At 40.4% G+C, this 244086-nt stretch overlaps 4 protein-coding genes, 3 long non-coding RNA genes and 4 pseudogenes across 19 annotated transcripts; 5 read left to right on the top strand and 6 right to left on the bottom strand.

Annotated features, from left to right (window-relative positions):
* Positions 1–8829: 8829 nt before the first annotated feature.
* LOC148373204 (uncharacterized) lies at positions 8830–11940 on the bottom strand. The gene is made up of 2 exons (XR_015852679.1): positions 11573–11940; positions 8830–9144 (listed from the first exon to the last, which is right to left on the bottom strand). It is a non-coding gene; the product is annotated as an uncharacterized LOC148373204 (long non-coding RNA).
* Positions 11941–20867: 8927 nt separating this feature from the next.
* Positions 20868–24005, bottom strand: LOC148373203 (uncharacterized). Its single transcript, XR_015850139.1, has 2 exons — positions 23970–24005; positions 20868–21226 (listed from the first exon to the last, which is right to left on the bottom strand). It is a non-coding gene; the product is annotated as an uncharacterized LOC148373203 (long non-coding RNA).
* pdxdc1 (pyridoxal-dependent decarboxylase domain containing 1) lies at positions 22455–77247 on the top strand. Of its 6 annotated transcripts, XR_015850117.1 has the most exons (24): positions 22455–22651; positions 27087–27194; positions 30392–30460; positions 30601–30684; positions 34821–34970; positions 36216–36405; positions 39111–39179; positions 39271–39349; positions 39434–39518; positions 39701–39749; positions 39862–39963; positions 43442–43567; positions 43680–43730; positions 47156–47216; positions 49394–49464; positions 50686–50791; positions 51278–51452; positions 52534–52652; positions 52763–52884; positions 58569–58661; positions 58764–58860; positions 65137–65288; positions 66130–66228; positions 68019–68033. XR_015850117.1 is itself a non-coding variant. In XM_088332622.1 (23 exons), the coding sequence occupies exons 2-23, from the start codon at positions 27121–27123 to the stop codon at positions 68261–68263; spliced, it is 2313 nt and encodes a 770-aa protein (XP_088188748.1). In that variant the 5' UTR covers positions 22455–22651; positions 27087–27120; the 3' UTR covers positions 68264–77247. The 6 variants fall into 6 exon arrangements, 3 of the variants coding, with proteins under 3 accessions (XP_088188748.1, XP_088188663.1, XP_088188845.1); XR_015850107.1 differs by having other exon boundaries at positions 65137–66228; positions 68019–68076; XR_015850110.1 differs by having other exon boundaries at positions 65137–66228; positions 67989–68044.
* Positions 77248–80776: 3529 nt separating this feature from the next.
* Positions 80777–146131, top strand: gspt1l (G1 to S phase transition 1, like). Of its 4 annotated transcripts, none has more exons than XM_088332242.1 (13): positions 80777–81235; positions 99249–99494; positions 109909–109942; positions 110050–110127; positions 112487–112667; positions 121953–122107; positions 129720–129854; positions 129947–130040; positions 136558–136638; positions 136755–136928; positions 137013–137102; positions 141238–141406; positions 145495–146131. In XM_088332242.1, the coding sequence occupies exons 1-13, from the start codon at positions 81043–81045 to the stop codon at positions 145545–145547; spliced, it is 1683 nt and encodes a 560-aa protein (XP_088188368.1). In that variant the 5' UTR covers positions 80777–81042; the 3' UTR covers positions 145548–146131. The 4 variants fall into 4 exon arrangements, with proteins under 4 accessions (XP_088188368.1, XP_088188533.1, XP_088188453.1 ...); XM_088332159.1 differs by having other exon boundaries at positions 80778–81235; positions 129720–129860; XM_088332407.1 differs by lacking the exon at positions 99249–99494 and having other exon boundaries at positions 129720–129860.
* Positions 103268–103576, bottom strand: LOC148373201 (U2 spliceosomal RNA; annotated as a pseudogene).
* On the bottom strand, positions 103608–103746 carry LOC148373200 (U2 spliceosomal RNA; annotated as a pseudogene).
* Positions 103933–104085, bottom strand: LOC148373199 (U2 spliceosomal RNA; annotated as a pseudogene).
* On the top strand, positions 104575–104716 carry LOC148373198 (U2 spliceosomal RNA; annotated as a pseudogene).
* Positions 146132–166212: 20081 nt separating the features above from the next.
* LOC148373196 (transmembrane protein 238) lies at positions 166213–168498 on the top strand. Its single transcript, XM_088331903.1, has 2 exons — positions 166213–167004; positions 168356–168498. The coding sequence occupies exon 1, from the start codon at positions 166486–166488 to the stop codon at positions 166996–166998; it is 513 nt and encodes a 170-aa protein (XP_088188029.1). The 5' UTR covers positions 166213–166485; the 3' UTR covers positions 166999–167004; positions 168356–168498.
* A 7112-nt stretch (positions 168499–175610) lies between these two features.
* On the bottom strand, positions 175611–215792 carry LOC148373195 (uncharacterized). Of its 2 annotated transcripts, none has more exons than XR_015850057.1 (3): positions 215764–215792; positions 179613–179790; positions 175611–175948 (listed from the first exon to the last, which is right to left on the bottom strand). It is a non-coding gene; the product is annotated as an uncharacterized LOC148373195 (long non-coding RNA). The 2 variants fall into 2 exon arrangements; XR_015850052.1 differs by lacking the exon at positions 215764–215792 and adding an exon at positions 184343–184407.
* rrn3 (RRN3 homolog, RNA polymerase I transcription factor) lies at positions 207546–234982 on the top strand. Of its 4 annotated transcripts, none has more exons than XM_088331607.1 (17): positions 207547–207853; positions 209078–209134; positions 209217–209306; positions 209783–209912; positions 210035–210094; positions 215292–215355; positions 215459–215528; positions 215814–215912; positions 219338–219433; positions 221013–221139; positions 221244–221374; positions 223119–223234; positions 224998–225185; positions 226499–226607; positions 227764–227916; positions 234537–234621; positions 234689–234982. In XM_088331607.1, the coding sequence occupies exons 1-17, from the start codon at positions 207755–207757 to the stop codon at positions 234824–234826; spliced, it is 1812 nt and encodes a 603-aa protein (XP_088187733.1). In that variant the 5' UTR covers positions 207547–207754; the 3' UTR covers positions 234827–234982. The 4 variants fall into 4 exon arrangements, with proteins under 4 accessions (XP_088187819.1, XP_088187733.1, XP_088187641.1 ...); XM_088331515.1 differs by having other exon boundaries at positions 223119–223249; XM_088331772.1 differs by lacking the exon at positions 209783–209912 and having other exon boundaries at positions 207762–207853; positions 223119–223249.
* The last annotated feature ends 9104 nt before the right edge of the window (positions 234983–244086 follow it).

Below are 244086 nucleotides of genomic sequence, written 5' to 3'. Positions count from 1 at the left end.
AAACCTTATTTTCGTTTTAAAACATGAACATCTCAAATTCGCTACTTTAAACAGTGCATAAATCTACCAAAAGAGCTGCAAAAAACTCTTCACACTCCAAACCGTAGAGTTGGATAACTGCAGAAAATCACGGTTCAGCCAGCCACTCCAGCAGCTCCCGTGTTATTTTCGATTGTTCTCGATTGTTCTCAGCTCAGGGATGCTGCTGGAAATGTGAATTTCCCTTCGGGGATGAACAAAGTATCTATCTATCTATCTATCTATCTATCTATCTATCTATCTATCTATCTATCTATCTATCTATCTATCTATCTATCTATCTATCTATCTATCTATCTATCTATCTATCTATCTATCTATCTATCTATCTATCTATCTATCTATCTATCTATCTATCTATCTATCTATCTATCTATCTATCTATCTATCTATCTATCTATCTATCTATCTATCTATCTATCTATCTATCTATCTATCTATCTATCTATCTATCTATCTATCTATCTATCTATCTATCTATCTATCTATCTATCTATCTATCTATCTATCTATCTATCTATCTATCTATCTATCCCTGTTTTTACCTTAAACGAGTCATGCCTTTACATCTAATTGGCCAGTCGCTAAAGCAGCATAGTCACAATAACCTTCTGGAAATATGCGCTTGTTTACTGCACACAATTTCGGGTGTCCTGTTTTATTTACAATATGAAGCTTTCATGTGAGGTCAAAATGCACTAGTTTTTATCATGCATCATGAGTAATGTCTCCGTATTTGACGTGGAAATCCAGATTAAACAAATAACTATCACATTGTCCACTGTCTTCTCTGTCAACACATATTAAATAAACTAATTACTTTCTCAAAACGTTGTCCAAATTCTGAGACAATTCTATAGCATATGTGATGCTGGCCAATAGAAGGCTCTTACAGCCATAAGAATACAAAGTCAGGTTTGAGTAACTGTTCACTATTAAATAATTATCCAGAGCACATTTTATAATTTCCTGTCTCATATCAAGTTGCATTGACCTATTAGTGAGCAACTTGTGTCAAACGTGGTCATGCGTGCTAATGTTTCAGGGACTGTGGAGCACACCCAAGCCCTGATCAGATTCAGGGCCGAAAATGAAGAGCAGTTCACAAAGAAAATGTTGACCACAAAACAACTGTGGGAGTGAGTAGCCTAACCCGCATTTCTCCAATCACATTGTGATAATGCATTAACCCACTCAAATGTCATAGAACAGCTGTCGAAGCGATCAGCCTGGAGGGGAGAATCACAGGACATCAGGCAGCAAAAACATGGGAAAACTTGCACATGAACGCATGTCATGGTTGTTTAGTGAGATATTTTAAGTGTTGATTTTACCTCTGATAAGTGATGGGTCTGCCAAACAAATTGTCGTTTTCATTTTTTAACAAAGATTTACAGCACTCCAAACTTTTCATCAGGCAGATCCGCGGTTTGAGTTTTCGTCTGGACGCCGATCTCGAGTTTGAGTATTGTAGTGTCCCGGGACTCGCATGCTCAAAAATCTATGGGTCCCAACATAGATCTATGGGTCCCCAAAATTTAGTGTCACGGGGTGGAGTGGAAGGCGGGGTGACCGGACCAGAACGGAGGCAGGAAGGCAGAACTCAATTGCGTGACGATCCAGAACTTTTATTTATCAAAATAAAAGTTGTCCATAACTCAGGGACAAGACAGAACAAAACAGGTTTTAACAAAACATGCAAACACAGGCTTCTTACAACTCAACAAGCAGGACAAGGCATAACAGAACGGACAGGGTATATATATAATGAGCCAGCACCCGCAAAGCCCACAATCCAGCCTTAAATAGCAGACACGCGATTAGTTGAACTGCTTCAGCTGGTGCCCAGGGGGCGGGGCAGACCGGTCGCCAAGGCGACCATGACAGAGCCCCCCCTTTAAGGGACAGCTCCCGAGGTCCCAAAAAAGAAAAAATTACTACCTCGCGCCCCGGAATGGTTCGACGCTCACGATTGGGGCAACCCCGCTCCCTCCTCCGAACACGCAGGAACGGGGAGAGGCAGGCGCCATCTGCGTCGGGCGGATCGGAATCGGCGCTCGGCAGCGGGGGTCCAGCGGGCAAACTGGACAGGCGAGACAGACAGGCAGAACCGGCGAGAACAGGACAGGTAAACAATGGAGTCGGACAGGCAGAATCAGGGGAGTCGGACTCAGGACAGGCAGATTCAGTAGAGTCGGACTCAGGACAGGCAGATTCAGTAGAGTCGGACTCAGGACAGGCAGATTCAGTAGAGTCGGACTCAGGACAGGCAGATTCAGTAGAGTCGGACTCAGGACAGGCAGATTCAGTAGAGTCGGACTCAGGACAGGCAGATTCAGTAGAGTCGGACTCAGGACAGGCAGATTCAGTAGAGTCGGACTCAGGACAGGCTGATTCAGTAGAGTCGGACTCAGGACAGGCAGATTCAGTAGAGTCGGACTCAGGACAGGCAGATTCAGAAGAGTCGGACTCAGGACAGGCAGATTCAGAAGAGTCGGACTCAGGACAGGCAGATTCAGAAGAGTCGGACTCAGGACAGGCAGATTCAGAAGAGTCGGACTCAGGACAGGCAGATTCAGAAGAGTCGGACTCAGGACAGGCAGATTCAGAAGAGTCGGACTCAGGACAGGCGGAATCAGAACAGGCAAGACAGGACAGGCGGAATCAGAACAGGCGGACTCAGGACAGGCGGAATCAGAACAGGCAAGACAGGACAGGCGGAATCAGAACAGGCAAGACAGGACAGGCGGAATCAGTACAGGCAAGACAGGACAGGCGGAATCAGAACAGGCAAGACAGGACAGGCGGAATCAGTACAGGCAAGACTGCAGGCAGGCCGGAGAGTCGAACAGGCAGGCAGGCCGGAGAGTCGAACAGGCAGGCAGGCCGGAGAGTCGAACAGGCAGGCAGGCCGGAGAGTCGAACGGGACAGGCGAAAACAGGACAGGCGGAGTCGGACTGGCAGGCAGCGGAGTCGGAGTCGGACTGGCAGGCCGCAGAGTCGGAGTCGGACTGGCAGGCCGCAGAGTCGGAGTCGGACTGGCAGGCCGCGGAGTCGGAGTCGGACTGGCAGGCCGCGGAGTCGGAGTCGGACAGGCAGGCGGCGGAGTCGGAGTCGGACAGGCAGGCGGCGGAGTCGGAGTCGGACAGGCAGGCCGGGGAGTCGGAGTCGGACAGGCAGGCCGGGGAGTCGGAGTCGGACAGGCAGGCCGGGGAGTCGGAGTCGGACAGGCAGGCCGGGGGGTCGGAGTCGGACAGGCAGGCCGGGGGGTCGGAGTCGGACAGGCAGGCCGGGGGGTCTGAGTCGGACAGGCAGCCCGGGGTTCGGAGTCGGACAGGCAGGCCGGGGAGTCGGAGTCGGACAGGCAGGCCGGGGGGTCGGAGTCGGACAGGCAGGCCGGGGGGTCGGAGTCGGACAGGCAGGCCGGAGAGTCGAACAAGACAGGCAGGGGAGTCGAACAAGACAGGCAGGGGAGTCGAACAAGACAGGCAGGGGAGTCGAACAGGACAGGCGAAAACAGGACAGGCGGAGTCAAACTGGCAGGCGGCGGAGTCGGAGTCGGACTGGCAGGCGGCGGAGTCGGAGTCGGACTGGCAGGCGGTGGAGTCGGAGTCGGACTGGCACGCGGCGGAGTCGGAGTCGGACTGGCAGGACGGGGAGTGGGACTGGCAGGACGGGGAGTGGGACTGGCAGGACGGGGAGTCGGACTGGCAGGACGGGGAGTCGGAATGGCAGGCGTCAAATCCTCCCGGGACCCCATTCAAGGCACAGCATAGGCCACGACGGGCGGGGCCGTGGTTCGAACGAGGAGGGAAGGATACCTCAATGGGTGCGTGCCAAACGGCGTCCTCCAGCTCTCCCCAAACGCGCAGGGATCGTTCGCTGAGTTCAAATGTTGGCTGGCTCATTCTGTCACGGGGTGGAGTGGAAGGCGGGGTGACCGGACCAGAACGGAGGCAGGAGGCAGGAAGGCAGAACTCAATTGCGTGACGATCCAGAACTTTTATTTATCAAAATAAAAGTTGTCCATAACTCAGGGACAAGACAGAACAAAACAGGTTTTAACAAAACGTGCAAACACAGGCTTCTTCCAACTCAACAAGCAGGACAAGGCATAACAGAACGGACAGGGTATATATATAATGAGCCAGCACCCGCAAAGCCCACAATCCAGCCTTAAATAGCAGACACGCGATTAGTTGAACTGCTTCAGCTGGTGCCCAGGGGGCGGGGCAGACCGGTCGCCAAGGCGACCATGACATTTAGTGTGCTCCATGCCCTTACAAACTGTCGTATTTTCCCTTACAAAATACAAAAAAATCTTTTTTTTTTTTTCAAACATGTTTATTTATGTAGTTTAACATGTTATATTGTACATGTGTTTCCTTACATCATATATATTGTTAATGAACATTTTGTTATGAGACACTGAGTTGCTCGACATGAATAAGGTTTATAATAAAAAAAAAAGTTCAAAAATGAAGTCGCTTGGACGTTCACTGTAGAAGGAAAAAATACATGCAAATATAATTACCGGTAAGTAGAATAATACATTTTCTTATTCAAATTATTAATTCATTTTCTGCATTAGATTATTGTTGCTAATATGCTGATTAAAAGGGATCGCCACAAACCTGTCTTTTTTCATTTTCTCCTTTTATACTTCCTTTTTTTCTTAACTTCTTTATACAACATAATCATTCGTAATATAATGCATCAAAGCAAGTGAGCCGTTTGAGAGCCGGCTTTAATGAGTTGAGCCGAAAAAGCCGGTTCTCTAAAAAGAGACGGACTACACTACTCGAACTCGAGATCGGCGTCCAGACGAAAACTCAAACCGCGAGACCAAAACAACAATGGCGGATCTGCCTGACGAAAAGTTTGGAGTGCGGTAAATCTTTGTTAAAAAATGAAAACGACAATTTGTTTGGCAGAATTGGTTTAATTTTCCATTTTCAATCTGTTTCTCATTGGATACTTCCCAACAAAGCAGATAGAATTCGAACAAGATTTTTTTTTTCAATACTGCAATAAAGATCTGAGAATGTAAAGGTGGTTTCATGAAATTATCCAATATCAGCAACAAATATTAGCCTACAAAATACTTACATACTGACTCATCCTTAATAATTACCTGTAACTTTCCTTCTTAAGTATGCTTTTTATTTATTTAGCATGTTTTTCACTTATTTCATATGTCCTGTCCAGCTTACACGCTAACATAAAGCTTAAAAATGCATATGAATGCATGTCATGGTTGTTTAGTGAGATATTTGAAGTATGTTATCTTATTGCAACTTACTGCTATTTTTTACATGAGAAGCAATTGGTGGATCAGAGACTCATCGAATTGTTTTTAAGCATTTAAAGCACTTCCTCCTTTTTAAAAATTTAAATACTAAAACATAATGCCAGCCCATCTCCTTGCCATGATATACCTTTGCCATCCCTAGAAGGATCATACTTGAAGGTCAAAGCATCCATCAAAAACACAACTGAGTACTGTATTTACCTTATCAAACCTAATTGTTCAAGTGTATATGCAATCTGCACATTTATCATGTAAAAGTACAATGTTTTTCACTTATTTCATATGTCCTGTCCAGCTTACACGCTAACATAAAGCTTAAAAATGCATATGAATGCATGTCATGGTTGTTTAGTGAGATATTTGAAGTATGTTATCTTATTGCAACTTACTGCTATTTTTTACATGAGAAGCAATTGGTGGATCAGAGACTCATCGAATTGTTTTTAAGCATTTAAAGCACTTCCTCCTTTTTAAAAATTTAAATACTAAAACATAATGCCAGCCCATCTTCTTGCCATGATATACCTTTGCCATCCCTAGAAGGATCATACTTGAAGGTCAAAGCATCCATCAAAAACACAACTGAGTACTGTATTTACCTTATCAAACCTAATTGTTCAAGTGTATATGCAATCTGCACATTTATCATGTAAAAGTACAATGTTGATGTACATTACCATGGCAGGCGTTTGACATAATTCTCAAGATCTTCCTAACATGTGAGCAGTCTGATTTCTGCACTTTTGAGCTAGCCTGTAGGCTTTTTCTTTGCAACTTCAAATTTTGCAGGATAATTTCTGTGCATTAGCCCTTTTAAACGCATTTTCTTATCCATGCATATTGGTTTTAACTTATAAAAGTATGTAAACATTTCTGGACGCACTTACTGATTGAAGTGATGAGAACAATTTATACAATGAATGTAGTTTTTCAATAATGTCATAATATAAAGTAAACCTTAACCAAACATTGTTTTTTCACATTTTACATTTCTTACTGTTAATTAAAGCTACTTACTAATTAAATTATCTTAGGCAAACATAGCAGGGTGCTTGCAGGGTCTACAACACATCACAAACTTCAGAAGCAACAACCTGGCAACTGTTCGGGCTGATGCTTCTCTAGCTGCGGATCTTAATCAGTTCTTTGCTCGCTTTGAAGCTGGAAGGCCACAACCAGTCACATCACACCCACCAACAACAAGCAGTAACACACCGGCACTTCAGGAGCATGAAGTAAGGCGTGTGCTAAAAACTGTTAACCCCAGGAAGGCAGCTGGCCCGGATGGAGTACCAGGCAGGGTACTCAGGCACTGTGCCGATCCACTGGCTGGGGTCTTCACCACCATCTTCAACCAGTCCCTGTCACAGGCTACGGTCCCACCCTGCTTCAAAGCCTCCACCATCATTCCCATCCCCAAGAAGTCAGTAGTGGAAAGCCTTAACGACTACAGGCCTGTCGCACTTACGCCTGTGGTCATGAAGTGCTTTGAGAGGTTCGTGTCCCAGCACATCAAGGACTCCCTGCCACCCACACTGGACCCCCACCAGTTTGCCTACAGGCAAACCGCTTCACTGACGACGCCATGAACACAGCAATTCACACTGCGCTGAGACACCTGAACCACCGGGGGAGCAATGTCAGAATGCTCTTTCAGCCTTCAACACCATTATCCCGGAGATCCTAGTGGAGAAACTCTCTCACCTAGGACTCTCTTCCTCCATCTGCTACTGGATAATGGACTTCCTTTCAAACCGCCCACCGTCCGTGAAACTCTGCAACCACGCCTCTCCCACCCTAACACTGAGCACTGGCTCCCCCAAGGATGTGCACTGAGCCCCCTGCTTTTCACCCTCTACATCTTTGACTGCTCACCGACCCACCTCACTAACACAATTGTTAAGTACGCCGATGATACTACCTTGGTCGGCCTCATCTCTATAGGGGACGAGGCGGCGTACATGGATGAGGTGGAGTGTGGTGTTTGAAAAACCACCTCATACTGAACACCACAAAAACAAAATAACTCATACTGGACTTCAGGAGGAAAGGCAGGAACCCAGCACCACTTATTATAAATAGAGACTGTGAAGAGAGAGAGTCCATTCTTTCAAATTCCTGGGTGTGCACTCCGATGACCTCTCCTGGTCTGCAAACACCAGAGCGGTGGTAGGGAAGGCCCAGCAGCGACTCCATTTCCTGAGAGTGCTCTGGAAAAATCATCTGAAACAGCAGCTGCTGGTGTCCTTTTACAAAGCCACAGTGGAGAGCATTCTAACATACTGCATTACGGTGTGGCATAATGGGTGCACGGCAGCAGACAGGAAAATGCTCCAGAGGGTCATCAACACAGCCCAAAGAATCATTGGTTGCTCTCTACCTAGTCTGGAGGATATTGCCTGCTCTCGCTATCTCAGCAAAACAGAAAAGATCATCAAGGACTTTTCTCACCCTGGCCACCACCTCTTCGACCTGCTGCCTTCCGGCAGACGCTACAGGTCACAGAAAACAAAAATAAACAGACTCAGAGACCGTTTCTTCCCCAGAGCCATTACCATCCATAACACACACCGCACAAAAAACGGAAACTCTTGCAAACACAGTACCTCATACAGATATAAAATTGTATTCATGCCTATGCTCACTTTTCACAATGTTGCCTATTTTTGCACTACCGCATATTGCACTAATACGATCCCAAAACTTGTATGTAACATACTACATGCCCACATTTGTTGTGTAAATATTGTGTAAATTATAAACTTTATCTTATTGTTTCTTTATATTGTGTAAATCATAATCTTATCTTCTTTGTCCCTTTATCTTCTTTGTTTTCTTTTATCCTCACTGTTAAATGTGAAATTGGAGTGCCACGTCCAATTTCGTTGTCACAAATGTTCAACCCATTTTGTAACAATGACAATAAAGGTATATTCTATTCTATTCTATTCTATTCTATTCTATTTTACAATTATTTTCCATGCACACAATGATAAAACACTGATTCAGTCTGAAACAGTCAGTGTAGTTTAGAAATTCCATTGTATACCATGATACAGTAGTTTTGATGACTTCACTGACTTAATATGTATATGTACTTTAAATACCCCCAGAGGAATACTGTAATTGTAAGCTGCACTCTATAAATTGGTTGATATATTTGCAGCTAAATAAATTCAATAAAAAGTACATTTGCATAAATCATATTTGGGGTTGTATTGTTGTTCTTTATTCAAGGTATGTTATAGTTTTCTTTTATATTGGACCCTTTAATATTACTCCTGAATTATTTGGAATTACTCTCATGTGCTAGCAGAGAAAACGTCTGTTTTAATGTGTCCTCTTGTTGGAATTTCTTGTTAAATCAACACAAACTTCAATTAATCATCTGACTCCAATTTGTGACCTTTCCCAATCACCACTCATCCAAACAATTTGCGCGCTCTTTTCTGCATAGAAAGTTCTCCAGAAGCCGGCATTTTCACTCACGAGTGGATTTATTTCTAACACACAAATCAATACAGCTCTGCAAGCTTCTCATTCCAACAGCCGACTCTTCTCCTTCTTCCGAGGTACTCAGCAAAGAATCTCCTCTGCCACTTGGTTGCTTTCCATTGGTCTCTCGTCCCGGAAGAGTGGCGCGTCGTCTCCGCCCAGTTGCGGCGCAGCCCGGTCCCATTGGTCTGCTGTTCCCGGAAGAATGGCGCGTCAACCTCCACCGCCTCGGCCCCCAGAGAGCTGGTCACCTCCCACTGCTTGAGAGCTGCCCCACGTCAAAATCTACTCCAGAAAACTATTGCACAAAACACAGAGAGTCCAACAGACACACCCAAATTCAAACTTCCATATTCCTTTACTCTGTAGAAATAATAATTTATAGAATTTTTGTGTTTTACATGATATTATTTTCCTTATTTTCCTTCCTATCATTGTCCTTGCTGTGCATACATTTTTAAGGTCAATTGATTTACTTTAATTCCCTGCTCATATAATTTGATTTTCAAATAATACACTGGCCTACTGTTGAATGCAAACACCATTCGACACCTACTGTGCAGTCTAGGTTTTAAACATGATTTCTAGTACTTTCTGAGGCCGTGGATTCGAATATGACAACCATTTTTTGATTGGAGTAATCTGATCATCGCCAGAACGAATTGTAAAAAAAAACAGAATATTTCCGGACCTGCTTTGGCTATTTTGCAGTGTGCATGTCATCATAGCAAAAATTTTCAAACAAACTGCGTATCTAAACAGAAACCTTGTACTTAGCTGAAGATGTCAAAAATAAGGGAGAAATGGAATTCAAGTATTTTGGGCAAGTCAAGTTCAATTTGACCAGTTTCCATCTTTGAACTAATGCAGTTTCTTGAATAAACAGTATTAAACATACTTATGTGTAGCATTTGTAAAGCATCACCAGTTAAACAATTCATAGAATAGGAAACTTGTATTTCTTTTTTAGCTATGACCTACAAATACAAAAAATATGATTTGAACATTGTTAAGGTCGCACAGTGGGCGTCTGATTTTCTCAACCATGTGCGAGAATCCAGATAGCTTCAACATGTGTATCTCAGCTGTAAAGAAGACATGAATGAAATGAAATATATAGTGCTTTTCAAGTCAATGACTTCCCAAAGCGCTTTACACTGTGCTTCACATTTCCCAATAGCAGCCGTGATCTGTGCAGCCATGCAAGGCGCTAACCTGCTTATTGAGGGTTCAGTGTCTTACCCAAGGACACTTCGACATGTAACACTGACAAGCCGGGATTCGAACTGGGATCCCTTAATCCTAAAACGATCGCTCTACCTCCTGAGCTACTGCCGCCCCGGGAAATTTAAGGCCTGGATCTATCAGCGTGGTATCCAGCCTCGTCTTCTCTGGCCGCTCCTGATGTACGAATTCCCCATGACCACCGTTTTAAAAGGAAGATCAGGTCATTTTGTGCAGGTGGCTGGGCCTGCCAGGGAGCCTAAGCAACATTGTCCTGTTTGTGCATATCACTAAGCTGCAATGTCTCTATCGCAGCAATGTTCGCTGTAAGCTTCCAGGGGTCTGAGCAATCACAAAACGTCTGTGATTGTCGTTTAGAATAACGGTGAGCGACATCAATCCCAAGCGTGGCGACCAAATTTAGCAAACATGTTAAAAACCTGACCTAAAATCAAGTTACATGCTGAGTTTCCGGCAATACTAAATTATTTTTTCACATATTAATGAATTGGGTAATGTACTATTGAAAAGGTTGCATGGCCCACAAACGTGTTATTTTTTTCCAACAACTTTTTCATGATTTTGTGGATTTGTTTAATTGGTTGCACAAAACAGATCTAATCACACTTTTTTAGTGAAAGTACAATTCTGGCAAAAATATTGGCTTGATTTATTTGCAAATAATGTGTCTTTGTTTCCCTGTTTTTTTCTTGCTAATTTCGATCCCTTTTAGCTATTTTTCTTCCTCTTTTTCATTCTTAGCTTTTTAATTGACTTAATTCCTTTTTTCTTGCCCTTTAGTTCTTTTGTTCTCTTGATTCCTTTTTTTCTTTTATTTACTTCCTTTTCCATTTTCCCTAGCTTTTTACTTCTTTTTTCTGGCCTTTATTGTTTTTTTCCCTCTACTTTTTTCTTGCTATTTCTCCCTCATTACTGTTCTTTTTCTTTTTTCTCTTTTTTTACTTGTTTTTTTGCCAGGTTTGCTTTTTGTGTATGGATTGGACACTTGTCTGGTTTTAAGACCTGGTCGGTTTTGTTTGAGCCATACATCACTATTGGTACCACCACACCTTTATACAATCCTCACTTTGTATCCATTTGCAGACCTCTACAATCCGTTCAGGACACCCATTGCCTGGCACCCTTCACCCACCCTCTTCTTCACATACTCCTCCAAACATCACCTGCTGACACAGTACATACCGAGATACTTAAAACCATCTACCTCCTGCAACTTATACTGTCGTGATTGCCTATGTGAAGTCACCGGGGGCAATCGTTAAGCACGCTGGAGCGCATTTCCTGATTGGCTGACGTTCTCCTCTTAGGCTGTCTGCGTCCAGAGATGGACGTCCGGGTATACTCTTTGTGTCCCTGAGTGCTTTGCCGGACTACAAGGTACCCACGACTCCTCTTGCCTGATTCATGTCTGTCTCTCGTTTTTTGACCCATTTCCGTTCCACGTTTTGTGACCTACTCTCCCGCCCCGGCCATCGACTTACCTGCTAAGCTGCACCTTCCGTCTATCCGTCACGGAGCTGCCATTCCGCCCGAAGAGGCTGACGACCAACAAGCGCCGACGTCCCAAGCCAGCTCCAACAACTCTTTCAAATAAAAACTCTGAAACTAACGCTATTGGATCCGAGAGTCCGTTCTGGTTCCATGACATGGATCCACAGAGGTTTCTCTCCCTTCCGGAGAATGCAGAAATGCCGAGCAGCAATCCGCGTTACAGCGCCTACTCCAAACTGAAGGCGCGGTACAGCAAATAGCCCATGACGTATCCACCCTGGTTCGGCAAGTACAACACTGGGCAAGTTTTCCCGGCATGTTTTCACAGCAAACCACCTCATCAGGGCAAAGCAACACTTCCTCGGCATTGTTGAACCACGAGTGGGTGCGCCGGAAAAGTTCTGTGGAGATCCGCCCCTTCCTTGTAAATTGTCAGCTGATATTCGACCTGCAGCCCCGCATTTTCGGGACCGAAGCGACGAAATAAATAATTTGTCTGGAAGAGCCCGTCTCTGGGGAACGGCCGCATATGAACGAGGGGCGATGGCGTTCACCTCATTTAGTCTCCTGGCCCAAGAAATGATTAAGGTTTTTGACTCTGGTTCCTTGCCGCTCGTTCGTTCATGAACATTCGCCAGAAGGGACGTTCCATTGCCGATTACGCAATCGACTTCCGTACGCTAGCGGCCAAAAGTCACTGGAATGAGGAGGCGCTGGTCGACGCCTACCTCCACAGTCTGGACGGTTACCTCAAGGATGAATTAGTGTCCCACGCTCCTCCGGCAACACTTGACGAAGCTATTGACTTGACCGCCCGGATCGACCGTAGGGTTTAGGCGAGACGCAGGGAGAGGGGAGGTCCCAGCCGATTCGTCACCAGGCCAGTTCAAGAAACCGGTAATGTTCCGAAACCCTCAACCGCGTCCACCACACCCTATGAGATGATGGATGTGGATCGTATTTCCCTCTCGGTCGAGGAACGCCAGCGTAGGCGTTCCGAACAGCTATGTTTTTACTGCGGCGGCGAAGGTCATAGAGTGGCCAATTGTCCGCTAAAAGGCCAACGCTCGTCGGACATAGGGGACGTCCGATTGAGCTCGGCTTTAGTTTTGTGCCCCAAGACTAATAGACCGGTCCTCCAGGCCCATCTCCTTCTTCCCGGTTCATCTCAGTCCTTTCATGCCCTGATCGATTCTGGCGCTGAAGCTAATATCCTTGATCTGTCCCTCGCACGCAAATTGGGGATACCTGTTAAACCCCTTCCTAATCCAGTGTCAGCTTTAGATGGTCACCTGTTAGGCACCGTGTCTCAAATAACGGAACCCATAGAATTACAGTGGTCTGGAAATCACCGAGAGAAGATCCGATTCCATTTACTTCACTCCCCGAGCCAACCCCTCGTTCTGGGTCATCCATGGTTGGTCCAACACAACCCCCACTTTGACTGGCGTACTGGGTCAATACTGGAATGGGGCATGGACTGTCACCAAACCTGTCTGCGAGCCGCTCCTTACCCTGATCGTTCTACTTCCCCAAAGGCTCCACCCGATTTGTCCAAAGTCCCAGTTTGCTACCACCACCTACGGGAAGTGTTCAGTAAAGCTAAGGCCTCTTCCCTACCGCCTCATAGACCTTACGACTGCGCGATTAACCTTCTGCCAGGGTCCGCTCCTCCTCGGGGCCGCCTCTACTCCTTGTCAGTTCCCGAGAGGGAGGCTATGGAGGAGTACATTTCTGATGCCTTGGCGGCTGGTATTATCCGGCCCTCCTCTTCTCCTGCGGGGGCGGGGTTCTTCTTTGTCAGAAAGAAGGACGGGTCACTCTGACCCTGTAAAGACTATCGAGGGCTTAATGACATCACAGTTAAATATCGTTATCCTTTGCCACTGCTTGCCTCTGCTTTTGAACTTCTACAGGGGGCCACGATCTTCACTAAGCTTGACTTGCGAAACGCCTACCATTTAGTCCGAATCCGGGAGGGAGATGAGTGGAAAATGGCGTTCAACACACCCACCGGCCACTACGAGTACCTGGTAATGCCATTCGGGTTAAACAATGCCCCCGCCGTTTCCCAATCCTTTATTAATGACATTTTACGAGATGTGCTCAATCGCTTTGTATTTGTGTACCTGGATGATATTTTGATTTTTTTCCAAGTCCCTCGAGGAGCACCAAAAGCATGTCCAGCTCGTTCTCCGTTGTCTCCTGGAGAACTCTCTATCTGTTAAAGCGGAGAAGTACGAGTTCCATGCTGAGACTGTTTCGTTCCTGGGCTACATTGTGTCGGAGGAGAGCCTTCAGATGGACCCTGCCAAGGTATCAGCCGTTACCTCTTGGCCTGTCCCGGGGTCTCGCAAGAAACTTCAACATTTCCTAGGATTTGACAACTTTTACCGGAGGTTTATCAGAAACTACAGCTCGGTGGCAGCTGTATTCGTCCCTGAACCCTTACGGTCTGAGGTACTTCAATGGGGGCACGATTCTCGCCTGTCTTGCCACCCGGGGTCGGCTTGGACCCTCAGTTTTTTGTCCCAACGTTTCTGGTGGCCTTCCGTGGTCAAAGATGTTCGAGGATACCTATCAGCCTGTCAAGTTTGTGCCCAGAACAAGGCTTCTCACCAACGCCCGGCCGGCCTACTCCACCCTTTGCCGGTTCCCCGTCGGCCGTGGTCCCATATCGCCATGGACTTTGTGACAGGATTGCCAGTGTCTGAGGGGATGACAACCGTACTTACCATAGTGGTCCTGTTCAGCAAGATGGTCCATTTCGTGGCACTACCCAAACTCCCCTCCGCCAAAGAAACTGCGCTGGCAGTTCAGCAACATGTGTTCCGCCTCCATGGCATCCCTCAGGACATTGTCTCGGACCGGGGTCCCCAGCTCTCGTCCGGGTTTTGGAAGGAGTTCTGCTGTCTGCTGGAAGCCTCGGTTAGCCTCTCATCGGGGTTCCACCCTCAGTCCAACGGCCAGTCAGAGCGAGTTAACCAGGATCTGGAGACGGCGCGCCGCTGTATGGTCTCACGTGAACCATTGTCTTAGGCTCGGCAACTGGCATGGGTGGAGTATGCCCACAACTCCCTGGTTAGCTCCTCCACGGGAATGTCCCCCTTCAAGTGCGTGGCTGCCAACCTCCTATGTTCCCTAGCCAGGAAGGGGAAGCCTCCTGCCCGTCCGCTAGTGCTAATGCCCACCGCTGTCGACGAATCTGGGCTCGTGCCCGGGCCGCACTCCTCCGGGCAGGCAAGTCTCATTCAGTCGGGGCTAATCGACGGAGGAATCCAGCTCCGGACTACCATATGGGCCAGAGGGTGTGGCTTTCATCTGCTGATCTGCCACTGAGGGTTGAGTCGAAGAAACTGGCTCCTCTATTTCTAGGCCCGTTCCCCATGGAAAAAAATTATCAACCCCTCAGCAGTCCGTCTCCACCTTCCAAGGTCTATGAGGGTGCACCCCACGTTCCATGTCTCCTGGATCAAGCCCGTCAGCCAGAGCCCATTGGCACACGTACCACCTCCTCCCCCGGCTTTGCGCCTTCTGGACGGGGAACCTGTCTACACTGTGCGTCGCCTGCTCCGCTCCCGACGCAGGGGTCGGGGTTTCCAGTACTTGGTCGACTGGGAAGGATACGGCCCGGAGGAGAGGTCATGGGTCCCTACCCGGCAGATCCTGGACCGATCTCTCGTGGCGGAGTTCCATCGACTACATCCAGACCAACCAGCGCCGCACCGTTGTCGTCCTCGTGGGTCCGATACCGCGACCCTTCCACCTGCGGACCCACCCCCTGCCGCCCCTTCGAATGCTGACGATGGGGTGTCCGTTCCTTCAAAGGAATTCTGAGAGGTACTGTGCTATAACGTATTTTTTCTTGTTACCTATGGATTATTTTTTTTGTTCTAACCGGTGGATTGTTTATCCGTTCCTGGGGACCGCCGGTGTGGTATCTGTGGACTACTGGCCCCCCTTTTTGGGATTATTGGTGACTTTTTTTGGGGGATTACTTGTGACTTGCCTGTGTTTGCCTATGACTTTTTGTTCCCTTGGATTATCTGTGTTTCTCTGTGACGTGTTTTGGATTTTTTTTTTTTTGTGGGACTTCTGGAGCCGTTCCTTGAGGGGGGGGTTCTGTCGTGATTGCCTAAGTGAAGTCACCTGGGGCAATCGTTTGGCGCGCTGGAGCGCACTTCCTGATTGGCTGACGTTCTCCACTTAAGCGGTCTGCGTCCAGAGAGGGTATACTCTTTGTATCCCTGAGTGCTTCACCAGACTACAAGGTACCCACGACTCCTCTTGCCTGATTCATCCCTGTCTCTCGTTTTTTGACCTACTTCCGTTCCACGTTTTGCGACCTACTCTCCCGCCCCGGCCATCGACTTACCTGCTAAACTGCACCTTCCGTCTATCCGTCACGGAGCTGCCATTCCGCCCGAAGAGGCTGACGACCAACAAGCGCCGACGTCCCAAACCAGCTCCAACAACTCTTTCAAATAAAAACTCTGAAACTAACGCTATTGGTTCCGAGAGTCCGTTCTGGTTCATGACATATACCATTTAACATCATCTCTAATCCACCTACCTCACCACCTCTCAAACACCTCATTACGTAACTCTAATCTGCATTCCCCTTATGCTTACATCTCTTACATACTCCACTACCAAGGCACTCAGTCCTGCTGCAGAGTCAGGCACCAAAGCAGAGTGATCTGCAAACAACAGCTGACAGACATCATGCAGATATATTGTAAAATATTCCACATGGCGGGGATTTGAGAAATCTAGCTTCGAAGTTGACCAATTGGGGTCATAACCTGTAGAGTTGTGACGTAACCAAATGACAACAAAGACTCATAACAATGGCGGGTCCTGTTGAAAAACAGTTGGCAATTATAGTACAGCGATTGCATAGAGCTCATTTCTGCTTGGAAATATTGGGTGTGCGTTGCCCACCCTTGGTAACGCCCCTGCCCCTGATTTAAATGTAACAACAAGTACTTGACACTAAATCAATGAACGAGATGATCAGGTACGGCAGTCCTCGTCAAGATACGGAGTTTGATTCGAATCTGGAGGTGTCACCTTCGTAAGGTTGTTATAAAACCTGTAGTCAGACTCTTGTTGTGTGACAAGCTGCTCCCATTTCTGTAAAGAAAGATGTGATAAGTGTACTTTCCAGGTTCCGATTTTCGCACATTGTACCCGGGGAGACTTGTACCCAAAGTCGGCCAACTTAGGTATAGAGAAGGAATTTGAATGAATGGACTAGAAGGGAACTCTTTTTAATGGTAAGAAATTCAGGTATATGTAGACCAGTTAACAGAAAAACATACCTTCTGGATAATAAAAAGTGATTTGACGTTCCGTTCAACAATAAAGCAAGCATCTTCCCATTCTTCCCGAAATGCCCTGTGTTCATCTTCATATTTCCGTTTTGCTTTGCATTTTGCCATTTTGACCATGAGGGAAAAGTCTGCACGCTCATGAAATGTTTAATTACTTTCCCGGCATTAGACGTAACCTACGCAGATGATTGGCAGTCAGTTATGTGTCCGGAGCAGCATAAAAACAACAAATCTGCCAAATTAATTACAAAATATTATTTATTATTTGTTATTAACGTTGATGGATTCACGTGTGTTTTAAGAGGGGGGACAAACTAAACATGAAACGAAGCAAAGAGCCACAGAATAAAGAAAATATGATGAGGCCAAGAGCCGCATGCGGCTCTAGAGCAGCGTGTTCGCCACCCCTGCATTAGGCCATAACCAGTTGTTTACGTGTGGTAAACTCTATCTATCTATCAACCGTGGTCATATCCCTCAAGAGGGGTGACCGACAGGAAGACAGACACATACAATAACAATGAAATAAATCAAATTAAAAAAGGGAAAAAATACCAAAAAAACACACACAAAGATTTTTGGACCATGGCCAACCCAAATGCCCGAACACCTAAAAAATGTTAGGCACCTCGGCACATAAGTTTGTCATGATTTCGTCCCTCCAGATGAAACGGGACACAAGAAAGCGGCCATGTCACTTGGGTCAGGGTGACACAACACACTCTTTTATTCAACATCAGGGCCCGACAGCTTTCACTGGTTTACCCCTGCCGCATCACACAGGTGGCCTGCCCATCCCTTACAACGCGTTCAAACATCCCACTATCCTTTTACAACACCTCTCCTTTCATTCCTATCACCAATAAGAGCTCTAGCTTCCACTAGATTTAGACCTCTTTCCTGCAGTGCACTCATAACACCATCCATCCAAGTCAATCGCGGCCTTCCTCTTGGTAAACTCTGGGAGGGGCTAAATAGCAACACGTACTGTACTGTATTTTTTACTTTGAATCCTGGAACGCCTTTGTAACTAGAGGCAATATTTTACTGTTCAGGTACTTAGTAACCCAAACTTTGGTACGTAGAGACATTCAGAAGCAGAGGTACCCCTGTATCTATGGTTAAAACTGCACAATCCTTTCATTTCAACAAACTTGAGAAATATAATTATTTTCCTGATTCAGGTCTTTGCTTGTAATTGGGATTGGATGGTGGGTTCTGAACTAAGACCAGTTGAGAACAACTGTACCAAATAATCTACGTCATTTAAAAAAAATTCAACGTTCATCAGTCCGGCCCTCTGCTTGTAGCTTAGTTTTTCATTTGGCCCTTCCATCCGTTTGGGTGGAAGGGCCGAAACGGATGGAAGGGCCGAATGGAAAACTTGTTTGGGTATTTGGGCATTTGGGTTGGCCATGGTCAATTTTTGTGTGTTTTTTGTTACGTTTTCCTTTTTTTCTTTTCTTTGTTTTTGTGTATCTGTTTGTCTTGCTGTCGGTCACCCCTCTCGAGGGATATGACCAGGGTAGATATATTCATTGGAAGCCTAAATTACTTTTTAGTGTGGGTGGATGAATGGATGTGAGTCGGCATGTTTAGAACCGCAACTATGAAGGAAGGAAGGGGTCAGCAATATTCGCACATTGTCACATTAACAAAATCGTGAATATTATAGACCACTTTCTGTGTTTGTAAACAAGTGTGACGTAACAATGCTGTACTTGCATGGTTGAGGCAAAATTGAATTTATGTCAGTTTATAGCAGCACATTGACAGAAAAAGATAGTAAATCTTAGATAATAACATCTCAAAAAAGCACAAAGTTTATGCAACAGCAAGATTGCAAATATATTTGAGTGATAGAAGTCAACATAAAATAAAAAACCCATTCTTTTGATCAGCGCTACACATTGATTGTGCAAACCATCTTTTTATTTTAGTGCTTTTGCGCATGTTTTGTCTAATTAACAACTCTGGTCCATATCAGGTAAATAACAAGTAAAATAGCTTTGTATGACAACAAGTTAAATTGACGAACATAGTGGCTCAGATGACCAGTTCCTATGTACCAGTGGTCGGCAACCTATGACACGCGTGCCAGCAGTGGCACACGAGGGGTTAACCAGTGCCACGTGAGACCATGCACATTTTTACCTGAAATTTAGCCATTTTCAGTTGCGCGTCGTGTTTAGCGACCCTCCTTTTCTGTTTCGTGTGTGAGTGCGTGTCTGCGCCGTGCCGAGGAGAGGAGAGCTCCGTGTTTTAACGCAGCCAACGAAACACACACGCGCGATAAATGAATAAATAATGACGGCTCCTCGAGCGAAAACATCTCGTTTTTTCCAGCCAGCGTTGACAGACGAATGAGGCTTGGTGCAAAAAATAACCGTGCTGTGTTGTGCATTATGCCTCGAGAGCTTTGTACCTCGCACAGCAAGAGTTATACGTCATCACGAGACAAAACATGAACATGAATTCAAGGATGAGTCTGACAAGGCGCAGATATTAAAACGCGCTGTGTTCATGTACGGCCTAAAAACACAGACCCTGAAAACCTTTGTCACCGCTAAAAACACGATCACATTGTTCACTGCGTAGCAAAGCACAGAAAACCATTTACTGATGGCGAATATTTTTAAGAAGCGTGTGTGTGCGTGTATGTATGCGTGTGTGCGCGTGTGTGTGCACGCATGCCTTCTGCTTTGCTGTTGTTATTTCAAGTTTTAATATTTTCTGCAACCAGATATTATTGATGAATGGTATGGTAGCTGTCCATAGCACTTGTTTTTTGATTGTAGTTCATTGTTAATGAAGAATGGTTAATTCTGGTTAATTATTGTAGCAAAAAGTTAAGGTCGTGGATGGCTACAGGCCTTTCCACTTGTTATTCACATTCATTTTTAAGTTCATTGATGAGCAAGAATAGTGGAAGATAAATTGGTCAGTTATACTAGTGTTTTTCAACCAGTGGGCCGGGGGCACACTGGTGTACCGTAAGACCTTGTCTAGTGTGCTGCTGGAATTCGCCCAATTTTATCTTAGCAAAAAAATCAGGCCATTATTCAGTATTTTTTGCAATCTTCAGACGAGGAACTGTAATTGTCATCCATAGCAGTAGGTGGCAGTAGATTTCTTTATACTTTTTATGTACTAATTATCTGCTCATGAGGTAGCAAACGACATTTAAAAACTTGTGTCACAAAGTGGTTCAAGATTGCACTGTAAAAAATAAAAACATAAATAAAGCACATCATTCTTTTTTATTTTAAGTATTATTTTCTTTTTATATCCTAATTATCTTCTTATGAGGTAGTACAGTGAAATATTTGACATAACTTCATTTTCAAACATTTTCGATGGACGGTGTGCCTCAGAACTTTTTTTTTATAAATAAAAGTGTACCTTGCTTCAAAAAGAATTGAAAAACCCTGCATTATTGGATTAAAATGTATATCCATGTTGTATATTTGGACTGGTGTAAAATGACAGCTCTGTTGGATATTAAAAATTTTTGTGCGAGTCATTAATCTTGGTGTGGCACACTGATTTACAAGGACATTTGAAAGTGGCACTCCAAACCAAAAAGGTTCCTGACCCCTGCTATATACAGTATCTTGAGTCTTAATTTTTTGTCTTTTGTGTGAAATGAAATGAAATGATCTGCATTTATATAGCGCTTTTCAAGTCAATGACTTCCCAAAGCGCTTTACATTGTGCTTCACATTTCCCGGCCGTGATCTGTGCAGCCATGTAAGGCGCTAACCTGCTTATTGCGGGTAATTGGGGGTTCAATGTCTTACCCAAGGACACTTCGACATGTAACACGGATAAACCGGGATTCGAACTGGATCCCTTAATCCTAAAACGATCGCTCTACCTCCTGAGCTACTGCCGCCCCGTGTGATGCTTTTAGCATTCGTTTTTGGTGGCATGACAGAATACAGTGAAATTTAGTGGCAAAACAACACACACTTTATATTTCACAAGGCGGAGGCCTCAAACTATCATCCTTGGGGCTGCAAGTTTGGGACTCCTGTTTAAATGGCTTGCAGCCGCAGGCTCCAACGGCGCTAGTGAAAAGGAGAATCGAACGGGCGAGTCGAAGAGTTGGAATGGCAGGCAGACATATCGGAGTGGCGAGCAGACGAATCAGACGTGCGGACGCGTGAATCAGGCAGGCAGACAGGTCGACAAACAGGCATGGCAGGCGGACATCGGGACAGGCGGACGGGCAGACTTCGAGACAGGCGGAAGGACGAACCTCGAGATTGGTGGGAAGGAAGGCGAACAGACGGACTTCGAGACAGGCTGGACCAAAAAACAAAACGGGTCAAACACAGGCAAAACTACAACTAGGCATTTCCAGAATCGAACAGAACTTGCAGGAATCTCTCAGAATGTTACACCGAAGTGCAACAAAGTCCAACAAGCACAAGTATAACCATGCATAAACAAGTTTTCAACAACGATCTGGCAAAGCGCAGTTCAAAAGAGCACGTTTAAGTACCCACAGGAGTAATCAGAAAATTCGAGTCAGCCGGTGTCAAGGGGTGGTGCCAGCTGGGCGCCATGGCAACCGTCCAGAACCTGACAATTTCAAACAATTTTTTTACTTGTTTGACGTAGGGATGCCAAACCTTCAGATTGATTAAGCCAAGTTAGGGGCAATTTAGGTTGAGAGCTTTGGGGTGCTGAGCATCCAGATCAGGGGTGGGCAAACTACGGCCTGCCAAACAAAAATGTTCAAAATATACTGAAGATCTATCTATAGTAGCAAATATAGGAGTGGGAGGGTGGATGGTTGTCTCCCTTACAATGGAAATACTCACAAAAAATACAAGTACAGTAATACTACAGCAATACTACAAACATTCTACATGGGCGGCTGATTGGTTAGCGTGTCCGCGGCACAGTTCTGAGGTTATGGGATCAAATCCAGCTACTAGCCTTCCTATGTGGAGCTCGCATGTTCTCCCCATGCTTGTCAGATTAATTGGCCGGTCCGAGGTGTCCCTAGGTGTGATGGATGGAAAATTTCTATTATAAAAAATACTACAAAGATACTATACCAAAAAATACTGCGATACGGTGCAAGGAATGAAATAGACTTGATTATTATAAGGCGGTGCGTTGTTCATTTTGTTTTTTTAAGCTGTTGTTTTTCATCATATTTAATCCTACAATGTCCTTAATTCAGGAAAAGAGTTGAAAAAAAAATATTTTGGGGGGTGCTTGGGTTGATTTTTTGGGAGCAGGGGGGGTGTATGGCTAGAGCACCCCTCAAAACGGACTGGTTACGCCTAAACTGTAGTTGATGTTGAGGATGATAATAACAATAACAATAATAATAACACCAACAAACACGATAGTCATGTTAGTAGTTATGATAATTATTTCAAGCACAATTGTAAGCGTGGCCCTTTTATTGACTACAGGTATATAACTTGACAATATGTCTTGCAACGACGTGCTGACCAGTCCACACCTGATTGGCTTGTTACAAACGTGACGTTAAGGCTGCCAGCGTGGAAAGCCAGTCTCGCAGCAAACCAGGAAGTAAACGGGGCACAGAGTCCGGTCGAACGCGAATGAAGGCTTAGCAAACTTTTCAAAGTCAACATTAACAGACCTGAAATTCTTCAGGAAAGCTCTATGACGGGAATTGCTTGGATTTCTTTCTCGTAGTCTTGCCTCACATTGCAGACACAAGAGATTTCGTTGAAGTCGGTTAAGGTAAAACGCTCCTAAAAGGCATGTTGCTTGCTAACCGCCTGTCAATACGCCTGTCAAACGAGTCACTCTTGACCCAGTACAGACAGGTTTTTGTCAGTTATTGGTTTATATGACCCGTTTTATGATGTGTTCTGATCACAGTGAGAATAAAACAATGGAATGTTTAGGTATTGATCGGGCAAGAAAAGGGGCGATTTAAGGTTCATGGTTTAGGGGGTGCTGAGCACTCTGTTGTCTATTATCGTCATCATTATTTTCTTATACATTTCAATTTAAATGATTTAGAATCATTCAACACTGTTCAGGAGTGTCACCTCCAAAATTGTAACCATAATATTACACTTCAAAGTTTTTTTTCCTTATGCTGATTTGAGTTTTTCCTTCCCCTCGTGTAGGGTTTAGATCAGGGGATGGTGTAATAATAGTCTCATAGTTTTATCTGTAGTGCAGTGGTTAGCGCATTTGCCTAACACGTGAAAGTTCCCCGGACTCAGACTGGGTGGAAAAATGTGTTAGCTTGGAGAGGGATGGGCGCCACCAGGCTTTACTTGCCCCTACGACCCTAGTGGTTAGGGGATACTCCCACCCAGCCAATCAGTCTGTTACAGTATGTGGACTGTGCAGCCCTTTGAGACTTCTTGTGATTAAGGCTATCACAAGTAAATACGACTTGACTTCAAACTGATCCACTGGGTAGAGTTGACAACCATATACATAAAATTATTAGGAGGGGGTTCTGTGTATTTTTCTGTAGTTAATGTGGGTAAAACACACTTTTCGATGGTGCTTTTTATTTTTCAGAAAAAAAGTCTGCAAATGTCCATGCTGGTGCTGGGACGATGACCACTCGCATAGCTTACACATACTGTATGGACCAATTAAGCTAGGCTAACCATTGTTGCATTTGATTATATAACGTACATTGGAGTCTCCACTGAATACTAGCCGAGCAAAAAAGGGGGACGAGATCAGTTCCAGGAATCAAATGGACTGAACCAATTTAAGGCAGTTGCGTTGTTAACATTTCTGTTTTACTTAAAAAAAATGCTGTTTTTAATCCTTTTAAGCCTAAAGAAAACAGTTTTAAAATTCTATAGTTTTTGGAGGTACTTGGGTACCATGTGGTAAAATGTGGAAGACTTGATTGAGCGCATGGCACCTGTCAAAGAACACTTTGTATTGCTATTGAATGCTGACATTCCATAATAATCAAATAAACAATTTGAACATTTTGTTTAACATGAATAAACTTTGCTGCATATGAAAATGTAACTTTTAGTATTCATCCATTTAAAACAAATTAACCTCTTGCACTTACTTACTGGGACTTCCGGTGCTATGCCCAAACCGACAGAATGTTATTTCTTGTGTTCATTAACTAATCTTGATTGGCGTGATTAAAAATGTTGGCAACACCTGTCAAAATCTGACTCTAAATCTCGCCTCAAACCTCATTTAGATTTAATGCTCTCACATATGAAAACCTACCTTTTTATTGTTTGACATTTTATTTTTTTTCACTGATGATCAGATAGAATATTAAATTATTTAGTTCAAAATCAACAACTTTGATAAACAATTGACAAAATAGAAAAATAATCATCAATATGGTGGTGTTTTCAATTCAAGCATTTTTTTTGTTTGACTGTAATGTATGATTCAAGGGCCTATTGTGACACACAAAATACTGCAAAGGAAAACAGTTTACTTAACATTATTTAGGGATGTACGGGTACTTGAAATCCTTAAAAATGTGATTTAATGTTGTGTTTTTAAGGTCAGGAAAATGCTTGAATGTTGGATGAAGTGCGTGAAAATACTTAAAAATGTGAAATTCTTGGCAGTCTGAGTCTATACATTACGCAAGAAAATGAAGATTTTTTTAAATAAAAACAATCCATGCAAATTTTGCTTAATTGCCTGCTCAGGTGGCTTCTCAATATTAAATTGTCATGTGAAGCATCCCCGCCTCCTACTGGTCGCACCCAAAAGGATAGCTCTATTAAGTAAACCGGCTCATTTGACTGTGCTCACTAAGAAGAGCCAGTGTTGTGTCTATATTAGACTCCCCTGCAAAATATGACTCCCCTTCTCGTGAAGGCGCTTTATGCTTCTCAGCGCTGCGCAAAACGTTTTTTCTGTATAATGTGTTCAGTCAGAAATATTTATTGCCGTGATTCAAAGATTGTAGTCTATTCAAATAGTTTAAGACATGCAAACGTCACCAAAACTGGGGCCGATCCAATGTAGCTAAATGCTATAAATTTCCCGATCATGACTAGTTGTACTCAAGAAGGCTTCATTTGGTGTACCATAGTAGCCTTGTTGTAAACCAGGGGTCGGCAACCTATGACATGCGGCACGCGAGGGGTTAACCAGTGGCACGCGAGTGCACGGCACAATAATGATTATATTTTAAAAATGCGCATTTTTAGCCGAAATTTAGACATTTTGACTTGTGCGCCATATTATTTAGAGGTGTTACGGCAGAGCCCCTTCTCTGCTCCGTGTATCAGTGTGTGTCTGCGCTGCGCCAAGGAGAGATCCGTGTTTTAACCCAGCCAACAAAACGCACGGGCGCGATAAATGAACGAATCATGACGGCTCCTCGAGCGAAAGCATCTCGTTCTTTCCTACCAGCGTGGAAAGACGAATGGGGCTTTGTGCGAAAAATTACCCTGCTGTTTTGTGCATTAAGCCTCGAGAGCATTGTACCTCGCACAGCAAGTGTTAAACATCATTACGAGACGAAACATGAACATGAATTCAAGGAGGAGTCTGACATGGTGGAGACATTAAAACGCGCTGTGTCCAGGTACGGCAAACAAACACAGACCCTAAAAACCTTTGTCACTGCTAAAAACACCACCACTGACGCAAGCCATCATATTGCTCACTGCACAGGAAGCACAGAAAACTATTTACTGATAGTGAATATTTTAAAGAAGTATGCGTGTGTGGGCGCGTGTGCCTTCTTTGTTCTGCTGTTATTTTAAGCTTTGATATTTTCTGCAACAAGATATCATTGATGAATGGTATGGTAGCTGTCCATAGCACTTGTTTTTTGATTGTAGTTCATTGTTAATGAAGAATGGTTGATTCTGGTTAATTCTTGTGGCAAAAAGTTGATGTCATGGATGGCCACAGGCCTTTCCTTTTGTTATTCACATTCATTTAGTTGATTGATGAACAAGAATAGTGGAAGATAAATTGGTCAGTTATACCAGTAGTTTTCAATCAGTGGGCCGGGGCACACTGGTGTGCTGAGACCTTGTTTAGTGTGCTGCTGGAATTTGCCCAATTTTATCTTTCCAAAAAATCAGGCCATTATTCAGTATTTTTGCAATCTTCAGACGAGAAACTGTAATAGTCATCCATATCAGTAGGGGGCAGTCGATTTTTATATACTTTTTATGCACTAACTATCTGCTCTTGAGGTAGCACAGTACATTTAATAACTTAATTTGTTTATCAAAGCGGTTTAAGATTGCACTGTAAAAAATAAAAACATAGCACATCGTTCTTTTTTTTATTTTAAGTATTTTTTTTTATATACTAATTATCTGCTTATGGGGTAGTACAGTCAAATATTTGACTTCTTCATTTTCAAACATTTTCGACGGACTGTGTGCCTCGGAACGTTTTTATAAATAAAAGTGTACCTTGGTTCAAAAAGGTTGAAAAACACTGAGTTATACGATTAAAATGTATATCCATGTTGTATATTTGGACTGGTGTAAAATTACAGCTCTGTAGGATATAAAAAAAATGTGCGAGTCATTAATCTTTGTGTGGCACACTGATTTACGAGGAAATTTAAAAGTGGCACTCTACACCAAAAAGGTTGCTGACCCCTGTTGTAAACTATCCATCCATCCATCCATCCATTATCTGAACCGCTTATCCTCAGTAGGGTCGCGGTGGTGCTGGAGCCCATCTCAGCTCTCTTTGGGCATTGGGCAGGGGACACCCTGAACTGGTTGCCAGGCAGTCGCAGGGCACACAGAGACAGACAACTCACTCACTCATCCACACCGAGGGAGAATTTGGACTGGCCAATTAACCTGACATGCATGTCTTCGGAATGTGGGAGGAAATTCACTCAAGCATGGGGAGAACATGCAAATTCCACACAGGAAGGTTTGATCTCATGACCTTAGAACTGTGCCGCACGCGCGCTATCCACTGAGCCTCCATGCTGCTTGTTGTAAACTAATGCATGTTTATTGTACGTAGTTGTTCACTGATCGCTGTAACCAGAGGACTATTGTGAATAAGTCACCTGCTAAAAGCCTTGTTTAAATATTTATTTTTGGCTAATTAATTCTTTGCTATGGTATATTTTGATACACAATACAATGTTAAAATTGAAAGTGTGTACTCATAGCATAGGCGACAGTTAAATGTCTTTTATTCTTTTTTTATTCTTTCCCAGTGCATACGGAGTAAGCAGTTATACATATTTGGAGATGGTGGACAAAACACTGAGTGAAGTTGGAAATAATTTCACTGAAGCTATGAGGATCTTGGGAGAAGGACTAAGGTGAGACTTGGTTTGTGTATGGGTAAAAAAAGACCCCACTAAAGTCTTGATTTGCTTAACTTAAATATCTTTCATTCTGTTAAAATGTATTTTTCTCTAATGATGCTGTAACTGCCATCTTGTTTAAAACTCTAAAACCCATCATTGATTGTGATACTACCTGTTTTTATTGATTTTAATATTTGATTCAGTTTTGAAACTGAACAGTTTAGAAATGTAGGTATTGGCCTGAAACAATTACTCTCCTCCCAAACTTGCCCAATATACTCACAATCCTTATTTTAAAATTTGGGGTCAACTTTATCTAAAAATATATTAATAAAAGTAAAAATACATTTCTTCTACATACCCTATGTATATAAAGATTAAATTTTCTTAAAACAGTATGAAATTAATAAAAGTTTTCCATTAAATTGTTTCCATTTGTTCATCAAATGTGTATTTTCTTAAAAAAGTGCAGTAAAATGAACATCAAATAATAAAGACAATAATACAGTTAAGCTCTGGAACTAAATTTTTTGTAGACAGGAAAACATGTAGTTACCTTTTTCCCAAAGATAACAGCCATTTGCAAATAATACAATTGTTTTAAGTAAAATTTAAAAAAAGTATATTGACTAAATAACAAGAGCCCTGGAAATACACATTAACCACTGTCCTTTAGATGAATTAAAAGTGGGGTTTTGGGGTTTTTAAGGGTTATTGTTCTATCTTCGTTATTCATTATCCATTATCCGTTATCGGTCAGTTCATTATACGCTACAAAGCCTAGGAGCCGGGACACTTACTCTCAGCCAAAAGGCTTTGTTTGATTAAAGTAGTTTTTCTTTGACTATTGGGTGCTTGACATATAACAAAAAAATTATGTCATGTCAATTACTGACAGACTAAAGGCCCGGTCACACAGCCTTTTGAGTCTGTATCGCGGGTATAATGTTGCGATTTTTTTTTTTTTTTTTTTTTTTTGCCCGCGGTGGAAAATGTGCAAAATTGGCCGGCGACTGTTACGCGTCCTTCCGGCGACTGTTCCGCGTCCTTATCGCTGGTAACCGCGGCTGCATCGCTGTGCCGCCCGCGGTTACCCATGGTCTAAAGTTTTGAGCAGCGCAAAACGTTTTCGCGCAGCCAACTGCGTGTGAATTTCTTACCGCGTGTAAAGCACGGCTGTATCTCGTCTGTATCGCGATCTCAAAAGCGTCCAACAGCGTCTGCTTCACGAGCAGAAATTTCTGGCCGTGAATCAGACTCGATACTCCCGTGAAAGGCTGTGTGACCGGGCCTTCAGCTGAGCTGTAAATGAAGTACACTTGCAAAGAAATGCAAGAGTAATTGTCTGGAATACTACACAATATAGACAAAGTGTAGGTCAGGCCTTTTTTTTTTTATCCCCCGCCTAATTAAACTAGCAATGGCAGTAAACTTTTAAATCTATATGTACAGTGAAAAAAGTTACTCTGCTATTTCTACCACTTAGAAATCATGGAGCGGTCTGAAATTTTCATCGTAGGTGCATGTCTACTGTGAGAGCGATAAACTCAAAAGAAAAATCCATAAATCTTAATGCATGATTTTTTTAACAATTTATTTGTGTGATATAGCTGCAAACAAGTATTTGAACACCTGTGTATCATCTAAAATTCTGACCCTGAAAGACCTTTTAGTCCGCCCATTAGATGTCGACCTGCTCTCCATGTATGGGGCCGGTCACACAGACATTTGCGGCTGAATCACGGCCAGAAATTTCTGCCTTTGAGGCGGACGCTATTGGACGCATTGAGATCGCCATTCAGACGAGATACAGCAGTGCTTAACACGAGGTCGGAAATTCGCGCGCGGGTGGCAGTGCGAAAAAGTTTTGCGCTGCTTAATTTTTCAGAGCGCGGGTACACAGCCTTTCACGAACATATCGAGGCTGAACCACGGCCAGAAATTTCCTTTGAGCTGCTCAAAAGTTTGAGCACGTGTTAAAACGCGTGCCCCACACGTGGTCAACACGAGGTAATGACGCGGAAATGACGCGGAACGACGTGCTCTGGCCGCGGCCAGGGCGTGGTTACACATGGGTAGGACGGGAAATTTCAGCGGGTAATCGTGGGTGGAGCATGGTAATAGCATGTTCTGCGCCTGTATCGCGGTGTTATTACGTGAAATTAGCGTGTTACGCATGTGACGGTCAAACGCCTTTCTCCGCGTATAAACAGCGCGAATGCCAAGCACACGTCAGTTGTGCTCGAGACGTCAAGGGGGTGAACATGGATCCCCGTCAGCGTAGTGACCTCGTCTTAATCCATTTTTATTTCTTGACATTTCTTTTCAAGATAATAAAATAAAAATGATGCCATAGCTTGAAATCTTGATCTTCACGGGAATGTGTCTTGTGCGGTTATGATTTCTACAGCCCGGTGCCGAGATTTGCATCCCCTCGCTACTACAACCACTTTTACCTCGTTTTATCTCACTTTTAGGGAATGTAATGGCGAACATATAACCAAAACCACTTCGTCTTGCATTTGTTGGAAATGTAATACAACTTAAACCATTCCGTCTTTGTTTTTGTTGTGAACGTAATCGAACGGTAAATCCTCCCCCCCTCGCGTGAACGCGCATTCTGCTGCGCTTCCAACGAAAGCGATCGTATTCTATATAAAACGCTTATTAAAACTATAAAGCGAGCCAATTATAACAATTGGGAGATCCTAGTCTATATAACGCGTTTATTTAAACAATAAAGTGCGATCGTATTCTACAAAATGCGTTTGTTAACGCGGATGAAAAAGTCACCAACGTCAATGCACGCGTACAACAAAAGCGATTCCAGCAGAATGCGCGTTCACGCGAGGGGGTGGGGGGGTTTGTGTTGCGTAGGAGTCGGATTTGGGCACAACACCGGCTCGGGAGCTTTTATACCCGTGGTCCACACGAGAAAATGACGTAGAAATGACGCGATGAGGAAGCGGAACAGTCGCCGGCGTCTGTTTTGCGGGCATACCACCGATGAACAGCGGGTTGGCCAATTTTGCGCATTTTCCATCCCGGGCAACCACGGGCAAAAAAACCCCGCAAAATTTTAGCCGTGATTCAGCCGCAAACGGCTGTGTGACCGGCCCCTATCACCCTGAATCAGATGCACCTGTTTGAGGTCGTTAGCTACATAAAGACACCTGTAAATGTATATATTTTTTTGGACTTTTAATTAGAAGACTGGAGAAAAAATCAGAGGGCTCCATCTTCCGTGGAACCAGCATACCTGGCCCCCTGCAGGGAGCGTAAGACGCATACATACTCTTGGATACTTTTCTAGAAAATAATTCCTGATCATTACATGTCTGGAATTCAGAAGTTTATTTGGACATGACGTTAAAAGAAAGTCCGTTTAATGTAGAATTCACAACCTTTTCTTGTGCAGTGGTCAGGATGTTGCAACCGTATTGCACCTCGTTCACAGCCTCATCCATGAAAATGAGGAAGCAAATGACAAGCAGAACCAACAGTAAGTAAAAATAACACATTTACAACACTGTTAACAAATCCTGCTGTGCAGAGGATATGCTTTCCTGCAAGATGACCTTTCATTAAGACATATTTGTATCTAGTTTTCCCACACTACAAGGTTCACTGGATTATAAGGCACTCCTGCAAAAAATAGTATTTTGGGATATTTTTCTCATATACAGTAAGGAAAATAAGTATTTGAACACCCTGCTATTTGCCATTTCTCACTCTTTGAAATCATGGACGAGTCTGAAATTTTCATCGTAGGTGTATGTCCAGTGGGGGAGAGAAATACAAAAAGAAAAATCCAGAACTCTCAATGCATGTTTTTTTTTTTTTTTAACAATTTATTTGTGTGATGTAGCTGCAAATAAGTATCTGAGTAACACCTGAGTAAAAGAATGTTAATATTTGGTACAGTAGCCTTTGTTTTCTATTACAGAGGTCAAAGATTTCCTGTAGTCTTTGACCATGTTTGCACGGGCTTCACAATTTAGGAAAAATTCTTATTGTGATTTTTCAGACTAGTATTGCGATTTTGATGCGATTGTCGATTTAAAAAAAAAATATATATATATTATTTTTTTTTTAAAGTGAATTTCCTGTGCTTGTTTTTTTTTTTTTCTCAGTACTTAATCATATTGACTTGCTTAACCTTGAGAAAACAGTGATCTCCTCTGGGGAGCTTTGTTACGGTTGCTGTCTGTTCACAGTTCTTAGCTTTTTATTCCTCAATCGATGTAAGTGTACCTACCTACCTGTGAATTGCAATAGATAGCACTTCAAGCTCATTAAAATAGCGGTCCAGTTCACACAATTTTCAAAATAAATACATATCACGGAATAACGTTTCAATTATTTGGACATGTCATTATACAAAAGGGCCAGCACGGCGGCGCAATTGTTAGCGCCTGTGCGGCACAGTTCTGAGGTCATGGGAAACTCTTGCTTGGGTTCAAATCCAGCTACCAGCCTTTTGTATGTTCTCCCCGTGCTTGCGTGGGTTTCCTCCGGGCACTCCGGTTTCCTCCCACGTTCCAAAGACATGCATTTCAGGTAAATTGGCCGGTCCAAATTGTACCTAGGAGTGAATGAGTGTGTGCCCTGCGATTGGCTGGCAACCAGTTCAGGGTGTCCACTGCCCGATGTTAGCTGGGAAGGTCTCCAGTACCCCCGCGACCCTACTGAGGATAAGCGGAGCAGCTAATGAGATGAGATGAGATTATACAAAAGGACAAAGAAATTGGAGGGTTATTTATTCAGTGTAAAAAAACAAGTAAGGGGCTGGCAAGCTACACGTCGGGTCCCTGTGACTTCTGCAATGTCTTTGTGATGATTAAAATAGTCGCAATTGTAGCGTTTTTTTTCTCGAGTGGTAGCTCCAAGTTGTCCACTTTATTGGTAATGGATTTTGCGTTTGTGACTAGCCACGTTCGGAAGTGGTGGCTTAAGAGTTGTTAACCTAGCTGTTAGCTTAGCCATCCGACGCCGCCTCAGACGTGATTAAAATCCAGGCAGTACCCGCTTTTCCTTGCGCTTTTCTGACTTTCCTCAGAACTCGATTCAATTATCGAATTTATTTTCAATGTAGCAAGATAGTGAAGCGACAAACCGTGGCATTTGTTTAGGTGGCCATTTGTGTACGCGCTGTTAGGCTGACTGGCAGCTCACACCACTGGTTGGTGCCTTTAAAACCTGTTTCTGATTGGCCAGCGATGTTAAACCCGATATGTGACCATTCTTGTTGGCCAAACACCCAGTCAATCAAAACAAAGTGGAACCATGAATCCTTAAAAAACGCAGTCACATCGCTATATCGATTCAATTTCGGTTAATTGTGCAGCCCTAGTTTTCCCTCACTGCAGCAGGGATCTTGGTCTACTTCTCTACACAGATCTTCTCCAAATCAGTCAGGTCTCTGGGCTCTCACTTAGAAACACGGAGTTGGAGCTCCCTCCAAAGATTTTCGATAGGGTGCAGGTCTGGAGACTGGCCGGGCCATGCTAGAACCTTGATATGCTTCTTACGGAGCTACTCCTTGGTTTTCTTGGCTGTGTGCTTTGGATCGTTGTCGTGTTGGAAGACCCATCTTCAATGCTCTGACTGAGGGAAGGGGGTTGGTCCCAGTTATCCTCTCTTTAATGCAGTGCACTCGACCTGTCTGATGTGCAGAAAATGACCATGACCAACTCGTGTCGTGTAATTCCAGACTGATTTCTCACCTTTCTTAGAATCATTAAGACCCCATGAGGTGAGATCTTATATGGGGCTCCACTCCGATCGAGATTGACAGTCAGGTTTAGGTTCTTCCATTTTCTAATGATTGCTCAAACAGTGGACCTTTTTTACCAAGCTACTTGGCATTTGCTCCGGAGCCCTTTCCAGCCTTGCGTAGGTGTACAATTTTATTTCTGGTGTCTTTGGACAGCGCTTTGGTCTTCTCCATATTACAAGTTGAAGTCTTTCTGATTTTATGGGGTGGACAGGTTTCTTTATGCAGCTATTGACCTCAAACAGGTGCATCTGATTCAGGATGATGCATGGAGTGCAAGTGGACGTCTAATGTGTGGACTAACAGGTCTCTCAGGGTCAGAATTCTAGATGATACACAGGTTTTCAAATACTTATTTGCAGCTGTATCACACAAATTGTTAAAAAACATGCATTGTGATTTCTGGATTTTTGTTTTTAGTTTATCTCTGAGTGGACAGGCACCTGCGATTAAAAATTTCAGACCCCTCCATGATTTGTAAGTGGGAGAAATGGCAATATAGAGGGTGTTCAAATACTTATTTATTATGACAATAAGGCGATAAAAGTTGGTAAGTGCCGTATTTGCACTTTTGTTGATCTGTTGGAATATATCTCTGATCGCAATTGCCGAACTTTGGTACAACGGGAATAAAACCTGGATTGCAAAAGGGAAAACACCAGGATCCTATCCACAAGGGATACTGATGACGCATGAAATGGCATTCAATTTAATGTCATAATCACACTAATTTTAGTCTCACTCCCACATTGTTGATGTTACTATTGCGCCAGGCTGCAAGAATTTTGTCAGACATTAAACAGGTATGTGGAACAGCCAACTCACAAAGTCTTTAGGAAGTGCACAAGAGTGTGAAATGAAGGACAAAAAAGGCAATGTGCTAAGTAATTCGGTCCTTCTGAGTGGAATGAAGAGAACTGCATTGAGGGGAGGAATTAGGTCTTCCAGAAAAATATAAATAAACAAACACATGGCCGCACGTACAAAATGTTTGTCGCTTACAATACTTAATTTAAGCTGTGAAAAAGGGAACCACTCTCTGCTCTCCACAAATTTGGACGAAAAATAGTATGATAACGAGAAGACCTAATGCCTTTTTATGTGCTTTCTGTATTCCCAGTGTGGAAAGCATCTGGCGTTTTTCCCTGCAGCGATCTGGATAATTTCCTGTTGCATTCAATGTTATGCAAATGTGCACAACCATCCATTTTGCTAGCAGCCTGGTGGTTTGGATTTGATGCCCCTTACCATTGCTACAGGGTTTAATCCCCGTAGCGATTAAATCTATCCAATGATTAATGATTGCTCAAATATCGTAACGCATTTCCAACTTTGTCCACATATCAGGTGTCCCGAATTATAATGCCCATGTTCAAGTTTCTGGCCAATTTGGGTTTTGGGGAAAATATGGTAATTTGCTCAATTATAAATCATTATAGTTGATAATATGTTTTATCTTAGCGGCACAGCAGCTGAGTGGTTAATGCGTCCATGACACAGTTCTGAGGTCATGGGTTACCAGCCTTTCTGCGCGGAGTTTGCATGTTCTCCCCGTGCTTGCGTGGGTTTCCTCTGGACACTCCGCTTTCCTCCCAAATTCCAAAACATGCATGTCAGGTTAATTGGCTTGTCCAAATTGTCCCTAGGTGTGAATGAACAAGTGAGTTGTCTGGCCCTGTGCCCAGCAACTGGCTGGTAACCAGTTCAAGGTGTCCCCTGCACACTGCCCGAAGATAGCTGGGATTGGCTCCAGCACCCCTGGGACCCTACTGAGGATAAGTGGTGCAGACAATAAATAGATGGGTGGATGGATGATTTATCCTTTTTCAATGCATTTCAAAGTAATTTATCTGTGAGTTTAGTAGGTTGCAGAATGTGGGTGAGCAGGGTCACATGGCACTCCTGGGTCACAGCCTGGCCGCCTACATCTCCGTACTGGACAAAGAGCGACTGCGGAACCTGACAACTCGGATCATATCCGACACCAGACTATGGCTCTGCCGACTATTCAGGTAGTTTTCCCAAAACTTACTTCAGAGATCTTTCACGTGGGAGCTGAGCGTACTCAGTCAAGTCATTAATAATTGATTACATTAATCACCCGATTTTCACATGGGTTGCATTCCCGAAAAAAATCCTGCGATAGTCAAAACCCGTAGCGGAAACATTTATTTGAGATCAGTAACATTAAATAACAACTATAGATATACAAGTAAAAACACAGGACAAATAATTTAAGTTGAAAATGAATGAATGGTCTTTATTGTTATTATACAAAAAAATACAACAAAGCTGGAGGGCTTTTCTTTTCATTGTAAGAAAGCAATGTAGAGAGAAGCCGGCTAGCTGCACACTAGCATCAAGGGGATCCTTGGGTTGAGCTAAATTTATTTAAATAAATTTCAAAGCATTGACAACTAATTACCTCATTTATCCGTCGTTCACTATTTATGTGCCACTAAGCATGTTAGCATGATAAAGACAACATTTAAAATGTGTTTTGATAAAATCTGATTCAAAAGCATAATTGACCAATTGATCGATTATTCAACAAATCGTTAGTTGCAGCTCAAGTGAGATGATCAAAATAACCAATTATCATCAACCATCATTAGTGTAGCAGTTTCACACAAATTTTAGCTCCAGGTCACCTGTTTAATGGGTCATCGATCAGGTGTTGGTGAGATACAGGCCCGGCAGAGGTGGCTAATGAAAGTTGTTGCAGCGCCGCAGGTCCAGTCTACTGCTGCAGCAATGTTTTTGCTTAATGTCCCGGCACCGCCTCAATCTCTTCCCGGACCTGATAACAATTCACAGAGCACCTGGTGGTGATCAGCAATTCTTTGCGCCCTTCTGACTTTCCTCGTAGTCTGAATTAATTGATGAATTTCTTTTCAATGCAATGACTCACTAAGATACTAGCTGTCGTCGTGCTTTGCTGTTTGTTTTGGGTGAAGATATTGACTTGTGTGCCCACTTAGATGATCAACTGACAGCATACACCAGCCTATCACAGTCACGCCCACCTAACAAACTCCCCGTGATAGCATTTTCTGTGTGTTGTCTGCTGCAGAATACAATGCATGATTTAAAAAGACGCTAAGTAACTGCGATACAGCCAGGGATTACTGTTAAACATATGTATTAAAGTAGCGTCACAACATTGTCTTCTGTCATTTGTCTTAAAAACCTTCTTTGTATCTTTATTATAACTGTATATTTGTATTTTCAAATGCAACCATTTGTTCCTATGTTAGATATGAGGACGGTTCAGCTTACTTTCATGAAGATGACAGAGATGGCTTGGTCAAAATCTGTCGACTGGTCATCAATATTTGCTATGACGATTACGCCACAGAGGGCTATGCTGTCCTCAGCTCAAAGCACCCAGTCATCTACCAAAGTGCAGCATGCAGACCTGGACTGGGAGAGTATCTGTGCAACCAGGTAGATGAAAAAAAAAAAAGAAAAAATCCGGAAATTAAGGTGCACCCAAAAAACACAAAATTGGCATGACATTTGAACATGATCCTTAAAATCTGCTGCACCTTTTATGCGGACAAAAATGGACCACATCTGTGCAATTATAGATCAGTCAATAAATGTTATCGCTGAGTACATCTGTGAAGCAGTTGACAATGTTGCGAGTATGTTAGAGAGAATGTTGATTTTTTTTTCTCAGCTCAAACTAAGCATTGTAAGTGACGAACCTTTTAATTATGTGTGGCTATGCGTTTATATGTCCGAATGACCAAATTACCGTATTTTCCGCACTAAAAGGCGCACCGGGTTATAGGGCGCACCCCCCAAAAAAGTTTTTGGTCTTATATCTTCCATAGATAAGGCGCACCGGGTTATAAGGCGCTACAATGGGAACGTCGACAAAACAGTCAGATGATTCAGTCAAACTGATTACTCCCTTAACATTCCCAAAGCTTGCAAAGAAGCAAATACGTGTCGTAGACACGTGCGGATGCGGTGTCTGTACGATGTCCCTCAAATGCATCATTTCAAATATCATTCGGAAGGTTAAAGTCTTGGGATTCAAGAAATGCCAACCATTCCTTAGTTTCTATTTTCTTTTTTGCTCGCAACTTTACTGTGCATATGACAATAAACACTTGGAATTGAGTTTAATTCACTCAACTCATTTCAGCAATATCAAGATCGTTCTAAAACAAGATACCGGGAAAATATAAAGCCGCATAGCTCACCTAAGTTCTCACGTTCAATAATGATACGCAACAATTGTCTTCTTACAACCGTGAGTGTAGTAAATCCAGGAGAGTAAAATATTTACAAATACAGACTAATGAAACATGTTTCTTTATGGCGTACTTTAGCAAGCTTGCTATTCAGTCATCTTTTTCGGCCAATTGCAGGGTTTGTTTTGGCCCTCTAGCCTATTCGAGGGTCCGAATAACTTCAGCCAATAACGATCGATTTAACTGATGATTGACACATCTTTTTCGGCCAATTGCAGGGTTTGTTTCGGCCCTCTAGCCTATCCGAGGCTCCGAATAACTTTAGCCAATAGCGATCGATTCAAATGATGATTGACACATTGGTTAGCCAATGAAACGCCGGTATATAAATCCCAGCATACACCGCAGACTACTCCACGTTCGGGGGAAATTCGAGTCGGCGGCTGTTGCGTAAGTTGCGAGACCTTGCGAGTTAATATTGAGCCATATATATAAGGCGCATGGTCAGCTTTTGAAAAAAATTAAGACTTTTAAGTGCGCCTTATAGTGCGGAAAATACGGTACTTTCCACAATCCTGTTCTCTTCATTCGGCTCAGAACGACCAAATTACTTCCCACAATGCTTTTCTCCAAATTCAGTTCAGATTGTCTAAGAATCTCGGGCGCTTCACAAAGACTGTGAGGTGGCTGTACCACTGTCTGGTTTAATTCCTGATATTATTGTCAAGGTTAAAACGTGAGATTGCTTTAAAACTTAAACTCTTTCAGGTAAAGAAAGAAACACACTCTGAGTCAAGATTAAGTTGGGTAGCCCTTTCAACAGAGGCATATCCTACCTGAGCTGTCCCCTGATCTGCTTCCAAGATGGGCTTCAGAGAGGAATCACCCACATCCCGTTTATTCAAAACACATGCGTAAAACACCTCTGATTGGCTTAACTAACAGAAATTATAGCTCTACAAAAACAGAACACATAATTGCAGTTTAATAATTGGTTCTATTGTCTTCATACAAAAATTACAAAATAGAAAAATGAAATTGGAGGACTTCTCCTTCCAGGGTAAGAAAGCAATTAAGAGAGCGGCTGGCTAGCTGTGCGCTAGCATCAGGTGTCCTCAATTTGAGACACATCTCTGCGATGATTAAAATAAAACCGTCCGGAGTGTAGCAGTTTCCCACTTTATTGCTCTAGTTTGTTTCATGGCTTATGTTCCTGGCGTTGAAAAGATACATGGTCCGCAGTGGTGGCTTAGCAGACTTGTTAGCCTAGCCCCTAGCATTAGGCAGAACCTGCATCCTGGCTATTGCTTTCCTTTCCGCCGCCATCTCAGTCGATTCTTGGACCTGATAACAATCCACATAGCTGGCATTTTTTTGCACTCTTGTGTTGTTCCTTAGTGTCTAATTAATTTGATGGTTTTTTTTTCAATGTAACGAGCCGCTAAAAGCTAGAGGTTGCTATGCTTCCCACTTTGTTTACAGAGGCAGCACCCGCTTGCTGTTTGATTGACACTATATATCAGCTGTGCACATAAACAGGCACACCCACCCAAACAGCCCCTTCCATAATCAGTCCCTGCTTTCTGCTGAACACAATACTTTTATCAATAACAATAAAGACAAAATAATTTCAATTCAAAATTTGCGCATGAGAAAACCAGCGATAACTGAAGCGCCAAGTTGCGAGGGGTCTCTGTACTGCACTTTTACATTTATTTTGCAATGCTTACCCTCCAGTAGTTGATTCAATCCGTGAGCCCTCAGTGCCTAATAATCTGGTGCACCATTATAGTGCGCTAAATTCGGTACTTATCGTGTACTTTTTTTATTGGCTGGGAGTTGTATTTTGACATTATGAGCTTGTTTGCTTTCACTGTTGAAAAATGCAGAAATAGTGCAAGAGTTTGTACTCATGGCTCACTATAATGTCAGTCTCTGTGTCATTAGCTTGCCCTGCCTCTCTCCAGTTTATGCACAGTCCCATGCAACGCCCTCTTTGAAACACAACAGCAAATGGTAAGCGCACACATAAGCCTAATGAATTTGGTGAAAACATGTTCTTTTTTTATTTATTTATGCATTTGATATCATTTATTTGTTACACAAGGACGTTACACTACTGGATAAACTAATAAAAGAAGACATGGAAAATGGGAAGTTACCGTTGCTACTAATCGCCAACGCAGGTAGAAAAAGCTTTTTTGCATAGTATGTGTACCACATAAAGTGATTGGAAAATATTTGGTGGGGGGTCAAAACATGTATTTCAGGTACGTCTGTGGCAGGCCACACTGATAAGTTGGGGTCCCTTCGGGATCTGTGTGATCAGTACAGAATGTGGCTCCATGTGGAGGGGTAGGACATTTAATCTGTTATCATAACTTTCATTTTAATAATGATGAGGTAAGAGTGTTGATTAGTACACTTAAGGATCTTCATCATTGGACTAATAATAATGTTCATTTCACTACTGTATTGTTTTGATGTTATGAGATGATCATGTCCCATTCTTAAGTTTTTATCTGCTGTGTCATCAGAGTCAGCCTAGCAACACTGGTGCTTGATGATGCCACATCTGCCGTTTTGGTATGGGAAAACAAATGTTCTAAAATTTGCGATAAGTAGGAATCCCAATAATACATATCAGTCATTTTTACATATGCTTGGGATTGTTTTGTGCTTATCATTTCCCATCCAGGCAGCCACGAAAAGTGACAGTATGACGCTCACCCCAGGGCCATGGCTAGGGCTGCCCGCTGTTACTGGTGTCACTCTTTACAGAGATAAAGACCCAGCACTGGTAGACTATTTTCATAATTTTATCTATATACAGGGTTTGTACGGGTGCTTTTAATCCTTGAAAATAGGTAAATTTTAATGTTTGGGTTTTCAAGGATTGAAAAGTGCTTGAATTTTTCTGTGAAGTGCTAGTAAATGCTTGAAATTAGTACTAGGTTTCTCAACTAGTCTGCTTAAAAATGATGCTGACACTGCTCTCTGTTGACTTCGCTTTGCCATGCAATTTCTTCTTACCTCGTGAATCATCCTATGAAGTGTTATCGCCCCCTACAGTCACGCCCAAAAGGACGGGCGCATGCTACACCTAAAGTGGTATTAGTAAAAAGTATTGATCGGATGTTTGATACAATTTTTTTCCGCCTAATGCTGAGTATTCATCAACGTCGATTGTTAGGGGGGGTGATTTATTCTTTTTTATTTTTTATTTTAATAATTGTATTTAAATTTGTATTGATTATGAGAACTTGAGGTAAAGTCTTAATTGGGGATTTTTAATATCACACTTTTTCCCAGCCCTCTACGCTTCGCTATGTATGAGTAGTCATTCATGTAAAAACAAGTACCAATACCATAATTGTAAAAAGAAATAAATGTAAGGATTTTAAAGCACTTCTCTGAAATGTTTTGCTACAAACTTAACGAAAAATTATTATTCCTGTAATTTATATTTCTTGGTCTTTGAGACTTTTTGTGATTTATCGCTATACTGGACTGTCTCAGGAAATTAGAATATTGTGATAAAGTTCTTTATTTTCTGTAATGCAATTAAAAAAACAAAAATGTCATACATTCTGGATTCATTACACATCAACTGAACTATTTCAAGCCTTTTATTATTTGAATATTGCTGATTTTGGCTTACAGCTGAAAAAAACTCAAAAATCCTATCTCAAAATATTAGAATACTTCCTCAGACCAAGTAAAAAAAATAATTTTATAACAGCAAAACTAAATCAAACATTTGAAAATGTCCATTGATGCACTCAGTACTTGGTTGGGAATCCTTTTGCACGGATTACTGCATCAATCCGGCGTGGCATGGAGGCAATCAGCCTGTGGCTATATAAATAAACTTGACTTGAAACTTGACTTGTGGCATTGCTGAGGTGTTATTGATGCCCAGGAGGCTTCGATAGCGGCCTTCAGCTCATTTGCATTTGTAGGTCTGGTGTCTTTCATCTTCTTCTTAACTATACCCCACAAATTCTCGATGGGGTTCAGGTCAGGGGAATTAGCAGGCCAATCAAGGACAGTGATGCCATGGTCAGTGCACCAGTTACTGGTGGTTTTGGCACTGTGGGCAGGTGCCAGATCATGCTGGAAAACGAAATACTCATCTCCATAGAGCTTTTCAGCAGATGGAAGCATGTAGTGCTCTAAAATCTCTTGGTACACAGGTGCATTTACTCTGGACTTGATGAAACACAGTGGACCAACACCAGCAGCTGACATGGCTCCCCAAACCATTGCTGACTGTGGGAACTTCACACTGGATTTCAAGCAACTTGGATTTTGCTCCTCTCCAGCCTTTCTCCAGACTCTGGCGCCTTGACTTCCAAATGAAATGCGAAACTTGCTTTCGTCTGAAAAGAGGACTTTGGACCACTCTGCAACTGTCCAGTGCTTCTTCTCCATAGCCCAAGTCAGACGCTTCTTCCGTTGTCTTGAGTTCAGAAGTGGCTTGACCATGGGAATACGGCTATTGTAGCCCATTTCCCGGACACGTCTGTGAACTGTGGCTTTTGATACCTGGACTCCAGCTTCAGCCCACTGTCTTTGAAGCTCCCTCAAATTCTGGAAGCGGCTCTTCTTCACAATTTTGTTAAGGCTGCGGTCATCTCTCTTGGTTGTGCAGCGTTTCCGGCCACATTTTTCCCTTCCAACAGACTTTTTGTGGATATGCTTTGAAACTGCACTCTGTGAACAGCCTGCTCTTTGAGAAATTTCTTTTTGTGTCTTACCCTCCTGATGGAGGGTATCAATAATGGTCCTCTGGACAGCAGTCAGATCAGCAGTGATTGAGTGATTTTAAGGCTCAGGAAACCCTTGCAAGGTGTTTCGAGTTAATTAGATGATTCAGGTGATTAGTTGAATAGCCTACTTGTATACTTTTTCATGATATTCTAATATTTTGAGATGGGATTTTTGAGTTTTCTTAAGCTGTAAGCCAAATTCAGCAATATTAAAATAATAAAAGGCTTGAAATAGTTCAGTTGATGTGTAATGAATCCAGAATGTATGACATTTTTGTTTTTTTAATTGCATTACAGAAAATAAAGAACTTTATCACAATATTCTAATTTTCTGAGACAGTCCAGTACAAATAAACATGACTTGAATTGACTATTAGTGCAAGAATAAGGTATCAATTGTGGACATTAGGAGCCATGCAAAAATTAAGGTAGCGTTTTCTAGTGTTAAATTGTATTGGGAATATCGTCCTACAACCGAAAATGTAAGCTACATAGTGTGTCATTTTTTACCCCAACGCCTATATGGGGACAGGTTTGTCTCAAACATTTTTCCACGTGTATTGTTCTGATCCACACATATATGCATGAATGGATCAGTGAAATAAATTATTCACAACGAATTTCTTCTTTTAATGGTACTGGAGAAATTGGAAAGTTGGCTTTAAAAATCTTAAAAGAGTACAGTACTTGAATTTGGCCATGAAGAATGTGTGAAAACCCTGCATATACAGTGGCTTGCGAAACTATTTGGCCCCCTTGAACTTTGTGACCTTTTGCCAAATTTCAGACTTTAAACATAAAGATATAAAACTGTAATTTCTTGTGAAGCATCAAAAATAAGTGGGACAAAACCTTGAAGTGGAACACACTTTATTGGATATTTTGAACGTTTTTAAAATGAAAAAGTGGGCGTGCAAAATTATATAAGTTCATATATTATAGTTATATATTATACAAGTTCAAGCCACTGTAAATCGTTGTGGTTTACTTATTAACTAAAATGTGTGTGGGGGAGTGTGTTTTCATGGGGAATGGGTGTGTTTGAGCATGAGGTCGGCCATTGTTGTCCTTATTAACAGGGCTCTTTCCAAATCTGAAAAATTGGAGACATTTTAAATTTCATCATTGTGTTAGGCAAATAATGCATAAATATTTTACATTTAGGCTTTTGAAATAATATATAAATGTGTCTGTGTGCGGTACATAAACATCTGAGCATTTAGGTAATTTAGTATGTACAAGTTCATGTAAAATGTCACCCAAAAATTGAGTGATGGACCCTTTTTGTGACTTGACACTCCAGTAATGGGAGTTTCCACAATGCAGAGGCAATAAAAAAATTACGATGGTGAGTAGTTTTACACTGGGCACCGGTTTTCAATCACATCCCGAAAGAAAATACTCTACTGTATATCTAACAGAGATGAAGTAGCATTATATAAAAGGTACAACGATGGATGCATTTTTAAATGTCTCTCTCTCTTGACAGTTTTTATTTTGTCCCAGTCTCTTGCTGCAGGTTTGACCTCAAGCCAGCCTGTTCAGAAGCTACGGGCATTACCTCTTTGGTTGTCACTGCAACATCTTGGTAACAGTGGAATCATCCAAAAGATAAGGCATGCGACCATGCTGGTGAGCAGTACATAAATATTTCCGTGCACTTGTTCACTAAGTAAAATGCAAATTGTATATTTATCCTGTGACATTGATGAGCAATTGTATCATTTTTATGTCCCACCACCAGAGTCATCAATTGTTGCAGTATCTCAAATCTGAGAGCTCCATCAAAACATCGGTTGGTAATGCATTGATTTTCATAACATTGAATGATATAATATTTTGGGTAATTTAGTACCATAAAACAAGTCAAGTCACATTTTTTTGTATATCCCTTAATCACACGGTGTCTCAAAGGACTGCACAGGTTACAAGTATCCCATCCCCAAAATGCGGGCAAGGAAAAACTCTAAGCCTCAGCATCAGGAAAATAAGAAGCCTTGAGAAGGGCCCTCACAAGTGGTAATCCCCCTTCCAGGATGACTAGGGTGCAATAGATTTAGCATTGGGTAACAGTACACAGAACATGGTAAACATCAAGAAAAGAAAACTACAGGTAATATGTTGAAATTTGTCCAGAGAGTGCAAGACAGCAACGATGCCTCAAGCCTGTAAAATAGTCCAAAAAGTCCTTGACAGCAGCTTCCCATCTCCGCCGGCTGATCGATGCAGGCGTTGACATGCTTCAGGTCCAGATGCTGGTCTTCTGACTTATCTCAAACCGTCCTTCTCTATGAAAAGAAAAGTATGAAATGGGCATCAATCATAAGCTATTGAATAGAAGTGGGTCTTAAGTCTAGATTTTAAAAATTCCACTGAGATTGCAGATCTTCAGAAGCGGAGAATTTCACAGCACCGGGGTCCAGATTGAGAACGCTCTCAAGCCTGCAGACTTCTTCTTGGCTCTTGTAGTCACAAGTAGTCCTGCATTTTCCAAGCGGAGGCTCCTTGCGGGAACATAGGGGGAAACCACATTGGAGACATAAGAGGGCGCAAGTCCATGCAAACATTTGTATGATATTAAGAGAACCTTAAAGTCACATCTTAAACGGACTGGGTGCCAGTACAAGTTAGCTAATATAGGAGTAATCTGCTCAAATGTATTTGTCTCAGTCAAAGGTCTTGCTGTCTCATTTTGAACCAGCTGCAAACTTCAAATGTTAGACATTGGGAGACCAGGAAGCAATGCATTGCAGTAATCAAGCCGAGAAGTGATAAACGCATGAGTTACAATTTCCGCATCAGGTTGAGTCAGCAGCGGGCAAACCTTCGCGATATTTGCAATATTACGGAGGTTGAAGAAAGCTATTCTAAATATGATATTTTTCACAGGTAACAAACGACTGATTCGGATGAAATATAACACCTAAATTTTTGGCTGAGTCACTATTGGTGATATTACATTTGTCAAGGTTCAGGGCAGTGTTAGAGAACAAATCATGAGCTGGACCAACAATCAACATTTCGTTTTTTTTCTGGGTTAAGTTGCAAAATATTTAGTGATGTCCATCTTTGTATCTAAGTAAGGCAGGCATTTGCCAGAATTTTGACTTCAAGACTCGCATCTCTGCATGTTTTAGAGCTTCCCCTCTTCAAGCACTGATGAATTTCATCAACATGATTATTACTTAGTTCTATGCAAAAATTTTGAATCAGGTTTTTGTGGGATGGAAAACATTTAAATCTGTGTTTTCCAACCTTTTGGAACAAAGACGCACCTTTTTAATTGAAAAATCTTGGCACACCGTCCAACAAAAGTATTTTCAAATTAATTCGAGACACCTGATGTATATATATTTTTTTAAAGCCAAAAGGATTATGTTGTCTGAATTGACAGTATAACATTTTCCTTTTCATTTGTGGGGACGGTGGCTCAGGAGGTAGTATGGGTAAATCATTTTCGCATATTTTTGCTGTAATATTTGATTTTAACATTTCTTTTTCAAACTGTTTTATTATATGTTTTCTTTCTTTACTATAAAACTCTGTCAGTGGAACAACTTTCATTCATTCTGTTTACCTGACTGGTTTACCTGACTGCCCATTTTGCACATCTGGTTGGCTACTCCTCTTGCACTATTTGCGCTACTGTAAAATACTATACATAGCCATAATTATTTAGTATATTATTGGCACTCAATACTACAACTCAATACAACATTTTATTATATCTGTACATTCAAGGAAACTGTGCGGGTCAGATGTATCGACATTTCGTTCTGTATACACGTGTACTAGAATGACAATAAAGTAGATCTGAATCTGAATTTAATTGATAATTAAAACCAACTTGTGTGCAAGACTATATTAAGATTATAATTGATTATTTTATTTTTTGCACTGCAATCTTAAACGGCTTCAACAAACAAAATACGTTATTAAATATATTGTACTACCTCATGAGCAGATAATTACCAGGAGTATATAAAATTAGAAATAAAAACGTAATCTGCTGCCACCTACTAATGTGAATGAATGGTTTTCTTGGTTGATCACTGAAGGTAAGCAACAATTTGTACATAGATAATATTGGGGAAATTCTTGTGGCACAGTAGACAAGTCTCCTGGCACGTTATTGTGCCCCGGCACACTGGTTGAAAAACACTGCATGGAGGATTTGTCCTTTGGATTTTTTTTTTTTTCAGTTGACAACAAAATCAACACATTGCAGCATTGCTTTCTCTGGCAGGTGGTGCAAAGGCTTATCTACCCTATGGGAAAAGCTGGCCATATATACATGCATCCAATATGGTACTCGTTTGACGTTGTTCTAAGTCTCCATTAGGGTTTTGTTTGCATATGGAGTTTGGTGTTTGTGTGTCTAGACATTTTTGCTTATTGTTATCTCGATGTGTTCCAAAAACGTCACAAAGTTCCAACATCACTCCTCCCCCTCCATTGCTGTCCACTCCACTAAAATTCAGTGATATTTTCCTTGTGCAGGCTTTCATGCTTATTTAAAATCCTTGAGAGAGAACATCAGACTGTATGTACTGTTGAGGTGAATTTTGAAGGAAATTAATTCCTCTGGATTGTCTTGGCTCTAGCGTGTGGTCACAAAACTTTGAAAGAGTAATAATCTATATTTTATAAACTTGGATGACATTATTCATGCACATTATACTTTCAAATACAAAAGGTTTTTACCATCTGATTCAATGTGTAAAAATATTTTTTGTCCTCTGATAATATCATACAGACATATTCAATTATTAATTACTTTTAAAAATATGTAATCATTTATTTATTTATTTATTCATCAATTATTTATTATTTTAAATATATTACTTATTCAATGCCCTTATGAATCCCACAACCCAAAACATGATGCCAGTTTCAATCCTTTACTTCTATGTAAAAATAAGAGGGCCCTGAAAACAACAATGTTGCAGAAATCGTTTTGTAATACTGAAGATAAATTGCACTTAAGCACTCCTAATAGGCTTGTGCGTATCTTGGTTGCACAGTTCCAAAGTTGTCTGTAAAGGTTGACAATCGATGTGATTGAAATTGTCATTGCCTAGTGTTATTTCTTCAAAGAAGACGTTGCCACGTTCTTAGTTTTCTGCTCTTATGCAAAACATGTATCTACTGTGTTCATATACAAATCAAGCAGTGTCTGATTCCATCTCATCCTTTAATGTTGATATTTTTGTTTAACAGGCAGAGGATGAACTTAACTCTCCTGTTGTGCTGCTCAAGTTTTCTCCCGAAAATAGTGCTGGTATGGTATCTCGCAATTTAGTATCCAAAAACACAGTTGAGAATGCAGAACATTTCCAATCAAACCCTATAAAACAGCATATTTTCTGTTCAGGGTATGTAAAATACCAGGCATGTTTTTTTTTTTTTTTAAAGTGGCTATCACCTATTGGTCACAAAGAATGATAACTGAAAATTGGATCAAGCATTAATTTGCAATTAAAGGAGAAATATCGGTTTGAAAAGGAAGTACAAGTAGAATTTTTACAAATGCTGTTAAGCCTCTTTTGTTTAAACATTGTGAAGGTAAAATGCTGACAGTGTATTTTTGTACAGCCATTAAGGGACTTAAATTTAAACTTAAAAAGTACAATGAGCTTTTACTGTCATCACTGGAGTTATTTTTGAAAGGTGGCTTTCCAAAATGCAGAGAAATTAATAAATGAATCTTTGTTAGCATTGAAGTGAAATGTCTTATTCTTCTCCATTCTTTACACCTTTTTTTTTGAGACTGGTAAAACAAGTGCTAGAACTGAGCAGTTCTGTGGAGGTTTTTTATAACAGAATCTTCTGGGCACAAGTGAGGTACAAAACAATGGCAGTTGAATCAGAAATGCCAAGACCAAAATGGCAGAGAATCACTTTTATACTATAAGGACATGTTAGGACAAAAATAAACCAAGCGAGCTAATGGGAAATCCCCATTCTAGAACAATCCTTTCTAAACCAGTTCTGACAATTACTGATATTGTTCAAGGCCATCTTGTAACTGCAATAAAACTAATATTCCCTCTAAGCAGCACACTTGTGCAATTGCATGCTGCCCAGACCTCAGCGCACAAGAAAATCTATAAAGCGTATATAAATCAGGGCTCGAAATTACAAAATTGATTCCCTTGCAAATTTGACAAGAATTACACGCATGCGGGTAAAAACCATAGAGGTTTTCCCCGGTTTGTTTTTAAACGCAGTATTTTGAAGTCAAAAGCCACACGAGATTTCATAAGCGCACACGTTAGATGGCGCTGGAGTGCGCGGGGTGGGGCCATTGAAAAGGCAGGGTGGGGGCAATGGTGTTGCATTCAAATAATTTGCAAATCCATCAATATATATATGTAGTCAATATTTTTGCTAACACTACTTCCACTAAAAAGTGTGATTAAATAACGTTCTGTATAGTGAAACCGACTAAATAAATCCACAAAATGTTAGTACTATGTCACAAAAGATCATATAAAAAAATTGAAATCTCAAACAACAAAATGTTAAGATGTGTTGTCCGAAACTTTGTCCCTGAGTGCCAATACGTAAAAATATATATATGTTTTGGGGCGGTTTGTTTAAAATAAAAAGTTTGTTGTCGAGGGTTTCGCTCAGCAATAAGTATCAAGCCTCTGTGAAAGATTTCAGTATGATAACCTTACCATCAGATGGCAGGAGTGATCTTTATCAGATCTTTGTTCACACATCGAGAAAGCTTCCACTTCCTAGTCTTCCTTCCTGTATCCAGCGACGTAAATGTCTAGGCGGCCCTGTATGGTGATGATAGGTGTAGTGAAGCAGTGTGGTATGAATACTGACGTTTCAAGCTTTTTTGTTGGTTCTAAACAGATGATGAATTTCCTTCTCAACGCAAAAATGTTTTCTTATTGACCCTTTGTATGGACGCAACTTGTTGTAAACAGTGGACGAGGCCAGTAAACCGAAGACAACAACAGCAGAAACAGCTTTTCAACACTATTAGCAATGACTAGTAAAATGAAAATTGTGCAGCTTTTAGACGAGGTGGCTGAGCTAGTCTGAAGGCACAAAGGTTGCTATTTAGAGAAACCGAGGATAGCATTAGCAATGCTAGCTACAAGGCCATACAGTCTTTCTCCTGACATATTCACATATCCAAACAAATCGTCCTGTATGCCTGTTTTAGTCCACACGATCTGTGCTACACAGGAATTAATTACCATGGTTAAAACTGGTTTTTATATTCTTCAGTTGTGGTTATTGGTATTTGTTTAAACTCAACTGCAATGCTCTCAAATGCTTCTTGCCGTCAGTCGTAGCTCTAATTCTGCCAGAGAAGGCAACGGAACTTCAAATCCAAAGGGTCATTAAAATAAAGTATTTGTGACACTTCTCAAACTTTGTCAAGTATGAAGAATGATGTACAGTCAACCAATATACCTCACTCTCGTTTGTTAGCATCCAGCAGTGGTTCAGGTGAGGCTTCCTGTACTGGGGACAAGGAGATACTTGATGCATTCAATAGATGGGTATGTGATTTCATTATTTTTTTTAATTGATAAATAATAGTATGCCGATTTGGGTCCGTATTAAGAATCTAAATTCTGTTTACACACTGATCTTTTAAACATTTTATCCTGACCAAATAAACAAATTATATTTTGTCAATGTAATCGGTTTAACATTTCTAGTGATTTTAGGTTGTTTACATTTCATCACATTTTTTATTGGGGTGCCAATACAAAAGTACCCACGCATTTCAGCATCCACACATTCACAACAAATAGTTTTTATGAATTGCATAATGAGTATTTCATTTTATTATTATTTTTTTCCCCTCCTGTTGCTCTTCTATTTATATCAAATATTTGGAGTGGCGGGCCACATAGAGTTAAAAAAAATTGGCCAAGGGGCTGATCCTGGAGACCTATCAAATGTTCACATCCATGAATAAATATACATGCTGACATTCACCCATTATTTCTTTATACTTGTATATAAATAGATTAGTTTCATCAAATTGGTTTGAAATTCTTACAATTAAAGGACATATTATTCTAGGTGCCTGTTTTAAGCACTAAACTTGATATCTAGCTTTGTCCTATTAATGTAGATATATTTTTCAGTATATTTGTAGTATTTCTGCAGTAGTATTAGTTTAGTTTGATATCTGGTGTATTTCTGTAATAGGATTTTGTAATCTAGTACTACTGTAGTAGGATTTTTCTTTTTACTATTTCTGTCCTAATAATTTTGTAGTAGTATTTTTGTCTTTTGCTGTAGTGGTATTTTTGTAGAATTATTTTTGAAATATTTCCATAATAATCTTTCTGTAGTATTTCTTTATTATTTCAGTAATCTTGTAATTTTACTGTTTTAATATTTTTGTATTATAGTATTACTGTAGTAGTATGTTTGAATTTATCCTATGGTGTTATTTTTTTCAGAATGAAAGCAAAATAACTCCCTGATTTAAGCACTTAATTTGTAGTATTTCTGTAGTAGTATGTTTGTTGTAGAAACACAAAGGGACAATGGGGACAAAGTTGGCACAAAAAAAATAATAATTTAACAGTACCTTAGTTACTTACATATACTGTCAATGTATTTTGACCACTTCGTTTGGCAGGCTCCATGAAAAAGCCTGCCCATATGTGGACCACATTTGGACCGCGGGCCAAAGTTTGCTCACCACTTATTTTTATCATACTGGATGTGAATTTGTGATTTTGTTGTTGTTTGAATTTTAGCTTGGAAAGCAGCTTACCCAGAAAGTTCCGACCTGTGGAGTCGATATTGTAGAACTTGAAGATGAAGGCACTTGTGTTCGGTTTAGCCCACTCCTGACAGCTGCAGGTAAAATTTTAAAAAAATCCCACGAAAGAAGAATAAAACATTTTTCAAAAATTCAAATACTGAATTATTTCATCTTGGGTATTAAAACTGTTTACAGTGGGACCTCGCTACTTCGTGCTTCGACGTTCGCGGATTCAGAGCTTCGCGGGCCTAAAGAATAATAATTACAAAATAAAATAATTTTTTTTTTAAGCATGCACCGCTACTTCGCGGATTTTCACTTATAGCGGGTGGTTTTGGTCCCCATTAACCGCGATCACCGAGGTCCCTCTGTAATTTAAAGAATGTCTTGGTGTGAGAGTGTTTTTGAATGGGTATGTGTGGAATACATTATAAAGTGCTTTTGAAGTTCTTCTGTGACTTAAAGCTCTATGCGTTCCCTTCACAGCTTACCATTTAGCAAATATTCAATCAATTACTAGTTGTATGTCAGCAGAAATCAATTAACCATTCAAATTATGTTTTTATTTTTTACCCCTTGTGCAGAATTGGGGACTCAACCTGAGGATATTGACAAGTTGGTCAAGGCATTATCAGAGCTTTTGCTTCTAATGGCCTCCACAATTTTGTACAGGCGGGATTTCGTAGAGGAGATTAGCCAATGCTCACCTTACATCAGCTACATACAAGATCTTAGCTGGCCAGGCCTAGGAGTTTTCCGGTAAGGCATAATACAAAATGGGATTTTTGTTCAACATTCTCAGCTCACATGTACACTATATGATTATGTGCTCAAAAGGACAATTGAAACTCAGCAGCTCTGTTGCTAATTACAGTATGTCTGTATTTATAAGCTGGTATTTTTTTTTTCATTCATGCACAACGCCCTAAGTTGTTTACTGCATTTATTTTACCCTACATAAATACTTACTACATTTTTCTGATTGTAAATATGAAGCGCTTTGATGCTAAAGATTAATAGTTCCTAAAGAACTATACTTGCATTAAAAGCTGTTTTTTTAATTTCATGCGTAACGCCCGCAGCTGTCAGTTGCATTTATTTTACCAAAAATAGACAGCCTTTAATTCTTATGATATTAAATATGAAGTACTTTGTTGGTAACAATTAGCAGTTCGGTATTTATGTTGATGCCCATTTTTTTAATTTCATACAAAAAGCCCTTATCTGTTAATTGCATTTTTGTCAACCAAAGAGATACTTGATAAATGTTCTGATATTAAATATGAAGTTTTAAAAATTGATTGATAAAAATTAACAGTAAGAACCGGTTCCTCTTTCATAATGGAAAACCAAGACGAGAAAGGCCATAACCGTGCAGTGGAAAAGGGGTATTACTGGCTTAGAGATATTTTTATCCCCAGAGCTATTACTGCACTAAACAAGCAGACAAAACTAAGAAAAATATCTTACCTATGTTGAAAAAAACGTGTGCGTGTGTGTATATTTCCTATTATCTTGTTTGTGCCCAATATTGCTGCAAATGTCATTGCACTATTTATATTACATTATTTTTATGATGCACTTAAAACCAATAACCACTCAACAAGCAATACCTTGTAAATATTGCCTATTTATCCTTTTATTGTATTTTTTTCTTAATTTGTCTTCTTTAAATTATTTTAGTAATTGTTATCCTGGAATGCCACATCTTCTCTTGATGTGAACCTACACCAATGTACACCACGTTGTAATCAATGACAATAAAGGCAATTCAATTTCTAATTCTAAATTTAAATTGTTTTTTTTCTTAACCCAACAACTGTCACTCATACTCCACAAGGTATGAGCCTCAAATGGAGGGAGGTGATGATAGCAGGAGAATGATAGAAATCAAGAAAATAAATGCTGAACTTCTGAAGAAACTTCAGGAGCTAGACACTAATATCTTTTTCTCCAAAGGTTTGTTACGTTAAAATATTTTGGAATCAATAGTCTATTGCAAATAACTTCATTGATTAATTCCCAAAACTTACATTATCATTTTTTTAATATATTATTTTTAATCCCAGGCCCAGATAGTGCCATGAAGGAAGATTGCATCTTTATCAGCATGGTTGCTGATGACGTTGATATCCCAAAGCTCGTGGAAACAATAGTGTCCCTTGGCCGGGACTTTGAAGAAAACGGAAGAGTAATCAGCATTCTATTCATTATCTTTCTATGTATCACCTTACTACTGTGCAATTACCTTGAAGGTGGGTTCTGTAACTTCAAAATATTTTACTTGCTGACGCCATCTTCTGGCTGAAATCATCATCATCGCAGCCTCTGTCAAGGGTCTTGTGTTGCTCGTGCAAGTTTGTGACCCTCTTAGATGCGCTTGAATAAACCCTTCTTTTTGGGTTCAGGTTAGGAATTTGGACTGCATTTGAAACAGTCCTTTATTTGCTTTTACAATTTCCACCTAAAATTCACATAACTGCCCATAACCACCCCCTGTCATGGCCAGATCAGTGATGATAAAAGCAGATAGGCAAGGTGATAAAAAGTTATAAATGCCCTTTGAACACAGTCTTAACAAATACCTAATGGTGAAAAATTTTACTTTCAAACTTTTTAAGGCCATCTAAAACTATGCACACCACTGTAAAAGATGTCATGACCATTGTCATAGTCAGTTAAAGGTCAAATGTTCCTATAATGTATGATCAATTTCTGGAAATATGTTCATTATGTCATATTTGTATAGCCCACCCCTCTAACCTTTTACAAGACTAGCTACTTTTTGTTACTAAGTAACGCAAAGGGTACCTAGTTTTATATTTATCTATCTATCTACCTTGGTCATATCCCTCAAGAGGGGTGACCGACAGCAAGACACACATATACAATGACAAAGAAAATAAAAGGGAAATAAATAGCAAAAAAAAAACAAAAACCCACACATACCCAATTGCCCAAACACCCAAACAAGTTAGGCACCTCGGCACCCAAGTTGGTCATGCTTTCGTCCCTCCAGATGAAATGGGACCTCAGAAAGCGGCCATGTCATTCGGGTCAGGGTGACACAACACACTATTTTGTTCAACAGCAGGGCCCGGCAGCTTTTGCTGGTCTACCCCTGCCGCATCATACGGGTGCCCAGCCCATCCTTAAGAACGCGTCCACAATCCCACTATCCTTTCACAACACCTCTCCACTCTTTCTATCACCAACAAGAGCTCTAGCTTCCATTATATTTAGACCTCTTTCCTGCAGTGCACTCATAACACCATCCATCCACGTCAATCGCGGCCTTCCTCTTGGTCTCCTTCCATTGACTTCTGCTCTGTAGATCCTCTTTAACATTCGCTCCTCATCCATCCTCTCCATGTGTCCAAACGAACCGAGTACTCTCTTATCAACTCGCTTGCTCAGTTCCACGACTACTCCAGTTCTGTCTCTCACAATTTCATTTCTCAGTCTATCCAATCTTGTCACTCCTAACATAGTCCTCAAACACTTCATCTCAAAAACATTCAACTTCCTTCTTAAATCTGCGTTCAGGCTCCAAGTCTCTGCACCATACAACACAGTCGGCACAATCACACTCTCATACAGTCCCCTCTTAACATCCATACGCATACTCTTGTTGTTCATCACTCTCCTCAGAGCACCCAAAACCTAGCTTCCTTGATTCACTCTGTACAATACCTCACACTCCATTCCACCAACTGCAGCCACATCACAACCCAAGTACCTCAAGCTTTCAACTTCTTCCAGCACCTGTCCATGCAACCTGATTTCTAACGTCATGCCCACTCCATCACGTGAACACTTCATCACCTTACTCTTCCCAACATTGACACATAACTTACGCCTATCACATACTCTTCCAAACTCCGTTACCAACCCTCTCAATGTTTCCTCAGAATCAGCCACAAGCGCTGTGTCATCTGCAAACAACAACTGACTTACCTGCCACACTGTTCCACTGTTGTCCATCATCTCTACACCTCTGCCAAATACTCATGCATTCACCTCTCTCACCACACCATCCATGTACACATTAAACAGCCATGGTGACATCACCAGTCAATACAGGGAACCACTCACTTGTCTCACTCCCTACTTTTACACATGCTCTGCTGTTCACATAAAAACTCTTCAATGCTTGCAACAACTTTCCACCTACTCGATACATCACCAACCATCAATTCTGTCATACGCCTTTTCCAAGTCCATGAAAGCCAAATAAACATCCTTACCTTTTGCAAAATATTTCTCACACACCTGTCGTACTGCAAACATCTGATCCACACATCCTCTTCCTTTCTTGAAACCACTCTGCTCCTCCATCACCACCTCATTCGTTCTTTGTCTCACTCTCTTAATCAAGACTCTTCCATACAGCTTACCCGGCACAGACAACAAACTGATACCTCTCGAATTGCTACATTCATACTTATCACCTTTACCCTTATACAACGGCACCACACATGCACTACACCAATCAACAGGAACCACACCACTTAAATAGCATACATTCAATAAGCGTACTAACCAGTCAATCATAGCTGTGCCACCTTTTTTCAGGCATTCAGCAGTACAACCAACCAACCCAGGTGCCTTCCCCCCTTTCATTTCTTTCACTGCCTCTTGCACCTCCCATGTTCCCACAGGCTTCACATTTAAATCACCCAACACAGGCATTCTCTCCATACCATCGATCGCCTTGACTCTCACTTCTCTCCCATCCTCCACATTTAGCAACTCCTCAAAATACTCTGCCCATCTCGTCCTGACTGCACTAAAGCTAACCAGCAATCTACCATCCTTATCTTTCACTTTCTCTTCCTTTCCAGACTCACTGTTTCTCACTATTTTCACTTCTTTCCAGAACACTTTTCTCCTTTCCTCAAAGTTAACTCCTATCTTTTGACATCATTCATCATTTGCTTTCCTTTTCGCTGCTTCCACTGCCGCTTTTACCAACCTTTTCTTCACTTTATATCTTTCATACGCATCGCCACTCTTATCCTGCAGCCACTCCTCAAAGGCACCTCTCTTTTCTGTCACGGTTTCATATGCATTTCTAAAATAACTTTTATTTTATAACTAGGTTGTCACTATCTTATTACCAGGTTAATTGTTGGAAGTAAGGATTGAGAGACTTAGCTGACTACTAAAAAACGTGTGGGAAGGGTTAAGGCAGGGAGAGATTTTTGAGACTTGACAGCCTAATGGAATAAGCTGTCCTTCAGCCTGCTGGTTCAGGCAACCTGCTTGTTCTGGGGCCTGCTGGTTCTGGCTCATGTTAACTATTAGAAGTAGGTTTAAATAATCCTAATCAACCCACATAAAAACTATTTTTTTAACCAGAAATTCACAATAACCCAGTGCTGGTGAGCTATAATCAGAACAAGTCTGCGTAATCTTCAGCTGTCCTTAGGGGGCACCATGTTGAAGACCCCTGGTATAGCCCTTAACCTCAAAGTCTCAAAGAGCTGCACAGGCCCAGAGTTAGTATTTACAACATCTCCTGATCTCATACTTATAAGAATACATAGGGAAAAAACCCTCGGATGAGGAAAATTGGAAAAAGTTTGAGAAGGGACCACCAATGAGATAAACCTCCTTCCAGGTCAACCAGGTTGCAATGGATGGTTTGCAGGCACAAATAGACAGCACATAGTCAACATCAACGATAATTAACGTGTGCGAAAGTCCAAGACTCCAACAAAGAAGCTTCCCATTTCAACCAACCAGTCAATGAAGCATGTGCCAGATGACCGCTGACTCCAAATACATACATCGTGCAGTATCTCTTGCTCAGCCACTAGCCGAGCAGCAGGATTAGACAAGAAAACCGTAGTATAAAGTCAACATCAAGCATTTGCGGTACAATACTAATGAATTATATCTTAACTACCGTAAATTCCAGACTATAGAGCACACCTGATTATAAGCCGCACCCAGCACATTTTAAGAGGAAAACCGATTTTGTACTTACACAAGCCGCACCTGTATATAAACCGCATGCGCCCACATTAATAAAATGTAACACAAACACAAAATTAAACCAAACCCCGACTTTTTAAAGTCCCGCGATTGAAACTGAATGTCCTCCATTAAAGTACACAGTCCAAAAATCACAGCCGGCAAAATGAACTGAAAATGATACCGGTACTTAAGGTTTGATGGAGACCTGCACAGTCCGGGTCCCGTTGAAAGTAATCCAAGGAAAAAAGTGTATATTTCCAAAGGTAAGGGTGGGAAAAATATATATCCACTATTGTCGACCGCGTCCACAAACAGGTCTCAGCTTTACCCCACTTCCAGTCACCCGGCGTTTGTTCTGCCCTTTCTTTTTCATTCGCCCGTGCAAAACATATCAGAATAAGTGTCTAAATTAAATACATAACAAAAATATACAGTTGCAAATACATATTATACATCGTTACACTTATTTACAAAGAAAGACGGTACACAGAGTTTTCAAAGCTTTAATAATAATAATGTAACTTTCATCCCAAACGATGCCTGTGACAGGGCAGTTAATGATAGCAACATGCTCGCAACACGTTAAATGGGTCTGTTAAAAAAACATACCGTACTTGTAAAAATCACGATAAACCGTCCTCATCTTCCTCCTTAGAACTGAAGCCATCATTGCGTCTTCCTCAGTGTCTGAAAAAAACTTTTTCATATAGACGTCGTCCCACGCTCCCGCAGCCTCACTCGCGCTGTCACTGTCGCTGGAACTCTCATCCACTCAGTTGAACCTGACTTGGTAAGACAAGACTCATTGCCAGCAGTGTTGTAAGAATAATGGCAATGAGTTGGGCTGGTGGAAATTCCGGCTTGTTTGGGAATCAACGACTACATGACAGAGCCCCAACTCTCTCAATTTCTGCGGGAATTGTCTAGTTCTTCATATAAAGTCTTCCAATGGGGTTGTAGATCTTATCTTAGTACAGCAAGCTTCCAAATTTCCACAACCAAGCAGAGCGGTTGTCTCCAATGGCAGTTACAGTTGAGTGTCACCCGCATTGCAATCATAACTAATGTAATTTAATACGTGCAAATAATGAGACCAACTGGACGTCAAGATGTTTTGTCTGGCAGCGCCTCCTTGGTATTATATTCAGCCACAGTCTCTTGGTAAATCAGGCAGACACAGTTGTTTTGGATTTCGGTGAAAAAAGTACTCCAGTTTCCACTTGTCCTGCGAGCGGCAACCGTCAACCTAGACTTTTTATTCACAGTGGCTGTGTCGGAAAAAGGGTGGGCTAAAATTCTCACAGAAAGCCATGGGCAAGGGGGTCAAAAGGCTACTGTCGTCATCCAGTGAAATGGTGTATTTTTCTTTTTGTAAGGAATTTATTTCATGCTGCGATCAACATTACTAGAAGACCAAATATTATTATTTTATGACAGAAGCCGCGGGCCAGTGAAAATGTGATCACGGGCCGTAACTGCCCCCCAGGCTCGGACATTGGACATGCTTGGTTTAAGGGCTGTACAAATAAATGATATTTAAGATACAAAGTTAGGTGAATACTTTTTAATTCCAGATGCATATGTAATGCTTATTTTTTTCAATATGGGGATTTACTTCCCTAGGGACTACTTGTTTTGTTGATAACTAAATTCTTAATTTATTATAATAGAAATTGACATTTTATTAAAATACGCTCATCGATTAGTTATATTTAATACACATGTGATGCTCAGATCTTCATTTCATTCAATTACATTATTGCTGGAATACCAATAAATTCTAAAAATGTAACAACGTCCAACAATGCTACAATAAACGAGTGAATCAAAAAATGTGCTTATTATTCAGTATAATCTGCGTCGTTTCAACAAGTGTGCATGTAACCAATGCAGCTACTGGAGAACATGACTGAGGTGGTGAGGAAGGGCATTCAGGAGGCAGAACTGGAGCTGATGAAAGCCACTAATGAGAAGCTCATGGAAGAAGTAAGTTAAATAAACTGCATGTTTTGTATAGCCTCAATTTCAACCTCCAAAAGACAAAAGTTTGGTTTACTGTTGTGATTATACAAACTTGTCTTTATTTAGGGCATGCTGAGACAACTCCCTTTGGTTGGCTCTGTTTTAAACTGGTTTTCTCCTGTTCAAACTTCGATTAAAGGGAAGACGTTCAACCTTGCAGCAGGTATGTTTGTGTATTAGTATTTAATTATTTAATTTATTAGCACAGAAAAAGAATCACGTTTCAGAAGAACGAGTGGTCCATTCAAAATGGCACACACACTGCATTGTTTCCTTCAGCCTTACATTCTGTTTTAAATGCTAATGCATTTGGGTTGATAGAAGGCAAACATGAAGCAGTAGTAGCATACTGCTCCCAAGTAGGCCAAGAAAATCCAAAATGCTCTTGTATTAAATTGAATTCCAAATGTGTGGAAAGTGGTGGAAGCAGCTGTTTAGGCGATGAATGAAGGGAAGGCTGCTGGGTTAGATGGATGTTTGGTAGCGCATATCCGGAGAGGTGGTGAATCTGTAATAATGCTGGTTGTAGGGTTGTTGATTATGTCTCATGCTTGGAGTGGTACCAATGGACTGGCGTAGTGCATGTTTTTTTCTCTGGCGGCCGTGGCTCAGGGGGTAGAGTGCTTGTCTTGGGATCAAGAGATCGCAGTTCGAATCCCGGCTCCTCAGTGTTACATGTCGAAGTGTCCTTGGGTAAGACACTGATCCCCTAATACCCCCAATATGCAGGTTAGCGCCTTACATGGCTGTACACTGTAAATCGCTTGACTTGAAAAGCAATATATAAATGCAGATCATTTCATTTCTTATATAAAGGAGAGTTGACAGGCTCGTGTCCAGTAATTTGAGAGGTATAAGTCTGTTAAGTGTGATGGGTAAGTATAAGTCTGGTAAGGTATAAGTCTGATAACGCTTTATGGCAGGATTTTGATAGGAAGAGTAAGGGATAAGACAGAAAGAGTACTTGGGGATGAACAGTGTGGGTTTAAAAGAAGAATAGGATATACAGATTAGATTTTTGCAGTGAGGCAGTTTGTGAAAAGTTTATAGCGAAAGGAAGAAAGGTGTATTAGATATAATATGATAGGATAGATTGAGAGGCATTGTGGCAAGTGTTGAGGATATATGGGATGGGTGGCAGATTGCTGCATGCTGTACAAAGCTTGCTTGAAGAGCTTGTGTGGGAGTGGGGAGTGAAGTGAGCAAGGGGTTTTAGGTAAGAGTGGGTCACCTTGGCTGTTTAGTTTATGTATCTATGGAGTGGTGTGTTGGGTCAGTGTCTGAAACTCATGACAAAAAGTTACCGGACACCAGGGCAGACAACTCTGAAAAGTTGTCAGCTATAAAGTAGAATATTTAAATAGTGCTACATAAAATACACACTGCAATAAAAGTACGGTAATATGCAATGTAAGGGGTGTGGTTTAATGTGGGCCTTTACTCCGCCAGGTGGAGTTAAAGAGCCTCATGGCATGAGGGAGAAAATAACTCTTCAGTCTGTCCGTGGTACAAGACAGTGACAGCAGTCTGTCGCTGAAGCTGCTCTTCTGTCTGGATATAATGCTGTGTAGTGGATGTGATAAATTGTCCATGATTGACCGGAGCTTTTTCATTGCCCGTCTCTCAGCTACTGTTGTCAGGCTGTCGAGCTCTGTGCCCACAACAGAGCTCGCTTTCCTCGCCAGTTTATTGAGACGAGAGGCATCCTTCTTCATGACGCTGCCTCCCCAACACGCTGCCGCATAGAAGAGGGCGATTGCCACAACTGTCTCATAGAATATTTTCAGGAGCTTTTTGCAGATGTTGAAGGAGGCCAGCCTTCTGAGAAAGTAAAGTCTGCTTTGACCTTTCCTACATAGAGCTTCTGTGTTGGTAGTCCAGTCCAGTTTGTTGTCCAGCTGCACACCCAGGTATTTGTAGGTCTGGACAAATTCTACACATTCTCCCTTGATGGTTACAGGAACCGAGTGAGTTTTAGTTCTCCTGAAGTCCACCACCATATCCCTGGTCTTGGTGGTGTTCAGGTGCAGGTGGTTTGCGTCGCTCCTTTGGACAATGTCCTGAATCAATTTCCTGTACTCCTCCTCCTACCCACTTCTGATACATCCCACGATCGCAGTGTCATCAGCAAACTTTTGCACGTGGCAGGACTCAGAGTTCTACTGAAAGTCCGATGTATACAGAGTTAATAGGAACGGAGAGAGCACGGTCCCCTGCGGAGATCCTGTGCTGCTAAACACAGTGTCCGATGTACAGCCCCCCTGTTTCACATACTGGGGTCTGCCTGTCAGGTAGTCCGTAATCCATTCTACAAGGTGTGAGCTAACTCCCACCTCTGTCAGTTTCCTACTCAGTAGCAGAGGCTGTATGGTATTGAAAGCACTGGAGAAGTCCAAAAATGTAATCCTCAGAGCCCCCTTAGCCCTATCCAGGTGAGAGAGGGATCGGTTTAGCATGTAGACTATTGCATCCTCCACTCCCACCTTCTCCTGGTAAGCAAATTGCAGAGGGTCAATGGCGTGACGGACCTGTAGCCTCAGGTGGTGCAGCAGCAACCGCTCCATGGTTTTCATCATATGTGATGTCAGGTGGGAGGTAAATGGTTTTAAGCATGTGGTGGTTTGGATGGGGGGGTTGAAGTAGAGGGTGGGTGAAGGGTGAGAGGCAATGGGTATGTCAAACGGATTTTTCAAATGTAGAGGTCTGCGAATGCAGTCCAGCTAGCAGGACGCACGCTACACTGAAACGACCACAATGAAGACTCCGGTAAAAAAAGAGGTGGGGGACTCTGCGTTTTCGTGCATAACGTGTGGTGCAATAACAGCAGAATCATTGATACACACTGCTCGCCCGATATAGAGTTTCTAGCAGTATCGTGTGGACGATTCTATCTACTGAGAGAGCTAACTGTGGTCATTGTGATAGCTGTTTACATCCCACCGGATGCTAACGCTAGCACAGCGCTTAACCTCCTGCTCGCTGCCATCAGCAAACAACAGCTTGCACACCCCGACGGAGCTTTCATTATCGCTGGCGACTTTAATGAGGCAGGTTTAAGGACTGTACTTTCAAAATTCTTTCAACATGTGAACTGTGCAACAAGGGGGGAAAAACTTTGGACCGCGTATACAGCAACATCAAAAATGCATATAAAGCTTCCCCCTCCCCCATCTAGTCAATTCCGATCACCTATGTCTGTCCCTCACCCCCTCATTCACCCCCATCCTGAGAAAAACAAAGCCTGTAACAAGGACAACACAAACGTGGCCTTAGGAGCCCTCTCTCAGCTGCAGGACTGTTTTCATCAAACTTGCTGGGAGGTATTTGAACACCGTGACCTCCAGAAATTCACTGACACTGTTTTATCCTACATTCGACACTGCACGGATGAAGTCACAGTAAATAAAAAAAATCAAGGTCTACCCAAACCAAAAACCCTGGATGTCCAGCGAGGTGCGCACACTCCTCAAACACCGCAACACCGCCTTCAGGTCTGGATACAAGGCTCTTTACAGTGTGGCCACGGCTGACCTGTAGAGAGGCATTAAGAAAGCAAAGGCAGCCTACACGAGGAGGATAGAGCACCTCTTCGCTGGAAATGACCCGAGGAGGATGTGGCAGGGTCTTCAACACATCACTAACTTCAGAGGCTATAACCTGGCAACTGTTGAGGCTGATGCTTCACTAGCTGCGGACCTTAATCAGTTCTTTGCTCGCTTTGAAGCTGGAAGGCCACAAACAGCCACATCACATCCACCAACAACCAGCAGCAACACACTCACATTTCAGGAGCATGAAGTTAGGCGTGTGCTGAAAACTATAAACCCCAGGAAGGCAGCTGGCCCGGATGGAGTACCAGGGAGGGTACTCGGGGACTGTTCCGATCCGCTGGTTGGGGTCTTCACCACCATCTTCAACCGGTCCCTGTCACAGGCGACTGTCCCACCTTCCCTCAAAACCTCCACCATCATTCCCATCCCCCAGAAGTCAGCAGTGGAAATCCTCAGCGACTAAGGGCCTGTCGCTCTTACGCCTGTGGTCATGAAGTGCTTCGAAAGGTTGGTGTCCCAGTACATAAAAAACTCCCTGCCACTCACACTGGACCCCCACCAGTTTGCCTAGGGCAAACCGCTCCAATGACGACGCCATAAACACAGCACTTCACACCGTGCTGAAACACCTGGACCACCGGGGGAGCTACGTCAGAATGCTCTTTTTGGACCTAAACTCAGCCTTCAACACCATGATCCTGGTGGAGAAACTCACACACCTTGGACTCTCTCCCTGCATCTGCCACTGGATAATGGACTTTTTCAAACTGCCCACAGTCCGTGAAACACTGAAAACTGGCTCCCCCCAAGGTTTTGCACTGAGCCACCTGCTTTTTACCCTCTACACTTCCGACTGCTCACCCACCCCACAAACACTATCATTAAGTTCGCCGAGGATACCACCTTGACCGGCCTCATCTCTATAGGGGACGAGACGGCGTACAGGGATGAGGTGGAGTCACTGTCAACGTGGTGTTTGGAAAACCACTTCATACTGAACACCACAAAAACAAAAGAACTGATACTGGACTTCAGAAGGAATGGCAGGAATCCACAACCACTCATCATAAAAGGAGACTGTGTAGAGAGAGTCCACTCCTTCAAATTTCTGGGTGTGCACATCTCCGACGACCTCTCCTGGACTGCAAACACCAGAGCGGTGGTAGGGAAGGCCCAGCAGCGACTGCATTTCCTGAGACTGCTCAGGAAAAATCATCTAAAACAGCAGCTGCAGGTGACTTTTACAAAGCCACAGTGGAGAGCATTCTAACGTACTGCATTACGGTGTGGTATACTGGGTGCACAGCAGCAAACAAGAAAATGCTCCAGAGGGTCATCAAAACAGCCCAGAAAATCATTGGTTGCTCTCTGCCTAGTCTGGAGGACATTGCCTGCTCTCGCTACCTCAGTAGAGCAGAAAACATCATCAAGGACTTTTCTCACCCCGGCCACCACCTCTTCGACCTGCTGCCTTCGGCAAGCGCTACAGGTCACACAAAACAAAAACAAATAGACTCAGAGACCGTTTTTTCCCCAGAGCCATTACCCACCTAAACACACACCGCACAAAAAACTGAAAAACACTACCTCACACGAACGTAAAATGGTACTCATGTCTATGTTTCTTGCACATGTTGACTGCACTATGTTTACTGCTTACCTTGCACAATGTTGACTATTTTTGCACCAAATGCATATTGCACAAACCCTTACGATACCAAACTGTATGTAACATCCTACTTGCCGACATTTCTTTTGTAAATATTGTGTAAATTATAACTATAGCCTTATCCTCCTTGTTTTATAACCTTATTTTCTCTGTTCCTTTATATTCTTGTTTTTTTTACCTTACTGTGAATGTGTGAACCTGGAGTGTCATGCCCAATTTCGTTGTCACAATATCTTATTCTATTCTATTCTAATGACAGTGATGTATGGCTCAGAAGCGCGGCATTGACACGACTCGATAGAATGAGGAAGTAAGGAGAAGAACTGGTGTGGTGAGAGGGGGTTGATGAAAATGTTCTAAGATTGTTTAAATATATAGAAAGAATTGATAAAGGCTGTGTGACTAAGTGTATTTTCCAGCACTACCGCACTACATGCTCAAAGAGAGGAAGGCCTAAATAATGGTTGGATGGATGGGGTGAAAAGGGCTCTGGATGTGAGGTCAGTTAATCTAATGGATGCAAGCTTGTGGTAGGGATTGATGTGAATGCAGAAGGATAGTTAAGAATGACTACTATCGAAGCAGCTTGAATTAGCTATTTAGGGCTCCCAGGTGGCCTGCTTGGGCCAGCAGGAGGGTGCAGGTGGGATCAAACCATATGATGCGGAGGGGTAAACCAGCTGTTGGCCCTCTTCTGATGAAGGGTTGCATGACACAGCTACTCTCACCCCTTGTTGTGCTGTGGGCTTAACGTTTGGTGTGAGGTTGGGAAGAGCGAAGGGGATGAATGTTTGATGAATATAAATGTGTTCTTGACTCTAGCCACCACCCACTAGGGGGATATTGTTTTGTATATATTTAGATTGATGGATAGAAATATACAATGATTGGTTAACATGGTTTTCAACAAAAACATTAAGTCATGAGCCCTAAAGCTTGTTGTGGTTTGCCAATGGAACAGGCAAGGTTAACACCTGCTAGTTGTGTCAACAAATGTAAATGATCAACACTTTGCTCCACGGATCTGTTTCCTTACTTCTTTGAGTCAAGTCATATTTATTTGTATTGCCCTTAATCACAAAGAGTCTCAAAGGGCTGCACAAACAACAGATCATTGAGGCTCCTTTTAATTCATTTAATGCGATAACGTATAAATGTTTTCTTGAAGCATTGTCTCATAACATAACATATGTTTTTTTGTTTTGTTTTTAAACTATAGCGCAGGTCATCACTCGGTATCATGTCTCTGAGGGGGGATTTCTTGCAAAATGAACCCTTGTCAGGAGTGACTTTGATCAGATATTTTTCCCACATTGAAGAAGCCCCCACTTCCTGTATCCTGCGAATAATAATGTGTAGGCTGCCCATATGGTGAGTAGACTAAGTGAAGCTGCATAATGACAAAAGCGAAGGTATGAGTACAGACAGTTCACGCGTCATAGCTTTATTCTTTCTAAAGATGACAAAGTCCCTTCTCATTGTCAGGGCAGAGAGGGATGACATTTCATGTATGCCTGCAATCACCATTGTGACCGAAATCATGTGATCACTTCACCAGAAAAATCGGGTGCTGAGAAGTCCTTTCAGAGTTCATGCAACAGTTCTCTGTTCTTGCAATAAAATATTATTCTGAAAATAAAATGCCCTTGTGTTAATGGAAAGCAATTTTTGGATTTCGGAGGTATCACAAATGCAAAAATAAAAAAACCGAAGTGAAAGTTAGACTACTACAAAATATTTTCTATCACAATAGGGCAGTTTTTCTCAGAAGCTTTTTTGGGAACAAGTATTCTCAAGAAACTTAGCAACTGTTTTTTGCTAAACAGTAGTAACAGCTAGAAACATTTTTTTCTAACGATGAGGGTTCAAGCTATCTTTTGAATTTTCCTCTGTCTATAAAGCTACAGAACTAAATTTGCTGTCTGCCTTCAAAAATTGGTCTATATGGCAAAAATTTGTGCATGCAAGAAATGATAACACACAATGCAAGGGCTGTATCTGAGAAGTTGTACTCTATATGAGTCGTTTGGGCATTAGCTCCTAGAAAGTTTGATGAAAACAGTCCTGCAGCTGAGAGAGTGCTCCTCAGGCCACGTTTGTGTTGTCCTTGTTACAGGCATTAGCTCTTTAAACTTTTCTGTGTTAAGTTAAACAAGGATTGTATCCTCTTATGGTCCTTAGTTATGCAAATGGTTCTACTGATGATCCATAGGTTCTTTGGACTCCACAGAGATGACTTACTCTACCAAGGCCCAGTCCGGGAGATCCTTCTTGAAAGAGTCTCACACGTCGTCACTGGAGAGACCGCAAGGTAGTTTAATGCGTAACTGCTGTGGAAAGTGTTGAGCAGGGGTCTCCAATCTTTTTCAAGCGTCAAGCCACTTTTTTGTTACTGATTAGTACAAAAAGTCTGGCAACCAGTTCACGTGTCCCCTGCCCATTACCCGGAGAAAGCTGGGATGGGCCCTACTAAGGATAAGCGGTGCTGCTAAATATTCGAATAGAAAGCTAATAACAAAGCTAGATGGCTCACTCGAAAGGAGACCAGAAATTAGCTTTATAACTATCAAAAAAGGTCAAATGTTTGCTGGATAGCATGGAAAATATTTAAAAATCTAGCTAGATAACTTCCTCAATAGATAAAAATATAAATTGATAGTTAGCGAGAAAGGTAAAAGGTAGCCTGATAGCTAGCATAAAAAGCTCCACATTTTTTTGCTCATTCGCTCTATAAAACCCAGTAGTTGGAATATGGTTTGCTGTGTTTTCTGTCAAATTAATCAATAAAAAGATGAATAATTACATATTTTTACTACACAAATAGATACTCGTCTACCCTTAGATTATTGCTTGAAAATAATTATCGATACCGTATTTTCCTCACTATAAGGTGCACCTGAAAGCTTTCATTTTCTTTCAAAAGCCGACCATGCGCCTTATAATAGGGTGCGCCTTATTTATGGATCAATATTCAGTCGCAATAGGTCTCACAACTACGGTAGGGAGCCGCCGACTCTATTTCCCCCGTAGAAGTAGTGCGCAGTGCATGCTGGAATACGTATACCATCTTTTAATTTCCTAACCATTGTCAATCATCATTTGAATCGGTCACTATTGGCTAAAATTATTTGGAAGTAAAGAAGGTGTGTCCTTTTTAGCATTTACAGGCTCGTATAGGCTAAAGCGGGGTAAAACAAAGCCTACAATTGGCCGAAAAAGATGTGAATCACAATTTAGGGTGGTCTACGGCTTAGAGAAAATAGTTTTATGGGGCTAAACAGACGGGCAACATCCAACGATCCAACATGGTTTTCGGCAGATAGTTGTTTTTTTTTTTGTTTTTTTGCATTATCGCGTGTTTAAGTACATAAATATTTTAGACTGTTTGATTCCCTTACACTCAAGGATGTAAGACCATGGTTGTATATTGTAGTGGAATGTGATAGCTCCAAAATCTAGCTAGATAACTATCTAGACCTAAATTGTTTAGGTAACTTATTTCAGACTGATTCTAATCTTTATGTGATAAGTATATTTTTGAATGAATTGAATCCCAAGAGTTTAAGCTTTCTAATTATATGTGACATCGTACAGACGCTTGTTTGCTTCTCAACGTTAAGGGCTAATAAAGTTTGACTGACCTGACTGTTTTGTTGACGTTCCTACTTTAGCGCCTTATAGTCCGCCTTATATACAGAAAATATACAACAAAAGACTATTTTGGGGGGCGCGCCTTATAATCTGGTGCGCCATATAGTGCAGCAAATATGGTACTTGAATAGAATTTAAAAAATAAAACCTTGTATGTATTACTAAGTCGTTACTATGTTATTGTCAGGTTAATTATTAAAAATAGGGTTAAATAGACCAATAGATTTATTTTTTATTTTTAATGGAACATCAGAATGACCCAGCATGGGTGAGCTATTTTCAGGTCCACGGGCTCAACTGTCCTTAGCTGGCATCACGTTGGAGACCTCTGGTGTTGAGTGATGTTTTTGGCAGCAAATAAAAACTCCCTTTGATTGATCAAGTATTTGTTCATGTTTTGTTCTTCCCAATTAATCACAGCCTCCTTTTAAAATTGACCTTCCCACACAGGTCAGAAGTTATTTCAACGCTCGAGTCGAGGCCCTGAATTCTTTAGTGAATCGAGCTCATTTGGACAATTTCAGGGATCAACCAGAGTCCATTTATCCACCTCTGTTTGTCCACCTGAAGAGGACACTGCAGGTCAATGCATTACACAAGAATTTTCAGTTTCTTGTCATCAAAAACAACATGATCAGATGGAGAACAGCACACTTTTGGAGGAGAGAAAGCTTGATGGCCAGCCAGAGCTGTAATGGTACGACCCTAACAGCCTACTAAGTCTTTGTATGTGTGAATTATGTTTTTAAAGCCCCACGCAGCAACTTGCAGTTTTTGTTGATTACAGCAGCCCCGTTTAGACAAAAGTAGAGGTGTTTTTATTTAAATAGAGTATTTCCCACAATGTTCAAAGCATAGCACAGTAAAATCTCCCTGACAGCATTCACGTTGTAATACAATACAGTGGTACCTCTACTTACAAATTGAATTAGTTCTTGGAGTAGCTTTTAAACCTGAAAACGTTGTAAGTAGAAACGAATTTTGTATGAAAATGCGCTCTTTCGTTCCAAGCTTCGCAAAGAACATATTTTTTTCTCAATCGTAAAAGGGCATCAGAATATGAAACAAATACATGATAAAATTAGATTACCGCACAATAAAGACAATAAAGCAAAAAGCACATAATGTAAAAACAAACAAAAAATAAAGGAAATAATAAAAATATTTACCTTTTTGCCTTGTGTTTCGTGGAAATCTGATCCAATGACATCTGCTTTTGCCTCAAATGAAATCCTTTTTTGCTAACACACTGTATACACAAGCTGGTATGGTACACGACCTTTGATTCGATTCCGGTTCTCTAGGCAAATATTATTTTGTGGGATTGCCCAACTTTTCAACACTTTTTTCCGAGAGTTCTTTCCAAAAATTCAGAGACTTCATGGAATTTTGCTCACATGTCTTTAATTTGGGCTGATAGAATGATGGCTGCGTCCTTTTATCCGCCATTTTGGTAGAACCCCACCTCCTCCTCGTCTCAACTCTAATGGTGACATTACACAGCCAGTTTACTTTTGGGAAACTGGGAGTGGCTAAAAAAGCAGTGCGTACTGTACTATATTTTTGACTTTGTATTCTGAAATGCCTTTGTTATTAGAGGCATTTTTTTCTTCGTTTAGGTACTTCATAAGGTGAAACTTTCGTATGAAGAGACATTTGAAAGACGAGGTACCACTGTAACGTCACTTTTTTTGTTCCTTTTTTTTTAGCATAAAACAATAAATATGTAACAAAAAAGAAGGCCACGATACAAGCTGAACACTTCAACATGGGCCTCCCTCACTTGACACCTTGCGCTATGCTTAGCAGGCCGTGTCAGCTGGCAAATGCGACCGTGATTGTTTTTTCAGCTAATGCGATCTCTATATGAGGCACTTGGCTATTCTTTCTCAAAAATGCCATTTATTTGCAGGTCAGAAAGAATGCTACCCGCTATATTGAACACTGACACTTTTTTTTCTAATGACTTCAAGTTTACATTGGACTAAACATCCAGTTAAACCAACCAAACATGTCTTTCTGTCCTTTCCTTCCATTATTTATGTTGCTAAAGGCAAGATCTATCCAAAAGATTGTCACTGCTAATTCAGGCCAAAAGCAACTCACATTCTGAAGTTGCCACTATTCAAAATCAGCGTGCATATAGAATATTGAAAAAGATATAAAAACCTTTTTTCCTTTTCCCTTCATACTTTAACCAACACTTAGTGGGAATTGTCGAAGTTAAACATTAGTCTATTAGTGACTAGAGAAACATCTATCACATTTATTCATACAGTGGCATGAAGGTTGAGCATAGCTGCGGGTAGATTGTCATGGGTACAACTCTTTAAATAGTTTTGGGATGATTGGGATGAGCATTAATTGCACTACACTAAGTTTACCAAGATCACAGGTTAGTTATCAGTAACAGGGAACACATTATTCAAAAGGCATTAAATTGTCTGATCTGCTTCGATCTGTTTAAGATTATTCATAGATAACATGTTTTACAAATGCATATTAGAACAATTCTGCCTTGCGATAATTCTTAAGTCAGACGGCCTACACTCATTTTGGACTTTTTGTTGCACTGCACTGTAAAAGTCTATCCTCTTGATACAAAAATCATCCAACTGTTCTTGATCTATGCAAATATGAATAATGACACAGATGAAGAAATATGCTACAGTTTAGGTGCATTTTCGATGCATCAAATAGTGAAATTGAAAAGGATTGTGTATGTTGTCATTTTACCTAAATACTGTTTTTTAAGGGAAATTATTATGTGATTGATGTCATCATTGAATTTTGTGGTTTTATTAAATGGACACAATATATATAAAACATTAAAACTATTGTCACACTGAGACAAACCTTTCTTGATATACTGCACTCAAATGTATTTCTATGTTTTAACCTAAGCCTTAATATTTTTTTAAACTTGACCTGGTTCAAATTATTTGCTGTATATTATTTCCAGTTGGCATTATAATATACAGTCATAAAAGAGTGTCATGTTCTACAACAGGTCACATAATCAAGGACCTGTAAAATCTATTTTGTTTATCAGAACCCTTTGTGTATCCCTCAAAATTAAATATGTACCTGTTTTACTGAACATGCAACTGCTATAAGAACGACATTTTGTGTTATTGTAAATGGATGAGAGTCGACAAGCTTAATCATGTCAGCGCATCATTGCTCTCCAAAGATTTTAAGATTTAAGGTTAGGTTAGAGATTAGTCGTGCAGTTCTATACAGTGATACCTCTACTTACGAATTTAATTTGTTCTGGGAGTAGCTTTGTAACCTGAAACATGTGTAAGTAGAGACACTTTTTGAATGTTTATGCGTTAATCAGTTCCCAGCCCCGCAAAAGTATATATTTTTTGATAAATCATAAAACGGCATCAGAACATGAAACAAATAAATGTTAAAATTAGATTACAATTAACATGAAACATGAGGCACATATTTTAAAAAAACAAAGAATAAATCAAATACTAAGTGTTACCTTTCTAAGCAATTTCAGACCTTATGGAAGCCTAATGGCAATGCTTTGTGTTATATTTTCAAACGGTAAATGTGTGCAGTTACAAGGAAACGCTGCTTCAGATGGGGGTATTTAAAGGTAATTGAGCACATTAGACATTTAGCCTACATAAGATTTTCGATTAAAAAGCATCACTTTGTTGAAGTTGCTGTTTATTTGGAATAATAAGAAACACTGAGACCAAGAATTTTGAAAATAATGCCATCATCACTTGGTACATTTGGTTGTGTCTATACCATGCTACTATAACACTATTCCACAAAATGGATAAGATATCTCAACAAAAAAAACTTTCAACGTCTATTAAAAATATTTTAACTGCCAGTTTCACTGACTTTGCAAGATGGTCCAGATGAAAACGAAAGGGATGACCCCATCAGCTGTAGCAAAATTAGTTTCATCCATCCATTATCTTACGCTTATCCGGGGTCGGGTCGCGGGGGCAGCAAGATAAGTTATTCGTGATTGCAAGAATATTGAATATTTACAAAACTACAAACTCCTTTAAGCCGCCCAAGAAAGCTGGTTATACATGGAAGACAATTGCAAGAGAGGACCAGTCACTGCGAAGAATGTCAATGAGTTTCAAGTCAAGTCACATTTATTTCTATAGCCCTTAATCACAAAAATATCTCAAAGGACTGCACAGAATTACAATTACACAATTGCACAATTACCTGATCTTAAACCAGCATGCGGGCAAGGAACATTTCAAAACCTCAGTGTAAGGAAAAAAAGAAACCTTGAGAAGGGACCTCACATGTGGTAATCCCCCTTCCAGGATTAACCAGGCTGAATCACAATTAGCATTACTGTACGCAGAATAGTAAACACTAGGTAAGATGTTAAAGATGTCCGGAAAGTGCAGGACAGCAACGACGCCCCAGCCTGTAAACTAGTCCAGAAAGTCTATGACGGCCACGACGCAGCTTCCCATCTCTGCCAGCTGGTAAATGCAGGGGTTGACATGCTTCAGGTCAGACGCTAGTCCACTGACTCATCTCAAATCGTCCTTCTCCCTCGTATCGGCCAGGCAGGCAATCGGAAAAAGACAGGACAATACAGAATAATAGGTGGGCATCAATCATAAGCTTTGGAATATAAGTGTGTCTTAAGCCTCGATTTAAAAACTTCCGTTGAGGTTGCAGATCTTATCTCCTCTGGAGGCAGGGCATTCCATAACACCGGGGCCCGGATGGAGAACGCTCTTGAGCCTGCAGACTTTGCTCTCGGAGTCACAATTAGACCGGCATTTTCTGAGCGCAGACTCCGTGCAGGAACATAGGGGGAAATCAAATCAGAGAGATAAGAGGGTGCAAGCCCATGCAAACATTTATATGTTAATAAGAGAACCTTAAAATCACATCTTAAGTGCACTGGGAGCCAGTGCAAGTTGGCCAATACAGGAGTAATATGCACAAACTTTTTGGTCTCAGTCAAAAGACTAGCTGCCGCATTCTGAACCGGCTCCAAACTTTAAATGCTAGACATCGGGAGACCAGAAAGTAATACATTACAGTAATCAAGCCAAGAAGTAATAAACGCATGAATTAAAACCTCTGCATCTGATTGGGACCGCATCAAATGAATCTTCGCAATATTACGGAGGTGGTAGAAAGCTATTCTAGTAATTTTTTTCACGTGTGACGGAAACGACAGATTAGGATCAAATATAACACCTAGATTTTTGACCGAGTCACTATGGGTGATATTACATTTGTCTAGGTTCAGGGTAGTGTTTGAAAACAACCGACGACAGTGAGCTGGACCAATAATCAACATTTCAGTTTTTTCTGGGTTAAGGTGTAAAAAATTAAGTGACATCCATCTTTGAATCTCAGTAAGGCAAGCCTCCAGATTTCTACAACTTAAATATCCAGTTGTTTCCAGTGGCACATACGGTTGAGTGTCATCTGCATAGTACTGGAAACTAATTATACTTGCGTATAATGTCACCCAGCGGGATCATATAAATACTAAAAAGAAGGGGGCCAAGTACAGAGCCTTGTGGAACACCACAGGGGACATTGGATTGTTTAGAGGTCAGATTGCCATAGTTTACACATTGCATCCTGTCTGACAGGTAGGACCTAAACCACGAGAGTACAGTTTCTGAGATACCAATGCATTCTAGACGAACCAGTAATATGTTGTGGTCGACAGTATATAAAGCAGCGCTGAGATCCAGCAGCAGTAACATTGATGAGGCACCGGAATCTATTGCTAAAAGAAGATCATTGGTTACTTTAGCCAGGGCTGTCTCAGTAGAGGGATTTGCCCTAAATGCTGACTGGACAGTTACAAAGAGGTTATTTTCCGACATGAAGTCATTTAGCTGCTGTGCAACGACCTTTTCAAGTAATTTAGCTAAAAATTGCAGATTTGACACTGGCCCTTTAATTACCTAGGCTTTCTGGGTCAAGGTTAGGTCGCTTAAGCGTGGGTTTAATGACGGCAGACTTGAAAGCTACAGGAAAAAAAACCCGAGGATAGCGATATATTACTAATATTTAAAACTGATGGTCCTAAGATCCCAAACAGATCCTTCACCAGTGAAGCTGGAAACGAATCGAGCAGGCATGTAGTTTGTTTGGCCCTACTGACCATCTCTGTTAAATTATCAAAGGACAAATCATTGAAAGTGGAGAATGTTTCTGAACAACCGCCGACACGGTCCTTACCTAACACCTCCACATCTTTGAGATAGGAGGAGGATACGGAGCGTTCTTTTAAAATATCATTCCTGATTAGTTGAATCTTTTTATTAAATTCCATAATGTCGTTAGCAGAGTAAGTACAACTATTTGGGTTAAGTTGTTGTCTGGTAAGTTTCGCCACTGTGTCAAACAAAAATTTCGGATTATTCTTATGTTTAACAATAATCTTATAGAAAAACGATGCTTTAGCTGAGGCTAGAGCTACTTTATATTTCAGCAAGCTGTCACATCAGGCCAGTCGGAAGACCTCCAGCTTAGTAATGCGCCATTTTCGTTCAAGTTTTCTGCAACCTTGTTTGAGTAACCTGGTTTCTTCAGTAAACCAAGGTGTATTCTTCTTAGGTCAAAATGTATGCCTTAGGGGCGCCACAGAATCAAGAACATTGACCAAAGCAGTATTGAAGTTGTTTGCAAGTGAGTCAACAGACCCAGTGTACGAAGGGAAGGCTGCAGTTACCGTAGGTAATAGTTCTTTTAAGGCTAATACCGTTGTAGGGTGGATATTGCGACTGCTAAAGCCTAAATTTTCCTTATCACAGTAAACATTAAACAGCACCTCACACTTAACAAGATAGTGATTAGAGATGGCATTAGGATACGGTAACACTGTAACATTTGAGGCTACTACGCCACGGGTCAGAACGAGATCTAGAGTGTTCCCATGTTTATGAGTGGGCACATTAACTATTTGATTGAAACCAAATGTATCAATCAGTGACTTAAAAGCAATTGCAAGGGAATTTGATGGGGAGTTAATGTGAACATTGAAATAACCAATAATTACAATTAACCGCATAAGTTACAAAGTCTGTTAACAGTTCCGAAAATTCATCCAAAAAAATTGAGTATGGTCCAGGTGGGCGATACACAACAACTAAATAAATTGGTGTTGACATTAAGGACCTCATAACAAGTGCTTCAAACGTTTTAAAACCAGTAGGGGTATTAGGAGTAAATTTCAATTTACCTTCCGATATAAGAGCAACACCTCCACCTTTTTTGCATGGTCGTGCCAAGTGCGAACTCACAAAGTTCGGGTGAGAAGCCTAATTTAACACTACAAACTCATTTGGTTTTAACCAGGTCTCACAAAGGCCAATAAGGTTAAGATTGTGTTCATTAATAAGGTCATTCACAAGTAACGCTTTGGAGGCTTAATATTATTTAATATTCAGAAGCCCAAGCTTCAGCACTGTGGACTGAGCTGAAACCTTTCACGAGTTTTGAGCCTTAATGGCAACCTTAGTGGTAACCTCCACAGGATTATACTGCCGGTGCCGGGTCTTGTGCCTTGCATGACGGCAGATGCGGCCGGAATTCCATACCACAGGAATATTGTTGACAGGTGGAGTAGCAGGATGACTATTGGTAGAAAATAATGTTATTTCTTCTCCTTCCTCACCTAACAAGGGAGAAACAGAGGTAAGAAGCACAGAAGAAGATGCTATAGAAGAGTACAGATCAGGGTGTATGGTGCAGTCAATAGAACGCTCTAAACTACAAAAACTATGTGAATTGCATGAATCTAGCATAGCGCTAGTTAGCTCTAGCGTTACAGACTCCACATCCGTGGTTACAGGTTCACTATTCACCTGTGACCTGGCTTGCACTAGTGTACCCTGTCATGGAAGGCTTAAACAGTAATCTATATTTTTAGAAAGAGTGAGAGCACCTTCCCAGTTAGGGTGAATGCCGTCTCTCCTCAGCAGGTCAGGTTGGCCCCAGAAAGCAGGCCAGTTATCCACAAACCTAAATCCCTGCTGACTGCAAAAACTTGCCAGCCACCGGTTTAGCGAGACTAGTCTGCTACACCTCTCATCATTGCCTCTCGCAGGCAAGGGGCCAGAGACAATTACTCGATGCCGACTCATCTTTCTGGCGAGATTACAGGTCCTAGCAATATTTTTCTTTGTAAACTCAGATTGCCTCATTTTAGTATCATTAGAGCCGACGTGAATGACTATATCGGTGTAGGTAGCCCTGTCCTGGTGTCTAGATTTGCATGTCAGCTCCCTCAAATTAGCCTCCATGTCGGGTGCTCTGGCCCCAGAAATAGACATAACCGTGGCTGGGGTGCTAAGCTGTATATTACAGGTGATGGAGTCACCTATAACTAGGGTGCGGGAGCCAGTAGTGGAGTGGGACTAGCTAGGGGGCTGAACTTGTTACGTTTCTGAATTGGCTTACCGTGATTAGCATGCCGTTTAGGGCTAGTGCTAACCGGACTAGCAGGTTCGCTACAACCCACACTAGCAGTGGTGTCCGAGGCACCTAACATTTTCCGTTTAAACTGGTCTAGCTCACGGAAACGTCCCTCTACAAGGGCTACTTGCCAACGGAAACTGGAGCAACCTTTACAGCAACCAATACTCAATTGAGAGCAGTCGGATGCTGAAAGAGCGTCTTAGCAGCCGTGGGAGGGGTTGCCCTTCACCCGCGATCGGCAGCAGCGCGGTTGTAAAACAATTGTGCGCGGCACTTACCTTGCGCCAATCGTCCGAGATAATTACCTGAAACTTTTCAACTGTTCGAGATAAAAAGTCTCAGTCCAGAATTCTGCTATAGTAGGAATCTGAATCAATATTGTAGTCGCGACGACGTGAGCGCCACGAAACGCCACTCGATAACCCGGAACCACACTGCAGCTGGGTTGCTCGCTAGCTCAGTGCTGAACATCGTAAGGTTCTGTTTTACCATACAGTGTCTCGCCGCTTAAGAGCATTAGGCCCATACTGCAGTGACAACCTCTCATTTGCAAAAAATAAATAGACTGAGTTTTTCTGAGGACCATGTGTGGACAAAGGAGAACTAGTCCAGAGGTTGAATTCAGTTATGAAAGCAAATGTAATTTATTTGGGTCTGATGGGAAGCATCATGTTCGGCGACACCTATGGGAAAATATGAAAGCAAAGTGTGCATAAAAAAAGTTAGTGAAAAGTGGAGGAGTCAGTGTCATGGTTTAGTGAATGTTTTCTGCAGCAGGAGTTGGGCCCCATGTACAACTACCTGGCCAAGTGAATGCAAATATGTATCAGAACCTTCTTCAAAAGCGCATGGTTCCTTACCTGTGTTATCACCCATCTTTTATAATATTAATTTAAGAAGTTTTTGTCTGACTTCAGAAAAATTTTGTACAATATTTTTTACAGATAATTAAAAAAATATCGTTTTTTTTTTTAGCTTGTACATGTACCTCTGTGCAGTTATATATTTAAGTATTTGAGTTTAAATTCTGTTTTTACTGAAGTTTCAGGTAAATTTAAACACTTTATTAAAGCAGCGTCACAGAGTGTGTTGTTTTTCTGTTACTTTTAGATGCCCCAGATAACTTTCGATATTCTATTTTGTACTATATCATTTTGAATATTTTGTGTGAATTAACCCCAGGCTGCTAATGTTGAATTTTGTACCATTTCAGATAATAAACCATAGGTAAAACATGCCTGGCTTTGAGCTTTTGTGATCAATTGTTGTGTGGCTGGTAGGGGAAGTTGCCAAATATTTATTTGAAAATATTGATCTGCAAATTTCCAAATATGTTGTCGGCTTCTGCGGTTTTATTCACTGTGGATTACAATCAAACCACAACGGAAACATCTACGTGTCCATGTGTATTCGGAATGACCGAGTAAAACATGGAATGAGTTGAAATAGGTATGCAAATAAACAAGTAACGGGGTGCCCCGAAAACTATTTTTGCTCAGGGCCTGTTGTGCCCAAATCCGACTCCTGTGCAGATTCCCCCCCCCCCTCGCGTGAACGCGCATTCTCCTGCGCTTCCAACAAAAGCGATCGTATTCTATATAAAACGCTTATTAAAACAATAAAGCGAGCTAATTATAACAATTGGGAGATCCTAGTCCATATAATGCGTTTATTTAAACAATAAAGTGCGATCGTATTCTACAAATTGCGTTTGGTGACTTTTGCATCCGCGTTAACAATGTCAATGTACGCTTCTGACAAAAGCGATCGTATTCTATGTAATACGCTTTTTAAAAAAAATAAAGTGAGCTAATTATAACAATTGGGAGATCCTAGTCTATATAACGCGTTTATTTAAACAATAAAGTGCGATCGTATTCTACAAAATGCGTTTGTTAACGCGGATAAAAAATTCACCAACGTCAATGTACGCTATGATTTCCGCAATCACAACTCTCATCTCTCTCATCAGCCGTACCGCTTATCCTCATTAGGGTCGCGGGGGGCTGGAGCCCATCCCAGCCATCTCCGGGCACTGGGCAGGGGACACCCTGAACTGGTTGCCAGCCAATCGCAGGGCACACAGGGACAGACAACTCATTCGCTCATTCACACCTAGGGACAATTTGGATCGGCCAATTCACCTGAAATGCATGTTTTTGGATTGTGGGAGGAAACCGGAGTGCCCGGAGGAAACCCACGCAAGCACGGGGAGAACATACAAACTCCGCACAGGATGTCTGGAGCTGGATTTGAACCCACGACAGGTTCCCATGACATGAACTGTGCCGCACAAGCGCTAACCACTGCGCCGCCGTGCTGCGCAATCACAACTAATCGTACACAAATAATATTTATTTGATTTACTATAATATCCGTATGTAATGTCTTTTTTATTGTGAATGAAACCCTGGTTGCATTGGATCCCGCGGTGTAAACAAATTGTTGTTGTTTTTTTTTTCATTTAAAATCGGACTTCCCTGTCTATACTGTTTGGAAAATAAGACACGCTTTAAACCTTATTATGCTCTTTGGTTTTGGGATCCAACTACAGAGGAATACCTCCACTTTGCGATGTGTTGCTGAATAGGTGTTCGACCAATCTAGTTCGTTTATATTACTACTATTAGTATTAATAATAGTAGTATTATGAGAAACTCTGAAAGTTTTCAAATTCACTGTGCTGACATATTGATGCCACAGAAGTTTACTCTACAAGTTACAAGTCTGTATCTCCAACAGAGTCTGTTTTAGCAGGGGGGGGAGGATTTGGGCAGGCAAAATCCTCCCCCGCCCTGCTAACTCCTGAATAAAAACTCCAAATGACCTCAAATTCACTGTGCTGACTTATTAATGCCACAGAAGGTTACTCTAGAAGTTACAAGTCTGTATCTCCATCCGCAGAAAGTAGTCCTGGACCAGTTAAGTGTTATACCTGTGATATTATTCTCATCACGACCCACGCCTTACCTATTGCACCAATCATATTTTAATTTGTGAAATATTTCAATAGATATGAATACATCTTAAGTTAACTCTGAGGTGAACACATGTTGAAAGGTAACTAATTTGAAAGTAATTTCAGGCTGATTTGAATAACAGGTCAAATCTGACCTGCTAATACAATTTTTTTTTTTAAGTTTTTTTTAAAAATTACAAGGATTGGTTCAAAGATTCCAAGTACAATATAACAACTTTATAGTCAATAAATTGTCTATTGAATGCAAACAGCATTAAAACTAGATTTACCCATTTTTAAATGCTTAATTTTTTGTACTTTCTATATTGCTTGTTATATCCTCATAATAAAACCACGGACATCAAAACTATGGCACTTGGTTACTTTTAAATTTGATGCACAAAAAAGGCAAACTAACAATAGGGCTTGGCCAAAAAGGTTGCTTGGAAGAGCACAGAATGTTGATAAAAATTGTAGCAAAACAGAAGTGTCTCAAACCGTAATTTTCACAGCCCTTTTCCACACTCCTCTATAAATCTTCTTTTTAAAAGGGCCCAGCTCCAATCATGGCCTTGTTGCAAATGGAGGCAATTGAGCCATTATCAGCAGCTGGAATTGATGAGAACAAAAACACAACGACAGGCAAAATGCCTGCCCAACAAGCACTTTATTGTTTAAATAAACGCGTTATATAGACTAGGATCTCCCAATTGTTATAATTAGCTCACTTTATTTTTTTAAAAAGCGTATCATATAGAATACGATCGCTTTTGTCGGAAGCGTACATTGACATTGGTGACTTTTGCATCCGCGTTAACAAACGCATTTTGTAGAATACGATCGCGCTTTATTGTTTAAATAAACGCGTTATATAGACTAGGATCTCCCAATTGTTATAATTAGCTCGCTTAATTGTTTTAATAAGCGTTTTATATAGAATACGATCGCTTTTGTTGGAAGCGCAGCAGAATGCGCGTTCACGCGAGGGGGGGAGGAATCTGCACAGGAGTCGGATTTGGGCACAACAGTCTCTGTACCTGCTTTTATTGTATCTGCCACCATCCAGTAGTTGTTTTGTTTTCTTAAATGTTCACCTTATGCCTAATATATACAAAACACAATCAAACATGCTTGTTGTAGAACTCAAAATATTAACTGGACAGTTATGGACTATGTACATTAAATTATTAGTAACATATATATTACAAAATACACCAGGGGTATCAAACTCACGGTCTAGGGGCCATTTGCGGCCCTCCGGATGATAATTTCACACCTCCGCTTTAATGAAAATGTTAAAAGTTCAATGTGTATTTTTGACCACTTCATGTTGTAGTATTCTTTTGTGCAACATAAAATGAGTGTTGAGAATATCACAAGTAAGAATAAAAATGACAGATACTCAAGGTGACCAGAAAACAACATTTTTCATTCATTTATTTGCCCTGCCTTTCGCCAGATTTTTGTTTTTGGGGTGCCGTTAGTAGAAAGATGGCAAACAATTATGTTGGCTCCCTATAGGTGAAGCTCATGTTATGTAAAATAAATTCTAAAGTCGCAACCTGTCAGTATTAAAAAACATATTTACGATTGTTCTAATTGTTCAGGTATTGCTTTGAAAACAATTTAAGTCAATAGTCTTGGACGAGGGCACACATTCTTTAAAAGGGAAGCGCATTAAAAAAAAAACAAGAATCAGAAATAAATCGCAGGTGTAGTCTTTTGAGGTTCAAGAATCGCAAAATTCCCCTTTTTGCAATGGATTTCTGACTTCATATCCCATGTACCCCTGCAGCATTACGTCCGGTTGAATGGACGCATGAGCTCACGCGGAATGTCTCTGGGAATGCTTGGTCGAATATCCTCTCAGGCTTCTCAATCGATAGAAACCGGCCGCTGTATTCCACCTAGGTCAGGTTGAAAAAAAAAACATTTTTAAGTTGGGGCACTTTATTTTATTCAAAGATTTTGGCCTTAAAATCGACATTTCGGTGGACATTCAACGTAGCCAACTACTGTTCAATCTCAAATCTCCCTTGTGAAAATTACAAACCCACGATGGACCCGAGAGACACTGCCCCTGATTCCTGGGAACAAGAGGACGATGTGGAGGCCACAATCGACGGACAGCTCGACTCCGCTTTCACCAGCTTCAACGTGAACGCAAAACCCTTTGTTCCAAATGTTAACGCTGCCGAATTTGTGCCGACGAATGCAATGAAAGCACACTCGGAAAATGTCGACTCGACGGGTAAGCCGACTGTCACGCGTTGGAAAGCAACGTTAGCACACGAGCTAGTCGTTTACACGGAGCACGACTGTGCAGGTGCTAGCCCTCGACCTACATATGCTTTCGAGTACATAAATAACTGTTGGGTCGGCGTTGTAATTGAATTGCCGCTCATGATGTTGCGAGAGGATCCCTCTCTACGCGTCTATTGTGATAATCGATCACTTTTAAGGGTAAGACAAACGTCCAGTGGATCCCGACTGGTGTGCTGCCGAAACGTCCTACCTTGTGGAGACGTCATACCGTAGGCAAATCCCGACAGCAAATTTTCTTTTCTTTCTTATGAAGTAAAATAGCAAAACTGAAACTCAGAATTATTGCAAACAGGGCGTTTACTAATTTTATGAAATAAGGGTTGGCGTGCGTACATATAAAGCGTGAGTACTGTAGTCAACAAACATAATGCCAAAAAGCCACCCCTGGAAAAACACGCAAGGCTAAAAGCTATGCCAGGAAACCGTATTTTGAAGCAGTGAATGAGTCAAACAAGGCTGAATCAAAACGTAAATTGAACGTATCCCCGTTAAAAGCGCATTTATCCCTGTGCGCATGCGCACTAGGCATTAGTAGGACATCACAATGGGTAGGATGGAATTTGAGAACACCGGCATTAGCGTGTTAGCCGCAATTGCTAAGGCGCGTGCGTGAAATCGAGTACCGCCCTAATACAGTTAGAGCTTCGTGTCAACCGTTACTTTTTCTAATGGTTCACATGTCACCGGGGATGAATTAATAAAACGATATGAAACTACGTGGGTACATTATATGAAACTTATTGACTTGGTGCACTTGGAAAAGGCGTATGACACTTATTATAGAGAGGCATTGTGGCAGGTGATGGTAATGTATGGAGTGGGTGGAAAGTTGTTGGAAGCATTGAAGAGTTTTTATGTGAACAGCAGAGCATGTGTAAGAGTAGGGAATGAGACAAGTGAGTGGTTCCCTGTGTTGACTGGTGTGAGACAGGGGTGTGTGATGTCACCATGGCTGTTTAATGTGTACATGGATGGCGTGGAATGGTGTGGCAGGTAAGTCAGTTGTTGTTTGCAGATGACACAGAGCTTGTGGCTGATTCTGAGGAAACATTGAGACGGTTGGTAATGGAGTTTGGAAGAGTGTGTGCTAGGCGTAAGTTATGTGTGAATGTTGGGAAGAGTAAGGTGATAAAGTGTTCACGCGATGGAGTAGACATGGCGTTAGAAATAAGGTTGCATGGACAGGTGCTGGAAGATATTGAAAGCTTTAGATACTTTGGTTGTGATGTGGCTGCAGTTGATGGAATGGAGTGCGAGGTATTGTGAATCAAGGAAGCAAGGTTTTGGTTGGTCTGAGGAAAGTGGTGACCAACAAGAGTACAGTGGAACCTCGGTTCTCGACCATAATCCGTTCCAGAAACCTGTTCGAAAACCGATTTGGTCGATCACCGAAAATCGTTTTTCCCATTTTAAGTAATATATAATCATTTCAATCCGTTCCAACACCACCATGAACGTAAACATAATGCTAACCCAGGCTAATCGTACATTTGCGTTAGCATAATTCATCGGTAGATTATGAAGTAATCATGTAAAGTATTTCTTACCTTTGTGATAGTCTGCAGATGCCATGATCTATTCTATTCAAAAGAAGGGAAACTCGCACACCTTCCCTTGATGGCAATAATTATGAGAAGGAAGTTGGAGACGATTTACTGCGAATTTCATATTTGCGGGAAGCTTTTACTTCACAGGTATGTGTAGCGACCCTCGTTCATGCACGACACAAGGTTTCACAATCTCTGGTTTATTGCCTGCATTCAGTAAATAAAACAATACAAAAGTCAGGGGTCTCTGTTCTCGACTGCAATTATCTTCAACGCTTACAAAAATCACTTAAGCTACGGCAAGCGCTGAAGCCCATAAAGTGCCAAACGAAAAAAACAGTCGCAGTCGCCCATGACTTAACAACTGAATGAGGTACCGGAATATTAACAGTAATACAACAAAAACACAGATTTTGTGAGAATTCAAAAAAACATTCAAAACAAATTTCAACTCTGTTACACCCACCCCCACCGAATTCTGGACAAAATCTCACACTTGGTTATAAAATCAAAATCAATATATAACAGTAGACATTGGGTCACACATATTAGGACCGACTTGAGAAGTATCCTTTAAGGATGCAGTGGCCAGAGAAAATTCTCTGAACCAGCCACCGGCTATAGAATGCCTTACACATTCCACATTCACCCAAGACATATACAAGACATAAATGAGCACAAAACATTCTCTCCAAAACCAAGTTATTTCAGAAGAATTTTAAAGGGAAAAATTGTCATGACCCAAGAGCTCGAACTACTGTGTTACGCATAGTCTAAACATTACACTGTAGGTGTCTGGTGACATCTTGTCTAGCCATAGTGTGAAGAAGCCTGTTGACTGGTCGTATAACACGACCCAGGCGTGTAGTGCGGTGTGGTGCAGACTCTGGTTGATCAGTGTGGCTAACGTTACCTCCAGAGACAGCAGCCACTACAGATTGAACATGATCATGCTCACTAAGAGTCGAATTGTCATCCCTAACAGCAGTGTCGTGAGTATGAGTGGTCAAGGAATGACCAGAGTGATCAGAACTTTCAGAGTTCAGCCCATGCATCCACTCTCTGGTTCTCTCCCCAGATGCAGGTGTGAGATCTGTGTAGTTGTCAAGGCCTGAGATGCTTACAAGACTCTGCGCATCATCTGCCGCACATCCAGACCGGTTTAGCTGAGCAGGCACTCGAGCATGAGACTCTTCGGAGACAGTGGGACTGGTTATTGAAGAACAAACAGAGGCAGATGATTGTGCAGAGGACAAAGACAAATCAGACTGGGGAGAGGGCTGGTCTTGAACTGGGAGAAAGTTAACCAACATCAGCAGGTTACGGTGAACAACCTTCTCATTCCCTGTGATGGTGTCTTGAATTCTGAATGTGTGTGTTTGAGGGTTCATCTCAATAACAGTGTAGATGATAGACTCCCACCTATCAGCCAATTTTCGCTTGCCCCTCTCATTTTTGTTCGCCACAAGGACTCTATCTCCAACTTCAATTGACGGCCCTTTTGCTGCCCTGTTATAGAGTCGAGTCTGTCTGCCCTGTTCCTTTTTTGCATGTTCCTGAGCAATTGACATAGCCTCCTTCAGGTCTTCAGACAGTTTTGCAACATATCTGCCGTAGGTGGTAATGTCAGGGTCAGACAAAATGTTCCCAAACAGAGTGTCAACTGGGAGGCGAGGAACTCTCCCAAACATCAAGTAAAATGGTGCATATCCAGTAGTTTCATGAGCAGTGCAATTGTACATGAATGTGAGTGTTTGTAAACGTCTTGGCCAGTCCTGCTTTGATTCAGGGGGCAGAGCTCTGATCATATTGCCCAAAGTACGATTAAAACGCTCAACACTTCCATTTCCCATCGGATGGTACGGGGTAGTATGTGACTTACGCACCCCAGATAATTGTAAAAGTTCTGCGACCAAATTGCTCTCAAAGCTTGGGCCTTGATCACTGTGGATCCTCTCCGGAAAGCCATGAACACAAAAATACTTTTCCCATAGAACTTTAGCTACTTGCCTGGCTGACTGGTCTCTACATGGAAAAGCTTGTGCTAATCTGGTGAAATGGTCTGTTATGACTAGCACGTCAACAGATTTGTTGTGTGAATCTTCAGCGGACCAGAAATCAATACAAACAAGTTGCAATGGGCGGGAAGTGGCAATGCTTTCCAGAGGGGCCCTCCCTGCAGGCTCAGTGACTTTGCTGACTATGCAACGCTGACATTGACGAACATGCATCCTCACATCTCTGTCCATATGCAACCAAAAGAATCTCTGTCTGGCGATGCTCAGGGTTCTTGACTGGCCTTGATGGCCCGCACTGTCATGCACCCCTTTTAAAACTTCGGCCTTCAGGCAATCAGGGACCACTAACTGATGGCGTTTTGCATTTGAAATCTGATTACGGGATACTCTGTACAAAACATCATCACTCAGAACAAACCTCTCCCAGTGCTTCAGGAGGCCCAGAACTTGACTTGTCTCGTGTGCCCTTTCACGTCTAGACGGTCTTCGAGACCGTTCCACATAAAACCGAAGACGAGACAAAACTCTGTCCCTGGACTGAGCCTCCCGCAGGTCATCCATGGAGAAAGCAGGCAGACTGGGTAGTGTATCTGGGATAAGGTGGGGCATGTGGCTTATCAGTTGAGCTGCACGAGTTCTCGCACCGGAGGCCCATTCAGTGTGTGACTGGACAACAGCAGCAACTTCTTGATTGGATACAGTCTGGGCCGACACGAGTAATGACTGGACATTTGTAGCTAAAGAATGGGACAGCTTCTCTGCCATGACAGGCTGATCGGTAGAGTCTCTGAAAGTCTGTTGGACGGCTGTATCAGACAAAACCGCAGCTTCCGCAGTGAGATCATGAAGAGGTTCACTGACTAGTCTGTGGCCAACATTCTGACAAAAAGGGACACGGCTGAGAGCGTCAGCAACCGTGTTTTTGGGACCAGGCACATATTTGATTTCAAAGTTGTAACTGGCCAGCTTTGACACCCATCTTTGCTCACAACAGTCCAATTTGGGTTTAGTCATAATGTGTGTAAGTGGATTATTGTCAGTCCAGACGGTAAACTCATGGCCTTTCAACCAATGGCTAAACTTCTCACACACAGCCCACTTCAGTGCAAGAAATTCCAAACGGTGAGCTGGGTAGTTCTTCTGTGACCGGGTCAAAGACTTGCTAGCGAACGCAATTGGCCTAGCCACTGTGTCACCTTCACGTACCTGGGACAAAACGGCTCCAAGGCCATCCAGTGAGGCGTCAGTCGACAGCAAAAATGGACGACTAAAGTCTGGATGAGCCAAAACCACAGAATGGATAAGGGCCTTTTTGAGGTCTGTAAATGCCTGGTCGTGGTCAGCAGTCCAGTCACCTGATTTCAGTTTGCGGCCCACTACAGTGCATTTGGGCTTTCTGCCTTTCTTCTGTTTCTGGCCAGCCAGCAGATAAAACAAGGGCTTTGCGAGTGTTGAATACCCCGGAATGAAGTGTTGATAAAAATTTAACATGGCCAAGAAAGACCGTACACGTTTCACAGAAGGTGTCGCTCCATCCGACTCCATCAAGTCCGCCACAGTCATTTTGCTTATACTTTCAACTTTTTCTGGATCGGTTGACACTCCATGTTCATCAATAATGTGCCCCAAGAATTTTACAGATTTCCTTAAAAAGTGACATTTCCTGGGGGCCAGTTTCAGATTGTGGGCACGGAGTTTGCTGAACACCATTTCAAGACGTCTGAGTGCAGAACTTTCATCAGGGGCAAAAACTAAAATGTCGTCCAAGTAGCATAGCAGACTTAAATAGTTTTGGTCCCCGAAAATGGATGTCATCATCCTCATGAAACTCCCTGGGCTATTACAGAGCCCCTGTGGCAACCTGTTGTACTCATAAAGCCCCATAGGCGTAGTGAACGCTGAGTACTTCCTATCATCTTCGTGTAAAGGCATGTTGTAAAACCCAGACGTCAAGTCCATTGTACTGAAGAAGGAGTTGCCACCAAGTGCTGCTAAGCAATCAGCCTGATGTGGCAGAGGATGAGCGTCTTTCAGAGTCCTCTTGTTCAACCACCTAAAGTCAGTGCACTCACGCATATCACCATTCTTCTTCCAAATGAGAACTAAAGGTGAAGCATATTCACTTGTCGACTTTCGAATGATCTCTTTCTCTTCCATTTCATTCAAAACTTGGCGTAATTTTTGATACTGACTCGGTGGCACACGTCTAAAAGGGAGTCTGAACGGCTTTTGGTCAACCAGATGGATTCTGTGAACAAAGTCCTTCGCCTTTCCGCAGTCAAGGTGATTACGCGAGAAGATGTCTTGGTAGTGAATGATCAGCTCTGACAACTTGTCTTTACACTCAGACGATGCATCACAACAGCCAACATCTAGTTCACCCAGGCCAATAGACTGTAGCTTCTCCTCAGCATTACTTACATCAGAGCAGACAGGGGGCAATTGCACAACGGAAGTACTCTGATGGCCACTGACCAGGTCTAGATCCTCCAAAGCAACACAAGGCACCAAGTCAGCCAGCTTTGCATTGCGTCTCAAAAACAGCGGATATTCTGTGACATTCATGACTTTCAGTGGAACCCATCCATCTGCCCACAGAGGTGTGACGATTCTGGCGACCATTAGACCCTTGGGGGCAGATCGTGCCGACGTAGGTTCTGTCATCGCTGCGCTCCCAGGAGATACTCGTGCAGTTTTTGACAGCTTCCCCCACAAGAGGTACTCACGGCCAGGCTCAAGGCATGTGGCTGAATTGCAGAGCACTGTGCCTATCTTCTCGGGCATTTCACCACCACTCCATCTATGCAAGCCAGCTAGCAATGAAAGAAATTGCTCAGTTTCAGCATTAGTGGATGATGGAGCAGAGATTGCTGTCCAGTACGCACCAAACTTCTTTGACTCATGCAATATGTTTCTGATAACATTAGTTCCAATGATTAGGTCATCAGGTTACCCCTCAACAACAATTGTTGGCACAATCATTTTACAATTATTGATTTCCATTTCGATGTTGAAAGCTGACTTTGGGCACACTCGTCGACCCCCAACACCAATGAGTGTCACGTTGGTGGAAAATTCGTCTTCTGTACGTACTGCTCCAACAGAGAGCATCTTACGCAGAGCAGTCTCACTCACGGTACAGGCCATGGAGCCACTATCCAACATCCCCCCCAAAGTCATACTGCTCCCCGCTCTAACTGGTACATAAAACAAACTATCGCGGCCCCCTACAGTATGTGTGTTTTGATAAACAATATTAGGCAACTGAGATTGTGTGAACGTGTCAGAATTAAAAACTGAATTGAAATTGAGATCAAATGGGTGGGAGAACTCATTTTGACCTGTACGGCCTCCCTCTGAATACAGGTCAGCTAGTTTCCCGAAACTAAACTGATTTGGGGAGAAACTTTGTCGGGGCAATGCTGCTTAGAGTGACCAGGGGCTAGGCACTTGAAACACAGATTATTCAATTTGCAATGATATAAAGTGGAGTGATCAGCGCCACCACACACTTTACATGGAGGAGAGTTGAAAGGACTTAGGCGCCTCTGAATACGCTCAGGATTCCGTGGCTCCACTCTAGACAAAACTCTCTAGCATGCTCATCATTCGGCCAAGGACATCACTGTCATCTTTCTGAGCAGGCTGTGGGACATACTGTGGTGGGACATGCTGTGGTGGGACATGCTGTGATGGGACACGGACAGGCGGTGAGACATGCTGTGGGCGCTGGGCATGCTGTCGAACACACGAAAAATGTGTATATGGATCGGGGTTAACATGGTGGGGACAAATGGACTGGAGACCCGTCTCTATAGAGCCAGAGTAGGAACAACAAGGAGATTCACTGTCAAGCACTGCAGTCGGGTAATTCTTCAGTGGAGGGACACTGCAAGACCTAGTTGACGCCCCTGATTCCCTTTGATACTCATCTATCCTGAGTTGAACGTCCTTAGAAGTCCACTCATTAACAGGCTTGCATCTGAAAATGTTTGATAGCTGTGGATCAGGACAGTACTTTGCAAACATTTGTGCCACTTCCCCGCCAAGGTTTTCCATTTTTCTGCCCAAGCGACGCAAACCCTCATCAGCAGTGTCTGCTGCTTTGTTTAGTCTGATCCAGTAGTCAACTGGATTTTCCTTTGGCGTGGGTAGAGTGGTGTAAAAATCTTGCAACGGGAGAGTTGACGAGGAATGACTAAAGTATCGTATTAGAATGTCATAAATGATATCTGGGTCTTGCCTCACATCAAGTGCCTCATCACTCCTGAGAGCTACTCTGACAACGTCTCTTGCCCTCCCTAAAAGCCTGCTTAGTATCTCATCTGCTTTCTCAGCTGTTGTATATGACTGTTTCCGAAGCTGGGCTTTAGTCATGGTGATCCATTCTTGAATTGAACACTTGTCAGAACCATTTCCCCTGAAAGTCACAATTTCACGTTCAGTCTTGACATGGACAATTACCGGTGTAGTGTTTTCCTGCGTTGTGTTATGTGGTCTAGGGTCGTCTTTAGTCATAACAGTCGCTGCTTTTCCAGTCATTGGTGTGTCATGTGCATGTGTGCGATCAATGAAACCAGAAGAGAGCAGACTAGCCAATACTGAGTTGCCTATCTGTTCTCCAATTCGGCCTACCATGTCAGTCAAGTGTTGCAGGGCAATATTATCACTCATTTGGGTTGAAGTCTGTGCATTCTCCCTCAAGAACTGTTCACTTGGAGACCAGTTTGGGCTCATACCACGCCCCCTGTCCCTCCCATCACTAACATGTTCTTGGAGACCACCTACACCTTTACTTCCATACCCACTAGTAAGTGTGTTTTCATTCAAACCATTAAAATGGACACCCCTGCCAATAGAAAAGCCCTGAAAATCGTCATTTTGACTACTATATCCTTCAGCCATTATACTTTTGATAATACAAAGAATAGAAAATAAAACAGGAAAAATAAAAAACAGAAATTAACTAATAATTAACGTATTGATAGCAAATGCACAGTGGCACAAATACATAAAACAAAATCAAAGCGCCAATGCAGTACAACAGTACCCTCTAGTGGACACAAGAAGAATATGCAGCAACGCCGGGATCTGCTCAGAGGCTGATCGAAATGATCCAGTTGCGTAGTCACGGCACCAGTGTAGCGACCCTCGTTCATGCACGACACAAGGTTTCACAATCTCTGGTTTATTGCCTGCATTCAGTAAATAAAACAATACAAAAGTCAGGGGTCTCTGTTCTCGACTGCAATTATCTTCAACGCTTACAAAAATCACTTAAGCTACGGCAAGCGCTGAAGCCCATAAAGTGCCAAACGAAAAAAACAGGCGCAGTCGCCCATGACTTAACAACTGAATGAGGTACCGGAATATTAACAGTAATACAACAAAAACACAGATTTTGTGAGAATTCAAAAAAACATTCAAAACAAATTTCAACTCTGTTACATATGTTTGATACATTGCGAGCGTGATCCTACTAGCGTGTTGGTACCTTTCAAAGGCACGGTTTGGGATGAAAGCTATATTATTATTATTAAAGCTTTGAAAACTCTCTCAGTGTACCGTCTTTCTTCGTAAATATGTGTAACCGTGTATAATATGTATTTGCAACTGTATGTTTTTGTAATGTATTTATTTTAGAGATCTATTCTGTTATGTGTTCTACGGACGAATCAAAAATAAGGGGCGGAGCAAACGCGGGCTGATGTGAAATGTGGTAAAGCTGAGTTACCTGTAGATCTGTCTGTTGTCGCAGCGGACAATAATAGATATAAATATTTTTCCCACCCTTAACTTTGGAAACATACTTTTTGTTTCCTAGGATTACTTTCGACGGGACCCCAACTTTACAAGTCTGCATCATACCATAAGTACGGGTATAATTTTCTATTTGTAGTATCAACTAAGATTCTAGATTTGTGTTCCGACCGATAACGGATAATGGATAATGAATAACGAAGATAGATCAATAACCCTTAAAAACCCCAAAACCCCCAAACCCCGAAACAATTGTGGTTCTGAATTTTTATTTCATCTATGAGGTCATTACTACTAGTCCACCAGATAAGATCCGGCTGTGGTTTTAGGACTGTCTACTTTAGGCCGGCTGTGGTTGTTAGACTGAGGAATTTACGCTCAGTTTTTGACTTAGCCATGATCTTTGATTTTTGCAATCCGGAGATGGAATAAGAGCTTGCTCTGTCCACTCCACGCATCGGCCCGGTGCATTCGCAATGAATCGCAGCAAGGCTTTAGGGCTAGGACCTTAGCTTGGCCTTTTGGCTGAAAGTAAGTGTCCCGGCTCCTAGGCTTTGTAGCGTATTATGAACTGACCGATAACTGATAATGGATAATGAATAACGAAGATAGAACAATAACCCTTAAAACCCCAACCCCAGAAACAATTGTGGATCCCAATAGCTAGGCCCAGGTTAAAGTTGTGATTGTATTGCAAGCTTTATTGTGGGCACCAGCGAATTGTACAAGAGCATGACTTGTGTCAATTCAAAAAACATCAAATCGTGCAAACATGACGATAGATTTTCACGAGGGGTGGGGACAATTTGCACCCTTACGTCGCATCAAGAAAAGCGAAGCAAGATTTTCTCAATTTTTGGTCGAGAACCGATTTGTTCAAACTGAGAAGCGTTCGAGAACCGAGGTTCCACTGTATGAGTATGGATGTTAAGAGGGGACTGTGTTGTATCTGCAGAAACTTTGAGCCTGAACGCAGGTTTAAGAAGGAAATTAAATGTTTTTGAGATGAAGTATTTGAGGAGTATGTTGGGAGGGGCAAGATTGGATGGATTGAGAAATGAAAATGTGAGAGACAGATGGATGTGGAGAGAATGTTGAAGAGGATCTACAGAGCAGAAGTAAATGGATGGAGACCAAGAAGAAGGCTGGGATTGACGTTGATGGATGGTATTAAGAGTGCACTGCAGGAAAGGGGTCTAAATATAGTGGAAGCTAGAGCTCTTGTTGGTGATAGGAATGAGTGAAGAGGTGTTGTAAAAAGATTGTTGGATGTTAAGACGTCCTCTAAGGGATGGGCAGGGCACCAGTATGATGCGGCAGGGGTAAACCAGTAAAAGCTGTTGGGCCCTGCTGTTGAACAAAAGAGTGTGTTGTGTCACCCTTACCCGAGTGACATGGCCGCTTTCTTGTGTCCCGTTTCATCTGGAGGGACGGAAGCATGACCAACTTGGGTGCCGAGGTGCTTAACTTGTTTGGGCGTTTGGGTTGGCCGTGATCCAGAATTTTTTGTGTTTTTTGCTACTTTTTCCCTTTTTTATTTTCTTTGTTTTTGTGTATGTGTTTGTCTTGCTGTCGGTCACCCCTCTCGAGGGATATGACAAGGGTGGGTAGATAGATAGATGGATAGACTTATTAACTTCTAATCCATTGCACGTTGACCTTAGTAAGATATGAAGCAAATACTGTGAAGCATTCATTGAATTGTTCGCCACACCCAGTTTGTAGGCGTTAACAACCCCCAACTATGCAACGATCGCTACGATTGAGGTCAAATCATGTTTGTCTATTTGCTTAGAATCAGAAGAAGTCTCGAAGGGCTGAACAGACTAATATTACACCATTCTCTGATCTAAGAACTACATCGGTCCAAGGAAAAACTCAACCCCAGCATGAGGAAAAGGAGGAAACTTTGAGAAAGGACCGCATACGAGGCAATCCCCCTTCCAGGATGACCAGGCTGCAATGGATGTTGTAATACACAATCATTGTCAACATTAAATATAGGTCAATCATAAGCTATATAATAGATAGATAGATAGATACTTTATTCATCCCCGTAGGGAAATTCACACTTCCAGCAGTCTACCCTGTTGTTTATTAACAGATGAACATGATGCCCTAGGGGTGCTTGTAGCGAAGTGGATGACGTCACGCCAGTCCAAAATTTCGACATCCCTGCGGCAGATGGAAAACTTCTTTGTGAAAATCCAGGGATACACCACCTCGTGTTAGCAAGTCCGCCTCCTCTCCGATTCTCCCCGGTTTTCGTGTCTCTGTTTAGCGGCGTTGAAGCATTGCTCCGGGTGGCTACACGTTAGCGTCCGGAATGCTAAACGTGAGCTAAGTTTCCGCAAAACACAGCAACTGCTTTCCCTGTGCGCTTCGATGTTTTCCACCAGCACTCGATGATCTTATTTGGTCGTGAGTTCGCATTTACCATGATTACGGATGGTACCGAAGACTTATAACGCCGCTAGCCGCTTCGCTAGCTCCGGCTTTCCTCCACCATAGGCCCCTTCATCACGCCGGCACGAGAAATCTTCAGGGCAAGGAGTTGGAATTCCTTGAATAAACGCATTTCTTGTGCGTTAAAACCCATGTCCATAGGATAGAAGTAATCCATAGTGTAGTTGTCAAAACGGGAAGAAAAAACACCGAAGATAGGAGCAGACAATAAAACAACAGGGCAGCTGCTGGAAAAGGCAGCCGCTCGTGGCAGCGCCGCGCGACCCTAATATATTTGTGTGTTTTAATCCTTTGTTTTTAGTCATGTCTACTTGGCTGTTTGTATCACCATCAACATTTTTAGATCTTAAATTGTCTCATCTCATCAGCCGTACCGCTTATCCTCATTAGGGTCGCGGGGGGGCTGGAGCCCATCCCAGCCATCTTCGGGCAGTGGGCAGGGGACACCCTGAACTGGTTGCCAGCCAGTCGCAGGGGTCACAGGGACAGACAATTCGCTTGCTCATTCATACCGAGGGACAATATGGACTGGTCAATTAACCCAACATGCATGTTTTTGGAATGTGGGAGGACACCGGAGTGCCCGAAGGAAACCCACTCGTGACCTCAAAACAGTGCGCCGTGCTGCCTGGCCCTTTCTAAAGGTTTTTTATTCTCATGTTGAGGTTTTGAGTTTTTCCTTGCCTGCATGTCTGTTTCAGATCAGGGGGTGGTGTAATTGCGGCCTGTGCAGTCCTTTAAGACACTTTGTGCTTAAGGGCTATACAAATTAATGTGACTCGATTGGACTGTTTTTCTCCGGTTTCGAACGGGTGCCTGAAATCCTCTCAAATGGTTGAATATTAATGTTGTGTAATCAAGGATTGAAAAGTGCTTTAATTTGGGGGAAATGCTTGTAATTGTTATTTTGTGTCTCGACAAGTCTGCTTTCAAATGACGCCGACACTGCTCTCTGGTGGCTTTGCTATTGCATTTCTTCTTCCCTCGTGATAAACTGCAACTAGCATTACTTTGTACTGCTATGTTTTGTATAATGGCATTGAAAATGGAAAATTGGCTTGGCAATTCCTTAAAAAGTGCTTAAATTTCGCCATGAAAAAGCTGTACTGACCCTGTCAATTATTCACCAACAGCCAGATCAAGATCCTACTTAGCAATTGCTAACATTTTAAATCCCAAGAAAATTTTCAAATTTGTTTATAACAATGTAAAATGTGCGCAAAGAGCTGCTCAGACACCATTATATCTGAAACCTACACGAGAGCAAAGAAAAACTTAAAAAAAACAAACTTTATTCTTTTGGTCGATTAATTTATTGAAGACATTTTTAATTTCCTTTTCAAATATTGAACTTTTGGACTGATATAAGATACATGCACAAAAAAAACTGATTATTCTGTAATATACAACAAAAAATTCCAAGTGTTTGTCGATTAATTTAACAATAAACAAAAGTACATACAAATAAATATATGACAAACAGCTGCAAATATGCGAGATACTATATTTTCCCAGCACTTTATCTGAATATATTATATTTGGAATAATCACACAAAACAAAGAAAGAGCAATACTTTTTATTTTATGTGTGGCAAATAAAAAATATCCACCAAAAATGACCATGTGCCTTATAATACAGTGAGCCTTATATATGCAGGGATCAGAATTTTCCGCGGATCCGCGGATTTCCACTGTTTTTGAACCCCAATGGTCATTCCCGTAAATCGTCTAAATTCGATGAGAAAATATTATGGGGGGGTGAGGTATGATACGTGACTGTTTCATCACCCCAAGTTAGCAGTTAGAGATCGCGAGAAAAATCGACTCCTACCATTGGTCGATAGGTTCGCTGATAACCAATCAGCGGAGCTTTTGTTCAGAGCATTGGCTTTCTCAAACATGGCGCTCCTTCTGGTCTTTTCAAACGGTGAAATGAGTGTTTGAAAAAGTAAATATGAAAATACTAAGAATAGAAGACGAGGCTTTTGTCTCCGAGATTGATAAAGGAATCAAGAATAAATTTAAGTGGTCATGGCTGGAGAAGACTGTCACAGTAAACGTTAAAATCGGCGCAAAGATCGAGGAAGTTACAGAAACTTTGAGCCAGTTCATCGCAAAGTGTGATGTTCCAGGGAAAGCAAAGTTGTCTATACTGTGTCGATCTGATCAATTATGGTACGCGAGGTTGTGTGGCGCTGATCGATCATGCTAAAATGAACAAGCGCAAAGCAAAAATAGCTTGCCGGCAATCAAATTATGCACTCGTATCCGCATTTAAAATCGGCAGTAAAACTATTAGTAACACCACCGGTTCAACATTATTGGCCGTTCCAAATCCTTCCACTTCAAATACTAGCAGCAGTCAACCACTGGTTCCCCTGTGTGACAGAAAATCCCAATCTGAGGTATTTATAAATCTATTTATTTATGAAATGATTTTATCTTTTGTGTTTATACAATATTTAGAACAGGATAAACAAAATTTATGACATGTATTTTCTTTAAGCATGTTCAGTTTGTGCATTCTATTTTCAAATTAATGATGAATGGTTATTAATGTATATATTTTCATATATATTGTTGATTAGTAGCTAAATACAACGTCCATCTTCATCATCAAAACACAACAACAATGGTGATGGTTGTAACATTGTAATCCCCCAATTGTTTTAAACATCTTAAAACTGAAAAAAATACATGAAATGAAATGATCTGCATTTATATAGCGCTTTTCAAGTCAATGACTTCCCAAAGCGCTTTACATTGTGCTTCACATTTCCCAATAGCGGCCGTGATCTGTGCAGCCATGTAAGGCGCTAACCTGCTTATTGGGGGTGTTGGGGGTTCAATGTCTTACCCAAGGACACTTCGACATGTAACACGGAAAAGCCGGGATTCGAACTGGGATCCCTTAATCCTAAAACGATCGCTCTACCTCCTGAGCTACTGCTGTTGGATTTAATTCATTCTAATGCAATTTTCACATAGCAAATAAGATAAATGCTGTTGGCTTCAGGGGGGCTTCGCCCTCCTGAGCCCCCCACCGGGCTCCGCCCTGGACCTGGCCGGGGCCTGCGGCCCCTGGACCCTGGCTATTTCAGCTGAAAATGAAAATCTCCATTCTGATCCCTGTATATGGATCAATATTAAGTCTTGAGGTCTCGCAATTAATTCAAGCAGCCGGCAACGAGATTTTCCCCTGTAGGCGAAATAGTTAGCGGTGTATGCTGGGATAGACATACATATACATATATATATATATATATATATATATATATATATCGCTGTTTCATATCCTAACCAATGTGTCAATCATCATTTGAATCGGTCACTATTGGCTAAAGTGTTTCTGAGGTAAAGGAGGCGGGTCCTTTTTAGCATTTACAGGCTTGCATAGGCTAAAACAAGGAAAAACAAAGCCTGCATTTGGCCGAAAAATATGTGAATCACACGTTTGGTTGCTCTACAGCCTGAAAAAAACTTTTTTACGACAGTAGTCTGTATTTGTAAACAGGAATTATGGGACTAAACAGACAGCTAGCAACAAGATGCAGATGCTTCTTGGTAGATTTTTTTTTTTTTTAATTTGTCGGTATTATATTGTGTTTTGTAGAGTAAATATTTTACATGGTTAGATTTACTACGCTCACGTGAGCTACCCCGGCTTAAAATTATCCCTGTATCTTGTTACAGACTGATCTTGATGTTTCTGTGATGAGTCTCTTTTTAAATTCAATTCAAAGTGTTTATTGTCATATGCACAGTAAAGAAACCATGTTCCCCTGCAGAATGAAATTCTTACTTTGCTGTCCATTCAGTTGCCAGCAAAAAATAAAATCGAAACTAATAAATGGTTGGCATTTCTTGAATCCTAAGAGTTAAACCTTCTTGATGATATGTGGAATAAACCATTTGAGTGATTGGTGACATCGCACAGACACCGTGTCCGTACGTGTCTAAGACACGTATTAGCTTCTTTGCGAGCCGTCTGAATGTTAAGGGGTTAATAAGTTTGACTGAACTATCTGACTGTTATGTTGACGTTCCCACTGTAGCGCCTTATAGTCCGGTGCGCCTTATGTATGGAAAATATAGGACAAAAAACTATTTTGGGGGGGTATGCCTTACAGTCGTGAAAATACTGTACTATAATGCACTTAAAATGAACTTACTACCAGTCATTCAAAATTACGCTGTACACCTTGGAGGACTTATGAAAACCTGAATATCTCCCACCCACTGTGTATCTCGGAAGTAATTTAATGGGTTATTTATGAATTGAATTAAATAAGAACTGTGTAATGATACCAAATGTAAAGAAATAAAATAAAAATAAAGTTTTTTTTACGTTGCATGCTTCACAAAACAAAATGTCATTCTCTAAGTAAAAGTATTTTTAATGTGAAGAGATACGTCTTTATAACTTAAAATGTTTATCTTTTGATTAAAATGCTTTGTGGGAGTTTTTGTGTGAGGCTCCTGAAAGACTCAATTAAGTGTTTTAAGGTTTACTGTTTTTAAATACTATCTTTGACCCTTGTATTAAATAGTGCATGTTTTTACAAAGTGCATTGGAAAAACTGAGTATCTGATCTAGGACCACATGAAAGCAGGAATTGGACAGTTCCGCTGCCAAAAAGACAGTCAAACAGCGGTGAGATAAATAATCTGGATTGCATTTGTTTTAGACATCAAAGTAGCCATTGACGATCACTGTTGTTCTTTTTTTCCCTTGGATTTTTTTAATAGGACCTAACTCAAATACTTCTTAAGAAATGGAAACTTATTTTTTGGATTACTATATTATGAAAAATGTTTAAATCGGTGAGATTTTTATTAGTATGGTGAACGAGCTGTATATTAACATTTTTGTTGCTGCGTATCTGTGAAATCTAGGATTTTAAAACTCATCTTTGAATCTTGTAAACTTAAAAAAATCAATCATTTTTAAGGTGAAATGTATTATTTGAGGTTTCCTCAAAAGGTTAAGAGTTAAATATATTCTCTATAGCAGTGTTTCTCAACCTTTTTTGAGCCAAAGAACACCTTTTTAGTCCCCAAAAAATCTTAATGCACACTTTTGTCGAAAATGTTGGGATATTTAAAAAAAAATACATTTTTAAAGCTTGAATGATCATGTCGCCTAAATTGACAGTAACATTTTTATCATTGTTTGTGGTCACCGTGGATCTGGAGGTATTAAGTTATTTATTTTGGTTAATGATTTTACTGTCACTTGGGATTTTACAGTATCACTTTTATTAAGTTTTACTACATATTTTTATTCTTTTTCTTAAAAATAATAATTAAAATGAGGAAAAAGATTTGCCAGTACAATGAGTTTTTATTTTACTACATAAATCTTTTTTTTTTTTTTTAAACAAGAAAATATCAATCCACATGAGTACAATTAAAAGCAATATTTTATTGTGATTAATTGTATTATTTCTATTGAAGTACAATCTTGAATAGCTTTATCAAACAAAATAAGTTATTAATAACACTTCCCTGTCTACTTCATAATTAATATATAAAGGGTAAAATAATAGAAACTGCTGGGTAGATGAATGTTAAAGGTTTTTGGTCGACCACTCGATTAAAAGGAAATATACTGAACGATGGCATGCTTTTTTTATGAAAAGATAATATCGGGAAATTTCCTGCTGCACACTAGACAAGGTCTCCCGCCACACTCGTGTGCCCCGGCGCATTGGTTATAAAACACAGCTCCATAGTGTGTGTTAACAATTCCCAACTTAGTTCAACAGCCCTCTTGCTTTATTTTCCATTGCACCTTTTTGCTTTTATCTTCTATCAGAGAGCTGTTTGTAATGAAACACATAAGGTTCAAGAAAGGGAGCGGAGGGTTATTCTGAAGAGTGGCGTCATTCTCATCCCTGTGTTTTTGTATTTATTTTTAATATCAGTGTAGCATGAAAATAATAAAAGGCCATTTTCGAGTCGAGTCCTAACATCATCCTAAACCCCCAAAATGAGGAAAAAAGAAGCACTTATTCGAGCGCGTCTAATGAATGAGCTGACTAAGACTGCGATCATGACGTTAAGCCAGGAGATGAGAGCAGAGAGTTACAAAGTGCCAAATTCCAAACAGCTTCTTTAACAAAGAAAATGTGGACCATTTTTGCAGCACCCTTGGAGAACGGTGACAGGGAAATGACCCCAGTAGAACCATGGGACCAGAAAGAAGCTGAGCCAAATGAGGAAGAGCCAGGAGGTGGCTGCTGTGGAGACCGTGGGCCAGTCACGCAAGCAGCAACGGAGGAAGCTGGCTCAGAAATAGACGAAGAGGAAATTCCCACACCTAAGATTCCCTCTACTCAACCAGACACCCCTAAGAAGGAGCACATCAATGTTGTATTCATCGGCCATGTAGGTTAGTACAAATGCAAATGCACTGAGGATAGGATTGTAAATAACGGACTATTTTAGTAGTCAACGAGTCAAACTATTGAAATAATCAATCGAATATATATATATATATATATATATATGTATATATGTATGTATAGATATGTATATGTATGTATGTACGTAATCCGTTCCAGAACCCTGTTCGAAAACCGATTTGTTCGATCACCGAAAATCGTTTTTCCCATTAAAAGGAATGTAAAATCGTTTTAATCCGTTCCAACACCTTTGAATGTTTACTATGAACGTAAACATGAAGCTAACCCAGTCTAATCATACGTTCGCGTTAGCGTATTCTTCCGTACGAAAGATTACGCTAACATGAACGTGTAAAAATAAAAAAATCAGGCCGTTTACACGTCATTTAGCACCTGGGTCTCCACAAAAAGTGGTGAGCGGTTAAAGGATAATGAAAAGAATTATGAATAGGATTTATTACCTTTGTGGTGCTCAGCAGAAGCTATGCTGTATGTATAGCAAGATCGGAAACTCGCACACCTTCTTCATAATTTGCTATATATATATATATATATATATATATATATATATGTGTATATGTATGTGTATATATGTATGTGTACATATATATATATATATATGTGTATATGTATGTGTATATATGTATGTGTACATATATATATATATATATGTGTATATGTATGTGTATATATGTATGTGTACATATATATATATATATATGTGTATATGTATGTGTATATATGTATGTGTACATATATATATATATATATATGTGTATATGTATGTGTATATATGTATGTGTACATATATATATATATATATATGTGTATATGTATGTGTATATATGTATGTGTACATATATATATATATATATATGTGTATATGTATGTGTATATATGTATGTGTACATATATATATATATATGTGTATATGTATGTGTACATATATATATATATATATGTGTATATGTATGTGTACATATATATATATATATATGTGTATATGTATGTGTATATATGTATGTGTACATATATATATATATATATGTGTATATGTATGTGTATATATGTATGTGTACATATATATATATATATATGTGTATATGTATGTGTATATATGTATGTGTACATATATATATATATATGTGTATATGTATGTGTATATATGTATGTGTACATATATATATATATATATGTGTATATGTATGTGTATATATGTATGTGTACATATATATATATATATGTGTATATGTATGTGTATATATGTATGTGTACATATATATATATATATATATGTGTATATGTATGTGTACATATATATATATATATATATATGTGTATATGTATGTGTACATATATATATATATATATATATATATGTGTATATGTATGTGTATATATGTATGTGTACATATATATATATATATATATATATGTGTATATGTATGTGTATATATGTATGTGTACATATATATATATATATATATATATATATATATATGTGTATATGTATGTGTACATATATATATATATATATATATATATATATATATATGTGTATATGTATGTGTATATATGTATGTACGTGTACATATATATATATATATGTGTATATGTATGTGTATATATGTATGTACGTGTACATATATATATATATATGTGTATATGTATGTGTATATATGTATGTACGTGTACATATATATATATATATATGTGTATGTATATGTATGTGTATGTATATGTATATATATTTATGCATATATATATGTATGTATGTGTATATATGTATGCACATATATACTGGACTGTCTCAGAAAATTAGAATATTGTGATAAAGTTCTTTATTTTCTGTAATGCAATTAAAAAAACAAAAATGTCATACATTCTGGATTCATTACACATCAACTGAACTATTTCAAGCCTTTTATTATTTTAATATTGCTGAATTTGGCTTACAGCTTAAGAAAACTCAAAAATCCTATCTCAAAATATTAGAATATCATGAAAAAGTATACAAGTAGGCTATTCAACTAATCACCTGATTCATCTAATTAACTCGAAACACCTTGCGAGGGTTTCCTGAGCCTTAAAAACACTCAGCTTGGTTCAGTAAACTAAATCACAAGTATGGGGAAGACTGCTGTCCATAGGACCATCATTGATACCCTCCATCAGGAGGGTAAGACACAAAAGGAAAATTCTCAAAGAGCAGGCTGTTCACAGAGTGCAGTTTCAAAGCATATCCACAAAAAGTCTGTTGGAAGGGAAAAATGTGGCCGGAAACGCTGCACAACCAAGAGAGATGACCGCAGCCCTAACAAAATTGTGACGAAGAGCCGCTTCCAGAATTTGGGGGAGCTTCAAAGACAGTGGGCTGAAGCTGGAGGTATCAAAAGCCACAGTTCACAGACGTGTCCGGGAAATGGGCTACAATAGCCGTATTCCCATGGTCAAGCCACTTCTGAACTCAAGACAACGGAAGAAGCGTCTGACTTGGGCTATGGAGAAGAAGCACTGGACAGTTGCAGAGTGGTCCAAAGTTCTCTTTTCAGACGAAAGCAAGTTTTGAATTTCATTTGGGAGTCAAGGCGCCAGAGTCTGGAGAAAGGCTGGAGAGGAGCAAAATCCAAGTTGCTTGAAATCCAGTGTGAAGTTCCCACAGTCAGCAATGGTTTGGGGAGCCATGTCAGCTGCTGGTGTTGGTCCACTGTGTTTCATCAAGTCCAGAGTAAATGCAACTGTGTACCAAGAGATTTTAGAGCACTACATGCTTCCATCTGCTGAAAAGCTCTATGGAGATGAGGATTTCATTTTCCAGCATGATCTGGCACCTGCCCACAGTGCCAAAACCACCAGTAACTGGTGCACTGACCATGGCATCACTGTCCTTATTGGCCTGCTAATTCCCCTGACCTGAACCCCATCGAGAATTTGTGGGGTATAGTTAAGAAGAAGATGAAAGACACCAGACCTACAAATGCAAATGAGCTGAAGGCCGCTATCGAAGCATCCTGGGCATCAATAACACCTCAGCAATGCCACAGGCTGATTGCCTCCATGCCACGCCGGATTGATGCAGTAATCCGTGCAAAAGGATTCCCAACCAAGTACTGAGTGCATCAATGGACATTTTCAAATGTTTGATTTAGTTTTGCTGTTATAACATTATTTTTTTACTTGGTCTGAGGAAGTATTCTAATATTTTGAGATAGGATTTTTGAGTTTTTTTCAGCCGTAAGCCAAAATCAGCAATATTCAAATAATAAATGGCTTGAAATAGTTCAGTTGATGTGTAATGAATCCAGAATGGATGACATTTTTGTTTTTTTAATTGCATTACAGAAAATAAAGAACTTTATCACAATATTCTAATTTTCTGAGACAGTCCAGTATATATGTGTGTGTGCATGTGTATATATGTTTGCGTGTATATGTATATGTGTGTGTGTGTAGCAGTCCCATAAAGAAGGAAACAGGTACCGCACGTAAAACTTTACCTTGCGAGCGTGTTGCTAGCGTGTTTTTGAATAAGGGAGCGTGGGACAACGTTTATATGACAAACTCTCTTTCCCATACTAAAGGAGGACAATTTTAATGGGGGGGGTATTTTGTAAGGTTTATTGTTCTAATTTCTTTATTAATTATCCATTATCCGTTATCTGTCAATTCATAATACGCTACAAAGCCAAGGAGCCGAGACACTTGCTCTCAGCCAAAAGGCCGAGTCAAGGTCCTAGCCTCAAAGCGATGCTGCGGTCAGTGCGATTGCACTGTTCCCGGAAGTACTGCAATACCGGGCTGATGCGTGGAGTGGACAGAGCAAGCTCTTATTCCATCTCCGGATTGCAAAAATCAATCGTCACGACCAGACCGTTACAGGTTCTGTCTGATCATTGGGCAGTGCGATAGACGCGTGGCTGTCACATGCCGACACATTTGGAGGGGGGTTTTTAAGGGTTATTGATCTATCTTCGTTATTCATTATCCATTATCCGTTATCGGTCAGTTCATAATACGCTACAAAGCCAAGGAGCCGGGACACTTACTCTCAGCCAAAAGGCCAAGCTAAGGTCTTAGCCCTAAAGCCTTGCTGCGATCATTGCGAATGCACCGTTCCCGGAGGTACTGCAATACCGGGCCGATGCGTGGAGTGGACAGAGCAAGCTCATATTCCATCTCCGAAATGCAAAAATCAAAGATAGTGACTTTAAAGGCCAAGCTAAAAGGCTAAGTTAAGGTCCTAGCAAGGAATCTTACTGGGGGGTTTTGGGGTTTTTAAGGGTTATTGATCTATCTTCGTTATTCATTATCCATTATCCGTTATCGGTCAGTTCATAATACGCTACAAAGCCTAGGAGACGGGACACTTACTCTCAGCCAAAAGGCCAAGCTAAGGTCCTAGCCCTAAAGCCTTGCTGCGATCATTGCGAATGCACCGTTCCCGAAGGTACTGCAATACCGGGCCGATGCGTGGAGTGGACAGAGCAAGCTCATATTCCATCTCCGAAATGCAAAAATCAAAGATAGTGACTTCAAAGGCTAAGCTAAGGAATCTTACTGACGACAGCCATAGGGTATATTTATTTTAACAGGTACTTTAACCGTATTGCGAGCGTCTTGTTAGTAGCGTTTTGCTACCCTTCACAGGCACGGTTTGGGATGAAAGTTATAATAATATTATTAAAGCTTTGAAAACTCTCTCGGTGTACCGTCTTTCTTTGTAAATATGTGTAACCATGTATACTGTAATATGTATTTGCAACTGTATATTTTTCTTATGTATTTATTCGTATTTATTTTGGACACTTAATCTGATAAGTCTTGCGCTGACCAATTAAAAAGAAGGGGCGTAACCGACGCGGGGGATGATGAGAAGTGGGGACCGGTAAAGGTGAGTGTTTGTGGACATGGCACACAAAGGTGGATATATATTTTACTCAACCTTACCTTTGGAAATATACACTTTTTTTCCTTGGATTACTTTTAACAGGACCTGGACTGTGCAGGTCTGTTCAAATTTTAAGTACCGGTATCATTTTCCGTTCATTTTGCCGACTGTGGTTTTTAAACTGTGCACTTTATGCTCAGCTGTGGTCATTAAACTGACTACTGTTTGATTTTTGCAATTCGGAGATGGAATAAGAGCTTGCTCTGTCCACTCCACGCATCGGCCCGGTATTGCAGTACCTCCGGGAACGGTGCATTCGCACTGATCGCTGCATGGCTCTGTGGCTGTTGACTCGGCCTCTTGGCTGAGAGCAAGTGTCTCGGCCTCTTGGCTTTGTAGCGTATTATGATTTGACGGATAATGGATAATTGATAAAGAATATAGAACAATATACATTACAAAATCCCCCCTCAGTTAAAATCGCGGGACTCAAAGTTGGGTTTGGATTAATTTTGTGATTGTGTTACACGTTTTAATGTGGGCGCATGCGGCTTATATACAGGTGCGGCTTGTGGAAGTACAAAAGCGGTTATCCTTTTAAAATGTGGTGGGTGCGGCTTATAATCAGGTGTGCTCTATAGTCCGGATTTAACGGTGTATATATATATATATATATATATATATATATATATATATATATGGAATCATTAGAGAGGATAGCAGAGGAAATAATTGGTACTGGCCTCCCGTCCCTGCAATGTATCTACATTGATCGAACTAGAAACCGGACACTAAAATTATAGATGATCCCAGTCACTCTGCTCGCAGGTAATTTGATTACCTGCCGTTGTTAAGCCGAGAAATGCATCCCTGCCGAGATTTGCATCCCCTAGCTACTATAAGCACTTTCACCTCTTTTTATCTCACTTTTATATCACTTTTCAGGAAATTAATGGCGAACATATAACCAAAACCACTCCGTCTTGCATTTGTTGGGAATGTAATACAACTTAAACCGTTCCATCTTTGTATTTGTTGTGAATGTAATCAAACGGTAATACATATATATATATATATATATATATAAAAATACCGCATATTCCGGACTATAAGCCGCTTCTTTTTTCCTAAATGTTCAGCTCTGCGGCTTATTCAGTGAAGCAGCCAAATTATGTATTTTTTCTAATGACCACCAGCGGTACTCAAGTACAAAAAGTATAATTTAGACCGGTGGCATTGTGCGCCGAGGTAGTCTGCATCCTCTTAGTCTATAATCGAATTGTCCGTATGACAGAGGATAGAGGTTCGTTTCAAATACGGGGAAGACGCCCTTGATGGCGACAAGTGTGAGGGGTAAGACAAGGACTGTTTACCGTGAACTTCATAATTTTGGTACGTTTTTTTTAACAGCTACGCTTTGAGCGCTGCGAGCGTGTTAGGAGTAGCGTGGTGGTACTTTTCACTGGCACGGTTTGGGATGAAAGTTATATTATTATTAAAGCTTTGAAATCTCTCTCGGTGTACCGTCTTTCTTTGTAAATATGTGTAACCATGTATAATATGTATTTGCAACTGTATATTTTTGTAATGTATTTATTTGTATTTATTTTGGACACTTCTTGCACTGACCAATTAAAAAGAAGGGGCGTAACAGACGCGGGGGATTATGGGAAGTGGGGACCGGTAAAGGTGAGTGTTTGTGGACACGGCAGACAAAGATGGATATATATTTTTCCCACCCTTACCTTTGGAAATATACACTTTTTTTTCCCTTGGATTACTTTTAACGGGTACCCGGACTTTGCAGGTCTGCATCAAATGATAACCACCAGTATCATTTGCAGTTCAATCCGCCGGCTGTGGGTTTTGAACTGTGTCGGTATGTGTCGGTTAGGCTAAGACCTTGACTCAGCCTCTTCGTTGGAAACAAGCGTCTCGGTCTAATGGCATTAAATTGTATTATAACGTATAATGGATAATGTTAAAATAATAAAGAAACTATAAATTATACAAATTCCCACTATTAAAATTGTTCGATCAAAAAGAACTATTTTTAATGTGGGTGCATGCGGCTAATATACCGGTGTAGCTTGTGTACGTACTAAATCGGTTTTCCTCCCGAAATGTGGGGGGCGCGGCTTATAATCAAGTGCGCCTTATAGTCCGGAATTTTCGGTGTATATATCTTGAAAGTAACATCTGGATGCAACTGGGACGCATCGTCAGTGATGTATCCTTAGTTCATTGAGTGTTTCGGGTCTCGCAACATCAGACACTCTCGCCCAGGTGACCCAGCCGAGGTTGATAAGTGGCTTTTTCTGCAGCTTCACTAGCAGATTTAATGGCTTTCTTCTTGGCTGCCCCTGTCACACCCAACCGTCCTAGGACTTTGCAGTAGGATCGTCCAGCAAAACCCCTACAGCCGACCTCGATTGGCTCAAAGAAAACTTTCCAGCCCCTGCCCCTGCACTCCTCCACCAGCTCCTGGTACTTTGCGCGTTTCCTTTCATTGGCTTCCTCAATGCGCTCTTCCCACAAGACTGTGAGCTCCATGATCAGGTGTTTTGAAGTCTCTGAGGTAATTATCATGTCTGGTCGGAGCGATGTTGCTGATATATGCTGGGGGAACCTTAGTTGTTTCCCAAGGTCGACATGCAACTGCCAATCAGAGGCAATGTGGAGGAGTCTGGATTTTGTTTGTGCACAAGCCATGGGTTTCGCCCCTGCCTTGATGAAATTGACTGCCTTGTGTGCTTGTGGCTTGATGGTGTTTGCCCCTGTTGACTGCTAGGGCAATGCACTCAGCAACTGCTTTCAGAACCTGGTCATGGCGCCAGCGATAGCGACCATCAGCCAGGGCCTTTGGGCAGCTGCTGAGGAGGTGTTCCAAGGAGCCTCTTGCAGCCGGACTCGCGCTGTCACTGTCGCTGGAACTTTCATCCACTCCTGATTCTGTGCCCTCCTCTTCGTCACGCAGCAGACCGGCTTTTTTGGAACCTGTTGGTGATGGTGGATTTCTTGATGCTGCCCCACGCTGTCAGGATCCACTGGCAGACTTGCAAAAAAGTTGCCTTTCACATACGGCCAGTTTTAGTGAAGTTGCAGTCTTTCTCGGCGCATATATTCCACCGGTCTAAATCTTACCTTTTGTACTCGAGCGCCGCTGGCAGGCGTTAGAAAATTACATAAATTGGCCGCATCACTGAATAAGCCGCAGGGTTGAAAGTTTGGGGAAAAAGTAGCGGCTTATAGTCATATATAGAAATGTACGGTATATGTGTATGTATTTGCATAGGGTGAATTTTAGCAATGTTGCAGGGATGGAAAAAAGCTGTTCTCGTAATATTCTTTATGTGTGTTTGAAAGGACAGATCGGGGTCAAATATGACACTTAACTTTTTGACTGAGTCACTCTGGGTGATATTACATTTGTCAAGTCACAGCATTTAGATGGACCAATAACCAACATTTTCATTTTTTAAAAAGTTTCTTCAAGCCAAGTTTATTTGTGTATTCTTAAAGGGCTGCACAGACTGCACTTACACCATTCTATGATCTGAAACCTGCATTAGGGCAAACAAAACCTCATAACCCTCAGCATAAGAAGTATTTTATTTGTGTGTGATACAACACAAGGTTTTATGGCACACAAATTAAAAAATGGTCTCCCATTCTTTTTAAAATGGAGAAGTACTTTTTGTTACTAATTAGCGCAATCTTCCATTACATAATCCTAACATAATTGAATTTAGTTGGTTGCACCATACGGAACTGTATTTAATCACACTTTTTAGTGGAAGTACAATGTTGGCAACAAGATTGACTTGATTTCCAGTATTTGGAAATTATTTGAATGCAACACAAACTGATCAGAGATCCCAGAAGGCCCCTTTTTTACACTTTTTCTGGACTTTCTTTACCCTTGCTTTTACTATTGTTGAAATTAGCTTTTTTTCCTTAATTTTTTTCTACTTTTGTTTCTTGTGCTTTATACTTCTTTTTTTCTTGTATTTTTCATTTGTTCACTATTTTCATCTTTTCTTTTATTGGTTTTATTCTTTTTTCCGAGCTTTTTACTTATTTTCTTGTTTTTTCCTCTTAAAATTTTACTGCTTTTAACCTCTTTTTCCTTTTCACTTATTTTGCATTTTGGTCTGTTTTTCCTTGTTTCACCCCTTCTAACTCATTTTGTGCATAATGTTACATAATAATATATATTAAAAAAAAAACAATTGTTGATATAAAACATTCACAAAAATCAGAGTAAACTACACTTGTCTCTTTGTTTTAATGTCTTACTCGTAAAGAATAATGCCCCTCGCCGCCCAGGCTCTCTCATAAAGCGAAATATACACATATAGAATGCATAACGCGTGCCGTATTGGATTGAACGCTACTTGAATCTTCTTAGACTCTGTTACGCTCAACTTTCCGACGTGCTCTTTAAATGTTTTTGCATCACAGAGTTACTACCATGATATGCAAGGTATGCTTTGCAAACTTTTCAAGTCGTATTGGTTGTATCCAGGCTGAAATGCAAGTTTTAGTAGTTCTGGCACATGTACTTGACAATGACCCCTCCGTTTCTGTATTGTTTTTTTTACCGCTCGAGACAGAGACACAATTGTGCAGGAGTGAATCCTATGAGAGTTTACATTCATGTAGAGATGCCTCACTCTTTTGGGAAAACTTGTCTCGTGACAATAGTTGACAATGGAATTCATCGTTGACCATTTCTACAATCAATATTTTGTCGACAACGTCAACTAATCGTTGCAGCCCTAGTTCAGATCATGTAACTTTCTTATGATAGGAATAAGGTGAACATGATGAGACAAAAACATTTTAAGGTGTCACAGAATTATAAAACGAACAGTATATGATTGTTGAATAGCTTGATGTTATTGCTCAGTGTTTGCTTTTTATTTGGTAGAGGTACATTCACACGCACAGTATACACTTGTCCTGACTTGCACAGGGACAACAAGCCCTTGTCCTGTGCTCAGGTAACCTGCACCAAAACCAGAAGCCTTGGATTTTTAGGGACACACAAACTTACTTGCAAATAATCTACCTTGCCTCATTTTTACTAGTGGCATGGCTCAATGGGCCAAGCAAAATAAGCATTTGCCTGCCTTGAAGCCTGCAGAGACCAATAGAAACAGGTAGTGACTGCTCCAGTTCATGTTCCAGAGTGCAAATGATTTAGATGACAAGCAAGCTTGGGCTCTTTGTTGGAGGTTAATGGGCTCATAGGTCAGTTCTAGATTTGAGATGAAAACGTCCACAAGAATTGGCTACGTAGAATTTTTAGCAAGCTTCTAGTGTCTTTAAGTTTGCTCAGGAATTAGCTGAGCACTCACAGGTGTGACTAAATGTTCTTTAATTAAGGTCATATTTTTTAAATGTCTTCTTTGCATTATAAAAGATATGATACCAGTGAATAAATATATCTTGCAATATGAAATGGGAAAAATACTGGAAAACATTTTTAACAATTCTTTCTCCTTCAGATGCTGGAAAGTCCACTATTGGCGGACAAATCATGTAAGTTGCAGTTTTTTATGTGTGCATGTGCTTCAACACTCTCTAACTATCGATCTACTTTTACGTTTTGTCTTGTATCATATTTTTCTTTTAACTTTCATTGTCAGGTATCTTACGGGCATGGTAGAAAAGAGAACTTTAGAAAAGTATGAGAGAGAGGCTAAGGAGAAGAACCGCGAAACATGGTAAGTCTTTTCATTTTGGTTCTGGCTTTAAAAAGAAATGTGCTCAATGGTGAGTAGGCTTATGATAATTCTGCTTAAAACTTTTGTTTATATGAAAAAAGGACATACCTTATTTTCCGGAATATGAGTCGCAGTTTTTATTTCATAGTTTGGCTGGACTCAGGTGAGACTTACCAGTGAAGTTATTATCAACAAATTATCATATCATTGCGCTTTAAATATGTATTACCGGCACTGTTTATTATTTACGTGTTACTTTCACACTAAACCGCAAGAGGGCGCTCTAGGTCTGTGTTGATAACTTCAATCTTGCTGTGTTGTCTCTTTTCTTACCAATGGATTTCCATTCAAGGAACATATGTCCTGTCCTTTACTGTTTTATTTCTCCGACCCCCCCCAAAAAATAAATAATTGAGCTACACATTCATTTTTGTGATATTTGCACGAGTGACGTATAATAGAAGGGAGGTTCACGCCTAAATGGTATGTTATGTTGTTACTTATATTAACAGGCATGTTAATCATGTAATGTTACGTTCATATTCTATACAAACTCACAGCCTGCTGTTATGTTGAATTGGCTTTCAAGGTGACATGTATGTTTTTGGTTTTTGGATAGTATCATTCATTTCCCCCAAAATGCTTCCTATAGCCCAGGAATTATAATTGTTTTTGTCTTCTTAAATATGCATTTTTTTGGTTGGTGCGACTTAAACTCCAGTGAGCCTTATCGTGCGGGAAATACAATAATAGGGTTTTATTTATTTATTTATTATTAAGGCATCATCATTCACATGCACAGCTTGTTTCCTCCTGTGTGTGTAATTCTGCACGCTTCTCTGATGGCCAATGTTCACAGGAGCAGGTTTTTAAAAAATGTGTTTACATATGTCCCATGGCGTCTTCATACACAAGACCTGTGTCCACCACATGATTTTGGGTAGCCAGAGGAGAAAAACACTTAAAATCTCCTCAGTTGGCTTTCTAAACTCTGCTCTACAATCAGTATGCGGTTAACAAGCTTCTCTCGACATAATAGATGAGCAACTCTCCAGTGTCAAGTCATAACCAAAGTAGAAAAAAATAGACCGGATCCCTGTTTTTGTAATTTTTTTTACTTGTGTAAAACTTGCATTCACTCAATTGGTAAAGCTCCAATGTGTAATATTTGACCACTAAATGGCACCTTGTTATCTGGTACGAGCGAGGGCCAGTGCCACTGACCACAGTGTGGCAGCAGGATAACCGACAAATGTGGCGGCGACCCAAGTAGATTCCACTGTAAAAAAAAAAAATATTCCCTGGCTTATGATTTATTTTTATTTTTTAATAAAACTAACAACGGTTCATGTACTTTTGCCTAGTATTCTAATAAATGTTTTTTATTTATTTTTTTTTATTTTTTTACTGGAGGCTACTAGGAGGCACTACATATTACACACTGTCCTTTTAAAATACTAGTTAACGCATTCAATGAAAAACATGAAAACAATTACTTTCCCATTTTTTGTGAATGAATAAATGTGTTATGCTTAGAAAATATCCATTGCCATTGTTGATTATAATATGCAGGGTAGGCAACTAAAGTAGGCCAAATGATAAAGCATACCGTATTTTCATGACCATAAGGCGCACATAAGTCTCAGATATTCTTCAAATTGTGCGGCGCACCCTATCGTGCAGTGCTGCCTGTGTGTGATGTAAAGTGGCGGACGTAGCTGAAGACACCATGGGGCTGCCAAAAGGTGAATGCGTAATCGCTAAAGGGTGAGGTGTGGGCATGTATATTATGCTAAGTCTACACTGAAGAGCTTAATGTTCAATTTTGATGTTTTTGGTGAAATCCAATGTATTTGTAAAATTGTTCACATTTCCAACTAAATGGGACATCTATCTCTGCGACATGACTTCTATTCGTCTCCTGTGTGAACTTGACAAGTGTCCCGCATGCGCAGAAGAGGACACATGGCGTCACACGCAATGTGTTCATTGCTTGTGAAAGTACTTGTGGATTTAACGCCCTAGCATATCTAGAAATGTAAGAGTTATCGTGCTACTGGAGGCTGAGTTTTTGTTTTTTTTACAATAACTGTAAGAATGTTGCGGGATGGCCCATCTCTCCCTAAGTTGTGTTGTGTTGCTGTTTATTCATAAACCGTTATTTCCAAGTGTCTGTCAATACATAACATAAGTCAAGTAAGGGAGTATGACTTAAGAAACACTTGTTTTTGCCATTGGTTTCCTAGACAATATATCATCCCTAAATACTTGTCATGAATGGGCTTCCTGAGAAATGTATTTACCATATTTATCAATACACTCCTCAAAGGATAGTAACATTTTAATATTATCTCTTCAGGTACCTGTCTTGGGCCTTGGACACTAATCAAGAAGAAAGGGACAAAGGCAAAACAGTCGAAGTCGGCCGAGCATACTTTGAGACAGACAAAAAGCACTTTACCATCTTGGATGCACCAGGTCACAAAAGCTTTGTGCCCAATATGATTGGAGGTGCATCCCAAGCTGATTTGGCTGTGCTGGTGAGTAGAAGAAAACAGTATTTCAAACTGCACTGGAAATGTGTTCAAACAGTTACGGTGCTTTAAGTAGATATTCAATGTCACAGATGCTACTATTAGAGATTGATACAATTTTGAGTCCTACCATGCAGGTTTTTTTTTTATATATACAACAAATGTCTGTGTACAATGTATCATTTGGCAGAAAAATAAGTCACATTTCATTCGATCACTTTTCAGAAATATGTTTTTGTTATAGTTAGAAAGAGAATCTTCGCTTTCCCTTGACATAAAAACTTAATAAAAACAGATCTTTTGAGCTGATAGACCAATATCGTGATTTCCATGTGTCTCAGGATGTTGACATGCTGTAAGATATACAGTGGTACATCTACTTACGAATTTAGTTCATTCTGACAGTAGTTTCATAACTGAAAACTTCAAAGTCAAGTCACATTTATTTGTATAGCCAGGGATGTGATTTTTCCGCTAATTCGCGGAATTCCGCTTTTTTTATCTCCAAAAATAAAATTTTAAAATTTCCGATTTTTTAAGTGGTAAAAAATCCGATTTCGTCTCTACAGCATTCCATTTTAGTGTTTCCGTAACTGAAATGAAACGGATCTTGCGATTGGTTGAAGTCTCCGTGTTGACCAATAAACGCGCTTGTTATAAAGGCATAGGAGTATGCCATTGTTCATTTCTCACACGTTTTTGCCGGGTGTTTAAAGAAAGATGTCCGTGATCGAACGCAAAGATGCTCCGCAAGTTAAAGAAATTGATAAGATCGTAAAAAACAAGTTTCGATGGGACTGGTTAGAGAAGGAATTATCTACAAATGTTGGAAAGAAGACTGACGAATTTGTTCAGTGACTTTATTCGGAAGATCGATCGTGCCTGGAAAGCGCTTTGCATTTAGTGCCATGATACCATTGACTATGGTGGGAGAGGTTTCAAAGCTCTTGAAAGTCACGCAAAGAGCAAAAAACACGTGAAAGAACCCCAGTCAAGAACAACAAATTATTCCATCGCTGGAAGTTTCGGTGCCCAAACAAAAACTCCAAAACTTTACGGCCTCCATCCCTTATTGACATCACAATCGGAAGCGGTAATAGAGAGACGTGATCCACCCCAACAACCTGTACCAGTTGCTGATAGAGTCGTGAATTTTGAGGTAGGTGGTAAACTTTTCAAATTTATTTGACAGGTTTCCCCTTTTTTTCGAAAATATTGTAACGTGATAAAAATGGCCATAAATATTTAACAATTACAATAATAGATTTTCATGTGTACATTACACCAACACTTTACTATAGGGCCTATAATTATTGTATTTTCATTTATCAAATATTCGGAAAGAAAGACCACCTCTGTCAGCCATTTTGGAAGGAAAGACATTCTGATGGATCCTGTGCAGTCCAAACTGTGCCTAAATCTGAGGACATCCTCCAAAAGGTACAGGGAGGAGAAGGATGCAGAAGCAGCTATGTTGTCTGCAAAACGAACAGAACTTGCTGTGAAACAGGACACCCAAATGAGCAAGGCTGCCTCAAGAAGAACCATCAAAGCTGCACAGAAGCAGGCTAGAAAGACCCATTCCAAAGCAATGAAGTCTAGGAGGAAGTAGTGTTTGTGTCATGTGAATGGATTGTGCTCAAGAATGAACACTTGTATATTCCTGTAAATATGTTGAATGTTTTAATGAGTAGAAAATAGAAAACAATATTTGTGAAATTAAGTGATGTTATAATTCATCTAGAATGTGACAGAAAATATAAATTTCAGAACTTTGAATGAATTTCATGTTTCTGCATGGCCAGTGATTTAGTAGTCCATTGTGTATGCACATGACTTCGACAGATAACATCTTCTGCTATAACAAAGACATTTGTGGTATGTTCTAATATGAGTTACTTTTCATTTGGTCATGATACAATTATTTGTTCATGAAATTTGAACTCTTCAACATGATTTATGTGTTAACTTAGTAATCACATTAGTTAGATATGATGATATTCTCAGTGATAGTTTTTAAAAGCAAAGGCAGTCCAATGTTTTTTAATGTGACTGATTTTGAGTTGACTTAAACTAATTTTATATGGGATAGTTCAATATACATTGAAAATTTATGCTGTTGTTTTGTCTATTTCTTTGTCATCTGAGTGCATTGAAAGTACTTAAAAACACGGAAAACCCATGAGCTCCGGGGGGCTTCGCCCCACTTGTCCCCCCACCAGGGCACTGCCCTGGACCTAGCTGGGTGCCCGCGGCCCCCAGACCCCCGGCTAATTTTCAGATAATTTCACTTTAGTCAAATCACATCCCTGTATAGCCTTAATCACAAAATGTCTCAAAGGACTGAACAGGTTACAATTACACCATCCCCTGATCTTAAACCAGGCTGCGGGCAAGGAAAAACTCAAAACCTCAGCACGAGGAAAATACGAAACCTTGTGAAGGCGCCTCATAAGTGGTAATCCCCTTCTAGGATGACCAGGGTGCAATAGAATTAGCATTGGGTGACGGTAAACAAAACATGTAAACATCAATAAAAGGAAACAATAGATAATACGCTGTAATAAGTCCATTACGTGCATGACAGCAACGACGCCTCAAGCCTGAAAAATAGCCCAAAAAGTCCATGATAGCAACGACGCAGCTTCTTATCTCTGCTGGCTGGTTGATGCAGGTGATGACATACTTTACTTCAGGTTCAGATCGTCCTCCACCAGCCAGGCAGTTGTAAAAAACAGGAATAGAAAAGTAGACGTTTTGAATTTAAATGCGCTACTCTGTTCCAAGCCCGGACAATAGACGAGCGCATAATATAAAACATAAAGAATGGTAAATCGTCTGCCTTTATATAGCGGTTTTCAAGTCAAGGAAGGCCTCCCAAAGTGCTTTACAATGTGCTTCACACTTACCCATTCACACACACACTCACACACCAATAGGGAGTCAGCCATGCAAGGCGCCTACCTGCTTATTGGGGGCGTTAGAATGAAGGAAAAATTGTAATTTACTTTTCAGTCTCGCGTTTCTTGAAAAACTGATCCAATGACGTCTGCTTTTGACAATCTTTCACAATTTCGCGGGGCAGACATTATAATGAAAGATAACTCGACTTGTCAACACTTTGTAACTAAACTTTTGTATGTAGAAACATTCGTAAGTAGAGATAGCACTGTATATACTCCAGCAGCTCCCGTGTTTTTTTCGATTGTTCTCGATTGTTCTCAGCTCAGGGATGCTGCTGGAAATGTGAATTTCCCTTCGGGGATGAACAAAGTATCTATCTATCTATCTATCTATCTATCTATCTATCTATCTATCTATCTATCTATCTATCTATCTATCTATCTATCTATCTATCTATCTATATACTGGACTGTCTCAGAAAATTAGAATATTGTGATAAAGTTCTTTATTTTCTGTAATGCAATTAAAAAAACAAAAATTCAGATTCAGATCTACTTTATTGTCATTCTAGTACACGTGTATACAGAACGAAATGTCGATGCATCTGACCCCCACAGTTTCCTTGAATGTACAGATATAAATAATGTTGTATTGTATTTTGGCTACGTGTAGTATTTTACCATAGTGCCGATAGTGCAAGAAGAGTAGCTAACCAGATGTGCAAAATGGGCAGTCAGGTTAACAAGTCAGGTACACAGTAACATTAACACTGTAACAATAACGCTGTAATTACAATAGTGCAGAGAGCAATGTGCAAGGAGTGGCAAGCTATAAAAAAAAACTGCCAGTAGTGCAAAAGTCAGATTAGCAGCCGTTTAGATTTAAGTTAACTATATGTTAGATTGACCATTTAACAGTCTAATGGCCAGGGGGACTAGACTATTGCGGAGCCTGGTGGACCTGCACCGCACACTGCAGTACCTCTTCCCAGAGGCTAGCAGAGTGAACAGTCCATGATGGGGGTGAGAGGGGTCCCCGGTAATGTTTTTTGCATGGGATAGGCAGTGCTTCTGGCCAATGTCCTGAATGGAGGGAAGTGTAGTCCCGATTATTTTCTCTGCTGTCCTCGTTACCCTCCTCACACTACCCCAGTCGGTAGCGCTGCAGCCTCCACACCACACAGAGATACAGTTGGTCAGGATACTCTCTATGGTGCCCCTGTAGAATGTAATGAGGGAGGGTGGGGGCAGGTGGGCTCTCCTCATCCTCCGCAGGAAGTACAGGCGCTGCTGTGCCCTCTTAACCAGTGATGCAGTGTTTACGGACCAGGTGAGTTTGTTTGTAATGTGCACCCCTAGGAACTTGATACTGCTGACAACCTCCACAGCCTTGTTGTTGATGCAAAGTGGGGCATGGTTGGGCTGGTTTTTCCTAAAGTCGACAATGATCTCTTTAGTTTTGTCGACATTCAGGACCAGGCTGTTGTCCCTGCACCAGCCCACCAACTGCTCCACCTCCTCTCTGTAGGCCAGGTCGTTGTCATCCCTGATGAGGCCCACCACTGTTGTGTCGTCAGCATACTTCACGATGTGGTTTGTGGCGGACCTAGGGACGCAGTCGTGTGTCATCAAGGTGAACAGCAAGGGGCTTAGGACGCAGCCTTGGGGGGAGCCCGTGCTGAGGTAGATGACATCTGAACTGTTCTGACCTCTCCGCACTGATTGGGGTCTGTCACAGAGGAAGTCCAGCAGCCAGTTCCGTAGGGGGGTGTTGAAACCCAGGAGTCTCATTTTGTCTACCAGATGTTGTGGGATGATGGTGTTGAATGCTGAACTGAAGTCCAGGAACAGCATCCGCACATGGGTGTTCTTCTCCTCTAGATGTGTCAGGCTCAGGTGAAGCGCAGAGGAGATGGCATCCCTGGTGGAGCGGTTTGTCCTGTAGGCAAACTGAAAGGGGTCGAATGAGGAGGGGAGACTGGAGGTGATGTGCTCTTTAACCAGTCTCTCAAAGCACTTCATTATGATAGGAGTCAGTGCAACGGGCCGGTAATCGTTGAGTGATAAGATCTGGGGTTTCTTTGGCACTGGGATGATGTTGGCAAATTTGAAGCATGATGGTACTTTGGCTTGGTCTAGCGAGGTGTTGAAAATGTCTGTTAGTACACAAGCCAGCTGATCGGCGCACTCCCTAAGTACCCGCCCCGGAATGTTGTCCGGGCCTGGAGCCTTCCTTGTGTTGACCCTTCTCAGGGTCTTCCTCACGTCAGATGAGTCCAGGTGGAGTGCTCTTTCGTCCTGATTTGGAACCGCTTTCGCTGCAGGGGTGCCGTTTTGTGCCTCGAACCTTCCAAAGAATTTGTTGAGGTCATTCAGAAAGTCCATGCTAGTGTTCTGCACTGGGGCGGTGGTTGACTTGTAACTGGTGATGGCCTGAATGCCTTTCCACATATCCCTGGTGTTGGTTGTGCTGAGGAAACGTTCCTGGAGTTCCTGGATTTTTTGACTGTGCGTTCGCTTTGCTAGTCTGATAGCCCGGTTCAGGTTAGCCCTCGCTGATAACAGCGCCTCCTTGTCACCAGATCTAAAGGCAAGGTTCCGTACTTTTAGTTGTTTTCGTATTTCAGCAGTCATCCAGGGCTTCTGATTGGCACGGGTGCATATAGTTTTGTTATTGCTGACGTCTTCTGCGCATTTACTGATGTAGGCTGACACAGAAATGGCGTACTCATCTATATTTATTTTGTTGTTGTAAGTGGCAGCCGATTTAAACATGTCCCAATCAGTGCAATCAAAGCAGTCCTGTAGTGCCTCCATTGCCCCCTCAGACCACACCCTCACCTGCTTCACTGTAGGTTTTTCTCTGGTCAGCAGGGGCTTGTATGCTGGAATTAGCATAATAGAAAGGTGATCTGATGAGCCAAGATGGGGGCGGGGGGCTGCTTTATATGCACCTTTGATGTTTGTGTAGGCCAGGTCTAATGTGTTCCTACCTCTTGTAGCAAAGTTTACATGCTGATGGAAATGCGGGAGAACTGTTTTCATATTGGCCTGGTTAAAGTCCCCCGCCGCAATAAAAATGCACTCGGAGTAAGCATGCTGCAGTTCACTCACAGTTCGGTAGAGAACGTCCATTGCCTCCTTCGTATTAGCGCTGGGGGGCACGTACACGGCAGTAATGATGGTCGCGCTAAACTCCCTCGGTAGGTAGAATGGTCTGCAGATCACCGTCAAAAGTTCAATGTCTCGTGAGCAGTGTTTCGATATTATCTTCGCATTTTTACACCAGTTGTTGTTGGTATAAATGCATAGACCGCCCCCCTTGCTTTTGCCGGTGAGCTCGCCGCTTCTATCAGCGCGGAAAGCAGTTAGCCCCACAATGCTAACAGCGTCATTCGGGATAGATGAGTTTAGCCATGTCTCCGTCAGAATTAAAGCACAACAGTTCGTCAATTCGCGGTTCGATGTAAATTCCACTTGTAAATGGTCCAGTTTGTTGTCCAGGGAGCGGACGTTGGATAGGAAAATGGATGGTAGAGGCGTTTTGAAGGGTTTAGCCTTCATCCGAGCCGTTAGCCCGGCCCGACAACCTCGTTTCCTTCCCCGGTCACAGCGCTTCCGCTTGCCACTTTTACTCGCTGCTTTGTCGGCCGCTGCGTTCTGTTGACGTAGCACTCCGAGGCTAAGTAAACACTCCAGAGTGATCGTCGAAATTTGCGCTGGATTTCTGGATGTTCGCATATCCAGCAAAAAACTGCGATCGTATATTAATCTACAGTTAGAGTTGTCTTTGTTCGCCCTCATAAACTGAGTCGAAGATTGGGGTTTTTGACTAGAATGTGAGAAGCTGTCGGGAGCAGATCCAGCCGCCGCCATAGAGGGCGCCGCCATTTTGTAATATAAATGTCATACATTCTGGATTCATTACACATCAACTGAACTATTTCAAGCCTTTTATTATTTGAATATTGCTGAATTTGGCTTACAGCTTAAGAAAACTCAAAAATCCTATCTCAAAATATTAGAATATCATGAAAAAGTATACAAGTAGGCTATTCAACTAATCACCTGAATCATCTAATTAACTCGAAACACCTTGCGAGGTTTCCTGAGCCTTAAAAACACTCAGCTTGGTTCAGTAAACTAAATCACAAGTATGGGGAACACTGCTGATCTGACTGCTGTCCAGAGGACCATCATTGATACCCTCCATCAGGAGGGTAAGACACAAGAAGAAATTTCTCAAAGAGCAGGCTGTTCACAGAGTGCAGTTTCAAAGCATATCCACAAAAAGTCTGTTGGAAGGGAAAAATGTGGCCGGAAACGCTGCACAACCAAGAGAGATGACCGCAGCCTTAACAAAATTGTGAAGGAGAGCCGCTTCCAGAATTTGGGGGAGCTTCAAAGACAGTGGGCTGAAGCTGGAGTCCAGGTATCAAAAGCCACAGTTCACAGACGTGTCCGGGAAATGGGCTACAATAGCCGTATTCCCATGGTCAAGCCACTTCTGAACTCAAGACAACGGAAGAAGCGTCTGACTTGGGCTATGGAGAAGAAGCACTGGACAGTTGCAGAGTGGTCCAAAGTCCTCTTTTCAGACGAAAGCAAGTTTTGCATTTCATTTGGAAGTCAAGGCGCCAGAGTCTGGAGAAAGGCTGGAGAGGAGCAAAATCCAAGTTGCTTGAAATCCAGTGTGAAGTTCCCACAGTCAGCAATGGTTTGGGGAGCCATGTCAGCTGCTGGTGTTGGTCCACTGTGTTTCATCAAGTCCAGAGTAAATGCAACTGTGTACCAAGAGATTTTAGAGCACTACATGCTTTCATCTGCTGAAAAGCTCTATGGAGATGAGGATTTCATTTTCCAGCATGATCTGGCACCTGCCCACAGTGCCAAAACCACCAGTAACTGGTGCACTGACCATGGCATCACTGTCCTTGATTGGCCTGCTAATTCCCCTGACCTGAACCCCATTGAGATTTTGTGGGGTATAGTTAAGAAGAAGATGAAAGACACCAGACCTACAAATGCAAATGAGCTGAAGGCCGCTATCGAAGCGTCCTGGGCATCAATAACACCTCAGCAATGCCACAGGCTGATTGCCTCCATGCCACGCCGGATTGATGCAGTAATCCGTGCAAAAGGATTCCCAACCAAGTACTGAGTGCATCAATGGACATTTTCAAATGTTTGATTTAGTTTTGCTGTTATAAAATTATTTTTTTACTTGGTCTGAGGAAGTATTCTAATATTTTGAGATAGGATTTTTGAGTTTTTTTCAGCTGTAAGCCAAAATCAGCAATATTCAAATAATAAAAGGCTTGAAATAGTTCAGTTGATGTGTAATGAATCCAGAATGTATGACATTTTTGTTTTTTTAATTGCATTACAGAAAATAAAGAACTTTATCACAATATTCTAATTTTCTGAGACAGTCCAGTATATATATTTGTGTACAACACAATATGGTTTAGGTAAAATTTTTGTTCCAATATGCGGTATACAGTGCAATATTTATTCTTTATTGTATTTTCACACCCATAGGCCGCACAGTTTTAAAAAGCGCAGTTTCCATAGCTGGTTCTATTTCTGTATTAAACATACATACAGTGCAACTGATTATTGGGGGCTGGTGTCCTCTGCTACGTCCGCTTTACAACACACACTAGCATACTAATGTGCGTATTTGAAAATATAAGGTGCAGTTTGGGTGCATTTAATTAAAGTATTAATTACAAAGTTCTAACATTCTTTAATCTTCAATATGCGCAGGAATGGCAAACACATGGATAAAAGTTTTTTTGTTTTTGTTTTTTAAAGAGCTGGCACAAAACTGAGTTTCACATTTTTTACCGGTAATAATCATCAGACAAACCCATCAAAGTCCTCATCCTTGGTTTCTGCGCTAAATCTCCATCAATCATGCCAGATTCTCTTTCTTCACTGTCAGTCACTTTCCGTGCTGTGCAGATCTTTGAAAATGATGCCGGCTTTTGCGAAAGCTCAATCAAAGGTTCCAGCTATCATGTTATCCCAAGCATCTACAACCAATTTTCAATTTGTGGCATTACATCCTGGCGCTGCCTTCCACTAATAGTGACACACTTCACCCTTTAGTGTTGTCATTGTCAAGTCATGTTTATTTGTATGGCTCTCGGGACCACTAGTAAAATTAGCTGGAGCATTGTGTCATCTACTACCTCTGCCTTACAACACACACAGGGGGCACTGCCCTAAAGGGTGCGCCGCACAATTTGAAGAAAATCTTGAGAATTTTATGTGTGCCCTATGGTTGTGAAAAATACGGAAATTATCTCTGTGTGTCAAATTAGTTGTTGGCACCGGTTAAAAACTGAATTGTTATTGTAACATAACTTACGTTGTCTTGCAGGTGATCTCTGCAAGGAAGGGGGAGTTTGAAACGGGTTTTGAAAAAGGTGGACAAACACGGGAGCATGCCATGTTGGCCAAAACAGCAGGTGTGAAACATCTGATTGTTTTGGTAAACAAAATGGATGACCCGACAGTCAACTGGAGCCTAGAAAGGTGGGTACATGCATTAGATTAAGACTAGGATGATGTCATATTTTGTCACCTCATTTAGTTATTAAAGAGAAAACACACTTTTTAAAGATCATGATTGAGTTGTTAGTTCATAGTTAACTGAATCAAAATATCCAAATAAATCTGTGGTTTTGTACTCAAAGCTAAGTCAATTTATGCATTTCATATCTTACTTATTTGTAGGGCTGCATGATTATTTTCCTGATTGATGATTCGGTCCAATATTTTTTTCGATTAATCAAATAACTTAAAGACATTTTTAATTTCCTCTATTTAAATAAAGAGGTTTTAGACAGAAATAAATACGGTACACTAAATAGCAGAAGATTAAACTATAAAAACAATCCAAATGTTTGTCTATTAACTTAAAGATAAACAAAAATAATTTAATATATGCTTTACACATGCAAATATGTAAAATACTCTTTTCCTCCCACCTTAACCAAAGATGATATTATATTTAGAATTATCATAAAAAGCAAAAAAGAAAGAGCAATACCTTTTATGTGCATCAAGGTTTTATCACAAGAAAATATAAAAAATGTAAGCCCTTTTTTTCAAAATAATGTCAACAAGTTTGTCTTTTTTTTTTTTTTTCAAATATGATACATTGCTCATGATAAAATGATATATACCGTATTTTCCGCACTATAAGGCGCAACTAAAAGTCTTAATTTTTTTCAAAAGCTGACCATGCGCCTTATAATACAGTGCGCCTTATTTATGGAACAAAATTAATTCGCAGTCTTGCAACTAACTTGCAGCCGCCGACTAGATTTTCCCCCGAACGCCAAGTAGTCTGCGGTGTATGCTGGGATTTATTTACCGGCGTTTCATTGGCTAACCAATGTGTCAATCATCATTTGAATCGATCACTATTGGCTAAAGTTATTCGGAGCCTCGGATAGGCTAGAGGGCCGAAACAAACCCTGCAATTGGCCGAAAAAGATGTGTCAATCATCCGTTAAATCGATCGCTATTGGCTGAAGTTATTCGGAGCCTCGGATTGGCTAGATGGCCAAAACAAACCCTGCAATTGGCCGAGTTTAGCAATGGCGTAGCAAGCTTAGCAAGCTTGCTAAAGTACGCCATAAAGAAACATGTTTCATTAGTCTGTATTTGTACATATTTTACTCTCCTGGATTTACTACACTCACGGTTGTGAGGAGACCATGATTGCGTATCATTATTGAACGTGAGAACTTAGGTGAGCTATGCGGCTTTATATTTTCCCGGTATCTTGTTTTAGAACGATCTTAATGTTGCTGTGATGAGTTGAGTGAATTCAACTCAATTCCAAGTGTTTATTGTCATATGCACAGTAAAGTTGCGAGCGAAAAAGAAAATAAAAACTAAGAAATGTTTGGCATTTTTTGAATCCCAAGACTTTAACCTTCCGAATGATATTTGAAATGACGCATTTAGGTGACATCGTACGGACACCGCATCCGCATGTGTCTACGACGTGTATTTGCTTCTTTGCAAGCTTTGGGAATGTTAAGGGGGTAATCAGTTTGACTGAATCATCTGACTGTTTTGTCGACATTCCCATTGTAGCGCCTTATAATCCGGTGCGCCTTATCTATGGAAGATATAGGACCAAAAACTATTTTTTGGGGGTGCGCCCTATAACCCGGTGCGCCCTATAGTGCGGAAAATACGGTAATTTGGTTAAGAATCTGCTCCTTGTGTAGAGTTAAACGTGGCATTATTATTATTTTTCTTTTTACTTGATTGTATTTACTTATTTTCAGATTCTTTTTTCTCCGTACTTCTACAGGGATTTCGGTTATTTTTAAAATGTATAACTTTGATTCACGATAAAACGGTCAAACAATGCAAGGTTGGATGTTTCAAGCCATTTTTTATAAAAACGGTTTTGGCACCCTCAGCCGAACCAGTGTTGTACTACAACTCTTAGCAACACACTTGTGTGTACAGTGGGACCTTGCTACTTCGCGCTTCGACGTTCGCGGGTTCAGAGCTTCGCGGGCCTAAAAAAAAATAATAATAAAATATATATACTGGACTGTCTCAGAAAATTAGAATATTGTGATAAAGTTCTTTATTTTCTGTAATGCAATTAAAAAAACAAAAATGTCATACATTCTGGATTCATTACACATCAACTGAACTATTTCAAGCCTTTTATTATTTTAATATTGCTGAATTTGGCTTACAGCTTAAGAAAACTCAAAAATCCTATCTCAAAATATTAGCATATCATGAAAAAGTATACAAGTAGGCTATTCAACTAATCACCTGAATCATCTAATTAACTCGAAACACCTTGCGAGGGTTTCCTGAGCCTTAAAAACACTCAGCTTGGTTCAGTAAACTAAATCACAAGTATGGGGAAGACTGCTGATCTGATTGCTGTCCAGAGGACCATCATTGATACCCTCCATCAGGAGGGAAAGACACAAAAAGAAATTTCTCAAAGAGTAGGCTGTTCACAGAGTGCAGTTTCAAAGCATATCCACAAAAAGTCTGTTGGAAGGGAAAAATGTGGCCGGAAACGCTGCACAACCAAGAGAGATGACCGCAGCCTTAAAAAAATTGTGAAGAAGAGCCGCTTCCAGAATTTGGGGGAGCTTCAAAGACAGTGGGCTGAAGCTGGAGTCCGGGTATCAAAAGCCACAGTTCACAGACGGGTCCGGGAAATGGGCTACAATAGCCGTATTCCCATGGTCAAGCCACTTCTGAACTCAAGACAACGGAAGAAGTGTCTGACTTGGGCTATGGAGAAGAAGCACTGGACAGTTGCAGAGTGGTCCAAAGTCCTCTTTTCAGACGAAAGCAAGTTTTGCATTTCATTTGGAAGTCAAGGCGCCAGAGTCTGGAGAAAGGTTGGAGAGGAGCAAAATCCAAGTTGCTTGAAATCCAGTGTGAAGTTCCCACAGTCAGCAATGGTTTGGGGAGCCATGTCAGCTGCTGGTGTTGGTCCACTGTGTTTCATCAAGTCCAGAGTAAATGCAACTGTGTACCAAGAGATTTTAGAGCACTACATGCTTCCATCTGCTGAAAAGCTCTATGGAGATGAGGATTTCATTTTCCAGCATGATCTGGCACCTGCCCACAGTGCCAAAACCACCAGTAACTGGTGCACTGACCATGGCATCACTGTCCTTGATTGGCCTGCTAATTCCCCTGACCTGAACCCCATCGAGAATTTGTGGGGTATAGTTAAGAAGAAGATGAAAGACACCAGACCTACAAATGCAAATGAGCTGAAGGCCGCTATCGAAGCATCCTGGGCATCAATAACACCTCAGCAATGCCACAGGCTGATTGCCTCCATGCCACGCCGGATTGATGCAGTAATCCGTGCAAAAGGATTCCCAACCAAGTACTGAGTGCATCAATGGACATTTTCAAATGTTTGATTTAGTTTTGCTGTTATAAAATTATTTTTTTACTTGGTCTGAGGAAGTATTCTAATATTTTGAGATAGGATTTTTGAGTTTTTTTCAGCTGTAAGCCAAATTCAGCAATATTCAAATAATAAAAGGCTTGAAATAGTTCAGTTGATCCGTAATGAATCCAGAATGTATGACATTTTTGTTTTTTTAATTGCATTACAGAAAATAAAGAACTTTATCACAATATTCTAATTTTCTGAGACAGTCCAGTATATATATATATATATATATATATATATATATATATATATATATATATATATATATATTTTTTTTTATATATTTTTTTTTTTGAAGGGGCGTCGCTACTTCATGGTTCTACGTTCGCAGGTACAGAGCTTCGCAGGTCTAAAAAAAAAAAAAAAAAAATATATATTTATATACCATATTTTCCGCACTATAAGGCGCACCTAAAAGTCTTAATTTTTTTCAAAAGCTGACCATGCGCCTTATAATACAGTGCGCCTTATATAATAAAAATAATAATAATAATAATTTCCTTGTATTGTCATTCTGTGTAACAATGTACACAGAACGAAATGTCGATTGCACCTGACCCGTTGTAGCGAGCCGATGCAGCCGCAGCCAACAGAGGGCGCCGCCGACCACTTTTTAAGTCTTAGGAATGACTCGGCCAGGGCGCGAACCACCGACCTCCCAGTCTCAAAGCGGGCGCCTTACCATCTAGGCTATATGCGGCTCAATATTAAATCGCAAGGTCTCGCAACTTACGCAACAGCCGCCGACTCAATTTTCCCCCGAACGTGGAGTAGTACGCGGTGTATGCTGGGATTTATTTACCGGCGTTTCATTGGCTAACCAATGTGTCAATCATCATTTGAATCGATCGCTATTGGCTAAAGTTATTCGGAGCCTCGGATAGGCTAGAGGGCCGAAACAAACCCTGCAATTGGCCAAAAAAGATGTGTCAATCATCAGTCAAATCGATCGCTATCGGCTGAAGTTATTCCGAGCCTCGGATTGGCTAGAAGGCCAAAACAAACCCTGCAATTGGCCGAAAAAGATGTGTCAATCATCCGTTAAATCGATCGCTATTGGCTGAAGTTATTCGGAGCCTCGGATTGGGTAGAGGGCCAAAACAAACCCTGCAATTGGCCGAAAAAGATGTGTCAATCATCCGTTAAATCAATCGCTATTGGCTGAAGTTATTCGGAGCCTCGGATAGGCTAGAGGGCCAAAACAAACCCTGCAATTGGCCAAAAAAGATGACTGAATAGCAAGCTTGCTAAACTACGCCATAAAGAAACATGTTTCATTAGTCTGTATTTGTAAACATTTTACTGTCCTGGATTTACTACACTCATGGTTGTAAGAAGACCATGATTGCGTATCATTATTGAACGTGAGAACTTAGGTGAGCTATGCGGCTTTATATTTTCCCGGTATCTTGTTTTAGAACGATCTTGATGTTGCTGTGATGAGTTAATTGAATTAAACTCAATTCCAAGTGTTTATTGTCATATGCACCGTAAAGTTGCGAGCGAAAAAGAAAATAGAAACTAAGGAATGGTTGGCATTTCTTGAATCCCAAGACTTTTAACCTTCCGAATAATATTTGAAATGATGCATTTGAGTGACATCGTACGGACACCGCATCCGCACGTGTCTACGACACGTATTTGCTTCTTTGCAAGCTTTGGGAATGTTAAGGGGGTAATCAGCTTGACTGAATCATCTGACTGTTTTGTCGACGTTCCCATTGTAGCGCCTTAAAATCCAGTGCGCCTGATCTATGGAAGATATAGGACCAAAAACTATTTTTTGGGGGTGCGCCCTATAACCCGGTGCGCCCTATAGTGCGGGAAATACGGTATATATATATATATATATATATATATACTGGACTGTCTCAGAAAATTAGAATATTGTGATAAAGTTCTTTATTTTCTGTAATGCAATTAAAAAAACAAAAATGTCATACATTCTGGATTCATTACACATCAACTGAACTATTTCAAGCCTTTTATTATTTGAATATTGCTGAATTTGGCTTACAGCTTAAGAAAACTCTAAAATCCGATCTCAAAATATTAGAATATCATGAAAAAGTATACAAGTAGACTATTCAACTAATCACCTGAATCATCTAATTAACTCAAAACACCTTGCGAGGGTTTCCTGAGCCTTAAAAACACTCAGCTTGGTTCAGTAAACTAAATCACAAGTATGGGGAAGACTGCTGATCTGTCTGCTGTCCAGAGGACCATCATTGATACCCTCCATCAGGAGGGTAAGACACAAAAAGAAATTTCTCAAAGAGCAGGCTGTTCACAGAGTGCAGTTTCAAAGCATATCCACAAAAAGTCTGTTGGAAGGGAAAAATGTGGCCGGAAACGCTGCACAACCAAGAGAGATGACCGCAGCCTTAACAAAATTGTGAAGGAGAGCCGCTTCCAGAATTTGGGGGAGCTTCAAAGACAGTGGGCTGAAGCTGGAGTCCAGGTATCAAAAGCCACAGTTCACAGACGTGTCCGGGAAATGGGCTACAATAGCCGTATTCCCATGGTCAAGCCACTTCTGAACTCAAGACAACGGAAGAAGCGTCTGACTTGGGCTATGGAGAAGAAGCACTGGACAGTTGCAGAGTGGTCCAAAGTCCTCTTTTCAGACGAAAGCAAGTTTTGCATTTCATTTGGAAGTCAAGGCGCCAGAGTCTGGAGAAAGGCTGGAGAGGAGCAAAATCCAAGTTGCTTGAAATCCAGTGTGAAGTTCCCACAGTCAGCAATGGTTTGGGGAGCCATGTCAGCTGCTGGTGTTGGTCCACTGTGTTTCATCAAGTCCAGAGTAAATGCAACTGTGTACCAAGATATTTTAGAGCACTACATGCTTCCATCTGTTGAAAAGCTCTATGGAGATGAGGATTTCATTTTCCAGCATGATCTGGCACCTGCCCACAGTGCCAAAACCACCAGTAACTGGTGCACTGACCATGGCATCACTGTCCTTGATTGGCATGCTAATTCCCCTGACCTGAACCCCATCGAGAATTTGTGGGGTATAGTTAAGAAGAAGATGAAAGACACCAGACCTACAAATGCAAATGAGCTGAAGGCCGCTATCGAAGCATCCTGGGCATCAATAACACCTCAGCAATGCCACAGGCTGATTGCCTCCATGCCACGCCGGATTGATGCAGTAATCCGTGCAAAAGGATTCCCAACCAAGTACTGAGTGCATCAATGGACATTTTCAAATGTTTGATTTAGTTTTGCTGTTATAAAATTATTTTTTTACTTGGTCTGAGGAAGTATTCTAATATTTTGAGATAGGATTTTTGAGTTTTTTTCAGCTGTAAGCCAAAATCAGCAATATTCAAATAATAAAAGGCTTGAAATAGTTCAGTTGATGTGTAATGAATCCAGAATGTATGACATTTTTGTTTTTTTAATTGCATTACAGAAAATAAAGAACTTTATCACAATATTCTAATTTTCTGAGACAGTCTAGTATATATATATATATATATATATATATCTATTTGCATTTTTGAAGGGGCGTCGCTACTTCGCAGATTTTAACTTTTCGTGGGTGGTTTTGGTCCCCATTAACCGGGTCTAAAAAATAATAATAATAAAAATATCTCATCTCATCTCATCAGCTGCACCGCTTATCCTCAGTAGGGTCGCGGGGGTGCTGGAGCCCATCCCAGCAATCATCGGGCAGTGGGCAGGGGACACCCTGGACTGGTTGCCAGCCACTCGCAGGGCACACGGGGACAGACAACTCACTCGCTCATTCACACCTAGGGACAATTTGGACCGGCCAATTCACCTGAAATGCATGTTTTTGGAATGTGGGAGGAATATATATTTATTTATTTTTTTAAGGTGCACAGCTACTTCGTGGATTTTAACTTTTCGTGGGTGGTTTTGGTCCCCATTAACCGCGATAACTGAGGTCCCACTCTACTCTTATTTGCATTGATTTAACGTACTAAGTGACACACAAATCACGTGATACACCGAATCTGATTAACTGTCGACGCTTTCAATAATAGATATACAGTAGGCAATTAGTTGTTACAGACCTACTTTATTATAGCCTTCTTTGCCCATGTATCATTTGGTTAACCGGATTAGGGACATCAGCTTAAGTATGTTTTTATTGCATGTGGCTTTACTTGGTGTCTTCTTTTCTGCCTCTTAACTTAGGTATGAAGAGTGTAAAGAAAAACTAGTGCCATTTTTAAAGAAAGTGGGCTTCAACCCAAAGAAGGACATTCATTTCATGCCATGTTCAGGACTAACAGGAGCCAATCTGAAGGACCCTACTGATATGTGCTCCTGGTACACGTAGGTTTTTAAATATGACCAGATAAGAAACATTGCTTTTCTATTTCCCAGAACTTGTAACGCCAACATATTTTCTTGTTTCACAGGGATTTGCCATTTATTCCACACCTAGACAGTTTGCCAAATTTTAACAGATCTAGTGATGGCCCTATCAGATTGCCCATTGTAGACAAATACAAGGTAACATTAAACCTATTCCCACATTTCTAAATATAGTTTTCACAGTTCCTTGAAATCCATGAAAATGCCTCATGAAGTTATTGTGAACGCTTGAAATTGTTGCTGTGTTTCTCATCAAGTCTGCTTAAAAACAAAGCCAACACTGCTCTCTGTTGGTTCCGCTTTGTAATTGCATTTTTTTCCTACTTTGTGATTGACGGCAGCTGGTATTAGTTTGATGGTCCGATGAAGCACCATCATCTTCTTCAGAACAGGTGCATGCTACGCCTATTCGGGGCTCAATGAAATGTGTATTAGTGCAAGGACTACTTATCAATTTATGTCAATTTCTTTGGACCATGGAAAAAAATCAAGGTAGCGTTTCCCAATGGTAAATTATTGAAAGAACTTCCTGCGACTGAAAATGTAAGATATATTTGGAGAGAAATTTGTCCAAATTTGTAACGAATATTTTCGTGATTTACTCAGGATCTAAAAACCTTATGTCTTGATATATGCATGTGCACGATTAAAAATAGCATATGTAAATCGCAGATATATTCGTATCTCTGCAAAATATTTAATTCACATCGGATTTATTATTTTATTGGTTTGGAGGGATTGGAAAACTGGTTTTGAAAGTCCTTAAAAATGTTAGAGTCTGGGCATAAAAAAATTGTACAAACCCTTTACGTTTGGGGATTATGATAAGCATGACTCGCCTTCACTCCCCGCAGCCGCTTTCTTTCCTGCTCGTCGACCGTTCGGCTTTTTGGATGACTCTGCGGCGTCGAAACGTCTCGTCGCTCGTTTGAGTGTGCTTCGCCAAGAGCGAGTCGCCATAACGCCAAAAGCGTGTCGCCACAACGTCAAAGATCGGCCATTGTTGACGCTGGCGAACATGGCGGCGCTACTTGTATAGCGACCAACAGTCGGGGAAACTAAGTCAGGCGAAAATAACAACTTGAGACTCAGAGGGCGATCGGGTGATGCGATCAGCGGACGGTGCCGTAAGAGGAACGTGAAGTTTTCAAGATGCCGAGCAGGGATAAAGAACTCGAGGAAATTAAAAAGTCACTCGGCTTTTTAATGGATAAAATGGATATCGTCACCAGACAACAAGACACAATTTTGAGTTTAATGGCGGAAATCAAAGACCTAAAAAACGAAAACATGGAGAAAGAAAAGAGGATTATTGCGCTAGAAGGACGCGTAGCAGATCTGGAACAGTATACCAGGATAAATGACATCATTATCACCGGTCTGGACATCAAACCTCGGACCTATGCCAAGGCTGTGGCAAATACAAATATTGCAACAGATGCTGATGAGGATTCTGCTGAGCAACAGGTCATTGCTTTTATGAGTAAAAAAGGCATATCCATCAATGCTGAGGACATAGAAGCATGCCACCAATTAACAAGAGGTGACAACCGACCCAAGGCGACCATCGTAAGGTTTGTCAACAGAAAACGGAAACATGAAATCCTTAAGCAAGGAAAAAAACTAAAAGGGACTAATGTTTATTTAAATGAACACTTAAGCAAAAAAAACTCTGACATTGCAAGACAGGCTCGATTTTTGAGGAAAACGAACAAAATACAAGGAACATGGACTTCAAACTGCAGAGTATACATAAAGTTAAACGGCACTCCGGAACAAGCAAAAATATTATGGGTTCGAGAAATGCAGGAGCTGGACAGATTTGCCTGAAGTGTAACAATGGCATCCTGGACTGACAATATGGACATCTTTATTACAGATCACAATAAAAAAATCCATCATAAAATATTAGGCCATGATTTACCGGAACTGAGCATTGTTAATCACACTGACTCCAATAATTCAAGATTAGATGACGTCGATCCTGACCACAAATTCATATCAGCTAGCTCAGACAATTGCAAATATTATACTGGAAATGAATACAATACCTTTGTTAAATCTGAAGACAAATTCTCAATAATACACTTTAACAGTAGAAGTATGTACACAAATTTTGATGACATCACTGAATACTTACAACAATTTGAGAACCCGTTTAGTGTTATTGCAGTTTCTGAAACGTGGTTCAGTGAGGGAAGGGGTGTAAATTTTGAATTAAACAACTATAATCTGAACTATGTAAATAGAACTAACAAAATAAGAGGTGGAGTAGCTATATATGTGCACAAAAGATTAAAATCGAAAATATTACAAAACATGTCATTTGTCATTGACGATTTACTTGAATGTATTACAATAGAAATTATAAATGAAAAAAGGAAAAATATTATAGTCAGTTGTGTGTATAGAACACCGGGCTCAAATCTGGAAACCTTCACAAACTGGGCTGAAAAAACATATTCAACAATAAGCGCCAAAACACTATTCATTTGTGGAGATTTCAACATCGATCTAATGAATCCAAACAAACATAAAAACATTGATGACTATATTAATATGATGTACAGTATGAGTTTGTACCCAACTATATTAAGGCCGAGTAGATTCACTTCACACAGTGCAACACTCATTGACAATATATTTACAAATAATATGGAATTTACAAACGTCAGCGGGTTACTGGTTTGTGATATTTCTGATCACCTACCAGTATTTACAGTGTATGATGAAAAGGTTACTAGACAAGAATCAATTAAGGATTATGTTTACAAACGAGTTAGAACTGAAGCGACTATTATATCACTGTATGATGACTTAGTTAAACAAAACTGGAATGCTATATATGGTACAGATGATGTGGATGGTGCGTTTGACATATTTTTGGAAATATTCACCAACAAGTACAACAAAAATTGCCCAATGAGACAAATTAATATTAAGAATAAATCTGTAAACCATCCATGGATAACTAAGGGTTTACATAATGCTTGTAAGAAAAAAAACTACTTATATAGAAAATTTATTAAACTAAGAACTAAGGAAGCCGAAACCCGGTATAAAACGTATAAAAACAAATTGACAGGAATATTAAGAGCAAGCAAAAAATTATACTATACCAATTTATTACATCATAACAAAAGTAATATCAAAGGTATTTGGGATATATTAAATAGTATAATAAAAGGAAAGAATGTAAGCAATGCATATCCAAACTATTTTATTGATAAGAACAGTGAAAATTATAATTTAAATCAAGTTGTGGAGAATTTCAATAGTTATTTTGTAAATGTTGGACCAGAGCTCGCTGCAAATATCCCAGAGTGCAGTGGTAAACAATTTGAGTCACTAATAAAAATGAACTCCAAGACCATGTTTTTATCCGGGGTTACGGAATCAGAAATCTTAGACGTGGTTAACAACTGTAAAAACAAAACGTCTATGGATTGTTTTGACATCGATATGGTACTAATTAAGCAAATTATAAACAGCATTGTGAAACCATTGACCTACATCTGTAATCTATCATTTCTAACAGGCACATTTCCAAATCAAATGAAAATAGCAAAAGTTATACCAATATACAAAAATGGGAACAAGCACATTTTTACAAACTATAGACCGGTATCTCTGCTTCCTCAGTTCTCTAAAATATTAGAGAGACTTTACAATAATAGACTAGAACAATTTGTAGATAAACATAAATTGATTAATGAAAGTCAATATGGTTTTAGAGCAAACAGATCAGCAACAATGGCAATTATTGATGCAGTAGAAGAAATCACCCACAGTATAGAAAAGAAGAGATACGCAGTCGGGGTATTTATTGACTTAAAAAAAGCATTTGATACCATTAATCATAATATACTATTAAAAAAACTGGAAAGATATGGCATCAGGGGCGTGGCTTTGAAATGGATTCAAAGTTATTTGACGGGGAGGAAGCAATATGTAAAAATGGGAGAGTTTTCATCTGAATATTTGGACATCTGTTGTGGAGTACCACAGGGTTCTATCCTGAGACCAAAGCTATTTAATTTATATGTTAACGATATTTTTAATGTTTCAAAACTATTGAAAATAGTAGTATTTGCAGACGACACTAACATTTTCTATTCAAATGATAACTATATGGATTTGGTAACCAGTATTAATCGTGAACTAATTAACCTAAAAATATGGATGGATATAAATAAATTATCTTTAAATTTAAATAAAACCAAAGTAATATTCTTTGGTAATCGTAAGGCAAATCAAGATTTAGAAGTAAAAATGGATGGTGTCACAATAGACATTGTATCAGAAATTAAGTTTTTAGGGGTCATAATAGACAATAAATTAAGTTGGAAAACACACATCAGACACATACAAACAAAGGTATCTAAAAGCATTTCAATAATTAATAAAACCAAAGTTCTTTTACATTATAATGCATTGTATGTATTATATTGTTCTCTTGTTCTGCCATATTTAACATATGGTGCAGAAGTCTGGGGCAATAATTACAAAAGTTCACTACAGCCCCTTTTTATCCTTCAAAAACGTGCAATAAGAACCATACACAGGGTAGGATATCGGGATCATACCAATATTTTATTCATGCAGTCCAATTTATTGAAATTGGATGATTTAATAAATTTTTTCACTTCACAACTGTTATTTAAGGTCAACAAAAACATAGTGCCAGAAAACATACAAAGATTATTCACTCGGAAAGAGGGAAATTATAACTTGAGGGGCTGTGGTGAATTCAAAATCCCAAAGGTGAGAACCACCAGGAGAAGTATGTGTGTGTCTGTGTGTGTGTGGAGTCAGACTTTGGAATAATTTGCAAAATGAAATCAAACAATGTCCAAATATCCATGTGTTCAAATTTAAATACAAAAAAGCATTACTGGCGAAATACAGAGATGAAGAAAATGGGATATGACGGAGACTGGAAATACTGCACTTCAAACTATTGCTAACTTGTTGTTATTGTGCTATTTTCACATCAGAACTGTTATAAGTATTGTGTTTATTTTTATTGATATTATCACTGGTGCCGCAGTGACATTATGCGCATTATGACGTTGAGGGATGGGTATTGCGAAGATTAGTGTATAAAATATGTGATTATTGTAACTATTATAATTATTGATATCTGAACTATGTAATAAGTATATCCATGAGATTTTGTTGTATTGGACACAAGAGGAGCTATCTATAAAATGTATTTAATAGGGAAGATAAAGGGGTAGGAAAAATGAGCATCTGCTTCTGACTACCCCTTTTCGAACATGTTGTGTGACATTATTTCGTTGTTGACTCATTGTTTTTGTCCTGTTTTTATTTTTATGTTCGAAATAGTTTTCATTCATTCATTCATTGTAGTATTAAAAAGATAAAGTCTTAAACACTGTTAATACTGTCTTTTACTGGTAACAACCACATATTTTTTGTTTTTTAACCTGGAGAGTGACCTAGATTAAAAGTTTGTAACAACAATTCTGTGTCCCTGACGACCGCCTGAGGTGGTGCTCCATACATTGACTATTCCTTCCGCATGATCCTGATGCTGTGTTTAGCAGTGTTGGGCATGTTACTTTAGAAAACTAATAAAGGTTAATCACTACTTCTTCCAAAAAGTAACTGAGATAGTAACTTAATTATTCTATGGTAAAAGTAGCAAGTTACCAAGGAAAGTGACTATTTCCATTACTTTAAAAATAGGTTGTTATATGTCAAGGAATTTGAAATTTTCTGAGACAATACGAAACACCGCGGTTCTCTTGTAGAAATGGGAATTCCGACTATTTTTAGTGACCAGTTTTTTGGCTCGGCTCACTGAAATAGTTGGCTCTTTTGGGTCCCAAACGGCTCTTCAGGAGGTTTTTGTTGCATTCATCCATATATTACCAATTATTATGAAACTTAATGCCTGAATGACTTAAAAAGGGAGTCAAGTCATGTTTATTTGTATAAAGAAAAAACAAAAAGGAACAAAGGAACAAAAGAAAAATTACAATAACAAAAAGGAAAAAAGAGAGATGGAAGTAGAAACATAAATAAAGTTTAAACTATTATGTGAAGACATTTACTCTGAAAATGTATTCAAAATATTCATAAAGCTACGGGAAAAAACGCAAAATACAGAACAATGTTTTTATACTTATTTAAATTCACCGAATTTAAAGTCAACTTGGAAAATATATATGTTGACCAATTACAAAAAAAAAACGCCCCTCGGAGTGAACCACGCGTTGATTGGTGGGAAGCCAGATCCCTTTTTTCACTTCCAAGACCGGAGCCTTTTTGATCGCAAATGACATGAGTTTGTTGCTGCACCAGCCCTCATTTGCCTTCTCTTTCAGCGAAGTAGTAAATATTATATTCACAATCTTTGTCCAACTATATGGTAGTCGCTAGTTTGAATGGTGACATGATAAGAAAAGACAGGACATCGGCTGTTGCGTTCTGCAGCCAAAGTAACGCACTTTTGGCCATCAGTATCGGTAACGGCGGAAAAAATAGATGAACCCATTATTGCAATGGGAAAAAAAAAAACACTGTTACGTAACAGTGGTTTTCATAACTGCGCTATTTCCAACAGTGGGCTTGAGTTGATAACGGAAAGGGGAAAAATATGTTGCTAATAATGCTGCATTTCTTACAGGACATGGGCACAGTGATTCTAGGAAAACTTGAGTCAGGCTCAATAAGTAAAGCACAACAGCTTGTTATGATGCCAAATAGGGTAAGACATGTTTAACTAGTCAAGATTAATAAAGGCCAGTTTGTTGTGTGTTTTACCCTCAAAGAATGTTGCTTTTCAACTTATTTCCTCCAATTGAAATGCTCTAATGTCAACAGCATGTGGTGGAGGTGCTGAGCCTTTTGTCTGATGACATGGAGACGGATGATGCAGGACCAGGAGAAAATCTGAAGTTGCGACTGAAGGGCATTGAAGAGGAAGAGATCCTTCCAGGCTTCATCTTATGTAACGCGGAGAACATTTGCCATTCGGGACGCACTTTTGATGCCCAGGTCAGTTGAGAGAAAAAAAAATGTGTTGTTAAGATGGGATATTATTAAAGTGATAGCTAATGCGTGTGCATCTTTTCCTCTAAGATTGTCATTATTGAACACAAATCGATCATCTGTCCTGGTTATAATGCTGTCCTTCACATTCATACGTGCATTGAAGAGGTGCAGATTACGGTAAGTGTGAACTCGAAGTATTAATCATGGAAGTTGTAGACTGGGGTTGTCAAACTCAGTTGTGCATTCCAGATCAGTAAAGAAATATCAACTCTAAATTTTTCTTTGTTTTTCATTTTTATGCTTAACACTCAGCCTTACATCAGTAACCTACCCTATATATAATAATCACAATACAATACAAATGACCTAGAGCAGCCATGTCTAATGTCTGGCCGGGGGGGCAGTTACGGCCCCTGATCAAATCTTTACCTGCCCGCGGCCTCTGTCATAAAACTAACGATATGTGCCCTGCCAGTAATGTTGACCGCAGTATAAAATAAATTTACTACAAAAAAATGATTGCCAAGCACAGCACTAAATTATTCCTTGTGCGCGATCCCAGCCATTAATAAAAGCTCCTCTCTGCTTGAGCCACTGTGATTGGCAGAGTCGGTGAAATTTCTAGGGCAGTCCAAAGGTTGGGGTAGATTTCGGATAGATGGTTATCATGTATGAAAGTTATCAGCTCAAGGAGGCCCATAGTTTGTGATGACAGGTCAGGGAAGCTCCTTATTTCCTGCACAAGCTGATTACCATCCAAATCTAAGCACCCTTCAAATGGCAGTGTGGTCTCCAGTGCTGCGCTTTGCACTTCCAGCTCTTTGTCGTTAAGATTTGGGAAACTCCTCAAAAATTTCCCACATTTTCCAATGTGGAAAACCTCTCGTGTATGGCTGATGTGGCTGCTTTGTCAATAATATCGAAGAATTCTATTCGTTACTTTTTAAGAGCATCGCTGAATGGCTCATCATCGGCTTCATACACAAAGTAGTTCTTTGTGGACCTCAGCCTTTTTTCTTTAGAACAGCCTCCACATTCATATCTTCACAATGGTCTTTGGCTGCCATCTTTGCTGCCACAAAGCCACTTGCTCTGTAACTTTTAAAACCTTGCTGCGTCTTCTTTAAAAGACTCAATACTATGTCAATATGCATGTTTTGAGACTGCATGAGTTTGCTAACATGCCGTATTGCGGATAGTATGTCATACTAAACAACCGTGCAGATGTTTAAAGCGGTATGACCCAACTTCCTCAGACAACGTCTGGGCCTCAGTCCTTATAACGAGCTCTTTGGTGTTGTCTCTCACCTCAATTAAAGCATTCTTCACGGCAGCTCCCTGGTATCTAATGGGCTCAACACTCTTGATCTTGGACTCCCACCTTGTTTCTGCCCACATCTTTAAGGTGATGCTTACATAATTCTTTAGTATGGCCTGTTGTTGAGTGGAGGCTGAAAACAAAGCGTAAAGCTTTTGCAGGACACCAAAGTAGCTTATAGCATCAACTCAGCCCTTAGCAGCATCACATAAAACTAAATTAAATTTATGTGCCCCACATGGCTCAAAGAGAGCTCTGGGATTCTTTTCCAGAATTGTGGCTTGAACTCCCTTTTGTTTTCCTTTCATGTTTGCCCCATTGTCATATGACTGTCCTCTGCAGTCTTCTCAAGGAATATAGTCTTGTCGTTGTCATGGATGTCAAGTGCTGGCCTGTGGACTCTGCCTCCAAAAATCCCATAAAATGTTCCTTGATATGCGGCTTCTCCATCAGTTACACCACTCTAATGACAACTATTCTGTGTGGCTTGTATCTGGAGTGTCGGTGTATTTGTATAACCCTTAATCACAAGGAGTCTCAAAGGTAGTATATTTATTATACCATCCCCTCAGTCCAGAATTATTGAAAACAACTTTGCCTTTTTGATGTATTCCACTAAAGCAGATGTGATTTTGCCACTCAAAAAATCAATCAGCTTATTTTGTACGTGATGGCCTAGATAGCTGTTGTGACTTACTGTTCCTCTTACAACATGGTCAAGGTGATTTTTCATAATGGGGTCAAACCTAGCCATGAGTTTGACCTTTTTGATAAAATTTCCCTTTGATGGTATGAAGAGTTTCTTTGTGTCCACTTAGTTAAACTTCGAATTGCCAGTGACTGCACAATCGCAATGAGATGTGTCAGCACTGCTCTCCATCTAACCCTCTCAGCCTCCAAATGTGCCATTTCCAGCTTATCAATAGTTTCCCCACTTCTTAACCTCACTGCCAGTTTCTTCCATGCTTTAATACAATTGAGGTGTTCTTAACTGTTATCATGTGATGTGAAATAAATTCTCGCGTGTTTCCAATTCTTCATTCCTGAACTTGTTAAAAGAATGTTCCTCTTAGAAAACAATTTGCAGCGGAAGCAAATTAGGCTGCTATTCTCAATGGAATATATCAGCCAACTTCTTGCCATTGTTTCATCAGTAACTAATGTCTTTTTTAAATATTGGTGGTGGCAACTTCTCCCATCAATCTCAGTCCGACGGAAAACAAAGTCAGGTAGCAATTTAGTTGCTCCTCTGCGAACCAGCTCAGTTTGAATCGTGTCATTCAAAGGTGAGGGCCCCTTAACCGTGTTGGTTGACAGATCCTCAGCAGTGGTGCTTAGTTGGCGTTCAGTCAGCATAGTAGCACATTAGTAAAGTCATGTTTATTTGTATAATCCCTAATGACAAGGAGTCTCACATTGGTAACTAATAAAGTCCTACTATGAAATTATCAAATAGTGTATTTTTATGTTAAATTCCAGACATTTTACCCCAGGCATACTCCCTCTAGTCTAAACGGACACGCACATGCACACACACAAATGTAAATTCTATCTGGTGACTCATTTTGGTGAGAAGTATAGAGATATTTGTGTAGTAGCTGAAGTAACTGCAGATGTTCAAAGATGCCCGGCTGAATAATCAGCTCTCACACATTTTCAGCTTAACAAATCTGGCTCGCTTTCTGAAGTTTGGAGACCCCTGACTTAGACACCCCCTTCTTTTTGACTTATTAAAAAATTTGCGGGTGTATATGTGCGTGTATATGTGTGTGTGTGTATAAGTATGTGTGTACAGTATACGTTTTTTTAAGTCTGTTGAAATAACGCAGATTGTGGCTCCAGTCCTCATTATCTAGTGGTCATGAGAAGCGTTACTGCCCCCTTTTGTCGCATCCAAGAGAACAGGTTTTTTATTTTTGGACTTGTCATGGGAAATCCTTTTGTGTTATATTATCAATAATACTAAAACATTATGCACAAAATTATTAAGTAATTTCATATAATTTCATAACACATGGAATATACATTAAAGTAAAAAATTGTAAAATACAAAACAATTTTAGATTTTTCACACTAAACAGATTTTAAGTTGCACAACAACTCAAAATGCCCAAAATGCAAAACTATAAAATAAAAACTGTTAGCTCTTCAGTGCTATAAATTTTAAATTGCAAAAAACAACAACAAAAAAAAAAAACGATTTACAATTATCTTTTCCCAATTTAGACAAATGTGTTCTGAATAACGCTGTCTTCCGTATTTAACTTGATTGTTACCCAACACCTATAGAGCCCTTTGTGTTTGTAAGCAAGTGTGTCGTGCATTGTTGAAACAAAATGGAAGAATTCACGTCAGTTTATAGCAGCCCATTGACACAAAAAGATGGTAGATCATAGATGGGAACAGCACAAAAGAGCACAAAGTATGCGCAAACAACAAGATAGCAACTTTGTTTGTTGCTTATACGGGACTGCCTCAGAAAATTTGAATATTGTGATATAGTTCTATCTTTCGTACACCAATTAAAAACAGAAGGGTGTCATGGATTAGATACAATTCAACTTAAAATTCAGCTTTTATTGTTTTAAGATTACTAATTATGACAAACTTAAATATATAATCTCAAAATATTAGAGGAACATGCAAACAACAAGATCCCAACTTTATTCAAGGTAAGTGCGAAGCACATTGTAAAGCGCTTTGGGAAGTCTTCATTGACGTTAAAAGCGCTATATAAATGCAGACCATTTATCAAAGTCAACAAAAATAAAACGTTCTTTTGATCAGTGCTGGATTTATTTCTTTGAAGATACCCAAAATTTTGAAAAATTGGCCTTGAAAATGCTTGATGAGTGCTTGAATTTGACCATTAAAAAGGTTTACGAACCCTTAAACTTGAAGGAGGGAAATGCCTTAAATATAGGATTGCGATTTATTGTAACTAAAAAAGGTTTTTGGATTTGCATTATTGTTCTTTGAATGTTTCCTCCGCAGGCCTTTATCTGTTTAGTTGACAAAAAGTCAGGTGAGAAGAGTAAGACACGGCCACGGTTTGTCAAACAAGACCAAGTCTGCATTGCTCGTCTGCGCACGGCAGGAACCATTTGCCTTGAAACTTTTAAAGACTTTCCTCAGATGGGACGGTTTACCCTAAGAGATGAAGGTAAAGCTCCAACAGTCAAAAAATCTCATTTAGCTGAAGAATCTCATTACATGCACAATCGGTGTTTGCAAGATAAGTGAGCTTTACCATTTTGTTTTTGTTTTTAAAAAGTAATCAACACAGTCATAGATGCAGTTGAGTTTTTAAAGGACTGTTTGAATCATTTCCAGATTTTTTTTTGGTATATACAGGACTGCCTGAGAAAATTTGAATATTGTGATATATTTCGATCTTTCGTAAACCAATTAAAAACAGAAGGGTGTCATACCTTCTGGATTAGATGCAATTCAACTTAAAATTCGGCTTTTATTGTTTTAAGATTACGAATTATGACAAACTTAAATGTCTCATCTCAAAGTATTAGAGTAACATGCAATAAACTAGTACCAGAAAGCTATACAGGGAGTGCAGATTTATTAGGCAAGTTGTATTTTTGAGGATTAATTTTATTATTGAACAACAACCATGTTCTTAATGAACCCAAAAGTCTCATTAATATCAAAGCTGAATATTTTGGAAGTTGGAGTGGGGCTTTTTTAGTTTTAGCTATTTTAGGAGGATATCTGTGTGTGCAGGTGACTATTACTGTGCATAATTATTAGGCAACTTAACAAAAAACAAATGTATACCCATTTCAATTATTCATTTTCATCAGGGAAACCAATATAACAGCTCAACATTCACAAATATACATTTCTGACATTCAAAAACAAAACAAAAACAAATCAGTGACCAATATAGCCACCTTTCTTTGCAAGGACACTCAAAAGCCTGCCATCCATGGATTCTGTCAGTGCTTTGATCTGTTCACGATCAACATTGCGTGCAGCAGCAACCACAGCCTCCCAGACACTGTTCAGAGAGGTGTACTGTTTTCCCTCCTTGTAAATCTCACATTTGATGAGGGACCACAGGTTCTCTATGGGGTTCAGATCAGGTGAACAAGGAGGCCATGTCATTAGTTTTTCTTCTTTTAGACCCTTTCTTGCCAGCCACGCTGTGGAGTACTTGGATGCGTGTGATGGAGCGTTGTCCTGCATGAAAATCATGTTTTTCTTGAAGGATGCGGACTTCTTTCTGTACCACTGCTTGAAGAAGGTGTCTTCCAGAAACTGGCAGTAGGACTGGGAGTTGAGCTTGAGTCCATCCTCAACCTGAAAAGGCCCCACAAGCTCATCTTTGATGATACCAGCCCATACCAGTACCCCACCTCCACCTTGCTGGCGTCTGAGGCGGACTGGAGCTCTCTGCCCTTTACCGATCCAGCCACGGGCCCATCCATCTGGCCCATCAAGACTCACTCTCATTTCATCAGTCCATAAAACCTTAGAAAAATCCGTCTTGAGATTTTTCTTGGCCCAGTCTTGACGTTTCAGCTTGTGTGTCTTGTTCAGTGGTGGTCGTTTTTCAGCCTTTCTTACCTTGGCCATGTCTCTGAGTATTGCACACCTTGTGCTTTTGGGCACTCCAGTGATGTTGCAGCTCTGAAATATGGCAAAACTGGTGGCAAGTGGCATCTTGGCAGCTGTACGCTTGACTTTTCTCAGTTCACGGGCAGTTATTTTGTGCCTTGGTTTTTCTACACGCTTCTTGCGACCCTGTTGACTATTTTGAATGTAACGCTTGATTGTTCGATGATCACGCTTCAGAAGCTTGGCAATTTTATGAGTGCTGCATCCCTCTGCAAGATATCTCACTATATTTGACTTTTCAGAGCCTGTCAAGTCCCTCTTCTGACCCATTTTGCCAAAGGAAAGGAAGTTGCCTAATAATTATGCACACCTGATATAGGGTGTTGATGTCATTAGACCACCCCTTCTCATTACAGAGATGCACATCACCTGATATGCTTAATTGGTAGTAGGCTTTCGAGCCTATACAGCTTGGAGTAAGACAACATGCATAAAGAGGATGATGTGGTCAAAATACTCATTTGCCTAATAATTCTGCACTCCCTGTAATATATATTAAAATAATAACAGGTTTGCAATATTCCAGTTCATTTGTGATGAATTTAGTACGCATGTTATTTTTAAACTGCATTGCAGAGGAAAAGAACCGTATCACAATGTTTTAATTTTCTGAGAAAGTTCTGTTTACATCTTCTTTATTTCTGTGGTATTTGCATATTTATCTCTTATAAAGGTTATTAAGGTTTCAGATCAACAAACCTATTTTAATATCACACAGGGATAACCCAAATAAATACAAAATGCAGTTTGGAAATGTTGATTTAATTTATTAAGGAACAAATAAAATAACCTAACTGGCCCTATGTAAAGTGATTTAGAACACAGAACCGGCTCACATTTGCCAAAAAGCATTCTCTTAAGATCTTTTAAGAAACATTCTGTGGACAGATGAGTCATAAATGTAACTTTTTGAAAGATTGCAGTCTGTTACATTTGGCATAAAAATGCCACACCATTAGACAAAATGAACATGTCAACAGTAAAGCATGGTGCTGGCAGTGTGATGGTCAGGGGCTGCTTCGCTGCCTCTGGACCATGACAACTTAGTTGTTGTTGTATGAATTATGGTGTTCACCAGAAGATCCCAAAGAAGTTTTTACCCTCAAACGCAAGCGCTCTTAGATCATGCAGCAGGACAACAATCTGAAACACACCAGCACGTCTACCTCCGAGTGGCTCAAAAAACAAAATAAAATGAAGGTTCTTGATTGGCCAAGTCCAAGCCGCGTTTACATCCAATTGAGATGCTGTGGTGTGACCTCAAACGGGCAGTTAAAGTTGTGAAAATTTGTTGCAAAGAGTGGGTCAGAATTTTCTGTGCAGCGTTTAGATACATTAAGAAATATTGTAAACGTTTGAATTTTGTTAGTGCTGCCAAAAGTGCATAGTTATTAAGTTTCAGCATTTTGAAATAGGGAGATTTTTCCCCGATCTGCCACGCCCCCTCCACGGCGCCACAAATTGATGCATCTTTTTAATGAGGGAAAATTATCAATAAAAAGGCCATCTGGAAAATCGGGATAAATTAATTTGGTGGCGGGAGACCTGAATTAAGCGTTTAAATCGGGAGACTCCCGACAGAATCGGGCGACTTAATAAGTATGAAAGTGGTCCAACTCGCTATTAGGTTCAGACGGCAATTCACATAGGGCCAGATAGGTTTAGGTTTTTTTGTGCCTTAATAAATGGAATCAACATTTCAAAACTGTTTTTTAATGGGTTCTCTCTGTGTGATATTAGGAATATTTTAATAATGTAAAACCTTTTGTGTGCAAAAAAACACAGAAATCAGAAAGGGGGTAAATACTTTATCAAGGCTCTATACCTAACTGGACGCAGGACAGCTTGTTCAATAAACAAACATAAAAGCCTCTTCACGTGACCATATTCAACTTATGCGGGGGAAATTTTGTTTAGAGATAAAACAGATCAAAATTGTTGCTTAGCAATACCGACTATGAAAACACAGAAGAGGAAAACCCCTCGCCTCACATCCAAAGCATATTCCCCTTAAAAAGGGTGCCAAACACCTGCTACAATGTGCAATGTCTCCTTTGTTCGAGTTTGTGGGCTAGCTTGTTGTTCTGCTTGCAGAGCCTGTTAAGATTAGTATTGGGGTGTTAAATTTGCTACATGTGCCTAATTTATTTATTTGATTTTTAATATTTATGTTTTATTGTTTATTAAAGCACTTGAATTTACATTGATTATCCTAATTGAATTTATTTTTGTTCATTGGATGGACTTTGATAATTTGATCAGATCAGAGGTTGTTTTAAAAATATCAATAAACACGACGTTGCTACCATTACTCAGTACTCAAGTAATTTTTTCACCTAGTACTTTTTACTTTTACTCAAGTATGTATTTGGATGGGTACTTTTACTTCTTCTTGAGTAATTATTCTGTTTTTCATTCAATTATTCACTTTCATTCACAAGTTTTGTTCATTATTCTGAAGTAACAGTACTTTTACTTGGGTAAAAGGTTTGGCTACTCTACCCACCTCTGCTAGCAAGTAAGATTACCTTCTCAAAAGTCTTCACATATCCAACTCATACGTTACAAGTCTCTGTGAGAGGACTGAAAGTGACATTATTATTGTATGCCTATCAGGTAAGACCATCGCCATCGGTAAAGTTCTGAAGCTGGTTGCAGAGAGAGACTGAAGCTGGCTGCAGCTACTTGAAAATCCAGTTGAGAAGAAGCAGGTGGAGTTCGGTCATAACCTGCCCATTGTTGTCAGGAAAAGGCGACGCCCCAAATGCCTACTTTCTGTGTGTCGACGATCAGCTTCAGAAAAAAAAGAAACGTGATCATGAGAAACTGTTTTTAATTCAGTGAAATCAAAGTCGAAGTCCGTTTAAGTCAGCTTTCTCATATTGAGAGGTCAGCTATGCCATTTCCGGGTCGTCCCACCCTTCACGTGTCCCCACTTCCCATGTCAGCTTTTTTTCATGACAGTGATTTTTCGTTTCTCCCTTTTTCGATTTCATTTGATTGCTTTGATAAGATAAATCTGTGAACAAATGTGGACCAAGGTTTTTTTCTTGGAATGTAAAGTAATTACAAAAATGTTGCTGCAAAAAAACCAAATTGAAGACATTTCAACTATTGAAACCAAAAATGTTTATTTGGGTGTACATGACTCCCTTAGCTTTTATCCAGTTTTTGTTTGTATGACGTTCATGCTGTCTGCTTGGGCGTGCTCAGTTATCAAAGCAACTATGACAATAAAATATTTGGAAAGAAATATTTCCTTAAAGAACGATTCATAATGCTGCTAATGCTCGTATGCTCTACAGTTAATTTCAGTGTTTCTCAACTGGCCCCACTCCAGGATTAACAGTCCCACCCTACTCACAAGCACCACCCAAATCATAGAGGAAAAACATCTCAAATTTATTGAAAACGTTGTTGCAGCTTACACATTTGAGTTTATTTTTTTTATAAATGACCAGCAAAAACAAGAACAATTTCCTTCAAGGGCAGGGTGCTTAAAATCTATGAAAAAACGTAAATTCTAAGGGCAGGACATTGAGTTTACGATAAGGTGCTTAAAGATGCTTGAAATTGTTGCAAATGCCCTGTTTCTTGGTAGTCTGACACTATAGATCACACATTCAATGAAGAAAAAAAAGCACGTGAAAATGACGCCGACACGCCTGTTGTAGTAGTTTGTCATTATGGCGTTGTCATGTGAAGCGTCACTGCTCACTACTGGTTGCACCTAACAGGAGAGCTCTTTTAGAAAAAAATTGCTTCCTTGGCTCTGCTCCTCAGAACCTTTGTTTCAATGATATCAATGATAGTAAAACATTACACACACACAAAATTATTTGGTAATTGGATATGTTATGCTTTGCACGGGATCCCTAAAATCACATGAAATATAAATTATAATCCAAACGGTAAAAAAAAAAAATTAAGCCTTTTACATACCGAACAGATTTAAAGTCGAACAACACCAAATCTCTGAAAATTCAAAACAATATAATGTAAATCAAAAGTATTGATTCTTCACTGTTATAAATAATAAAATACAAAAAAACTATAATTATATTTTAACTAGTTTAGACATGGATCCTCTGAAAACTACATAGACAATATAAATTAAGCAAAACAAGAAGCAAAATATCAGCACTCTCTGATTGAAAGATTGAATGCACTCACTCTTCTTAAAATTTATCAATATTAAAATGAGTACAAATTTGGCTATTTTCTGTTTTTATACATACAGTACTTACGCTCCTCGGTATTGAACTCAATGTTTACCAAACACTTAGAGCCATTTCCATTTTAGTAAACAAGTGTGATGTAGCCAAGCTGCGAGGGCAGCAGAATTCATGTCAGTTTATTGCAACCAATTGACACAAAAAGATTGTAGATCTTCGGTATGATCAGCTCAAAATAGCACAAAGTATGTGCTAGCAGCAATATGGCGAATTTATTTTAGTCATCAAAGTCAACAAAAAAACTTTCATTATTTTCAACAGCGGTGGATTGTTTTAAGGTACTGGAAAATTCATTACTTTTGCTCGCTCCCACAAACATCAAAGCGGCGCTGCCAAGAGCGGCTGCCTTTTCCAGCAGCTGCCCAATTGTTTTATTGTCTGCTCCTATCTTCGGTGTTTTTTCTTCCCGTTTTGACAACTACACTATGGATTACTTCTATCCTATGGACATGGGTTTTAACGCACAAGAAATGCTTGTATTTCAACTCCTTGCCCTGAGGAATTCTCGTGCCGGCGTGATGAAGGGGCCCATGGTGGAAGAAAAGCCGAAGCTAGCGAAGCGGCTAGCGGCGTTATAAGTCTTCGGTACCATCCGTAATCATGGTAAATGCGAACTCACGACCAAATAAGATCATCGAGCGCTGGTGGAAAACATCGAAGCGCACAGGGAGCGCAGTTGCTGTGTTTTGCGGAAACGTGGCTCACGTTTAGCATTCCGGACGCTAACGTGTAGCCACCCGGAGCCACCCGGAGAAATCCGGCTTCAACGTCGCTAAACAGAGACATGAAAGCCGGGGGGAATCGGAGAGGAGGCGGACTTGCTAACACGAGGTGGTGTATCCCTGGATTTTCACAAAGAAAAGATTTCCATCTGCCGCAGGAATGTCGAACTTTTGGACTGGCGTGACGTCATCCACTCCGCTACAAGCACCCTCTGGCATCATGTTAATCTGTTAATAAACAACGGGGTAGACTGCTGGAAGTGTGAATTTCCCTTCGGGGATGAATAAAGTATATATCTATCTATCTATCTATCTATCTAAAACGTGCTTGAATTTGACCATAAAAAAAGGTCTTCAAACCCTGCAAAGGAACAGTGTGCATGATTTGGTGCAGTCTTAACAAAACATTTCATTTAAATACAGGTCAAGTCACATTTATTTGTATATCCCTCAATCACAAGATGTCTCAAATTGCTGGACAGGGTACAATTACACCATTCCCTGATCTTAAACCAACATGCAGGCAGGGAAAAACTCGAAACCTCAGCGCGAGGAAAACAAGAAACATTGAGAAAGAGCCTCACAAGTGGTAATCCCCCTTCCAGGATGACCTGGGTGCAATAGATTTAGCATTGGGTAACAGCACACAAACAGGGTTGGGTAGGGTTACTTTAACTGGATTACTTTCAATTACTTTTGGATTACTCCAATACAAAATATGCTAATAAAAGACAAAAGAAACTAAATATGAATAAAATTATGACTCAACACGTGGTAAGCTTTCTCTCCTGGCTTGGATCTCTTCGATTTTCGGCAAAACTAACATAAAATGCGACAGAAACAAAATGAAAATAAATCCAAACAGCTTGCCAGCATCATTTTAACCGTTCCATGTATTCCGTTACTCCCCAAGCCTGCACAAAATTTAGTAATTTTATTCATATTTAGTTTATTTTGTCTTTTATTAGCATATTTGGTATTGGAGTAATCCAAAAGTAATTGAAAGTAATCCAGTTAAAGTAATCCTACCCAACCCTGTACACAAAACATAGTAAACTTACAAAAAACAATAGGTAATATGATGAAATTTGTCCGGAAAGTGCATGACAGCAACAACGCCTCAAGCCTGTAAAATAGTCCAAAGAGTCCATAACAGCAACGACATATCTCTGCCAACTGGTCGACGTTGACATGATTTAGGTCCAGGTGCTGGTCTGCTGACTCATCTCAAATCGTCCCTCTCCCTCGTATCACCACCAGCTAGGAAATTGGAAAAAGACAGGAAAAGAAAAGTATGCGTTGGGCATCAATCATAAACTATTGAATAGAAGTGTTTCTTAAGTCTAGGATTAAAAACTTCCACTGAGGTTGCAGATCTTGTCTCTGGAGAAAGAGAATTCCACAGCACCGGATAGAGAACGTTCTCGAGACTGCAGACCTGCATTTTCAGAGCGGAGGCTCCGCAGAGGAACATAGGGGGGAACCAAATCTGAAAGATAAGAGGGCACAACTTCATGCAAACATTTGTCAGTAAGAGACCCTAAAATCACATCTTAAGTGCAAGTTAGCTAATATAGGAATAATATGCTCAAACTGTCTTTCAAAAGTCTTGCTGCCGCATTCTGGGCCAGATGCAAACTTTTGATGATGTACATCGGGAGACCAGAAAGCAATACATAACAGTATTCAAGCCGAGTAATAAACGCATGAATTTGAACCTCTGCTTCTGATTGGGACAGCATCGAATGAATCTTGGCAATATTATGGAGGTTGAAGAAAGCTATTCTGGTAATGGCATTTCTGGTCACACAAAACCTCGCAAGCACGATTAATTAATCAGGGAAGAATCACATACATCTTTAATAACCAAATGGTCCAAGCATGTTTACTTAAACTATTTCATTGAATTAAAAGGGACATTTTATACAAGAAAAAATCGACTTCTATTGGAAGCTGTGAACATCTATGTCAAAAGACTGTAATTGAGTGAGGAAGAAATAAGCTGTATCAGAGAAGTAATATTATTTGGAGGGATAAACTATACAAACACCTTTCTGAAGGTACCAAAGTACAAACTTGAACCTGAAAAAAAAACCAGAACAAAGAACAAATGAATAGTAAATTATTTTTGGCTCGAACATATTCTGGGTTAGATGAAGCAGAAAAAGAATTTTATATTATAGGATTAATAATTAAATGAAATTTGTTTCACTGTTGTGTTAAACTAAAAAGTGTGAGGTGTTACAATGAGTGACTAAATTATGAGTCAATTAAAATTTGAAGTCCTGTAATATCCAGTACATAATACATGTTTATTATTTTTATAATATTTCTTGTGAATTTGAGGTACTGTTTCATGGTGGTGTGCGGTGGAATTTATTTTGTGCAAAATACAGGGAAGGAAATGCGTATTTGAACACCCTGCTATTTTGCTATTTCTCCCACTTAGAAATCATGGAGGGGTCTGAAATTTTCATCATAGATGTATGTCCACTGGGAAAAGGATAAACTAAAAAGAAAAATCAAAAAAACATAATACATTTTTTTTACAATGTATTTGTGTGATATAGCTGCAAATATGTATTTTAACACCTGAGAAAATGAACATTGATATTTGGTACAGTAGCCTTTGTTTGCTATTACAGAGGTCAAACGTGTCCTTTAGTCTATCACCAGGTTTGCACACACTGCAGTAGGGATCTTGGCCCAGATCTTCTCTAGATCAGTCAGATTTCTGGGCTGTCGCTGAGAAACATGGAGTTTGAGCTCCCTCCAAAGATTTTCTATTGCCTTTAGGTCTGGAGACTGGCTGGGTCATGCTAGAACCTTGATGTGCTTATTACGGAGCACCTCCTTGGTTTTCCTGGCTGTGTGTTTAGGGTCGTTGTCATGTTGGAAGACCCCGCCACAACCCATCTTCAATGCTCTGATGGGGGAAGGAGGTTGTTCCCCAAAATCTCACAATACACATCCCCCAGTCATCCTCTCTTTAATGCAGTGCACCCGTCTTGTCCTTTGTGCAGAAAAACACCCCCAAAGCACTGTCATGCTTCAGAGTAGGGGTTGTGTTCTTCAGGTTTGTACTCTTCATTCTTCTTCCTCCAAACACGCTTCGTGGAATTATGACCAAAATGTTTTATTTCTGTCTCACCTGACCACAAAACTTTCTCCCATGACTTATCTGTATCATCCAAAAGGTCATATGCAATGCCATGTATGATTTCAAATCATGACATCTTTGTGTATTACCTTCAGTAACCTTGGAAACGGTGGTACCTGCTCTTTTCAGTTCATTAACCAACTCCTGTCTTGTAGTCCAGGGCTGATGACCTTTCTCTGAATCATTGAGACCCCACGAGGTGATATCTTGCATGGGTCTCCACTCCGATTGAGATTGACCGTCGTATTAAGCTTCTTCCATTTTCTAATGATTGCCCCAACAGTGGACCTTTTTTCACCTTGGCTGCTTGGCAATTGCTCCGTAGCCCTTTCCAGCCTTGCAGAGGTGTACAATTTTGTCTCTGGACAACTCTTTGGTCTTTGCCATGTTACAAGTTAAAGTCTTACTGATTATATGGGGTGGATAGTTGTCTTTATGTAGCCAACAACCTCGAACAGGTGCATCTGATTCTGGATGATACATGGAGTGCAGATGGACTTCTAATGGGCGGACTAACAGGTCTTTCTGGGCTAGAATTCTAGATGATACTTCACCGTGTACTGTGACTCCGAAGAAGTTGGAAAACACTGCTTTAAAGCTAATGTAAAAAAAAACTATTCTTACCTTAATTGGTATATACTCCACTTCTTGCTTAATTGTAGATTGGCCAGCCTGCCAAATTTCACATTTCACCTGCAAAAAATACAAAAAGGTTGTCCACAACAGGTAACATTTTCATTTATTATTCATAATTTCTGAAATTACAGAAGACAACAAAATACAACAATGATGTATATAGAAGGATAAAGATCATTTGTAATGTAATTCGATAAGAAGGAAATCAGTTTGTTGTGTTTTTATTTACCCATTTATCAATGTCCATACTCTTTACAAGCCAGAAAAATCGCTTTGAAATTGCATCCCTGGTTTTTATTTGGCCAGTGGGGCTGGCATGGAAGTCTACAAAGATGGCATTCGCCTTTTCCACTTTATAGACCACTGGGATTTGGGATCCAGAAGTTCCTTTGTTGCAAAAGAGTTGGTCTCCTATGGAAGCTATTGATGATTAAAAAAACAGTGGTTAAAAAATTGCTACAGGTCAACAAATTTGGATTATTGAGATGCCTAGTGGTAAGGGAAATGATGAATAGAAGAATGAATCAACCATGTACAGATAAATGCTTACATAAAACTGCACGTAATGTTTTAAATCAAAGAAAATGACTTGGAGCTAATAAAACAACTTAGTTACTTGGAGCATGGTACAAGAAATGGATTGTGCACAATGTTACACAATTTAACACGCATCATTATACATACTTTCAGGAAATTGGGCTTTTCTTCTGACATCTCAATAAAGTTTTTAGATTGTTTTTTTACACATGAAAATAGATAGATACTTTATTCATCCCCGTAGGGAAATTCACACTTCCAGCAGTCTACCCCGTTGTTTATTAACAGATGAACATGATGCCCTAGGGGTGCTTGTAGCGGAGTGGATGACGTCACGCCAGTCCAAAAGTTCGACATCCCTGCGGCAGATGGAAAACTTTTGTGAAAATCCAGGGATACACCACCTTGTGTTAGCAAGAGCGCCTCCTCTCCGATTCCCCCTGGCTTTCGTGTCTGGGTAGCTCCGGGTGGCTACACGTTAGTGTGAGCTAAATGTGAGCCACGTTTCCGCAAAACACAGCAACTGTGCGCTTCGATGTTTTCCACCAGCACTCGATGATCTTATTTTGGTCGTGAGTTCGCATTTACCATGATTACGGATGGTACCGAAGACTTATAACACCGCTAGCCGCTTCGCTCTTCTTCCACGATAGGTCCCTTCATCACGCCGGCACGAGAATTTTTCAGGGCAAGGAGTTGAAATTCCTTGAATACACGCATTTTTTGTGCGCTAGAACCCATGTCCATAGGATAGAAGTAATCCATAGTGTAGTTGTCAAAACGGGAAGAAAAAACACCCAAGATAGGAGCAGACAAAAAAACAATAGGGCAGCTGCTGGAAAAGGCAGCCGCTCGTGGCAGCGCCGCTTTGATGACTAAATGTAAATTGAATTCAAAGTAAATCTCGATTATGTTGTGCAGACGTTAATGCATATATGTGTTTGATTGCTGACAGTGCAACATTAGTGTTATTGAAAATGAGACTTACCGACTACAACATAATGGGAGGCTTTTCAGCGATTGCTTGATTGCTCTCCTTCCAAATGCCCTCCAAATACAAGCCTTTTGATTTGTTTTACACAATTTGTTTGTAATGGCTGGGATACATCTTGTTATAATAAAGTGTTGGAAAACAACGTTAGACATAGATTTCGTGTAGGCTTATAATTAATCAGATGCCCTTCCAAGTTTGTTTTAAAAGCATAAAGACTGACACTAAATAGAACTTACCGCAAATTATTTTATTCTTTGTCAAAATCGAGGCCACGCTGACCAGAAATGCACGATATGGGCCCACCATGGGTAACCAGGGTAAATTTCATGGACCTGTGACCTTCATAGCCAGAGATAGATTGGGGGGGGGGTTCACTTTTGGTCAGCCAGGCTGGTCCCTCCCACCAGCATTGGCTGCATTTATCAGGTTGACGTTGGATCATTTTTACTAGAAAAAAAACATAGTTGCTGTGCCAATGTTAGGCACAAGATGATCTGTTTATTCAAGTAAAATACAATTATTGACGTGTTCAATGTTCCCTCTAATTTTCCACGGGTCTGAGCGTTCACACAAAGTCGGTGAGCAACGCTTGAAACAACAGTGAGCAACAGCAATACCAAGTGTGGCAACTGAGTCATTATCAGACATGTCCAAAACTTGACATCAAGTTACATTTTGCTGAGTTTCCGGCAATGCAAAAAATAATTCACTTTTGAATGAATTGATTAATGTATTATTGCAAAGGTTGTGCGGCCTACAAACGTCATTTGTTTTTACAACAATTCTTTCACAAGATTTCCATTTATTTTTTTTCCTGGTATCTTTTGTCGCATAATACTAACATTTTTGGGGGGTTATTTTCGGTTTCACGATACAGAACTGTATTTAATCACATTTTTTAGTGGAAGTACAATGTTGGCAACAAGATTGACTTGGTATAATTGAAAATTATTTGAATGCAACACAAACCTTCTTTTTCCCTGTTTTTTTCTATTTTTTTAATTCCTTTGAAAAAAATCTCATTGTGTTTATTTTTCCTAGTTGTTACTTTTTTCTTTTTGTTCTCTATTTACTTTTTTCCCTTTGTTTCTTTATTTTCTTTTTTTTTCTGGCTTTTTTCCTAAACTTTTCCTTCTTTTTTCTCTTCCTCTTGTTTCTTTTTTCACAGCTTTTCACTACTTTTTCATTTTGTTATTGTTTTCTTTTTTTTTGTTTTTACCTTCATGCACTGTAACTTTGACCTAATTTGCTTCTTAATTAGCAAATTCGAGCCCTGATCCTTGTGAGCTTGGCTAGATTTTGTGCGCGAAAAAGCTCTGGGTAGTGCGCAATTGCGCACACACGCAGCCTAGAGGAAACATTGCGCTGGATAGATTTTCTTGCGCGCTGAGAATGTGCGGGCAGTGTGCGATTGCGCGCACGCGCATTTTAGAGGGAACATTTGGACGTGTTACGTCTCGTTTGACGATGAGAAGAAATCAAATACGTTCGTCTCCCGTTTATCTGTTGATGATTGACAGTTCATTTCAGCATAATACGCTTTATGGTAGAGTGCATAACAGTTTCAATACGAGTGATTTGAGTAGAAAAAGGATAATTAACATGTTACCTGCTCGAAAGTGATTTTTATACGGTTTGCATTACCATTCGATTAAAATTCATAACAAATACAAGACGGAATGGTTTAAATTATATTACATTCCCATCAAATGCAAGACGAAGTGGTTTTGGTTATATGTTCGCCATTACATTCCCGAAAAGTGAGATAAAACGAGGTAAAAGTGGTTATAGTAGCGGGAGCGACGTGTGCGCGCTCCCGCTAGGGATGCAAATTTCGGCCGGGGTGCATTTCTCCGCATGTCGCGCTATCGCCTCTGTTAGAATTGAGAGCTTTGCCTTGTGGCTCTGGTTTCACTCTGCTTTAAGAGGTAAATGGAACACTTGTATAGCACATCCTTTCTGTTTACGATATATTGTGTTCTTGTTAGCTAGAAGGAAAAACTAAAGCCGCCGAGGCTGGGCATTATGCGTGCGATTCCTTTTTAAAGATGTGGGAGCTGAATCAAAAAAAATGTCAAGGCTGGATTTTTCGAGGTTTGTTCAAAAGTGTATGAAATTTAAACCGGAGGAGATATATTGCATTATAACCCTGCCTTTTGCCAAGGGCTTTTGTTGTGAGTTTCGCAACGGTAGTTCTTTTTGCGAGTTTTGGGATCACTTTGAGGGGGTGAGGCCCCAGTTTTCTGCATTTAAGGTGGAGAAGCTGACTGACAATGCTAACAAGACAGTCATTGTCAGAATGCTCAATGAAATGGTGAATGCAGATGACATCTGTTTTTGGTTGAGCAGATACTGCACGATAAAAGGCCAGGCTATGAGGGTGAAGGATGAGGACTACATTTGGAATTGTTGCCTCCAGGGACTGGAACACACCCTGTAATTGATAGTCCTGGGGGAAAACCGAGGCTATATCCACTATCAAAGACAACCCAAACTCTGCCGCAAATGTGGTGAGCCTTGGGCATCTGGCTGAGGTATGTGATCGAATTATTTGTGCAGGACAATTGGACATTCTTTTGAGGAGTGTACCAATGGCAGAAAATGCAACCTCTGTGGAGAAACGAACCAACTCTATAGGAACTGCCCGAAATCGTTTGCTAAAAAGTTGAAAGCTGGGAAAGAAGATAACAAAGACAATGAAATGAATAAAGATAACAAAGAATAAAGATATGGAAATGCCCAAATAAAATGGACAAGAAATGCACAAAGAAAATGGACAAGACCAACAAATTGAAAATGCAGATGTCCCTCCCAAAATCCCTAGTCAGGAAGAACCTGGAGGAGAGGCCAAAAAAATCAAATTTGAGTCAGGAAGGACCTGGAGGAGAGGCCAAAAAAATCAAACTTGTATTTTCCTCCACTGCCGGAATTTGAACAAGACAAACAAATCGAAAAGGCGAATGTCTCTCCCAAAACCCCTATTAGTGAGGCCCAAAAAATCCAACCTGAGTTTCCCTCAACTACCTGCCATGGGAAAGAGGGGTAAAAATAGGACAAAATTGGGGGTGGTGAACACACCGGAAACAAAGATTTAGAGGAAAACCGATTGCCGATGAAAACGCCCACAAGGTAACTGTATGAAGTTCAGCCGGAGGAAGCCGGGGAAGGAAAAAATCCGATCCCTTGTGGGCAGGGAAGCAAGAGACTTGCCCCCGACAGGTCCTCTGGCCCACCCCCTAACCCAGAAAAGAGGGAAAGACCTGGAACCCTAGACAGAGAGTCAAGGGATTCCAAAGTTTTCCCCAGTGGGTCTCCAAATGAGGTACCGTTCTTAAGTGGTGCTTGGTGCCCCAATCAGGAGTCCGACACAGGTGACACTCTCAATGACCACCAGAGAATGGACCCGGATCCCCCGGTTTTGCTTAAGTAATTTGTATACTTTAACAACACTTACGAACATTACCTTCTCTACTATCAATGTGAGAAAGTTAAAGGTTAAAGCTCACAGCGTTTTATCGTTTTTAAAAACCATCAGAACTGATGTGTTTTTACTATAAGAATGCTGCATCCCCGTTTAAAAAAATTATAAACAGTGGGAAGAGATTTGGCCATACCCTTCATTATGGAGTGGCTCAAATAAAAACCGTAACGATGGGGTGGCCATTTTAATAAACAACCCTCGACTCATCATAAAGGGGAGCACTGTGATGAGGGACGGACGCGCAATCTTAGCAAGACTTTCCTATATAGGGCACGATTTTAACCTCATTAACATATACGGCCATCCTGACAAACACCTCAGGTACGAACTCTTAGAAGACATCCAGTCACATATGCTAGGCCATCAACCACTAATCGTGGGAGTAGATTTTAATTGCATCCTAAGTCGAAAGAATAGAATGGGGACCGATGAGGAGTTTAAAGTAGATAAAACATTAATTTTATTACAGGACATGTGCCAGGTATTTAAACTGGAAGACTGTTTCAAATCCATACATCCAGGAGAGGAGAGCTTCAGTTTTTGGTTGGAAGCAACATGGCGGCGCGCATGGATGCTGCAGCTAGTAGCTCTCGAGCTAATCTTCTATTTATTACCGTTCTCTTGTCTTTTTTGCTTTCTTTTCTGGACTCATGCCTGGCCAATAATACTTATAGTCGGAAGGAACTTATTCAATTGGGTGTGCGTCTAAATTTTGACTTTTCCCTTTTTATACCACCTTTGATATCCCGAACGAGATACAAAGAGATCCGGGATCTCTGTGGTCAGCCACCCCACTTACAAAGCGATGGAGACTGCGTAGGGACCGAAAACAGAAGCGGGGTTGTCGTTCGGGGAAGTGTGTGAAGCTAAAGGAGATACATCGGCGAAACGGCAGAGATGGACACGAAGATGTGCCTAATTCCACCATTATTTCTTCATCAACCTTGCCGGTCAACCGACGCCTGAGACTCAACACGCCCGAATGGCAACATCTTGTGACGATCTCTACAAATACTTCAGCTAAGTTGAACAAATTCAGCAAAGCTAAAATTTGGTCTTTTAAATATTAGATCGCTTGCTCCTAAAGCTTGACTTGTTGATAATATTATTCGTGATTACAAACTTAACTTGATTGGTCTATGTGAAACTTGGTTGAGACCGGATGAGTTTTTACCGTTAAATGAGGCTTCTCCTCAAGACTACGTGAGCAGTCATGTAGCACGGTCTTTGAAGAAGGGTGGCGGTGTTGCACTCATTTCTGAAAAAATACTCAAACTTACTCCTCGGACCTCTAATAATTATAAGGCGTTTGAGGCTCTTGTTATGGGGTCCTCCCTATTGTCAATTTATGTAGTAACCATTTATCGCGCACCAGGACCATACTCAGTTTTCTTAGATGAATTATCTGAACTGTTGTCTGACCTTGTAACCTATACAGACAAAATAATAATTATGGGGGACTCTAACATTCATATGAACTCCCCACTCAGTTCCTTTACTGTTGCATTTCGGTCTCTACTTGATACATTTGGTTTTAATCAACTGGTTGATTTGCCAACTCATAAAAATGGAAACACGCTAGACTTGGTTCCAACTCGAGGAGTTTCAACCTCAAACATGAAGGTGTTACCGTGTACTACCGTTATTTCTGATCATTTAAGGTGCTAGCTAAATGTAGCATTAAAAAAGCTGAAGGATTTAGTGGAAGCAATATAAGCACTGGCACAATTTCTGAGCTCTCTGATCTTCTTTCAGAAGCAGTTGCGTCGTTTCCTTTGTATAAAGGCTCAACTCACTCATGAATGAATTAAATGCTACCCTGGCTAGTGTCCTGGATTCAGTAGCGCCCATACGGCATAAATCACGACCTAAAAGATACACACCTTAGTTTACTGATGAAACTAGATCACTTAAACAAAATGAAATGATCTGCATTTATATGGTGCTTTTCAAGTCCATGAAGACTTCCCAAAGCGCTTTACAATATGCTTCAGATTTACCCATTCACACACACTCACACACCAATAGCAGCCGTGCAGCCATGCAAGGCGCCAACCTGCTTATTGGGGGCATTAAGAGTTAAGTGTCTTACCCAAGGACACTTCGACATGTAACACGTAGGAGCCGGGATTCTAACCTGCGATCTCTTGATCCCCAGACAAGCGCTCTACCTCCTGAGCTAATGCCGACCCAATGCAGGAAATCTGAAAGAAAATTGCACGCTACTAAGCTTGAGGTTTTCTGTCAAACCTGGTGTGACAGCTTGTTAAAGTATAAAGCAGCTCTTGCCTCTGCAAAATCAGCCCACTTTTCAAAGGTGATTGCGTCACAAAAGAATAACCCCAAAATCCTTTTCGACACTGTAGCATCGCTAACAAGGCAACATATTATCACAGATAGTTCTACCCATTCAGCCCATGACTTTATGGTCTTCTTTGATAAGAAGATTCAATGCATACGGGAAGAAATTTCTAAAGACACTGTTAATACATCACATATTAAAGGGCTGAAATCTATAGATGCACAACATGGTGGCTGTCCAGAGAATTTGTCCCGATTTAGTGATCTGTCACTCGATAAAATTAAAAAGGTGGTAAATACGGCCAAACCGACGACTTGCCTGTTTGACCCGCTTCCGGGTTCGCTTATTGAAGGTCTTTTTGGGGTCCTTGGACCTTCAGTTCTAAATATTATAAACATATCACTCTCCTCAGGTGTAGTTTCAGCGGCTTTTAAGTCCGCTGTTAAACCTACACTGAAACGAGCCAACCTTGATCCAGAAAGCTTATGTAATTACAGACCTGTGTCATAACTATAGTTTCTTTCTAAAGTACTTGAAAAAGTGGTGGCATAGCAGCTGAAAGATTTTATATCCGAGAACAATCTTTTTGAATCAATGCAATCAGTATTCAGGGCTAACCACTCTACTGAGACAGCTCTGATTGAGGTAACCCAATGATCTTCTACTGGCAATGGACTCTGGCGCTTCATCACTTTTGCTGCTGCTGGACCTTAGTGCTGCTTTTGACACTGTGGACCATAATATCTTACTGGAACGGTTGGAAAAATGGATTGGTCTCTCAGGAACCGTCCTCTCATGGTTCAGATCCTACCTCTCATATAGGACGCACTGTGTTAAATATGGCGAAATGGCATCTGAGCCCTTTAGTGTTACCTGTTGTGTTCCGCAGGATTAAGTACTTGGCCCCCTTCTTTTCAGCATTTACATGCTTCCATTGGGTGATATTATTCGCAAGTATAATATCAGTTTCCATTGCTACGTGTAACAGAGTTGAAATTTGATTGTTTTGAATGTTTTTTTGAATTCTCACAAAATCTGTGTTTTTGTTGTATTACTGTTAATATTCCGGTACCTCATTCAGTTGTTAAGTCATGGGCGTCTGCGACTGTTCTTTTCGTTTGGCACTTAATGGGCTTCAGCGCTTGCCGTAGCTGAAGTGAGTTTGTAAGCGTTGAAGATAATTGCAGTCGTGAACAGAGGCCCCTGACTTTTGTATTGTTTTGTTTATTGAATGCAGGCAATAAACCCAGAGATTGTGAAACCTTGTGTCGTGCATGAAAGAGGGTCGCTACATACGCAGATGACACTCAACTATATCTTCAATTGGAGGAATCTGCCATACTAAATTGTGGAAATTTGGAGGCTTGCCTCACTGAGATAAAAGAGTGGATGCCACTCAATTTCTTGCGTCTTAACTCTAAAAAAAAACGAAATGTTAGTTATTGGTCCATCTAAATGCCGTGACTTGTTGTCAAAAACTGCTGTGAACATTGACAAATGTTACATCACACAGAGTGACTCAGTTAAAAATTTAGGTGTCATATTTGACCCCGATCTGTCCTTTCAAACACATGTGAAGAAAATTACTACAACCGCTTTCTTCCATCTTCGCAACATTGCTAAAATTCCTCTGCATTGCTAAAAGTCCTATGCTGTCTCCGTCGGATGTGGAGATTGTAACTCACGCGTTTGTTACTTCCCGTCTCGACTACTTTAATGCTCTACTCTCCGGTCTCCCGAAGTCCAAAATCAAGAGTCTTCGGCTAGTACAAAATGCTGCAGCGAGGCCTTTAACTAAGACAAGAAAGTTTGATCACATTATGCCGATTTTAGCTAACCTGCATTGGCTCCCTGTTAGCTTAAGATGTGATTTAAAGGTTCTTTTGGTATTATACAAAATCATACATGGACTTGCTGCCTCATATCTTTCAGATTTGATTTCCCCCTATGTTCTGGTCCAAAGCCTTCGTTCTGAAAGCGCTGGTCTGCTGGTGATCCAAGAGCCAAGAAGTGTTCCGCGGGTTCGAGAGCGTTCTCCATCCGGGCACCAGAGTTGTGGAATGCTCTTCCCCCTGAGATCCGATCTGCAACCCCAGTGGAAATGTTCAAATCTAAGCTTAAAACACACTTCTACTCTATAGCATATGAATAAGCTATATTTTTTGTTGACAATATCTCTGTATTATCCATGTAACATCCATTGTAGCCTGGTAATCCTGAAAGGGGGATTACCACGTGTACGGTTCCTTCTCAAGGTTTCTTCATTTTCCTCACGTTGAGGTTTTTAAGTTTTTCCTTTCCCTCATGTTGGTTTCAGATCAGGGGATGGTGTAATAATTGTCTGAAATAATAGTCTGTGCAATAACCTGTGCAGCCCTTTGAGACTCTTTGTGATTAAGGGCTATACAAATAAAAATGACTTGACCTAACTTGACTTCACCTGGTTCAGTAGTGACAACACCAGAGCCTCTCGAATAGACTACATATTTACAAGGGGTTTGACACTGAGTGATGCCAGATTAATTCCTGTCTTTTTTTCAGATCACTTGCTACTGTCCTACTCTCTCTCACTTCCTTCAGGTGTGACTGTTGGGAGGGGTCTGTGGAAGTTGAACTGCTCCCTGCTGGAGGATGAGGCCATCGCCGCAGGGAGCGGCACAAGGACTGGCAGACCCTTCAAGACTAGTATGATTCACGAGCACAATGGTGGGAGATGACAAAGAAACGAACGCAGATTTTTTTTAAAAATGCTGGGAAAAATAAGAACTTTAAAGAGATGAAACGCACGTCCGGACTACAAAAAAGACTCCAACGCTATTTTACCCTAACACAAAAGGGGATTGACTTTAATGATGAAATCAGAAGGATCAAACAAGAACTAAACGCTTTGGTGGAGAGTAAAGGCATCATACTAAGAAGCAAAGAAAGAGAACTAGAAGAAGGGGAAAAATGTACGCGCTATTTTTTAAAAAGAATTATGAGCAAAAGTGAGGGGATTTTTAAACTCCGAAACAAAAACGGGCTTCTAACAAAGGAAAGTAGTGAAATAACCTAATTAGTCAAAGACTACTACGAAAAATTATATAAAAGGAAAGAAACACATGAGAATGAAATGGAGCATGGATTAGGTTATATCTCGAGATCAGTGCGTCAAGACCCTTTTATAGCATCGGATTTTACCTCAGACCAACTGGATGCTTGCATAAAGAATTTTAAAAAAGGAAAATCACCCGGGGAGGACGGGCTCAGCCTCGATTTTTTCAGACTTTTTGGGATATTTTAGCACCGGATATAATTACTGTTTTTAACGAATTTTCCAGTCAAGACAACATGCCAGACAGTTTCAGAATAGGGATAGTGACTCTATTGCACAAAAAAGGGGACAAAACTGACTTAAAAAAACTGGCGATCCTTAACGCATTTAAACGTGGACTGTAAACTCTTTAGCAAGCTTTTAGCACCACGTATGTCTGTAGTCTTGGGAGACTTGGTCGATCCGGACCAAACCTGTGCCATCGTGGGAAGGAAGAACAGCGACAGTCTCATGCTGATCCGTGACACTATCTGTTATGCGAGAGACAGAAACATGCGACTCGTGGTCCTAAACCTCGACTTTGAGAAAGCCTTTGATCGAGTCTTGCACCAATAACTCTTCAGGGTACTGCAAAAATGTGGTTTTCCCCAAAAATACATCAAGTGGTTGGGACTGCTGTATCGGGACATCTACAGCAAATTCATGATTAACGGGAAATTATCGGAAGCAGTAGAGATCAACTGCGGTGTATGTCAGGGTTGCCCTTTATCTCCCCTTCTCTATGTTCTTTGCATAGGACCTTTGGCACAGATTTTAAGAAAAGATAGAATTGTCAAAGGGATCAATATCCCAGAAGGTGGGGGACAAATTACTAAGTGTGTTTTGTTCATGGACGATTTTAATATTTTATGTGCTGACCTCTTATCCGTTACAAGAGCCCTTGACTTGACTGACCTGTTTGGGAGGGCGTCTGGGTCAAGGCTCAATAGAGAAAAGACACAAGCGAAGTTTTATGGACCGTGGACAGAGACAGAAAAGGCAGGACTCCCACTGACTGTGTTAAAAGACAGACCAGAAAATCCTAGGGATAAAATTAAATGCGAATGGAGGAGGCAAGACCAACTGGGATGATGTGACAGGGAAAGTTAAGTAAAGACTTGGTTTTTGGTGCCTAAGAAAATTGACAATAGAGGGGAAGGTCCTAATCATCAAAGCAATCATCCTCCCATTACTTTTATCAATCAGTTTAGTTTTCATGCCCAAAAGAAACGTGCTTTTACAACTGGACCGAGCCATCTTTTACTTTATCTGGGGCTCAAAGTGGGAAGGATAAAAAGAGATACAAGGAAAAAGGGGGGAAAGGGGCCCGTGACCTCCAGCTCTTCCTGGGGAGCAAATATGTCTCCCTCCACTTCCAAAACACGGTAAGCCCACCCTACAACCCGAAAAGTCAAGCGATGACCCAGTTCTGGATGGGCTCGTACTTGCGGAAGCTAAAACTTCCAAACAATCACTTGATACCAGTGTCCTTTAACTTGCCACCAACACATCTTTTTATTCGGGACTTTTTAAAGAAATTTGATTTAGAAACACAAGAATGTCACACTTTACAAAATCACAGGGATAAAAATGGTGCAAACCTCATATTGTTAGAATATGATATAATGAAATTGTGAATGTATTTAATTGCTGTTAAAAGTGTCGATAAAAAATGTTCAAACCTCATGTTGTTGGAATATGATATCGTGAAATTGTGAATGTGTTTAATTGCTGTTAAAAGTGTCAATAAAAATTGTTCAAACATAACACCTGGTACAACAGCACAGTCAAAGCCAGCAGCGTTCATGCTCTCTCAGCCAATCAGAGCATCGTTGTCATAGATGACAGCCCATAATACTATATCACCCAGACAACAGCCAATCAGTGCTGTCTCCCAAAGCACATGTTTCTCCCTCTTACTCACACACGGTATTCAGGGCGCAGCAGTTAATACAACAAACGTAAGAACGTGGGGGTGTTTGACTAAGAATGAAAGCGCCTATGGCGATAGATCGGCTACGGATAACTACGTTTAAAAAAAATAGTTGTTGTCTAAAAAAAAAAAAAAGTGCAGTTTATCCTGGGTCGGCGGAGAGGTCTGCTAAATTAGGACCCCGGGTCTAGAGTATTCCCATCCTAATGGGTGGGCACATAAACTGTTTGAAAACCTATTTTATCAAACGGTCTTAAAAGCAACCATAAGTGGATTTGATGGGGAGTTTACATGATCATTAAAATCACCAATAATTATAACCTTGTCTGCATAAGTTACTAAGTCAGTTAACAAAATATTAAATATTAGGCAAAAATCAAATCACATATTTTTGAAAAGCACTCAAACTGCTGACAAAAACATTCAGCGTACAAGACAATCAAATGTCATATATACATGTCATGGTTAAAATATTTTTTTTTTTTTAAAGTAATAGAAGTTAAACGATTTATGGCAAGGCACAGACTTACCATGTGATGAACGGGACCGAGGGAGGCTTATGCATGTGATAAAGATAGCAATAAATAGCCCCGGGATTTTCAGCCATTGAACCACGTCTTACCAGTGTGAAGTTTGTAGTATTTATACAGAAGTGGTTTTGTAATTTTTCCATAGTATTTCTGTAGTATTTTTGATTGTATGAATTTTGTTGATAATCTGTTGTACTTTCTGTGGTATTACAGTAGTTTTATAATTTTAGTTTCACCTTTGTTGTAATGCTTTTAACATATTAGTGTTTGTTTTATTTCCACAGTAGAATTTTTGTATATCTATTCTGTGGTGTTTTTGTCATATACCCCTAGTATCTTTTGTCATATTTTTGTAGTATTGCAAGTGGTCTTTTTTTGCAGTATTACTGTTTAGGTTTTTTTTTTCTTCTTCTTTTGTATTTCTGTTGCATGGTATATTTCCATGTTCTTTGTACATGTGTAACAGGTGTAATAATAACTTTCGTTTTATTGAAATTCCTGCTGAAATATGTGTACAGTTTTTGGTAAGTCTCCTGCAATGATGAGTCCAACAGTACCACCTGCTGGTATGGTGTAGGGTTTGGTTTTGGCTTCTGACATGTGACCGGGAGGTGGGGTTTGTTGGCAGTCTACAGAGCGAGCTGCCAACGGTAAGACACATCTTTTAGTGCTCCAAAAAAAAAGTTAATTTTAAACATTATAACCTCAGCTGACAAATCTCTCAACATGCACAGTAATGTGATTGATGTTGTCAAGCTGTTTGGATTGATTTTCGTTTTGTTTCTGTTGTACTAAAATGTTAATTCCCCCTGTAGAGATCAAAGCCAGCAGAGAAGCTAATGTTGTGACTCATTTCATTTGCAGGTAAATTGTACCCGTTTTTATACTCCTTGTTATTATTTCTATTTTCTCATATATATATATATATATATATATATATATATATATATATATATATATATAAAAAGGATGATGTTGGTTAAAATTCAGTTTAAGAAAAATATGTTGAATTCATTGTAAACGTTAAATAAAAAACACTATACGATCTCTTTTTTAAAGTATCTTGTTTAAATGGATGAAAAATGTATTGTGATATTCTAAAATGTATTTTATGTAAATTGAAAAGAAAGCTCTTTGAAATGCTGTGGGCAGTCTACAGAGCGAGCTGCCAACAAGATCAAAGAGATCAAAGCCAGCAGAGAAGCTAATGTTGTGACTCATTTCATTTGCAGAAACTGTAATAAAAACCTCATCATCCAGTCCAGCGGGGATGTGGATCTTTGGTGGGACAGGTACACCGCGGTTACACATGTATTCTGTAGAATTTCTCTAATTTACACTGTATTGCTTTAGTTTTATTTTTGTGGTATTGCCAAGTAAAATTTCAGTAGTATTGCTGCAATTATATTTTTCTCTTTTCCCTTTTTTAATATTTCTATAGTGATATTTAGCGAGTAGTGTTTTGTATAAAATAGTATCATATAGTATCCCTGTGAAAGTATTTTTGATGTATTTCCAAAGAAGCATTTAGTATTATTTTGTAGGAATATTGTCTTTTTATGGTAGTATTTTTTTTCATAATATTGCGTTAATATTTATGAAATGTGTTCCTGCACGGAGTAATTTTTCTAAAGTAGTGTGTTGTATTAGTAACTTTCTGTATAAGGCTTTCAATACTATTGCTCTTCAGAATGAGAGAATAATTTCCGAGGTCCCCGTTTGCAGCATTATGTTTGATATTGTGTTTTGTCGATATATTGGCCTGTTTTTTTGCCGTTATGTAGCAGTATTTCTGATTGCGACACACAATAGGACAACGGGGACATAGATGGCAACAAAAAAAAAGTTTAGCAGCCGTTTATTAATGTCCTAATATTTGAACCAGTTTGGTTTGGAGTGTTTCCTCCTTAGGCCCCGCCTCCTTTTTCCGCTTCTCACCTAGCAGCAGTTCCGTCGACACCTGACACATTCACCTGCCGCACAAAGGTCAACTTTCGCACCAACATGGAACCAGCGTTTCAGGGTCTTGGCCGCTGCGTTTGTTGCTTCTGGCTGGCTGTGGCCTTTGACGTGGTGGGGCTGCTCGTACTTCTCATCGGTGTCTTCGTTAACGTTTTTTTCTACGATTTGCTCATCTACGCGGGCGCCATCGTCATCTTCCTCAGTCTGGTGTGGTGGGTCTTCTGGTACTCGGGCAATATCGAGGTGCTTTCAGCGGAACAGGAAGACGTGGCTCTGAAGAATGACAAGGGGGCATTGGAAGCAATTAGGCGGCTGTCCCAGCGCCTGTCCAGTGGCGTTCGGAGTTCCCTGCGCGGAAACGGAGGCGCAGAACTGAGCCATGGCCTGCAGGGCGGAGTGCGGGGATCGGACGCTGATTTTACCGTGGCCCCGCGCTCCGAACGGATCGTGATTGCCTTGGCAACCCTCAAGCCAAATGGAGAGGATTTGCGGACTTCTGTGGGTCTCAAAGATGTCCTTACGCCTGCCACGTCCGCGGAGACCTTACCTGCATGACTGAAGGTGAATAGACCGTTCCCCGCTCACTACGCGAGGAGAGCAGAATTAAAATAGAATTGTAAAACATAGAATTAGTACATAATAGAACAGGAACAAAATATAATAGGTGTAATAATAACTTTGTTTTATTGAAATTCCTGCTGAAATATGTGTATAGTTTTTGGTAAATGTCCTGCAATGCTGAGTCCAACAGTGCCATCTGCTGGTATGGGGTGGGGTTTGGTTTTGGCTTCTAACATGTGACCAGGAGGCGGGGTTTGTTGTTAGTCTTATCAGAGAGAACTACAAAGGTATGACCTATCTTTTGGTGCTCCACAAAAAAAGTTAATTTTAAACATTATAACCCCAGCTGACAAATCTCTCACCATGCATAGTAATGTGATTGATATTGTCAAGCTGTTTACGTTTATTTTCGTTTTGTTTCTTTCATGTCATCAGCTGCACCGCTTATCCTCAGTAGGGTCGCGGGGATGCTGGAGCCCATCCCAGCAATCATCAGGCAGTGGGCAGGGGACACCCTGAACTGGTTGCCAGCCAATCGCAGGGCACAAGGGGACAGACAACTCACTCGCTCAGTCACACCTAGGGACAATTTGGACCGGCCAATTCACCTGAAATGCATGTCTTTGGAATGTGGGAGGAAACCGGAGTGCCCGGAGGAAACCCACGCAAGCACGGGGAGAACATACAAACTCCGCACAGTAAGGCCGATAGCTGGATTTGAACCCATGCAGGAGGTTCCTACGACCTCAGAACTGTGTCGCACACGCGCTAACCACTGCGCCGCCGTGCTGCCCTTGTTTCTGTTTTACTAAATATTAATTCCCCTTGTAGAGATCAAAGAGATCAGACCCAGCAGAAAAAGCTAATGTTGTGACTCATCCATTTGCAGGTAAATTGTACCCATTTTTATACTCATTATTGTTTTTATTCCTATTTTCTCATATACATTAAAAAAGGATGATGTTGGTTAAAATTCCGACTAAAGAAAAACATGTTGAATTCATTGTAAACGTTAAAAATCCACTATACGATCTCTTGTTAAAAGTATCTTGTTAAAATGTAAAGATGTAAAAATGTATTGTGATATTCTAAAATGTATTTTCTGTAAAGTGAAAAGAAAGCTCTTTGATATGCTTTGTTGTTAGTTTTATCAGAGAGAACATCAAAGAGATCAAAGGAAGGAAATCTAGGAAATCCTCAGTGCCTTTGAACTGCAGACATTGCCATTATGTTTTTGCTGTAAACATTTTTGAAAAAAATGAAATGGGTCAACTCCCATAGTAAAGCTTGTCGTAATCAAAGAGATCAGACCCAGCAGAAAAAGCTAATGTTGTGACTCATCCATTTGCAGAAACAGTAATAATAAAAACCTCATCATCCAGTCCAGCGTGAATGTGGATTTTTGGTGGGACACGTACACCGCGGTTACATTGGTGCCGTGACCCGTGACTTCTATCAAGCTCTCCGAACCAAGGACTGTCCTACCTGCCACATCATTTCATGAAGCCATCAGCTCACAGTATTTAAAACTGCTATACAGTGACGTGTTACACAGGCGATTTTGACTTACTTACATCTTTGAAACATGTTTAATCAGAGCACAAGTGACGTTTCTGAGGGTGTAGCTGATCAGATGACAAGTATTATTCAGGAGATAGGACATAAATTGGCTGATAACATTTTCTCACGTATACAGTCACACAATATAGTAGCTCGTAGCGCTGCTGCCACACAAGATGTAGAAAAAACGTTGAGTAAGCCTGGTCATGTGTCAGATGAATCACAGGTTCAGGTGGTTACACAGAGAAAGCTCAAAGAACCACCATCATTTACTGGGGAAGGCTCAGACTCAATAAAAGTTGCAGATAAGTGGGAATCGACCCCGTATGAAGTCATATCAGTCAAGCCTGATCTCAATGTCTATAGAGTCAAGGATTGCCTGACGGGCAAAGAGAAGGTAGTTCACAGGAATTTGCTGCTCTCTGTTAGCTTCTTGCCCTGTGAGGATGATCTGGCCAGCGAATCTGAACACTCAGGGTGTGACACTGCTATGCATGGAAGTGATGTATGCCCTGATTTACCTGACGCGGTTGAAGACAGTGATGTCCGTACAGTAAACTGGGTGATACAGGCAGGTGAAGAGCAAGTTCATCCAGAGGTGGAGGATAACTCACTAGACAGTACATCTGATGCCCAGTCTGACTCTCTCACAGTCGATACATCCAGTCGAGGAAGTCAGCACATCCCTGAACAGGATGTTGACCATACTTCAAGTGACAATACGGAAAGCCCATCACAGTGCTCTGAAAACATGATCCCTTTGGGTATGGGCCCACCACACACTGTCCTCCCAGACGAGACCCCATTGAACACTGATCATTCGGACACAGACTCCCCTGATACTGACTGTTTAGACTTGACTGTCCCAGACCCTCAAGCTCAGGTTATTTGTGCTCAACCTAACCGTTATGGTCTTAGGGTCCGCCAGTCCATCAGGCCTCCTAGTCGTCTTATTTGTCAGATGAATGACCAGTTGGTAGGTGACAATTCTCTGTCTGCAATATCTGCTAGTTCCTAGTTTAAGTTTATTAGAGATTCACTTTCAGTTTGAGTAACAAAGCTTGAGTAAGAAACAAGAATTGTGCCTATGTGAGCACTTACAACTACAGGAACAATGTTTGATATTTCAGAGATGTAACAGGCATCTTTGAGTCTGTGCTTAGTTAGGAGTTTGATCGCCTCCTTTCTTTTCACACTCCTTTTTGGGAGAGTTTTAGAACTGACATGCACTTCAGTTTGTTCCTTGTAATACTGTACCAGTTTTCGTGTCCTCTTTTTCATCAGTATTTGCCTTTTTGGCATGTGATTTTTTTTTTCTGTTTAGTGTAGCACTCCCATATTTAGCAGAATTTCAGGGGGGTGTAGGTAACAGGTGTAATAATAACTTTTGTTTTATTGAAATTCCTGCTGAAATATTTGTATAGTTTTTGGTAAATGTCCTGCAATGCTGAGTCCAACAGTGCCATCTGCTGGTATGGGGTGGGGTTTGGTTTTGGCTTCTAACACGTGACCAGGAGGCGGGGTTTGTTGTTAGTCTTATCAGAGAGAACTACAAAGGTAAGACCTATCTTTTGGTGCTCCACAAAAGAAGTTAATTTTAAACATTATAACCCCAGCTGACAAATCTCTTACCATGCATAGTAATGTGATTGATATTGTCAAGCTGTTTACGTTTATTTTCGTTTTGTTTCTGTTTTACTAAATATTAATTCCCCTTGTAGAGATCAAAGAGATCAGACCCAGCAGAAAAAGCTAATGTTGTGACTCATCCATTTGCAGAAACTGTAATAATAAAAACCTCATCATCCAGTCCAGCGTGAATGTGGATCTTTGGTGGGACACGTACACCGCGGTTACATATAAGAGCATTAGAAATGAAATGGAACAGAATTTAAATAGATTTAGACCAGAATATAAGTAGAACAGTATAGAATAGAAGTAGAACATTATAAAATATAACATAATGGAATTAGAAGAGAACAGATTCAATTAGAATAGAATTAGAACGAAATAGAAGATATTTGGAATACAATTAGAACAGAATAAAATACAATTTGAACATTATAAAAAATGGACAATCGAATAGAACAGAATAAAATGGAATTAGAGTAAAACACAACTAGAAAAGTAGAATTATAACAGAATAGAATTATATTAGAATAATTAGAATAGAACACAATTCAAATAAAGTTGGATATAATTAGAACAGTTAAGAATACAGTTAGAATAGAAAAACAATAGAATCATAACCGAATATAATTAGGACTGAATGTAATTTGAACAGAATATAATTGGAACAGTATAGAATAATAATATAATTAGAAGAGAGAATAGAATAACAACGGAATAGAATACTGTATGAATGGCATAGAATTAGCGCAGACTAGAACCATTACATACACTTCTAATCAGTGGTTACGAAAGATTGTTTGAGGCAGGGCACTGCAGGGTAAACATGTAATAAAGACTTTAAAGCTGCCATGTCAAATTTAAATGGATCTAGCCCATTATTTGATAGGGTACATTGTGTAATATTTTCCCATTGGATGGCACTGTGTTGTCTAATTTGAAAAACAAACCAGTGCCAAATGATCCCAGTGTAACAGAAAGATGCCAGAAAAACATGTCAGCGACTACTAGGTTTGGATTCCTTTATGTTAAAGAAACACATTTCTCGTCCGATGAATTGAAAAAATAAAAATAACAGGTATGATGGTTCATTTAGTTTTGCACCACTAAGAGGCACAATATTACACACTCTCCCTTTGCAGTGGATCTAGCAAACATTGTGGTTATTCTAGATCACAGGTGTAAAACAGGAGGCCTGCGGGCCAGATAAGGGCCACTAAGGGATTGAATCCGGCCCGTGAGACAACACTCAGAGAAGCACAAGAGAAAAACAAACTGCAGGTTGAAATATGTCAACTGGATGTTGACAAAGCCAGATGCCTCTCACAAAGACACTACTTGTATTTCTTTCTTTCTCTCTCTCACTCTCTTTTCCACCCTTTTTCTCCCACTCTCTGTCTCCGTCTCTTTCACTCTCATTCTCTGTGTCTCTCTTTTTCTCTTCCTTTGTTGCTCTTTCTCTCTCTGTGTCTTTTAACTTCTTTTGCTCTAACTTCCTTTTTTCCTTTTCTCTCTTTTCTCTTTCTCTCTTTCTACCCTTCGCACTTTTTCTCTTTTCTCTCCTTCTGTCTTTCTATTTCTCTTTGGATGTCTTTCTTCCGCTCCCTTTCTTTCCCCCTCTCTCATGACTTCTCTTTTTATCTCTTGTTTCTCACGCTCTCTCCCTCTCTCTTTCTTTGTCCCACCCTCTCTTTTTCCATCCCTCTTTCTCTTATTTCTTTATCTCTCTTTTTCTTTCTCTTTAATCTACTAGTCCGGCCCCCGACAGAATGTTTGTTCTACCGTGTGGCCCCCGAGTTAAAATGAGTTTGACACCCCTGTTCTAGATTATTGTACTTTTTTCACCTAAAATTCTTTGGTAGACTGGATATTGTATTGAAAGTACTATATACAGTCGTATGCAAAAGTTTGGGCACCCCTGATCATTTAAGATTTTCCTTTATAAATCATTGGTTGTTCGGATCAGCTATTACAGTTAAATATATCATAGCAGACAAACAGTGATATTTGAGGGGTGAAACTAAGTTAATCGGATTTACAGAAAGTGTGCAATAATTACTTAAACAAAAGTAGGCAGGTGCATAAATTTGGGCACCCTTGTCGTTTTATTGATTTGAATACCTTTAGCACTAATTATTGGAACACGACATTTGTTTGGTAAGCTTATTGACCCTTGACCTACATACACAGGTGCATACCTGTCAACCTCCATGCCCTTAAACTGTCATATTTTCCCTTACAAAATATAAAATAATCTTACACCATACTTTTTTTATCCAAACGTGTTTATTTATGTACGTAGTTTAACATGTTATATTGTACATGTGTTTCGTCATAGTGTGAGTCATTTATTTTTAATAATTCTATATTTTTTTAAACGATATTCTATTAAATTTGTTAATGATTGTTGTGTATATTATAGACCGTACTTGATCCTATTTCTTATTAATAACATACCAAACAAAATAATATAGGTTTTAAAAAAATCCTAAAATAGAACACTACCTGTCAGGCGGTGTTGATTGTTTATTAATATGTTTTCTAATTGGAAAAACAAAGCTTTTACAGCAAATGGAATATCGGCTCCAAACATCGGTTATTTGCCTCCTCTGAATCCTAATAATCGGTATGGCCCCTGAAAAACCCATGTCGGTCGATCCTTTATATTGAATTCATGCAAAATCATCATGAGTTCAACTTTACAACTGCAGTTCTAGAAGCCTGTAAAAGACGGTCCACTACCAACATATGCATCAACATTGTTTGTTTGTTTGTACATGATTCAAATTGAATCTTTTCTTCCGGCGCCGTCACGAATGGCAGCCACTCCAGCAGCTCCCATGTTATTTTCGATTGTTCTCGATTGTTCTCAGCTCAGGGATGCTGCTGGAAATGTGAATTTCCCTTCGGGGATGAACAAAGTATCTATCTATCTATCTATCTATATCATATATATTGTTATATAACATTTTGTTGTGAGATCCTGAGTTGCTTGACATGAATGAGGTTTATTATAAAAAAAAGTTCAAAAATGAAGTAGCTTGGACGTTCACTGTAGAAGGTCAAAATACATGCAAATATAATTAAGCAGAATACATTTTCTAATTCAAATTATAAATTCATTTTCTGCATTTAATTATTGTTGGTGATATACTGATTAAAAGGTATGACCACAAACCTGCCTTTCTTCATTTTATACTTCCTTTTTTTCTTAACTTCTTTATACAACATAATAATTCGTAATATAATGCATCAAACCAAGTTAGCCGTTTGAGTGAGTTGAGCCGACTTCCTTTCACTACCTCAAACCGCTCGCTTCGTTTGCAATGAAAAAAACCATACAAGGATAGAGGCTTCCGCGGCGAACTTGTTTGACCTGATTTTCCGTTTCGTGATAGTCTGTGTATACAAGATGGTACCCATAATTGACAAATTAGCGTTTTTCCCGTACGTCGTACACGTCTTAAAATGCAGAATAAACGTACTTTGTACGGCAAAACCATACAGGTTGACAGGTATCCAGGTGAAGCCAAATCATGTGTATTTGATCATGTGTATATCATATCATGTGTATCATCAAAGTGTATTTAAGGCGGCCAGTTGCAAGTTGTTCTTTTTGCATCTTCTCTGAAGACTGGCAACATGGGAGCCTCAGTACAACTGTCAGATGACCTGAAAACAAAGATTGTTAAACATCATGGTTTAGGGGAAGGATACAAAAAGCTAGCTCAGAGATTTCAGCTGTCAATTTCCACTGTGAGGAAATGGAATCTTACAGGCACGGTTCTAGTTAAGGCCTGGAGTGTCAGGCCAAGAAAAATCTCAGATAAGCAGAGGCGAAGGATGGTGAAAAAGGTCAAACTCAATCCACAGACCAATTCTGAAGACGTACAACAAAATCTTGCTGCAGATGGTGTCACTGCGCATCATTCAAATAGTCAGCACACTTTCCACAAGGAGATGCTGTATGGGAGAGTAATGTGGCACGAGCCTTTTCTGCGCACACGCCACAGTCGCTTGAGGTATGCAAAAGCACATTTGGAGAAGCCAGTTTCATTTTGGAATAAGGTGCTGTGGACTGATTAAACTAAAATTGAGTTATTTGGACATAACAAGGAGTGGCATGCATGGACGTAGAAGACAAACACTTGCTACCCACAGTAAATTTTGGTGGTGGTTCCATCATGCTGTGTGGCTGTGTGGCCAGTGCAGTTACTGGCAATCTTGTTAAAGTCGAAGGTCGCATAGATTCCAGTCAGTATCAGCAGATTCTTGCGAACAATGTTCTAGAATCAGTGACAAAGCTGAAGTTACGCCGGGCCTGGATACTTCAACAAGACAACAACCCCAAACACTGCTCAAATTCTACTATGGCATTCATGCAGAGGAACAAGTACAATGTTCTGGAATGGCTCTCAGTCCCCAGACCTAAATATTATTGAAAATCTGTGGTGTGATTTACAGCGGGCTGTCCATGCTCGGAAACCATCAAACCTTTAAGGCTGTTATTTCTGCATAAGGAGGATCTACTAAATGTTATGTAATTTTTCTGTCAGTTTGCCCAAATTTATGCACCTGCTTACTTTAGTTTAAGCAATTATTGCACATTTTCTGTAAATCCTATGAACTTCATTTCATTTCTCAGATGTCACTGTGTCTGCTATTTGATATATTTAACTGAAATTGCTGATTTGAACAACCAATAATTTGTAAAGGAAAATCTTGCCCAAACTTTTGCATACGACTGTATATGTTCCTAAAACATAGAATATAAGCCTTTGTAGAAATTCTAATTATATGTAATAACCTTTGAATAAATAAGATTGTTAAATACTACATAAGAAATACATGTAATTATAATAAATGTTGTTGAAAATTAAATTAATAAAGTTTTTCAAATTGTGCTATGTTTTAATAACTTTTCATGCCACTTTTACCAAAAACAATAAGACCCACGAAAACTACAGTTCAACCAGATAAATAGAAAGTAGCGTGACCATTTTATACAACTACCAGCAAAAAAAAAATACCACAAAAACATCCCATACATTAATATGTTTTAGCAAAATTGGCCAGAATATACGATTTTGGAAAATATAAGCAGCAGTATTTTAGCTAACATAAAAAACATTTAAAAATTTTATAGTATCTAACCACTAGATAGCAATTTATAGTCTAATGCGGACGAAAACCAGTGCAAACGTTCACTTCATAGCACCTAGATGCTAAACAAACATGGCCGCGATTACTAGGTATAGATACCATTATGTAAAATGAAACATTTCTCAACCCATGGGTATTCGTAAAAAAAATAACATGGGTATAATAGTTACTATTATTCAAATCAATGTCTTTTTTTTTTTAACGGAATGAAGGTTTTATTGGCAACACCAGGAGGCACAAAATATTAAGTCAAGTCAAGTCAAGTCATTTTTATTTGTATAGCCCTTAATCACAATAAGTCTCTAAGGGCTTCACAGATTAGTATACTATGTTACACAGACTATTTTTCAGTCGACAAGAAGAGTAGGTTATTATTCATAAGCAATGGAGTAGAAGTGAGTTTTAAGTTTAGATTTAAACATTTCCACTGAGGTTGCAGATCGGATCTCAGGGGGAAGAGCATTCCACAGCACCGGTGCTCGGATGGAGAACGCTCTCGAACCAGCAGAACACTTCTTTGCTCTCGGGATCACCAGAAGACCGGCACTCTCAGATCGTAGGCTTCGGACCGGGACATAGGGGCAGATCAGATCTGAGAGATAAGAGGGAGCAAGTCCATGAATGATTTTGTACAATACTAAGAGAACTTTGAAGTCACATCTTTGGCTAACTGGGAGCCAGTGCAAGTTAGCCAAAATCGGTGTTATGTGATCGTACTTTTTTGTCCTAGTTAAAAGCCTCGCTGCGGCATTTTGTACTAGCTGAAGAGACTTGATTCTGGACTTCGGGAGACCGGAGAGTAGTGCATTACAGTAATCGAGACGGGAGGTAACAAATGCATGAATTATAGTTTCCGCATCAGACTGAGACAGTATTGAACGGATTTTGGCAATGTTACGAAGATGGAAGAAAGCGGTTCTAGTAATTTTCTTTACATGCATCTCAAAGGTTAGATCAGGGTCAAATATGACACCTAAATTTTTAACTAAGTCACTCTGTGTGATGTGACATTTGTCAATGTTCACAGCAGTTTTTGAGAATAAGTCACGGCATTTAGATGGACCAATGACTAACATTTCGGTCTTTTCAGAGTTAAGACGCAAGAAATTGAGTGACATCCACTCTTTTATCTCAGTGAGGCAGGCCTCCAAATTTCCACAGTTTAGTGTGGAAGATTCCTCCAACGGAAGATAGAGTTGAGTGTCGTCTGCGTAGCAGTGGAAGCTGATATTGTACTTGCGAATAATGTCACCTAATGGAAGCATGTAAATGTTGAAAAGAAGGGGGCCAAGCACTGAACCCTGCGGAACACCGCAGGTAACATTAAAGGGCTCAGATGTCATTTCACCATATTTAACACAGTGCGTCCTATCTGAGAGGTAGGATCTGAACCACGAGAGGACTGTTCCTGAGAGACCAATCCATTTTTCCAACCGTTCTAGTAGGATATTGTGGTGCACTGTGTCAAAAGCAGCACTAAGATCCAGCAGCAGCAAAAGTGATGAAGCGCCAGAATCCATTGACATTAGGAGATCATTTGTTACCTTGATCAGAACTGTCTCAGTAGAGTGGTTAGCCCTGAATCCTGATTGCATGGATTCAAAAAGGTTATTCTCGGATATGAAAGCATTCAGCTGCTGTGCCACTACTTTTTCGAGTACTTTAGAGAGGAAAGGTAGGTTTGACACAGGTCTGTAATTACTTAATATTTCTGGATCAAGGTTGGGTCGTTTCAGTGTGGGTTTAATAACGGCGGACTTAAAAGCTGCTGGAACTACACCTGAGGAGAGTGATATGTATATAATATTTAGAACTAAAGGTCCAAGGACGCCAAAAAGACTTTTAATAAGTGAACCTGGGAGCGGGTCGAACTGGCAAGTTGTCGGTTTGGCCGCATTTACCACCTGTTTGAGATCATCAAGTGACAGTTCACTAAAACCGGCCATTTTCCCAAGGCAGCCACCCTGTCGTGCATCTGTAAATTTCAGTCCTTTAATATGTGTGGTATTAATAATTTCTTTAGCAATTTCTTCCTGTATGCATTGAATCTTCTTAGTAAAGAAGACCATTAAGTCCTGAGCAGAGTGTGTCGAACTATCTGCGATAGTCTGTTGCCTTGTAAGCGATGCTACAGTGTCAAAAAGGGCTTTGGGGTTGTTCTTTTGAGACGCAATCACCTTCGAAAGGTAGGCCGATTTTGCAGAGGCAAGGGCCGCTTTATACTTTAACAAGCTGTCACACCAGGTTTGATGGAAAACCTCAAGCTTGGTAGCGCGCCATTTTCTTTCCAATTTCCTGCATTCTTGTTTAAGGGTTCTAGTTTCATCAGTAAACCAAGGCGTGCGTCTTTTAGGACGTGATTTTAGTTTTATGGGCGCTATTGAATCCAGCACACTAGTCAGGGTGGTATTGAACTCATTCATGAGTGAGTCAATAGAGCCAATGTATGTAGGAAAGGACGCAACTGCTCCAGGAAGGAGTTCAAAGAGCTCAGAAACTGTGCCAGTGCTTATGTTGCGTCCGCTAAATACTTCAGCTTTTTTAACACTACTCTTAGCTAGCACCTCAAATGTAACTAAATAATGATCCGAGATAACGGTAGTACACGGTAACACCATAATGTTTGAGGTTAAAACTCCGAGTCAGAATCAAGTCTGACTCTTTGTAGTCTTTGTCGAAATCTTCAAAAGCTGCCGCTCTTGTGGCTTTTCGTGTGGGTTGTCCGGTGTTGTGCCCGGGCACAACACCGGCGAGGGATGAATGGTGGAATTAGTTACATCCTCGCGTCCTTCCTCGCGTCCATCTTGCTGCTTAGACTTCGCACGCTTCACACATCTACCTGCACGGCAACCACGCTTCTGTTTTCTGTCCTTACGGCGGCGTTGACGTCGTTTGTTAAGCGGAATAGCCGTCCACAAGGATGCCGGGTGTCTTTGAAGTTCGCTCGGTATATCATAGGCGGTATAAAAAGTGCCCGAAAAGTCGAAATTTAGACGCCCACCCAACCGAATAAGTTCGTCCCTACTGTAAGTATTTTTGGCCACACAGAGCCTCAAACGCCTTGTAATTATTAGAGGTACGTGGATTAAATTTGAGCGATTTTTCAGAAATTAGCGCAACACCACCACCCCTTTTCAACGCGCGTGCTATATGGCTACTCTCGTAGTCTGGGGGAGAAGCATAATTTAGCGCTAAATACTCATCCGAGCGTAACCAAGTTTCACACAGACCCATACAGTTAAGTTTATAATCACGAATAATGTTGTCAACAAGTAAAGCTTTTGGAGCAAGCGATCTAATATTTAACAGACCAAATTTCAGCTTTGCTGAATCATTTGACTTAGCTGAACTCTTTGTAGTCTTTGTCGAAATCTTACACACCTTTCATTTGAAATCTAGCCAGCCATACACATCCGAGCAAAATTTTTAGATTTTTGGGAAGCCATGCATATATTTAAAAAAACAAAACAAAAAAAAAACCTCATAAGGTAGGTTTAGATCAGAGGATAGTGTAATAGTCTGGTCTGTGCAGCCATTTGGATTCTGATTAAGGGCTATACGAATAGCCATGACTTGACTAGTATTTATAATGTTTTTTTTTGCATTTCTGTAGTAGTTTTTCGTATAGTATTTAGGTTGTTTCATAAAAGACCAAAACTGTTGATATTTCCCAAGTGGCTCAAGAACAGCATTCAAATTACATATAGTAAGTTTTGGATTAGGATTTTAGAACAATTTTTAAAGCAACAGTTTTTGGCAACTCAAGGAATAAAAAGGTAGGTTTTTACACTCAGACAACACACAACCAAAAGACTTTTCTAGAATTGAACAGAAAGGGGCTATTAACCAAGTCAAGTCATTTTTATTTGTATAGCCCTTATTCACAAAGAGCTTCAACAGTAGTAAATAGAAGGTTAGCTGGAGAGCAACTAGCCGCAGCATCCATGCGCACCACCATGTTGGATCCACCACCAACAAATGATCTGGGGGAAATGGGAGCTGAGGTCAAAAAAAGAAAAAAACAAACAAAAAAATATCTAAGCTTCTTCAACAGAGATGGACTTGGTTAGTGGAGCCTATTCTCAGGGCTGCACAGGTCCTTCAATAGCCCCATTCTTGGGCGAGGACACCTTAGGCACAATCAAGGAAGTCTTGAAGCACTCAAAAAAAGCAAGGTTTCAGCCTATTGTTCACCTCAAGCAAAAGGAAGTTTCTCTTTTTTCGTCAGGAAAAATATTTTACCACAGGCCACTTACCCCAGGGGCATTAGGAACTGCCTCAACTGCTTCAGCACATGGTCACTTTTCTCCTCCCCTGGGCAACCTCTCTTAAATACAGTTCCCTGGGTAATCCGTGGATTGGCCTCAGGTGTGACCATTTCCAGGAGCCGAATGCTTGCTGAGCATGTACTGGGAGGTAATGGTGGTTGACAACCTAACCCAACATAAAAGGATGTATCAGTCCACTTACTACAGCCTGCCTTGTAGGGTGGGAAATTGGGTTGCCAAAGCTTAATGAGCGTCCAATTAAAGCAGAGGTCGGAACCTTTGGCTCGCGAGCCATTTATGGTTCTTTTCATTACTACAAATTCCTCGGTGATAAAATACAAATTTCTCATGTTGTGTTCCAATTCAATTAAGCTCAGCGGCAAGTTTGGTGCGCGCGTGTCTGAAGCTGTTTCTGTTAACGCTAGGTGTTCGGACTAGAATATTAAGGGGCACACTTTTACCTACAGTTTGAAGTGAAGGTGTCACACCAACAGACCCCGTTTTGGCTCTATGTCGCTAAGAAATCCTTCATACGGAAGCTTATTAAACAAACCTAAAACAAACTGTACTTACTCCAAAACGCTTTGATTGGGTGAGCTATAGGGGTGGGCAGAGCTATGCAACACAGCACGCCCTCCTCTCAGTCACATGCGACTACTGCCCTGATGGGAAATACATCAACACATTTTCATTTGCAGTTATTTGTGACATATTTACAAAAGAACTCTGCTTGCACCTTGTTTTAAAACATTATTGACCAATAAATAAATAAAAATAGAGTCAAAATGAGCCTCAACAATCCTAAGTAATTGTGGGAGGGAGAGAAGTTTAACCCTGTAAAGCTATGCATTGCCACATGGCAACGTGACTGTTACCACCCCCTGAACATCTCTCAAAAACATCAAAACTTCAAAAGTTCTGCAGGACATGTAGCTTCAGGGCCAGAGGGTTTGACTTATAAACGCGCTGTCTCATTACAATCTGGGCATGTACAACAGGATCCCCCCCAAAATGTAAATGTGGTCTTTAGAAAATAAAAATAAAAATTGAGAGTTGTTTGGGGGGTGGTAGGAGGTATGTATCCATAAGGCAACACTGGACTTTACAGGGTAAAAATGGTTTATTTGTTAATATGGGACACAGGTTCTGGCATAATTATTATTTAGTAATTTTGTCTAAATCATCTCTCATCACTCAAAAAGATAAAATGCGCTAAAAATGTTGTCTTAAAATATATGGGATGGCTGTCTCGAAAATAAATACATTTTGCTATTATTGTCGCGTCCGGTACAAGCAGTGGACTCAAATGAGTAACGTTCAACACAATGCTTGATTGAGGGAACAGAGAAGTTAGGGCGAGAAGAAAAAGACCGCGATCTGGTGCTCGCTGGGCAGGAGGAGCGTAAGCCCGCGCGAACCAAGCGTGGTCGGAAATCGGAACAAGTCGGGCAGCTGCGACGGGAAAGTGGAATGTGGTCAGACATCAGAACAAGTCAGGTAGCTGGGACGGGAGAGCAGAACAAGTCGGGTAGCCGGTACGGGTGACAGAGCGAGGTCGGGGATTGGAACAAGTCGGGTAGCCGGGACGGGATAGTGGAGCGTGGATCGGAGAACAGAACAAGTCAGGTAACCGGAGATGATCAGAAAGCCAGGGACAGGGGATCGATACAGGAAACAGGGGACAAAATCGAGCAGGATACAGGAGCAGGTCGCCAACAGAATGGTTGCCAGTGTCAAAAATGCTTGCCTTGCATGTGCGGAGGTTCGCTGAGGGACTGACAAGGAGAGAAAGAGAATGACGTGCTTAAAAAGGAGGAGGACTAATTAGGGAACGAGTGGCAGCTGGGTCTGGAAGAGTGAGCGCAGGTGAGGGCAATGACAAATCAAGACAGAACCCTCCCCCTCAAGGGAAGGCTCCAGAAGTCCCAAAAGAAAAAAAATCCAGTAAAAATCCATCAGCACCATCAACATCCGTAGGCGTGGCAGGAGCTGGACTAGGAGGAGGCTGAGTGGACGGGCGGGCGCCCCTCGGACGGCCCCAGCGGAAAGCAGGCTGGTCGGGGTGTCGCTGGTGGAAATCCCTGATGAGGATATAGTCCAAAATCTGCCTGGTGGGGATCCAGGACCTCTCCTCTGGACCGTAACCCTCCCAATCCACCAGATATTGCAGACCTCTGCCTAGGCGTTGCACGGGGTAGACGGGACCCGCGTCCAGCAGACGAGGGGCTGGAGGCGGAGGCGCATCCGGTGTCAACCGACACCCACAGAATAGCTTGACGCAGGAGACATGGACGTCGGATGGACCCTCATGGCAGGTGAAGCCGAACCACCAATGGACTGTCTGTCCCTGTGTGCCCTGCGACTGGCTGGCAACCAGTTCTGGGTGTCCCCTGTCCACTGCCCGAAGATAGCTGGGATGGCCTCCAGCACCCCCACGACCCTACTGAGGATAAGCGGTGCAGATAATGGATTAATGAATGAATGTATATCATTTCCTTCTTTTTATATACTAAATATCTGCTTATGAGGTAGTAGAGTGAAATATTTGACATAACTACATTTTCAAACATTTTCTACGGTGTGCCTCAGAACTTTTTTAAAAATAACAGTGTATGTTGGTTGAAAAACACTGAGTTATACGATTAAAATGTATATCCATGTTGTATATATGGACTGGTGTAAAACTACAGCTCTGTTGGATTTAAAAAAAATGTGCGAGTCATTAATCTTGGTGTGGCACACTGATTTACAAGGAAATTTGAAAGTGGCACTCCACACCTAAAAAGGTTGCTGACCCCTGATATAGACCAAGCCCCTCAGACAGACGCCGCTGGCGTTCCGCCACCGACAGGGGCGCACGACCCACCTCCATAGGCTCCGGTGGATCTTGTTGGATCGCGGGTGGAGGCTGGGATGCAGAAGTGGTCCCAACCGCCCCGGGCAAGCAGGGAACTGAACGACTCTGGCGACCCCTCTCACGGCGTCGCCCCTGGACCCGACGATCGATGACGGCTGTCTGAGCAATCGCATCGGCGAGATGAGCAGGTGGGGCACTAGTTCATCCTTTAGGTAATTGGCCAGGCTGTGAAGGTAGGCGTCAACCACCGCCTCTGAGTTCCAGTTGCTCCGGCTGGCCAACGGGTCCGTGGGCTGGACACGCGGGGAAGGCAACAGTACGACAGGAGGAGAATCCCCAGTGGGTGGGTCTGATGATAGCAGCTGAGGTGAAAGGAACTCGGTGAACGTAGCCATTTTCTCATGCTGATACTGAAACAGCTGTTGTTGCTGTTGCAGAAGGGAGGAGACGTCACCCGACATCCGTCGGACCCCCCCTCTGGCCATTGTAAACGCTGCAGGGCAGAGAAGCTTCCATCTCTCACCGATCAGCGGTTGTGTGAGCGTTTATTGGGTTCATTTTTGGTCAGTCCGACTGTCACGACCGGTACAAGCAGTGCACCCACATGCATAACGTTTCACTCAATGCCTTATTGCTCCTCGGGAGAGCCGGTACGGGTGACGGAGAGAGGTCGGTGATCGGAACAAGTCGGGTAGCCGGGACAGGATAGTGGATCGGGGAACGGAATGAGTTGGGCAGCTGGGACGGGAGACGGAGCGCGGTTGGAGTTCAGAACAAATCAGGTAACCGGAGACGATCGGGAAGCCAGGCACAGAGGATCGATACAGGAAACAGGAGACGAATTCGAGCTAGAAACAGGAACAGGTCGGGAACAAAACGGGAGCCAGAGTCAAAAATGCTTGCCTTGCATGTGCGCAGGTTCGCTGAAGGACTGACAAGGAGTGAATGACGTGCTTAAATAGGAGGATGACTAATTAGAAAACTAGTGGCAGCTGGGTCTGAAAGAGTGAGCGCAGGTGAGGGCAATTGACAAACAATGACAATTATGGTTCTTTTGAGTTCCCGACCCCTGCTCTAGGTAATTTCTATCTAATTCTATTCTTTTTTCAATTTTTTTTTAATACATGCAAACGAATTGTCATTTGGCCGCTAGGGGGCAGTGTTGAGTTGGTTCAGGTGTAAAACTGCCTTCACTCAACTGTTAAAATAAACAAGTTAACTCATTAAGTGCCAAACATGAAGCTCTTTCCCCCTATTGTTTGTGAATAAACGGTTGTGAAAAGATCCCTTGTCATCCGTGATTATAATATGTCGTGTGGGTTAAAAATTTAGGCAGAATGATAAAGCATAATACAGTTGTACCTCTACTTACTAATTTACTTCATTCTAGGGGCGGCAGTAGCTCAGGAGGTAGAGCGCTCATTGGAATCAAGGGGATGCAGATTTGATTCCCGGCTCCTCCGTGTTATATGTCGAGGTGTCCTTGGGCAAGATACTGAATCCTTAATGCCCCTGATAAGCAAGTAGTTCCCTCAGTAGCCTAGATGGTAGTGTGCCCGCTTTGAGACTGGGAGGTCGCTGGTTCGCGCCTCGACCGAGACATACCTAATTGGTATAATGGCGGCGCCCTCTGACTGCGGCTGCATCGACTCGCTACAACGGGTCAGGTGTATCGACATTTCGTTCTGTGTACATTGTTACAAAGAATGACAATACAAAGGAAATTATTATTATTATTATTATTATTATGTATGCCTGACACTGCTATCGGTGGGTAAGTGTGAAGCTCATTGTAAAAGCGCTTTGGGAGGCACTTAGTGACTTGAAAAGCGCTATATAAATGTAAGTGTAGTTTTGTTACCTGAAACATTTGTAAGTAGGGACGCCTTTTTAATGTAGATGCGCTTATCCGTTCCAAGCCCTGCAAAAGTATATTTTTTCAACAAATCATAGAAAACCTCAGAACATGAAACAAATACATGTTGAACTTAGATTACGGCACAATAAAAATAAATTGAGAGACACATAATGTCAAAAATTAAAGAATAACGGAAAAAATAAGGATATTCAATTCCCTTTTAACCGGCCTCTTTGTTTACTGATCCTTAGCAGTTTTTTTTGCCACGCGTTTCTTGAAAAACTGATCCAATGATGTTTGCTTTTGCCTGATTTGACAATCCCCGCCAGACAGACATCATCATAAAGAGCGATCGGCTGACTTGTCAACACTTTTTTCGGGTGATTCCTTTCCACAAATTCCGAGACTTCATTGAATTTTGCTAAAATTTCTATAATTTGGGCTAATGGAATGATAGTTGCGTCCTCTTCCTTGTTGTCTCCTCCTACATGTTGGTATGTGTTTTCCTACTTTTCTATTATCCTGCTTTGTTTCGATGGCCAAAAAAGTCTCTTCCTTTTCTTTTCTCCTTTTCAACTTTTCTGCATGTCTTTCGGGGGGTCCATTGTGAATGATAGCTCTTCGTAGTGGTACCATACAGTAGAGTTTACAGAGCTGGAAAGGGACACGAAGAGTATGCTGGGATTCATGTATAGAACTCTGGGGGCGGTAAAGGACATTGTGTAGTGTACTGTGTTTTTTACTTCGTATCCTGAAACACCTTTGTAAGTAGAGGCAATATTTTCCCATTCAGCTACTTCATAACCTAAAACTTTCGAATGTAGAGAAATTTGTTAGTAGAGGTACCACTGTACTGAAATCAAAGCAAAACGTTTGTAGTTAACATTCTTCTACTGATCTGGCCTGCATTAAAGAGGGGAATGAGATCAAAAACTTTTAAGATAAATAGGAAAAAATATATTTACAATGTTATGCTTAGAGACTGGCCCAGTAATAGTGCAATAAAAGAACAATGCATCGTAACAATAGTATAATTAAGATTAGTGGAAAAACATTAGCAGCAACAACAAAAAAATCCCAAATAAGTCACAAAACATCTGTTTCACAATTTTGCATGCCTGTTTAGGGTGTTGATGGCCTTGATGCCTTGGGGAAGAATCCTTTCTCTGAACCTGTTTGTCCTTTTTTTAAGGGACCTGCTGTCATGACTACTGATTCGGGGCATCTGCGGCTGCCCAGTTGGCACCAACAGCCGCGGGACCTGATTGGCGGTTGGACTCTTTTAAACTCCCGTCTTAAAAAAGGAAACCGTCAGACCGTCTGCGAACCTATGCTCTCAGCTAGGCAAGCTTTTGTACTCTCCGACATTATCCTGTCCTGTTTTCTGCTTTTGCTCTTCCGTCCCGGCCATCAACCTGTTTTGCCCTGTTTCCTGCCTGATACCTGTTGCCGACCTCTTTTCTGGACCCGTTTCTGTTTTGCTCCCCTGTCCTAGCCATCGACCTGTTTTCTCGCTGTCAATGAGAAAACTTCCGCGTTTCTGACATCGGCTACCCGTGACAGACGATCATCGGATCATGGATGCAAGCACTGCTGAGTAAAACGAACGCTATTGGGTCCTGTCTCCGTTCCTGGTTTTGTGACACCTGCAGCCAACCTACAGACAACAGGTCAAAAAAGATGGTGGCTGGCGTGAGAAGAGCTCCTTACAAAGTTGATGGCTCTGGGGTGGTATTGCAAGCTGGCAATGTCCAGACTGCGCAGAGAGAAGCTGATGATCTTCTGGGCTGTCTTGATTAGTCTCAGTATGTTTTTCCTGTCTACTGAAGGAAATGAGCAGATTTGTATTTTTTGCATAATAAAATGCGTAAGGAAGTTTTTCATCCCCAAAATATAAGTTTTTGCACATTTGTAAGCCGCCTGGCCTCATTGGTCCCTTATAACTTACTTCTACTACGTACTTATCATACAATTTCATTTCAAAATGTACTAAAAAATGCCTGTTTTAGGGGTCTCCAAGTGGTTCCCGCGGGCACCAGGGTGCTCCACAAGGAAAGCTGGGGTGCTCGTGGACCTGTTCTGAAAATAGCTCACCAGTGCTATGTCATTGTGATTTTCTTGTAAACAGATTTTTTTAATGGTCTAGTGAGGCAATTTAATACCAGTACCTAATTCCCTCTTGATTTTTCTTTCTTTCTTTCTTTCTCACTCTCTTTCTATCCAATTTTCTTTCTCTCTCTTTTTCTTCTCTTTTTCTTTTTCTGTCTAACGTTCTTTCTTTTTTGTCTTTCTTTTTCTGTTTCTTTCCCTCTTTATCTTGTTTTCTCTCTCTCTTCCTCCTGTTTTCAACCAATGTCATCATTTTTAAACGAACTTTCAAATAATTGTTATAATGATGTAAAATTTGATAATTTGTTTATATGATTGATAGAAGCGTCCTAAGTTGTTTTTGGGAGGGATCTCTTACAAGCCTTTGGTTTCAGCCTGGCATCCCTTGATGTGTTCATTTGGATGATGATGTTTGTTGCAACATAATTAAAAAGAAAAAAGAAACAAAAAAATACAAAAAATACAAATGCTGGGATTAAAAAATACCTTATTTTGTCAGTGGGGTTGATAGCTAAACTGTTATGATATTTACAAGAAAAAAAATGTAATGTAGTTATCATTTCAAATGAAAACAATGTTTTTTGTGGATATTCTTTTACAAACCAAGTACTATCTCTTGTTAATCATCAACCTGTGTTCCACTAAATGTCGACTCCATTTCAAACTATTGAAACCTGATACTTCCTGGAGCCTGCTAGAGAAAAGGGTTCTGTTTTCGATTTTTACAATTCCATAATTGAGTTTTTTTTTTTTTTTGCTTAGATATTCTAAATACATCTGTGAATCAAAGAGACTGCATGTGCTCCAACTTGACTCGTTCTTGTTTTCGATACCTGGTTTTACAGTGTGATACTGACACCTTTATTAAAATATTGTTTATCTGTACTTTCAAACATGAATTGAGACTGATTTTTTTTTACTTGTGTCTGATACCAACACATTTTCTTCAGTAAAACTCTTGATCCATTAAATCAATAGCAGCGGTGGGCAAATTACGGCACACGGGCCGTATTCAGGTTTATTAATCCGGCCAGCCTAATGTTGAAAATAGGATTATAATGCGGATCAAATTATAAAAAAAGAAAAAGTACTACTAATTCAAATGAGTTCATTTGGTGCCACTTTTCTCCCCGGTGTGCCCAACATTAAAAAATCTGGGAACATTTTTATTTTATGATACATCATAAAAACATAGCAAATATTTATTTTATTTGTTCACTCAAATAAATCATCCTCAAAATGATCTAGCCAGATTGACTAAACCCCCCACATGAAACCGACATGTGAGCATGGCTTGAGTAAAATGATTATTGATTCAAGCCATAGGTGTCAAACATACTACCTGTGGATCAGGCCCACCAGAATACGCTGAGTGAAGCACAAGGGGAAAATGACTTGCAGTTTGATATATGGATATAAAATAGATGGATGCTGCCGAAGCTAGGCACAACTCGCAAAACAACTAGAGCTGTATTTCTTTCTCTCTACCTCTCTCTCATTCTCACTCTTTTTCTCTCTCTATGTTCCCCTCTCGCTTTCCCACTCTTTCTTTTTCTCTTCGCTCTTTCTCTCCCTCTCGGTCTCTATTTTCTCTCTTTCTCACTGTCTCTCTTTCTCACTCTCTCTTTCTTTCACTTTCTCTCTTTGTCACTCTGACTCTTTGTCAAACTTTCTCTCTCTTTATCTTTCTCTTTCCCACTCTCTTTTCTGCTTTGCTCCTTCTCACCCCTTCTGTGTCACGAAGCGTGCGTGGTGGCGTGGAAGGGGACCGGACCAGAACGTAGGCAGGAGGCATGAAGGGAGAACTCAAATGCGTTGACGATCCATAGGTTTTATTTAATAAAATAAAAGTCGCCCAATACTCCGGGGCAAAACAGAACAATACAGAGTTCCTCCGGCACGAACTCAACAGGACAAGGCATAACAGACTAAAACAGGACAAGGCATAACAGAACGGGATTGTGAATAATGAGTAATGAACCAGCACCCGCCAAACCCAAAATCCAGCCTTAAATTGCAGAACAGCAATCAGCTGATCTGCTTCAGCTTGAGTTCGGGGGCGTGGCATACTGGTCGTCATGGCGACCGTGACAGAGCCCCCCTCTTAAGGGACAGCTCCCGAGGTCCCAAAAAAGAAAAAATTACTACCTCGCGCCCCGGAATGTTGACGATCGCGATTGGGGCAACCCTGCTCCCTCCTCCGAACACGCAGGAACGGGGAGAGGCAGGCGCCATCTGCGTCGGGCGGATCGGAATCGGCGCTCGGCAGGGGGGGTCTGGTGGCCAACTGGACAGGGGATGACAGACAGGCAGAACCGACGAGAACAGGACAGGCAAAAACAGGACAGATAAACAGGACAGGCAAAAACAGGACAGATAAACAGGACAGGCAAAATCAGGACAGGTAAACAGGACAGGCCGATGCAGAAGCGTCGCACTCAGGACAGGCCGATGCAGAAGCGTCGCACTCAGGACAGGCCGATGCAGAAGCGTCGCACTCAGGACAGGCCGATGCAGAAGCGTCGCACTCAGGACAGGCCGATGCAGAAGCGTCGCACTCAGGACAGGCCGATGCAGAAGCGTCGCACTCAGGTCAGGCCGATGCAGAAGCGTCGCACTCAGGTCAGGCCGATGCAGAAGCGTCGCACTCAGGTCAGGCCGATGCAGAAGAGTCGCACTCAGGTCAGGCCGATGCAGAAGAGTCGCACTCAGGTCGGGTCAGATTCAGAAGAGTCGCACTCAGGTCGGGTCAGATTCAGAAGAGTCGCACTCAGGTCGGGTCAGATTCAGAAGAGTCGCACTCAGGGGGGTCATCAGATTCAGAAGAGTCGCACTCAGGGGGGTTATCAGATTCAGAAGAGTCAGACTCAGGGGGGTTATCAGATTCAGAAGAGTCAGACTCAGGGGGGTTATCAGATTCAGAAGAGTCAGACTCAGGGGGGTTATCAGATTCAGAAGAGTCAGACTCAGGGGGGTTATCAGATTCAGAAGAGTCAGACTCAGGGGGGATCAGATTCAGAAGAGTCAGACTCAGGGGGGATCAGATTCAGAAGAGTCAGACTCAGGGGGAACAGATTCAGAAGAGTCAGACTCAGGGGGAACAGATTCAGAACAGACAAGACAGGACAGGAAAGACTGAACAAAATCAGTACAGGGAGAGTCAAGGCAGGCATGGGAGTCGAACAGGCAGGCATGGGAGTCGAACAGGCAGGCATGGGAGTCGAACAGGCAGGCATGGGAGTCGGAGTCGGGCTGGCACGCAGGGGAGACGGAATAGCAGGCAATCGGCACGGGAGTCGGGCAGGCAGGCATGAGAGTCGAACAGGCAGGCTTGGGAGTCGAACAGGCAGGCTTGGGAGTCGAACAGGCAGGCTTGGGAGTCGAACAGGCAGGCTTGGGAGTCGGAGTCGGCCCGACGGGCAGCGGAGTCGGATTCGGACATGCACGCAGGGGAGAGGGAATAGCAGGCAATCGGCACGGGAGTCGGGCAGGCAGGCGTCAATTCTTCGTGGGACCCCATTCGAGGCACAGCAAGGGCCACGACGGGCGGGGCCGTGGTTCGAACGGGCAGGGAAGGCCAACTCAGTAGGCGCCTGCCGAACTGCGCTCTCCAGCTCTCCACAAGTCGCGCTGGGATCGTTCGCTGAGTTCTATTTGTTGCTGGTTCATTCTGTCACGAAGCGTGCGTGGTGGCGTGGAAGGGGACCGGACCAGAACGTAGGCAGGAGGCATGAAGGGAGAACTCAAATGCGTTGACGATCCATAGGTTTTATTTAATAAAATAAAAGTCGCCCAATACTCCGGGGCAAAACAGAACAATACAGAGTTCCTCCGGCACGAACTCAACAGGACAAGGCATAACAGACTAAAACAGGACAAGGCATAACAGAACGGGATTGTGAATAATGAGTAATGAACCAGCACCCGCCAAACCCAAAATCCAGCCTTAAATTGCAGAACAGCAATCAGCTGATCTGCTTCAGCTTGAGTTCGGGGGCGTGGCATACTGGTCGTCATGGCGACCGTGACATTCTGTCTCTATTTCTTCTCTGTCTCTCTCTCTCTATCACTCTTTCTTTCTCCCCTGCTCAGTTTCCCTATATCTTCTATCTCATTTTTTCCTTTTTATCTTTCTTTTTCAATTCTCTCTCTCTCCCTTGCTCCCTTTCTCGTTTTCTCTCATACTCTCTCTCTCTCTCTCTCTCTCTCTCTATTGTTTTCTCCCTATCATTCTCTTTCTCTTCCCCTCTCTGTATCTCTGTTTTCCCTTCTCTCTTTCCCTTCTCTCTCTTTTCTCCTCTGTCTCTGTCCTGTTGAAATGAAATGATGAAATGATCTGCATTTCTATAGCGCTTTTCAAGTCAAAGACTTCCCAAAGCGCTTTACATTGTGCTTCACATTTCCCAATAGCGGCTGTGATCTGTGCAGCCATGTAAGGCGCTAACCTGCTTATTGGGGGTAATTAGGGGTTCAATGTCTTACCCAAGGACACTTCGACATGTAACACGGACAAGCCGGGATTCGAACTGGGATCCCTTAATCCTAAAACGATCGCTCTACCTCGTGAGCTACTGCCGCCCCTGTTCTCTCCTCTCTTTCTCTTTCTCTCTCCCTTTCCCTCTGTATTTCTCTCTATATCTCTCTTTCTCTTTCTTTCATTGTCTCTTTCTCCCATTATTTTTCTTTCGCTCTGTTTCTCTTTACCCACCCCTTTTTCTCTGCCTTTCTCTATTTCTCTCTTTCTCTTTCATTACCTTTTTCTCCCTTACTTTCGCTTTTTCCCAATCTTTTATCTTTATTTCTCTTTCTCAGTTTCTTTCTTTTTCTCTCTCTCCCCCATCTCTTATGCCCTTTCCATTTTGCTTTCTCTCTCTCTCTCTCTCCCCCTCTCTCTTTCTCTTTCTCTATTTCTCTTTCTTTCTTTCATTATGTTTTTCTTTCCCCCTGTCTCTTTTTTCTCCCTTTCTTACCCTTTTTTGTTCTCCCTTTTATCTCTCTTTCTTTCTTTCTTCCTCTCATTCTGTCTCTTCTTCTCTTTTCTCTCTCTCTTTCTCCCTCCCTCTCTCCCTCCCTTTCTCTTTCTCTCTCTCTTTCTCTATCTCTGTCTCTCTTCTCTCTCCCACCAGTACGGCCCCTGTGAGTTTTTTTCCTACCATGTGGCCCCAAGTTTTAATGAGTTTCACACCCCTGATTTAAGCTTTTCTAAAAAAATGTAGGATCCTGCACTCGATTAGTATTCGGGTAGGAGGTTAGTAATTGTTTTTATGCAGGATGACATCAATGACATTTTGAAAAGAAATAATAAAACAATTGGGCTAAGAAGTATAATCAAAAAACACATTTTACAGAGAGAATAAAGCTATTCTGTATTAGTTTTACCTTAAATGTTTTTAGGATGGGGGGTAATGTTGTTGATTCCCTGCCTAGAACTGTAAGTTATGCACAAGCACCTAAAATGTCAGCAAAAAGGAAATTAGCAGCAACTTCCTTATTCTCAGCGAGAGTGATAAACATCAATGAGTGACCTTTGGACAGGGTGGTTGGCCTTATTTATCTGTTTCCAAGAGACTTATTTTATTAGTGACTGCTAGCTACATAAAAAGCATTAAAAACATTGAGTTTTAGTTGTGACAAAAACTTCATACAAAAAAAAGATTGATTTTTCATCTCGCCCACCAAACAAAAATGGTCAAAATATAATTACAATAGCCGATATGTAATAGTAAATAGGGTACTACTCATAAAAAAATTGTTTTTGTGCCAATTTTGTCCCTGCTCAACCTTCGTAAATCTGCAAAAATACTACGACAGAAATACAACAAAATTGTATTATTCTTACCACCAAGACTTTTTAAAATAGAGAGACACGTGTGGTATACTTCAATTATAACCTGCAGCCCTTTGAGACTCCTTGTGATTAAGGGCTATACAAATAAACATGACTTGACTTGCACAGTTAGACTTCGTTGCTATGTGACCTTATGTCAATGTTGAAAGCTTCCGTCTTTTTTAGAGAAACCGCTCTTTCGGCTCTACTTACTAAAAAGAGCTGGCTTTTGTGGCACCCAAACATTTTGTTTAGATTGTTTTTGTTTCTTTAATACATCTATCCATTATCCTTAGTAGAGTTGCGGGGGTGCTAAATTCCATCCCAGTGATCTTCGGGCAGTTGGTGGGGGACACCCTGAGCTGGTTGCCAGCCAGCTCATTTACAACTAGGGACAATTTGGACTGGCCAATAAACATGCTAACTTTCCTCGGGAAAGCTGGTAGCTGGATTTGAACACTTGACCTCAGAACTATGCTGTATATGTGCAAACAGTCGCGATACCCTGCTTTAACACATATACAGTGGGACCTCGCTACTTCGCGGTTCGACGTTCGCGGCTTCAGAGCTTCGCGGTCTGTAATGGTTAAAAAAAAAAAAAAATTTTTTAAATGTACTTTTCGTACTTTATCTTTCGGTGCGGCTTCCGCTTCACCGCCCCCCCAACCCCACAGGTCCCCCCAGCTACCCCTTTTCCTCGCGGCCGCCCATCCGTCGGCCGGAGCCATCGAGGGCCGTGTAGCGCGCGCGTGGGCCGCTAACAGCGGCCTCCGCGCCAAGCGCCCGACCTGCTTGGCTTGTCGCGGGGTCGTGCGTATCGCGCCCGAAAGTACCCGCGCCGCGGGTTAGGGGTTCGCTCGAGGGAGCGACCGAACGGCACCCACGATGCGCCGCAAGTATAAACCCTGTCGCGAATTTGTCTCCGATCGTCCCGGACGTAAAATCGCCCAGCTGTACGACTCTTGGCGGTGGATCACTCGGTTCGTGCGTCGATGAAGAACGCAGCTAGCTGCGAGAACTAATGTGATTTGCAGCTGCGATTGGCTGGCAACCAGTTCACGGTGTCCCCTGCCCACTGCCTGGAGATGGCTGGGATGGGCTCCAGCCCCCCCGCGACCCTAATAAGGATAAGCGGTGCAGATAATGAGATGAGATGAGATTTTTTTTTTTTTTTGAAGGGGCGGCACTACTCCGCAGATTTTCACTTTTAGCGGGTGGTTTTGGTCACCATTAACCGCATCTAAAAAAAAATTTTTAAACAGTCTAACACTACAAAGTTAAGAATTTTCAAGGGAACAGAAAGTGCAACAGAAACTAAGAATTTATGATTATTATTATTTTTAATAAAATATATTAAGTAAAAACAAAGATAATAATGATGATATGTTCATCTCAAGCCAAGGGGCAGATTCTTAAGCGTATTGTATATCATTTGCACATTGGGAATGTTTATCATTGTCAAAGATTTTTCCCAAAAAACAATTTGAAAAGTAGGTTTACATTTTATGTCAAAGACCCGGAACAGAGACGGGACCCAATAGCGTTCGTTTTACTCAGTTTTTATTAAGAAAGATGACAGTACTTGCATCCACGATCCGATGATCATCGGTCACGGGTAGCAGATAGCAGGAACGCGGAAGTAGCACTTCCATGTCGAGTGAGGGTAGTCGTTGGCAGCGAGAAAAACAGGTTGATGGCCAGGACGGAGGAGCAAAATCAGAAACAGGTCCAGAAAAGAGGTCGGCAACAGGTATCAGGCACGAAACAGGGCAAAACAGGTCGATGGCCGGGACGGAGGAGCAAAAGCAGAAAACAGGGAAGGATAATGTCGGAGAGTACAAAAGCTTGCCTAGCTGAGAGCATAGGTTCGCAGACGGTCTGATGGCTTCCTTTCGGAAGATGGGAGTTTAAAAAGAGTCTAACAGCCAATCAGGTCCCGTGGCTGTTGGCACCTAGCCAGCCGCAGGTGCCCCAAATCAGTAATCATATACCTAAAATTTAAATTTTGCTTTTTATTTTATTTATTTTCATTTATTTTCTCTCTCATTTTTTTTCTTCCTTCCCTTCTTTCTCTCTTTTGTCACTGTCTCTCTCTTACTCTCTCTGTATCGACCCCTCCCCACCCCTGTCTCTCCTTTTCTCCCTCTGTCTCTTTCTTTCTTTCTTTTTAATATACAAGTCCGGCTCCCGTGAGAAGTTTTATGTACCTCCAAGTTTTTTGTGGCCCCCGGTCTCAAATGGTTTGACATCCCAAATAAAATCAATATTTGGATTGATCACTTACTTTTCAAACAGAAAATTAGTACAGTACTTTATATGGTCACTCATGGCTTATGGATCCCTTAAGCGTCAGGGTCGTAGTGTCTTGGGCAAGTACAGCTTGGTGGTGCCCATTCCTCTCCAGGGCGTTTTTAGGGTAGTATTTTTCTCCCTCACATGAATCAGATTACTAGTTTTCATGGTTACCAGTAGCAAGACAAGACAAGAAAAGCTGACTCCGATACAGCACCTTCATCATCTGGTTCAGCCTCACTCCGCTCTTCAGAGATGAGCCGGACCTCGGCAATGACAGGCAGTGATGTTTGTTGAGGTTGTCATGGTATTATACAAAATTATGCACGGACTTGCCCCCTCATATCTTTCAGATTTAATTCCTCCTATGTTCCTGTTTGGAGCCTTCGCTTGAAAAATGCTGGTCTACCAGTGATCGCAAGAACCAAAAGGAAATTTGCAGGTTCGAGAGCGTTCTACATTCGGAGTGCTGTGGAATGTTCTGCCCTTAGATTTGATTTGCAACCTCAGTGGAACTATTTAAATATAGGCTTAAAACACACTTAGATTCGGACTTCCGGTGGCGCAATGAGGTAGACGGCAGCAAGGAAAGTAGCTCTGACAAAAATCACTAAAGAGTAATGTAATACTTACTTGGAGAAAGACAGAAAGGGTACAAATTGTGACTCATATTAAAGAGAAATTCTTCAACAAAACATGGTCAAGAAGGGGAAACTTGTTGAGGAAAAGGGCGCTAAGGAGAAAAAGATCGAGGGAGCAGAAGGAATATCATCGGTCGACGAGGGACGTGACTCGGCCATCCTCAATGAAATCCGTAAATTACGGCAAGAACACACTGAAGCAGCCAGTGAGAACAAGATTGCTATCGCAAGACTGGAAAAAAGCATCGAAGAGCTTCTGGAGCGCACTGTGTTGCTGGAGCGGAGGGTGGAAGGCATGGAAGAGCTACATGCTAACGCAGAAGAGCAAACAACACGACTTGAACAATTCACAGCCTTCCTGCTCCAACAAAACGCCAAACTAGCAACAAAGTGTGAGGACTTGGAGTCAAGATCACGACGGAACAACATTCGAATACATGGCATTCCGGAGGGTGCAGAGAGGAACGACACAATCGGCTTCATAACAAACTTCCTTAAGTCAAACATTCCGACAACGGGACATATGGATTTGCGCATTGAGAGGGCACACCGCTCACTGGTGAACAAGTCTCAAGGTAAAGCACCGCCACGGGCAATTATCGTACGTTTCACCGACTACATAGTGAAAGAATCCATAATGAAAGAAGCATGGAAGCGGAAGACAACGTACGAAGGCAAGACCGTTTACTTCAACCAAGATTACACCACAGAAATCCAAAAAAAGAGGAAACAAGTAAGGGACGTTATCAAAAAGTTAAAGGAAAAGAACGTAAAGGCACAATCCCCATATCCTGCCCAGCTGAAGATGTTTTTGGACTCAGGAATAAGAACATTCTCTACACTGATGGAGGCAGCAACATTGCTAAAAGAAATGGGGATCGAAGTGGAAGAGGACAACACGGAGACACTGCAAAAGATGTTGTCAAAGAACATTTGGACCACAGTGACCGGAATTGAGAGGAAGACAAAGGAACACCCCCATCATAGAAGGTGACTTACAAGCTCTCATGGAGCAAAACGAAGCCAAATTTGGATTTGGGGTGAAAGAGTAAGGACCATATCTGCCCTTTCTATTAAAAATTAAATAAGTTAGAAGTAAGTAAAATACCAAGTAAAATTGTTATCTTTAAATTAAAACTATATATATATATATATATATATATATATATATATATATATATATATATATATATATATATATATATATATGTATATATATATATATATATATTGGCATAGAGCTACGCTAAAATATTTAGTTAGTTATAACTATGGACGACGGTACAAAAGTTGTTCACGCACTGAGTGCATATTTCCAGGAGGGTAGCCACAACTCTCCGATTGGACTCTTGGAAGACATGGGTTTTTGTTTTTTGGGTGTGTTTTTTTTCTTTTTGGTGGGGAATTATGTGTGCTTGTCAATGTGTTTGTTAGTTATTTGGTTTGTTTTGTCAATGGAGGTGTTAGTAATTAATGTAGTGTTTTTGTATGCTTCAAAAATCAGTGAGACTCAATACAAATCATGAGCAATCTAAATATTGTTTCATATAATGTACATAGGCTAAACCACCCCATCAAGAGAAAGAAGATATTGAATCAACTCAAAACATTGCAGAGCTCATTAGCCTTATTACAAGAGACACATTTGACAGAGATTGAACATAAGAAGCTAAAAAGAGAATGGGTGAACCAGGTGTTCTACGCATCCTATGGTAAAAGGAGGGGAGTAGCAATTTTACTTGGAAAAGGGGTGGCATTTAAAGTCGAAAAAGAAGTGAAGGACAATCTGGGGCGATATATAATGATTATAGGGTCAATGGCCGGTTGGGAAATATCAATAATGAATGTTTATGCACCAATTGAGGAAAAGGGGACATTTTTTCAAGTATTAGCTAAAGTAATAACCAACTGTGCGAAGGGAATGTTACTTATAGGAGGTGACTTTAACACTGTACAGAATTGCAAAGTTGACAAGTATCCTTCAGTACATGGAACAAATACAAAGAGGTCGAGGATGTTGAATAACATAACTAAAGAATTGGGATTGATAGATCCATGGAGAGAGAAGAATCCCCAAACTAAAGACTATACTTTCTATTCAAACCCGCATGGCAGCTATTCGAGAATTGATTACTTTTACATTTCAAGACAACATATGCATACAGTAGTAGAGTGTGGTATAGAGAATATTACTATAAGTGACCATTCTCCAATTACTTTGAAACTAAGTTTAGACAATGAACCCCATTTTAGGTATTGGAGGATGAATATATCTCTCCTTTCAGATAAAAATGTAGTACAGGAAATAAAACGGTGTATAAAAGAAAATTTCCAAATCAATGACAACAATGAGGTTTCCCCATCAATATTATGGGAAGGAGGGAAAGCTGTAATAAGGGGGAAATTAATTGAAATATCGTCCCGACTGAAACGAACACGCTTAATGAATCAGAAGGAATTGGAGGATAAGATTAAGGAACTAGAAGAAGAACATAAAAAAACACCAAATGAATCCAGATTACAGGTATTAAAAACAACCATAAGCAAATTAGATGAACTTTTGACAAATAAAGCAGAAGGGGCTCTGCGCTTTGTGAACCAGAGATACTATGAAATGGGCAATAGAGCCAGTCGACTGCTAGCCTTCCAACTTAAAAAGGCCCAAACACATAGAATTATATCACAAATAAAACATCCTATCTCTAAACAATGTTTAGTAAAACTCAAAGGTATAGCGGAAGCATTTGCAGATTATTATAAAGATTTATACAAGGACTCAGAAAATGACTTAGATAACTACACGGCACAAAACTTTTTAGGAAAACTACATTTACCAACACTAACAGGGGGGGGATACATTAAAAATTATTCGCCCCATTACAAAACAGGAAATACAAGATACAATAAATAACTTAAAAATAAGTAAATCACCAGGAACGGATGGATTCCCGGGGGTGTTCTACAAAAGCTTTATGGAAGAATTAACACCAGTACTGCATAAAGTATTTAACTATGCTCTAACAAAAGGAGATCCCCCCAAATCATGGTCGGAAGCCATCATAACAGTCTTGCACAAAGAAGGAAAAGACCCAATATTGTGTGAAAGCTATAGACCAGTTAGTTTACTTTGTAATGATCTAAAAATTCTTACAAGCATACTGGCAAAAAGAATGCAGAAATTTAGAGCAAAATTAATTAGAAATGATCAAACAGGATTTATTCCGGGAAGGCAGGGTGCAAACAATATTAGGAGGATACTAAACATAATTACGAGCACAAAATCTAAGACCCAACCCTCGATGTTACTGAGCTTGGATGCACAAAAAGCTTTCGATGGGGTGAAATGGAGCTTCTTACATCAATCACTTATAGCTTTTGGCTTCCCTCAAATATTTGTTGAATGGGTGAAAATAATCTATAAAAATCCTAAATCTCGTCTTAGAGTAAATGGTCACTGTTCAGATTTCTTTGATATCAAAAGAGGAGTCCGGCAAGGGGATTGTTTAAGCCCACTCTTGTTTGCAATAAGCATAGAACCACTCGCAGAATCAATTAGACAAAATGAGCAAATAAGGGGGATATTTGATGAAGGAGGAACAGAACATAAAATATCATTGTTTGCAGACGACCTGTTGGTAATTCTGAAGGAACCTTCGTTATCAATACCACCACTGTTGGAGAGCCTTAAAATATATGGAGAAGTAGCTGGGTATTCAAATAATGAGAGCAAATCAATAGCAATGATGATATCAGGAAAATGTCCAACAGATGTGATTGAAAGATTTGATTTTAAATGGACAAATAAAGGGTTTAAATATTTGGGGGTGACCATTACACCACATTCCACACAGCTGTTTGATGCAAATTATGGAATGTTGATAAAATAAATAAGGAAAGATTTGGAAAAATGGGAAATTTTGCCCTTAAGTCTTATCGGAAGGATAGAAACAATTAGAATGAACATATTACCAAGACTATTATTTCTGTTTCAATCCCTTCCAATTCTGATCCCGGCATCCACATTTAAAATGTTAAATAAATTGATAACAAAATTCCTTTGGCAAAACAAGAAACCTAGAATAAAATACAAAACCCTGTTAGCTCCTAAAGAAAAAGGGGGCCTAGACTTACCCAATATTAAATATTACTATTGGGCAGCTCAAATTAAAGCACTCATCTTGTGGATTACTACAGACAAAGATACGATATGGGTGGACATGGAGCAGCGATCTTGTCCAAATATGCCTGTGGAATCGTTACCATACATATCAGTCACGAGGTGGAAGAAATTAAAAATCCAGAATGAATGGATTAAGGGAACTATTAAAACTTGGTCAACAATACAAAAAAAATAAAAAATATCAAGATCTGTGAATAGGGCTACCAAAATAGCGAAAAACCCAGACTTTAAACCTGGGGTTATGGAGGTAGGGTTTCAAAAATGGGCCCAAAAAGGACTGATGTTGATTACCCAAGTATTGGAAGCACAGGCAATGAAATCATTCGAACAACTCCAACAAGAATTTGACCTACCCAGAAATGATTTTTACACATATTTGCAACTAAGGCATTACCTCCAGAAACACGAGGAATGGGGGAAAATATGTAAGGAGCCAACTAAGGTAGAGGAATTATTAATATCATATACAAAAGGACAATCAATAAAGGGGGTTATATCAAAACTATATAAAGCCCTGAGAATGGATCTCAGTAATGAGGACATGGCAGTTAAGGAAAAATGGGAACAAGAAACTAATGTAGCAATAAAAGACAACGAATGGGAAAAAACATTGAAAGAGGGACACAAAATAACCAACAGCCCGACTTGGAGGGAGTTTGAATGGAAAGTAAAAATGCGATTCTTCTATACACCCTCAATCACTTCAAAATATAAAAATACCTCAAATCTATGTTGGCGTAACTGTGGGGGGGTCGGAGACTATACACATATTTTCTGGAATTGCCCTGTAATATTACATTTTTGGAGAAGTATCCAGAGAGAAATAAAATTAATTACTTGCTGGGAGTTGCGGTTGGACCCAAAGGCTTACGTAATAGGAATTTTGCCAGAAGAATTACTATCTGGTCAACAGAAATATATACTAAGGGTAATGCTTTTGGTAGCAAATAAAATGATCACAGTGTCCTGGCTGAAACCACAACCTCCTGACATAAAACAATGGAGAGACAAATTAAAGCAAATGTACATTATGGAAAAAATCACTGCAAGACTTCAACTGAAACTTGACCAATTCGAGAAAAGATGGAAGCCTATCACACAAATTTTACTTGATGTCTAAAGATCTCCCCCTATTTATTATGTTTTTTTTTTGTTTGTTTTTTTTGGGGTGTATATTTTGATTTATTATTTTTTTATATATATATATTTCTTTTTGTATGGATGTATTGTATGAACATTTATTCTTCTTTTCTATTAATAGTATTTTTTCTTCTTTGTTGTTCCTTCTGTTATTTATGAGTGTGTCAAGTGTATATATTTTGTGTTGATGTAAGATGGTGGAATCAAACCTCTGTCAAAATTGGTGTGAGAAATAAAAAGTTAAAAAAAAAAAACACACTTAGATTCTAGACCTTATGAATGACCTATATTTTATGTAGATGATGTCTGTGTATTGTTTGTTGATGCCCTTGCAACATCCATTGTGGCCTGGTCATCCTGGAAGGGGGTTTACCTCATGTGCGACCCCTTCTCGAGGTTTCTTCATTTCCTCATGCTGAGGTTTTCAGGTTTTCCTTGCCCTCGTGTAGGTTTTAGGTAAGGGGATGGCTTAATAACAGTCTATAGTCTGTATAGCCCTTTGAGACTTCTTGTGATTAAGGGCTGTACTTGAAAAATGACTTGTGTGACAATATTGATACGAGATCCTATCCTATCACTTGGGATAGGCTCTTTGTTCCGAAATTTTGAGTATCACATTGTACAATACACATTGCATAATGTATGGTTTTCATATTTAGAAACAAATAAACTTTGTGGTGATGACATTACGTCCTTTGGGTTTGTAACCTATTAAGGGCACAAGGACGTGTCTTAAATTCCTGCGTTTGATTTAAAGTACCGGTAATTTTTTGTACATAAACTAATCATATCCAATCTTTAAAGGAGCAGCAAAGGATTATAAATAAATGATGACCACAAGTAAAATAAAAAATGAGAATCTTGACAAAATGACAAAACTTCATTAAAGCATTTGTGCGTCGTGCTTGCTTGTAATATACCTTATAATCATGTCTGTAGAATTATTCTCTCCGAATGAACAATGAGGCGTGGATGTAACATTACGTAGTACAGTCGTAATAAAAACTGGTGACCAGGCTACTGTTCAAAGAAAAATAAAGAGTATAGAACAGGGTTCTCGAATGTAATGCCCGCGGTCACCAGGGTGCTCCCTGAGGACAGCTGTGGTGCCCGCAGACCTGTTTTGAAAATAGCTTACCAGTGCTGGGTCATTATGGCTTTCTTGTAAGATAATTTTCATGTGGTTGTTTAAGTCATCTTAACCCTACTTCCTACGTTTCTCTCTTCTTCTCTTTCTTTCTCTCGCACTCTCTTTCTCTCTCCCTTTTCCTTTGTTTCTTTCATTCTTTCTTTTTATTTCATTCTTTCTTTCTTTCTCTTTCTTTCTCTTTCTTTCTCTTTCTTTCTCTTTCTTTCTCTTTCTTTCTCTTTCTTTCACTTTCTTTCTCTTTCTTTCTCTTTCTTTCTCTTTCTTTCTCTTTCTTTCTCTTTCTTTCTCTTTCTTTCTCTTTCTTTCTTTTTCTTTCTCTTTCTTTCTCTTTCTTTCTCTTTCTTTCTTTCTCTTTCTTTCTTCCTCTTTCTTTCTTTTTCTTTTTTTCTTTCTCTCTCTTCCTTTCTTTTGCTTCTTTTTTCTCTCTTTCTTCTTCTCTTTTTTCTCCCTTTCTTTCTCTTTTTCTCTGTCTTTTTCTTTCTTTCTACATTTCTTTTTTTCCCTTTCTACCCACTCTCTCTCTCCCTCCCTTTTTTCATTTTTCTCTTGTTCCCTTTCTTCACCCTTGTCTTTCGCTTTCTCTCTTTTTCTTTCTCTCAGTTTCTCTCTCTCTTTCTTCTTTCTACTTTAAATAATTAACCAGGTGATAACATAGTAAATAGTACAAGATAATTTGATGTTTTCAAAATGCATATCAAACTGGCCTTTGTGCTAATATGTAGCAGAAAGTAGCTCGACGCTTAAAAAATGTTGGAGACCTCTGGTATAGACCGGGAAACCATGTGTTACCAAAAGCTTGCTGAAAATCTACAGAGATGTTTGGCCTTTTCTGTGTTAACCTCAATTAAACACAGGAATATGCGTCTCCTTTTCTTCTTTGGTTGCCATCAATATTGTTGGTGCATCACCACCCCTCTATAACCACATCCTCGTCACGGTGCCACTTCTGAAATACTGTTTAAAAGTCCCGTACTTCTCAAAGAATGTAAAAGAAACCTCTGTTTATGCCCATTGTCTGCATCCACCAATCCTTTGATTGAAAATTCCTTTACTCCTTGTTCCACAAGCCCTTTCTTCATTTCCTCCCTCTGAACGTTGTACTTCATCCAGTCCATTTTGACATGCTCAACTTAATCTTCCCTTTGACACGCCTCACATGATCCAGTGACATGTTTTCACATCAATTTCAATGTTTTGTTTAAGACAGTGTGTCCGATGCTTAATCGTGACAACACAGTCTCCCCTCCTGTGCATTCGCCATCAACCCATACCGTCCTAAAATCACAATGAATTCTCTCCATGTGTCGCACTCTGATCCCTCCATACCACATGCTCATGCTCAAGTGTTGGGGACGTTACTTTAAAAAAGTAATTAGTTATTCTTACTCACTACTTCTTCCAAAAATGCTACTGTAACTGAGTTACTCTATAGTAAAAGTAACTAGTTACAAGGGAAAGTAACTATTTCCATTACTTTAAAAAAGTAGTACTGTATGTAAAATAAATTGACATTTCCAAGGCAGTATTTGAGTTAGTCAAATAGAAAAGAACAGATTTACCTTGTAATATTTATTGCACCTCACCAGCAACAGGTTTACCTTGCATTTGAAGTGCAACAAAAATAAACTTTAGACAAAATAATAAACAATATAAAGTGAGTTTAATAAATTTAATATAACTCTGTAACCCTGATACAACCGGTCAAGTAGACATTTTTTTTGCAACAAAATTAAACTGTTAAACAATATACAGTAAAGAGAGTTTTACTCTATAAATAAATGATGTTAAGTGCTTAGTAAAAAAGAACTATATCACTCATAATGCCACATTTTTCTACTGAACATGCGCGGTGTGCCCACGATTGTTTACAGTTGTATGTTATGGTCAGTGATGGGAATAACGCCGTTATAAATAACACTGTTACGTAACGGCGTTTTTTTTTTCGGTAACGGGTTATTCTGTTTTCATTACTTTTTCTATTGTCACAACGCCGTTATCGTTACTGACGGTCAAAAACAGTTCGGTACTTTGAATAAATTGAGACAAGGCAAGTTGGCAAGGCAAGGATTTTATATTTCATTTATTTGACTATAAAGGATTTTATACAATTTTATACAAATTACAGTTATTGAATGCAATGAAGATTTTTCACAGAGGAGGCTTAAGTTCGATGACAGGTTGCGCCATTCCAAGTGTGGAGTTTTTTGGCTGGGGAATTTTGATAACGGGGCGCTGACGAAGGACTTAGGCCTTGTTTTGATAAATGCTTGGCATTGTTTTTAGAAGCGCTTTGCTTATATGAGTTTCCTTTAGACATGGCGGCGCCTTTCGGCGAGGAGGTGGTGAAGCTGGCACCTGACCCGCCCCATGGGAGGGGCCTTCGTGACACACCGGTCAGACGAGGTGGCGACTAGGTGGAGGCCACGTGGGGAGTTCCTGGCCCGCCCATGGGGGAGAAGCCAACACCCCAGCTTGTTAAAAGACGTGGGCAGAAGACAGAAGTCAGAGGACGGAAGAGAGATGGGAGAATGAGAGGGAGGCTCGACAAAGACTTATTAGACTAATTTGACAATAATTCGGCTAAATTCGATGGAATTTGCTTAGTTAAATGTTTTAAGAAAATAAATCTGCCCCCATGTGGAAATGCCGGTCTCTTGTACATTTTTCCCTAAATTAAGAAAAAAGCATGCATTGTTGGGAGAATGAAGTTTGTGTTTGGTTAATGGAGTCAGATAACAAATTCGAATAATTTGGTAAACGCTACTTTTTAATAGTTTTTTCCCCTAACAGTCCGGCGTGGACTTTTCATAAGAAGTACTAAGTAACTATAACTAATTACTTTTTGAAAGCAAAATGCCCAACAATGGTTATGGTTTGCGTGCGACTGACATGAAAGTGAACACCCATCCAACACGGCCATTTCTGAAGTATTCCGCTTAATTATTTAATTAACTTCCGCTCTACTAACGCTCACACGCATTTCAACCCCTTTGTGTGCCTAGTGCCCTTTTCTCCAACTTCTACACTCTCTCATTCCTCTGCACCCAAACAAAACGTTGCCTGCCTCTTTTCCATGTATTTTTCTGACCATGTTAAGAACCTGATTTACAATATCTTGTCTTCTTGCGTAATGAAATGACATAATGCCGGGGTCTCAGACCTTTTTCAAGCTGAGAGCTACTTTTTGACAACTATTAGCGTGCCACCTAGTTTGATTTGCATTTCTAAAACAACAACTTTTCATGTTATTACTAATTTATCGCCGGGTTAATTATTGGAGGTTAGAAAGAAGAGAGGAAGTAAGGGAAACAAAAAAGAAAAAATGAAAAAAACAGAGAGAGAGAGAGAGAGAGAGAGAGAGAGAAAGGGAGAACGTGAGAGAAAGAAAGAAAGAGAATGTGAAAGACAGAATAGAGGAATAGAGATAATGAGAAGAAGAAAAAATGAAAGCGGGAGATAAAGGGGAGAATGAGAAAGAGAGAGAGAGAGAGAAAGAAATGGAAAAAGAAAGAGAAATAGAAAGATAGAGAGAGAAAGGGAATGAGAGAAAGAAAGAGAAAAAAAAGAAAGTGTGAAAGAAAGAGAGAGACTTGCAGAGAGAGAGAGAAAGAAAGAGAGAGAGAGAGAGCAAGAAGAGAGAAGGAAAGCTAAAAAAGGGGAGACAATGAGAGAGAGGATTAGAACCAGAGAGAAAGAGAGAGAAAAGGGAAAACAAGAAAAAAAGGGAGAAAAGCATAGAGATAGGAAGAAAGGGGAAATAAACAAAAATCGAAAAGAGAAAGAGTGGGAGGAAGTGAGCTATTAAAGAAAAAGAGGAAGAGAGAGAAAGGGGGAAAAAGAGAGAGAGAGGAAGAGAAAGAAAGTGATAAATAAAGTGAAAAAGAGAGAGAGAATGAGAGGAAAGGCCGAGAAAATGGCAGACAAGAAAAATGGAGAAAGAATGAAAGATAGAAAGAGATAGAGAGATAAAGAGAGAGAGATAGAAATAGAGCAAGAAAGAAAAAAAAGAAAACAAGGGAAAAGTGGCAAGTAGGGTTAAATTAAATACGTCGACCACCAAAAAAAATCATTTGATTGAAAAATCACAAAGACCCAGTCACCCAACATCGTGAGCTATTTTAGAACAGGTCTGAGGGCACCTCAGCTGTCCTCCGGGTTTAACCTGGTGCCTGCAGGCACCAGATTGGATACTCCTGATACGATGCTTTCAATGATTGGTGCAGAATTTGAGCAGATTACTGTATTTTAGGGGGCGGTCACACAGCCGTTTGCGGCTGAATCACGGCTAAAATTTTGCGTTTTTTTTTTTTTGCCCGTGGTTGCCCGCGATGGAAAATGCGCAAAATTGGCCAACCCGCTGTTCATCGGTGGTATGCCCGCAAAACAGACGCCGGCGACTGTTCCGCTTCCTCATCGCGTCATTTCTGCGTCATTTTCTCGTGTGGACCACGGGTATAAAAGCTCCCGAGCCGGTGTTGTGCCCAAATCCGACTCCTACGCAACACCCCCACCCCCTCGCGTGAACGCGCATTCTGCTGCGATCGCTTTTGACTTTTTCATCCGCGTTAACGAACGCATTTTGTAGAATACGATCGCACTTTATTGTTTAAATAAACGCGTTATATAGACTAGGATCTCCCAATTGTTATAATTAGCTCGCTTTATTGTTTTAATAAGCGTTTTATATAGAATACAATCGCTTTTGTTGGAAGCGCAGCAGAATGCGCGTTCACGCGAGGGGGGGAGGATTTACCGTTCGATTACGTTCCCAACAAAAACAAAGACGGAATGGTTTAAGCTGTATTACATTCCCAACAAATGCAAGACGAAGTGGTTTTGGTTATATGTTCGCCATTACATTCCCTAAAAGTGAGATAAAACGAGGTAAAAGTGGTTGTAGTAGCGAGGGGATGCAAATCTCGGCAGGGATGCATTTCTCGGATAACACCGGGCTGTAGAAATCATAACCGCTCAAGACACAGTCCCGTGAAGATCAAGATTTCAAGCTATGGCATCATTTTTATTTTATTATCTTGAAAAGAAATGTCAAGAAATACAAATGGATTAAGACGGGGATCCATTTTCACCCCCTTGACGTCTCAAGCACAACTGACGTGTGCTCTGCAAATCGCGCTGTATATACGCGGAGAAAGGCGTTTGACTGTCACACGCGTAACACGCTAATTTCACGTAATAACACCGCGATACAGGCGCAGAACATACTATTACCATGCTCCACCCATGATTACCCGCTGAAATTTCCCGTCCTACCCATGTGTAACCACGCCCTGGCCGCGGCCAGAGCACGTCGTTCCGCGTCATTTCCGCGTCATTACCTCGTGTTGACCACGTGTGCGGCACGCGGTTTAACACGTGCTCAAACTTTTGAGCAGCTCAAAAGTTTTGCGCGCGGCCAACCGCGTGTGAATTTCCGACCGCGAATAAAGCACTGCTGTATCTTGTCTATATGGCGGTCTCTAAACGTCCAACAGTGTCTGCTTCACGGCCAGAAATTTTTGGCCGTGGTTCAGCCTCGATACGCTCGTGAAAGGCTGTGTTCCCGCGCTCTGAAGAATTGAGCAGCGCAAAACTTTTTCCGACTGCGTGTTAAGCACTGCTGTATCTCGTCTGTATGGCGATCTCAAAGCGTCCAATAGCGTCCACCTCACAGGCAGAAATTTCTGGCCGTGATTCAGCCGCAAATGTCTGTGTGACCGGCCCCTTATTAGACAGGAGTACGACGTGAGAATAACAAATAAATACCAAGTGTTACATGAACGTTCTTCACAGTCTGTCGCTTTTTTAATCCGCTAGATGACACTCACGAGCAGCTTTACGCCAGTTGACAGTCTGTAAGTCACAGAAGAAGAAGGTTATTTTGGTCTAAACCGGAAACGTGCATCCATGTGCTGTTTCGCGTCCTTGGAAGAAAACTTATCCTCGAAAAACAGCACAATGCATACTTCCAAGTCCATACAAAACCACACTTTTGTTTTAAATTGTTTTTGGATCTGTCGTAATACGATTTGTTCGCCAAACTAATTCTACCGAAATTAGCATTTGTGGATTTCGTAATATGATGGAGATCGAAAATCGGGATTTCCTGAATTCGCCTCCTATTAAGACGGTCAGATTCGGTGGAAGTGTTGTGGAAACGTTAGCCAAGTATAAACAGGTGAGTTGTAAACTAATAATTTGGTTCGACAATCAGTCACCGTTTTAGGACACCTCGTCGGATACCATTGTTGTGCCTAAATCCGTCTCCCCTTCGCGTGAACTATTCTCAGCGCTGCACTTTAGTGTTCGTAGTCGCAATGATGTGTTCATTAGGGATTTTGATTGTCGTGATTAGACCTGATTTGATTGATATGACAAGCAAGATTGAAAATCCCACATGTTAATTGCAAATGCATTTGTGGATCTGCTAAATACATGATTCACACAGGATTTCCTCTTTTAATGGTTCTGAAAAAAAAAAGGCCTTCAAAGTGCTTAAAACGTGCTCGAATTTGAGCTTGAAACAAAAAAAAAAAAGAAATAAAACGAAAATAAAGCAAGAAGAAAAAAAAGACCGCTAGTGGGTGTCGCTTGATCAGTACATCACCATTACTAATGTATTAATATGCACAAAATTAATTATTATCCTTTAAAAATATATTTATATTCCACTAAACAATAATAACAATAAAGTCGTTTAAACTTTGAACTTTTATTATACTGAGCAACCTTTAAGTCAAGCCAGTGGAATCCCTGTGTGACACAAGATGTCAAATTCAAATATTTAATTTTCATTGCAATAACAAATAAACAGTGAAATACAAGAATAAACTCAACTTTTGTCTGTTTTTTTTTCCCCCAGAAAAAAAGCTAATCATTAAACACATCCCTGAACAACACTAGAAAAACACAAACTAAAATAATTACCCCAAAAAGTTAAAATACAAAATAATTTTAACCTTTTATATACTCAACAAATTTAAAGGCATCAACACCGAAACCATGGAAAAAAATGCTTTTTGACCAATCGCAAGAGGAAAAAAAGTGTCTGGAAGGGAGCTGAGTCTTTTGTGTCAAATAATAAAGCCTGATGGATGTAAGATGTTGATGTAGGTGCTGGTTATATTTGTTGGTTATGTTTAACGTGCATTAGTGCTGTGCAAAAAATTTTTTGGTAATAGTTTTGGACATGTTTGATATTAATTTGGTTTCCACGCTTGGGATTGATGTTGCTTACTGTTGTTTCAAGTGACTCGCGCAGACTTGGTGTGAACGCTCAGACCGGGGATTACAGGGAACATTGAATACAGTACTCTATCGAGAAAATCGATTGCATTCCTTTGTAACACGTTAGTCCCACCACAGCCCATCAGCGAAAAATTGTGTCTGTCGTTGTGTGAAGGGAGACTTGGGTGACTACGAACTGTTAAAGCACCAGCTAGCTGACCCGGAGATTAAGGTAAATTGTATTTAGGAAACACTTAAGTCATTGTTGTGATGTAAGTTTTCCCATAATTTATGGAAATTTTCTCTCTTTATAGGATACTCAGATTATTACATGGCTACAAGAATTTCGCAATTGTCTTGCCCAGCTTACCAAAGATCACGAGCAACTCATCTATACTATCTTGGTCCGTATGGTACAATTGCTTTTATGTTGTTGTTACTGAAAATGACCTCACATGTAAAACAGGTGACTCCAAACTTTTTTCAAGCGTTTTTTTTTTGCCACTTATTAGCAGAAAGGGCACTTAGTTTAAATTGCCTTTTGAAAATAACTTGTCTTGTACTACTCACTATGTTGTTAGCAGGTTAATTGTTGGAAGTAGAAGGGAGGGAGGGTTGGTAAGGAGAGAAGAGAAAAACAACAAACAATAGAGAAAGAGAGAAAGTAGAACTTAGGGTTAAGTTGAATCAGTTAACCATATAAAAAAATCATTTGACGAGAAAATCGCAAATGACCGAGCACGGGTGGTATTTTCAGAACAGGTCTGCGAGCACCTCAGCTGTTTTCAGGGGGCACCTAGGTGTTGGAGACCCCTAAAGTAAACTATTAAAAAGCTTCCACGCATGTGTTCTAACTGGTCTTGTTTTTGGGGTTTTTCAGAGGATACCATGGGTGGGTCGTAGCCAAGCAGTGGTTGAGGAATACATGGCCTTCATCAGTAACTTGGTGTCAGCACAGACCGTCTTCTTATGTGCATGTCTCAAAATGGTCGTCTCCCACTTTACCCCCAGTAGGTTTTTTTCTGTCGGCCCCCAAAGCGCCCTACATTACACCCCCCCCCCCCCCCCCCACACACACACACGTAAACACTCTTAGCCGATGGTTTTAAAAATGAATTTGTGTTTGTTCCAGAAAGAGTAACCATCTGCGAAGGAGGCATCGATATGTCAGATTCGGATGATGAAGATGAAAGTATGTCTTTGTTCTTTTCGTCCGCTAACATGTAGAGTGCTGTGAAAAAGTCTTTGCTCCTACCTGATTTTTGAGTGTTTTGCATATTTATCATTCACAAAGGTTTCAGATCATTAAACCAATTTTAATACCGCACAGCGACAACCCAAGGAAATACAAAATGCAGTTGTGAAAATTTGATTCAATTTTTTAAGGCGCTCCTAAAAAAAATCAAAAACTTGCTGTTCCTGAGTAATTGCTGTCATAAAAGTACATTTGCCCCAAAAATTTTTGATTATCCTCAGACCTTTTGGAGAAACATTCTGTGGACCGATGAATCAAAACTTGATCTTTTTGGACGGTGTGCGACCCTGTTACATCTTGCATACAAATGATACCAACAGCAAAGCATGGTGGTGGCAGTGTGATGGTCTGGGGCTGCTATGGTGCCTCAGGAACAGGACAACTCGCTGTGGTTGACAGAATAAGGAAATCTGGTGTTTACTAGAAGATCCTGAAAGAGAACATCTGGCCATCAGTTTGTGCCCTCTAACTCAAGAACTCTTGGACCATGCAGCAGGACAGCAATCTGAATCACACCAGCAAGTCCATCTCTAAAACTTCTTTAAAAAAAGTAAAAAATAATAATTAAAAAAATAAATAAAAAATAAAAATATATATATATATATATATATATATATAGCTATAGCTTCTGGAGTAGCCAAGTCAAAGTCCCGTATTTCAATCCAACTGAGTTGCTTTGCTTAAACGGGCTGTTCATGCTAGGGAAAAAAAACTCCATAATGGCAAATTTGAAACAATTTTGCAAAGAGTTGGGCGAGATTCCTCCACAGCATTACCAATTTTTGTAAATGTCTGATTTCTGTTTTCTCTGCCAAAGTTGCCCAACTCGCTATTAGGTTCAGGGGGCAATTACTTTTTCACATAGGCCCAGATAGTTTTTTTATTTAAAATTTTTTTTTTTTTTTGTGAGTGCCTTATTAAATTGCATCAACATTTTAAAAATGCATTTTTCATGTCCTTGTTTTTTTTTCGGTGATATTAAAATTGGTTGGATGATTTGAAACCTATGTGAATAATTTGCAAAAAAAAAACAGATTTCACATAGCATCAAACAATCATCTGCATTTTTTTTATGTCATTCAAACGCCACCCCGTACATCAATTGACCCTTTGCGCTCGCACACAAACACACAGGTCACCTAACCACGTGACGTTACCATGCTCGACGGCTGTAGGCGAAAGTAAACAGTGGACGAGGGCAGTAAACATTACACAACAACAACAAAAACAGCTATACTAATCAACACCATTGGAAATGATTTGTCAAACGAATATTGTGCAGCTGTCTAAGTTTTCTCATCATGTCGGAAATTGCAAAAAGCACTATTTAGAGAAACGTAGGATACCATTAGCAATGTTAGCTAGTGTGCGGTGCTGTCCTGACATATTCACACATCTAAACAAATTGTCTACTCTGCCTGACTTCAGTCCACACCATCAGTAACTATATTGTAACTGGAGTACCAGTGCTAAAACCTAAACCTGAATGCTTACCAGTTCTTCGTATCTGGTACGCATTCTTTGTGCTTTGTTATGACGACAAATGCATCCCTGGCGTTCCCCTCGCGCTAACGGTACTAAACGATTTTGTATCTAACATTTTTGGGAATGTAATAGATCAGTAAAGCACAGGGTATTAGCACCTTGTATAGAAATCACTTTTAAGCATGTTAAAAATATTCATTTTGGAGAAATGACGTTTCTCTTCTGAAGGTTCATCTCTCATTTTATCCATTGATAATTTGGCCGTTTATTTTGGTGTAATAAGCTTTATTGTAGAGCACATAAGGACATGCAACATTTGAAGATTACTGTTTTTTTGAATCCCTTGCTAATCACAAAAGTAGGTAGTTATGGAAACAGTAAGGTGCTAACATAGCTAGTTAACACAAGTTAATATTATTTTGTGTGTCTTTGACGTGACTTGTATCTACTTAACATAAAATTGCTCGGAAATACATCAAACATACTTAGTGAAAAATGTTCACTGCAAATCCTGGAAAACTCTGCATCTCAGCACAACTCGAGTTCTGTTGGTCCAAATGCATTGCCGTATTCTGTTTTCATTAAAAGAGATACAATTCTAAATCGGCCTTGCAACCTTGCAGAGCAATAAATTACCATCGTAAAAAGTGTTGGTTATATTCTTTTGTCATCATGATTGATATTTGTTTCAACTCAAATCCTGATTCAAGTGCTCACTGCTAGGGCTTCTCCGCCGTCCAGCATGGAGGTCATTCTGTTGGGGAAGGCAACATTACGTCATGTGTAAAGGGTCAATATGCTGACTACATCAACCTGACTAATCAATCGCCCAATGCAACTACAGTGGAACCTCGGTTCTCGACCATAATCCGTTCCAGAACCCTGTTCGAAAACTGATTTGTTCGATCACCGAAATCACATTTCCCATTAAAGATAATGTAAATTGTTTTAATCCATTCCAACACCCTGAATGTTTACCTTGAATGTTTAACGTAAACATGAAGCTAACCCAGGCTAATCGTACGTTAGCGTTATCGTAATTTTCTATACGAAAGATTACGCTAACATGAACGTGTAAAAATAAAAAAAAATCAGGTCGTTTACAAGTCATTTAGCACCCGGGTCTCCACAACAAGTGGTGAGCGGTTCATTGGAAAGGGGGCTGCGTTCCAACACTCTGAATGTTGGGCTCCGTTCCAACACCCTAAATGTTTACCTTGAATGTATAACGTAAGCAAAGCTAACCCAGGCTAATTGTACGTTTGCGTTATCGTAATCTTCCGTACGAAAGATTACGCTAACATGAACGTGTAAAAATTAAAAAAAAGGATAAAGAAAATAATTATGAACTCCGATTTTTTGACTTTCTCGAAATTTTTGGTCGGACTCCGATTTGTTCGAACTGAGAGGCGTTCGAAAACCGAGGTTCCACTGTATGTTCAATTTGTATTTGCTTTTAGTAGTCCAGGTGGAACATTTTTGCTTGCTATGCCCATTTTACAAATTAATGTTTCTTTTATTATATGTTTCTATTTTAATGCTGTTATCACTTGTTTATTCTGGGGTGCCACGTCTTAAATCATTTTAAACAATGTTCGCTAAGTTGTTTTCAATGATAATGAGGACAAATGCAATTCTTATCATTTTAATGATCTTTATTCTTTTAAATAATTGATCCTTCATAAAGAACGCACTTCTCTCCTTCAGGGTTCATACGGGTGTTTGAAATTCTTAAAAAAGCGAGTATTTTATTGTTGTGTTTTCAAGGTGAGGAAAATGCTTTAATTTTGAGTGAAGTGCTTGAAAATGCTTATCATTTCTTGAAAGTCTGACTACAACACAAAATAAAGATTTTTCATTTTTTAAAGTGCGTAAAAATGACGCTAGCAGGCTTGTCATTATGGCGTTGTCATAAAAAGTGTCACTGGCCTCTACTGGTCGAGCCCAAAAATACAGCTCTATTTAGAAAAGTCTCTTTTGCTTCTGCTCAGTGAGAAGAACCGAATCTGGCGCCCAAATGGCTCTTTAGATTTTTTTTTTTTTAAATGATATATTTTCAATAATAATAAAACGTACCTTGCTCATATCCCTCAAGAGGGGTGACCGACAGCAAGACAAACACATCACATATAACAGAAACATTTTTGTACCATGTCCAAAACCCAAATGCCCAAAACCCAAACAAGTTAGGCACCTCGGCACCTAAGTTGGTCATGCCTTCGTCCCTCCAGATGAAACTGGGCACAAGAAAGCAGCCATGTCACTCGGGTCAGGGTGATACAACACATTCTTTTGTTCAACAGCAGGGCCCGACAGCTTTCACTGGTTTACCCCGCCACATCATACAGGTGCCCTGTCCATCCCTTAGAACGCGCCCAGACATCCCACTAGCCTTTTACAACACCTCTCCACTCATTCCTATCACCAACAATAGCTCTAGCTTCCACTAGATTTAGACCTCATTCCCGCAGTGCACCCATAACACCATCCATCCAAGTCAATCGCGGCCTTCCTCTTGGTCTCCTTCCGTTGACGTCTGCTCTGTAGATCCTCTTCAACATTCGCTCCTCATCCATCCTCTCTATGTGTCCAAGCCAACCGAGTACTCTCTTATCCACACGCTTGCTCAGTTCCACGACTACTCTAGTTCTGTTACCCACAATTTCATTCTTCAATCTATCCAATCTTGTCACTCCTAACATACTCCTCAAACATTTCATCTCAAAAACATTTAATTTCCTTCTTAAATCTGCATTCAGGTTCCAAGTCTCTGCACCATACAACACAGTCGGCACAATCACACTCTCATACAGTCCCCTCTTAACATCCATACTCATACTCTTGTTGCTCATCGCTCTCATCAGAGCACCCAAAACCTTGCTTCCTTGATTCACTCCGTGCAATACCTCGCACTCCATTCCAACAACTGCAGCCACATCACAACCCAAGTACCTAAAGCTTGCAATAAATTACAAATATTAACTCTTCAGTGTTATAATTAAGTGATAGTATGCAAAAAAAGAACTATTTACAATTCTATTTTAATCAATTTAGACAGAGGTTCTCTAAAAGACACTCAAAATGAATGTTAATTAAAATAAGTAAAAGATCAGCAGTCTATTGTAAGGTTGAATTTACTCTGCTCCAGACCATTTAATATCATCAAAATGAGTCCAAAATTGGCTATTTTTTCCTGGTTTTTATACATACAGTACTTTTATTTCCTATTTGTCTTCAGTATTGAACTCAATTGTTACTCAACAGTTTTACGGCCATTTCAGTGTTTGTAAACAAGCATAATGTATTAAAGCCAAACGTGCATTGTTGAAGAAGCATGGCAGAATACATGTCAGTTTATAGCAGCCCATTGACACAAAAAGATTGTGGATCATAGATAAGAATGTTTCCAAATAGCCCAAAGTATGTGCTAGCAGTGAGATAGCGACTTTATTTTAGTCATCAAAGTTAACAACAAAAACATTCTTTTGATCGGGGCCTGATTTCTTCCTTTAAAGGTACAGGGAAAATTAAACAAAAAGCGTTTGACATTTACCAATGAAATGTGCCATGCATGTAGATGGTTGATTTATTACTTTTAGCTTTAGCTCCTACATTAAAATTTACTTATAACGTGTTACTCACTTTTTAGATCTCCCTAAACATTTTTACCAGTGCCATCAGGCCTTGCAGCTCATCACCAGATACGTCCCATCGTAAGTGATTTATTTAGATTTACTTTTTTTAAGGTTTGAGTAAGTACGCATGAAGAAATGATGCTTTGTAAAGTTGTCAATGTTTTGCAATCTTGAATTTCAGAACAAGTCACTTTCTGGTTCCAATTTTGCAAGACAGCTTTCCGTATGTTCAAAAGTCTCCCAGAACACTGGTAAGGGATTCAAAAGGCCTGTGCATACTATTATGTTGTAGCTTGATAAAAATTACAAAGTTGTCTGTTCTTATTAGCTCATTTAAAATTGCGCAATTTTTATTTTAGCTTCGACCCATACGTACTCATGAAAAGAGCCATAAATTGCTCCCAAGCCATAGGTCTCCGACCCCTGCTTTAGATCCTAAAGTCAATAGAAAAAAGGAAGGATAATGGCATTTGGAAAACGGCTTACCTTCACTTTCAGAGACCAAATGTTCACTAAAGGTTTGTTTCTCTTCTTAGGAGTGTTATGTACACAACCTCCTGAAGGTGACTGTGTACATTCCAACCATTCGACGGGACGTACTGGAAATCATTATTGGGCAAATGCTTAAACTGGATGTAAGTGGTTATGTTATTGACATTTTGTTTAGCTCCAGGATTTTTATGGGTGCGTGAAATCCTTGACTATACAGTTATCCCTCGGTTATCGCGGTTAATGGGGACCGAGGCCACCCGCGAAAACTGAAAATCCGCCCCTTCAAAAATGCTTAAAAAACGTATACAGGTATACAGTATACCCCCCGCCATTAAACTGAAGTGATCGCTGGCATGATGGCAAGGAGTTATTGGATGACTCATCCAGAACTCTTCACACTGGAACTGAATGTACCAAAACATGACCCACAAGTGTAGCCATGTCTTACATACAGTGCATCCGGAAAGTATTCACTGCGCTTCACTTTTTTCACATTTTGTTATGTTACAGCCTCATTCCAAATTGTATTAATTTAATCTCTTATCTCAAAATTCTACACAAACTACATTATGACAATGTGAAAAAGGTTTTTTTTTTTTTTACTTTTTTTGAATTATTAAAAATAGAAAACTAAAAAATCACATTTACATAAGTATTCACAGCCTTTGCCATGAAGCTCAAAATTGAGCTCAGGTGCGTCTTTTTTCCACTGATCATCCTTGAGATCTTTCTACAGCTTAATTGGAGCCCACCTGCAGTAAATTCAGTTGATTGGACATGATTTGGAAAGGCACACACCTGTCTATATAAGGTCCCACAGTTGAGTGTGCTTGTCAGAGCACAAACACCAAGCATGAAGTCAAAAGAACTGTCTGTAGACCTACGAAACAGGATTGTCTTGAGGCACAAAATTGGGGAAGGATACAGAAAAAATCCTGCTGCTTTGAAGGTCCCAATGAGCACAGTGGCCTCCATTATTCGTAAATGGAAGACATTTGGAACCACCAGGACTCTTCCTAGAGCTGGCCGGCCTTCTAAACTGAGCGATCGGGAAAGAAGGGCCTTAGTCAGGGAGGTGACCAAGAACAGCTCCAGCGTTCCTCTGTAGAGAGAGAGGAGAGCCTTCCAGAAGGACAACCATCTCTGCCTCAATCCACCAATCAGGCCTGTATGGTAGAGTGGCCAGATGAAAGCCACTCCCTAGTAAAAGGAACATGGAAGCCCGTCTGGAATTTGCCAAAAAGCACCTGAATGACTCTCAGATCACGAGAAACAAAATTCTCTGGTCTGATGAGACAAAGATTGAACCTTTTGGTGTGAATGCCAGGCGCCATGTTTGGAGGAAACCAGGCACCGCTCATCAACAGGCCAATACCATCCCTACAGTGAAGCATGGTGGTGGCAGCATCATGCTGTGGGGATGTTTTTCAGCAGCAGGAACTGGCAGACTAGTTAGGATAGAAGGAAAAATGAATGCAACAATATCTATATATCCTGGATGAAAACCTGCTCCAGAGCGCTCTTGACCTCAGGCTGGGGCGAAGGTTCATTTTTCAGCAGGACAACGACCCAAAGCACACAGCCAAGATCTCAAAAGATTGGCTTCAGAACCCCTCCGTGAATGTCCTGGAGTGGCCCAGCCAGAGTCCAGACTTGAATCCGATCGAACATCTCTGGAGAGATCTGAAAATGGCTGTGCACAAACGTCTCCCATCCAACCTGATTGAGCTTGAGACTTATTGCAAAGAAGAATTGGCAAAACTGCCTAAAGATAGGTGTGCTAAACCTGTGGGATCATATTCAAAAAGACTTGAGGCTGTATTTGCTGCCAAAGGTGGATCAACAAAGTATTAAGCAAAGGCTGTCAATACTTATGTAAATGTGATTTCTTAGTTTTCTATTTTTAATAAATTCAAAAAAAGTAAAAAAAAAAAACTTTTTCACATTGTCATAATGGAGTATTTTGTGTAGGATTTTGAGATAGGAGATTAAATTAATACAATTTGGAATGAGGCTGTAACATAACAAAATGTGGAAAAAGTGAAGCGCTGTGAATACTTTCCGGATGCACTGTAATCAATTTACACGGAATAGGACTGCGGCAAAACCACTATGAACCATTCAGTATGATTGTATTAACCGCTCTCAACCACATGCAGCCCTCGCAGTTTTTTTCGCTTGTTAACACTACCGGTTACATATTGAAAATAAAAACACTGAAAATGTGATATTTGATGAGTGTTTGTGAAGCGTTTTGGGAAACAACAGTTAAAAAAAAATTGTTTGTGTTCATTTTAATGAAAGTGAAAAAGCTACTTTCTGACAATAACAACATGCTTTAGCTAGCGGCATCGAACGGCTTTTACAACAAATACACGAAACCACACACAATTAGCCGTGTTTATGTAGTACAAACAACCGCTCGCTTTTGGTATAATAAAGTCAAACATGAGATGAAATGTGACAAAAGAGAATATACTTACGTCGCGTCGCCGAGTTCCTCCATGATAAACAGCGCCACATAATAAGGGGGTGAGGTGGGAGGAGTTGAAGGAGGGGGCGTGAGCAAAGCGGTAACTCACCATGACTAAGCATTGTGTCAGGGCCTTCCCCTCTCCTTCACAATAAGAGTGTCCACACCGTGTCCTCAGTTGACATAAGCTTGCGCTTACTCAAGTCAATAAATGCTTTTATTGAGAAGGTAAGGTATATTTTTTAGACCCGCGAAGCTCTGAACCCGCAAAAGTGGAACCGCGAACTAGTGAGGTTCCACTATACAGTGGAACCTCGGTTCTCGAACATAATCCGTTCCAGAACCCTGTTCGAAAACCGATTTGTTTGATCATTTTTCCCATTAAAAATAATGTAAATCATTTTAATCAGTTCCAACACCCTGAATGTTTACCTTGAATGTTTAACGTAAACATAAAGCTAACCCAGGCTAATCGTACGTTCGCGTTATCGTAATCTTCCGTACGAAAGATTACGCTAACATGAACATGTAAAAATATAAAAATCAGGTCGTTTACAAGTCATTTAGCATCCGGGTCTCCACAACATGTGGTGAGCGGTTCATTGGAAAGGGGGCTCCATTGCAACACCCTGAATGTTGGCTCCGTTCCAACACCCTGAATGTTTAACTTGAATGTTTAACGTAAACAAAGCTAACCCAGACTAATCGTACGTTCGCGTTAGCGTAATCTTCCGTACGAAAGATTACGCTAACACGAACGTGTAAAAAAAAAAAGGATAAAGAAAAGAATTATGAAAAGGATTTCTTACCTTTGTGGTGGTCAGCAGAAGGCGCAGGTGGACGGTGGGGTATTCCCTAGCAAAATCAGACACTCGCACACCTTCATATTTTGCAATTATTTCTTTCTTAAATGCAATAGTTGTACGCACTACTTTTCTGAAATCTCGTGGCATTTTCCTTTTGCAAAATCTCAAAGTATGAGATATGATGTAAATTGTTTGGCTATTTCTTCCCTGCTGGTTGATCAAAATGTGTTCATGTAAAGCTGGTAGAGTGTGGTAAAAATTTGTGACACAATCACTTGTTTTACGGTAGGTGAGTGCATCCCGCTCAGATATTGAAGAGGCTGAAGAAAATGTATTACTAAGCCAGCAGTCAGGCAGCTCTGCTGAAGAGGCCCTATTTGAAATGGTATGTAAGATATTTTTCAATGTGGGTAAGAACGTTTTCAAAAATGTGTATGCAAAAAAAAAAGTACAGTGGTGCAAAGTTTAGGAACGTACCATAATATGTTTAGTACAGTAATTCAATGCTGTTTTTTTTTTTGTTTTTTTGGTTTGAACAAATTTATTGACACTAAAAACAGAAAACAATCATGACAATCTCAACAGCAATTAAGCACATTCACAATATTATATTCCAATATTACGTTTTTAACAGCAAACACAAAGTGAGGTTTGAACAAACCTTCTCGAAAATCAAACATATTCACAATTTCATTATATAACATCTTTGTTAGTGTCAATAGATCCGTCCAGGCCAAAGTCGATTGTCCTCGGTCTGAACAAATCCACTGACACCAACAGCAGCAAAACACAGCCATCAAGCATATTGTGCCGAGTGAAATTATCCAATTTGTGTGCCTTTGTGGTTCTTTCATTTAGATTTACTTTTACTGGAGATGCAACTGCTCAGACTGGTGGTGTTCCGCAGGTTTTTTTTAATGAAAGAGATAAGCCTTGGCTCCAATAAGTTGAAGAACACTGGTCTAATGTATAGGATCCCGGCGCTCTCCCTGCTGCAACCCAGGTCCCATTCCCGTTGCACCCAATGTTATGCAATTGTGAACCAATCACGGCCCTAGTGACCTGGTAATTAGGATTTGGTACTCTTACCATTGCTATCCTGTTAGATTCCCGCCGCACAAACATTGTTTTGCAATTGTGGTCAGCAATGAAATAATGTAAAACAATCCAGATTATAACGCGCACGTTCAAATGTCTGGCCAATTTGGGGTTTTTGGAGGCCCCTTATAGTCCAGAAAATACCATGCAAAAAACTTTGTGTTCACTTTTAGGGACTTCTGTAACAGCTCTGTCAGTCCTCTGATCACTTCTTACCCTAGCTTTTTTTCTGTGTCGTCTTAATTCTTAGACACCAATCATTTTAAAGTGGAACAATACTTATATTCTCACAGATACCAGCTACTTGCTGTTGAAACCAGCCCCAATTGCTTAAAAAGAACCTCCCCCATCACTTTCAGGACTGCCCTTGCCGTTGTACCTACGCTTTGATTTTTTTAGATCATCTTATATTCTGAGAGCAGTTCCCAAAAAGACCTGTAAATAGAGGTAAGATCGGGCCTAAAAATCTAGCTCGAAAGCCTGAGCCAGCCCAAGCCTGGCCAATGAACTTGCTTTGAGGGACCAAGCATGAAGTAAACTACAATTTTTAGATTTTATCTGTGAGGACTCAGGAGGAAGAAAGGTGTTTTTGGTCAACTTGTGTACTGCAGTACACAAACACTGACGTTCATTCTTAAAGCGATAGCTACATCTAGTGGATAACTATAAAAAACGTCAGCGAGAGAGAAATCTAACCCGAACGTAACAGCAATAGATTTATAGCCGCGCTTGGATGCTCTCTTTGCTCGATGCTGGCTATGCAAAAGCGGAAATTCCACCTGAGACTTCATGACTAAATCCAGCTTCATAAAAGTTCATTTGGGTTGTCTATTTGTATCCTGTTTGTTAACATGCGTGTCTGTTAGGATGAAGACTTGCCGACAGATCAGACCCCTAGTTTGGGGGGAGTTATGGCCCACCCAGTGGCTGAGAGGCTTGAATCCCTCATGTCTATCTTGTTTTCATACATTAAGGATGTCTGTTATGTGAACGGTAAACAATTTTTGGTCTTTACAATTAAAATCAATCTAAATTGAATACAATTCTGTAGCTGACTTGTTAATTCAATGTTGTTATATCCTGTTTCTCCCATCCAGGTAATCTTCATACAGAAAGAACAAAGGAACTGTACAAAGACTTGTTGGATGTGTTTGACAAGCTCATCTTACCCACACATGCTTCATGTCACACACAGTACATTCTCTTTTACTTTTGCAGCTTCAGGCTGGTGAGTGTTCGACTTGTTTGTCTTTAATACACTGAACTGGGGCTGCGACTAATGAATGTTTTCATAAACAAAGAATCTCTTGAGTATTTTTTCGATCAATCGATCAATTTGTTTTTTTTAAGATATTTTTGATTTCTTCCCCATTATTTAAATATTGAACTGAGTGTCAATTAACTTGACAATGAACAAAAATACATACAAATATATCCTATATACCTGCAAATGTTTTTGGAGAGGACGTCGTTGGACGTCGTCCCAAAATATACGCAGAGAGGAGATATGGCAAAAAGGGAACGCTCTTTTTTGCATTCGAGACAATGTTCATGATTTCCTGTTCGTTCAAGAAACGTTCGTCATTCTTCTCACGTTGGCCTCTTATACTGTGTTCAAAACAATTCATGATGGTCGCCCGCCCAGGCTCGCTCAGTATAACAGCTTGTGACATCCTGAAACAACATCCTCCCATGACTTCCGCCAGATGTCTATACACAATAGGGTATTGTCCGCTCCAAGACTGTTCAAATTAACTTCCGGTTAAACTTCCCTGATCATTAATTATATTCTACTTTCTACAACAATATTTCCTACCATCTTCTCAAAAGATCATATTATATTTGGACTTCTCATAAAAAAAACTAAAAAGAAATGGCAATACACTTCACTTTATGTGTAACATTTTTTTATCTACTAAAAATGCAAACCCACTTTTCAAAATGTTGTTTTTTACTTTAATCTCTAAAAATCTTGCCTTTTTGTAAAGTCAAACATGCAATTATTATCGTTTTTTGTTAATTTACCCATTTTCTGATTTTATTCTGTTCTTCGACAGCACTTTGTTCCTTTGAAAATAGTTAACTCTTTCATGATGAAACAGTTAAACACTAAAAAGCTAAAACTTTCATGTCAATTATCTTTGTAATGATGCAATGTTCAATAAAAGGATTTTAAAAATGGTAAGAACTTTTTTTCTCCATAAAAATGGTCTTGCCGCATTTTGCTGGACCATAGTGGTACTACAACACTCGAAACGGAATTGTGTGCACTCTTATTTGCATTGATTTAATGTACTTAGTGGTTCATAAATCACGTGATAGAACGAATCAATGATCTAATTAGTTGCCAACACTTTTAATAATCAATAGTAATCGATTTTATTGATTGGTTGTTGCAGACCTATAGGGGACCCATGTTTATCACAAGGGTTAGAAAATCTGCAAAATGGAAACCTTTATTTTTATTTTTTTTACCCTATACCAGGGGTCTCATGTGCAGTCCCTTCTCAAAGTTTCTTCATTTTCCTCATGTATAGGTTTTTGAGTTTTTCCTTGCTCTTAAGTAGGTTTTAGATCAGGGGATGGTGTCATAATAGATGTTTTGTGGTTAGCAATAATCTGTGGTCTGTGCAGCCCTCTCAGACTCTTTGTGATCAAGGGCTATACAACTAAACATGACTACTTGACTAGAACCTTTTGGGTCAAAGGGCCATTAAAGCAAAAATGTTAAGTTTTTTTTGAGAGATTTACACTATATAAGACAAAATTCAACAAATCCGCCAAACACCCTCTCCAGGGAAATGCAGGACATTTTATTTCACTGTGTGATGTTTGTTGATATGATAAAATCTATGAAATATGAATAATGCCAGAGCCTGTGTCCCATATCACTATAGATATACCATCTAAAACATGTCTCCCTCCTGCAGGTATTTAAGTAATATTTGTCATCAGTTTTTCCTTTTGTCAAGGCCCTAGCTGAGGCTTTCCTGGAACACTTGTGGAAAACTCTTCAGAGACCCTCTCAGCCTGCCATCCTCCGCCAAGCTGCTGCGGGCTACATGGGAAGCTTCCTTGCCAGGGCCAAGTTCGTTCCTGTGTCGTAAGCTTCTTTACTATTAATGCTTTAGTTCAGGGGTCTCAGACTCATTAGAGCTCGAGTGCACATGGTAGAAAAAAACCTCACTGAGGCCATACTAGTAGATTAATAAGAAAGAGAAAGAGAGTCAAAGAGAGACAAAAAGAGATAGAGGGGGAGAGTAAGAGAGATGGGAAAGGGAGAAAATTGAGTGAGAAAAGGAAACGAGGGAGAGAAAAATAATGTGCTTTCTTAAAACCGTGCAGCAAATTTTTACCAAAACAAAAATTGAATGCCTTAATGCAATCTAATGCGCTTTGTTGTAATAGTTTATTTACGCACAAAGATGAAGTATTACTTCAAAATGACGGCGCTGTACATTAAATAATAGTATTTTTGTTGTTTAAATTTCAAAAACCGGTAGATTTGTTTTTCTATAAAAAGCAGTAGTCTAACCCTTAAAGCGGTAGTGTAGGCAGGTATGTTAATGCATTTTGTTTGGAAAAGAGCTCTTGTTGTCGTCTGTGAGGATATGTAGGGTAAGTTACTTATTTGGGCTGAACGGCAAAGCATAATAATACTAAACTGCGAAAAAAGAAGCATGTCTCTAGGTCATATCTATCAAAAGTTAATATTATTTTTAATAAATACAAACAATGCTCTTTCCGGCATGTAGAGGGAAGTGTTGACATTGTATAGCATGGAGAGTCAGTTCAGGTGTAAAACTGCCTTCACTCAATTGATAAAATAAACCAGTTAACAAAAAATAAAAGGTTCTTTCCCATTGTTGGTGACAAAAAAATGTATTGTGTTAAGAGCAGATCCCTTGTTAGCATTGATTATGATGTGTACGGTATGGTTCCAAATGTAGGCTGAATGAGCAAGCATAGTACTAAAAAAAACTACGGTATGCTCAAGTTGAGACTCTTCCTGATCCAGCCCGCCTGATAACCGAAAGTGTACATCCAGCCCTACAGCCAAACTGAGTTTGACATCTTTAGTCAGGGTTCGTACGGGTGCTTGAAATCCTTGAAAATGCTTGAATTTCAATGTAGTGTTTTTAAGGTCAGGTAAATGCTTGATGTTGTTTTTTTCAAGGTTAGGAAAATTCTTAAATTATGGAGGGAGTGCTGGAAAATACTTGAAATTATTTCCATGGATGTGTTTCCTGGCAGTCTGACTCGATAGACTACACTAAATGAAGAAAAATTTTAAAAGGTGTGCGTAAAAATGGCGCTGATTGTGCCTCCAATCGTCATGTGAAGCTTTGCGGCCCCCTATTGTCGCATCTGAGAGGACACGTTTATCAGACTAGTCGTGGGAAATTGGGTCTCTTTTTCGAGAGGTGGCTCTTTCGGTTCCTCAGATTTTTTGTGTTGTATTATCATCAATAACAATAAAACATTTTGCACAAAATAATTTTGTATTTTATAATATATGTTTTGCACGGGATCCCTGCTAAACTGAATTCTTTTGGCTCGATCTCACCTCTATTAGTAACGCTTTCAAATAACACATTTGAATGGAAGCCGTTAGGGCTTTTGTAATTGAGTGTGCACGGCTACCCTCTTTTTTGGGGTATGTTGTCCCTTTCAAATGCCACCCAAAGACCAGGTTACACGGCTTGCAGCTTGTCTGACTAGAAGCCCAGACGTTTATTACGTTAATTATTATTATTTAATGCCCATTGGGGGCCCTTATATAAGCATCACATGTCTGAGGGGATGTCCTTTTAAGTTCACTCAATGTTGCTTGTTTCACTCTACAATAAGTACTGTGCGGGCGTGTTTGGATCTGCTCATCTCCTGGATTCACCATTACATCGACAGTCAAGACAGTAAAGGGCGGCAGGTCTGTTGCGACATCAGCCTCCATGGACCTTTCTATACCGCTTGTCAGGCTGTCTTTTACACGCTCATCTTCAGACATGGAGACATTCTGGCAGCAAACATGAAAAAAGGTTTGATTTTCCTGATTTATTATCAGGGTTCGTACGGGTGCTTGATTTTATTGAAAATGTTTGGAATTTAATGTTGTGTCTTCAAAAGTGCTTGTATTTTGGGTAAATTGCTTGCAAATGCTTAAAATTGTGGCCTTGTTTTCAAGTCTGCTTAAAAATTACACCGACACTTGGTGGCTTCGCTTTACCATTGCGTTTCTGCTTCCATCGTGTTAACGGAAGCTGGCATTAGTTTGTATGGTATGAAGCGTCATTGCCCCTTACGGGACAGGTGCATGCTACACCTAAACAGGGCACTATGAAATGTGTATTTGTGCAACGATTACGTATCAATTATGGACATTTATTATGGGCCATGCAAAAAACTAAGGTAGTGAATTTGCCTCAAAAAAAGCACAGATTCTTCAGATCCACAAATATATTTGCGATTTACTCATGAGCTAAAAATTGCATGTCTTGATAAATGCAAAATTAAAAATTGCACATGTAAATAACAGATATGTTTTTGGCTTTGCAAAATACATGATTTACTCCAGATTTCTTCTTTAAATGGTCCTGTAGAAATTGGAAAATTGGCTTTGAAAGTCCTTTTTAGAGTGCTTGAATTTGGCCATGAAAAGATGTACGAACCCTGCAACTTAATCCAAAACCTTTTTCAAAAGTGCCTCTTACACAAATCCCCCCACCCCCAGATCGATCTTTTTTTTTTTTAAGTGATTACATAGTATTGGTGAGGAAAAAAACAGATTGCTCGATAGTGATGGTAACACGTAACCTCCGTCCATGCCAGATTGACAGCTTTCGGTACATTTTCACTAAAAAACAACTCAAGCGTCTAAACAGCGTTATTGGGTTGTCATGTTGTTAAGTGACATCTTAATGTATTTGGCTTTCGTGCTGTCCTCTGCCAACACTTTTAACAGAGCAAGCACATCGGCTTTTGCTCGTCCTCTAAGGTTGCAGTAAAGTTCTACAGGAGGGGATTTTTTTTAACCCCCGTCTCCCTTTGCCTGGCTCTGCATCTCTTTATAGTCGATGCTTATACTATGTGCTTAATGCACTGTGTCAAGGCTAAATTTAAATGAAACACTGAGAATGCTACTACTCTCTATGTAGTGAAGGTGCTATTACACTTATTCTGGGGGGAAAAAAAAACGCCCCAAAATCAAACTAGCCTGTGCCCCCTTGACGGAGCCTCCCCCCCAGGGCGGACCGCCCTGCTGTTTGAGAACCACTGGTTTTGGGTAATCTTTCATTTTGCCACAACGGTCCTATTCTTTAATACCTTGTCTGTAATTATGTGTGTATATCAGGCTTGGAGTACCTCCAGAGTTTGAACCTGGAAAAGGTGGTCATGTGCCAGATGAACCCACTGAAAGTGTGCATCCCGGCAGTCACAAACAAGTTTGCATCTATTACCAGGTAAAGACCGTGCATGCTGGCATTAAACTATAAAGGGTGTCAAACTCATTTGAACTCGGGGGCCACATAGTAGGGAAAAATATCACTGGGTCAGAGGAGTACATTAAAGACAAAGAAGAAAAAGAGTGAGGGACAGAAACAAAGTGTTAAAAGAATTAAACTAATGAAGAGAGAAATGAAATGATCTGCATTTATATAGCGCTGTTCAAGTCAATGAAGACTTCCCAAAGCGCTTTACAATGTGCTTCACATTTACCAATAGCGGCCGTGCAGCCATGTAAGGCGCAAACCTGCTTATTGGGGACATTAGGGGTTTAGTGTCTTACCCAAGGACACTTCGACATGTAACACGGAGTCGAAATGCGATCTGTTGATCCCAAGACGAGCGCTCTACCTCCTGAGCTACTGCCGCCCCAAATGGAGAAAGAAAGAGAGGGGAAGAGAAAGAAAGGGTGAAAAAAGAACAAAACAAAGGGAAAAAGTGAGAGTGAAAAGGAGAGAAACAAAAATAAAGGGTCCGGTGGAAAAGAGAAGACAAAAGGGAGAAAGGGAAATGGAAAGAGTGAGAAAAGAAAATGAAAGAAAAAAAGAGCAAGAAAAACAGAACAAAATGGAGGGAGAGAAACAGGACACAAGGAGAAATGCAAAGAGAAGGACAGAATAAAGAAAAAAACAAGAAAGAAGGGAGGGAAAAGAGACTGAGAAAAAAAGATTTGAAGACATAGAAGGAGAAAGAGAGAAGAGAGTGACAAAGAGAGAAGAGAAAGTAAGAGAGAAATGGAGAGGAAAAAGAAAAATAGAGTAAAAGATGAGAGAGGAAGACAGAAAGTGATAAGAAAGAAGAGAGATGAGAGATGGAGAAAGAGCAATAGAAAGAGAGACAGAGAGTGAGAGAAAGAGAGTCACAAAGAGAAAAGGAGAGAGGAAAAATAGCTAGTTGCTTTGTGGCTGGCGCCTGGCCTTATTCAAAACTGCAGCTCGTATTTTGACTTTATTTTTCTCTTGAGCTTCTCTCAGCCTTGTCTCGCGGGCCGGATTCAATCTGCCAGCGGTCCTGAACTGGCCCGCGGGCCACATGCTTGACATCTATGATCTCAGATTTTCATCAAGTCCAGGGAACTCCTATTAAGCATTGCTGTGCTTGCTGCCGTCTCAGGAAATATCAGGTGGTGTTCTGCTACACTATCATAGAGAGGAACAACCGGCACATGCTGCCGGTGGTCCACAGCTCGATGGGAGGTGACTGCATAAGTGCAAACACCAACCCCCTGGACAGCTTCTTTCCCTTTGACCCATACCTTCTCAAAAGGTACGCTCACCACACCATTAGTCCCAGATATCACTCACTTACTAATCCAACATTTTATCCCGCTACCATCAGAGCGCAGATACAGGACAAGATTTAGGAGTGTCCGCTTTGGGAAAAGCCTGACCCCCTTTGCCTTTTATTTTCTAGACACCAGTCCTCGCTAACCCTTTGAATCAGTCTGCCCTTTTGTCCCACTGTCATAAGACCAAAAACCGTTCATATTCTTCAAATTTGTTCAAGAATAGCATTCAATTTACATTGACTACGTCTTGGATTGGGATTTTAAGCGAATTTTAAAGGAACCTTAAGGAGTAAACAATAATTTTTTGTCTCAAAAATATTTACACACGTATTGTTCAGATCCACAAATATATTTGCGATTTACTCAAGATTTAAAAATCATATATCTTGATAAATGCACACGCAAGATAAAAAAAATCGCATATGTCAATCAAGGAAATATTTGTATTAATTAGTCTTTATTGCTGGGCGGCTGAGTGGTGAGCGCGCAGCACCACGAGGCGGAGGTTCAGGGTTCCCCGTGCCTGCGTGGGTTTACATTTGGCAAAAACATTCATGTCAGCTTACTTGGCCGGTCCAAATTGTCCCTGGGTGTGAATGAGCGAGTGAGTTGTCCGTCTCTGTGCCCTGCAACTGGCTGGTAACCAGTTCAGGGTGTCCCCGCAACTGCATGAAGATGGTTGGGATGGGCTCCAGCACCGACGTGACCCTACAGAGGATAAGCAGTGCAGATGATGGATGGATGGATGTCTTTATTGCCATTGATATCAATGTTGTGAAACATTGTATGCACCGAGGTTGGACATGGTAATCCAGCACAGTGGTTCTGTGAGGGTGGGGAGGGAGTTAGCGAGGCTCTGTCAAGAGGGTGCGTGGTCACGTTTGACATCAGGGAACATATATATATTTTTTTAATCAAGTGCAATTGCACCTTCGATACCCTAGGAAGCAGTGCGAAGCTGTTTATTGCAAAACGTGCTAATTCATTCACATTGTCTTTAATTTAAAAAAACAGAAATTCAGCACTAATTATTTGGTATATTTTTGTATTGCCCTTTTTTAATACTGTGCTCTTGAGTTAATAATGTTGGCTATCTGGTTTAAGAGATTATTATTTATTGATTTTCCATCTATCCATCCATTATCTGCACCGCTTATCCTCAGTAGGATCGCGGGGGTGCCGAAGCTCATCCTAGCCATCTTCGGGCAGTGGGCAAGGGACAGCCTGAACTGGACGGACAACTCGCTCGATCATTCACACCTGGGAACAATTTGGACCGGCCAATTAGCCTGACATGCATGATTTTTTTGGAATGTGGGGGGAAACCGGAGTGCCCGGAGGAAACGCACGCAAGCACGGGGAGAACATGCAAACTCCGCACAGTAAGGTTGGTAGCTGGATTTGAACCCATGACCTCATGTTTACGGTAAACACTCAGGGTGTTGGAACAGATTAAAACGATTTACATTATTTTTAATGGGAAAAATGATTTCGGTGACTGAACAAATCTGTTCTCGAACAGGGTTCTGGAACGGATTATGGTCGAGAACCGAGGTCCCACTGTATTTTGTTTGGCACAATTTTCAACCTTTGTTCATGTTTGAAAATTATTTTATGTGAGTTATTGCTTTTTATTTAAACACAGTAGTGTTTTTTTGTGTCATATGTACTTATTAGTCGGTTTTAACTTTGTTTGGTTGATTATTTCTTTTTAAAAGCATCGAGGAAGGCCGCGATTAGCGTGGATGGATGGTGTTATGAGTGCACTGCAGGAAAGGGGTCTAAATCTAGTGAAAGCTAGAGCTCTTATTGGTGATAGGAATCATCAAAGAGGTGTTATAAAAGGATAGTGTGATGTTTGGACTCGTTCTAAGGGATGGGCAGGCCACCTGTATGATGTGGCAGGGGTAAACCAGTGAAAGCTGTCGGGCCCTGCTATTGAAAAAAGGTTTGTGTTGTGTCACCCTGACCCGAGTGACATGGCCGCTTTCTTGTGTCCCGTTTCATCTGGAGGGATGAAATCATGACCAACTTAGGTGCCTAACTTGTTTGGGTGTTTGGGCATTTGGGTTGGCCATGGTCCAAAAATGTTTGTGTGTGTTTTTTGCTATTCCCCCCCCCCCCCCCCCCCCTTTTTAATTTCTTTGTTATCGTATGTGTTTGTCTTGCTGTCAGTCACCCCTCTTGAGGGATATGACCAAGGTAGACAGAATAGTCTTAACACATTTTCTAAATTTAAATTAACGTTGTATTCTATCTGGCTTGTTTGTTCATTATGTTAAATTACTCTTTTCAGCAGGCTCGTTTTTAGTTAGTGTGATTTTAAAAAAAATTCTAAACGTGTTCCTTAAGGAGTTTCTTTTTTATTTCAACGCTTCTAAAAGCAGGTTGTTTTGTGTGTGTTTTAAAGGAAGTATTTAAAATAAAGAATGTTATTCTTTATGTATTATAGATTTGATGCTTTTGCTCTTTGATTCTTTTTATTAGATTGCCCATTATCAGATCTATTTCGCTCTATTTGTCCGGCTTTTATTCTATGTCCCAGCGTTATTTCATTGTTTAAACATATGGATCAAATTAATAAAAATATGTGTATTTTTTCAATCTTGAATGATATATTTTTTCTGCCCCAAAATACAGTAAGATCAAGTGATACTAAAAAAATGCAGGGCATGAAATTTTCTAAGGAAAAGTTTTGAAAATTATACATCTCGAGTTCTCACAAATAAAATTTGATTTTTTTTTTTCTGGCTGGTCCTGCAAAATTAAGTTAATTGGTCCGACAGCGGCCCATCACAAATATTAAATTTCGTGTTTGTTATGTCTGCTGTCCTGTCAATCAAGTTAATTAGTCAGTTTTGGGTAGGGTCAGGTTTCAATACTGGCGGGCGGGGTTGGGCAGGGCGGGATTTTTTAGGCCTGATCTTTCGTTTAATCAGGATCCAGTGTTATGCAGTGGACAGCGTTGTACTTAAAACGGTTTTATAGACAAATAAAATAAAATAATTGAGAAGCACTGCTCCAGGTTAAACATGCAATAAAGATTTCAAAGAGAAAAAAATACAAAAAGGCAAAGAAAGAATATTTACAACGTAGGGTTTAAGGTCTGGCCCAAGTTGTAATAATAGTACCATATTTGTGAATGAGAAATCTACATTTAGCAGCAGCAACAACAACAACAAAAAAACTAAAGTCACAAGCAATGTTCCCTCTAAGCATTTTTGGGGTCTCTTTGATAGCCTGTGTTGCATTCAAATAATTTGCAAATACATCAAGTCAATCTTTTTGCCCACTTATTACTTCCATTAAAAAGTGTGATTGAATACAATTCTGTATTGTGCAACTAACCAGATAAATCCACAAAACGTTAGTATTTTGTGACAGGGTACTTTCTGGAGATTGGAAATCTCATGTAATTGTTGTTCTAAAAACAACTGACGTATGTGGGCCGTGCTACCTTTCCAATAGTGTATTAGTTGATTAATGAAAATTTGAAGAATTAACTAGCGTTGTCTGAGTCAGCAGAATGTAACTTGATTTCTCTCAGGTTTTGGAAATGTTTGCAAATGATTCGGTTGCCACACTTGAGATTGATGTTGCTCACCGTTATTCTAAGCGTCGCTCACAGACTGTTTGATTTCTCAGATCCATGAAAGTTTGGGTCACGGTATATATTTCCATAGTTTTGTGCAATTGTATTAGTCTATTTAGCTGCAGAAAAAAGAGAAATAAAAATAAAACACGAAAGTCTCAAGATATTTTTTCACAGTTTCGTGAAATAGTATATATTTATTAAGCAGCAGTAAAAAAAACAAAAACGTGTGAATATTGCAGACATATTTTAGGACTTGGGAAACATGCGTAAATCGTAGATAATTTTGTGGATCTTTAAGTTGCAAATATATCTGTGGATCTGGAAAAACACGTGTATACAAATTTTTGAGACAAATTTCTTCCCGTACCGCCTACACATACAAACTGAGCACCAAACAGGCAGCACTCAATGACCTCGAAAAACGGGGCTATGGATGGATTCACGCTAGATTGCTTCTTTTAATGATACTGAAGAAATTGGAAAATTGGATTTGAAAGTCCTAAAGAAGTGTTTGAATTTGGCCATGAAAAACCCTAAGCACGAACCTTGCTTGCAGTGCAGAAAATACGATATCACTGAACATTTTACCTGCAGTGTTGGTTCAGGTGCTTGAAGTCTTGGATATTCTTGATTTTTTTTAAAATGTCTTCGAGGATGGAAAACAGCTTGGAAATTGCTTGAAGTGATTGTAAATGCTTGAAATTGTTGCCATGTTTCTCAACAAGTCTGTCTAAAAATCACTCGGACACTGCTCTCTGGTGGCTTGGCTTTGTCATAGTGTTTCCTCTTCCCTTGTGTTTAACGGCAGCTTATATTAGTCTGTATGGCATTGTCCTGTGAAGCATCATCACTCCCTAGCGGTCGTGGCCGAGTGTACAGGTGCACGATACACCTAAACTGGGCACTAAGAAATTATATTAGTGCAGTCGTGGCACATCAATTCTGAACATTTATTCAGGTCCTTGCAAAAATTAAGATAGTGTTTCCAAGGGATAAATTAAGGGAAGACCCTCCTGCAACTGAAATAGTAGGCTACATATTACAATCATTTTTACTCAACACCTAGATTTGTCCATCCATCCATTATATCCCCTTTTTTCGGGTTCGGGTCACGGGGGCAGCAGCCTTAACAGGGAAGCCCAGTCCTCCCTATCCCTAGCCACTTCCTTCAGCGCATCCGACGGGATGCCGAGGAGTTCTTTTCCTGTCCTAGGTCGTCCGAAGCGTTCTTTTCCTGTCCTGGGTCGTCCCCGGGGCCTCCTGCCGATTTGGCTCAAAAACAAATATACAGAGACCCCTCGCTACTTCGCGTCTCGGTTATTGCTAATTTACCTTTTTGCGGATTTTAAATTCTTTGTCTTTGTCATTGTATCGTGCATTGTATTCAGTACTGTGTTGGGTGGGTGTGAGCAACTCTGATAGGCTAGTTTAAGCTGTTGGTCAAACATTGGACTGGCGCAAACTAGGAGGATAGTGACCACAATATTTTAGCGACTCGTTACATTGAAAAATTAATCAATTAAATCAGACACTAAGTCAAGTCAGAAGAACGCAAAAAATTGTGATCACCAGGGGGTGCTTTGTGAATTATTATCGGTTTCCAGAAGCGACTAGGTTGGCATCTGGGAGAAAGCAAGAGCGGTGCTTCTCGTCTGGCCTACTGATAACAGCTGGGCTAAGTTTTCGAAACCACCGCTGCGGGCTGTGTATCTTGCCAACGCAGAGTCTATTAGCCATGAAACAGATGCCTTGGAGCAACAACTCGTGGGAAACGACGACATTCAGGACCGTTTCATTTTAATCCTCGCGGACACACGACATTCAAGACCGCTTCATTTTAATCCTCGCAGACATTTGTGTCCATTCGAGAACACCTGATGCTACTGCGCACTAAATTGCTTTCCCATACTAAAAGAAAAAGCCCTCCAATTTTGTTGTACTTTTGTATAATGATAATAAAACCAGGAATCCAAGTGTTCTGATTTCCAGGTGGGGGTTTATAAAGCTACAACAAGATCAGCGAAGTGTTAAAGTATATGGGGTCTCTTCTCTCATATCTGAAGCTGCTTGTGCTTATGACTAAGTATTCAAATTTCATTTGAATTTTGTAAATTGACAATAAAACCATTCATTCAACTGCTATTATGTGTGGTGTGTTATCACCAGGGTTGGGTAGGGTTACTTTAACTTGATTACTTTCAATTACTTTTGGATTACTCCAATACCAAATATGCTAATAAAAGACGAAACAAAATTAAATATGAATAAAATTCTGACTCACAACACGTGGTAAGCTTTCTCTCCTGGCTTGGATCTCTTTGATCTCCGGCAAAACTAACATAAAATGCGACAGAAACAAAATGAAAATAAATCCAAACAGCTTGCCAACATCATTTTTGCCGTTCCATGTATTCCGTTACTCCCCAAGCCTGCACAAAATTTAGTAATTTTATTCATATTTAGTTTCTTTTGTCTTTTATTAGCATATTTGGTATTGGACTAATCCAAAAGTAATTGAAAGTAATCAAGTTAAAGTAACCCTACCCAACCCTGGTTATCACTTGTAGAGCTAGAATGTTTTTTTGTTACAGTTGTATACTATCAGTCGGTAATGATGTAATCTTGAGGTACGTTTAACCCTTTGTGTGCTTTTATGAAGGTGCAACGCTACTTCATGGATTTTCACTTTGCGCGGGTGGTTCTGGTCCTCATTAACTGCGAAAACTAAGGGATCTCTATTTGCGATTTACTCAAGATCTAAAAAGCATGGCTTGATAAATGCACACTCAAGCTTGAAAATCGCAGATATATTTTTGGCTCTGCAAAGTACACAATTCACACCAAATGTTTACTTTTCAAGGTCCTAAAGAAATTTGAAAATTGTCTTTGAAGGTCCTTAAAAAGTGCTCTAATTTCGCCTTGAAGAAGGTCTACCAACCCTGTGCATGCTGTTAAAAGTATCTTATAATTGAAAACAAGGGTCAACATTTTCTTTGTGCACAGGTCTGGCAAACTGATAGAGCCTTTCTATCAGGTTTGGGAGGATCCAGCAGACTCCGAGCCGTTTGCCACTAAATCAGTCAGTAAGGTATGATGAGAGGATCAAGTAAATCGTCGATGAATATTGCTGAACGTGATTGTCACTGTTTTATCAGGGCTCAAATGAGGATGATTTTGACTTCCTACGTAACGAGATACCCAAAGGGAATGGAATCGTCGGAATGACACCCAGCTCTATGGATTCAAACCCCAACATCGGCTCGCCCCCCATTTCCTTCCAAGGACATTGCTAGAGCCACATTCTGGACTCTCACCTTTGACTGTACCCTTTTAGAGTTTTTGCTTTTATTATCAGTTGTCACTTAAAATGTGTTCCTTGTTTGAGGCAACTTTCACTCATCTTGGAATTAAACCACTTTCATTTTCCCCGTTTTCCCCTTCGCACACTATTTTGTCTTATTTTATTGTGATACCACGGACAATAGCAAGCAAAGTACCGTAAATTCCGGACTATAGAGCGCACCTGATTATAAGCCACACCTACCACATTTTAAAAGGATAACCGCTTTTGTGCTTACACAAGCCGCATGCGCCCACATTAAAACATGTAACCCAAACCCGACTTTGAGTCCCGCAATTGTAACTGAATATGAAGTACACAGTCCAAAAACAACAGCCGGCAAATTGAACGTAAAATGATACCGGTACTTAAGATATGACGCATACCTGCAGGGTCCGGGTCCTGTTGAAAATAATCCAAGGAAAAAAAAAATTATATTTCCAAAGGTAAGGATGGGAAAAATATATATCCATTATTGTCCACTGCGTCCACAAACACGTCTCACCTTTACTCCACTTCCCATGAGCCCCCGTTGTATTCGCCCCTTCTTTTTGATTCGCCCGTGGAAAACATCAGAATAAGTCTCTAAAATAAATACATTACAAAAATATACACTTGCAAATACATATTATACACATATTTACAAAGAAAGACGGTACACCGAGAGAGTTTTCAAAGCTTTAATAATATAACTTTCATCCCAAACCATGTCTGTGAAGGGTAGCAAAACGCTTCTAGGAACACGCTCGCAACATAAGGAAACGGGTCTGTAAAAAAACAAAACAAAACGGTATTTGTAAAAATCGCGGTGAACCACGCTCATCTTCCTCCTTATACTGACGTCATTAAAGTCGTCTTCCCCAGTATGGGAAAGAGACTTTGTCATGTAGACGTCGTCCTACGCTCCTTTAATCTAAAACAAGCTAGAAACACACTCGCATATATTCCACCGGTCTAAATCTTACCTTTTGTACTCGAGCGCCGCTGGCGGCTGTTAGAAAAAATACATGAATTGGCCGCATGGTTCGCGCCTCGGCCGAGTCATACCTAAGACTTACAACATTGGTACTCATTGCCTCCCTGCTTGGCGCTCAGCATTAAGGGGTGGAATGGGGGGTTTGCTCACCTAATGACCAAAAATGGCTGCGCCCTGTTTGGCTGCATCGGCTTCGCTACAGTTTAACTGTACGGGTCAGGTGTATCGACATTTCGTTCTGTGTGCATTGTTACATAGAATGACAATACAAGGAAATTATTATTATTATTATCACTGAATAAGCCGCAGGGTTGAACATTTGGGAAAAAAGTAGCGGCTTATAGTCCGGAATTTACGGTATTTGTTCATGTTATAGCTATGCAGTAATCCATCGCCGTATCAATGTTTACATATCACAATTAAACTTGAAAGGCTTGCTCTACTAGAAATAAGAACCTGGAGACTGCATATTCTCCACAAACTATTTACTGGATGCCAGAAAGATTGAATACACAGCTGTTAAACCTTTTTCAGCATGACCTGGAAAGGTTCTGTCATATCCAAGATAGTACCTGTCTTGGTCACTGGTACTTCCCAGTGGCTACTTGGTGTTTTTTCAAATGCTTATCATTGGAAAAAATATATGCTGCAGGATAGAACACCTAGGTAAATGCAGTTTTACATGACGTCCACATGATGGTGGCCAAGTATCATGTAGGGGAGGCTGGTCAAACTTGGCGCCTGCGGGACAGATCCAGCCCATTGGATTATATGATGTCACTTGACATAAGTGTGTTAATAAAAGAAGCAGGTATCTATGAAATATCTATCAAAAGTCAAGTCATGTTTATTTATCACAAAGAGTCTCAAAGGGCTGTACAGACCACAGATTGTTGCAAACCACAGACTATTATGACACCATCACCTAAACTAAAACCTACATGAGGGCAAATAATACATATATATTGTCAACAAAGTATAGGTTAATCATATGCTATAGAATAGAAGTGTGTTTTAAGCTTAGGTTTAAACATTTCCACTGAGGTTGCAGATCGAATCTCAGGGGGAAGAGCATCCACAGCACCGGGGTCCGAATGGAGAAAGCTCTCGAACCTGCGGATCTCTTCTTGGCTCTTGGGATCAATAGTAGCCCAGCATTTTCAGAGCAAAGGCTCCAGACCGGAACATAGGGGGAAATTAAATCTGAAAGATATGAGGGAGCAAGTCTATGCATGATTTTCTATACTACCAACAGAACCTTAAAATCACATCTTAAGCAAACATTTTTTTTTATGTTTGAATACCAACTAAATGTTCTCTCCGGCATCTAAAGGGCAGTGTTGCGCTTGTATGGCGTAGTGAGTTGGTTCATGTGTTAAACTGCATTCACTCAACTGTTAAAATAGATCAGTAAACACATTCCATGCCAAAATTGTAATTATATTTCCCCATTGTCTGCATGAAAACATTGTTGTGTTCAAAAATAAGCCCTGATTATAATATTTAGGGTGGGTTACTAATGTAGGCTGAATGAGAAAGCATAGTACTGAAAGAAGGGCCTACTATATCAGAATAGCCAGTTCAGGCTGCGTCAATATCAGTCTTAACTTATCTGTCTTAACTATCCTTCATTCACATCCCTCCCTATCACACACTCTTCCATCCATTAAATTAACCGAACTCTAATCCAGAGCATGCTTCACTACATCCATCCAACAATATTTGATGATGATAATTTGATGTCAAAACAGATTTGATGCCTTCCTCTCATTATAGTTCCTACCACTTATTTTAGTCAACGCCCTTCATCCATTCTTTTCATATTTCCAAACCATCTAAGAACAGTTTCATCAACCCTCTCAGCAATTTCTCTAACCACACCAGTTCTTACTTCCTCATTCCTTAACCTATTCAATCGTGTCCCTCCATACATAATACGCAAACATCTCATTTTAGACATTTAGCATATTACGCTCATTTACTTTCAAAACCCACGCCTCTGAGCCATACATTAATGTTGCTACCAACACACCTTACAATAGTCGCTTTGCATCCATTCATAGATCTCTACATTTGAAAAATCTGTTCATCACATCACAGCCATTTCCTTGGATCCTTTACCCACCCTCTACACATCCTCCTCAAAACCACCACCTGCTGCCACATACGCACCCTAATACTCAAAACAAACTACCTCCTGCAATTTAAAACCATTCAACACAATCTCTAATCCACCTACCTCACGATTTCTCGAACACCTCAATACCTTTGTCAGCATTCACCTTAAGCTCCCTTCTCTTACACACTATCAAACTCCACTACCAAAGAAATTTCAAAAAATTACAGTACATTTATTTGTTAAACAAATACTTGAGCCTGTAAATTGGGGTTGTTCTTGAGTAATATTTATTTATATAGATTTGTACTTTGCCGGTTTTGATTATCGTGTTTTTGGTACGCAACCCCCGCCACAAATGGGATCACTGTATATGCAGATTTAGTCATTTTAAGCTTAAAGAGACTCTGTGTAATAGTTGACCACTCCATTTTGCTGTGGTCTGTAGTGCAATTTAAAACGACTGCTACTGGGCAAACTATAGCCCGCATGCCGTATTCAGGCAGCCAGGCTTTTTCATCCGCCCAGCCACCGAAAATGGTCAAAATGTAATGACAGTATATATATAAAACGGTAGATGAAGTATTACTAATAAAAAAATGTTTTTTGCCGCCAACTTTTCCCATCGTTTGTTTGTGTGTATACAACAAAAATACTACCACAGAATAACGATGACAACATTACTATTAATTATCAGATTTAGTGCTTAAAATTAAGAACCTATTGTTATTCTTTCATTCTAAAAATAAATACTATATAGAAATACTACAAATATACTTCTACAATAAAATTGTAATACAACGAAAATATTACACCAAAAATCTTAAAAATACTACTTGAGTATTCATACATAAATACTACTATGGAAATACTACAGAATTACCACAAAAGTACCACTACAGAAATACTAAAATACAAAAATACTGCTGCAGAAATATTGCAACAGAAATACTACTAAATTACCACTGCAGAAATATTGCAAAAATACAATCGCAGTAATATTACAAAAATACTATAGTGATACTGCAAAAATTCTACGATGATAATACTACAAGAATACTACAGAAATCAAACCAAAATACTACTATGGCAATACTACCAAAATACTTTGCCAAAATACTAAAAAAATAAATAAAACTAGAGTAGTACTCAAAAAAATACTACAAAAATCCAACCGCACAAATACTACAAAAATTCTAAAAACAACTCCAGTGATACCACAAAACTAAATATCATATTTAAAACAGGGACCTGGTATATTATTTTGCTGTAATTGTGAGCAATTGAAAACCAATTTAATGTAAATAATCTTTTTAAAAACAAATATAAAGAAATAAAATGAAGACGTATGCATGTATAATTATTCATAAATAATAAAAAATGGATATGCCTCCAGGATTGGCCCTGGACACATTTGCAGCCCCTGACTCCATATTGTTGCCCACTCAGTTACTGCTGCTTTTCAGTCTCCAATTGAAAATTTGGTTTTAATCAACTGATTGATTTGCCGAATCACAAAGATGGAAACACACAAGACTTGGTTTCAACCTCAAATGTGATGGTGTTACCGTGTACTACCGTTATTTCTGATCATTATTTAGGTAAATTTGAGGTGCTGGCTAAATGTTATATTAAAAAAGTAAAGGATTTAGCAGCCACAATATTTGCACTGGCATAGTTTCTGAGCTCTCTGATCTTCTTTCAGGAGTAGTTGCGTCGTTTTCTTTATATAAAGGATCTATTGACTCACTCATGAACGAGTTTAATGCTATCCTGGGTAGTGTCCTGGATTCTGTGGTGGCCCTATGGCTTAAATCATGACCTAAGCACGATAGGAAAATACTTCAGAGGGTCATCAACACAGCCCAGAGAATCATTGGTTGCTCTCTGCCCAGTTTGGAGGACCTTGACTGCTCACGCTACCTCAGCAGAGTAGAAAATATTTATGGAGGACTCTTCTCACCCCAGCCACCACCTCTTTGACCTGCTGCCCTCCGGCAGACGCTAAAGGTCACATTAAACAAAAACAAACAGACTCAGAGTTTCTTCCCCAGAGCCATCACCACCCTAAATATACATTGCACAAAAAAACAAACTCCACAAACGCTCTTTAAGGAGGAATACCAATGCAAACACATTACCGCATACAGATGTAAAATTTTTATTCATGCCTATACTTACTTTGCACAATCTTGCCCATTTGCACTGCTCCATATTGCACTATTAATTTCCCCTGTAAGTAAACAACCCATGCCCACACTTTCTTGTGTAAATACTTTGTGTTCATATATATCCAAATTCTTTTTATCTTTTTTTATTCCTTATTTTTAAAATTTTAAATCTTTTATCTTTACAGTCAAAATGTGTAACTGGAGTGCCACGTCCAATTTCGTTGTCACAACATGTTCAACCCATTTTGTAACAATGATAATTAAGTTCTATTCTATTCTATTTTATTTTATTCTATTCTATATCTTCCAATGGAGGAATCTGCCACTCTAAACTGTGGAAATTTGGAGGCCTGCCTCACTGAGATAAAAGAATGGATGTCACTCAAATTCTTGCGCCTTAACTCTGATAAGACCAAAATGTTAGTTATTGGTCCATCGAAATGCCGTGACTTGTTCTCAAAAACTGCTCTGAACATTGACAAATGTAAAATCACCTAGAGTGACCCGTCTCGATTACTGTGATGCTTTCCGGTCTCCCGAAGTGCAAAATCAAGAGCCTGCAGCTGGTACAAAATGCAGCAGTGAGGCTTTGAACTAAGACAAGAAAGTTCGATCACATTACCCGATCTTAGCTAACTGCATTGGGTCTCTGTTAGCTTAAGATGTGATTTTAAGGTTCTGTTGGTAGTATACAAAATCATACATGGACTTGCTCCCTCATATCTTTCAGATTTGTTTCCCCCTTAGTCTGTGGTTTTTAATAATCTGGTCTGTGTCGCCCTTTGAGACTCTTTGTGATTAAGGACTATACAAATAAACATGACTTGACTTGACAACCCTGTACTAAGCACAAATCTTCCTAAAATTGAAGTCAATCACATCAGTTATACGTTCAGTTCATTATTGCCCTGAAAAAAGAAATCACAAATTGTGCAGCAATTTTTTTAAACGTTCAGACCGCATTGCGACTTTTACAAAATACCTGGGTCTTTTGAGTACCCAAGGCAGCAAGATGGTGGACAATCATGTCAGCTCCCCTTAAGTAAAATACATCAAAATGTCTCTACCTATGTGTATTTAAAAAATGTACTTTTCTATGATGGTTCATCTATTCTTGCCTATTGTTAAAATCGAATAACTAGGAGGCAATAAATAATACACAATGTCCCTTTAATTCAGGCGTCTCAAACTTGCGGCCCGCGGGGTGATAGTCTGAGGCCCCAGCCTTAATATGAAAGTTTAAAGGGACAGTGTGTATTAAGTGCCTCCTAGTGGCAAAAATGTTTAAGTGAAAAACATTTTTTTTAATGAGCAAGAATACGTGAACTATGAAATAAATCTCCATGTTATAAAATGCTCACAGGTGAAAATATTTTTACAGACACTCCCCTACTTACGCAAAATGGTAGATACGATCGTTTTCTTCAAAATGTCGAAAAATATCCGGACATTGCTGTAAGTTAGATTTCGTATTGTGTGCACCTTTTTCTGAGTAGAGGACAGTACTGTAGTGCCTCTTCCTGCCGCGTGGCACTGCGAGAGGTCACCCAGCATTCACACAGAAGAAGAAATCAGGATTCTTCTTCCTGGTTCGTGTGTAGTCATAACGTGTACTGTATCGCTAGTGCTCGAAGTACTGAGATGTTTTTTTTGTTTAATATCTCGTGTATTCATTCAATATGGTTGGTGTGTAACGGGTACACCGCAGTTTTCCTTCCATCTTTTTTTCTCCTTCCCCTTTTTGTCTTTTTTAATCTACTTTTATAAAAGGTTAAAAAGGTTTGGTACAGCTCATCAGAGTCTCAAAGGGCTCCAAGGTCCAAATTGTCCTTAGGTGTAAATGGGCGGGCAAATTGTCTGTCCATGTGTGCCCTGTGACTGGCTGGCAACCAGTTCATGGCCCTGCACACTGCCCAAAGATAGCTGGGATGGGCTCCAGCACCCGCGACCCTACTGAGGATAAGCGGTGCAGATAATGGATGGATGTTTTTTTTAATGTTTATTAAATCCATTTAATTTACATTGATTATTTTATTCTACCTTTAGTTTAAGTGTATTTATTGTTGATTGGGTGGACTTTGAGAATTTTATGATCTGATTGTTTTTTTTTTTTAAACAAATCAAATATGACGTTGCTACAGTTACTCAGTACTTGAGTAAGTACTTTTTTACTTATACTCAAGTAATTATTTGGATGAAAACTTTTACTTGTACTTGAGTAATATTATTCTGAAGTAACAGTACTGTATTTTACTCAAGTAAAACCTTTGGCTACTCTACCCAGCTTTGAATGTTGGTCATTTTACTTCTTTTAAATTCTATGTTTTGGTTGTGACTTGAAAAGCGCTATAGAAAATGCAGTCCATTTACCAATTTTCAGTGCAACAACAAATAAACTACGAAATACAAGAACAAACTATGCCATTTTTAAAAAGGCTAATCATGAAACACATTAAACCTGAAAAACACTCGAAGAACACATTTAAATAGTTACAAATCTAAAAAAAAAGATAAAATACAAAACCATTATAACTTAAATACTCAACAAATTAAAAGTGAACAACAGAGAATCCATGGAAAAATTCATATTGACCAATGGCAAGAGGGAAAAAACGTTTGAAAGGGGAACAACTGTCTATTATTTTAAATAATGAAGCCTCTGGTTTGTAATGTAGTTATTAACAAAAAGGAAATATTTTTAGTGCCTAAAATCGTTGTACCGTGTTTATCATAATCATAAACTAACTCGAGGGGTGACGGGTTCAATTGTTCAATGGTCATGACATTTCCAAGCAAAAAACATCAATATTGGATCGGCATCGATAGATACTTCCATCTATTTTTTGGATCGGACACCTACAAACAAAAGGTTCAGGTTACAAAGTACCTGAACTAGATAATATTGTGTCTAGTTATAAAGGCCTTTCAGGATACAAAGTAAAAAATACAGTAGATTATGATCTGCTATCTGTTGCTCCCAGAGTTTCCCCTGAAGGATTTTATACATTTGGCTATAAAGGATTTTATACGATTGAATACAAGTTACATTTATTGAGTGCAATGAAGATTTTCACAGAGTAGGCTTAAGTTCAATGAGCAGTGAAAGTTCAGGGCACCCTTGTGGAGAATGATGTTTACAGGAATGGCGGAACGGGAGGTGAGGCTGATAAGATAATAAGCGCATCCAGACGCGGAGGGGCCCTGATGACAGAGGACGGCAGGCAATGTTTTCAGAAACGCTCTGCTGTTTTGGTTAATTCCAGACATCGCGACGCTCTTCTCCGAGGTGGTGAAGCCCGGGGGTCTTCATTGGCGCGCGTTGGCCGAGAGAAGAAAGCTAGAGAACTTCAGACAAGGCTACACAAAGACTCGAGCAACACTAATTTGGCTAATTCGGCCATATTCAATGGAGTTCACTTAGTTAAATTGTTTATGAAATTAAATCTGCCCCCGTATTAAAATGTTGGCTATTCTTGTTCATCTTTTCCATCAAGAAACGAGCGCGCATTGTTGGGTGAATGTAGGTTATGTTTGGTTAATGGAGTCAGATAACTATTTCGAACAATTTGGTAAACGATAAATTTTAATATTAAATTCCCAACACCCCGAATGTAAACAAACTGGCTATCGCTTAAAATCATTAATATCACTCATATTGCACTTTTTGCCTGTCACCTGTGTGTCCCTGGAAGAGTGTTGTGCTACGTGTTTGCATAATTTAGCAGCTAAATGCTTTTACCAGGTAGCTCCTCACACTCAAAGAAGCTCATAGTGTTAGGAATTCCGTCTCTTGGCAAGTCAAGTCACATTTATTTGTATAGCCCCTAATCACAAAAATTTCTCGCCTGATATTAAACCAACATGCGGGCAAGGAAAAACTCAAAACTTCAGCGTGAGGAAAAGAGAAACCTTGATAAGGGGCCTCACAAGTGGTAATCCCTCTTCAAGGA

The sequence above is a fragment of the Urocampus carinirostris genome, chromosome 1, assembly GCF_059441175.1.
Source record: "Urocampus carinirostris isolate Australia breed hairy pipefish chromosome 1, RoL_Ucar_1.0, whole genome shotgun sequence".
Classification (NCBI taxonomy): domain Eukaryota; kingdom Metazoa; phylum Chordata; class Actinopteri; order Syngnathiformes; family Syngnathidae; genus Urocampus; species Urocampus carinirostris.
This window is presented reverse-complemented; position numbering and strand designations above follow the sequence as displayed.

What these genes read in the sequence shown, in the direction of transcription:
- pdxdc1 (XM_088332537.1), top strand. Translation starts at nt 27,121, where the DNA reads ATGGTGGACAAAACACTGAGTGAAGTTGGAAATAATTTCACTGAAGCT. An exon ending in TTGAAACACAACAGCAAATG is followed by an intron (nt 39,180 to 39,270) that starts GTAAGCGCACAC and finishes TTGTTACACAAG; the next exon opens with GACGTTACACTACTGGATAA. An exon ending in GTCACTGGAGAGACCGCAAG is followed by an intron (nt 66,229 to 68,018) that starts GTAGTTTAATGC and finishes CTTCCCACACAG; the next exon opens with GTCAGAAGTTATTTCAACGC.
- gspt1l (XM_088332159.1), top strand. Translation starts at nt 81,043, where the DNA reads ATGGACCCGAGAGACACTGCCCCTGATTCCTGGGAACAAGAGGACGAT. An exon ending in ACTATTGGCGGACAAATCAT is followed by an intron (nt 109,943 to 110,049) that starts GTAAGTTGCAGT and finishes TTTCATTGTCAG; the next exon opens with GTATCTTACGGGCATGGTAG. An exon ending in TTGTTATGATGCCAAATAGG is followed by an intron (nt 136,639 to 136,754) that starts GTAAGACATGTT and finishes TAATGTCAACAG; the next exon opens with CATGTGGTGGAGGTGCTGAG.
- LOC148373196 (XM_088331903.1), top strand. Translation starts at nt 166,486, where the DNA reads ATGGAACCAGCGTTTCAGGGTCTTGGCCGCTGCGTTTGTTGCTTCTGG.
- rrn3 (XM_088331515.1), top strand. Translation starts at nt 207,755, where the DNA reads ATGATGGAGATCGAAAATCGGGATTTCCTGAATTCGCCTCCTATTAAG. An exon ending in AACTCATCTATACTATCTTG is followed by an intron (nt 209,307 to 209,782) that starts GTCCGTATGGTA and finishes GGGGTTTTTCAG; the next exon opens with AGGATACCATGGGTGGGTCG. An exon ending in AAGAGGCCCTATTTGAAATG is followed by an intron (nt 219,434 to 221,012) that starts GTATGTAAGATA and finishes CGTGTCTGTTAG; the next exon opens with GATGAAGACTTGCCGACAGA.